At 39.0% G+C, this 243,793-nt stretch overlaps 1 protein-coding gene across 12 annotated transcripts; it reads left to right on the plus strand.

The window, feature by feature from the left end:
- The first annotated feature begins 26,435 nt into the window (after positions 1-26,435).
- On the plus strand, positions 26,436-239,967 carry LDB2 (LIM domain binding 2). 12 transcript variants are annotated; one of them, XM_030239336.1, is made up of 9 exons: positions 26,436-26,454; positions 26,980-27,055; positions 98,426-98,528; positions 186,141-186,313; positions 191,318-191,440; positions 193,001-193,084; positions 228,329-228,452; positions 229,546-229,697; positions 238,674-239,967. In XM_030239336.1, exons 2-9 carry the CDS (start codon positions 26,996-26,998, stop codon positions 238,902-238,904), a joined length of 1,050 nt encoding a protein of 349 aa, XP_030095196.1. In that variant the 5' UTR covers positions 26,436-26,454; positions 26,980-26,995; the 3' UTR covers positions 238,905-239,967. The 12 variants fall into 12 exon arrangements, with proteins under 12 accessions (XP_030095196.1, XP_050829442.1, XP_050829445.1 ...); XM_050973485.1 differs by lacking the exon at positions 26,436-26,454 and adding an exon at positions 26,743-26,871; XM_050973486.1 differs by lacking the exon at positions 26,436-26,454 and adding an exon at positions 235,837-235,982 and having other exon boundaries at positions 26,750-27,055; positions 238,674-238,818.
- Positions 239,968-243,793: the final 3,826 nt, after the last annotated feature.

Genomic DNA, 243,793 nt, shown 5'->3' on the forward strand with positions numbered 1-243,793 from the left:
ACATGCACTTTTGCAGTCTACTTATAGATTTTCTTTGCACTCTTAGTTGGGCTGCTAGATTTCTTCTCAATGCAAATGACTGTGAGATTTTAACTAGGCTAGGAAAGAAACTGAGATCTGTTCCAAAATTCAAAAAAAAAAATTGTCTGCTTTTGGGGAAACAAATAATTAAAATTGACAGATGAACCTAAGATAAAACACTTCATTTACTTTTGAATTGTTTCATTCCTTTTAAAAGACATGTCAAAGCAAGGAACTATTTTGAAAATGAATAATCAACAGTTTTAGACACAAACATTTTTCTCTGCTATTTGTGAGCTATTTGTTTCCTTACTGCAGTGCATTCTGCAGCAAGCTTACCATTTACTGAGAACACCCTTTTCCATCATTCCACCTGACCAGCAGAAACTTCAGAAAAGACAAACATTAGTAAAGACATGGAGCTAAAATTTAAAATGTTTGCTCTGCAAAAAAATTTCTCATACATTATATGAAGTAAGAAAACTTTACCAGTTTAGGTGCAGGAAGAAAAGTAGGCAGTTTCCACCTTGTGACCAGTTCCTGCTCTCTGGACTTGTCAAACACAAACCTAGACCAACAACTTTGTGCTTGGGCCTAAGGATAATTTATCAATCTCTTCTGATATCCAAGCTTCTTAATCTAGGTGTTCAAAACCAGTTTTCACTGGTATGTAAGCACAGAGATTTTACAGTTCTCTTTAGAAGATGAAGCACCAAGAAAAGCAAAATCCTTTTGGCACAAGCAAAGTCAGCTATCTTCTACAGGTTTAAACCTATTTTAATTCTAGTATTAGCCTTCATGTTGGCTGCTTTTATCTAGTTGTGGTGAAATATCTTGTTTAAAAAATTCTCCTATTATGGTTCAAATTGAAAAGTTGGTTGAAGTTTGCAGAACTTCTGTGTACCCTGGCTCTGGGGACACCAACTACTGGGAGATGTGGGACACAGAGTACAGAGCAAGAATTCCTGTAACTGTTCCAGCTTAATCCACTTCCCCACAGGAACTGGCACCCATCTTGTTTGTTCCAACACAGTGTACTGCTCATAGGGTTTTAGTAAAGGCTTTGAGATATACCTGTGGCACTGATGTCAATATGTGTGTTTCTCTGTAGCCAGGATTTGTAGCAGCAGGTTGGTGGTGTGTCTGGGTGCGCACACAAGATGCTATTTCCTGTCTCCCAGTCTCCATGCCACCTACCACAATCCCTGTACCTATAAAAGACTGGGTGTTTTGGATTGTTCTTAATTAGTCTAAACATTCCTGCAACAACTTCTTAAAAAAATGACAGTATTTTGGCTCCATTTTCTACTATAGAAGAATTTTATGACTTTTTATGAGAGTGCCTTAACTGCAGACATTCAATTGAAGCTTGCAAGATAGTAAAAAAAAAAGTCTGCCTCTTTCCAGCTGTCACAGTTGTTTAAGCCTATTTGGTACTGTATCAGGAGTACTAAAATTTTAACTATACTGAACAGTAAATGAAACTGTTTAGTAAACCATATCTCAAGATTGTAAGTATCTCTTCCTTAATTAGCCAGTAATACATTATTTCAATCAGTTAAAGGAATAGACAGTTGTTGCTACTGCCATAAAATGCATTTCTAAAACTGACAGGAAAAAAGAGCAACTTCTTGGAGCTTGTTTGTCCGTGTTGTTTGTGCTGTAACACTGTCAAATTGCACCACTGCAAGGCATTTGCTCTACACCAACTAGGCATGAAGCTGTGCTTAATACAAATTACACTCTGCACTGCACAAGTGAAATGCAGCTGAGTTTATTGGCCCAAACATGAGGATAAGTAATAAATTGGTCTCATGTAACTGGTTTTTAGCATTATTTTATATATTGCTGGTGAACTCTCTTCTCTGGGCTAGTTTCTGGGATCCAATGTAAATTACCAGATTGAACTATTCACAAGAAATTTTCTCTTAACAATCTGCAAATATTAGGGGATTTTTTCTTCCTAGGATGCAACTATAAACATTTCATACACTGTTTATTCCCTCCGGACACTGCATAAATGAAAATTCAATATTTTATATTTGAATTCTCAAATATATGGATGTGAAGTAAAATAAACTATTTAAACTTGGTTATAATTAGATGTTTACACTTAAAACACTACAAAAAGAGGTGTATGCTGTGTGGCATAAGTATGATATAAGAAGTATGGTTTAAAATTCCTGGAGTTTTTCTGTCTTAAAAGAAATAAACTTTAGTTTTTATTCCTGAAGAAATAGCTAAGTAATTTGTTGACAACTTTTGAACAAATAATAAGACTTCTATAGATAATCTATTAGATATGAAGTCTTTGATTTAAAATGCACTGGGCACGGAATGTGAATTTGAAGGAAGTTGAAAATTGAAGCATGAAAAAATAAGGAAATGGTTTATTTCAGAAAATGCTACATTCATTTTCATGGAATTTGAGTGGCCCTGCTCAGGTTTTACTTATTTGATGAGAGATTATTTTCAGGAATAATTACATGGGAAAGAAGGACAAAAGCAGAATGTTGGAAGTGATTCATTTGTAGCAAGAGTGGGGTCCTGCTGGGTGAGTGATTATCAGTAACTTTGGCCAAGCAATAATAGCATCCTGAAGGCATCTATTCCACACTACTAAACCTGTAATTTTGAAAAAGAATGTCACGCATGCATTTTTGAAAGAAATGTAAAATGTAGGTTCGCCTTTCATGATGTGATTTGTTCCCAAGGTGCCCTGCTTCACCTGCCTCCCAGGAGGGCAGAAAACAGCCCAGACCCACAGGGTGGACTAGGCAGGGTGTTGTACTTCTCTCCTGCCAACCCCACACCCATCATCCACACCCGTGTCCTCTCTCCTTTCCTGTGGGCACCAACGTGTACATCACAGTCCTGGTGAGCTTGGGCTGCAGGTGGACACAAATATTGAGTCCCTTGCAGATGCTGGACTCCCAGAATGTAGTTTATGCATTGAGTTCTCACTGTTGTCTCCTGCTGAGGATCCACACGCAGATACTTGTATGTTCTTGTATGAATTTTGAACATGTAGGAAACCTATTATGTTGTCTGAACACATATGAGCCTTGGAGAACAAAGGCTTTTTAAAAAATTGTATTTTCAACAAGGCAACTTACTGTGAGCATGTAAGAAATGTCCTCAGATGCTTTCACTGGCTTCCCCTTAGATTTTAAATCAGAATCTGGGAGCTGTTGCTGAGATTCAGCTGTGTACCTCAGTGCCTCATATGCCAACAAAGGCATACTTCATTGCCCTGCCCAAGATATATCAAGAGATGTGGAAGGGATTTGTTGCTCACCACACTTCTATGAAAAATGGAGTGCTCTATATTAAGAGGGAATCTCATCCCTGTGGAAGGGATAGCTTTCTCCAGGGCTGATCTCACACTGGAATGAACTCCGGAAATTTAAAAAATCCCCACAGACCTCACTGCCTTCTGCTCCAGTTGTGAGGCACTCTTCTTTGACCCTCTCCTCTCTAATGTAAATATTTAACAATATACATATGTCAAAAGCAACAGTGACCACAACTCTGAAACTGTACCAAGCAAAGCACAAGCTTTCCCCATGGGGACACAGTATTACTGATGGTGCTTCCTGTATGACTTAGCTTCTCCAGACATAGCAAGACAGCACTGACTGTTCCACTGAAACCTCTGTAAGATATTAGAGCAGCTCTAGGTTACTTATGGGAGGAAAAGGTCTAGCCCTGAAGTCAGCTGCCAGCTCAGACTCCTTTCAATTTGGATGAGCAGTTGGAGATGATAGAGGGAGATGGGAGGTACAGGCAGCCTGGACCTTGAGTCCACATTCCCTTGGATTTTGTAAGATATTTATTTCACCTTTATACTGAGGTTGTAGGACCCATGTTTTAACTAGTATGCTGTGCCACTCCCTGCTAGTGGCAAAATTTCAGGTATCTGAGTGCAGCATGCAAGGAACATGACATTTATTTCACTTGCTACCTCATCAGGGACTAATGATTAAGCTGATAGCCTGACCTAGTCTTTTTCCAACTGTATTTCAAGACTGAGATGAACAAGTTGAGGTATTTGTTCAAATAAATAATCAAAAGCACTAAATCCGAGTAATAAGAATTTGACAATAAAAGCTTTTTATTTCTTCCTTGGAATACAACACCATTACTTCTTTCTTTCCTTCCCACTCCTTTTGATTTTTCAGGTACCACTCAAACTGCCCATAAATCTTGGACTCTTAATTTAGAAAAAAATCTCTCAATCTCTACCACCTCCTAAAGAATAGTTCTGGAAAATGGTAACTATTTTAAACACCACATTGTGGGTTTTGTTCAGCTCTCAGTGCTCATGCTACTGAAAACATTGGAAGAAAGGCAAAATGAAAGCAATACAATAAAAATCTTAACTGTGTTTAGATTTTTTCACAACACATTGAACAGAAAAGACTTATCAAATTACACTATTAGATTAGCTGAAATCTTCCAATTCCACTGAGGTGCTGCTACCTACATACACAGGTTTGTCCAGTGTTTGTGAAAGGTTATACCCAGCAAAAAAAACTCACTGAATTTTTGAAATAGCACATATGCACCTGGGGTACTTGAAATATATTGCATAACTCTGGGATCAGGATTTTAGTTGTATTTATAGGAACACAGAGGCCTTAAGTAGTGATATGGCTTCTAATGTCCCCTGACCAATAAAATATATCACAAAATCACAGAACTGTTAGGGATAGAGGGACCACTGGTTATCATATATATATATCTAACTACATGTATAGCTACATACATAACCAAAACAATTACAATACCTAAGATTTTATCTAATTAATGTGTGACTTGTATCTCATTTAGGAGAAAAAAACCCCCAAAGCTCATCTCCCTTTTCTCCATGGGTGTGTGCACGTTCCACACTCCTCCACTTCCTATCATTACAGGCAAATAATTATCTCCTGTCCATGTTTTCTGTCCCATCTTGAGATGGAAAATGTATATATTAAGGTCTCATGCAGTTTGCTAAAAAGCTAAATGGGGTAGCCTTTGCTTGTCTGCAGCTGGCTGTTTGAAACCCACCCTGAGCCCCAGCATCTGGCTGCAGGCAGAGGCAGAAAGTTTAGTGTTTCTCTCAGCCCAAAGGATTATACAGCTGCAGAAATGCACTTCTATAACAATATTATGGGAGCAAAAACTGTGTTTTTCTGGTGACAGTAACAGTCTTATTATGGTGCAATTCTGCTAAGTGGCAAGAGTTATTTTAATGTTCAATTGTTTGGGGTTTTTTTTTCCCTTTTGCAAGTATTTGAAATAAGAATTGAGTAAGGCATGCTATTAATGATTCTAGGATTCTATATTTTTAGGAATGGCCACTCTACCTGTGCTCAGTGTGGCTGAAGAGAACAGCTGTTACTCTGGGTACATTATCATGTTTTAAAAATTCAAAGAGGAATCCCATCAGAAGCACTACTCCTTATTCACTTGTGCTCCCTAATGGCAACTTGAAATCCTGAATTCTCTATTGTCTTTGCTAAAGATGCATGACTTTGTGCCTTTGCTGTCAGAGTGGCAAGCATGTGCCAGCAAAATGCAGTCAGCACCTGATGTGCATTTACAGAGCTTCTAAATACATATATACATTTATCTTCTCTCTTTTGTAGAGGATATGTGATTTCTTCTATCAGTGCAGCAGCCTGTGATGTGATGTACAATGAAACATGAGGCCAGTGCAACCAGATATATTTTCTCTTCATATTGTGTTAAGGGTGTGAGCCTTCTTTGATGTCAATAAAGTTAATAATGTTTAGAGATATAAAAATCAAGTCAGTACTCACTGACTAAGAAAGTAGTACTAGACTCTCTTGCTAGCCTTAGTTTTTACCAACTTTTCTATTTCTACAAAAGAAAAAGCTTTTAAAAATTGAGATGCATGTTATCTTTACAAAATTCTCAGACAATATTTGGAAAAGACTGTTCACTCCAAACTTGCACCATCTTTTGGTCATTCTATAACACGCAGGGTTTCTTGCAGGGAAAAGCACTGCAGCTGGAATCCCCCATATCTTTCCCACAGATATGGGGGATCCAAATTGAAAGCAAATTGAAAAATAATTGAGATTGGTGAAGAAAAGCTAATGCCTGATCCCTTCTCAGTAGACATTATTTTTACTTTGACACATATCTGCATTTTTATGGTCTGCAAAGCATTGAGAATTCTTAGGAACAAAGGGTGTTGTTCACTGAACATTCCCACAAAGTTCATCCCATAGGCTAGAGAATAAACAGTATAGTGATTTTTCCTTTCTTACACCTCTCTATAAATGATTTCAAACACATTTTTAGTTTCTTAAGTATGAACACCACTCAAAATCTTGTAATAAAATAGATCTTTTGCCATTCAATTTTAGTCCTTATGTAATAGAAATGCTGTGTTTAGTTTTGATTATAGCTAGACTACATGAGACTTTTTTCTCTTCTTTTAGGACTAACTCCTAGAACAGGCTGACTCACAGTTTCAAAGTTGGCTTTCAATGAATATCTACTAGTATTTCTTGTTATGTTCTATATCATTTGGTTAGTGATGGTGATTACTATGATGGATCACGTAATTTATAATGCATCATACAATCTATTTGCTGCATTACTCATAGAGATTGAAAATGGAGGGGCACAAAAATACTTCTCTGATGCTGTAACACATAGTTCTGAGTTCTGTTACACTATCCTTTTATATTTCCCAAACAGAACATATTCTGGTAACCAAATATGCAATGAAATACTTAAAAAATTTAGTCATAAACTGAAATGCACTAAAGTATGTATTGAAGAAACTCTTGAATAAAGACTCTTCCTCACGTTCTGAGCATGAGTTTGAGCCTTGAAACTTTTCTTCTTATTCATACTTTGTAATTGAGAGCTTTTGCTATGTTTTCAGTTGAGCCTGAGCCAACTTCAGAGTAATGCCCATCCCTCAGGTCAGTGTACAGTATCTAAGGTCAGTAATGCACATGCACAAAGGAAAAGGAACAAGTATCCTGGACAAAGGAACTTGCTGGATACTTTTGCTGGGCTCTTTTACCCGGCTCCTTAAATTTAATACCAACTGGATCTGAGGAAGTGTCAGTAAAAGGTGGAAAAGAGACTTGTGACTGTCTCTTGCCCTTTGCATTCATAGCTGCTTATGACTTTCAAGAATGCCTGTAGCATGTGCCTTCACAGAATCTAATGGGCTTTCTTAAAGTACAGCCCTCTCCAGAGTAGGACCATACCTGCTGGTGCCACACCTTGATTTACACATGGTGTTTAATGAGGAGATTAGTCAATGGCTGAAATGTACCTGTGAGTATAATAACATACCATAACACCTTTGAGCTGGCTGTCCCATGATCACTGCAGAGGCTGAGGATTATAGCAGTGGCAGTAAGATAAACTAGGCCTGTTCATAGCACATAACAGCAGAGCTAATTGGGACTATCATACCATGTATTTATTACATTGTGTAATAATTTTCATTCTAAAAGTCAGCATTGCCATGTATTTCTCCATCTTTTATCCAGAGGGCAACATAACTCTCTGTAACTGGGAAATCCTAAGCTTTTGAAACACCTAAAAATGAGGAGACATATTACCATGATATCATATAATGTATGGAAGGTGTGACACTTCCTTTTTTCTGAATCTCACTGGCAATACTATAGATTTACATATGTTACCAAAGTAGATGACAGTCTTAAACAATGACATTCTGAGCATTTCTTTTGGGTCCTCAAAATTTATATGAACTATGTCTAGTATATAAATACCAGTTTGCTCTTGTAAATACAAATGTAAAACTGCTAAAGAAATTAATTTACATGGTTATATTGGCTAAGTAATTGAGAAACAGGCTGATTCATATCAGCTTCCTCACAACCTCTTTTTTAATGTCTGTACCTCTTTTCTAAAGGCCAGCTCCACTAATGTAAATGTCCCATGATCTGAACTGCATGCAGTAATCTGGAGGAGAGAATACCTATTTGGCACCATTTTCAATGATCAAGACACTTTACATGACATTCTTGTTTAAACGGCATGAAAATCAGAGTTAAGTGCTGTGCAAATGAGGGCAGAATAGAGCCCTTTGTATCTCATTTTCCAACTGCCCTGGGATCATCTGGAGGTATAACCACATAAATCCCCCGAGGATATGTCTCCAACTCTCTCCCTTAACATGCTGTTCCCTGATCACACTGGAAATCCACTCAATTTAGATTTAATCTCAGCAAAATCTACCCAGGACTTCCTTTCTAAATTTGAAATACTGTCTTTTTGGTGCTTTTTTTTTTTTTTTCCTTGGGTTATTATGCTTAACTGCATTTTTCCTTAGCCATCCTCAAGCCTGCATCTCCGTGGGGCTACCACTGTGTGCCAGGAGGGTAGGGGTCTCTAAAAATTAGAGAGTAAACTGTTGGCTCAGCCTCTTGCATGGGAGCATATTGCTTCCTCTGTCACTGACTGCTGCATGATGTTAGGATTCTTTCTGCCTTCCTTATATAAAATATGACAATAATGTTTTCTGAACATTTTAACTCTCTAATTTTTTTCAACCTAAGGCTCTGCATTGCATGGAGCAAAAGTACAAATATTGTCCCCACCCAAAAGGAAGCTTGTAGTGAATGAGTACAGCAAATTTACAAGTAAAAAATAAATAGCAAGTCGCATGTGGGGAAAGAGGAAGAGACACAGAGACAGATGGATTTATATAAACTCAGCTTTTAAAGTGGTGGTTGGTTGGGCTTTTTTAAAATTAAATAATTGTAAGCAGTAACCAGCTGTAGTATTATTCTTCACTGTGTAATCTGCACAGTGAAATGTAAACAGGGGGTCAGGCTCTCCTGTGGCCATATGACCCTCTCAGCAGGAAAAGGGGGCACGGAGAGAGGCTGTGCACAGAGAAGCATACAAGGATATTCATGAGCTGGGAAATTTTGCAGCAAAAAATAGCTTTCCTGCATAGTCAATGGTGCATAGCGTTGGGTTTAAAAACCCTTATTAAATTAAGAGGAGCTTTCTGCATCCCCCAGCCTTTGCTGCTGCTGCTGTTTGTACTTCCATAATGTTGTTGAGAAAACTGGGGCTTAATATCAACTTGAAGGTTTAGAAAAATGCAATAACATTCAGATACAACTTGATTACAGACCAAACAGAGATACAGAACACGACAACTGATATGTCTCGGGAATCTAGCTCTTCTGAATCTCTTTGTTCCATTTGAAAAAAAAAAAAATTCTTAAAAAATAAATGTGTAGGTCTATAGGCATTCCTTTGTCAACACAGGAAGATGGAGGGATTGGCAGCAAGGCATTCTTCAATTTGTTAATTATCCAGTGTTTTCTGTTCTTTAAAATTATCTTGGTTTTCTTCCTTTATTTTTTCTCCGATTAAAAGGCTGAGCCCTTCTCTTGCACTCTGACCAGAGTTCTCATGCTGTGTATTTAACACAGCATATTTTTTAATTCACAAACATACTCTTTCTGTCATTGCTATAGCCACTATAGCTCTGACTACCTTTTTGTTGTGGTGTAAACATCTTTTCCCTGTGGTATGTTTATGACATAACAAACCTTTATTTATTTCTTCATTTATTATTTTAAAAACCAATACAGTTTTCCACCAGAAATACCCATTTTTTTACATAACCTTGAGATGCCTATTCATTCTTTCTCAGGAGGAGTTCAGGGGAAAGGTGCAGCGCCCCTCTAAATCACAAATGAAATGAGTTTGTTGGCTTGAATAGTATTTCTCCTTTCAACCCTCACACATTTCAGTGCATTCCATTAGTCATTGTTCAAATGAGGCTGTTTTCTGACCCCAGAGGCAGGGGAGGAGGGAGTTTGGGGCTTAAATGAGTTTGCCGATCAGTACATAGAGGCACATTGTTTCTCATCTTATATTTTACATGTTCTGTTTACAGAATATAACCCTGGTTCCCACCACCAAAATGTTTCAGGTTTTGAGCATACTGTATGTTTGATGCAGCTAATTTAAATAAATGACTTTTACATTTAAGCAATTAAACCTATAATTAGCACTGTTTGAATGAACTAATCAGCTAATACCCTATGACACACGGTTCTTTTTTTCTCTAAATATTTTTAAAGGGAAAGGAAAGAGATTTATAAAAAAATATAGAAGATGCAGTAAAAAAAAATAAGCTTTGATTCATGAAAATTAAAAACCACCACCACAAACTATTTAGACCAATGTTTGCCTTTTGCCTTCCAGGGAATGTGGAATTATGCACATTCATTTCCTCTGAATTCTGGGGGAAAGACTGCAATAAACAAAGTAGTGAATCTTTTTTAAAATGAGGCAAACTTCTAGCCCTGTTGTGTGTTTTTAATACTTAAACACAATTTCAGCGGTTCTCTGGGCTCACTGTATTTTAAAACGTGTCCATACATCTAATCCAGTGGTAGGAGAGCTGTGTAGGACAAACCCTAGGGAGATTCCCTCTGACTGGCAGAACTTTAGCTGCTCTCAATAAGATGGAAATTTATTAGGAGGAAATTATCCTGGTGTCCTCTGAAAAACAGCATTTCTGATAAAAATCTTGTTTTCTGACAGAAGTCTATCAAGATTCATTTGTTAGCTGGTGTCACTCCTTATGTCACTCCTTAGATTCATCTGTTAATTTTATTTCTTAGGTTGCACTGCTGTGTATTTATGTTCTGAGGCAGACATGATCTATGTGTGCACACTGGAGATTGAGATGGTGGTGGTGAGAGAGCCCAGAAGTTTAGGAGAAAGTTTCCCTTTTTTTTTTTTTTTTTTTTCTTCTTCCTCTACTCGCAGGGGAAGAAAGCCCTTACATTTTTTTTAAAATCTGGAATTTGTAGATAAATGTTGTGCTTCTTTGTGTCCCTGTTGCTACAGATTTCTATTACTATAGAAATAAGCCAACTTACCATATATTTTTTCTTTTCTTTGGCGCTGTTGTCCCTAAATGTCATGGTGCCACACATAGGCCATACATCACATAACAAAATTTTACTTTTTTTTTTCCATTAGAACACCATTAAATGCCTTCAAATGTGGAAAACAGCTTGAACACCCTTGAGTTGTTAAACTCTGCCTGTTTTCACAGCAGCTCCACTAAGGCTGGGATTCAAGCTCCTTCTCTTCAGCCTAGTTTTCCCTCAAGTCTCTACCTCACTTGGGGCTGAGGCTGAAAGATTTCTGAAGAAGGAATGTTGATTTTTAATAAAGGAAGCTGGCATTAGGAGCCCCTGTCCCAGCATTATGACTTACCAGAGTCAATAGGTATGCAGTGGTCTGTTCTTGCAGAGCAAAAGGGCAGCAGGAAGATGGCTCATAGTCTTTAGTGGTTATACAGCTCACCAAAACTTAAGTGAACTTGTTTCTCTTTCTGTGTGGTAACTGCCTTCTGAAAGTACTTTTTCATCTGTCAAGCTTAGGGTAAGAATTAGTTTAGATTTTGATTATTTTTGTCAAATATTTTGGGTAGAGTAGGAGAGAAAAAAGGGGTCAGAGGAAAGTGCTGTCATACCAAAACTTTTAAAAACAGAATTAGATTCACCTTTGCTTTGCATGGAAAGTCTCACTTCAACAGGGAATTTTGTGTTACTTTTTTTTTTTTTTTTTTTTTTTTTTTTTTTTTTTTTTTAAATAAGAGAAAGGTATGCTACTACCCTATGCAACCAATACTGAGAAGATCTGGGTTTAAATCATTTGGTTCAGAGAAGAAACTTGCACCTGAGGCTTTTACACTTTGTGGTGAAGGATTTCATCACCCAGTCGTTTCCCATGGTGATAATCTTTCTGCCTGATGCATCCAAATATTTCCTCCAACCTGGATAAGGGAAAAACCTTATTTTATTAAGATTTAATATGATTTCTTGGCTCTGATTCTGAAAATCAGGGTATGGATATCTGAAGCACTGACAGTTCTCACTGAAGATGAAATCTGAAGGAGCAGCAGATGACCAACAGCCCAGGAAAATCAAAGCCTGTGTATTTAATGCTGGGCAACTAATCACTGAGGCACTCCAAACTTGATGAATTTACAGATTTTAGCCTTAATCTTGCTATGTTTTGAAGCTCATATGCAAAACCAGAAGTACTCATGCCCTATTATATAACAGAGGAGTTTATCTGTATAGAAAGAGGTGCCTCCATTTCAGAGGCACATTATACTGGTGAAGTTTCCAGAAGAGGTCATGAGAAAATAGATAATTTCTTATTTGGGCAGCTTTGTGTAGTGAAGTGTAGTGAATATTATATGACAGGGCTGGCAAAGTTCCCACATGGACTGAAGAACCTTCCTCTGTGATAAGACAATCCTGAGCGCTGACACTCAGCATCAGTAGAAAGGAGGTGGCCCCACAAGTCATCCCACTGGATCATGGCCAGTCTTGCAGAAGTTTTCTGGACTTCTCAACTGTGATCACTCCAGGGTGCAGACTAACTGGGCCTTTTCTTAGTGTGCATGTGCTGAATCTATAGGTTGGCACACTAAAGGCTGGCACACCAAAGGCCTGCTAGGGAAATTCTACTAAATTACTCTGGTCATAATTTTACAGATTTGGAACAAAGTGTTTTTGCTACCAGGTAAATCATAATTTCTTGAGCAGAATGAAAATGGGAAAGACTTCAAAACTATTTAAATATATATATATATATATATATATGTTATTTATTAATGCCTGCATGATATAAAATAATGGTTGTTCTGATTAAGTATTGACAAAATTACCTCTGAATGCAATTCTTTAAACACCAGGAAATATCCAGTTAAAGCAGCTTCGGTGACATAACTACCTCCTACCCAGCACTGTAACCTATCACTTTGTCAGGGTCTGTGCCTCTCTAGTGCTGTTAGAACAGCTGACCTCAAGCACCAAAAATCATATCTGCAAAAAGAGTCTGACTACCATTCCAGTTGGTTCAAGTCTTAAGATTCTACTTTGAAACGTAGAAATGTTATTTTCAAAACTATTCTGCTTGTTGTTTTTCTTCACTGTTTCCATGGCAGAGCAGAAAAACTGTTACAGCTGTGTTTTGGGTGGTCTATTGTATGCCACTGTTGGTTTTGATTATTTCATTCAACACTCTCTTGGTATGTGTTTCACTGTCCCACTGTCTCCACATAAACATGGAGTGGTGCTGCCTCCACCCGTTGTTTATTCAATTGCTCTGGGTTACAAAGTGGGAAACCTAACTTTTTTCCCTCTTCTGCTTAGGGGGTTCACAGCTCCTAGGAGCATGCCATAAACACTAGGTTATAGCTCAATATTTAAGAGGACATTGCTCTGCCCTTCCCTCAGGAAAAGTTGCAGAGTCAAATATAGAACCTAGAAGAAGCAGCAGCAGGATTCAATGTCCAAAGGACAATGATGGCTGGCTGAGGACGCTAGGTTTCTGCTGGTCAAATTAAAAAAGAAAAAAAAAAACCCAAAACCAACCTCAACAAAAAAACCAACCAAGTAATGTAGAAGGACAGATCTAGTCTAAGGTATTCCTGACCTGATTTTTAAACATGCTCTTATAAAGACTTGCTGAAGTCAATCAGGCAATACATAGTACATTTGCCTGGAATATACTGCACAGTGTAACTTTCAATAACATGGGGTTGAATGTCTGAATTTGAACATTGCTCAAAGAGATGTGATTTATTAAAGGTTCATAACCCTCAAAACTGAATTATGAGTTGTTAAAATACCAACTGCTGTCTGTAAAATACACACATCATTTGCTGCAGAAAATAAATAAAAAAGGGAAAATAAAAGACACAGAATTGTGAAAATGAGTGACTGATGGCATAAAATTAATGATTACCTGTAAAAAAGGACAGTTGTAAATACAGTGTGTATAAGCTGACCAGAAGAACCTGTCCTGGGCATCAGCTAGCCTGGCTCAGAGCAAACTGAAACCATGTTGGGGCCTGTCCTCTCCTGCTTTCATTCAACTGGCATTTGATCTCGTGCAGAAGAAGCAGGACCTTGCAGCCTGGCCATAAGAAACATCCTTTAGACCTGAATCCTAATGTGTGCTTAGGACAGCTGAGACATGTACCTGGCATCAGAAGTAGCTGATGCCTTGCAACAGTCAACAGAAAACTTTCTTATGCCATGTTTTTTTATTAACTATGTGATCTCTTGTGGTTTTAATTACTTGACTTAAGTGTTCCCATTTTATTTTGATATTTCTTTGTCCAGTTTTCACCAAGAATAGGAAATATGCAAAGACAAGCTTTTAAACTCAAATCAGAATTCAAAACTTTTGGTTTGTCTGAAACTCATCTGAGTTGCCTGCATGTGTATCTCTATGTTAGTTTGGGCAATGTTGTTAAATGAACTTTTTGAATGTAAGATATTCAATCATTGATGTAAGATTAAGTCATTTTTATCTGTGAATTATTAAAGGGTTCTAAAATTAGGATCAATTCTCATGAAGGAACAATATACAAGATAGGACACATCCCCCTCAACACCACTAAGCTTTTGTATTCAGGAGAAACAGAAGCCTACAACCCACTTGGCTTAAGAGTTGGTTGAACACCTGAAAGGGCACAACTCTGGGTTAAATGGGGATGGCCACAAACTACATACATCCTGCTGTGAACACCATTGCCTCCTCTCTTTCCTCTGGCTATATCCAAGTCTTGAATACATATTTCAAGGAACTGTGACCTAAATTCAGATGATTGATCACAGTAGCAGTAGAGTAAACTTTCAGTATATCTTCCCATTGACAGTGAACCTGTATCAAACTTTAACCTGCAGCACTTTGCTTTCCTATAAAATAAAAATATTCCATCTTAAATCACTGCCTTTTCAGAAACCTAAACAAAACCATAAAGGCCAACTTTTTTCCCCCTTTCCACTGATTTCCATATAATTCCAAGTTTCTTATCTCTGATTTCTCATGTACTCCCCCTTACCTTTCCTGATCTCCCACAAAACCCTGGCAGAATACCAGCAGATCTGATAGCTTCTTCTGGGCTGGCTGCCATTATCATATTTATGTCCTTCAGGGTTTCTGTGGGACTGATGACGCACAATACATCACTGGGCTGCTGTGACCAAACAAGGTTTGTGTGCTGCAGCTTCCCCCAGCATTTTGCCAGAAGTGCTGAGACCTGTCAAGGGGATGAAGAAAGATGAGTAAATGTTGATGAGGGATGGAGGAATAGTGTTGAAACAGAGTGGATGTTGGGTAGGAGGAGAGGTCTAAAAACAGTGTCAGGGGGAAGAGTTAGTAGGTGTTTCAGAAATATCTGAAATTGAAGGGGAAATAGAAGCATTCTGGTTCAGGATAAGTTGTAAGGAATGGACTATGACAGGGAAATGAAAATTGGGAACTAAACAGAATAGATTAAAAAGTTGAGCTTGTATGGGGAGAATGATGGTGCTCCACTCAGCACAGGATGATGATGATGAAGAAGAAGTTTCATTAGGTTTTAGCAAAATAAGGATTTTTGTGTCTATGCCTTTGGCTGAATTGAATTCTACTTTCCAGCCTCTGTGAAATAGCCTGTCCCTTGCTGTGGTCCATCACTGAATGAGTATTAACCAATCAATGTATGATGAGGATTATGTCTACATGACAGGATAGGATCCCATGGGAGAGCCTTGCAGTGATGCTCTTACTGTGTGTTGGGAGAACAATGGGATGTGCTGCCTGCCCCTTTACCTCACTGCCAGCAGAAGAAGACCTGGCTTCATGAACTACATGAGTGACTTGAGAGACACCAGTTTGAACAGCTGGGCAATCAGTGTCACAAGCACACTGGAGAGTGTGTCTGCCTTGATACACACCAGTGGGTTCCACTGATCCCATGCTCCTATGGTATGTGTAGGAATAGCATTTGCACACAATATGCCTACAGAAATGCCATTCTGAAATTAGCAATAAATTATGTCAAGCTGTATGCATGATATATGCTCCCAGTTTCTTACAAGAAACACCATTAACTCAAATTTTAGGTTGTTAAACTTCATTTAGCACCATCGTACCCTGTAAAAATTCAAGGCTGCTAATACAGTCACTCAGCTCACTATTCCAGTCTCCCCTCTCAGTCTCACCTCTTAACTCTATCATAATGAGCAGTTTCTTTGAAGAATGGTCGTGGGAGATGCATGACAACCCGAAATACATGTAAACAAAAATTTTGGAAGATGAGGCAGAGGGGTCTCTCCTTTTTATGTTACAGCTTCATTGCCTCACTGAGACTATGACAAGTGTAATCTCTGCCTACGTAAAAGCCTGCTTTTTCCCTAAAGATTTTCCCAGTGACTCAATTTGATTGTTTTGAATCAAGGACATTAATTTGATTTTGAAGTTTAGGATTTCCAAAGTGCCAAAGGCTTAAAATTGTGCCAAAGCACATATATTTACAGCTAAGGCCTGGGAAGAGTGAATGAGGTAAAAGCAGCAAACATACAGAAATTAGTCTGGACACATTATCAACAATAGGACTTTATTTTAAAATATTTCCTCTGTACAAGTTAATAAAAATGAAGCTTAAGTATTGAATACTTAAAAGAACTATTATTGCTTTTGACTTATTTGCCATCAGATGTGCTCCTTAAAACTATATGGAGAATCCTGAGCCACCAAATGGAAGTGTAACTGAAGATCATATACAAACTTCCTGTCATTTCCTTCCCTTTCATTTCCTTGCTGCTACTATTCCCTACTATTCAAAGGGAATAGTAGCAGCAAGGATTCAACTGATGGTATATCCTTCCATGAACTTGACTACACACATTGGTCATGTGTTTGTCCTGACACCCCCATCCCACTGTTCTTTTACTTCCTTCATTAAAACACCCTGAGTGAGCTTAGCTGTGTTTGGCAAGCACTGTGGTCTAGCCCATAATGCAAAGAAGTTCAGAAAATCAAAGCTGTTCATCAAAATGTGAAATGGTTTAAATGTTAGGGTTTTTTCAATGGCATGTTTCAGTGCAGACCTAACTCCAGGTGTGTGAGCACCTCCTTGGTTTTGATCTCTATGCAATGCATCTTACTACCTAGGGTGTGATTATAAGGTATGTGTATACATGAAATACAAAGGTTGTATGAAGACTTAGAAAATTTACAGTGCTCATGCTGTTAATGTAAAAATGTCTTGTAATTGTCCTTGTTATGTTCATAATTCTTTAGCTGACTTAATGTCCCTTCTCACACACTTTCATTTATTCTTTCCCTCAAATCTTCAGATGACCAGTTTAAAAATGCAAAAAACTAGAATACTGTCACTTAGAGTCTTAATGCCTGAATTCAGTCCAGAATTTTATATCATGTTAAGGATGTTGTTAAAACAATTAAAAAGTTGTTTTTAAAATAATGGGCATTGTTGTGCTACCCTTTCTAGCTAAGACATGCAGGTCCTGTGATAATTGTACTTGCCTTTTTGGCTTTTGGAAATTAACACAAATGTCTTGATGGTTAATTTAGAGGCTTTTATGTTCCCTCCAAAATTTCTATCTTTATTGGATTCACATCTGTAGTTTTATTTAATGTGAAGCAGATGTTGAAATCAAGGCAATATTTACTAAGATACTTGCACTGAAGAAGGCATGCTACAGAGTGTTGTGCCAGTTCCCCGGGTGTCAAGCAAAAATAAAGTGTTCAAAGGTTTTTTCTGTTTGTCTAATTAGAACCAAACCTTCTAATCAATAACTTTCAAACTTCAAACTCCACAAGCAAAGGGAAATGGGAAAATGCACTAGAATTCCACAAGCTGCTGTACTTCATGCACAAAACACTGTGTTTTTGTCAAAATGGTGGGATTTTAGTGCACCACTATAAAATCCACCATGGCATGGCTGGAGAGTACATGCAATGGGATGATGCTGGGAAGACAGCAGAGAGCAGAATGCACTTTTAGAATCAGAAATCAAAGCTAGCAATGAGGGTTGAAGCTGGGAGATGCAGCTGCTGCTATTGAGCAGCTGGCTGGTGGTGTCCTGTCTCCAGGAGAGACAGTAGCTCCTGATGTGGGCCAAGTTTCAAGTCAGAGGGAGCTCAGATCTGCTGCTTCTCCAGAGATGTCAATATCTTTCCATGCTCTCTGCAATATGTGCATGCCAGACTTGTTTAAAATGCATCTGGTGTGTTTTAAATACTGAATTAGATACATGTTCATTTTTTTGGTCATTGTTTGCATATATATAGGTCACTGAGTAGCACAGCAGGAAGGTATGAGATGTCAGAAGAACAATCTATGAGATAGAGTAGATAAAGATGTATTTAGTATATATTTTCCTTAGCCTGTATTTTTCTGTGCAAACTCATTATTCACTTAAAGGAGAGGCACAGCCAGTCTTTCGTCCTCATGAGCTGGAACATTTTGCTCTTGCAGCATAATCAGATTTTCCAAGCAAAACTCCTGGTTATTTCACTCACATTTATGCAGCCCTACAAGGCCTTGGCAAAATTCAAGCACTGCAGAGCATGGTAACATTTCAAATTAAAAAACTTGAAATGATAACATGTACTTAAATTTTAAAGACCAAATTAAAAAAAAATTATGTTGTGTCTACAAAATATGCATACAGGTAACTGATTGCATTTTTCATGTATCGAGTGTACAGTCTAAAGAGTACCTGAAACAGTGATATTCAGAATCTCAATGGATGGGATCCTGCATGCTTTCATTTCCTGGCAAGTTTGGGCTTGTGTTTTACAAACACAAAGGTCTAAGATCAAATTAATATCAAAATGCTTATGATCAAATCTTAAAAAAAAAAAATGGAGTAGGAATTATAAACATGAAATAAAAGACAAAAACAATGTGTGTAGTAAATAATATTTTTTTGATATAAATTTCTTTATGCAATTGGGACTTTGTGTTAAAATAACTGAATAGATAAAACAGAGGGGCACTGCATATTTTGTAGTAAAGTATAGCAGTTGGTTCAAAACAACGTGGTGGATGCAGACCAGGTTTTGGTGGCACCTTGTTTCAGCTACATGGTAAAGATATAGTTACAAGTTCCAGATTGATCTGAAATTAATCCCACCTTGGTACCAGGCACAAAATTTCTCCTTGCATCATTCCCTTTCACACCAGTTCTCCTGTCCATCCTGACTTGTTCTGCTTAGTATGTATATCTCCATAGTGCAAGATCCAAATGCAAACCCTTAAGTCATAGCTTCCTGAGGTATAACTACATTTCTACCATTGACTTTCTCAGTTATTCACCCCTCCCTTACCTTCCATGCCTGTAAAATAGGGACAGAGACCTATATGCAGGAGGTTGCACAGTTTTCTCATAGTGCTAATCACCACAGTGTCTCCATGAATGTTTATAAAGTGCTTTGAAGATGAAAATTGCCAAATAAGCTAGGGATGATTATTATAAGTTAATGAATAAATTTCAACATGTATTTGATTGCCAGGTAATTCAGAAGGGAATCACCAACCCTACCCTCTCTTCGAAGAAGAAAAGTTGACAGTCAGCTAGTTGCTAATTAGCACTCAACTGAAATGCCTCCAAAGCTGAGTGCTCCCAGTTGAGTCCTTTAAAAAGTAATCTTTCAACTAATTGAAATATGCTGAAAGTTGAGCAGTGGGTGAGGTGTGTAACAGGTAAATTGGTATGGTGGAGTTGGTTATGTAGAAGGAATACTAAGCTTTTCCAGGTAGGAAAAGCCAGCCAAAATGAACATCAGGAAATCACCAGCTGAAGTGAGAATCTCTTTTCCATATTCACATATCTGTTCTAAGACCCATGTTAAGTGAGAAAGGGTTGCTTAGAGCCTAGTGTTGTTTATCTCTTACTATATTAAAGGGTAGTTATCATGATTCTTGCTTTGGACTGGGACTAAAGAAATTTGAAATAAAACATTGCCTAATACATTAAAGCTGAGTGACTGTGCCACCTGCATTTAATTCTTATTTAGCTTGCCTGTAAGGGAAACTGGAATATCAGAAAGGGGCTCAGATGCTTCAGGCCCTTTCCTCTCTCCTGACCTGTCTGATTTTTTGCTGGAGGGTCAGTCTGCCAGACCATAGTCTGCTCCTGCAGCCTCCCCCACTTCCTTGGAGATTTTTTTTTGGCTGTCTGCCAATGCTATAAACCGCAGCACTGTCTTCTCTGCTGCTGAAGGCTGTTTTCTTCCTCAGCCGCTGGGAGATGGCTGCAAAAAGCAAATTACAGGAATTTCATCCCTTTCTTTCCCCTGTTTGACTGCTCTAGATTCACCATCCTCAGCATCACTTCTTCATACTTTCTTCAGGGAAAACACTCCCAGCAAAACTTGCTGATCACTTTGAGTGGAGAATCTCAGTTGCTTCAAACAGTCCTTCCCAACATCAGTCTCCAGGGATAATGCACCCCAAACTTCAGCAGCATGCAGCCCCATGCAGGGGGTGGGGAAGGGGAAACCCAGTTTGGGAAGCTACCAAGGTGGGTATGATTCATGCAAAAGGAATCCTGCTCCAAAAGGGGCTATGGGCAGGTATGTGCAATATGAAGGGAAAGGGGAGATGGAACAAAACAAGGTAAGTGTTCTTGAAGCTGCTAGATTCTCAAATGCAGCCTTCATTGTGTCCTCAGAGATTCAACAAAACCAAGGTGTATTAAATCTCTCTGCTGTTTTACTAGTCTGGAAGATGCTGTCAATGGACAGATATTCCTTGGTCTCCTGAAGCTGCTGCAGCCCAGATGAGCTTCCCTAGAGGTCAAGGGCTGAATAATGTCACACTTTAGACCTCTTACTCTCCTCCCAGCACCTATTTCCCCTAACAGTAGTCCCCCTCACATGGTCACAAAGTACACTGTAGTTACAGTGCCCAGGTGTGATGCAGGGTAGGTCGAGGCTGCCCAAGTCCACTGTCCACTCAGGAGCAGGAGCTGCACTTGACAGCGTGGTGAGGAGCAAAATGAAGCCACTGAGGCTTAAAGCAAGGGTCTCCTGTGAGCTGAGGAGCTGGACTGCAGCTGGGAGCTCCTACAGACCAGTATCCCTCTGCAATGGCACAAAGGGAGGACACTTAAACACACAGCACTGGCTTACCACAGATAATCAGAGAGATGCTAAGTCAGTTTCTCTGCTATGTCTTGGTTTAAAAGGCCAATTAACGTAACATCAAGGGAAGATTTTTCACCACTCCAAGTTTGTTCCATGTTTACTTCCCCTGCTCTGTGTCCTTCAGGTTCTGGATGAGTAAAGCAGACAGACAGCTCAGTCAGGCATGGGCAGGCTCTTCAAAGACTGCTTTCAGCTGAGCATTCATAAAGTTTCCAGACAAAATTAAATATCCATTTTGATTGAGGACAAAGACGTTGTGTACACTGAAGAACTCAAAAACATTCAAAATCCCTTCTGTGTTATCATCAATTTAGAAGTACTTCTAGCAGCACCAGTGAGTGCTGGAGCTGTAACTCTAATCTACTAGGATTAAATAAGGGAAGAGAATTCTTAGAATTTTCATTTGTATTGAATTATAATTATACGTAATTTATGCAAGGTAGGCTTGAGTCTGCAAAAAGCCTGAAGCATTTAAAAGATGTGAACCCTTCTTGCCACACTCTGAAATACAGTAGTTTTGGTGGGTCCTAATTATGGATTTTTAAAAAACCCTTCTGATAAAAACAATCATGTCATTCATTAATGACAGAAAATGAAAATTATTACAACAAAAATAAAAAATAATCTACATAGAAAAAGTCTGGAAGTGTACACTGAGCTCAGTAATTTTTTTAACAATGGATTGAACAGATTTATTTGGTTTCCTGTCCACAAATTATCTGCAAAAGGGCACTGTTTTCTGGAATATATTTTTATTTCAATGTACTAATATTTAATGCAAACAAATTACAGGTTCTAATTTTGCTATAAATTGCAAGCATCTGGTACACTCTGTTCTATAGCTGTAGAAATGAATGGAAGTAACCTGAAGCCTGTCAAAATCTGTGTTTGAGCTGTGCAGTTGAGTATATGTTACAGATGGCTGGGTACTGCTGGTGGTTCTTCATTGTTCATCCCAGCTTTTGATAAGCATATTTCATGTAGCCACTCTTGAGCATTCACAGGAAAACAGTTTTGTTCTTCTACCTAAGGCCCCTCCATCACAAGTCTTTAGTACTATTTGGCTTTTGTTTAAACAAAGGATATGAAAATGTAGTGTTGTTAATTTTTAAAAAACCAATCTTGTTTACTTGAGCATTCTCAATATCCAAGTACTTGTATTTTTTATCTCTTCATATGCTATGTGTCTTTAACCAAGATCAGTCTCTCCTTTACTGTCTTTCAACAGCTACAAACCACATTAAATGCATCCTTGTAAACCTGATTTCTGACAGAGACTGAACAGTCAACACATACTAGGGATAAATAAAGCAATTACACCTATTTTCAGCTGTATCGCTTTTCTACATTATTATGATTATTATTACAAAGCAGTTATTAAAAATAGTGCAGCCTTCAGAGCTGCTGCCATTGTCAGCCTGGCAGGGCGAGGGCTGTGCCTGTGGCAGGGCTGTGTTCCTGGGCTGTGTTCCTGGGCTGTGCCTGTGGCAGGGCTGTGTTCCTGGGCTGTGTTCCTGGGCTGTGTTCCTGGGCTGTGTTCCTGGGCTGTGCCTGTGGCAGGGCTGTGCCTGTGGCAGGGCTGTGTTCTAGGACTGTGTTTCTGGGCTGTGTTCCTGGGCTGTGTTCCTGGGCTGTGTTCCTGGGCTGTGCCTGTGGCAGGGCTGTGTTCCTGGGCTGTGTTCCTGGGCTGTGCCTGTGGCAGGGCTGTGCCTGTGGCAGGGCTGTGTTCCTGGGCTGTGTTCCTGGGCTGTGCCTGTAGCAGGGCTGTGTCTGTGGCAGGGCTGTGTTCCTGGGCTGTGTTCCTGGGCTGTGCCTGTAGCAGGGCTGTGCTCTAGGGCTGTGTTCCTGGGCTGTGCCTGTAGCAGGGCTGTGTTCCTGGGCTGTGCCTGTAGCAGGGCTGTGTTCTAGGGCTGTGTTCCTGGGCTGTGCCTGTAGCAGAGCTGTGTTCCAGGGCTGTGTTCCTGGGCTGTGCCTGTAGCAGAGCTGTGTTCCAGGGCTGTGTTCCTGGGCTGTGCCTGTGGCAGGACTGTGTTCCAGGGCTGTGCCTATGGCAGGGCTGTGTTCCTGGGCCTGCCCCGGTGTGCTGGGGCAGTGGCAGCACAGGAACCCTCCCAGTGCACGCTGGCCAGGACCCCCTGTGCCAGGTGCTCCAGCATGGACAGATGAACAAACTGCTCTGCTTCATCCTTTCTTGCTCCCTGCTTTTGTCCTGGAAGTTTCTGCCCTTGGTTTTTGGTCCTTCTACCATAGTGCAATGTGGCAACTCAGAGGTGCTACAGGTAGCACAGAGGTGGGTGCAGAGATGGATGGCATTCCCCCTTCTGCTCCACCAGACCCAAGCTTTCCCCCAAAATGAAGGGAAATGAGCTGTCAGGAGTCCTTGACTTGTGTGGGTCCTTCTGTTTCTGCCCAGGAGAGGGCAATCCAGCACCCAGGCAGCAGCCAGATCATCCCAGCCCTCCTTTGGGGTGCCAAGGGGCCATGTGGTGGTTAGTGCCTCGCCAGAGGGACACAAAAGGTGGCTCTGTGTCGGCTGGTGGGTCTAATGGCACACTTCCAGCCAGCTGGGAATCACAAGCCTGTGTCCTGGTCCCTCTCTGCTCTGGTGCCTTGTTTGGTGCTCATGTGCAGCATCCAGGCAGGGTTAGGGTAAGCCAATGCACTGTGCAGGTTTGGGGACTGGGGAACCAAGGATGTGTCCCAGTCCTTCCTTCCTGGCCTCCAGGTGCTGGTGGAAGCCTCACCACTTTGAGGTACAGCAGGATTTGCATGTGCATACACCCACGTCAAGACAACTCTGCACATGGTTTCCTCATCTGTTGGTAGCCATGCCTATGCACAGGCACAGGAATAGACTCATTTTCAGATCTGGGAAGACTAGTCTCTTCCTCTTGTTTTTCTCCACCTCTTTTTTTCCTCTGCTCACATTAAACTTGTTTTCCTGATTAAGGAAATTATTGACTGCCCAAAATCTTGGGCCAGATATTTGCCTTTGACCCCGGGGCCACTTTGAGTGGCAGCTTGATGCCAATGGTGCAGGGGGCTTGGAGCACTCCAGGCAGTGGGGCTGGCTGCAAGCCCCCTAACCCACGCCCCCAGAGCACACACAAAACTTAAAAGGTGCAGATCCAAGTGGGAATCGAGATGACACTGTCAGGATCCCTGTAACTTTATGTTCCTTTGATTCTGCCTTCTGTTTTACTGTTCTGCACATCACACTAGTCTAGATGATAACAGGCAACTGGAAGAGCTGCTGGAGCCTGTAATTAGCAGGCTCCTACCCTGGGACTTGCTTCTTGCTGGTGGGCTGTAGGTGTGGGATAATTTGCCAGTTAATCAATGGGAATTATTAAAATATCACTGCATATTTTTGCTTTGTGCTAGACCCATACACAGGAGCTCTTATAAAGGGGTTGAGGGGAGTATCTGGGGTTTCTTCTCATGAAAGCAAACTCTACTGCTCCTTCCTTTCCCACCACCTCAGCCAAAATAAAAATACTAATATAATTGCCATGTTTAACTTCAGTGAAACAGTGAATTTTAGCTTAATCAAAAAGCCCTTAAAACAGTAATAGCTTATAAGCTATGCAAAATTCCACCATTTTAATTACAGAGAGCAGTGTGTCCTTTCTTAGGCAAATATGTAATATTTTGGATTTGCTTTGCAAAGAAGGTAAAATCCATAACTTGGCAGGTTTCTGGTTGGGTTTTTTTGACATTTTTAAAAGTATGTTGTACTTTGGTTATAAATACTGTGTTTATTAATGCTGTAACTCTATTTTTTCTGGTCGTTTTGGGTTTAGGTTTTAAGGTAGCCTTGTTGGGATCTTTTAGAGAACAAGGTAGATGCAGAGAAGTTTTCTTGTAGGTGTGTAGCCATGTTACAGGGTTTTCATGGGGTCAGCAAGCCCTGGCAGAACACTGCCACAGTCACTGCAGCACTGCTGAGCCAAACGTTGCACATGCTATTTATTAAACTCAGCACCTCCAGTAATGGTACTGGAGTGGCAGTGTAGTATTGCTACATAGCTGGGGTGCTCTTAAAAAGAGAAGTGACATTCCTCATGTATTATCTGTTGTCTCTGTGTTTAGTGACAGAAGCTGTGGGAAGTCTATAAAAACAGCTCAATACGTCACTTCTTATGGAAACTGTTATTCCATAAGAACATTCAGAAATAGTTTTGCTAAACAACTACTGGTAGGGGAAAGATAAATCATGATTCATGATCAGTGACCAGTAGAATATGAAGCATGAAATTTCATATTTTATCCAGAAAAGAGAGGTCAGACTTTCCAGAATTTGCCAAATGCCAGTGAAAACTAGAATTTTTCAAATATCTCTAAAATATTCCTACATTCAGTCAGATTCGAATTACATTTTTGACAGTGGGTAAAGCCATACCATGCTCAAATATTTTTCGGGATTATTAGAAAAATTGAGAAAAAGTAATGGCGTGTGCCTTGATTTCCCCATCTGTGAAATGGGCGATCCCGCAGCGCTCATGCAGAGCGCTCCGACTGAGAACCGTTGTGGCTGCAGCTCATTGTTATTCTCTTAATCATATTAGTTAACTAAATCTGTTCCTAGAGTGGTTCCATTTGCTTGAATGAATTTACATGAGAGATTAATTCAGCGCTGTTTATTGTTGTTTTTACATTTATTCAGTACTGTAAATAATGCCTGATACTTTACAGCTGTGTATGAGGACACAGCCTGTGCTTCGAGGACTTTTTCGTACAGGTAATTTGAAGGCTCCCCTCCTAGACCTGGCACTTTCCCATTGAGCGTATGAGCCCATTTTGTTTATTCTATATTTTTAGGACTTTTAGCTCACGTGGTGTCCGCTCCCAGCACTTTCCTGCAAGTATGATTCAACAGATAAAGTTCATCCCTCACCGCCGAGGGGTGATCTCCTCCCCTTGCCCTCCCCTCCTCCCTCGGGACCCCCCTCCCGAATGTTAGATATTCACTGGCAACGCTCTCTAACCGCTACTGGATTTATGCCCAGCAACGATCCCAAAAACTGGGAGCAGTCTCCCACCTAGCTGCCGACGCCTTCACGCCGGACAGCGGCGTCTAGAATGACCCATTTGTGTCGGGCTGACCCCCGCCGAAGGGCACTGCCGCTGCTTGTCCGGGGGTCCCGCTCTGCCACCCGCCCCTTTGTGCTTTCCCATTTTCTGGGAGGTTTCCGCGGCTGGCATCCGAGTGCTCTCCATTGTGTGAAGTGCAGCGTGCGGGGCTATTTCTTTGTGCCGGCCGCCCTCCGTGGCGTGCTCCGGGTGCGGCCCCCCGGCCCGGGCAGCGCGGAGCGGCCGCCCCGGGCGGGCAGCGGGCGCTGCGGGAGCCGTCGGGCGCGGGGGAAGCGGCGGCTGCCCGCGGCGGGCTGGCCGTGGCCTGTGTTTATGCATTTTGTAGTAATCACATTTCTGACATTACCCGCGGGGTGATTGGCTCAGGCAGCTTTTAAACCACCTATATGCTAACGAGCCCGCCGCGGCTCCGGCGGGGGCCTGCGGGGGGACAGCGAACCCCAACCCGCACCTCTGCCAGGCGGGGAGGGGGGGATGGCATTTCTGAACTAGTCGGCAGCGCGGACAGGAAATGACCCCTCCAGAAACTGCTGCTTTAAAACCGAGCGGCGGTGCCTGAAGCTATCCAGCCTCCCTCTCCGTGTCTGGAGCCTGTGCGCTCCCGCTCCCCCCACCCCCCCGCCCGTCTCCGCCGGAGCGGGCTCCCACAGCAGTCCCCAGCCAGTGCGTGCAGCCTGGATGTGTGTGTGTGTGTGCGCGCCGCTACTTTGTACTGTGAAGAACACACAGCCCATGTGCTCTGTATGGATGTTGATGATACTCTGTGTAGCTTGAATCTCTGCAAGCAGGCAAGATGTCCAGCACACCACATGACCCTTTCTATTCTTCTCCTTTTGGCCCATTTTATAGGAGACACACACCATACATGGTGCAACCAGAGTACCGAATATATGAAATGAACAAGAGGCTGCAGTCGCGGACGGAGGTAAGTCCCCCAGCCTTGTTTTCCTGTGCATGGACCGTGGTTGGTTTCAGCCCGAATTCCAGCTGAAGCGTCCCACTAGACAGTACAGTATATGCAGGCATGAACCATAATTAATTTAGTAGTTTAATTGGGTAATCCCTCATTATGTTTCCACGCAGAGCAACTCTTTGAGGAGATACCAGCTTAGGCTGAAATCATGAAATTACAGTACAGCACTTCAGGATTGATTATAACGCTGGTCTCAGGAAATTTCTTTGCCTTAGTGTGTTGTTTGTTAAGGATCCGTCCTGCTGGCATTTTCAGCTATAATATTGCAAAGTCTTGCTTCGGCTTTTGCACTAAATTAATTCTGGAATGTTGCAGGTTTAGGGGGGAGAGACGAACATTTTGGTTTTGTTCTGTGAACTCATTAAAATGAAAAATGGATGATAACTGAAAAGAGGAGCGGAGTTTTAAAAACTTATTCCTAGGCTACTCTTAAAGAACACATGTTTGGGACAACCGACAAGAGAAATTTGTGTTTACATTTAGAATGCTGTTGCTTTTAGCAAGAGAGATGGTCAGTTCACTACTTTATCATATAGCTGTCAAAAGTACCCAGTAATGTAAACTACATTCACTGTTGGTTATGCTTTGTAAAATGTGTTAGTGGTTTATATACCCTGGCTTCGAAATCCAAATCTGCCACTGCAAAGAACGTACTGAATGGGAGGGGGAAATGCTTTTGTCATTAAAACAAAAAAAAGAAAAAGAAATACTGGGGGCTGCATCTTGTTATTTACGTGGTTAAGTAAAGCACACTCACTTTTCAAGTCTAATGAAGTGAAAGTGAATCAGGCTGCATTTCTGTCCATGTGTCTGTGTTTGTGCAGCAAACATTCTTGTTGCTGCAATTTTTCATAGTAGTCTATTAGTGGTGCCCTGAAAAGACTTTTTAAAAGTATGAATCTTTTATAGTAAACGGCTTTATGTAGTGCCAAGTATCTGTCAGGTTTGTGACACACAGTGGGGAAGGATCTCAGGTTGGTCTGTTTGTTGTATTGTGATTCTTTAAGATAACATGAGGTTATCATAAAATAAGACACACATGCCTGAATTGTCAGCTAAGCCATGGAGAATCTGTGACGTTTAATGTATATGATACAGTTAACGAGATGTGACCTGCTTTCTGATTGGGTACCGCCACGGGGTAACTGCTTTTCTATCACTGTTACCACTGCCAGGCTTGAAACGTTGCTGGGGAGCAATAGGTGATACACTTGGTGCTGGCTAAAAACTCCAAGCAGCTCTTTGCTCCCAAAATCATGGCAAGTGTTTGTCGGTTTTGCCCTAAGTTGTTGGCTGCAGAGGGTTGCTGCCATTTAGAATGGGGGTTTGTTTGCTACTGCTCGTTTGTTACTGTCTTGCAACTCTGTTCCTTACATTCCTGTACATATTCATGTAATAATTTATAGACTTTTTCAAGTGAGAAGAGCAAATATGTATCACTGAGTAATTTCTTCAGAGTTTTATATACAACTTGCTCTAAAAGCTGTCAGTGCTAACTTAGCCTTTTTATATATTATTTTAGTAGAACTTTTAATACTTGACCAGTTCCTGATTGTAGCTCCTTTATGGATGTTACACTAGAAAAGTTTTTGAGGGACTTGTGAAACAACTTTCCCCTCCTTCATTGCTGAGGTGTGCTGAATTAAACTTCAGCACCTTTAATTCCAATTTTTGCTGCACGAATTCAGATGGATTGTTGTGGGCAAAAAGCAATAACCCACTCTTTCTTTCTAGGAGTGCCTTGCTAGGTTTCACCAGCATTTTACTTGGACAGTCAGTATTTAGTTAATGAAGGCCTTATGCTCTAGCATTTCTTTTATTTGGTCAGAATAAAAATTCTTTTGCTTTGTGATTGTTCCGTGTTTGCATTCTGGTTCTCTGTTTTTTCAGTTTATGAGCTCTGTGCTGTAAGCATTGTTGTTCATTGAAATGTGTTTTTTAGCTAACTTCAGTTAATCTCATTTATCTTCCAATAAAAACATCTCCATAATAAACACACAAAAAATATTAAACTAATTTCCTGGGACACTAAAGTGATTAGGTGTGGACAGTCTGTAAAGAATAATTCTGGCTTCTTGGGCAGGTCAGAAAGTGGAAGTTTCACAGTAATTTTATGCACTTCCAAGCATGTTTGGGATTGGTAGGTGAAGGCTTCTGGAGCATGTATAACTAACTCTAAATTTTTTGAATCCAGAGCCTGGTATGTCATGGAAGGAATGTGCTTATGCTCTGGGTGATAGAGGCTTTCTGCATGAACGTTTCTCTTCAGGCAGTCTTTGGAATAATGTAGGCACTGGTCTCTGAAGGAGGCTGCTTGTGCTCTGTGAGCCCCAGGGGGTAGGTGAGCGCAGGCAAAGCAGCTTAAGGCGAAAGGAATTACAAAGAAACCCTCCAAAAGACTGGGGGTAGCAAGCTGGCAGATTCCACATGGACCCAACTTGTGCAGAGGGACAGTGGCAAATGAGAATGCATTAAAAAAAAATGGGAAACTACTGCCTTTATCCCAAATATTTCCATGGAAAGCCTTTGGGATTTTTCTGGTTTCAAAAAACATAAAAATGTTCTTAATAACCCTGTAGAGCCAGATTCTCTACTGTCCCTTGCAGAGGTGGAAGTTCCAAGGCAGAGCAAAACATACCTAATTTAATAAAGTTGTACAGAGGATGGATGGAGAGCCTATGGAAGGAGCATCTGTATGTCATGTCTATCTGTTTTCTCCTCTCCCTTCCCACTGTAGTTCTCCAAAGTTTGCAGGTAGGTGAGAAATTAATATTAAAAACAAACAAACAAAAAAAGGCAATGAGCTGGTAGAAGCACCATTGGGGAATCCACCACAGGCCATTCCTAATCCTGCTCTCCCAGCAGCAGGGTCAATGGCTGGGGGAGGTAGAAGTGTTCTCAAAAGGGCTTAGGGCTTGGGGACCCTTCCTGAGAAATCCACTGCTTCCACTCCAGTTTCTATCAGCACTGGGTGGAAGGGAATAACAGTGAGTGTGAAGGATGTGCTCGGTGTATTAAGCAGACAAAGTACAGAGTGATAAAGAAAGGTCATTTAGATGCAGCATAGCTATCTTTGTTGTTCCTGTTTTCTTCAGGAAGACATGGAAGTCATGAAAATAAAGAATTAGCAGCTTTAGCCTGTGCTAGACATGCAAACTTTTGCTCTCCAAACTTCTTATAACTTTACGGGCTCCTCAGACAGAACCTACAACTGCCTTTTTAAATTCAGGGTCAGTCTTAGGCGAAGAATTCCAATCACACCCAGGCAGGGGGTGGTTTTATGATGTAAGTACTGGCAAAAGTCCACCACCTAGCTAATTCTTATGTGATCTAAAGTAAATTAGGGAGTCTGAGTTACTAAACAGTCTACAGGAAAACTGAACCTTCCTTAAAAGTTGTTCAAAGAAATCTAATGTGGTAATACTTTTTTCTAAATTAATACATGCTTTCTTAATAATACTTTGGGAGCATCCAGTGCCATTTTGTAATACATCAACAATCCCTATTTAAAGAAGTAAAATGAATATTTAAATGTTTAATAATCTCTGGCAGATCTAAAGATAAATCTTGCTTACTTCTCTCATAGTTGATTAACTTCTGGTTAAACAAAATGCAGCTGTTTCTTTGCTCTGTGTGTGGTTTTCAGGATTTCATTCCCATTCACTCATACTTGGTTTATCTTAATTTTTTTATATCTGTGTTAGTTTAACATTTCAAGAAAGGAATCCTGTTGTGGCATAATCAGCACTTTCTGAAGTTCTAGGTAGCAATACACAACATAAGTAAATGTCTCTGTTTTTCATAAAACTTGATGTTTAAAAGGCACCTCTTTTCCTCTTTGATGTTGTAAATCCTTTCTGTTCTAATTTTTAATCATTTGAAATTGCTTACACTTAAAAGAAAAAAGGTGATTATATCTTGTATATAATTATTCAGTAACATTACAGAGTGCTGTGAATAGATTGCTTAAAGTTGCTGACAGTTTAAAGTTTGAGGCGTTGCTTTATTGTCAGTAATCAAAGAAATGTATCAAGCCTTTCACTTGTTTATTTAGTCCCCTGTATTGTTAGAACTTTTGTGTATCACAATACATTAAATTCACCTGTATCTCTCTCTGTCACTACAAGAGATTATGCTTTACATCACCATTGGATGCAACACACAGCTTTCCCTCTGGCTAAGAGAGCAGTGTTTTTAAGGGTGACTAGAGACCTTGATTAGTAGAATATTTATTTTAAAGACAATCAGCTTAATCAAATGATATTAAACTCCTAGTAAACTGTATGGTGAATTTAACAAAGATTTCATGATGGAAAATATATAAAGAAAATTAAAAAGAAAATAAAGGAGGGTGTTATGATTATTTAAAAGCTGCTAAATGAACTGGAAGCTTATACAGACATTCATACGCAACCAAATATTTAATGCAAATCAAAGCAAAACAAATTTTCTGCAGTTTAATGAAAGTCTCTTATTTTTCTTTCTCACATTGCTATCTGATGAAATAATCTTCTTCTTCCTGATGCATTTTTAATAGATTAGTCATAAAAATCTATGTTGTGACATCACATTTGTTCGCCTAGCAACTTAGTATGGCAAACAGATCTCATACTGTGTACATAAGTCTGAGTTTGTCCAATGAGTTTGTTTATTGAGGGGAAAACATATACACTTCTGTTTTAAAGTAATTTTGAGGAAATATTCGTTCACCCACAAATATACTAATACTTAGCAATGCTAGGAACATGAGTAAAGCATTTTGAGAGTACTTATGAACTATGCTTTGCTGAAACTAAAAGGTCAGTGTTAAAAGAAAACCCTTGAATGCCTTAGGCAGACGCTGACTTCAGAATGGATTCAAGCCTCTTTTTACTGATTTTCTTTTATTTCATACATGTTTTCTGTCCGTTAAAAAAAATTCAGTTGCAGCTGCTTTCAATTAAAATTGTTGCAAACTAACAATTCTTATGAGGCCAGGGGAGAAAAAAAAGACTCCACTTCCTTTACATGTTGATCCTTAGCTTACGATCAGGGATATCTTGCTGCTCCCATCCACCCTCCCCCCCAAAAAAGTCATGTAATAGAAGGGAAACTGCAAACATGCTGCATTTGGGGGTAGGGGCTGGTGAGGGTGGAGAAAGAGTCACTGCAAAAGTGTAAGAATGGGTCTTGTCTGCAATCGTTCTGATCCTTACTAGATCATTTTCTATCAAGAAACCTTTTCAACTCTTCTTTTTTTTTTCTTTACTCGTTAAGCCATAAATCCACTTAGAAAAACCCCCAAACTTCGTCTTTCCCTGATGTAAACAAGATTTACTATGCAGATCCAGTCTCAAAATAGAAGCTGTTGGTTAGTGAGAGAGAACAAAATAGAGATCATAACAAGGAGCCAGTCCTGTGCTATTATTTAAGCTGGAGTTTCGCCTGCAGTAAGATTGCAAGATCAGATAAAAAAGAAAATAATTTGGGTTTTGTATATGCATTTTCTTTGTTTAAAAAGGGATAAGATTGCTGAACTCTCTGCAGTATTTTTTAGCTGGACTTCTTACTTCAAATGGTTTTTTTTTTTGCATCTCTGTGCCAGAAGTTGCATATCTACTATAAACACACATTTCAGCCATGCTGGTTCTTTGTTCAGTTGTTTCCTCCACAAGAAGAGTCTTCTTCCCTGCACTGTGCTGTGTAAACAGGTCAGGATAGATCCCCACATTTGCCAGGTACTCTTTTCCAGAAGTTGTTGCTGGGCTACTTGATGCCTTCAGTTGTGATTGTGAACAAGGTTGCCCCAAAGAGGCTGATGATTATTCTCCAAAAAAGGCTGTGGTAGGGCAGGACCTATTGGCCAATTCTCAATGGTCCTATTTATTACACAAAATTAGTAGTGAAAGAAACATCACCAAGCCCCTGGCTAAATTCTTCTCCTCTAAGCCTGCACCTTTCTTTTCCCTGGTACATTCTTTCTGTGTTTGGTTACTGTCAGAATTTCAGAGAGAAGGCAATTTATGGTAGAATGCTGTTTCTGTCACATTGTGGTTGACAGCCATGCCCTACTAAAACCTGTAAATTATTGATCTAGGCTGAATCTAGTACCATCCACTTGGTACTTCTGAGCTAACAGGGAATCAGCTAGAGCATCTGCAGAACTTGAACCTCAGTTTGGGACTATCTGATACCTCTGGAAAGAGCTCCAGTACTTGCATGCCTTAAAAGGTTAATGAAAAACCGACTGCTCTGGAAAAACGAGACCTTTTCAGAACTAGACATGAAGTAGAACTCAGTGTGTTTCTTAACCTATCACCTCTTCAGGATTCAAGAGTTGCTAGTCCTGAAGAGTCTTTGCAAAGGCCATAAATTTTACAGCCACAGGCTGTCCTCTCTGCCAGACTCAGGTCATCTTGGCATCACCTTGATGGTTCTGCACAATTGTCAAGGAGGCATGCCCATGTTGAAGCTTCTGGCTAGGGTCTGTGCCCATCCTGAGCGTACAGACTTGAATCAGAGACTCACAGAATGGTTTGGGTTGTAGTGCTTTTGGGTTCAACTAGAGCCAAAATAAAAGTATCACACTAGAACTTCTCCCTAAGGTCTTTCTCTTGTCAATATTCACATTCAGGTGCTTATCCAGAGCAGAATGGCAAACTCAGAACTGATGCAGTAAAGCCCACAGCTTTATGTATGTTTCTAAATGTCCTTAAATCTACTGCTGGGTCAGCTGCAAACCAAATAGTTTGCATCCTTTGGAGCACCTAATGAACTGGAATGTTGCTGTAAATCTGTCATACATGGTCTGCAGTACCTGTTGATATCCATCTTCCCTGGTTCTAAGCTTGCCAAGCCTAGTTAGCTGAGCAGGAGCATCACTCGTATGTGTATTAAAAGGGGGAGGGAGAAACCTAATCTCAGTATAGTTTTTACATCAGATTACTCACATTAAGCAGATTCAATATCTGTCTAGATCCCATGCATTTTACCCAACTGCAGACTATAACATCCAAAAAGAATTGCCTGGCTGAACCACCTTATCTGTTGCATTCAAAGTATAAAGAAACATCATGTGTGTAAAAAAGTCATCATATTTGGAACACTCTGATTAAAGCAGACCAAATATAGATTGAATCATAGATCCATTTTGCTTATTCTTGAAAAACTAAATACCTGGAAAAAACAACTGACAATATTTGAGTATTAATATGTGCAGTCTTACATTACATGTGCAGTGGACTATTTTGACTTTCCTTTTGGACTTTCAAACATTTGGGTTTTTCCTAGCTACATTTTTATTAGGTTATTTTCTAAAGTAGTAAAGTGAGAAAATTATGACTTTGAGCACTTTGTGCATTTGAAGTATTTTATGTACGTTATTGTGATTTTTGTTCCAGTTGTGTAGTTTTGCCTCAGCCATTAGCAGATTTTATCGGACAAATAGCTGCCATCTGTCCTAGAGCAGGTTACAAATAGATTTCTGAGATATTAATGACTACATTATACAAAAATGAAGCATTCTAAATCTTTAAATACAATAATTACATGAAGAGAGAAAAATGCTCAGAAAACAGGAAAGTAAATAAACTCCTTCATTTTTTTTCTTCTCATGCTGAAGCACCTTCAGCATACATCATCCCTTAGGAAGACAGTCAGCAGCACCAGCATTTCTAGCCATCTTCTGTGGACTAGACATGCTCCAGGGTGAGGTGGGCAAAGCAGGTGTGACACCAGCTTTGCCTCTAGGTTTGCAACCAGGACGACTCCTAATAAGTGGAAAAAGGGGAGATGAAATACCTCACACCTAGCCTGCTATGTTTTGTTCCTGTAGTTTACAAAAGTCTCATGCATGGGTCATTTGGCATTGGAGAAGACCTACAACTGTGTTTTACTCCCCCACACTCTAATAGTAACTTGCCTTTTGAGATTAATGCCACTCACCATCTTCCATAGCTCTTGTAGCTGGTTTAAGTACCAAAAATGTTACCATGTTACTCTATCTTGCATCACAGTGACGTGAAAGGAAAAGAACTGGTATATAATAGTTCCTTTAGAGCAAATGAACATAATTCTTATTCAGTGTGTTGCAAGAGGGACCTCCTTTATTTTGGCACTAATTTCGCCACCTTTTTTTTCCATACCAAGATGTTGAAAACATTCACAGAATCTCAATTTCACAGAATTTCACAGAATCTCTGATGGATTTGAGGTGTGCAGTTGCAATCATACCTTTTGCTTTAGTGGATGAAGGCAATACAATAGCTCTATTGCTTCTACCTAGACTTAATCACTGGAATATCAGTTAACCCTTAGGGTAATTAGGTAATAATGTTGATGATGTGATTTGAAGTATCATTTCAAGCAATTAGAAGTTCAGATATAATGTGATGCAATTATGCATTATATAGTGCATCTATCCATTTTACACAGCAAAAATTACCATATGTTTTTTGGGAAGCTTGGCATTTTGCAGTGACTGGGGTTCTGCTTGTATTTATGAACAGCATGCCTGTAAACTGTGGTAATAACTCTTTGAAGGCCACACCTAGGCACACTGCTGATTATGTTAAATAGCATAGGCCCATTTTAATGAATGTGTTGGCATGAATAATGGGACATGAAAAGCCAACACACTGGGTAAATGTTCATTACCTGAGTGCAACAAATACTACATGAAAAATTTCCGTGACAATTCACTGGAGTTTAGCAGTGAATTTGCTTTGGCTGTGTTCATGCTCTTTATGCTTCTCTGTGAATGTTTGATCAGTGGAGTTTTAGTCTTACAAATAATTGCAGAATGCAAATTTCAATTTATTAACCATTACTGAAAGAATTTGCTTATTTTATACAGGCTAAGCTGAGAGGCAGTGTTTCCTGTTTTGAGCTTACCTCCCAGATAGAACCATGATATTTAGAAATTAAATACACCAGAGATGAATCTCTGATTGCTTTGCAGTGAGGACTGACTGGTGTATGAATGTAAAGCAAATTAATAACAATGGCTGGTTGCAATGGGAAAATTACAAGTCAGTAAATATGATGTATGTGCATAATTTTTTCATGGAACGGAATGCTGCTTAGTGTGCAGTTGCATTAGAAAATGGTAAAAATTTTCTAAGCTTCCTGGCATTTTAAGCTCTAGCTCCATCTGTGCTCATCCAGTCAAAGATGCAAAGCAGTAACACACAATATATGACCAACTACAATATATAGTCTTACCAGAACATTACATGCTTAGACCACATTGCTTGTTATGAAGGACAAGCAGAAATATGTCATAAATTTGAATAATTAGTGCATTCAAATAAATTGTTACTAATTCCTAGAAACTCGTGGTAGAACAAAGTATTCATAGATTTTTTTTATTTGATATGAATGATTAGCTCAACTCTTTTCAGTACTTCCTAACACTAGCAGGGTTAATAATGCCAAGTGAAAAGATTGGCCAAGATGCCAGCGCACCAAGTACTTCTCTTGACTGGCGGTGCTGTAAGATTATTTAATGCCCGTATAAAAAACATCCTTAGGCAACCGAGTTGCACCTTGACTGATAGTTGCATCCAAAGGGCTGCACTTCTAAATATGCAGTGACTGCCTGGTAGGGAGCGGTGTTAGCGCTGGTATGTAACCTGAAGCCACAACCTGCGTGTCCAGACTGACAAGAATCCTACCACTTGAGCCACTGTGACACCTTGTGGCTTGTGAAGCAACACAAGCATCCTTTAGAAAACTAACAGGTAAAAACCGGAGGTTAATGGGTATTGACAAATGTCCTTTCACACAAATACCAATGGAAATCTCTTTGCTGGGTTACTACACTGTGTTTTCAAGATACAGTTAAATTAGGTGTTAGTGGGCTCATTTCTGTTTGTGTCTTTATAGCATGTATTTTACTGCTTAAGTGGCAAAAGCTGAGGCATCATTTTGCTAAGTCTGACATGCTGGTATTATCTCCATGGCTTTGGTGTTTGCTCATCAGTCAGATTACAAAAAGAAACACTGGTTTTGGATGCAATACAGAGTAAATATTTTATTTGTTTGAGACCACTAATTTGGTGAACCAAAAGAATGCTTGAAGGGTGAAGAGTACTTTTTGACACTGAGTATGTTTTAAACGGTAGCTAAACAGCAGCTTCAGCTCAGTTACAGTTAGCATTTGGCAATGAGCATGGAACACCGTACAGCCACGAATCTGGGGTTAAATAGATCGACACTTCAGCTGTGGATAGTTCATTAACTACACTGAAGTTGTATTTTGCTGAGAAATTACCATTAAACTTAAAATTTGGCCAATAGTGCATGGAGCTTAGAAAGAACCCTGCATCTATAAATGCTCAGGACCTCAGGGTACTGTACTGGTGTCTTGATTGTCACTTGTTACATCTTCAAATGAGCATGTCCATGATTTCTTCCACCATAGTCCTGAGCATCTGAGAGGAGTTGCCTGTAAGCTCATGCATTATGTCCCATAATAATTTCCTTGGCTCTGATGTTTTCAAAAACTAGGCAACAACTGGGCTGAAATAGTTGCCTTCTGTTGCCAAGACCACCTTATTGCTGAATAAGGTTTATGATGCAAAGGGTCTGCATCCCTCTTTTGTCCCTTATCTTCAGGTGTGTTCACAGGGCTGTCACTTAAGCATAATACATAGACAAACATGCCCAAACTTTCATTTAACTTGATGGTGTGGGGAAAGATAGCAGCCCAGGACTCAGGGTGTGTAATCTGCCTTATTTCATGCAGAGATATATTGATCCTTTGCTGACCTTTATGCTTGTAAAATTAAGTGGTTACTGATGCTTATATTACCTTGTCTGCATAATGTGCACCTTTACTATAAGGTTCTTGGGGCTGGAACCACCTTCTCTCTTCTTGTACAATGCTAGAACAGTAGAGTTCTGGTCTGTATCTGCAGCATGTTTTTATTATTGTGCTGTGTATTGTAACTAACTAAAGGCTAAAAGTTGGTAGTAGTATTTAAAATACTTTCAAATCCAGATCTATATATACCATTGTCACTTTGATGTCATAAATAAAACATTTTAATTGCTATTATGTGTATTTATGCACTAGAAAGAATTGTCTGACTAGAAGGTATCATAATAATCTAAGTTCTTGGAAGATGACTGTTTAATGTTATTAACACATTTTGTTACTTCTCAAGTAATTCAGCACACCCGTGCAAATCTATTGGTTTTGCCAAGGAACCACAAACATATTTAAGCCAGCATTCTGCTGGTTGATTTGTACATCTGATACTGTTAATAAATCTTTTGCTTTTTAAATGTGATTCTTCAGTAGCTTCATGTCAGTCAAAGAAGCCCGTTCTAATTCCACATTTTCTTAATAGTGGAAAAAACATCTTATCTGAAATTCTGCTGGACAGGCATATTATTTTTGATGGGAACTGGTGCTGTGGAATATGTATCTTATTTCATGATTTGGGGAGACAATATTGTAAAGTCTGGTAATAAATTAAGTTCTTGAAATATATAGAAATGAATCAGGGAGGTTGTTCTAGGGAAGAAAGGCAACACTTATTTTTTCTTTTATTGTTTGCACTCTACTGATTTAATTAGCCAGTGAGAACAGACCCACTTTGAATATTAAAAAGACAAAATCAACTTCCCCCTCCCCCGTCCCCACATCTGTTGCCTTTTGGAGACTACTTACAGTACCAAAACTACCCAGAGTCTAATGGATTCTGCTTTTTAACAGACATTACCTGTATTTGCTCACAAATAAATGAGGTACTTGGAAGTATTTTATTCTGGGTCTGAGGAAAACATGCTGTTTAAAATATCATTTTGAAAGGAACTGGGCTACCTTAAGCAAAACCAATGCATTTTTAGTGTTATACAAATGAAGTCAGCCTTGATACATTTCTGAATGGTGATCTAATAGAAATATCTTAATGGTTACCATATTATAGAAACTTAAATCGTTCCTAGGACTGCTTGAAAAAAGTGAAGTCCTGTGTGGGGTTATACATTGGTAAGGAGCAGGAGAGCATAGATTGATAAAACTACTTGAGTAATCTCTGCTCTGTTTCATTAAGCTATTGCCTTCTGCAGTATCAATTAGATGGACTGAATTCTGAATTTCAGTAGGGCAGTGAAGCAGTTTGCTGCACCTCTGCTGGGTTAGGCCCACCCTTGCACAGAGCTCCAGCCTTCTTTCTAATCACAGCCTGGAGTGTGAATATTAATGCCTTACCCAGATTGCAGTGCTGCAGGGCCAAGGCATCCTTGTCGGTGGGTCCTGCTCTGTGACCATGCTATTTTGACACCTTTTATCACCAGAATTGTGAATCCCTTAGCTTTGTTTAATGCCACATTTAAAGACATCAAAAATGGGTGAAATTTTTAATTGCATTTATTCTTGCCATTTTTATAGGCATACACTAACTACTTTCTTAAAATATTTTTCCTGTTGAGAGGAAAGAACTCCCCCAATTTTGCTGAAGGTGGCTTTTTAGAAACACAATTACCTATATAATTTTCAAGATTATTATTACTAATATATGAAACTATTAGGACCATGGGAACTTGGATAAACCCACCTGGTGTGCAAATTTTGTTACCAGAATAACTGCACTAAGGTTGAGAACAGTCTGTGTGATTATAAGAGTCAACTGAGAAACATAAATTGAGAGCTCAGCCCAGCAGTCTTTCCCTTCCTTGGAGATTGATGGCACACAGATGCACAATTGCAAATAACATAATTTGTAGGCCAGCAGTGCTGTTGTGATAAAAAAAGGGAAAAAAAGGGGAAAAAAAGGAAAACAAAAATCTTTTTCTCTGTCAGAAGCTTCCTAAGTTTGCTTCAGTTTGGTCTTGTAACTGCAGCTCCTCATCCCATGCAAAGATTTCTTCTTTAAGTCAATGAAATGAGCATTTGGTCCTATATATGAAGGTGTTAGAACAAGGTGCAAAAACTGGAACAGCAAAAACTTGGTTTTGTGGAACCAAGGATTTACCAAAAGGACTGGAAATATTCAGCTTTTCAGTGTTGTCCATAGTTTGCTCTGCAATAAAACTGCATGTTGAGGGACTTGTATCATGTTTGCACTTAAAATTTCACAAAATGCAAAAGGTATAATAGAAAGCATGGTTAAGAACAAGCAGCAGTCATTATTAAGGAGTATTGTGTGGCAAAACAAAGAACAGAAACTAGTGAAGTTTTTCTCAATCAGAAATTTATCTGGAGAGAAATGTGTGGCTCATAAATTAGCAGAATAGTAGGTAGATCTGGGAGGCTGAATGAAGTTGAGCTTATCACCGCTTTGAAAGTGGACTACAAAGCCCACATTGTTCGCTGTATTATTATAAATAAAAACAAATTTTGTAAGATTTGTCATTGGGGTTATTCTAATGCTGATCAAAACCAAATCCTAGATATGCATAGTTAATATTTTCCAGTGTTTTTTCTCCATGACCTGCTAGCTTCTGCTGCTTTACTAGGAAGGGGAAGGATGATAAAATAAAATTCACAGCCTTTTAGTGTCTGCTCAGCCTGCAACTGGCAGCATTTGGGGTTTGTGGCTGCTGACCTGGCAGACTTACAGCATTTTTATGACGTCAAGTGCACACATCATGGGTCTGTACAAGCTAAATACAAGCTTCAGCCTCCCCTCTACACCCCCCACCCCCATTTGTTTTCATTTGGGAGACTAAGGACTTCTCCCAGTAAAAGTAAGAGAGAGAGAACTGAGCTGCTTCCTGCACTTGCAAACTTGTGTGTGGCAGTGTGACCTGAGTTACTGGGCTCAGCAGCTTGTTTTTGTAGACATGCTTTCTGTATGGTGCTGTATTTGCTTGGTATGGTAAATGGTAACTTGCTGGTTTAATAAGTGAAAAATGGATGCAGCTAGCAAACCTGAACTCTGCTGAAATAAATAGCAGGTTCTTCATTCGCTTCAATATCACCAGCACCATATAAAGTATGGATTCCTTAGGTTGCTATTTGTATGAACCTTTAAGCTCTTTTGCTGAGAAAATGAGATTGAATAATTACATATCTACAAGGTTTTATATATCTTGACAAAATGTTACTGTCTGTTTCACACTCGGTTGTATTTAAAACCTGTGGGTGCATTTCAGGCCGCAAAAGAAGTTTACAAAATAACAGCCACTTGCATTCACAGTGGTACTTAATGATTTATTTATTTCTAGGAATTGCATTTGAAATTCCCAGACATCTAAAGCTTTTTCAGCATCAAACTGACCACTGATCTTAAAAAATCATCTACATCAGCACCAACTCAATCACTGACAAGGGCTGGAGGAAATGAAACATCTGGGATCTATTAAGATTTTTATTTATGCTTTTAAATATTGAAGTGTGCATGGCTGCTTGGCTTTTACACTTTGAGCATGAATCCATTAAAGAAAGCTCTCACAACACAAACAGTTGCAAGGAGAAGTGATTTGGGCTGGAAAGCTGGGACCCCACCATGGAATTGCAGAGGAAGGCGATGACTGTGGTGAACTTAGGTTTGTCTATTTATTGTGGTGGCAGAAAAGTTCTTCCCAAAGATAACTCTTTAATTTTCTCAAGGGTTCTTGCAAAAAACGCTTCACCCTTGCATTTATCTCCCTTCTGTATGCTATGCATTTGGTGTGCAACCTTGCTGCATCTTCAGTGGTAGGTGATGGCATGAAGTTTTGTTGCTATCAAATACACCCCTGCCTGTGCCCTCACAAAAGGACAGTGTGTTTGGTTATTAGCTTGCCCTTGCTCTGGGAAGGAGGCTCTAAGGCCAGGGGCTCAGGCTGTTTCCACAAACTCTGCTAAATCTGCATTCCTCTGGGGTCCTGGGGGTGCAGGATGGGGGGGTGGCAGCCTCTGAGCTGCTCTGTCACCGTAATAGCTAGCAGATTGTAAATACATGGTTAAAGACTGACCTATGTACAACAGGCAGGTCAGCTACTGGCTTTTCCAGAGATCAGTTAAGGAAAGGCCTGAGTGGGAAATGCAGTCAGGTTTTCCACAGGACAGCCCTGCACCTCGAAGGCAGCCTCTCCTGAACGACGCCACTGTTGTGTTGGGGCTGAAACAGCTGGGCCTGCAGACTGCTGATGCTTTCTAACACACCTCTGTGCCTTGCTCCTCCTGCAGCCAGTGCCTCTGATTGCTGAGCTGCAGAATGGCTTGGGCTGCTCTCGCTGCTGAGGTGCTGGCAGAGGGCAGGCTGCAGCATGGCCGGAGCGCCCTGCACTGCCAGCAGGGCTGCAGGTGGGGCTCCAGGTAGGCACCAGTGAGTTACTCTATCCCATTCTCACCAGGACCAGTCACCAGAGGGAGGAGATCTTGTAATCTGGGCTAACAAACCTGGAACATCACAGGCAGTTTGGAGGAAGATTGTAAATCCTATCTATAGTGGCTGGTGGAAAGGGAAGTGCAGTACCAGGTAGCGATCCCTCAGCTGAGACCAAGCCTCCCCCATCTTGCAGAAACACTCCTGTAAAATATATTTGGGATTTTGTCTGTGGCTTGCTGATCTCACTGAAGACTCTGAAAATAGCATCTGGAAAGAATTGACTGGAAACCATGTGAGTTTGGGGAAGAGGAAGGAAAAAGGATGCATTTTTTCAGAGAACAGGTGCATTCAAGGTAAGCTTCCCTTAGTGAGTTTTACCAGAATTTTCCATCCTTTACTTTTGGATTCATGGAAACGGGAGAATGATGCAGTAAATAGTGTCAGCCTTAGGAAGAGATAGGATTTCAGAAGTGACTTTCCAACAAATATATTAGTCTGAGTGACCATGAACACGCAAATGTTTAAATACCATTTTTTTAGACATTACTCACCTAAAGGGAACAATAAAAGCAAAAGGGTTTCCTAGTTTAGCACACAGTGCCTTTAAAAGGACATTTTGAAATTTCTTGTGACCTGACATGAAATTTCAAGACTGGATAGTAACCTGTAGCAAAGGTGACATAGTTAGTTTAGTTGTATTGTCTTGATGAGCTACATTTAAAACTTGCTTAGGAGGTATCTCACAAACTATACTGAAGCAGTAAGTCATGGAAAGCTAATCTATTATTTATTAACAAAAGTTAACTAGGTTGCACAGATTTGAATACCCTTTAGGATTTCCCTTTGGGTCTTTTCACAAGTACACATAAAAATGTTAGATACATCAGCAGAAAAACTTAAAGAAAAATGAAATTTGTTGAAGTTTCACCCAGAATCTGCATTGCTGATACGGGAACTGCAGTGAATACAGATGATCCCACTGATTATTATCATTCAGAATACCAGTGCTGTGGGTTTTCCCCTATAAGTGACATTGTAAGAGAGATTTATTGTTTTACAAGTTTAAATTGGCATTTCTCATTCATTTAGAGAGATGCACTATGTTGTAATACCTAGCAGCTTAAACTCAGGCTATGAATGGAAAAGCACATTTACAAAATCTTGGAGCTGGATCATGGTGTGGCAGCTCTGTGAAAGATTGCCTGCTCAATGATTAGTTGCAGCACTCCTACCAAATGCGTTTCAATTCAGTTTTTGTCACTGAGAAATCAAGAAATAGGTGGCTTATTAAAGGTGACCACATCCTTTTATGCAAATTTAATGCACTTGGCAGGTTTATCATGATAAATAGTCAGGATGAGATGGTTCATGATGTATCTCTAATCTCTTCTGTGAAGATGTTCATGTCTTGCAGAAGTAGCCCCTTGAGAGTTCAGATCTTTAGATGTATGTGACAGATGGTGATGTCTGCAGAGTCTCATAGACTTGCTTTGAAGTAACTCCAAATAGTGCCTTCAGTTAATGTTCAGTTTTTGCAAGTTCTCTTGCTTCATCTCTCCTTTGGTGCCCTCCTCTCTCCTCCATCATGTTGCATCCCCAAGTTGTTCCACATACTGAGAGGAACATGCACCACATCTTATAGAGTGCATTACAACTCTCTCCCCAGTCCTGCCATATTTTTGCCTGTAAAGCTGTTCTTCTATTAGACATCTTGCATATTTTAAGGGAAGTGATTCACAACACAAAAACAATAAAACAGAACAAATGTCTTAGAAAATCCCATCTATCATTCATGCATTATTTTTAGTTTTTTAGTAACTCTTTTGAGTAAGGAGCCAGCATCAGTGCCAGTGTCATATTTACTATGCTATGTTAATTATAATCAATTACCAATAATAATTAGGCCAACTTCTCTTTAGATTAGTAACTAGAAATGGTTAAATTTTAATGCTGCTGCAGGGGATCTGAAGGAACTCACATAATCAAAAAAAACACTGCAAAGCTTTTTATGTAAATCTTATTCTACTGGAATACAGCTAATGAGATATAATGATATAAAAGCATCAAAAATACATAAAAAAACCATCTTAATATTTTCACTTTTCATTATTTGGCCTTGATTGATCTGAGTTTGGATGGGCTTCTCTTCTAAAATCAAGTACCAAATTTCACGTAAAGTTTTATACCTGTCATGGTCCATCTCTAAGTTCCCATTTTAGAATCATTCTTCTTAAATATTGTTGTTACTATCACCACTACACATAACCTTGTGTGTAATGACTGGTAATGTTTAGTTTGGTATACATAAATTTGTAGTGTATAGATGTTTTTTGGCATTACTTCTTTCTCAAATGGAATTCCCACAACTTCTCAAGGAAAATTTGGGGAAATCATTAACTTCATGATTAGTCTGGTTTGAAAATTCTTGGGTTTGAGGTTGCACTTTTAGCCATCAATCTATGCCATTACCTAACCCCATTTAGGATGGTTGGCATTTTTTAATGACGTGTCAGTAATTAAATGTTGAAGGCACACTAGTACATCTTCATCAACATGTTTTAGATTCTTGTTATTATGTTTTGAAAACATTGTACTTTCATATCACACTGTAATTGTATTACAGTAGTAATAGTAGTTAATAATAACAAAGCCTTAAAAAGTATTACCACAGACCTGATCAGCTGTCTATAGTCTAGGAAAGAGGTACTGATGAATTGTACAATCTCCTTGTTAAAATTCTGCTTGTGAGTTAAGAAAAAGACTGTAGTGACTTTTCTGTCTCTGTGACATTCCCTTTGTTTTTGGTTATTGCTATAGCATGTCATCCTAAAGTGATTTATGGAATCCCTTTGACTGATTCTCAATTTATAACAATTTATTTACAGAGCAGAGGTATTATTTTGCTTCTGTAACAAAAAAGAAAGTCCAAAATTTTAGTTGCAATCTTTAATTTAAAGATACATATATTCTCTTATCCAATTGGTACTTTATAGTCTACATCTACAGGACTTCTATTTCTTACATAAGTAATTCCTGCAGTTCTAATGCAGACTCAATAAACACTTTAATAATCATGAGTCTTGTACTTTATTTTAATAAGTTATGTGATGGAATGCAAACTTAGATTACCCCTTACTCAGAGAGCCTGCCTGAAAGGTCACCATTACATTTCTTCTCCACCCATTTGTACATGGGAGTGAAACAATAATAGATAATGACCTGCTTACTGCTGCTGTCAGTAGTTAGGCCCACGGAGACTGAAGCAGTACCTGTAAGGTGCTGTGCTCCACCACAGACCATGTTAGAGCTGAGTGGACCTTGGAGCCACTGGAGCCAATATGGCCATGACCAGAAGATTCATTTGTTCTCTTCTCACCTATTTGACAATTCAGCTGTTAAAAATATGTCTGGCTTGTGTGAGTCCCTCTTGGTTGCTGCTGTTTTCGTGCAAGCCATGCTGGTTGTCTTTCCTTTGTTAAGCAGGACTCTTTCTTTCCCAACTTGCTTTCAGACCTAGACTTAGACCTCCTCAGTGCCATGTTCTGGTCTAACTCTCTTCTCTGGCCTTGGAAAGATTGCTGATAATACTTTGCCATGGTTTTACTAGTGAAGTTTAGCAAAAAATATTGAACTTGTCTGCATCATTTTTGAGCCTTTCTGGAGAGCACCCAACCAACCAATATTCTCACAATTCTAAATTTTCCAACTTTGATGTTAGTTTTTTGTAGATTTTTTTTTTTTTTGTTTTGAATGATGGGCACATAAGAAACCTTATTCACTATGATTCTGATAATTGTCATATTCATCATATACCTGCATTGCAAAATGAATATGCAATGCAATGGTCTCAGTGAAGAATGTCCTGAATAGTATATTCACTGCACACATTGTGAATCATAACCCAAATCTTTTATCTAGGGCATCTTTTGACTGCTTATGAGTGGATTGCTATCTGGTGATCTTTGGAGGAGAAAAGCTGCTTAAGTGGAGAGAAAAAAAATAGGAAAGAGGGGGGAAAAAAAAGATAATGCCATCAAGACTAACTGCTTCACCAGTAGGTAATATTTGTGCCCACAGAACCGATGCTACTTAGCAATCAATAATATGCACTGATAAAAAAGAAGTGGAAAACACAAAATATTTACTCAACAGTCTGTTTGCTTTTATAGTAGCAATAGTAGCAACCAGTCTAGGCTTTTATTTGCAAACTGTGAACAAAAATGGAACATCAAAATAACTGTGCAGTTTCCTAAATTTTTTCTTTTTTTTTTTTTGTCTTTCTTTTTTTGTTTTTTTTTTTTTTTTTTTTGGTCTCTTTGGAAGCCATTTACATGACTGTCAGTTTAGTAAATGAGCACAGTTTTAAACTTCAGGCATCACACATGATAGGTGTATAAACTAGCTAGAGCAATTCACTTACAGCAATGCCAGCAAAGCTCTGAAAGCTAAAGTAGATGCTAAAGCTAACTGATTGTCCTGGCTGTGTGGGCACAAACATGAAGAGATGGTGCCATCTCTTCTGTGTTGCTTGGCCAGACTGCCTGGAAAGAGAGATCAGGAAAAGACAGATTGGCATAAGCCCTCTTGCTCAGTTCCTGTGAACACCAAGATAAAACAGATTCAGACTCAATAGTACTGGGGGCCGGCTAGCAGAGTAAGGAAAATATTGGCAAAGTAACAGCTTTAGAACAGGGTTTAGAACAGCCTGGAGGCTCTTATTTTTGTGAGTCAGTAAGAGGAAAGATAGTTGATAGATGCTATTTAGATTAGTCAGCTTTGATGCTCTCTTACTATTACTAAGGATTGCTTGAAATAAATCTCATTTTTTTTTATTCATAGAGGAATATTCCTCTGGACGTAACAGAAGTGTTTAGCAGGGTCACCTAGTGATGATCAATACAGTAACTTGTTTTTCATCAGTGAAATGAGTGTGCACAATTCGCCTGTAACCATCATGTTTATGCAAAGGACAAAACTGATAAATAGCTTGAAATGTTACTTGACAATTTTCTGTGAGATCTAATACAGAGAAGAGAAGGTGAAGGACAGAGTCTACAAATATATCTGATATCTTATAGACGTAAGGAGCTGTAAAAGGAGATGATACTGCAGGATCCTCTTCTGCCCCCCTCCATGTAAGGAAAGAACATGTGCATGAAAGAAAGCAAAACAACATGATCTTCTAGCATTATCTTCAGCCAAAAAGTGGCAGTTCTTACCAAAATAATATAGGTTTTGTGTTCTCTATGGGAGAATATTGTCAAAAGGAGCAAATGAATAAATTCTCTATAAAATGTATGGGGTCAGGTCCTGTGAATTTCTCATAGTCGAGTCTAATATAAATTAGGAAAATGTAGAGCCTTTGAAAACACACAAGTCAAACCCCAAAAAAATTCTGTTGTTGCTTTTTCATCTAAAGTCCCCATTTGACTTTGTTTAAGATTCATATTTGAAATTTTAGTTAAAAATAATACTGTCAGCTTTATATAAAAAAACAAGACACCAGAATCCCTTGACAGTCGTGCCATAAACAGAACGTTTTTTTAAAACCTCACACCATTTATTGTGTATTCTTCAAATTTGCATAGTATTTTCTACCTGGTAGTATATATATATATATATATAATATATATATATATATATATATATATATATATATAATATATATTTTTTTAAATTCCTGTTTGTGGTGGATTTTTTGGAGGGATGTTTGGGAACTGGTTGACTGGCTGGCAGGACTACTGATAAGGGTTTCGTAAAAAATAACCAGGAAGAAAAACTCCTTGTTGGAAGCCTTTATTTGCCTTACAGATGCTAGCAAATTTTCTGCTTAAATTTTTTTTTTAATTTTGTCTGCATGTACAAAAATGAAAACTGATGCATTTTGTGGTTTCGTTGTCATATTTTAAACACTACCTCCATTGTGCAGTATCTGGATTACAAATATACCAGTTCATTTTCCTCTACTTCTGACCTGATATGCAGGCTTAGAGATCTCAACACAGATCCATTGAACTTCTTTAGTTCTAACTATAGCTCCCAAGTTTGTCTGCTAATTGATAAAAATAGTAAACAAAGACTTCAAGTGATCATCCTTACCCACGCGCACAACAACAACAAAAAAAAGGCAAAAAAGGGCTGGATGCTTGGCTTGAACTGCCAGACATTATCTGTTTAAATTCTCAAAGAGAGTGAGTGAAATCTGCATAGAAACTCAGAAAGAGCATCTATAGACTGAACACTTTCTCACATGTCAGTGCTCTCACAGGCTGGCATGTCAGAAAAGGCTTTGCAGTTTTGTTTTTTAGGGTGTCACAAGCTAGCACAAGCATGCAAGCCTTCTTCATTGCATGAAATTTTAAGAAATAAGTTGGATCACTGAATGAATGGAAGGAGGGAAGCTCTCAATGCTTGCAGTGAAAGTTTAACATATGAATTACATGCTTCATCCTTCAGCCCATCTAACAGCTCTTGTGCACCTGATAAGAGCTGGGCTGGCATATCACTCTCTTACAGTGAAACAATTTTTGAAGAATGTCCTAATCTGCCTGCCTAGAATCTTGTATTAATACTCATTGCATTGTATGTGAGTACTTCCCAAGTGTCAGAACAACAATGATATCTCTCTCTTCCTTCCCCAGCAGGGATGGAAACAGTTAGTTTGTTCTTTCGTCATAAGGGAACTCAAAAGGGGTCAGGGAGGCAGGATGGTTAACAATATGGTTTTGTAACTTAGCTGGCTGGGTGGATTTCATCTCCATTGTTGCTTTCTTCCTGCTTTGTGGTGGTTGCATGCTCACTTGCCAGCTTCCCTTCCTGGTCATTGGCACAACTCAAAAGAGGAAAGGAAGGCTCTAAGTGGCTGGGTGCAGAATTGAGGCTGGGAAGAGGTGAGGTGTTGTATGAAACAGACTGATAAGAGGCTTGATGACACGATCAGATAGAGGAGCTTTAGAAGGCTAAAGTCAGACCTGCTGAGAAAGATTTATTGCAGTAGAAAGAGGTCATGTATTTTTCTCTTGTGAAGCCCCCCAGGAATGGACTAGAGTGCAGAGAACGATGTGACAGGCCTAATAGTAAAGGAAGATGAGTTGGTTTTCTCTCACAAACCACTGGAGAGGAAGTAATGCACTGAATTGTATGGGTAAATATGCGAGGTGGAAGGTGGATAGCTGGGGGCAGGTCTCAGCTTTGCTGTAGTTGGGTGCTGTTTAGTACCTCCTTCTCCCAAAGGCAGTGACTTTACAGGATCCTTCTAGCAGACTACTCGTGTACCAGAAAGTGACTGAATATATTTTTGAGGGAAACAAAAAATTAAAAATCCATTGCTGACAATAAATATTTATTTATTTATCTCAAAAGCATTTTAGCAGTGTCTACCTAACCTTTGCATGACAGCTGTGAGTGATTTCATCCTTTAATCTTCCGAGATAGTTTGGATGGAAGAAGGGAAGTAGAACAGGAAAGACAAGGTGCTGCTGAGAAGCTCAGAGCCAGGGGACTGTGGAGTTTAGGACCATTCTGCCTCATTAAGGCAGGAGACAGCACTGGCTCAAACATGTCAGACCTGCTGGCTGCATGGTCAGATCAAAGAAATGCTTCAGCCTCACACACTGGGTTTTGCTAGGTGTTCCAGAGTGTGTGAAATGCAGAGGGTTTGCATTTCTTCTTTAAGATAAAATGTCTGTGCACTGTTATGTCTACTCCAACCCTCCATACAAACAGCAGGAGTGACACAACTAAGTGTAACAATGCAGCATTGCACATGGTATTTCCACTGTGCTCAGTAATTCTGACAGGATTTTTAATGCAGGGAGTATTTGCAGTGTGAATTGCTGCCAGAACTACAGGCACATTGTTGCTAGAACAGCAAACAGCAGAGAGCTAAAAATACCAGGGGTCAAAATTTACTGTTGGAATAAATCTGAGAACTGCGTCAGTTTTGAGGGACCTCCTCATGCATGACCAATTTGCCACATATGTTTCTTGATATCTGGCCATACAAGCTCTTTGCTTTCTCAGTTTTTGTAGTACAGGATTTGTCCATATCTGCTTTATGTCTTTTTGGAAGCAAAGTGCCTGGCATTTGAGAATTCTCTTTCCCTCTCTTCTTTTTTTTTTTTCCTTCCTCTGTTTTTTAACCCTTCCTTGGTTTTGCTCACCTTTGGTTCAGAAAAGCTGATGTCTTGAGAAGCTGTCAATGCACAGGATATTCCAGTGCTAGCTGGTGATTGATAGGTCCTGTACTGAACCTTGTTGTCTTTCTTCATCCCCTTCCCTTACTGAGTTTCATTTCCTTTTCCCCTCGACAACATAGTGTTTTCCAAACTGAATGTCTTTGGCTCTGCTGTGGTTTTAAAAATACTTCCAATTTAGATATTTTGGGAGTTCTGGAAAGGGAGAAAGAATGGTTGAAGGCTTTTGTCTTCCTCTTATTTTCTGATGGAGTTTGAATTTCCTTGAATTCCCAAGGGAATTTCCCATGGGAAAGAGAGCAACTTTCACAAGGAACAGCTTTGCCAGGCTGTCTTGAACTTAGACCCTGGGAACTTGCACAACTATTTACCTGTACTATGAATGCAACAGTCAGAATATCTTCTATAATCTTCATCTTGGGATTCTGACTGCAAAAAAAAAAATGTTCATTCATTTAAAAAAAGAAAGAAAAAAAGAATAAAAAAAGGAAAAAAAAAAGAAAATAGCAGGTGTCCACCTCTTCCTACACTTCCTCTGTCAGAGAATTAAAACCCTTCCTTTTTTTCAGTGGTGTCATCTCTTGCCTTTGCTGAGCTTTTTTCCACCAAGACTTGTCTCTATTCTCCCATTTTCCTTTTGAATTTGGATTTGGTTCACATATTTGTTCTTCCATAAAGTGGAACACGGTATCAGAGGCAATTCTTTGCACATCACTCCCTGTGCTAGTGTCCCTTCCATGAGCAGAACAGCCTGATTAGGTGGCAAAGCCCCTTATCTGATAATTGCATGCATTTGTTTGATGTTACTGCAACTCTAAACAGTTCCACACACCCAAACTTTGGCTATATCCTCTACATTGTGGGTATATTATCCTGTCTCTGTTTTCTGTTGTACTCTTGCTCTGTTCAAACTTGAAACTCCCTGGTGCTGATGAGAATTCACCTGGAATAGGAAGTTTTAAGCCAACCCATCTTCCAACGCCATATTTTTAAGTGGTACCATGAAAGAAATGGAAAGCTGATTTATGCAGCCCAAGAACAATGTATCTTTGTATAGACATCTCTCTGTGCTGTGATAGCAGAGAATTCTTATGGGAGTGTGAAGTAACCTGTGCAGTATTTGGGGTAAAACTGTTGATGGTGGGAAAAAGAAGTGTTTCCTGACCACTTCTATTTTCATGGGGTTGAAAACAATGTTGCCCATTACTTGTTGACTGAGAGGCTGCCTTGATCCTTTTGGCCTCAGAAACCAAGAATAAAAGTACTAAAGGCTTAACATGACTCACTTACAGCAGTTATTTGCTACACTGAATAACACAATCTAGACATTTTCACCCTATCTACATGTTAGATTTGGCTTAATAGTTCTGGTGGATGATCCAGAAAATCACTCTCCTGCCTTAGTAATTTCAGCAAACATTTATTTGTGTTCATATAAACTGTATACAGACTGAAATTCTTTCAAATAATAAATATAATTCCCTCACATGCCACATGTTTTCTACAGTCTATTAGTATTTACTTGTGTGTGTGTTTAAAATAATACTAGATAGAAATGCTAGTCCAGGCTTTTTTCTCGTGCACGATTCAGCTGAACCCTTCTCCCCATGGTGGACTATTCCTACACCTCATTCCCACAGGAGCTTTTCCTCTCCTGAGATTGGTTGTAATGCCATAATTATTAGGGTAAACCCATAAATATCACAATAAACAAGCCTGATCACTAATCAGCATTCAGCATTCCCCAGGTGGAACAGCGCCTGTTCATTTGGACATGGGGAATATGCAGTGAAACCATTTCTGTGACAATAAACAGTGTTTTGTTAGTTTTGCAGTTAGTCTTCTAAAACACACAAAGAACTGAGGAAAATTCTGGGTGCATAATTCTATTAAACATGCTTGTCTTAGTTTGTTTTGATAAGAGTTGATAAATGCTGAAGCTACAGTGACCAGATAAATTAGGGACTACATATCTGACCAACAGAAACAAGAAAGGCACCTGCCATACCAGGAGCATTTTAAATTCAGCCTCCTCCTTTAGGACTGGATGCCAGATGATGAAGGAGGAAGATAGCATCACCCATGTAATCCTGCTATGATCCTTCATTAAACAATCCAAAGTGATGAAGAAAAAGCAGGAGGAAACTTTTTTAGAAATGTTATCCCTCTTAGGCATCCCTACTTAAACCTTCAGCCTGTTGATCATGTTTGAAGATCTGTTACACTACATGCCTCTGGGCCTTTACCCTCCTTCTCTAGGCCACCTCTGGATCACATTAATTGGTTTTGTTAGTGTTCTGTCATGTTTATATCTGAGTTTTTGTTTGGTTGATTTTTTTTTTCTTAAATCTGGCTACTTTAATTTGAAGGGCCTAATTCAGACTTAGTTGTAAGTTTCAGCAGTCAGATTTAAATATCTTGGCCATAATGTTCATACTGCACTGAAATATTGAATCTGTTCTCGCTAACAAGGCAGTTTTTCACACATTAAAGGAATATGTCGAATGTTGAATCTGTTATACTCCTCAAGTGTTGGATCTCTCCCCTACTCAGAACAGCAGTCCTCATCACAGATTGCAATTCAACAGTAAAATATTGAAATTCTATTGAATCACATGGATTCTCCCCATGCTTCGGTTCTTAAAAGAAAAACCAAAAAAACAAATCTCAGTTAACCCCTGGAGCCTGAGACAGAATTTCATTGACACTGTGAAAAGAAAAAGTGCCTTAAAGTACTATATTAACTTTTAGCTTTATATGTCCTGTGCAGATATTAAGAGAGAGAAACAGGCAGCACGACCCACAGTAATTGTGTGTAACATGTACTCCTATTCCTTCCCTGTATCTTTTCAGGTTTAGTGCATGGCACTGTCTGTGTCTCTGCTCAGAGCTTGTGTAAAACCAATATGCCTATTAGCTTTCTGTAAACTCTGTTTATATGGTCTCTTGGACCTCTTCAGGAGACATTTAATTTACTGAGAAATACCTCAGCTCTTTTATAGGTAAATGATCGAATTCTGAGCTTCAGTAAAACTGAGGTCATAACACATCTTAACAAAAAGTGAAATAGCTGGAACTTTAGGATACTACTTTAAAAAAAAAAAAACCTTCTAAAATAGAATTTTTAGTGAAACAGCAGACAAAGCTGTGCAAGAGGTATCTTTCAAAAGCAACATTACTGGTTGATCAGACTTTGTTTTTAGTTAACAGTACTGGGTTGCACATATATATTGATGCAGTTTTCAAAGCCCATAAATAGTGCTTCAGCTCCTGTATGGGAAGAGGATGTTGCAGAAATAATTATGACATGATGTGATAACCCCTTCCTAAAAAAAAAAAATAAAAAGGAAAAAAGCAAAGCAAAACAATACTGCAGTGTTCTGGCCATCAGGAAACCACTACAATGCTCCCACCTTTTTCCTGTGGCTTACCCAGAGTTCCTTCCAGGCGACAGAGATAACTGACTGCTGCAGACTGGATCCTGTGCCAAATGAAAATAAAGTAAATTTTTTTGTTAAATTTATATCTGATTAAAAATGAATCTCAACAACACCTTTTTTTTGACACTCAGTTTTACAGCTCTTCAGCTAAAATATGTCTTTGTAACTTTAAAATTGCCTAATTTCTTAGTGTGAGTGTTACTCCAGCGGCACAAAGATGAAAAATTACTTCATTTTGTAAATTCATGTTTCATAAACTAATTGTGATTGAATAGGAAGGTCGTTCATTTCTGTTTCTGTTTAAGAAAAAACTACTTTAAGTTAGCTTTCATGGTTCTCTGGGACTTGAATATTCATGGAACAGCTCAATTTGTCAATAATGTTTATTAAGGTGCATGGGACTCAGGGAGACCTTTCACAGTGTTTGAAATGCAGATGTACTCCCCTACACGTGAACTTTTGGGGCTGTATACCTTTATGGACATCCTCCTGTTCTCTGTGCATGCATGGGTGTGTTTCACTGTCCCCCCCTGTTCCCTGGGTAGGGAGGAGCTGGAGCAGCTCTCCAAGCTGCCAAGGCTGCAGCAGTGCAGGAGCTGTAGCTTTGGGTCCTTGGTGTCTTGCTTAGAATGAGGCCACTTTTATCTCTTCAGCAATGGTATCTAGATAAAATGCCCCATCTCTGCAGTGCTCTGCAAGCACGTCTGTGGGAGGTGCATCATGGATTAGGAGCTGGCTGTGACATCAGGGTACAAATGAAGTCTTGCTGGGCAAGAAGGAGTCTCTCTGGTGTGTGTGAGTGATGCTGGGATCTGCAGGGCCTTGCTGTGCTTCCCATCAGCACACACACACAGACAGACAGACAGACAGACACACACACACATTAATTCATGCTCTCCTTACAGATAGGGAATTCTTCCTAGTCCCTTGTTTTCAGCTCAGCTCACTCAGTTAATTTCCACAGGCATTTTGCAGGGTTATTTATGCTTCAGCCTGTACTTAGCAGCCAAGTTATTTTTTTTTTCTGACTGGCTACTAATGAAGAATAAGTCAATTTATCCTCATCAGTTAAATTATAAATACAGAGAAAACAGAGTAAAAATGTCACCACATGGAGATGGCTTTGCTTTTTTCCATTCCCTAAATCCTGGTTTATGTAAACTGAGATAAATATTTATAAAAAATGCTGGGCACAGTAACCCTCTTTTTAAAACTATTTGGATTAGCTTGTGAGATGTAACTATTGATAACACAGTTTGGTACCTTTGCAAGTAGATTTACTTTGTACAGCAATGTCTTCCATTAAGTTTTAAAATAAATGTTGTGTTTTATTTGAGCTGTATAAGTAAAGAACTTGTAAACCACCAAAAGAAAGAAAAGCTGTCAGAAGAAGGTTATTTTTTATTGTGTATATTGTGATTTTAAAAAACAGAGTTACTTGCAGGCCAAAACTTGTCCCCAAACCAAATGGAATTGAAGAAGACAGGCAGGGGGGACTTCATGGAATGTGGAGATGTTCTGTGCACCCAAAACATGTGCAGGAAGCAAAGAGTGTGAGTGCAGGTGTGCAGGTCAGCTCCCTGCCCCTCAGCACGGGGGGCTGTGGGGAATGAGGCTGCTGATTGTCTCCATCAAAGCCTCTCTCAGAGGGGCTGATCCTGCTCCTGCTGAAATCAATGCCAGGGCTTCCCTGTATTTCAAATGAACAGGATTAAACTCTTCATTACATGCCCTGGGGTTTGTCCTCTGGTGTGAGCACCTTGTGCCATCTCATCCTCACAATTGCTACTTCTGCTGTTGGAAGTGTGCAAGCCAGAGGAGAGTTTTGGGGGGTTTTTCTGAAATGCACAGTGAGGGATTTCAGCATCTTACAATGTTTTTAATAATTAATTGTCAAAAAACACAACAAAAATAGATGGAGTATTAAAGCAAATTTGCAAGCCATTGAAGTAAGGAGTTGCAAATAGAAGCACTGGCTGTATTCTACCTTTAGCTATCAGTATAAAACTCATCAAAGTAAACCAGTTTTATTTAGACATCTGGAAAATGTACTTTGACAAACATCCACTTGATGACTGTCAGTGTCTTATAAAAAGACTTTGATATCAAAGATCTGCAGAAACTGTCAGAATAAACTGATTGTTTTTTTCTTTTGACAGCAGGTTGTTCCCTAGCCACGATTTGTATTGTCTGGATGATATGTTTTTAATATCTTAATACAAAGGATTATTTTTACAAATGTTTTTGTATCTACTTGTGCAAAATGTCATGACTTTAAGAAGATATATTTATAAGTTAAGCAAACTAGAAATGCAGACTCTGTATTCCTGCTCCTTCCAGCACTCTTAATTGTTCTGTCCTCGAGGTTAATGGATAGTGATTTTAAGACTTTGTATTTTTGATAGACTCACAGAGCTTAGGTAATTTATCACAACCTCTTTTCCAGCAGATGAAGAGAATACAGTAATCATGTCAGTATTTGAAGGGAGGGTTTTAAGAGCCACCAGGCTCTGCTCAGTGGTGCCAAGTAACAGGCAAAGAGGCAATGGGCAGAAACTGATGCCCAGGAAATTCCACCTGAATATGAGAAAGAATTTTACTGTGCAGGTGACTACACATAGTTTGCCCAGAGAGATTGTGGAGTCTCTCTCACTGGAGATATTCAAGAAGTGTCTGGATGCAGCCCTGTGCCATGTGCTCAGGGGCGGCCCTGCTTGAGCAGGGAGGTTGGATCAGATGACCCATTGTGGTCCCTCCCAGTCTTACCCATTCTGTGATTCTGTACTTTGAGTGATATTGTTTCCTTGCATTTAATACTACTGAATTATATAAAGACAGGACAAAATGCAGTTGATTCTGTTACACATTTTAGCCCTTCTGCAAAAGGCTTTTCATCACCCATAATCCAGCATACATCACCTTAGATAGAAAGAACTGTTTGAGGCAGTAGGTATAACTGCAAATGTCTAAAACAGCTTTTTCCTCTTGGCTTTTTTTTTTTTTTTTAATCCAGAAAGAAGGTGTTGCCTTGCAGTGTTACTGGAGATGCTGAATACATTAAAGTAGGAAGATGAGAGGAATGCCTTGTGGGGACTTCTTGTAAACATGCAGCATGATTGCTTTTTATTGGAAAAGGCATTTCTGCGATGTTCAGTGCAGTGCTGTAGTGCCATGGATATTGTGAAAATGCTATGAAAGCCTTAACTATTTAATTCTCATAATCCATCTGTGAGCACTAAGTGATTAGTTGCAGTTTATCCCAGTATGGATGCTGGTGATGCTGCTTGCATAATCCTGCCCTGCAAGGTCCTGCTGGAGATGGCAGTGCCCGTGCTCAGTGTGGCTGGAAAACTTCTTTAGAGAGCTGTCAGGGAGTCCCTGGGCAAACAGAAAAATCTGCAAGAGGTGAGCAGTTTAAACTGGTTGGAAGAGTAACAGTGTAGTTTCTTGATGGCTACAAGGGTGGTCATACTGACTAATTTAGGCACCAGATTTAGGAATGTAATTTCCTGTTTTGTCATTAGGGAACAGAGACTTCTCATGTATATGAACCAGATCAAGAGGAAAACTAAATTTTAGCATATATGTATATATATATATATATATATATATATATATATATATATGTATATATACTCTTCTCAGCCTCACTTACATAGTCTGGTATTTGCTTAAAGGTAGGTTTCTGTACATGTGTTTTTCAGGTTCCAAAGATATGCCCTGGCCATTGTCCCAGCTTTGAGCTTTGGGAGAGCACATTGTTTTGCAGAAAGGCATTTTATAGACAGATAAAATAAATACAAGAATCTTGAAACCTTTTTTTTTTTTAGGAAAGCAGACTGCCTTGGAGTGGATATCCTGTGTGGAGTCAGGAAGGTATAGGAGGGTACAGGAGATGCTGTGCTTGCAGTGGCTGTAGATCTAGAGAGAGATAACAAAGGGGTGGGGGAGGGAAGTTAGTTGCTTTTTTGCTCATTCTCTCAGACACAGATACTATTTTTGTCTAGCAAATATCAACTCATCAGCATTATAAAGCAATCCTACTAAGGAAATACCCTTTTTAAAAGTCTTTGTTTGCTACAAAATTGCAGGCTGTTTGGTCAACTTTACTTTAAAAATGAAGTTTTTTCATTATTTCACCATTTACTTTCAGGGTGGCTAAACAATAATTCAGTTCTGTCTGAAATGCTACAGTCTTTCAGAGCAACTGTTTGTGGTATAGGCAATTACATGATACAATTCCCTCATGTAAGGATGGCTGTTCAGGGAGTCACAGGTATCAGCATACTGGACACAACAAGCATGGCCTGCAGCATTAACATTGGATTAAACAAGTTTGAAGGAGGCTATTTATACCATTAAGGAGATGCTGGAGAATTACTGAAAATAAATGTATGCTGATAAACTTTGTCCTGCAAGGCAATAATACAAGCTATTTTGACTAGGTGGAAAAGTTTTTAATGCTGTGGCCCAGGTTCTTTGACAATGGCTTGTATGTTTGTGGCAGCTGTGTCCTGGATTGCATTGACTGCTTTCTGTTCATGACCATAAGTGTTTGAGCTCACCAACATGGATTTTGAGGAAGGAGCTGCTTTCAGCCGATTTGGGTGGGCTACTTTCCTTGACCTAGGGATCGTGTTCTTCCTTTCTACCTGCACATCTTTCTTGAGGGAAGTGGCCTCCTCTGCTGGTCATTCTATTTTTTCTTCAAATACATGAGAGACATCTAGTATCCTCATTTCTCTTTTTTTTTCTAATCCACAGAAATGATCTTCAGTTGTTTGTTTTGGCAAATGATTTCTGAGAAAGGATCCGTGAGAGCAATTGTTACTATCATATTAGCTTCCCCTAAGTTATTTGTAGCACCCCTCCAAGTCACCTCCTTTCTCTGCTTTTCGTCTTCTTGACTGCTTCCACTCTGGTTTCCTTTGATGTTTTTTTGTTCTTGTTGCCTGTTTATATCTTTTTGTTGTCTTTTCAGTTATGATTCTTCATCCATCAACTCACTGCTTTTCTAAGCCAAGCCAAAAAATTGCAGTAGTTTGCACCTACACTCACACAGAGATTTAAATCTTCAAGCTTCTGACTGTAATTTGTCTGCCAGTTCTCACCTTTTTTTCCCCTCTGTATGAACAGCCTGTGTCTTTCCAAATTCCAATTTTGGGATGCTTTTCTCTTCCCCCGTCCCAGTTTAATTCCTAGGAAGAATAAAATCCTGGCTCCACTGCATGCTCTTTGCTACAGAGCAGTGCCCACACTTTCCATCTCTGTGACTCACAGCGTACAAAATTAGTGCCTGCAAAGCTCGAAGAGCAGGGAGAAGCTGCAGCTCCCAGGAAACCCTGTTAGCAGGCATTAGCTACTGCTCTCACAGAACATGGTGACTTTTTCTTTGGGCTTATCCCTGTTGCCTGCCCTGCCTTTTTTCCTTATGCCAGAAAAAGCATATGTGTAACTTTCCCAGACTGGGACAAGATTTCGGTTAGAGCAACTGGGGAAAATGAAAGACTAATTTGATTGTGTGTGTCAAATGAAAATATTTTTGGTTTGATTTTTTTCCTTCTTTTTAAGGAATTTTGATTAATTTTTTCTAATTTTGTTTTCATGAATTACGTGATGATAAAGACTACTTAAATGCTGTGGGCGCTGCCAGAGAAAATGTGCAATATTTTACATTACACATCTGTTCAGGTTTTCCTGTGGTAGCCAGAGACCTGCCAAAACTATGGATTCATAGGGAATTTCCCAGGTCTCCAATGAAATCTCACATCAGCTACAAATTCATAAAAAAAGAGAAGAATAATATTTTTTTTGCTTTTACCACACCATTTATGAAACAAATGTTACTATCACACAGAAGGTTCCTGTTTGGAAAGTATTTCAGTTGTAAGTGGAAGATGAGAAACTTGGTGTATTCAGAGCATTATATCAGCAACTGTAGCTAACAATGCATTTTTAAGAATAACTTAGAACACAAGATTAAAGTTGTCATGGTTGTTTCCATCTAAATCCAGACTAGTCTCCTTATTTGACTTAAATTTCAAAACTGTGTTTTAATAATTGTGCACCTGATGTCATTTCATGCATTCAGTGTTTAACTGTTATGCAGAAAACTTACAGTTGGTACAGATAAAAATATTTAAGGGTCCAAAAAGTTAAATTTTCAGATTTTAATTGATCAATATATATACTCATATGCATGCATATGTGTGTATATATATATGTATTTATGCATATGTATACACTGTTTCATAAATATAGCTAAGAATCTGTTTTTCTGCTAGATGAAAAACACCCAGTAGAGCAGGGTGTAAGTAGTCTGTAATAAGCTAAAATAAATCATCCAAAAAAGCTGAGGTGACCATTTTTTGTTCAAAGCTGCATAACTGCCCATTTCAGAGTTATGACATAATAGATATTTATAGCTGTCATCACAGTTTTTTAAATTCAACCAGATCTTAAAACATTTGAAACAGCACATAATATTCTTCTCTGTTTAGGGGTGCTTTCCTGTAAATTTAATTCAGCTCCTAAATGCTAATGCAGGAGCTAGTTATAGTTCAGTTGAATTTTAACAAGTGTATGGATGGCATGTTTCTGAGAAATAAAATTCAGTGTAACTTTCCAGGGTACTTGCTCTGCCAAGAAATATGTAATTTCCCATGCTAGCTGTATTTAATTGTTGGAGGATATCTTGTAGTTTCTAGTGGTAAAAATGGAAAAATATGCCAAAATTGGTCAGGCTAGGTAATACTATTTTGAGCTCAGTCCTACATAGATAGCACTGAGCATCTCCATCATTCCTTGTGGAAGGAAGACAGCCAGCAGGGAGACCCAGTGATGCTCATTTTCTTTCTGTCCTACTTGGTACTGCAGTTGTGGATCCAGAGCAAATGGATCACTCCTTAGTCCCAGATGGAGATTATATCCATTAAACTCTGTGTTTGCTCTCTAACTCCTTTCTGAGAAGCCATTTCCTCTTATAAAAAGGATGGCTTTTGGTTTTAACTGGAATCAATTCACAGAAATGGAGTGAACAAATACCAGCCAGCTGCGATGGTTGTGTGGTGCTTCTGCAGCACAAGAGGGGAAAGAGAGAGGGGCTGAGTGCAGGCTGGGGGGAATGTGAAGGAATGAGGGAGGGATGACTGATGGAGTTCACTCAGCCCTGTTCCTGGCTGGGCTGTTCCATCAATGACCTCTTGGTTCTTGTCACAGTGTTCTCCCTCCAGCCATGCCCCCTCTTTTAGTTGCAATGGCACATCTCAAACCCCTCCATGAACTGATTTGTCTCGATAAAGAAACAGAAATTACCACAGCAAACCAACAGTGAAATCCCTGCAGTGTTTTGCCAGGTGAATGGCTTACCTGGCCCACAGAGGAGCTAGATGAACCCAAAGCAGGAGTTGGAGGGACTGCAGAACCATTAGAGAAAGGGAAGGAGGCTGAAAGGTTGCTCATTTTGACATGGGGCTGTTGGACAGGCTCCTCTGTGCTGCTTATCCACACTGTCAAAAGAGGATTTAGGGTGGCAGGTTCCCTGCAGAGTGTCCTGGCATCCAGGACACTCTGCAGGGAACCTGCCACCCTAGTCACCAAGAAAGACAGGAGGAAAACCAGGAGCTGTAAATCTTGTCTTTGCTTTGGTCTTCAGGGAAAAACTTCATTAGGGCTGTTGGCTCTCAAATGCTTCCTGAAGCAGCCATTGTTCCCTTTCTGGCCCAAATTTATTTCTTTGCTTGAGGTGCTGGTGAAGAGGTTCCTCAGTTGTCTTGCTCAAGCTGAGCTAATGGGCCCAGAGAGATGTATCTGTGCTTACTGAGCAGGGTGGGGCTGGTGAAGAGACTCTAGACCACAGGTTAGGCAGTAGGGCACTCACCTGAACTGGGGAAATCTGGGATTCAGCCCTGTTCCCAGCACACTGACCACAGCTCTGATGGTGTGCAAAGAGGAGACTTCTGTAAACAGGAGGAGTGGGATTCCCCTGACCGAATGTGGATGATGACCTCTCAGTCCCTTTTCTAGACTCCATGTACTGGAGAGAAACATGTTTGCATAGAAAACAGCTCTCCTTCCAATGTGGAGATTTGAAATAGACACAATGAATTGCAGCTTCAGAGCATCTCTTTCTCTCAGACTACAAGGAATTTAAAAAAGCAGCCCACATGTAGATGGCTGCACCAAAGGAGCCTGGCTGACATAAATGTTGCAAAAGGTAACTGAGGAATTCAGGGGTATTTTGAGAACACTTTCAAATTCTATTGTCTGAATTTTTCCTATCAGCTTCTAAGCAATTTAGCATAACTAGGTCATGATACCTTACAGGATAGAATCTTTCTGCCCCAGAACAGATTTTCACATCCAAATATCTTAAAAATGTGCATATCCATATAACAGGTGTGGCTGGCTGTGATCCAGACAGGTTGGTGTCAGGGATTGTGGCATACAAATAAAGTCTACATGGGACCAAGTACCAATGGCAAATAAAGACTTCCCTATGCTCCACTGCCTGTCCATGGGCTGTGACAAACAGTGGCCTTACTGTGATATTTTCTTATCAATTTCATTCTCCAAGTCAGAATTTAGGTTTAAAATCATCATTTGCATTTTTAATCAAAACAGTAATATTTCAGCAAAAGTGGGCTGGGAGTTTTAAGAAAGATAATTATCCATTATTTAAAACATCAGATAAAGTGAATTAATGAAAACAAATCAAATTTAAGTATTCTCTATTTATATATCTCAGTGTATTGCAGTACCTTTCAATCAAATGACAGTTGCTTTTTAGTGACTGTGGTACCAATCATAATGAAGCAACAGGTGAAAACCACAGTAATTTAATTAATTAAACTTCAAACATTAATTTTCCCTGTATTTGAGTCACAGTTTTGGGGAAGAATAACAGAAAAGTTGTGTTCATTATTAGAAGTTGTTCCTTCATAGAAGCTTAGGTTTAGCTTTTTTTTTATTATTATTTTCTAAGCTTCACACAGTGGTTTGATTCTGATTTAGTTAATGTTCAGCCTATTCAGAAGGGTAAAATTACTGGAGTGAGCTTTATTGCTGTAATGGAGGTCTTGAGAAATTTAAATTGAGAAGTATTCTAATGCATCTCTGTAGAATATTATCTGCCTCACTTCTGAATGCTTTGCTACCATGTGCAGAACATGGCACATAAGTGGCTTTTGGGGCTCAGTGCACTTATGCAAGTGTTTTTCCTTGCCATCTCTTAACACAACAAAAAAGACACTTGAAGCCTTTACTTGGGACTTATCTTTATTCCAGATTTAAATGTAAAGAGACAAAAGTCCATCACAATGCACCTGCAGGCTTTTTTTCATTCAACTCTAGACATCGTGATGATTTTCAATGGAAAATTCTGTTGCTAAGGAATTGCTGAAGTGAAGGTTTGCAAAATTCTATTGTTTAAGAAAGAGCCAAGATTAAATTTTAAAAAAAATATTTTTGCAATGAGTTGCAGGTAAAAATTGTTTATAAGCTTATATTAACTAGTCAGGGAACATAAACTTTATTTTGTGCTTTACACAGACTGTTCTACAGTGCAAATGTTGAACTGCATCTAACAAATTATCAAAGGAATATGCCCTGTGAACAGTTGCAAACATTATATGCTGAGATGTGTTCAATACACTGTTCATTGAGCAACTCTGAAGAGTAATAGCAATAATAATAATAGGAGCCTATTTGCAGACAGTTGCAAGCAGAAGAAATGGCTAAATGCTTCAGTTAAATTATTCCTTATTTGCCTTGTCATACTGTGTGGTAACAGTTAATAATATAATGTGTTTTAGTAATGGATTGGGGTTTTTTCCTGTGATACTTCCTCCATCCAGACTATTCTCTTCCATTAGCCCAGTCTCAGTGGTTTATTTGTTTGTAAAGTCCATCCAATGGTTATAGGCTGACTTCAAATTTGACTTTCCTACTATGTGCAAGGGATGAAGTAATGTCTTTTGTGGACACTTATCCAGCAGATCAACTAGAGGGTTTTACTGCTACTTTATTGAAATTAGAGGCCTGGTAATAGCTGAGTATCAAAGCTGAAGATGAATATGGACCTTGGCCCTCCCTTACACATTTCAGAGAACTTCTAACCCCATTTTCTGATCTTTAATATTTTAAGATACTTTAACAAATATGTATGATTGAGATTTTCAAATAATCAGACTTAAGATAGTATTAGGTCAGTTTAAAACTACATCACTTGAAGTTCTAATACACTTTACACCTCACTAAGCTTTCCTATTTGTGTTTAACTCATCTATTACTTTCTGCAGAGAAAAGTATTTAAGCTTGTTGAGGAACATGTCTTCTCTGAGCTGTTTATAACGAGCTGATTAATGTAATGTGTTACAAATAATGTGGTATTCAGTTGTTTGGGGTTTTTTAAAACTAAATCAGTTCATGTCAGATTTTATAAAAATGCTTACGGCACAAAACATATTCAGATACATCCATCTAAAAGCAGAGGAACATTGTGCACTAGAGTGAAGCAAGAGGAATTTCAGTGTATGCAGTAGATATTGCCACTTGCATAACAATTCACCTCTCTCTGTTGCTAGTGAATATTCATATTCCCATAGTAAGGCTCTTTGTATTTACTGTTCTGCCGAAGTGGGAGATGGCATCCAAGCCCTCTAGTGTTTTATCGGAGTAGACATGTCATTTGCAATGTTATTCTAAGCCTCCCTAAATGGAACAAGCTGAGATGAACAATACTCTTGTATACCTCTCCTAAAACTCCTTAAAATGTAAATGTAATGTGATATTGACTCTGCTATAACTGCCTGTTTTTGTAAAATCCCTTACTCTGGCTTGACTTGGAATAAGAGTGAAGGTGGGGGGAAGGGAGAGAGTGAGCTTCTCTGGACCCTGAGCAGACCATATTTGTAGCCCAGAAAGCAAACCAGGAATAACCTGAATTAGAAGAAATAGATTCTAGCATGCAGGAGAGAATTATTACGCAGAAAACAAATTCTGTAAGTTATACATGAATCCATTCAAGGATTCTGCATTTTGCATATCTGAAGTACAAACTTTCCAATAGCCATCACTGCCTGTCTGTAGAAGCACAGCTTGTAACTGTGAACCATAGACTGCTTAAAAATAAGTAATCAGCAAAATTCCTGGCAGTGTTCCCTGCTCTGGCTAGTCCTGCCTTCATAGCTGTTCCCTTGCTTCTCATACTGTCCTTCCTACCTGTGCTCTCCCCCAGGCCTTCCCACTCTCACCTCAAGTTTTCACATGCCTCATCTCTTTCAGGAAAGTAGCAGCCCTTGGTACCAACAGTACCTTGGGGGCCATGGTTGTTTGCCTCCTCTTCCTCACCCTCCCCTGCTGCCTCTCCTCTCGGTCAGCTCATTACCTCGGCAGGTTAAGTAACACCCAAGAGTTAGATGCACATTTCAGCACACTGCATTTACAGCTGCATTGGCTGCTGCTCACTAGGGAGGTCCCACTGGACTGGTCTGGGCACAGAGCAGGACAGCACTGGGTGCTCCCCTGGCTCTGAGTGGGCTGTTTTCTCTGGACAGCGTGGCTGTTCTCTGAGCAGTCTGAGATGCACTGGAGTTTCATGCAAAGCCTGAAATCAGGACTATCCAGGTTAGATCCAGACAGGAGCCAAGGATACAGCACAGCTTCAGATGCTTCCAATGTTTCAAAACAGATGTAAATAATTTCTGTCTTGAAAGGGATTAAAACCTATCTGCATAGTCACCCTTATCAATTAGCTTGTTCTCCTACAGATAATTTATACAATGTTTGTGTGCAAATAGGGCTTTAAAGTGATCAGACAGCATAATTAAGCAAAACTGTACTTTAGAAATTCCAAGGGAGTTTCCTCTTCATCTTGGTGGGAAAAGAGGTAACAGCCATCAGCCTCACTCTTTAGAGTGACAGAGTTGTATGACTGTAGCTGCTCTTCAGTGCCTCTCTAATCAAGGTGCTTCTCTTCAGATCACAGTTGATGCTTTGGGAAATCTTCATCAGCCTTCAGTGCACTGCAAGGACTGGGAATGCAAACATGGAAATAACAACCTGTTGTTCTGATGGAGTGTTGTGAGCTGTGCAGGGGCTGGTGAATGAAGATCAGAGGGGTGCTGGAAGGTTTGTTTTTGGCAGTGCCAGAGAGGGCTGAGCTGCTGGTGTGCTTGATCAGGAGATGCTCGATTCTGAGAGCAGCTCTGCCAGTCCAGCTTCAGAGGCGCAGCCCTGCAAACTGCAAAGGGCTTTTCTGGGAGCCATGGGACAGGGATTCAAATCCTGCAGACAGACAGACAGACACCACTAGGCAGTGTAAGGGAAATACTTGACTGCTTTTATCCTCTGTCCTTATCATGTGTATCCCCAAATATACGAAGGCTGAGTTTTTGTTCTCAGACTGTGCGGTGACTTTTGTGCACCATCTGCATTCATTGTATTCTATCTGTATTCTCTAGAAATATGCAATTACAGGTAAGTCATATTTATTCAGGTGCTTGTTCCCTAATGAAAACCTCATTGCCACAGGTTTCTGTCAGGTCAGGAGCCATTCAGAGCAGCAGATGGGAGCCAGGTGTCTCATTCCAGTTAGATTTCTTTGGCTTTTGTGTGTTGCAACTGTGATCCTCTTGGGTGTCCTTTTTGCTAGTATAGTTGCTATATGTGAGTTAAAGTACTGATTTTGTTTAGTGATTATTGATATCAATAAAGATAATTTTAGTAATTATCTTCCTGTAACATCTCAGTTTTGCACCATGACAAGGTTATATTTGTTATTTTGTTTTATTGCAGTCTATTAATTTGAATCTGTTTTTTCTTACTTCATTGCAGTATAACCACTATATTGTATAAATATAAATGACTTATGACTTGAAACACTTGAGAGAACATTATAACTTTTGTCACTTTGTATTTTGGGAAACAGATTTTCATTATTTTGTCAAGCAAACTTTAGAATAAAATGCCCCTACCTGTAAATGAACAGTGTAACTTAACTTGGCTGGGAGATCTAATGTAAGTTGAGTGAGACAACAACATTGCTTTGTGTGTCTTGCACGGGTGATACTTTAATCAAAATTAATGATTCTTAGAACCATCTTTTCATGGGAGTTTTCCCTTGCCCTCAACACTTCAGCACATAGAAGAACTCATTTTACAGACATGGATGTGTATGTAGCTAAAGATGGGGTGTATTCCAGACAGCACCAGCTGCCTCTGATGGAAGAGAAGGGGAATGCAATTGCTTCTGTGGAAGTCTGTACATATTTGCCAGAATTTATAAATGTTTACAAGTAACTGGTCTTCACATAAGCAGGGCCCTCAGGGAGTGCTAGGCCCCCATCTGCTGGAGAGTTTTATGTCAATTCTGGTGATTTTTAGGTTATTTTTCCTGCATTTTTCTCTAAGAATTATCATCACTTGGCTTACTTACTTAAATGCTGATAGTGCCTGGAGAGGCAAAGGCCTTATTGTTTGGAGTAGTCTACATACATATGGTGAGAGACAGTTTCTCTCCCAACAAGTTTTCCATCTAAATAAACAAGGTTAACAGGGCTGGGAAGAAGCAGTAACTCCCCATTTCACGGGGGAAGTACCAGCAAGTGAGAGGAGCTGAGCACTGAGCCCCAATCCTGACAGGCACCAAAACGTTTGCTCCTGGCAGGGCCAGAGGGTTTTGGAAAATATTTTCAAGTTGAAAACAGTTGGAAATGTACTTCAAGAAAAATAAACATTGCAATCTGCTTGGATAGCTAAGCAGGAATGGCACAGAACTTGGTATCCCAGAGGTTCTGGGGATTAAAGGCTCTCAACTACTTTTATGACCTTTTGGGGATATTCTGTGGCCTCCTGAGTATTTTTTGGTAGCTAAATTTGCAGCTTTTCCTGTGGCAATGCTGCCTAGAGCTGTGCCTTTGACTGGAGTCTCTCGACTGTAGTTACACAGCAAACATGTGACTGAAGTCTAAGTGTGAAATGATCTGTTCCTTGCTGGTTTTAAGGAGCCTGAGAAGGTAGCTGAGATGCCTGTCTCACTGTTTATAGAGAAGGCTTGCCTGAGGACACAGATGGGGACTCTTTCTAGAATGCTGCTTGTCTTCTGTGCACTGTTGGTTGGATGACACAGGAGCATGTAACTGAGAACAGTCAGGCTTGTATAGAAATTCTTCCCTTTGCCCCATCTCTGCCCCAGCAGGGCCACTGCAGAAAGCAGCAGAGAGAGTGCTCCTGGAACCAGCCTTACAGCCCTTGGCAGCCACCTCAGGGCAGTGTGTTCCAGTGGCTGGAGTAAGATTAATTGCACACTTGAATTTCACACACATCTTTAAGGGCACCTCTAATTATGGATGCATTACAGATTGCAGTGAAGATTGTAACATTGGGAATGCTTAAAAACAGACATTTGTCATCAGCAGGGAAGCCTTTAAGAGGGTAAATCTTACATTACTGTTTCCCTCTTCTCCCAGGTAGGAATAGTGGGCGAAGAGGGAAAATCTTTGGTATGGTAGAGGAAAAGCCTTTCTGTCCAGTGGAGACAGCACTAAAGCATCCAGGTTTGGGAATCCTTTGAGAAATCTGTTGTTTTTCTTCTCTTAGACCTAAGAAAAAGCTCACAGTCCTGCCCAAAAAAACTAGTCTGAAGCTGAGCCCAAATTGTGCCAGCAAAGAGTGGCGCACACCGTATAGTTTGAAGAGACTGAGTTGGGCTGATTTGCAGGGAAAATGGATATTTAGGTAGAAATGCATATTTAGTAGAATCCTATTTATTGCTGCAAATTACAGTCATTTTGAAAGTGGATTAATTTACCTGTTTTCTCTGAAGTCCTCCTATCATTCTCTGACTTGATGTGGTGTAGAAAGAATCAAACCATCTCTATATTAAAAAAAAAGAAAAGAGAGAAACTGCACTCAAACCATAAAAAGGGTTTTGGTGCTTCAAAAGAAGAAAGGCAGTCTTGCCATAAATTTGGTAAACTGCATTTATAGTGCTTATGCCCACAGATTTAACTTGTAACAGGAAAATGTGCTATGTTTTAATACCCAGAAGGAGTCTGGAAGACAGATTTGTCCTGATAGCTTGTCATTTACCAAAATGGGTAGTGATAATTGGACACAGGAGACACTTGCAGATCAGCCTTTAGTGACAGTGCTGATAGTCACTGAAAACATAAAATATCTCATGGTAGAGGTTCAGTGTCTCCTCTGTCATCAGCCCAGGCAATGTCCCCAGCAAACACCATATGCATCATTGCCAATTGCATTTTAGCAAAATACTCTCACTTCAATCCCTTTATTGGTCTTGAAAATATTCTACAACTGTACACATTAAAATTTACAGAATAATAATGAAATTGGAGAAGTGTAAGGGGGTTGGATAAACCCATCCTTTCTGTGTTGCTTTTGGCTGTGATAGCTCTGGCCTGGAATGAAGCAGGCACGTGAGTTATCTGCCTGGTGTAAACCTGTTTTCTGAACCTTGCTCCCCTTGATCAGCATTATGTTCCTAATCTTCACCTTTTAGCTGCCCTGTTGCTGTCCTGTGCCATAGGACTCAGTGTTGCTCTGATGGAGTGGAACAAGATGAAGAAGAAAATTACTTATTCAAAGAGTGAATTAACACACTTAACTGAGAATCTGGGTATCAAAAAGCCCCCCAAAGTTCCTTAATTAGATCTTTTTCTTTTGCATTGCATTTAAGTATAATTTTTTGCAACTTCTTTGTTATTTAGCTTGTGCTTTTGAGAAATTATGGGGTTAATTTGGGGCACTGTACACAGCTTTGATATAATTGAAGAAATCCCAGCAAAAGGTCGTCTATCATCCTCACTTTTCCAACTACACTTCTGCCTGTCAAATAACTTATAAGAACTGGAATTTTTTTACATCTAAAAACCCCAGTTTTAGATGTGAATGCCACATCTGAGATGCAGGATACTTATCTCCTTGCTCTGTGCTGCCTTTCAGCACTTCTAACTAGTCCCTTTCCTGCTTCTTGCAAAGCATGCACAACACTGCCTGCAATGGATGCTTGGATTGCCTTGTTGTAACATTTGGCTGTCTAAGGAGCTGCTGAAGATTATATTCAGATGAAGCTAAACTGCCAACTAAAAACTGAATTGAGCAGTAGATGGTGAAGTCCCATGTGGTATTTTATTATTAATCTCATCAGGAGGTTGTAAAGAACAATACCAGTAATTAGTCATACCTTCTAAACCAGGACATATTGGTTATATTACCCTTCATAGTATACTTTATTAATTACTTCCTATTTTACTGATGTATTGTGATGTAAGAAGGATTGCTGGATCTTAATAAAGGTATTATGTGAACTAAAGAGTACAATTTGACTGAACAGGTTAAAATTTATTTATTCATAACTAAATCATTTCTCAGCATCTTAGTGTGTATAATCAAAAAGGTAGGGTTTTTTTTGAAATGAGACCTTGGATTAATACATGCTGTAAAGATTTAAGAACTTCCTTTTCTGTCCTTTTGCTGATGTTGTTACCCTAGATATAAAGTTTTCAGGCTGTTTGTTATATTCATATCCACTTCTTCTAAGGCATGTGACCTGAATGTGGCAAAAAGATAATTTTATAATATAATGGTAAGAAATTATAAGAAAAGGAAATGAGGCCAGTAGCTACCCTATAATGAAGGTTCTGTTTGAGGAAAGGATCCCTGTACAGCAGAGCTGTTAATATCTGCTAAAGTAAATGGCATTTAGGCATGTACATAAGCACACATACCAGTGTTATTAATCAGGATCAGAAAGTTTTTTAATTCAGTCAAGATAAAACATATGAGCACATCTTCCTGACTTGTGGATTCAGTAAACTGTGTTTTGAATCACATCATTTTACCTAAAAGTTTTTGGGGAAAAAATTTTGAAGGGAGTTCAGTAACATAGACTGGCTCAAGTCCTCAAGACAGCACAAGTATTAAATACATTTATAGATATAACTTTCAGGAATTTTACTAAAAAATACTGGATTTAGCATTTGTTGCAATGTGCTAGAAACAGTTTCTCTGCCCATACGTTTGATGTGTGTATGAATATCAGGCTGGCTGCATGCTTTGAACTGGTAAATATTTACATAGGAAGTTGTTGGTTTTTCTGTAGCCATCAAGCTGATGAGTGGCTAGTGTAGATCTGATGTGAAGTTCCATCTCAAGTCAGTGCTCCTCAAAGTAAGCTAGACACTGAGTCCATCTGTTTTACCACAAACTTGCTCCCCACAAGCCACAAATTGCCCTTGTAGGAAAGCAAAGCAACCTTAAGGCCATAATAATCTGCACTGCTCAGGCAAAAGCACTTTTTAAATGGGCTTGCAAACATTGCTCTAGAAAGTCTCAAAAGCAATTAAAACGTCAAATAAATAATTTTTAAAAAGGGAAAATGAAGGTAATGTTGAATTTCAGAATTGTCTATCAATATTTAAACTTAAGTTTGAAATCCCATCTCTGTCTTGAATCCTACAGGTTGGTTTGTAGAAGAAAAAATCCTGCTTTTCCTCTTCAGAATCTTCAGTCTTTCATTTATTCTTCTGTCTTGGGCACAAATGAATCCAACTTGGATAAGCTTAATGTTATATTTTTTTCATGTAGTTGAGGAGTAAGAGGAGTACAAACCAGTTTTCAGGTCTTAGAGAGCAAGCTTTAGTGCTTGCCTACTTTTTTTGTTTGTTTTGTCTTGGAGTGCTGGTGTTTTTATGACTTTTTCTTTTTTTTTCGTGAGAGACAGGCTGATCCAACAGACATTCAAAACCCTTGTAATCTGCATTTATTACTCAGTGGAAGACACAAAGCTAATGGAACAAATTGAGAGTGCTCCATATACACATGCTGTATTTATCTAGTTCTGCTTAAGTCTGAATGGAAATTTTACTTATTGTTTAACTAATAATTATTTTACCAGCTATATTAGTTCTGGGAATCGATTTTACACTAGCAATAAATTTGATAAATCTTTTCACAACTATTTAATTGTTTATTTCTTTGTTTGTGGATAATAAAAGTCCCAGCTGAGACACTGAGGTGCCAAGAATAAACAAACACCTATAGAAACACAAAAATAATATTTTGCTCAGAAAATTCTTTGCAGATATCAAACTGTTTTCTGATCTTTGTACCCACATATATTTAAATATTAAATTTTTTAAATGTTGAAAATAATAAACCATTAATAGTTCTGAATCCAAGTGTCTGGAGTTGGAGTAAGATGCCCACTTATAAGTCCTAATGAGGAATAAAGTTGTAACCACAGTTAACTGTCCTGCAAATTTTAAATTGAGTTACAGATGCTTAAAGGTGCATGGAACCCCTTCAGGGGGGAGAGCAGGCATCTAAACACTAACCAGGCTCCAGTTAAGTTAGTGAGGCAGGGTCCTGATAAATACTTCTGTGTTTGAGCATTGTTCCTGGTGGGGTGCATGGTGAAAAAAAGCATCTTTGGAGCAGTGTTGGTTTGGAGTGATGTTCTGTTGCTCATTTAGATCATGAACCTTTTGTCAATGTGAACAATTAGTGGGCTAAAGATTCCATTGACCACACGACAGGAATCAATGCACACAGCACTTGTTAGTTATTTACCACAGAGTGTATTAAAGCCTGTAGATTCACCATAAATCCTTTAAAGCTATCCTGCTATGATCCTTGCCACAACATGCATTGACACATCAATAAATCCTTTTGACAAGGGCGATATGTGAAAATCAATACCAGTTTATCAGCTATTTCCATGTAGTCTTTTCTGCAGAGGTTTAAAGATCTTTTCCCAAAGCTGTACAACTGACATGGTGTAGGGATGGATCTGGAATCAAATAGTGACCTTGATTAATGCTGTTCACACAAACAAACTCATAAATCCCATATAAAGGACATACAACCATTTCTGATGAGGTTAACTGTTTGGAAAATGCTTTTCAAATCTTTTTATGAAATTTCTTTTTTTTTTTTTTTGGAAAGTGAATGAACTTTGTGTGCACACAGACCATGATGGGTGCTTTTTTTTTCTCAAAGAGAAAGACGTTTTTTCTTCTGATAAAAAATTGCCAGATGTTTCTGTTTCACTAAATTATTTTCTATAACACATTGCCAAAGGCTGTGCTATGTACTTATTCTGCTATACAAACTTTATTGCATTATAAAAATAGGTTCAATGCATATATTTATAATGGAAAGTATACGATTTAGGCAGAGTAGAAACAATTTTTTTAGTTGGTTCTTCTGAAGTGTTTGAGGAACTTTGAACTGATCCCATCTGATTTCAAATGTCAAGAAATCTTTTAAAAATCTAGGCACCTTAGGCTTCCAGTGGTGGTTATCTTTCATGTCTAAGTAACAGATTATTTAGATTCCTGCAGGGATTCCTTCTATGCCTACTGTCCTCCAAATGTATGCAGAAGTTTTATCCTGAAGTTTTATGCAATTCTTATTTCATCAGGAAGTTCTAATTGTCCTGGAAGATGTAAAAACTTTCGTAGCCAAAGTAAAGAAAAAAAAGAAAAGTCCCTAAAATACAGAAATATAGTTGAAACAAAACTTAAACAGAAAATAATGACTACATTAACGACACTAATTTTTATCTTTTTAAATTTAAATGTTTTTCTTCTTTCTTGCACAAAAATTTAAAAAATTTTATTCCAAGGTAGGCAAAGTATTAAATTAGTTCTGTATCTTGCATTCAGGGGCATGTAAGTCATGCAGCAGCTTAGAAATGATCTCAGATTCCACAGAGAGGAAAAGATAAGGAAGCCTCATACATGGCTTTATGGGACTACCTCTGCCAAAGTCAGCTTTGATAGAAGCAAATCCAATTCTCTCTTAGGTCAATGGGAGCTGGCACTGCTAATGGCAGGGTTTGGTTCTGCCCCTTGGAATAACATTTCCTGTGAAAGTTCAGAGTACTGATTGTGTTTCCTGTGAAGTTTCCTACAGATACTGGCCCTAAAGGAAGGAATAGGAAAGCTTTGGCTTATGTTGCAATGGTTTTAAGTGATGCAAAAGCTAAGTGTAAGACTCATGATGGAGATTGAGGTCTCTTGGTCTTTCCCTGCCCAACTCTATACAACATTTCACTGTTAAAATCTTAGCTGAAACCTCCACTCTGAAAACTCAGTTATGCTGCTATATGTATGATATAATGTACACCTTGGTATCTGCCTTTCTTTCTCCCCTTTAGTTTCCTCCCCTCCATCATTTCTCCTTTATCATGTTCCCTCTGATGAATCTCTTAAGTATGGATAAAGGGAATGCATTAAATGGCATTAAAGTACAGGAAAAACTCTGTTTTGTTTAACTGCCTTGTTTATGGTAATAAAGACATTTAAATAATATCCCCTCTTCAGTTAGATACATGAACCATCCTTAAAAGTAATTAGTGAATTTGTCACTTTTCACAAAGGATTTTTTTAAATACCTTCTCTCTGTCTCTTTATCTTCTTTAAAGAGGAAAACTGTTCTCACCTAATGCTGCTCTTTCCCATTAGAGTAGTCTGGATTTCTTGGTGCACAACCAGGATGGGATTCTGGTATGTCCCTCAGGGACTGCAAGCTGAAAAGGGAAGACAGTATGAAGAAAAGGGTGGAATAAAATCCACGTAAACAAGTGAAGAACAATGATCCCTGAATGAAAAACAAGGTAGAATAGCCTCGGGCAACAGATAACCCAAGCTCCAGCTGACCTTGGCAGCATGATGGGGTCTCTACAAAAGGACAAAATCCTCCAGCAATTTCATCAGTTTTGCCCCACTTTCAACCTTGCATTTATTATTATTTTACTTTTTTTTTTTTCTCTGCTCACATATATTTATTGTTTAAATATATTTGCTATGACTAATAGAAGGAAGATCCCTAAGTAAGCTTGAGCTTTCTCAAGTCTCTCAGACTCCTGATGAAATTCAGGACCCTTTTTTATTTTGTTTCAAATCTTTTGAGCCAGAGAAAATTAGACACCAGTTCTGCACCAGCAGGGTTGAATTTTGGGCCTAAGAGCAGTCTTGCTTCTCATTTTGGCATATTTGTAGAGTGTATCTTTTGTCCTTTCTGCTGTGAATGTGGAGTCAAACTAACAGCAGAGGATGGAAAGGCAGCTGTCTTGAGCACGTCACTTGGCAGTGACCAGACCTTAAGCATGAACAGATTTGTTGAGGCAGCTTTCCCAGCCTATTCAGTACAGGCAACCAATTCTGAGCCTTGTGTACTGTGAGCTGATGGGGTCTATTAAATATCCTCATATAAAATGTGCCAGGGGCCAGTGTAAGGGAAAGAAAGGAGTATTCACTGAGAGATGTAAGCTAAAAACTGTCAAGAGTTCTGTGTTGCCAAGAATTTGTTTGTTTGTTTGTGAAGGATGCAGCAATGCATCCTGCTTTAAAATTGTAAGGGCTGCATGGTTTTTATATCTTATAAGAATTTTGGCATTTCTTTGGCTATAACAAATGATCATGCTACTGCATCCACAGCTGGTATACATGAATGAAACTCCATATATTCAGCTGAGAGAGGAAGATTGCTTCGTGGTGTTTTTGCCATCATGTACCCTATGCACCTGTGTTTTAAAGTCACCACATATGAACAAGAGTCAAACACTTGTGAACTAAGCTGTACAGAATAAAAATGTGTTACCATGGTGTTTTGATGTTTTAGCTGTTTTAAATATTAATATAATTTAAGAGCGTGAATTGCAAATTTTAGTTGATAATTTCTACTGTTTGGATAATTTTGTGCATATCTTCACTTGATGCTGATGAACTAATTTCCAATGTGTTTATTTTTAAAGGAAAGTGTCCTATGATTTAAAAGCACACTAGTAAAAATACTGTTAATTTTTAATGCTGCTGAAAATAAAGGGTGCTCGTATAATTAAAAAGGAAACTTCTTTCATTAGAGTAGATTAATAAGTTATTACATGGAACATAATTTGCTGTTTTTAAAAGCAGGAAAAAAAAATTTAGGTCTTCTGATTACACCCATCTTCATCAGATTTTCCTGCAGTGGAGGTGCAGGGGAAAAAATCTTTGAAAAAATATGATGTTGCTGCATGACCATGAGGTCTCTTCAAGAAATTATTTTTCCTTATTTTTCCTTATTATCCTTATCCTGTCAACTATCTTCTGTAGTTGACAATTTGGGTTAGGAGCAAAGTTAGAAGTTTGAATGATCAAACAAACAAATGGGAAGAAGCAAGACAGAGGATTTCAAGGCAAGAATTTGTCTGGGGGTCAGCAGGATGGATTTATTCCCACCCTCCAATCTGACCCATTTTCTTTGCTTGAATTATTTCGTAGTTGTACATGAACAGTGATAAAGCACATGTGCTAAATGCCTAGTAGTGTTTTGTCAAAAAGAGGTTCTATTTCAGTAGAAATTCATTATCAATTGCTTTAGTTAGTTTGTAAATCTGCTAATAGAGATGCTGAATTCAGAAGTCCTGACAATGCTGCATAAATGTTTACCTGAAATAAGAATAAGGTGTAAAAACACACCAGTCTTCTAGATGGAGGAGCAACAAGCATATTTTGGTTTCACCTTCAACTGTTTGACAAAACCAAACCATCCATTCTTCATTTTGTGCCTTGCACAGAGGGAATGACAGAATATTTTACCAATTTCCAAGTATATGATGCTAGTGTTCTAAAAAACTCAAACGTTTTTTTTTCTCCTAGAAACAGTATTTCCTCAGCTTCTAGGATCACAGATGTAAAATACTTTGGGAAAAAAAAAAAAACAAAAACCAAAAATACCCACCAAAAATCTCTTAGAAGCCTAGTGTGTGTAGTCAGTCCACACATTACATGCATGTTCCTGGGAATTTCTTATTTCCTGGGATTCAGACATCCCTTCCATAAGCTGACTGATAATGAGGCCTGTGCTGGACTCAGCTTAAAAGAGGAAGGGCTTACTTTTAAAGATGTCTCTGTGCATTTTGGCTGAGGTCTTTGCAGGAGTTGTAAAGAAATTTGGCAGGTGAAATGCAGCAGTCCTTTGAAAAGATGTTTTCTCATGTTTGAACAGCTCTGGTGGCCACTGCCAAGGAGGGACAACTGCCAGTCACTCCTGAACTCTTCCCAGCCCTTTTTGGGAGAAACTGATGTCATGATTCATCTTTGCATGAGACAGTGCTCATGTTTCCCTGCTGTTTTATGCCTCAGCACAGGAGGAGGTTCTTTGTCTTCTCTCCCCTTGGGCTCGCTTCTTGCAGTCCCATGCAGGGCTGAATACAATCTGGCCTATGGTAGATATTTAGAATCTGTTTGCTTGCTCTTCTACAGCTTTCAAGGCTTGCCAGCAATACTGTGGGAAGCCTGGAAAAAATTAAAGTGTTATTCTATCCTGAAACTTGTTTCTGCAAAAATGCTATTCTAGGCTTCCATGTTTATTGTTTCTCCATGATTCTCCATATGAAATTTGATCTGTTTCAAAAGGGGAAGAAAAAAAGCAACAAAAAACGAAATAAAATTTCTGATTACCTGTCCAGCAGATGACTTCTTTGAGCAGACAACCTGAATTCTCTCTCCTCAATCTGAGAATCAGAATCTCTCTGGTGAAGGGAATCAGACCCAGCTGAGAATGGCTCTGCTGTGTTTGAACTTAAAATTCGTTTAGCTGAAAAAAAATGAAGCAACTTGACAGCAAATTCACAGTGCAGGGTTATTTTTAAATGCTAGTATATTGGCTGGTTCATAGGGAAGGCAGGACTGTAAATAGTGGGGCAGGACCTGGGATTCCCTCTGAGAAATATTTTTGTCACCTGCTTTCCAGTGTCATTTATTCAGCCTGCAGAACAACTTCTTGTGTTTCAAACGCAAGTCACAACCACTTTTCCACTGCATATTCTTACAACAGCCCAAATCACCCCTGTATTAGTCCAGTTGGAGTGAACCTGTGAAGATTTAAATATTTGATCTCTGTAAAACTCAGTGAAGTTCATTGTGGAATTTTTTGAAAGCTTTTGTTGGGAGAAGATGTACATGGTACATAGCTTACCTTTACCTTTGGGCTGGTGACAGAGAAGTTCTGAAAGGGTCCCTGTGTGATAAACACAGGGAGGCACATCACAGGCCCTGATGTGAACATGACCTGCAAGAATTCTGGATTGAAAACAGCAGATTTGTTAATGGTCAGATCTTGTAAACTGGTAGTAGCCTTATTCTCATCTGGAAACTGTTTCTGTTTATATTCAAAAAACAAACAAGTATGTTCAATCAAACCTTCTTGATCAATGAAAATCAAAGTTCTTCCGATTTACAGAGCCATGAACAAGACACTTTAACCACTTTCCAAGGAGCTAAGAACGTGGTCATTATCAGTTAGTTTAGGAGTGTAATTATCACCTTAGATATAATTAATAAAGATCAATCCTAAGGGACCACTATTTTTAAAAAAGCTTGGAAAAGCCAGGAAACTCAGAAGGCAGATATGCAAATCTATCTTTTAATTATAGTTATATCTATAGAGCACCTCTCAGTAGTCACATGTGAGAGGCCAGACAAAAGGAGGAACTCTGTGCAAGTCCTGGCAGCTGATTCCCCTCTGAGCTGGTGTCATGTCCTGGGTTAGAGGAGCTGCTGGCTCCAGGTGCCTCAGTGTCTGAACACTGGTGCCTGCTGCCCATCACCAAGAGGGTGAATTGGGCTTCACTCAGTGGGGTAAATTACTGCTCCAGCCTCAGTCCTAGCTGTGAATCCTCTTATTTCTCTGCATTTCAAACTGGCTTTTCTTCAGTTAGTATGGCTCCTTTTAAATACGGCTACTTTCCCATTTTTGAAAACCAATCATAATTTAAAAAATTGTGGATGCTTGCAAACAAAGAAAATTGCAGGGGATTATTTGTTGCAGTCATTGCCAGGGCTGGTGTTACAATTACTTCTAGTTTTAAAAGTCCTCTTGACCCATGACAAAAAGGATTTTTTAAATTTGATGACAACTGGCAAAATAAAATAATGCACTCTTAAAATAATGTGCAATGAAATTACTACCAAAATCTATCACTAAAATCTATGCTGTCATTATATCAAAAGCATCAGTAATCACATATTTTGTGCTACATTTTGTTCTCTTTGGTGCTGCAACAGATAAGGTTTTACTAAGGTTGCATAATGTTATCCATGATAGCACCCAGTTTGCAGTTGCTGATAGCTTTGCCAGACTTTAACTGTTTGGCTTCTCTGTGAGGTGAAGCTTTTCACACTGCTTTTCTTCTTAGTTGAATCTGTTTTGGAAAATTTCAGAAAAAATGATTCAAACATTTCCAGGCATTAGGCAATGGGAATATATATATATATATATATATATATATATATTTTTTTTTACCACACTGAAATGTCCTGGCAAACCTTGCTCTGAATAGCTGTAGCTTCCCCTCCCTCCCTCCCTCTGCTGCCCATCCTATTGTTTGGGAATACAAATTTGAAATTTGGCAGGAGGGTGCTCTTTGTCTTATAAAATTCTTATGAAAATCATCACATTGCTAGAACTTAAAAATCTTTGAGAAAGTGTAATGAAGGCAGGTGGGAGAGTGGAGTCAGCTGAGAAAAGAAATTGTTCTATCTTTGGAAGCATTGGTGGAAAGTAAGGGGGAAAGGGATATGAGCAGAGAAACAGTTAATTGAGGATGAGACACTGATAAGAATCTGGAAGTCAAAGGGAGTTACAGGATTTAATATTTACTACACAGAAGATCAGGCCTTGGAATCAGCCTTTTCAGAAGGGAAGATTTGTGGGGAAGAAGGGTCAGATGTCAACTCTCCTGCCACCAGTAGCAGATGGATTGGGAAAGGATAAGTGAGCAAAACTGGGAAATGACCAAACATTTTTTACTGATATATCAGCTCATCCCAAATGGGAGACTGTGCCTGGAGCACTGCATTCTGGAATTGCCAGTGTATTTTGCCTCTGCTAATACACCTAATGTGTTTTAAAATTTGTTTATGCTTGTAACTTGAAGCCCAGCAGCAATGAATTCTACAGCTTGTGCACTGTACGAAAAATTATTTCCTTTTACTGGGTATAAACTGTGAGCTAATTTTATTGTGTCCTCAGTTTTTTTGGTAATTTATTTATTACAATGATAATTTTTAGACTGAATAATCATACTCTAATCACAGAAAGTCCAGAACTTTCATGACTTGCAAACCTCCATTGTACCCATCCCCAGTTACCTTTTTTTCCTGATCTGAAAGCATGTGGTTGGCCTCTTTTATTACTACATATCATTAAACCAACATTTCCATGGAATTATCCATAATGGTTCAGAGATTTTTGTGCCGCATGATAATAGCTAGGGTCCATTGTGGTTTAGATCTAATTAGGATTTTTTTCCCTCATATGCATTACTTTGCATTCATCAATACCCTCTGCTGTTTTATTGTTGTTTAGTATTTTAAGCTTCCCACAACTCTTTGCATTCAGATCAGCTAGCCAGAGTGACTCTCCATGCCTGGTAATTTTTTTCACGTTTTTTCTTTTTTTTTATCCGTCTTCTCTCAAAGTCCTACAAGACTCTACCTAACATCTCAGGTCCTTGGGAGTTTGGTAGGGAGCTTTCCTCTGTTGCAAAAGCTTCCCAGTTATTTCTGCCCTTTGTTTGCTATCTTTTAATGATTTATTAACCAAATCTTAGCCCTCTCTTTATTAAAACTTAGAATAAGATAAAAACTGCCTGCATTTCACAAAAAAGACCCTCGAATTTTGTGTCATTCTCTAAAAAATTGTGGATGAACAAAAACACATGCACAGATATATAAATAGATGGACCTATGTATGTAAGATCTTTCTTCTAAGTCTAATTCAGAGTTCCATTATTAGTATTATAAGAAAATATCTTTGTCTTTAGGCAGCAGAAGAACCATTGTCCACTCTGGTAAAGAACAATTGCTTGCAAATGATTAGACTTAAATGTTGGCAAAATAATACCTAAATACTTAAGACAGCTCTCGTGTTTATAAATCAACACCAGCTGTTCCTGTTTATGCAATACCAATACTTTGTAAACATAAAAGAATAAAATAGAATCTGATATGACAGCTCATATACCAAGATTCAGCTTTCTGCAAAAACAAATCAGGCCATTAAAACTGTGGGGTTTGTGTCAGATATTCTAACAAAGCCAGCTAGTCTCATGATAATAAATGTAACCATGTTTCTCTAATGCCTTCAGGCATATGGCAGGTACCTGGAAAGGAGGCTTCCTGAGCTAAGGCATCAGAGAGGTTTTCTTGCTCTCCCCCTGGAAGGGACTAATAGGAGGAACCCCCCTCTCAGGCAGCACCTGTTAACCATTTCTGAGCCATGTCAGCTCCAAATTTGCCCTAAGTGCCAAATTCTGATTTCTGTCACACATAAGGGCAGGGATCCTCCAAAGTCAGTGGGGTTTTCTTTAGTTTAATTGTTCTCAGGTCATCCACAAATCTCTCTTAGGAGTGGGTGTATTGTACATTTGGTATACTCCTCTCTCATAAACTCCAAGTTAAAAGCTTTTGCTTATTTTGTTGATTAGTTCTCATATGTAGTGAGGATAAGATGTTAGCTAAAACCAGTTCAGTTTGAAAAAAAGTAAGATTTAGTAATCTCACAGCAAGGTGCATGGGCCCCAGAGTGAAATGAAACCACAGGCTGTGTCCATGTGAAGTGTAGTGTGATAGCCAGGCACCTCAGAGCAGAGTTTCAAACTAGCCCTTAGCCAAGGTGAGCACTAAACTCTTGATGGTGTGGTCTTTAGAAAAGGGGAATATTTTCTGGTTTTTTGTGGAAGCTCAGCATCCTATCAGAGCTGGGATTCACCCAGAGAAAACTGTCTATCTAAATCTCTGAGGGTATTAAATTTTCTTCTCAAAAAGCAGGCACAGAAATGTGCTCTATTTTTCCTCTTCACTTTGTCTAGGAAAGGTAAGAGGGGATGCTTCTTCACCCCTGCTAATGTTTTAATTTTTACTTGGGTTGCCACTTTAGAAGTAAATCATGTGAATGCCCCAACTAACTGGATGTAAGGGCATGTTGCAAAGCAGTCTTGGTGTGTGTGAACTGGACTTTAAGGTCTCTGACTACTCTTTGCCATTCAGCCCATGAGATTGTTCTCAAGCCCATTGAAATTTAACCTTTTCTTCCTCCTCCTTTGCCCTACAAAATCCAAATATTGTGGACATTGGATCAGGTGCAAGACCTTGCATTTGGCTGTGTGGAACCCCTTGTGATTTGTCTGTGTGGAAGCTCAGCTGCACCATTCAGCTTCACATTGGCTACAAACTCCCTGTGGGTGCCCCTAACGCCCCTGCCTGTGTCAGGGATGGAGACTGAACAGCCCTGGTCCCAGTGCACACCCCTCAGGGACACTGCTCAGCCCTGGAGACACACTTGGGTGGCCTTCCTACCTACCAAGCTTTGTGCAACATCTGGAAACTGAAGACAAGAAATGCTGAAATCTCAGCTTTCCTGTTTAGAGATTTTTCTGGGACATGATATTTCAGGGGCAGAATCCACTAAATAGAACACATTATTTTGGAACTCTATTTTTAGCTTCTTTATTTACGACTTGGCAGACGCCTAGTCAGGAGGGGATAACCCTGGCCCTAGTGATAAGTTCTAACAACTACATGTTTATGCACCAGTAGGTATCAGGAGGTCAGTCATAAAAACCTGTCAGTTTGTATTACTTCTCTGTTGACTCTCTATCTAAGCATGAAGGAAATGAGAACTGCCATCTTTTTCTTCCTACCACTGGGTAGTATGTCATGAATTAGATAAATAAGCTCATTTTTTCTTATATTGGTGCAAAATTCAGTCCCTTTGAGAACTGGAGGAAAGAACAATTAAATTTCCATCTAGCTATTCAGTTACTGAAGCAGAGATACACCTTTTGCAGGTGAAGGCAATGGAAATGTAGAATACATGCTGCTTCTGGGCCTTTTCAAAAACACATGGGCAGTACTTTCAGGTGCTTGTGAATCCACTGTTGAATTCTGGTCAGGTGTCCCCTAAGCACATCTGTTTGGATATTAATGAACTGTTAATTTTTAAGTTACACACAACAGGGAATTGTGAAACTTGCATCACCTTTAATATGTTCAGGTCACTTCCTTTTGATACCAACACTCAAATCAAAGAAGCTGAATAAGATAAGAGAATATCAGTGATGATCATTGATGCTCCATATGAGAAATTTATACTCTGTTTAACATCCTGCTTCCAAGTGAGCTTCCAGTTATTTGATATTGATGTCCATGAGAATGCACATACACAATTAAAATATGTAAACCATTCTGTGCTTCTACCCAAAGCACAGCCAGGCTCTGAAGATCATGCCATTGGCTGAAATTCATCCTTTTGAGGAAGAAAAGAGTTTGGAATACCCTTTCTTCTATTGCTCATGTTTAAATGCATTTCATGACACTCCAACTTCTCTCTGCAACCATAGCTACAATTAGGTCAGACACCTGTTCTTATAAAAAACCACAATTTATTTTCTATCTAGAGGACCTGAGAGCTTTGATCTCAAGTTATTTTTTGATAGGACGAGCTGGAGAGTGCAAAGTCTACAGCAGAAGAGTAGAGGACTGAGCTTGAGGAGGACGTAGTTATTCTGAGCTTGTATCAAGAAACCAGATACTAAAGACTGACAATTTCAGAGACCTGCAATTCTACCTGTGTGCTCCAAGCACCACACCATGCAGAACAGACACTGCTGCATCTCACCTCAGGTAGACCCTGTAGGTCAGGAAGGTATCCAGGATTATTTTGATCGTTATCTGGATGGAAAAATATATTTTGATTTTTATAATGAAACACAATGCATAGTAGTTTCCTTAGAGCTATTTATGATAGCAGTAGTCAAAGTGGAAAAAACTGTAGCTTGTTTCTCTTTATTTTACCATGGGTTTAAGTTACTTTTGAGTTTTTCTCTTTCAAAATCTAAAACATGGACACTTTGGAAGAACATAAAGGATTACTTGATTAAATCTATGAAGTATACCTGGCAAGTGGACATTTTCTAGGAGTGCAAAAAGATCTTTTCAAATAGGAAACATAAATTCTTAGAGCAATGGTTTCTTCATACTGTATCACCTTTTCACCCTACATTTCCTAAGGAGACATTTATTATTCCTGACTGCTGTGCCTATTATCATAGGAACATTGTGGAACACCATGCTTCCTTTTATGTTTGCAAGGCACTGCTGCTGATGGTCTGATAGGTTAGATATTTCCCTAGGACATTCTTTGTTGTAAGACTCATCATGTACAACATAGGCTGCACTTCTGTTTTCACATCCCATCTTGACCACTGCATTCAGTTGATATCTATATCTATCTATATCTATATCATCTATATCTATATCTATATCTATATCATCTATATCTATATCTATATCTAATATATATCTATATCTATATCATCTATATCTATATCTAGGTCTATATCATCTATATCTACATATATCTATATTCATAGCTAAATCTAATCTATATCTATTTCTATATCTATATCTTTATCATCTCTATCATCTATATCTATATCAATGTGTATCAAGTCACAAACCATAGGGTCTTTTATCTGCTGCATACTACATAATACAGCTGAAAATATTCAGTATCTCTGCAGTTTCTAGGCCATGTGCCCTGGGCAGTTTGGTGTCACCTCTTTGACTGATTCTAGTGAGTGTTTGGAATATTGGCAGAGGAATGAGGAGAGCACTGACAGTGTAATCCTGCTTGTGGCCCCTTCAGATCAAGGTGCATGAGTATTTGCAGGGAGAGACAGGGAAGCTGCTTTGATTCTGTCCTTGTTCTGCAAGTCTGTTGAGACTTCAGGATGTGAAGGCCTGTGATTGTCAGCTGCACTGGAGAGGGTTGAATCAAGTCAGAAGGAACTCAGTCCAGACCTGACTCCTGCCAGATGCTGAGCCTTTCTGAACAAGTACATTTACAGGAGTCTGGACAAGGAACTGCTTGCTTAATTCAAAGTATGTTTGATCCTCAGTGCACTCCTTTGCCCTTGCTGGTATGCCATGAGATACATGGTGGGCTCTGTGCTGACCTGGCAGTTACTGATGGGCTTCTTGCAGCTTTCAAATCTCACACGTGGAGGTTATAAAAAGTTCACATTAATTCTAGAATGTCTCAGGTTAGGGATAACTTGAAATGTGATTTTAAGAAGCAGATGACCTAATCCAGGAGACACTACTACTGAAGCTGAGAGTATCAATAAAAATGTGTGTCTGTGCATCTGGTTTTAGAAAAAAACTTTACAAATCAGAAAGTAGAACTAAGAGAGGAAGAGGGGAGAAAAAAAGAGTAAATAATTTTGTTCTAGAGCAGAGAGGTGATCCTTCAGTGTGCCAGATAGAAATCAGGTGTAAAATTCAAGTGATTGGGGAAGAACGCATTTAGAGGAGGAGAATCCTAAGAACAGTCAGCACCTGAAACCAGCACTCTCCAAAGGGCATCTGTGCCATTTTGATAGAATATTTCATTGAGGACCTAGAGTGATCCAGCTACAACTAATTTTGTAGGTTCTGACAAAACATAGGGCAAAGAAATATGATAATGTCTCACAGTGGTTGTCAGTGCACTAGCAGAAAACAAGCTGCTTGATGTGGATCCATATATTCTGGGCTCAGCTTGACATAAGGTTCTCCTAGTCTAAGAAGGCATTAGCACTGAATCTTTTCTGATTTTCTGTCTCACTTTCAGATGACAGCTCCTCTGGCAGTTAACACATTCCCAGAAATGGGACTGTGTAGTTTCTTGGCTTTGTCAATGCTATTGCTGCTGTCTCAGGCTCTTTGGTACTATGAACACAAATCTTTTAGGAAAGCTCTGAAACTGTAGATGCTCTGGGTTTATGGCACTCCAGGGAAACACACTGTAATTAGAAAAAAAATTAGGGTTCTGAACATGACCATTGTATATTTTATTTAGAAATGCACAACTGAAATGAAACAGAGAAACAATGGTATGCCCACAGTATATTTTTTTGTTAATATGTGAGGATTTAGATTTTTGAAAATAGGTCTGAGCTGCTCGATAGGGGCACTTCTGTGAGCTCTTGTAGTTATTTCAGTCTCCTCTGCAGCAACTTTGTCCATACTTATCCATGTTATGCAAAACTGTTTTCTTTCTTAAAATAGTTTTCTGTGTGTTTGAGCTTTCTCACAGATTCATATTCTTTCTGGTTTTAAACATTTTGTATCAACACTGGTCGGTTTTTTTTAAGCTGTAGGTACACATATGTCTCTAGATCCTCTTCCTTAGCTGGGGAGGAAGGAAAGTGCTTTTTCAAAAGCTTTGCTTGCTCTTTGTCAGGAGATGCCTTCACCTGGCAGGCACCAAGGGTGAAAATCTACATCAGCAGTCCAAGGTGTCACTTGGCTCTTTGACTAATGTGGAAATGAAAAATCAGAAAGACCATTAGTCATTATTTTTCACAATGTAGCTTGTTGGCTGGCAGGAACACACCAAGAAGGACCCAGGTTTCAAAGCAAATTCACGTTTTCTGTAAGCAAGTTTTCTGAATTGTCACTTTTTTGCACTTCTTTATGTACTGCAGCTTTACACAGAGAAATCTTGACAGCATTAGAAAACAGGAAAGGCCAAATACCACTTCTGGCAAACTAAGAAATCTTAACTGAATCAGTTTTACTGATTTAACAGCTCCACAGAGTCTGAAGTGATTGGTTGTAGTTCATAGGGGGCTACTGTTGTAATGAAAAGATGTTTAAAATTTCATTAAATGTTTACAGACCCAGAGGTGAGGCCCCAGTAGATTATCACATACAACAAAAAGACATATTTTAAAAAAAGCCTACTACCTGTTATGAGCTTTCAACTGGATTGTAACAGGTCTCAGCTTCAAGGATGACCTTAGTGGGTGACTTCCTTGACATATGTAGCTCACACTTGACTTTGCTTACTTTGTTTAAATTTAGATTTATGCATTTTTCATGTTTAAGCAGTAGGGTAGCTAGTAAATAGACATTTTTAGTAAGTAATTGCTCATGTTGTTACTAGTTGACTGACAGCAAATGAAATCCTACAAGGATTTTTATACATACTAGTGGTAGTGATACAGCTAAGTGGCCACTTGGTAGGTGAAAGCTTTGTTTGTCTAGGGTTTTAGCATAATCATTAAATCACAGCTTTCTCTAATTGCTTCAGCTGCAGCCAAACTCAGTTGGATGGGATTCTGAAGCAAATGGAATTCTGTCACATTCAATATCAGTGTTTGCTTTATTAAATAGCATTTCTCTGGGGACCTGCATAGACTTTTGGAGTTTTTAATTTGTTACAGTATGTAGTAGCTGGCTTCTGCAAAGGAATTGTTCACCAAGCTGCAATTTTATTATTACTATTGATGCCTTTTTACTTTAAATGAGGCTGACAAGATAAGAGATGCCATTTAGAGGAAAGCTTTACTTACTTTCCTCAGTGAAGACTGAGTTTTTAAAGGGAGCACTTCTTGGCATGCATAAATTCCTCCATTTCTTTTGAAGTGAAAATTTAAAGTTAATAATTAAAACAAACACACAAACCCACTCTGTTATCACAACCTCAGTGCTTCATTCTCTCTCTATTTCCTTCAGTGCCTTTCAGTACAGTATATCCTTTGATTTAGCAACCCTAACAGCCTTGTCAGTGATCTGTTACACTGTTCTACAATATTATAGCAGCAATAACAGTAAAAGTTTTGGTTCTAAGTAGATTTTTCATGGCGAGCAGGCAATTCAGACATCTCCATTTAAATCAGAATTTTAATTTGTAAATACAAATGTCAGTTTTAAAAGTGCACCACCTTGTGCTTCTCACCACCAAAACTTGAAAACGTTGTGTACACTGAGAATGTGCAAGTGTCTGGAGCCCAGCTCATGCTCACTTTGTCAAAGCCACCTGAACTGCTGATTTGTTCCTTTGTTAGTCAGAGCTGGCTGTGCCTGCCCAGTAGTGAGTGTGCTGAGAAGGGCAGTGCTGCCCCACAGAAACAGCAGCTGGGTGATCTGAGGGTCACAGGATAAGACAGGAGAAATGTCAGTATTTGATCCTTGTTGTCTTGATCTAGGATTTCCTTATATTTCAGATTACCCAGGAAGATATATTATGAGCAATTCTGTCTCTAGCTTAATTGTATTTTGGGCAGGAATTTTATATCCAAATACAGTATGAGATTAAAAACAAAGGGCTTGAGGGCCTTTATTTGCAGCTGTGGCTAGCCAGGGAGTAAAGATAGGAAGCCAGGCAAATAATCACATCTTCTTCATTTAAAGTATTTCATACTGGCAGAAGTCTTTAACCAGTTCTCCAACTTCTGTCTGCCACTTGGAGCTTTTTATATGAAACAGCAGGAACCTGGCAGCCTGGAGATCTTTGAGAATTGTGAGCAGAAAACTTGAACATCATTTATAGGTTTTCCTGCCAAGACTGTAAAAATCTAGACAAAGTAGATACAGTTGTTTCATCCAGCTTTTCACGTATTTTTGTCCTTCACTAAGCTCTCAAAGCCTCAACCAGTTTTCTTTTTGACTTTTAAATTCTTGGTAGATATATAGAATAGGATTTATCTTACCTACCTTTATCCCTAAAAAAGTTACATGGCTAGACTGAACCATTCTCTAGGCTCCCTCTACAGACAGTGAAGAGACAGAGATCTGCAGGAGGCTTTTTATCTCACATGAATTTAGACAACTGTCTTGGGGTGAGATGAATCCCAGCCCTGTTGTCACCCTCTAGCTTTGATTCAGCAAATGTAACAAGTTCCATTTCCATGCTGGGATTTGGAGCCTTGTATAGAATATTCCAACATCTGATTTCCACTTAATTTAATGGAAAATGAATGCATAAGTCTTTTAATTAGCTTTGAAAATCTCTGCCTTAATGTTTGATTAAGTTTGAATGCACATGTGTTTGTATATTTCAAAATGGCAAGCAATAAATGTGGCTGCATTATTTTCAAATACCTGAGCATCTGATCACTGCAGCTGACCAGTGGTTCAAATGGCCACTGCAGATGATACTATGCTGCATTGCTGAAAACTGGAACAAGGAAATAGAGTCTAAAAGATAGACTTAATACCTTAAAACCTCAACATTATCTTTTTTCTTATCTCTCTCTTAAGTAGAATTTAGATTCTGAAACACATTTAACACAGATAATATTTGTGGATAGAGTGACATCACCAGCTGACAAAAATGACTGTGATTACCAGTCCTAATAAGTACAGAATGCACACAGGAATTAACTTGGAGTGTAGTTTTGCTATAAAAAAGAAGTAACCTTTAAAAATTTTCAAAAGAATGGGGCTCATGATATGGGTTGAATAAAAAATGTGAACTTTATGAACTTTTAAGGGCATAATTTGCAGGTCACTGTAACTCTTATGAAATGATTTGTTAATTACCACAGTGGGGTTTTTTGCTTAAAGATTATGCACTGTTTATGAAGCAAAGATATAGAGGGATTTTTCTATTACCTATACATAACAAAGAACACATATTTGTGCTTTAGCATTGCTTCTTGCCAAAATTTCTGTAAGGTGCCATAATGTTTACTTCTCTGTACTGTCTAGAATTATGCAGTGCTTTTACAATTTCTTTGGGTGATACCTGGACACCCATAACCACAGTCATATTATTAAACAATTAAATGCAGCAATATATAATTTAAAGTGTAGATATGGTTCTAAATTTTAAAAAGAGTGGTTTCTTTAATACTTCTTTTTAAATTGTTTTCTCTTTTTCTGACTAGTTGCTAAATTAAATTTTGAGCATGAGATTACCTGTCCTCCATAGGAGATGGGATATACAATATACTTGATCTTTTTCACTTCCTGTACCTTCCCAAGAAACAGCTCTTCCCAAGACAGCTCTTTGGTTAGAGCTGTCTATAGTTTTGATATGCTCTTACCTGGTTGCAAAGCTTAATAGGAAGTCATAATTTTGAGTTAATTAGACTTGCAGACTAGCAAAAGCATAGGTGGATCTCAGCTCAGCAAAACATTTAAACATATCCCTAATTTTAAAAGTCTCTTGCTATGTCTTAGCTAAAGTTTTCTCAAAGTCCTGTAGGGTAAAGTTGTGCTAGAGTTGTGTGTAATGGTCTGGGCTGGAGGGGACCCTAGAGATCATCTGCTTCCAAATCCTCTGCCACAGGCAGGGGCACCTTTTACTAGACCCCATTGCTCAGAGCTCCAGCCAGCCTGGCTTTGGACAGTGCCAGGGATGGGGCATCCACAGCTTCTCTGGCCAACCTGTGCCACTGCCTCACCACCCTCCCAGGGCTCATTAAAACCTGCTGTCTTTCAGTTTAGAGCCATTTCCCCTTGTCCTATCACTACATGCCCTTGTAAATAATCCCTCTCAGGCTTTCCTTCTGTATGTAGAGATGTGTATCTCCTCACCTATATGTCTTTTCAATCCATATAATCTTTTCTTAGGATAAAATCAACTCTTTGTAGCTGCATTATTTGATACTCCTGCAAGACTCCAGAATGTAACTAGGAGGATGGTTTGTCTTACCTATGTTTCCCTTTCCTACCTAGATCACCAGATTCACACAAGAATAAGGAAAAATACATAGCAGAATAAGTTCTTTTTAACTCAGCTGAAGAGCCATTTATGACCTCTCAAAGAACAGTCTGCTGGATCATAGTTTAGACTGCAGTCCTTCAGAATCAGGGACCTGGGAAGGTCCCAGCTTTGTACTTGTCTCCAGTACACCTGGTGCTTTTGTGAGACTTCAGTAACCAAAGAGGTGGGGAGAGTCCAGTGTGGAATGGAGGTGTCAAGGACTGTCTTCATCATGTTCCAATGTAATGTTTAGATACTGTCAGTAATAATTTTATTTTCAATGTAATAAATGATAAAGGGATTTCTGTTCACTAAATTTTAGAGCTCTGGGAGTTGGTGCAGTTGGATACATAGACCTAGAGAGACCCATTTAGTAATCTTGCTGGGAATATGAATTTTTTTCTATGCCCTAGTGACACATAATATTTGATGCTCTATATTCACTCATGGCAATACTAGTTATTGCCTTTTCATTCGGATAGATGGCATAGCAGCTTCCATTTACTCATAGAGATGGAAGTAAACAAGGTAAAAAAGAAACCAGGTCAAAATGTCAGAATAAAATAAGAACATTTGTATGGCTGACAGTAGTGCATTAGATAATAGACACACTTAATATTCCATCTCTATAAACTATTCTCAAAGGCAGAGGCTGTGGGGTATTCTCTGGCAGAATAGAGAAATGTAACTGTGGTTCATTTTTGATAAACACAAAACTCAGGTCTGTGATTTGTCTGGAGTGATCATGGATTGAGAATACTACTAAGAAAATCTATTACTGTTTCCAGCCAGCCAGAGATATTTTCATGCCTATTGAAAAAAGAGCTCAAATTTAAAACAATTTTGAATATGGATTTAGTATGCACTGTATATATACACCAAGTACTAACAGATAATCTGCTGTGGGTGGAAGTGTATAGCTCTGTAAAAACTGCACAATTTGGTTGTTAATGCCCAGTCTTTTTGTTCTCACAGCCAGAATATAGGTCTTCTCCCTAGAGACCAAGTGCAATCTATCCCATATATTTTAAAAGGACAAAAGAGCATCTTCTGCTGGTCAATGATGATATTGCTGTGAAATCTCAAGGATGATGCCACGCTGGCAGAAAGGAATTGGCAGTGGAGTGTGTCTTAAGCCCAGCTTCACTGCTCTTTTTCCCCCTTTCTTTCTCCTATCCATTCTTGTGCACAAGTTTCAGGAATGGAAATAATGAATTCAAATTTAAGAAGCCAGTGAAATGACACATTTCACAAGTTAACTCCTTCTGCTCTGCACTGCTTACAGATAAGTATTAAACTGCAGTCTCCTCTCTGCTGCAGGTGAATAGTCAAACATGCAGAGAGTGGATATTTAAGAATTCATTTCTCTTTTGTCCACAAGCTTCAGGAAAATTTAAAGACTGACAAATAATAGGTTTTAGACCAGGCATTCTTCTCTGATTCTGTTATTAGACTGAATCAGGTATGTCTCTGTCTTATCCTTTCCTGACAACTTAAGTTAAAAATATCTGTAATTTTAAGCACTTCAATTTTAAAAGGATATCCAAATTGTTATACATGTAGCATCTGTGTAGATGGAAAAATCAGGTGGCTGAGATCTAGTGGAATAACTCTTCTTTTATAGCTGTGTGTAGACTGGTCTTGCTGTTTGCCAGCCTAGTGAGTATTTCCCACAAATACTCTAACAAAAGGTATCTAATTTGGGCATATGTTAGTGGAAGGGGTCTACCATCCTTCTGATCACAAGAAAAATGTTAGTTGCCCTTATTTCAGTGTCAGCCTCTTTCAGTTTATCTGAACCCCTGGTAAAATTTCCCAGTGAGGACTTGCTATTTGTGACATATAATTGACATTATCTCAAAGCACTATATCTGCAAAGCTGAGTTGGATGGCCAGTGTCATTACAGCACAGTGTTTTTGCTAAAAGGATGCTGATTCTCACCTGCCTGGGTTCAGAGTACAACAAGAAAATGTCATGGATCAATTTGTGTATTTTGCAAAGCCTCTCTCCTTTTCTATTATTTTTTTGTTGTTGTTGTTTCTCCCATTTGTATCTGAAATCAAATAATTCATGTTTGATTTTCTGTTGCCTGATATTGTACTGATTTATAGGCAATAAAAATAGGATCTGATATATTAAGCATTTCTAGTGAATGTGTAAGAGTAACTCCCTATTATGGGCCTTTCCGTGGAATTCCTTTGGATTTTTAAACCAGATTTACATGAGAAACAGAGATGTTGCCCCCATTTTGTACCCCAATCAGTCTCTCTGAGGAGGCATTGCTGTGGGGATCTGTTGCCTGACTATATTTTGCCTTTTCAATGAAACAGAAACTTGGTGTTGTTTCTTTACTGTACAATTGAAGATAAGTTCCTAAATGGAATGTAAACTATAGTTCAATTAATTATTAAGTGAGCTGGAGAGGCTGATATGTTTTGGGCATTGAGCAGAGTTTTGGCAAGAAGTTGCAAGTGTATAATGGAACAGAAAACTACTTATGACCAAAGCCAAGTCTTAAAATCTTTTAGCCAGTTTTACTACACATTGTTTGAGAGATGGAATCCAGCCACCCTAGTAAGTGAAGTAAAAGAAAGCAACACCATTAAAACTGTGAATATGTGTGAAATAACAAATGGAAGGAATAGAGTGGGGCATTCCTGGCAGGGAAAGGGAGATGGAGATTCTGTAAGATACCACTAGGTGCAAGACTAAAGGTATATTTAATTCTGTGTAAAATATGCTCTATCTTTGAAATAAGATAAATGAGATAGAATAACAAATGGAAAAGCAATGGAGGAGTTTCTTAAAAACTGGCCCTGAGTAACCAGATTGGTCCTCTTTGTCAAGTACCTTTACTAACTATAGGGTACCACATATTCTTAGCAAGAATACTGGGAAAACAGGAAAGGTATGCATGTTCTTGTATAACAGACAGCCATGTATGGGTTTCCCACCTACACAGATATGAGCATTCCACTCTTTCACTCTGTTCATACTGTTTCCAGGAAAGCCAATCTAGGACTCAGAATCTGTAGGCCATACTGAATGTATACAAATAGCAAAAAGCCCTATGCCAGATCATAAAACCATTGTGCTTTGCAGGACCAGACCTACAGATGAGTACTCAGATTTCCAAATCTACACAAATAAGATATAAAGATCCCTATTAATTTGTTACTCATTTGCAATTTATGTCAGAATCTTAAATATATTAGGTAGAGACAATACTGGTCTAATATAAAACTAATGGGGAAAATTATTGGTTTCTTGTATTTGAACATTTTATTTTTCATGCTTTTTCCATGTGCTTTGAGTATAAAATTCAATGTCAGATTTTTTTTTATACTTGTGAGTTTTGTAATCTGTAATGGCTGTGGAGTTTTTCCAGGTGTATTTAATGGCATAATCTTATCTTGAACTGCATTTTGAAAGCTCAAGTGTAGTTTAATTTGCTGGGAACAGGAGGAGGGAAGGAATGCCGTTCTTTCCTTAGGGAGACAGCAGTTCCTTGTGCAACATTAACTTAAAAGAATATGAGACACATATATGTTGCCAACAGGAATGTAGATGTATAGAGTTCTGAAAATAGTAAGTGTCAATAGGGAAGGGTTGCAGATGCCAGAAGAAAAATGTAAGCTCCCAAGTGCACACTCTCTTTTTATTTTTGCCTTGTCCAATGCCAAGACTGACGTTTAAAATTCAGGTTTTCCCTAAAAAGTGATTATTAAAAAAAAGTCTGACTTCAGAACAGATGTGTTTCCTGTGTGTATTCAGAATTGTATTTATTTGTTTCCATAACTCTGTTTGAATATAATATTTTCACCTTCATGTTAGACATGTGCAGCCAAAAGCAATGTGAAGGAGAAACCAAATTCAGGTTCTGACTGGGCATGAGCTGTGGAGCTGCTGTACAGGGGCAGCTCTGCCCGAGGCTCATGGGCAGCAGGATCTCTATCTCACTCCCCTTGGGAATACAGCAGTTGTGCGCTGCAGCTCTTTCCCCTCTGCAAAACACTGGCCTAGAAATCTGTAACAGGGCATTAATCCACTTAACCTGCAATGGCAGCTAACTGAACCAATTAATACTTCTCCTGTCTGTGTTAGCCACCAAGGACAAGTGTTCACTCTTCCTTATAGCAATCTTTTCATATAGTTGAGGACTTTCGTCATGTTCCCTGTGAGTTTCTTCTGTCTTATACAAAATACAGCTAGTTCCTACTACCTTCTACCGTTCTTCCTTTGAGTCTTTTGGTTTGTTTGCATGTCTTTAAACTCATTGATTGCTGTGGTTCTCAGCTAATTCCTTTAAGAGTGGGTGGCCCAGATTTGGCCATAATACTCCAGAAGTGGACAGACTATTCCAGTTGAAGTCTTTCCAGAGATGTGTTTGCTGGAGTGGAAGGGTATTGTATCTAAGACATTTCCCTTATTTCCAAGAGCAATTGATTGCTGACATATTTGCTTCATGATCTGGACCATTTCCTACAATACTGCTTAGTCAGTTATTCCCCATTTTGTTTTTGTTTTTGTACTTTTGTCACTTCACCTTATTGAATTTCATCTTCATTTCAGATCATTTCTCCAATCTATCAAAATAATTTTGAATTTCACTTCTGTCCTGCAAGGTGTCTGCATCCTTTAAAGTGTGATTTCATGTACTGACTTTTTATGTCAGTCCATTCTTCCTTCCAAGTCATTAAAAATAAAGGAATTTCAAGAAAATGCCACAGTCTCAGTTGGCCTCATATTCCAGTTCAAGATCTATCACAGGCAAGTAGAAAAGCCTCATTTAGCTTGCAGACCCTTAATCATGTAAGTGTGTAAGGTGTAAAGAAGAACCCAGCTTGACTCTCAGATCACACAGTGAACATACGGGACTTATAGATGGAGGGGGAAAAAGAACATCATTGTACTTAAAATCTGATTACCTTTGCCAAAGAAAATCAGAGTCAGGAAAAAATATTGAAACAGTAGGATTCCATTTACTTGGAGACCCTATTCAGAGTTGAGCCATGCTTCAAATTACAAATAATACCAGGGGTGGAGGGGATCAGAGGGAACAATGGCAGTTGTGGAAGAAGTCGTTTTGCTGCTTGGGTACCTGGCCACAGCAGCACAGCACCTTCACTTCTGACCCAACTTGCTGGCTGTGTCTGCCCTCTTCTCTCCTGTGACCTATTCCTTAAGTTTATTTTAATACAAAATATTTTTAGAGAATTAATATTTTTTTGGTTATGTTTAGGCCATTATTTCAGTGTTTGAGCATGTGAGTGCACTTCGTGAAAGGGAGGTTGCCATGGTAATTTCTCATTATTGTTGAATAGAAAAATAATTACTCTGGCGAAATCCCCCATAACCTGTCAAAGCAGAAGTTAAAGATGCCTGAGGGCAGCCTTGCCTTCACCATCCCCTTTTTGCAAAAAAAAAAAAAAGAAAAAAAAAAAAAAGGATTTTTTTGAAAAACTGGATCCTATTTTGGTTTGGCTGGGGATACCTCACTGGGTTTTGTTCACATTTGTCTTTGAAATGAGATGGGCCCACCTGTGACAAGGGTGGGGCAGAAAATTAAGCAGCAGAGCATTTCAAAGCTTGACAGGATTTATATACTCTTTTTTTAAGGTCAGGTTTTCTTTCTGGGGGTGGGGTGTTGCATTTTACATTTTTATTTCTTCCTCACCTAAAATATGCAAAAGCTTAAGATAAAGACTTTGGACTGTGCTCAAACTGTGAGAGAGTCTGGATATTTCATCTAACCAGGGAGGGAATCCACAGTAATTCCATTTCCACATTCTTCTTGCTTTCAAGACTTCTTGGGAGCCAGCGTGAGTGCAGATATGTGTGGTTTGAGGTGAGGCCCTGCACTTTCCCTGCTCTTCTCTATCTTTCCCACATGCAGTTAAGTCCTGGCTGTGCCATGCTCTCCTTTTTGTTCCCATGTCATTGGATGCTACAGGAGTAGCTCCAGTGATACTCAACTAGTGCATTAACAAGAGCTGCAAATGTGGTGTGTGGCATTGCTGAAATTCCTCCCTCCACTCTTCCTTCCCTATGACAAGTATGTCCAAAAGGTTAAATGGTGCTGCAGCCTCTCTTTAGTCAAATGGCAGAGTGGGAGCTCATAGCTACTTGTTGGACAAAACACTCTTGTAATGCAAGCCCCAGGCTGTGCTGAGTGCTGAGCCCTGTGCAGGGGTGTGTTGAGCACCTGTGTGTGTTTCATGCTGACCACTGTCTATTTCATGCTTACTGTTGTGGCTGCTTGGCTACTCAACACAGCAGTGTTGGCATGTGGGAACAGTCATCAGGTTTACACCAGGAAAGAACAACAGCTCTCTGTGACAGCAGATTTCTGAGATGTGGGGACAGCTTTGATACCTCTTTGTGTGACTGAATGGCAGGGCTGTATGATCCTGTCACTGCCAGGTTGGATGAGCCTTGGCAGGGAAAGTGTATTACAGGCTCTGACTCAGACAAGAAGTCTTTCTAGGGTCTCTGTAAAGAACCAGATTGTTAAAACCTGTCCTTACCATTTCTCCATTGGATGCTTGACAAAAAATCAAAGTGAAATTGAGAGGGATATATACCTTGCTTAACATTTGGGAGTGAAATCCAAAAGTAACATCATCATCAGGAAATACAGCAGCAGAACTAAAATCCCCAGATTGCTCTGCATGTTGACATAATGAATATGATAGATGCATATTTTCTTTTAAATTGGCATTTTATCTCAGGATCTTTTTTCATGTGAAGAAAACATTTGTTTGCTTCATCTCTGGCTTAAATCTATATTGCTCAGGCATTAAGAGGTGCTCAGACCTCACTGTGCTGAGTGAACCTGGCCTTGCTCACTGGAAAGGAAGGTGCTGTGATGGGATAGAGTGGCTCTGAGGAGTGCAGCCAGGGCATCTTCAGAAGTGTATTTCCAGCTTTGTTACTGACCTTGTGTTCTACAAGTCCAGGGGCCTCAAAGGAGCAGAAGAGACTGAACCAAAAATTTCTAATCCAGCAATTAAATATATCCATAGCTTTTGAAGGAAACATTTGGTGGGTTTTGTGCTGCCCAACTGCTGCAAAACCCTTGCAAGCTGGACCACTTCACTTGCTCAGGTGCTAGCCATTGAGGTTTGGGTGCCTGTTGTTGATCATCCAGGTCTGAAAATGCCTGATTCAATTGTCAAGAAACTACCTGTGTTGGTATGTGTTTGCATTGTTCACTATTTTCATAATTGCCCTGTTCCTGCTATGTGTATTACCATGAGTCTAAGTATGCACAAGTCATAACTTTTTTTTTTCACTTCTTGTATCCTACTTAAAAGTAAAGATTTTGCCCAGCAATTACATTTAAGTAATTAGCCAGTATTTATTCAACCTGAAGTATTGTATTTATATTCAATGCATTGGAGTAGAATAGCCATTATATTCAGTTTCTAAATAACTTTCTTGTCACCTTGTGCTGATGATGAGGTTATGTGACATTATAGAATTAAGCATGGAGGGATTTTTCATTACCAGGACCAAGCATTTGAGACACACAGCCCAGAAAAGGAGGGAAAACTCATAACTGCTTTATTTGCAACAGATGTATAAAACCATATCTAACACTTGGAGAAAAAATGTTATGAAAAAGAAAGGTTTTACATATTTAGTATGCTGGATAAAATCAAAGTTTATTACACAGTAAATTAAACACTTCAGGTTTTTTTTTCCTAAATTAGAACTAGAACTTTATCTAGGAAAAATTAGTTTGAAATATCATATAGACATCTGTACCCCAAAACCATAGGTGAAGGAGCCAAACTAGGTGTGATCCTGTTGAATTTCTTTTACAACAGATGAACATATTTTCATTTTGCCTCCTGTTAAGTGAATGATCTGTTGCTTCCTAGGATAGTGACAACCTCTGGTGGGATGCCTTTGCAACTGAATTTTTTGAAGATGATGCAACCTTAACACTTTCATTTTGTTTGGAAGATGGACCAAAGCGATACAGTAAGAAATGTATACTTTTTTGTTCTAATGTTAAGTATGAGTTTTGAAAAACAGTTTATCTGTACAAGACAGATGCAACTTGGCAATGACAAAGTCACTTGTGTATATTCAGTGACTATTAAGTTACAATTAAGAATTCCATGAATTGGGAATCCATTTTTTGTGGAATTCCTCTGAGTTTTATTACATGCAAATAAGTTATTTTCTAGTGGAATGAAGCAAATAATAAAATATAATATTTGGATTTTTTTTTTAAATTAATGTGCTTTGTGGCTGTGCTTGCACTCTTTGGTAATTTGTCGTCTGCAAAAATTCAAGTGTTGAGTCTTGTGGGCAAAATTGTTCACAGAAAGGGAACTTTATGGCAAATATCAGTATTATTGCTGGTAGGGCTTCCAAAAGTAAAGAGGGATCAGAAAAACAGCAAATAAAATCTATATCCTTGCTGATGTAGATAAGTGTTATTCCATCAACTGTGTGGATCTATGCTGCTTGCCCACGTTAAGGACCAGCCTTGGATGCTGTCTGAGCAGCAGTGGAAGGGTAGAATATTCTCAATTGAGCACTAAGTGAAAGCTTGAATAAAAGTGAAGCAGTGAATAAATCTGATGATATTGGAATCCATTGCCTGCACATATTGAACAGCAAAAAGGGATAAAATTCATTGAACAAATCATTTGAAGTGAATAATTCACTCAGCTTTAGCACCAAGCAACAGAGAGAGAAGTAAACATTGAAAAACTGCATTGCCAATTGTTTGACTCCATTCAGAGTGACCCCTGCTTCATGGTGACAGATTGTGCTCTCTACTTAATGTTCTGAATCTTTTGAGGTTCTTCTTTTTCATGAGTGACTGATTGTCAGCCTATCACTCACATACTTCTAATTCCTATCATCAGTTATCTCAGGTATTTATTTGACAAGTGTTACCTTCTTCTGGAAAAAAAATAACAACCACTTTGAATGCACGTTTCTGGGATTAGTGTTGACAGAATTACAGTTTCTTGCCTTTCAAAGCAAGTGATAACTCTCTAAAGGTCCTCAAATTACAGCCTATAGCAACGTTGGTAACAGCTGATCTGTCCTGATTAGGTTGAGTCAACTTGTCAGATATCAGATTTGCTAGTTGTGTTATCAGTCCAGAAGGCACAGATACATCAGCAAAAAAGCAATTAATGTCCAGTTAGATCAGAGGGAGTTGTGATTCTGGAAAACAGTGCTGCATATGAAAGAATTTGTCAACGTGTAAAATACTCCTGTTGTCACAAATGCTTGATAATGGTTGTAATGTCTGCAACTGGGACAGTTTGGCATGAGGTAATACTGGGATTCTTAGCATTGTCACTGATAAGAATGACTGAAAGATCAATTTACTGCAGTCATGCTTTTAAAAGTGACTAGCACACAGAATGTTTCCTCTGGTTTTAATTTCTGCCCTCTGCACAAACTGATTGGATTATTCTCAGCATCTGGAATTGAAGCTCTGCATTTAAGGCTTTTTGCTGGTAATTGTTTTCCTTTCCTTTGTTAGTTAATATTTACTAACTAGTGAATCGTTAATAGTAGATCAATAGTTACTGAACCACAGTATCAGTGATGCCTTTTGACATGAGCAGTATTCCAACTCAGTGAAACTCTGAAGAGCATGCTTGTGGCTGTTCCAGTTTGAGACTTCCATTGCCTTCTGAGAAGGCTTTGGGAGCAGTCTTGAGGCCTCTGTGCTGTCCAAGTCCCGGCTTGGGGACACCTTTGGCCTTGCTTGTGGTGGCTGCAGAGTGAAGGCTGCATGCTAAGAGTATCTCTCTCTTCCTAACTGGGAACTTTGTGTCCAAAACCACCTCCAGGAGTTGAGAACAGAGAAGTCTGCTCCCCTTACAGCTCTCTGTTTTGCTTGCCCAAGCTGTACTCATGCTCTGCTGTTCTCTTATGGATGCTCTTGGCATCTCCCAAGAACCACTATGACACCCAGAACCTCTATTCCAAGTGGGTGGAATTTCTGACCAGGGGCTGTGGCTCCTGTTAGGTGAGTATGGCATGTGGTTGCAGCACCAAAGATGGGGTTCTGAAAGTGGTAAAAAAAATTGCCCTTTTCTTCATCTGTGCTGTCCCCAGCAGGACACCTGCCTCCTTGACTAGAGAGTATGCTCTTTAGGATGGACAGGGCATTAAACACATTGGAACTGGCAGAGAGGAAAAAGACAAATTGTTTGTTCTTATTCTTGTAGGCACAGACAGTAATGGAGGGAACCAAGATAAGGCCCAGGAAAGGAGAAAAAGGCATCCTTTGAGAAGTTGTTTATAAAGTTGAAAGTGATGAAAGATGCCGACCTCTTGCCTTTGCTCTAGGATTCAGGTCAAAATTGCCTGCCTTTGTCTTGCTTCAGCCTGTGAGAGCTTTGCTTCCATCTCTGACATTGATTGTGGCCACCACCTTATTTTTTTTTCCTTTGGGCAATGTTTTCCCTCTTCTGAGAACTAAAATATTCTCTTTTGGAGCAAACAAATTCAAAAAAACCCATTGCATGTGTGTGTGTGTGTGTGTGTGTGGAAAGGACAAAAACTTTTTGCTGTCCATGGCTTCATTTTTCTCTGGGTTATGGCAATTCCCAGTCCATCTCCCTCCTTCTTCTCAGGGGCTATTTAGAACTTGTTTTAAGCCATCAGAGACATAAAGAAGCACTCTGTTTTGCCCCAGGTTCCTTCTTCAAAGCCCCTTGAGAATTTTGTGGGAGGCTGCTGGGAACTAATCTTGACTGCAGTTCCCAAATTTCTTTGGGGCTTTATTCTCTTGGTTGCTGTAGACTTTTACTTTCTGTGAGTTTCATATCATAGCCTGTTTCCCAGCTGGCTCTCTCTGCCCTCTGCTCTTACCTGAAGAGTCCAATTCCACAGCCAATGCAAATGTTCAGAGCAGGCCTGTAAATCAGTGTTTCTGTAAATGGTAGAAGATTTTTTTAAAAAATTACTTTTAATTGCCTCTCTTTTTGGTTTAACTTTAATATACTGTTTTGTCCAAGAGATTATAAGGATTGTGAACTCACCTTTTTTTTTTGTTGTTGTCTCAGAAAACAAAGTTGCTTATTTACTTTTGTGGCCCAAAACTTAAACTTTATGAAGAACACAAAATATTTTTAGGTGTTTCATTCATATTCCCATGTTTTACAGCACTCCTCTCTATACTGAGAAAAGCAGTTTTCTTCCCTTTGCTGTTCTCAATGTTTCTCTTCACCTGCCAGCTCTGAGATTCTTTCATTTGTAGGGAAAAGTAGATATGGTTCAAAATGGGGATTTTAAGTCACTGGGTTATGTTTACTTTGCTTCACGTCAGGCAGCACTGAGTACTAATACTGGGGCAGCTCTAAAAGTCCCTGGATCTGCATGGCACAGCATGGAAAGATACTTACTATTGCCCTGGGAAGAGCAGAGGTTTGTTAGTTCAGTGATCCACCTGTTTTAATTAATTTGATTGCCAGGTTTGTTAGACCTAGACCTAGTTATCTGTGCAGAACAATATTCTGCCTTGGATAGATGTGACTTGAAAGCCCAGCTTAACTTTTTCTTGCAGAGATTCTGTGTCAGACCAGAAATAGCTGCTGTGCTCATCTTTGCAGCTCCTTTTGTCTTTCTTCAGTATTTGATTTCTGTACATGCAAGAACTTTACCTTCTGCAATCCTTTCTCCCTGGCACAGCATTCCAGAAAGAAGATATTATCTTCTTTCAAACAGACACTGAAAATATGTTTCTCTCCTACTTGCTTATACCCCTCAGCTATTCTTTTGGTCTGCTATTATCTATGAACCCTACTTATATTACTGAATTCTATGTTGAGATTTTAGTGAAAATGCTGCAAAAAATAAAGATATATTTTAAGTTAAAGATGTAAATTATGCATTTCTCTTGTCTGGCTTTTCAGGGTAGCTTGGCTACCCTGAGATGGAGAGAAACCTCACACATTCCAATGCTTAAAGACAAGGAAAGATGCCTAAAAGTAGAGATGCTACCTGTCTTACACTGCACTGAATTATAGTCAACAGAAACTACGATGTAAACACATGAAGTTCATCCTACAGTGAGAGCAAAAAGAAATTTGCTCTAATATATTATGCCCTGATTTGATTGTTCAAGAAATAAATAGGATTTAAACAGAATCGAAAAAAGAAAATATGCCTAATGAAGCAGAATTTTTGTTTCCTTGTTTTGGATAAAGCATTCATTTCCTGTTAAGAGGTTTCTATCCCTGTAAAAGAGTAAATACTAGACTCTGATCCATTGTTGCCCAGGTTCTTTGTTTCTCAGAGACAAAATATTTCCCGAACAGATAAGAGAAACAAGTTTGATTGACAGCTCTTAGCAGAGTCTCATCAGCTGCTGTGCTGACAGCCTGGTGATGCACACTGTGCTGATGTGGTAGGGACTGACAGGTGATTGACAGCCCAAGACTGTGGAGACAGGAAAGATGAAGCATGCTCAGTAAGAATAATGTGCAGTGTTTATGCAGCACTGCAGAGAATAGGAGCTAGAAAGTTAACTCTTTCAGGGAAAGGGCTTTTTTAATGCATAATGAATGCAGTTGCCACTGTACAGAAAATTAGAGCTTGTCTACGTTTCTCTTCTGTTCACTAAATGATTTCTGTCCATGGAGGAACTATAAAGCTGTGAGGAAGCAAAAGCATGAGCTATTACATTTGTAGCTGTAAAAAAATTTCATGTGTGGTAGATATGATGGAGTCCTCAAAATGGATTTATTTAAGCTTATAGATGTAGAATATATTGAGAATTTCAGGCACTTTTGATAGGCTTTCATCACCCAATTTTATATGGCATTGCATAATGTTACACAGTAGAAATTTCAAAAGGAACAATTTGAGCTCTTTGCTCTCCCTATCCTTAGGAAAATATAGTGATTTCAGTTTTATTGTTGCTCTGAATCTGTAGCTGATAATTGAATATGTATTTTCTGTTATAATTTCTACTGCAGTTTGTGTTTGGAATGTACAAGGTAACTATAACATGCTTTGAATTTTATACCTTTTTTTGCTTTTTCTCTACTCGGCTCATGAACTCTGGTTTTTTTTCATTGAAAGAAAGGAGAAGGAAGGGAGGAAGGGAGGAAGGGAGGAAGGGAGGAAGGGAGGAAGGGAGGAAGGGAGGAAGGGAGGAAGGGAGGAAGGAAGGAAGGAAGGAAGGAAGGAAGGAGGAAGGAAGGAAGGAAGGAAGGAAGGAAGGAAGGAAGGAAGGAAGGAAGGAAGGAAGGAAGGAAGGAAGGAAGGAAGGAAGGAAGGAAGGAAGGAAGGAAAGAAGGACTTATCTAAGTTTTTCTGTGTGCCTTTAGAATATTTTGCATAAGTGTATTTTAGATTTTACTACAAATTATTCAATTAATACACAGCAAGGAAGCTGCAAGAGATTCATTGTGAATTTGTCCCTGTTTTTGTAACCTGTGCAGTGCAGGTAACATTATAGCCCTTTATTGAAAAAAATTGCAGGGATGAATGGTGAGAAGCTACATCTAGTGGGTATTTCTTATAAGCATAGTTTGGGAATAAACAGGGAAAGTTCATTACACATTACCCACTTGCATAACTATTTTCAAAAAGATGGTTTGAGGGGCCAGCAAGCTCCATTATCACCCCAGGTTTCTCTAAAACTCTCATCTAGCTTCTCTCCTATAAGTCTTAGAGAGAAAATTAAATTTGCCTAGAGAAAGAGATTGTTTTATTTCCAGGAACATCTTCTTTATTTTTCCCTTTATTTTTTTCCCCCTAGAAATCATAGTCATTAAACATCATTTGAGCATTCAGATACAACACGGTAAATTGGCCTGGCTTTGTAAGACAGCTTATTTTGTATGACTCCCTGGTATTCATCTTTATGTACCACTATTCTAGTTTTGGGTTTTTTCAAAGTTTCTTGGCAATAGTTTTGAATTTAATTTCAGAACATAGGGAAAAATTTCATTAAAATCAGATGAAAAAGGTCCACAATTTCCTGGATCACCACTAGCCCCTCCATCCTCCAGCTAATGATTTCTAATTAACAATTACTTCCTAAAATTGATGTTTTAAAGAGTTCTCAATCAATTTTACATATGCTCTATGGAAATTGTATATTAATTAGCTTTAGAAAGAATGTAAGTGATGCACTAGAAGGTTGAATGCTTTACAGGTGTCTAAGTGTATTACAGCCATGCACTTATCTTTATCACCCAAACTTTTGTAAGCTCATCAAAGAATAAAACAAGATTTGTTTGACAAGAGCTATTTTGCATAAACCCATGTTGACTGGCATTAATTACATCCCTTTCACTTCAATCTTTGTCAGTTAAATCCTCTATAATTTTTTTCACTATTTTGTCTGGATTAATATCAAGCAAGTGTGTTATGTTTTGCTGTTCCCTAACTCTATAGTGTCCCTTAAATATCAGCTCAGAAGAAGCAGATTTTCAAAATTCCCTCAGTAGTTCTTTTATTTCTTTAATTAATATTTTATAACACCAGATAGAAATGGGGAAAAAACCCTTAGAACAGCTAATTTCAAAACATTTACTTCTCATAGATACTATTTAAGATCCATCTTAGTTGCCAAAGGACTAGAAAGCACTTTTCACTCAACATCAACATTCTTTCCAAAAGTAGAACAAAAAAGCTTCTTATATGTTGAAAGTTTTTCTGTTCTTAAAATAAATTAAGGTTTGATAAATTTCAAGGTCTTATTTTCGATAGTTTTTATGGATATGAATTTTTAACTGCCAACTTCAGCATCTCATTCTAATATTTTATATTTCATAATATGTTTTTACAGAACATTTTTCCTTTTCTTATCTTTGTTTTCATTTTCTAGAAGGCATCATAATTATCAGGATTTTTCCCCTTCTAATTATTGCCTTTGTTTTCCTTCTTTTTTTGTTTTATTAAGTTGTTTTATTTTTTATTTTTTATTATTTGTTTTATAAAGTTGTTTTATTTTTTACCTTATAGTTGCATCTTTTAGATATCTTAGGAAGCCTCTTTAACAGATTCTTAATTTTCATGCATAGTTCTTTTATGTATTTTCTCCCCATCAATTGAGCTGTGGTGAATCCAGCATTCTAAAGCACCAGCTGGATCTCTCCTACTAACTGGGATTGCCTTTTCTTTGTCTGTACTGAATGCATGTTTTGGATGGCATTTGTAGAGAAACATGTGGTCTGATTGGAGAGTGTAGAGGGCAAAGCAAAAGTCTTGAAATAAACTTACTTTGAAAAATTGAAGAATTTGAGTCAGTCAGTCTGCAGAAGACATGGAAAAAAGGAAAGAGGAACATGGGACATAATACCAGAACATATCAAGAAAAGGCATGTGGTCTGTTTCCATAGCCATGATGAGCAGGAGAAGAGATGCAGGCCTTAAATCGCAATTAGGAAAAAAAAAATATATATATATGAAAAAAAAAAGAGGGGTTCACTCTTACCTGTGATAAAAATGAGGTGCTTGAAGAGATTCCCTGGGGAGGCTGTGGAGCCTCCTGTAATCAGGGGGCTGTCTGACCTTCACTCTGTTTCCCTGAAGTCACCAGTCCCAGAGCTGGTGCCAGCTTTCAGTCCCCTATTCAGTTCAGTCTCAGCCATCATAACCAGTTCTGGAACAACTTACTTATCTTGGATGCTAAACTTCTTGTGATTAAAAACACCTTACTATTTCTAATTTTGAGTAGTAGAAATAATGCTTTTCTAACACTGCTGGCTAAGCAAGACTTTGCACGTGCATCTTCCACCAATTTCCTTTGAAAGAGCATTTTTATTTTTCTCCATGTTACTGACAGGTGTTAAAGGAATAGTTCCTGATTTGCAATTAGCAGGTATGAATTAGACTTTCACCTCTGCCAGCTTCAGTCTTGTTAGTTAGCTTAGTGTTCCTGCACCTCTGAGTTATCAATACCTTCAAACTACAAAAGAAGGTTTCACTGAACGGTGCCAGCCACATGCAACGTGTGTGGGTGTTGCCTGAGTGCACACGCACAACATCAGTTAGGTGGAAAAGTTTATCATGAAAACTGTTTCATCAGCCTCTTTCTCAGCCATCCTAACAAACAATGTAAGATTTCAGATATCTTGCAAAGGGAGATCTCAGATTTCTTCTGCTTGTAACAAAGAATGTTGTACAAATCAATATGGGAGACCCTGTGTCTGTGAAGTGGTACATGGAAAAGGGCTGCTCATGTAATAAGGGCTACTAACTCCTAATGTGAATATTGTGTAATTTTATGGAACCCCTTATTGCAATTTCTGAAACTCCAGTCAATCAGATTGGTTCTGCTAAACAATTTAAGTGATAAGCCCTCTTTGGGAGAAATCTTAATATCACAGGACATGACACATTAGGGGTGTCTTGGGTCCGTTCAGAAGGAGAAAGAATAAGGGTAAAATGAACATGAGAGAATCACAGTGATTTATGGGCTTTGCCCCTGATCAATGCAAATAATCCCTTTGTTGTGGTTGGCTTTTGTTCACCTAGTTGGTTCAAATTATGTAGCATTCAGTTCTTTCTGCAGGAGGTGATGTTGATAAAATGAAGGAAATTCATGTTAAATAATGGAAGTTAATAGCTTTTTACATCAAAATACTAACCAGTTTTACACTATTTTAAAATTCAGGTTAAATAATGTCTTAATTGTTTTGTGTGCATAGTGTAATGGCAATGGTGAGGAATTGGTCAGTACTTTTTCTGTTTTGCTGAATGACTGTGTTTGGATTCAAATGTTGTCAGTATGTTAAATTAATTTTCTTTTATTGAGAAATAAAAGTGTTACTCTACTAGAGGTCTTTTAGATTTTTTTCCATGAAATTGAAAATATCCAGTGGTTAGTGCTTCAAGTCTTAATGTTATCAAGTGATTTTTAAGATGATAAGTTAATATATGTTTTATTCTTTCAGAAAAATGTCCTAACATAATTACAGAGTTCCTGTAAGAAACAAGACTGGATGAGAATATTCATGTTTCCCTTAGTAGTCAAGAAGTTTTTTTCTGCATTTTTCATTCTTTTCCTTTTCTTTTGTTACATTCATGTTCTTTCTTTTTCAGAAGTGAAGCACCTCACTTTATGAATTACCTAAGCAACACCATAAAAAATACAGAAGTTTTGTGGCAGAGGATATTTCCATATTGTTGTCTCATTTCTAAAACAGAGAGACATTTAATTAAGTATAGTAGTTTTATCCACAATTTGTATAAACTATAGCACTTCCAAGCACATGGATTGCCTGAAGGTCTTAAAAATAAATTTCCTTTTATAGAGCACTGAGTAACTAAACTATGGGCCAGATTTTTTTCTTCCCATTTAAATCTTCAGGTATAGGTGATCCAGAACAAAATTCCTAATTGTTCTGGGAAGTTTATGCATATTAGGATGACTTTATAATAATTTATAAATTTTGTATTTTGCATTTACTCTTACCAGTGCAGTTAGTAGTGTTGAATACTTCATGGCTTTAGAACATTGTCAGGACAGGGCTTGCAGGGGCAGATGATCTTTTTTAAGTTCAGATAATAAAATATTTGCTCCTCTACCCAAAAATTTAATCTTGCAGACCTGTATGCATGCCCAAATAGAACACAGTCAAATACACAAACATGTGTCCTTATATAGTGTGAGTTCTATTACACAAAATGTGCATGCTTGTGTTTAATGTACAAATAAAACTTTATTTAGACTTTTACATTGTATTTCTATGATGCAGTAGAGCTGTTCCACATGATGTACCTTATTTTTAGGCACTAGGTATTTACTGTACTGCAATATTTTAAATGGCTTAGGAGAACACAACATGCAACATCACCAAAAATTATAGAATCTTTATAGAAATACATTTAAACTGGGTCAGCTGCAGCACCATGATTAGTAGAAATAGACCCAAAAGCTGATTCTGGACACTGAGATACTATTCCCAATTCCATACTGAAAGTTTCCTTAAATTAATGCAGCCATGATTTTTTTTTTTAAAGTCTGCTGTGTATGGGAAGGCTCAGATATTTTACAGTGAATATCATTCTTTATCATATTGAATTCTGCACTCCAAATTATATTACCTTTAAAATGTTGCTGACATTTTGCTGTTCCACTCTTCTGATCCATATAGGTTTTATACCATCATATTTTAAGTTCATTCTGGTGCATATAGCAGTGTAAGCAGTACCTTGCATTTCTTGTTTCTTCTCCCCTTATTTTCACAGGAAGTGGTCTCTGTGAAATATTTGCTTAGGATTTTTCAAGACACATGAACTCAATACATAGGTACAGTAAAAAGTTTACATCAAAGAGGACAGTTTATAGGTATATGTATAGGATTTGGAACAGAATTATTAAGATTTATAATATTCCTTTGTTTTTGTGGAGTTTGAACAACTTTCCTACTGAACTGCTGGGAATATTCTGGCCCCTGAAGGACACTGGTGTCCAGCTCTGCTTGTGCAGGAAAAAGTGCTAGTGCAGGTCCATTGTTCCAGATATGCTCTTCTTTGAAGGATCTGTTTCAGGTCATTGAAAGTGTTGGAATCTTGATTTTATTTTGTATGAGAAAGCCAAGAGAAGGACTGCAAGCAAGCTCTGTGCTGCTGAGGAGATACTGCCACAGCACATGGCATCACCTGCAACCTTTGGTTACTCTGTGTAGGGCTGTTTCCTTGCTGCCACCCAGCCAAGATATATGAATCAACAGTCAGTGGTTGAGAAAATTTTGCTGCTGAAGGGCACTATCACATGCAGAGTCTGGGTGTTGTCTCTTCCATAGCTCTGCTCCAGAAAAAACTGCACACATAAGTGTTCCTTCAGCCAAAGAGGCTTGTGCCTTGACTCCAGGGTCAGGAAAGTGCTATTCCTTCATTATCAGTGTTACCTTTTGCACACCATTCAGCTTCAAACATCTGCTTCTTATCTGTGACTTGGGCTAGTCTTAGCTTCCCATTTTGAATGTAGTACAGGAACATGTGCAGAGAAGCACCAGTGCACAGCTGTCTGTCCAATGGCTGCTTCTGAGTCAACTCCATTGATGCAGTTCACTGGGTACCTCAAAGTACATGTTGGCCATTTTGTTGCATCTATTGAAAATTAATTACTCCCAACTCCATTTGGCTGTGATAAAGGTTTTAATATACAATTTCATCTAGTCCAGAAATACTAGAACACTATGTAGTTCAATTTTAGTTTTGTCTTTAATGTCTGAACTTGAATTAATACAGCATTCCTTTTCATCCTGATATCAATCTTGTTCCTTTCATTCAGTTCCAAATTCCTTTGTAGTACATGATTTAATTCACTAAAATAAGGTAAAATGAAACCCTGGTCCAGGGCACGTAAACTATATATTTTTCGTGTCACGTGTGATAGCAGCAGTCTGCTATATAACTGTGTTTCCTTCCCCTTTTTCAGTTGCTGACAGACTTTAAAACTTTTTTCCCTCTCAAGAATTGATATTACCTCTATTTTTTCTTCCCCCAACCCTATCCCCACCTTCAGCCTTAAAGAAAATCAATTCATCCATTATTAAATTATATTAGAGAGATTAAAAATACACTTTTCTTTTATAAACTCAAGTCCCTATTTTTTAAGCAATTTTGAACTCAAACTAGTTTGGTATTCTCTAACTGTGGATCTGTGCTTTCTTTTGTGGCAAATTAGTTTTGATTTGACAGCTATTTTTGTTTCAAGATTGTAGGCACACCAGCTTTACTGAGGCTTGGCTCTTAGGGACAGTTGCACATGCATGGCTGGCTGTGCATCAAATTCTGTAATCCAAAGGGAGGCTCCAGGTCATGGTCTTAAAAAAAAAAAGAAAAAAAAAAATAAAATGTCCAGGCAAAGAGATTTTGAGCCACGACATGGACTTGCACCAAGGAAAGATATATCAAGCTGGAAAACAAAGGAATGTTTTTCCTTTCCAGACTGTTTCTGTTCAGTGTTCTTCTTTTCTATATTATGCATGCACAATTAATGGAATTAGTTAATAGTTTTAAAATGCAATGAAACAGAGGGTATCTTATACTGAGAAGGGTTAAATTTAGCTTAGTGAAACATGCACAGCCTCTAGTGTGAATTTGAGTACAACTTGGGAGTTGTATTATGGTAGGGAGAAGGTTCTTGACTAAAGAGAAAGAAAAAGTCTGGACAATACATTCCAGCCACCTTCAGGAAGGTAGAGATTGTACTGTTAGTACTCTCAGAGCCAGCTTATTGATTCAATTTATAATCTGTTGTGCTTGAATGCTACCCTGACATCAGCAGGCAGTGCAGTGCAGTCAGAATTGCAGTACTGGGGGCTTGGACTTCCACACAGCTCATGTTTGGCAGAGGTTTATTTCAGTCTAGGTCCAGCCCAGTCTAGTGAACTCTCTGCCTGTTGGTGGCTGGCATGCATGAAGTGCTTTCCTGGAGTCCATCTCACTCCTTTCTCACAAAGGCCGTAGAGTCTGTGAGCTTGGACACCTCTCCACATGATGGACCAAAGTGAGATGATTCAGCCACTGACTTGAGAAAAGTGTTCCCTAACTGAGCTAAAAAGTGAGCGTGAATTTAGGTATGGAGTAGGAGTTCCTTTGTGATGATGCCTTCATTAGGCACCCTGCCAGATGCCATGTGTGCTATCCTGGGATAAAAAGTTCATTTAATTTTACTTTTGATATCATTTATGCCATAGACCTAATAACCCTCTGCTGTTCTCCCTTACTTCTATGAAAAATCATCCAAGTCCTGGAGGAGTCTGTTCTACATGTTCAGCACCAGTCATGTTCCTGTGACATGACTGACACTGAACATGTAGAATAGACTCCTCCAGGAGTCTATTCTGGTCTGATGACAATTCCTTCTTCTGGTTTGATGACAATTCCTCTTCCTCAAACACCTGGTTGATTTGGTTTTTTTTGCTCTAGAGCTGTGGAGAAGGTAGACAGTTCAGCACACAATCTCCCACCCTCTTTGCTTATTTAGTCTTTGTGAGGTCTGCAGCATTGTTCTACAGCTGTGTCTCAGCCCCTCCAGAGCTTGGCAGTGGCTTGTTTTGCTGCTTGGACTTATTTCCCCCATGTGGGGTTGAGGAATCAGTCCCATCTGACAGTCCTAGAGTGCTATGTAGAAACCACATCCCATGAATAAGGTTATCATGCATGCTCTTGGCAAACTTTGAAAGCCAGTCTTAAATCCCAAAATGCTTTCTTCTAAAGCTTCTTTCCCCCCATCAATTCTTTTTAATAATAACAAAGACAAAAGACCTATTTAGGATCTGATGATGTGATTCTGCAGTAGAGAGGTCAGATATAATAAATATAACTTTGGCTGCTCCTAGCAATAACTTTCAACAGAATGTAACCAATATGTCAGTAGATATATTGTGAACTGCATGATTTCAAATAAGTATTAATATACCTTGATATGTCTCTGGATTGTAGGAAGGTGCACACATATATATTTACATCGTAGTAAATTTGTATACTATCAAATTCATTTGTGCAAATGTGATCATGTAATTACACTCTGTATTATTGTGATACAGATGAACAGGGAAGCAGGATTAAGATTGTGCTGTCAGCTTCAATTTGAATAACCCCTGGCATCTGAGAACACTGCAGTGGAACATTAGCTTTTGGTGTGGCTTCTGCTGCAGCTGCTGGAATTAGGATCAATGCCTGCTTCTCTTTGTTAAGTTTCTGCTCTCCTGAACACAGGTGTGTGTACCTGGTCATTCTGATCAGTGCACTGCTCATCAGCAGCACACAAAAGAAGTAATAGAAATGAGGGTAATGTCCATGGGGAGCATTAGCTAGGACAGGAATGGCATTGTAGCTTCTCAGCAGAAGCAGTCAGTGAGAGCTATGGCACAGTCTACAGAAGAGAGATTTCCATGGACTGGACCACCACAAGTGCATCTTGTTATAAGAAAGTAATGCAGTGGCTTGCTAGAGTTGGCAAGGACAAGCATTCATCATTACCCAACTTCTAGATATCCTACTAGAAAGGAGAAGAATGTCATTATTTTATTTTTGCTTGTTTGTATAGAGTATTATGAGATAGTCATTAAGTCTGTTTAAGTTGAGTGATTGTTTAAAGACATCTTAGTATCTAGTGAAAGTGCTAGTTAATAGCAGAGACAGCAAACAAAAGATATTGTTTACAGGGAGCATGTTAAAACCATTTCTAAGCAATGCTTTAATGAGATAATATTGGCACATGAGAATTTTCTGGTTTGCATGTCTTGCCAATTGAGTATTCCCCTTCTGTCACTTCTGTTTTAAAGTAAGGTTTATTGGAATTGCACAGCATATATATAATTTGTCTTTATGAAACTGATACATTTACTCACCAGAGCATGACACATTTCTCTAGACCTGTTGATAGGATCTAAACTGTACTTCTTCTGTGTGCTTTGAATTTGAAAGCAAAAGTCAGCAGGATTGAAAGGGACAACCATGAGTCATTTACCATGAAATTTTGGAACAGTTTTAATATGAGAGGAAAAGAGCTGGAAGCCTGCATCAGACAGCTGTGTTACAATAGCACAATACAGTGTTTCAAATGCACATTACTATATAATTTTCATTCTCACTGAAAAAAAAAAATTTTTTGGAAGCTTTTCAACTGCTTATGTCTTACTCTTCTCCTTCGTTATACCATCATAGTTATACTATTTTTGTCACTGTTAATTTATGAAATGATGTTTGATATGTCTAGCTAGTTTAGTTATTAAGGAAAGAAGCAACAAGAAAATAGCATCCTACTCTACTAATTATATTCAAGTCAACAGTGTTTGGGAAAAAAACCTCCAGCTTTTGATACATACTCTTGTGCCTTACCTATGCAATGATGAGTCAAAAGAAGACAGAGCAAAATTTTACAGATGTCACTAATTCTTACAGTCATTTTTACAAGTGCTCATGTCAACCTCTCATTAATATATCCATACTTGCCATTATATGCAGCCATCTGATGAAAAGAAAAATTGTTATTTAAAATATTGATTTATTTGTTTAGAATCTCACCATCACTTATGAAACTTTTACTTTTGTTTTTTTTTGTAAAATAATTATTAGTGTACCCAGTTTTCTGGCACAAAAAACCTTGCTAAATAGTCATGCATATATAGCCTTCCTATTTGAAAAGCAGCCTAGGACAGATAACATTTGATTGACTTCTTATGAGTAAATCTTCTATTTCAGACAATGTAGCTGAACATATTTTATGCAAAAATATTAAAATACATGGTTTTCTAAAACAACGATAGGCCAAAACATCAGTAATTATTGAAGTGTTTATGCAGGTTTACAACAGTTCTCTTTCATTTGATAATTACCTTTTTAAGCTAGAGTCCAGCTAGCTCTGTATATTTTAAACAAAAATAATTTTCTTGTTAATTCATGGCAGAGCTCCAGCACTCTTCATCAAAATATTGGTCTGAAATTTTGACTTAATTTTAGATTTTCTGGAGTGAAGTAAGCAGCTCTTTCTTGGATTCCCCCTTCATCATTTGCCACTCTATTTTTCCATTATTTATTTCTACAATTATACTTCAAATTACACCATATTCAGTTATAGAGTCATAGTGTGTGGGGTTTTTTTTTAAATGACCTTAAAGACCATCTGGTTCCAACCCCCTGCCATGATCAGGGCCATCTTCCACTAGACCAGGTTGCTCAAAGCCCCACCCAGCCTGGGGTGGGGGCTTGAACCCTTCCAGGATGTAGGGCTAGCAGCCCTACACAAATGGCAAGAATTCCCTGTCTCAGTACAAACCAAAGAGTATGTGATTTTTTATTTTGCTTGTCCATTTTCTCTCTAACTCTGGTTGGTACAATTTTAAAAATGGAAAAACATGAACCAACTCTTTAACTCATTGCTTATTTTTCAGGCTAATGATAGACATGGATCATGTTATAGGGATGACAGATAACACAAAAATCATTTAACAAAACATGTAAATGTTTCCTTGGATGATGTGAAAATGTCCACAAATCCTCAAAGAGAATTTTTTTTTTTTCTTGTTTCAAATGTAGTTCAGACTTCTTTAGTGGGATTGCTGAGAACCATTAACAGACTTAGATCAGTGGAAACCTTTCTTAAAAGTTACATTTTCTTCTTTTTTTTCTTCCAAAAGAAATCTAACTTCCTGTTTTACATCTCAGATGCCTTGTGCTCACTGAGAATAGCAGCAATCAGGTTCTTCCTGTTGCTGAACTAGCTTAAATATAGACATCTACAAAGGTGGCAATAATGAATCTCAGCTAATATCCTGTTTATTCTTACAGAGCTTTTGTACAGATTCCTTTGCTGTCACTAAAGATGCTTTTATGATTTCTGGAATGTATTTATCTTTCAAAACAGCAGATAATCTTTCATCTATCTGCTGTCATTGCTATTTACAATTCACTTGCACTAAAGATAATCCTCCTCAAGTTTCCAATCCACAGTATTTTCTCAGGTGATTCAAAACTGCAAGAAGTTATTTCAGAGATAATTTATTTAAAAAAGACTATTAAATCTGATGCCTTGAATTCCTCAAGTCGTGTCACAAGTGACTCAAGTTCTTATTTGTTTTCCTATGGACGACATGAGAGCATCCTTTTATTTGAAATTAAAGCAATTTTATCCATTGCCAAAAATGCAATGAAAATTAGTTCAGGAGGTGGAAAGGTCATAAGATATATATAGATATATATAAAAATGTATTGGAGTCCTCCACCCAGTGTTCTAGACATGCTGCAGAATAGGACAGTCCAATTTTCTGTCTAATAAAAATAAAAAGGTATGGGAAGGATGGGTAGTGATGTTTCAAAGTCCTCCTGTGCTTTTACTTAACATGGCATCTGAAGTAGTCAGTTCTATTTTGACAGTTCTTTCTGGATGGCAGTTGAGTGCCCAGTTCCCTCACAGAGTTTCACATCCTGACCTTCTGCATGATCTGAGAACATAAAAGTGGGAGAGGGCAGGAAGGGGCTCTGGCCTGTTGGATCCCCTCTGTGAAGGACTCGTTACCCTCACCAGCCCCTGAGCTGCCAGTGCACAGCACTGTGCTGTGTGACACACAGGAGTGCCTCTCTGCAGCCTCCAGGATGACCCCAATTCCCATGTGCTTGGAAGCTGAATTGGCTCCAGGAGCTGCTCCCTACCTCTTAGTAGAAAGAACCATCTGTTCATCCTCTTTGGGAATGTTTACATTCCAGGTGTTGAGCCTACTTTCCCCTCACCAGGCACTCAGGCTTATAGCTGCAAGGATCCCTAGATGATCTTTAAGGTTCCTTCTAACTCCAGCTATTATATGAGTCTATGTTCCTTGAAATGCTTTGAAACTAGGACTTGAGTGATTCATCCCACCCAACTGAGCCATCTGTTAGAAGATCTCTGGATTTGTTTGGTTTAGAGTTTTAGGATTCTTCTTTCTAAAATTTTTGTTACAGTAAGAAACTGCAAGATTCAGTCCAGCCCTTTTCCTGTTCACACAGCAATACGCTGCTATGCAGAATTTTACTGAATACCACCTACTTTTCATCTGAAGTTTGATCAGACTCTGCTATTTCTATTAAGTTTATTGGGACACAAGTGTTCATTAGTACTACATCTCTGTGGCCACACAAGTGTCTTTTGGATTTAAAAGAGTACCACACTTCAGAATTTCAGAAAGTGTCCAGGTGTACAAATTTAACAGAGTTGGGAACAGTTTTATCATTCTTATTTCTGTAAAATTTGGACATCAGAGTTCCTCCAAGCTCCCATTACCTACCACTTCCTTCATTCCCTCCTCTCCAGTGCATGAAAAGTGACAGCAGGGGCCCTACCACAGGACCAAAGTCTTCTTCTAGCTGGAGACAGAAGGTCACTGCTGAGGCTGGCCAGAGAAATGGAACCTGAGACCTTGATGGGTGTCTGGTACAGGGGAAAATGAGGGATTGTAAAAGTTTGTCATATCTGCTGGGGGAGTAAAGCCAGCAGAAGGAGGTAGGAGAAAGACAGACCACAAATACCCTTTTTAGTGTGTTTATTGCTAAAATGTAATTGAGGGTCAGAATTTGGCTTACAGCAAGTAAGGGCCATGCAGGGAAACCCAGCACCTGAACAATATAATGGTTATGTTCTGGGGTTTGTTTAAAGCAGATATCAAGATTGGGGGGGGGGGGTTTGTTTGTTTTTTTCCTCTAATTTTTCAGTGTTCTGAGGTTTTATCTCTTCTGAAAGGCCACACATAACCAGGATAAGTAGTTTTCTAAAAATTCTGGAAATAATGAGTGCAATATGAATTGTCTTACTCTAGTTACATATAGATGATAGGAAGAAAACACAAATCCTCTAATTCCTGAAATTTCACTAAAAATCAGAATTTTTTCTTTAGATCACCCTTTCTGAAGTTTAAGACAATATGCTGTGTAGTTATAAAATTATTTCTTTAGTTAACCTCTTCTTTTACTATTATTGCTCTTTTTTTTCTGATATTGTCACCTTTGGCGCATTTTGTCTCATTTTAGATAGAAGGTGCTGAAATAGCATGGGAACTGCTGTTTTCTCAGGATCTGGAAAATTGCCAAATCCTGTGCTAAGTTGCTTATTATTCTAAGAGATCAAATCTGGTTCTAAAATCAGGCTCAGTGAGTTTTAGCTATGTAACCAGAAGTTTGAAATCATGCATGATCTAAACTGGGCCTCTTGTGAGTTGTATAGCACCATAAATTGCAAAGCAAATATTTTTCTCTTGCTGTAAGTGCTGTTTGAGGTCTGAGAAGAATTCACAGATCTTCCATAGGAGGAACAAAAAACCTCTCTTCCACACTGCCATTATTAAATCCTATGCCATGCATTTTCTGGGGCAAAATACAAATTTAATTTTATGTAGCACAGAGCTAAAAATCAAAGGTAATAAAACCTTGCAAGTTACTTCTAATCTTCTGTGGTATGCCTGGCTGCATCATATTATCCATGGAGAAGAGACAGTTTCCATTTGAGCACAGCCTTTTTCTGCCTTTTTTTTTTTTTTTTTTAATATAACGTCTAGTTTTTATGAGGAAAATTACCATGCTCTCATTTATTTTGTCTCTGACAGTTTTATTGTCCTGGAGGTTAAAAAATTCTATACACAGTGATTCCTGTCCATTAACTGTCCTGAATATTTGTGCTTTTGAAAACTTTTTTCTTCTTTAATTCAGAACCAAAATCTGTAGATAACACCGAGCAAACAATGCATTAGCACATATATTGTATGTGCTAAATAAAGCTGCTGCCTTCTGCTGTGATTTGTGACTGAAGTTACACCTCAGCAAGTGCAGGTCTAAGCCATGCAGCTAACAGGATCAAAATCTTGTCTATTGTGACAGTTGATTCAGGTAAGATTTTTTTCTGTTGGAATAGCCCAGATGCTTTTTTTGATTGCCTGTCCTAAACACTCCCACACATGGGAGATGGACACTAGACAGCTCAAACTATCTTTCCACATGCACAGGTTCTGGGAGCCTCCAGGCTCATCAGAGTTACCTTCTGCACAAATAACTGCAAAGACTTTCCAGCTGACCTTCTTGCATATCAAAGTCCAAAAATCTTGATGAAATTAGATGGTGGGAATTTTGGACATGATGTTTGCAATGAAGTGTTTGTCTTTGCTTGCCACACACACCAGTTCTACTTGGATGTCTTCATGTACCTCCGTTCCTTATTACCAAGGCAGCACTTTTCACTGTGAGGATGATGAACACGGACAAAAAAGTGTCCATAACAGGGTCCTGAATATGTTCTAAAACATGTGTCTAAGGCTATAAAAATTGGCCTCATCTTCAAAATTCCAACACATATAATTTTCCACAAAATCAGTGGAAGTTCCTTGCATGGTTGAGGGGAGGATTGTCATAGGCATGCAGAGGACATAAATGCCACCTGTGTGTGGCAAGCCACTGTAAGATTAGGTGGCTGATATTACTAAGTGCAGTTAAAAATGCAGACCTGTATATCAAAGCACATTTAAAGAGCAAATCTGTGCCATGGAAAAAAATGGCCCTGCAAATAGCCAGCATTTTCATCTCAAGTTTTTAGCATCTAGGATACCATTAGTCTGTAATTTCAAGTTTCTCATAGGTGAGAAAGCATCGTAGAGGCAGAAGATAAATTCTGGTCTCTCTCTGTTATTACATATCTGATAGAAAAGGGCAATACTTGTTCAAGTCACATAGCAGTTGTACATTGGATTTGTGTGCTTAAACTGTTAGTGATCCATAGCTTTTTCATTTGGGGTAGGAAATGTAACCTGTTAGGTCTTTGGGAAAGACCAAGCCTCTCCTATGCCTCTTCTTCAGTTATACCTTTTCAGGCAGCAGTGACAGCTTGTGTAGACTGCATCATCTTATCTTTGTCATTTGTCTTGTAACTGTTAGGTATCCCTATAGATACAAGGCTAAGAAAATATAATTGAATGAACTATACAATAATTTTATTAGCTGACACAAAAATCAGCTTCTACACTTTTTCCCCCCTAGAGAAATACCATGACATTTGTGTAGATGTGAATTAAAAATGCCATATAGATAGGGCCTGGACTCCTGAACTCTGTTGAAAATGGAATATATATAGCTGTCAAAAACAGTAACCAAAAACAAGGCAGTGAGGAGGCAGATCTGTCATTCAGACTGATTGGGCATACATATCCTCACCACTTTCTGTATCTTGAACTATGCAGTACTTGATTGTCCAGATGGCTTTTATCAGCTGTTCAGCTGACAGTAGTCCATTGAAAACTGGCCTAACAGTGTTTGAATTACCTTGCTATGATTCCTCAGGCACCTGAGGGAGGCTGTTAAAAGTTGAATCCGATTTAGGTCTGTGCTCATGTCAGACTACACAGGTGTTAATTCTGTTTTTATTTGTTTTATCTGATTATTCGTTTAACCGAAATTACCAAATTAAAAAAAAAACCAACAAAACCACCCTGACAACTTCCTTTGGCTAAAGAGAGGAGAATTTTCTGGAATACGTGCTTACTCCTTCTCTAATGTCAGTTTTGTTTCGATTTCTTTAAATTACATATCCATGTTCAATTAAATTTAGTTTTCTCAAACAGCTATTTGTCTGTGCTGCTTCTGAAGCAAATTAGGCTTGAGGTTTTGCTTTATATATTTTAATGTAAAAAAAAGACAGGAAGTATCAGAGAAAATTGAAACAGAAGGACCTTATTTACAGGAGAAAATTCTACAGATGTTACTGGCTTAAATCCAGTGAGTAAATTTTATTTTGATATTTCATAATTCCCAAATTTCTGTGGCTACGTCTGAAGTGCTGTTGTTTACCAACACTTAAAAATTTAAGAAGAGCAAAGACTTATTACAGTAGTAGATTCATCTCCATTTCCTTGTCCTTTTCTGTGTTCAAGGTCACCCACTGCCTGGCAGGAAGCAGGCTGTTACCTCACCCTGCTCCCCATGATGCTTGTAAATGTAAATGGCCTACTGCCTTCATGTAAAAGGTGAGGCTCTTAGGACATGGCTAAATTGATAGAATCTAAGTAGCATAATGCAATTGGTGTGTTACACAAGTTAAAAATCACATGTGACATGAAATGTTAATGGTGTTTGACACACAAACCTCTGTTGTGAATGTAAGACTCACTGTGTCAAGCACACATTGAACAAACACCTTCTCCATTCTGAAGCCATCAGAAATTTGTCAAATTAAGTGCTTGTTTCTGTTCTATATTCTTTGTGTGTGTGTGTTTGTGTATATTTTCAAGAGTCTAAAAGTGATAACTCATGACTGCAGTTTTATTTATAAGACAGTCTTTGTGCAGACAAAGTTCTACAGTGCACCACAGGAAGAGAAACATTTAAACCTCTCTGCACAAGTTGTAAGTCAGACTTGGCTCGAGTCTGTAACAAATCAGTTCAAAAAACTGAATTCTAGGAGGTGGCACCTCAATCTTACACCACCTTGGTTTCCCAGTGTTGTCATTCCTTGGCTTGCAGCAAATTGCAAGACTAGACTTACATCTGTGTGAAATGAGCATTAGACCTTTCATGAATCTAAACTTGGTTGTCTAGAGCAGATCTAGGTACATTATTTGGATATGTCTACATTAGATAATAAAATTTGCTCTGTTTGGCAAGGAAGTAGAACTGCAGAGCATCTCAGTTAATAACCTGAATCTCAAAAAATCCCAGTGCCTTCTAGGAGAGCACAGGCATAAGTTTAGCATCTATGACCACTTCTCTTGTTCTGGGTTACATGTGGGGTTCTACAAAGGTTATCTACAAAGCAATGGCAAAGGCATCAGCCTGATATCAAACCAGGTACTGTAGTTCATTTTGTGAGGTTTTGAAATAGATTATGTGAGTACAAATATTTGTCAGAACTGGTCCTGGCTATTCACTGATTTTAAACAATTGGATGACTGTCATACTGCTTCCCTAAGTGCTAAAAATCAATGATAATGCCAGACTACTTCATTCATTGTTATTTTAGAAAATCCCTAATCAAAACAAGTATAAGTGCTGATGTGTGCTCAGTGGTGGAGTTTTGTGTGTTCCTTGGAAATATGATATTCCCTGGAGAGAGAGGAAAGGATTAGAAATGATAACCACTTTTTAAATACATCAGCTTGCTCATGTGTGTGGTGTTTTTTATCAGCTTTACAGCAAAAGCTTCATTTGATTTGTGCAGGGATGTGGATAATAAGGAGAGAGGCCAGCAAGCTGATTTTTATAGTCTGTTTGTAGCTTAAACAAAGATCTGGGATTTTGCGGATAAAGACCAACTGAAATACCACAGATTATGCAGCTTTGGGTTTTTTCAAAGATTTGTTAATTTTTCCCCCACAGAGCCTGATTTTCATGTGTCCACTCCACATGAAAATGTGGAGTTTTGAGGCAGAATTTGTGTCAGAACTTTATCAAATCCTGCTCCTTGATTGTGGCTGATTTGCTGTATTTAGGAATGTGTCATAATTAGACACTCGTGTTTGTCATACACAGGGTTTGAACTTAGACCGCAATGACATTAGCAGGCACAGCTCTCACTGCAAAAATGCCTCTGTTCTGGATAAAATCCTTGAAGTCAGTCGAGATGTGGAGCAAGCTGCCATCTTTACTGAAGGGGGAATATAAGTCAGTGGCATGGCTCCAGTTTTGCTGTGACACAGAAAGCTTAATAACAATCATAGTACATTGTCTATTGTACAGGACTGGAAGGCACAACCCTGCCAACAGGTTTCTCAGTCCATGCAGAATTTCACTTTTTCCCCCTTTTTTCCATTTTTTTCCCTTTTTTCTCTTGTTTATGGGAACACTATATCTAAACAATATGAATAAGAGGCAAAGTCTACATTTTGTCTGGTGAAAAATAGCATTTCCCTTTTTTTAATTTTATTTCTTTGTGCATTGTATATCTTTTGCTTAAGTTAGGATCACTTGAATGCAAAGTGGCTTCTGGATGCTGAGAGCTAAGTGAAAATTGCTGTTAATGTCCAGCAGTGTGGCTCCTGCACAAACTGCAGTTCACAGCTTGCTCTGTTGTGAAGCTGAACCAGATGCCTTCACAACAGAGCTAGGGCCTCCTGCATTAGATGTTAGCTGGAAGTGCAAAGGAGCAGATAAATTAAAAGCATCACAGAGATGCTCTGTGTGAAAGCATCTGCGTTATTTTTAAATGCATAGAAGAAAGCCAGGCAAGCGCAAGGCGGAGTGGCAGGACAACACATCACTTTAGTGGTACTGCTCACTTTCTTATTTTGTCAAAGTTGTTGTTTTCACTGTTGGAAGAAATGGATGTTTTTAAAATTCATTTTTAGCTTGGTCTAGAATTTAGCTTCTTTCAGAACCTGTGATAGAGATGTTGGTCATATTTATTTTTAAATTCCAAGGGAAACAAATATAAAAATAAAATCATGTTACCCTGCAGCACTTGGAAAACAGTTTTTTCATCCACCAGAACATGACCACTTGGAAATTCAATTGACTAAAAATTGACTAAACGAAAGAGAATCTGCAAGGAATATTTCCATTGCAGAGAAAACTCCAAGGAGTAACTCAGCAGCATTCTGGCTGGCATTGTGATATAGTGGGCAGAGCTCTGGCACAGCTCTGGGGCAGCATGTGGAGACATAGGTCTCAACTCCTGTAATTTGTAAAACAAGTAAAGCAATGCTTTTGACTTTCATGTTTTAATTTTTTCTGATACACGATTTATATAATTTACATTTTCAATGAGCTACCTTTTTTCTTTTTCTTTTTAAAGCAGGAAATAGCAAACGGAAAGCAGTGGTACAGAAAAAATGAAGCATTCTTAAATAAGCTAGAGCTGCTTGTGGGAAGACTGAACCAGCTGTCAGTGACTTTAAACAGCTAAAACATGGGAGCTGATTTTGCTCTTAATAGCTAGACTGTCCCTCATTTTAGAAGACTTCTACATGTTTTCAGCTTATTTTTGAAAACGTGCCATCTTAGATGTAGTCTTAGCACACCTCATGTACAACTGATGAGAGATTCCTGAGGACACCTGAGCCTCACCTCAGATCAGTGATCAATTGCTGCATATTCAATCTGTAAAGCACTTTGGGTTCTTTGTGAGGTTAGGATGCTGCCTGAGTTTTCCAGTAGTAAAGGTCAGATTCTGATGCTAGTCCTCATGGTAGACAGTACCTAAGCCTGTATCAGCTTCAGTGGGGATGTGTGTTGAATGTAGTATTTAATATTCAACATGAGTTAAGGTAGCTCACATAATCCTCAAAAGAATGAGTATATGAAGATATGGTTTAAACAAAATGCCTTTATAAAACCATTGGCTATACTGGAAGAGGAAAATCTCAGAAAATAATATTCAGAGCTTTCAGAACTACAACTTGAGACTTCTACTTCCAAATCATCAATAAGCATGCTTTATTTTGTAGTGTACTTCTGAATGGTACCAGGCCGTTAGTTTAGATCATTTTCAGTTCTCTTGCAAGTGCCTGGCCCCAAAACACAGTTCTGAATGACCTTCTTTTTATTTTGCTGATTTTAAAAGGACTGACGTGATGCAGCTGCTGTTGAGGGACTGCCAGCCAACTGCCATCCTTAATTATAGCTGGGCCTCTTCGGCTTCAGTAGGGTAAAGTCACAAAGTCCCTCTAAGAGCCTTTTTTGCTCTACAGGAAATGTCATGTGTAAGGTATAGTAGTGAATCTATCAGGAAGTGTTCATTTATGGGGCAAAACATTGCTAAGGGAGGTAAATTTGGTCTCTGGGAAGCAGATGAAATAGAAAGCAAGCTAAGAGTCTCTGGTATAAATGAAAGAAAAGTATCAAAAAGGTAATTGTTATTGTGTGAGATAAACCCTGTGTTGCTGTGACTTTCTTACTGCTGATGGCTGGAATTCAGTGTCAGGTTGTGCTGGATACACAAAGGTATACATTGAGGACTTAATCCAAAGGGAAAAGCTTCCAGTGGGACTGGCTGCAGCCCAAGACTAAGCAGGGGTTAGTATGGTCACATTCATGCCATAGGACCTGAAGCAAAGGAGTGCTGCACAGCTCAGTGTTTCCTTTTGTGCTGGCCAGTGTGGCCTTTTGAGCTGTGCCCACCATGCCTGGTGAGGAACCCCTTGCTCTGGGCATGGCCTTCCTGTGACATAAAGGCTTTTGGCCAGCACCAGAGGGAATTAATTACCAGAGATTTACCCTTGCTTGCTCTTTAGAAGGCTCCCACAAGACTGTGTCCTGTTTTTTAAGAAGTGGGTTATCTCAGTTGAGCCTGTTGACTTCATTAGGGGCCTTTGAAGGTATCCATGTGCTTCCTCCTGCAAGTGGAATAGGGACTCCGTCTCCAGACCTCATTTCCAAATCGGCAGCAGGCTAGAAGTAAAGATTGCCTCAAAATTGGGTAGTGGTGACAATACTTAACCCTCTGTGTTTCCCAAGTGCTGCTTCCAGGAGTGCCAGTCTGCAGGAAACAATTTCTGTGTCTTCCTGAGTTGTTTTGTTCATTCCATTGTTCTGCTCAGCACTTCAGAAATGGTAGAAACATGACCTTTCCTATGCATTTTTAACATAGAGGCCCTTATCTTACAAACTTGTCTGCATCTGCACACCCTAAAGGACTAAAGTCAGAACAGCTTGACAGAGTAGCAGCATTTGTTAGCAGTGATCATCCTGGCAGAACTGAAGCCTAAATTCTTTCTGATTCTTTTAGAAAGAAATAAAAAAAATTAGGATTTTTTTTTTTTAAATATGCTAAGCAGAATCAAAATTTTAACCAGTACATTACTTTCTGACCACATAGCAGTAATCTCAACCTGTCTTCCTTAGTATATAAAGATATTTTTTATGCTTGAGTTTGCAATTTGGAATAGGATATATGACATTTTATTACTGTACACGAATATGACAAGATTCCACTATTAAATTTTTTAACACACAGTTTATAGTTGAAACAATCTCTGTTATCATGAGACTCTTTAGTAATAAATAATGGCTGAAATAAGTAAATTTTATTTGTTGAGAAATTAGTCTGTCATTGTTAAACAGAATTTCTATTATACACATATTGTTTACTCTTATTTGAATGAAAAAGAATTTATTTACATTACAAACTGTAAATTTAATTTACTGTTAAACAGTTAAATTACAGCATTTGCAAAGCTAAGCTGCCAGTAATTTGGCCATAAATATATGCGAGTTTTCCCCCGAATGCATTACAAAAAACATTATGAAAATTCATACATTACAAGAATCCAGACAGGGAGTTCAATTCAGCTTCTCCTAATTTTTATCTGAAAATCTAACAATTTTCAGCATTAGAAAGGGAGATGCAATAATGTATTCAGAGTGATAGAACAAGGGATTCTGATGGCTTTCAGCATCTAACACCCTTCTTAATGCCTATAGGTTTTGATCCTTTCAGATATCATCTTGAAAATCATTGTGAAGGAAAGCTACTATGATTTATGTGATACAATGCATCCGGTATCTGCTTTCATGCCTTTTTTTTTATCTGCCCTTTTTTCAAGTGCTTTAAACTCATACATATTTCTAAATTGCTTTCCATAGTCAACACTTACCATGACAACAGTTTTCATATAATTCATGGAGGTCTGGGTCCTACAAGAAGTTGACTGCTGTACTGCTGGTCTCACAAGGGTTGCCTCAGCTTTAACCAGAGCTCTCATCTGCCCACTGACTTGGCAGTAGGGAGGGCTCACACCTGGCTGTTGGATTTGGGGAAGGCGCATCCTCATGGACAGCAAAACAAGAGACCTGTCTGAGACTTAGCATCCACAGCATATGAGCCCTGAAAATGAAGAAGGTCCAACTAAAGGCTCTAACCCTTCCTTGATGTCCATTCTGACTTCCAAACTGAAGGCTTTCAGATCAAATTCTTGCTGGCATACACTGCTGGATGGCAGAAGGAGCTGTCATGTATTTTTCCTGCCCTATAAACATAAGCTCTTGTGATATACAGAAAGAAAAAAAATATAAGACCAGCCAGTCCACCAGCAGGACTAGTTAGTTTGCAACACTAGTTTTTGAATGGTTAGTAGAAATTTTAAGTTATTAGTGGGACATGGTTCTTATTTGATGTTTTCTTTGTGTGTTTTCTGTTAACTGTGAAATGCTCAGAACACATACAGATCATTTGCCACTTTGGCACTTAGGCAAAGATGCCTACGGCTATCAGTTAATTTGGCAGAGACTATAAAGACATAGTTTAAGTGATCAATTTGTCTATTCTCTATTCCAGGAACTTAAAATTTGCATTTTCTTATATTAACTGTGCATTCTGGACATTACTTTTATTTTTTCTGCAGTGGATGGACCCTTGTGTTTTATTCTGTCCCTGCCTACACAGGGACTGTGTTTCTTTATCTGTCCTGTCATACCTTTTCTTTATTTTCTTTGGAAGTAAGAATCAAAATTTATCTTATATATAACTGGACAAACAATAAGATACTTTTCAATTTGATAATAGAGAACAAAGATAATTTTAATATCCCCAATAAATGACAAGCTAAAGTACTTGTGCAAGAACAGTTGGAGCAATTACAATTTCACCATATTTTTTCTACTTCAGCTATTCTACCCACCAACTTCACTTAAACTCTCTGATGAAAAATCTCATCCTGTCTTCCCATTTCCTTTAAGGTCTGCTTCTGTACCCATCTTACATTGATGCACACTTGACAAACCAGAATAGTGTATGTCTTTACTGTGCTGTCACATCCAAGAAGTGTTTTGTGAATATCACTGCTGGTTTCATTTCTACATGAAGTGGTTCTACAGTGTGTTTGCACAAGCTGTGCTGGCAGGTAGGATGGAATATTGTATACTTTGAACTGGTCTTTTCAAACATTGGCTGACTGTGGTTTTGAGTTAGGCCTTCCCCTGAAGAGAGAGTCACTCAGTGATAAACATGCTACATGGGCTCTTCACATGTGTTCTGAGAGAATTTCCTGTCAGACCACAGAGGCAGAGAGGCAGCTGAATGTTCAGCTGATTGATCATGTGCACCACTGGCCCGTTCTCCAGCTGTCTCCAGTTTGCCTGCTGTCAGCAGATTCACAAGGAGGACCTTGTGAGTAATGCTGTGGGCAGTTGGTGTGAACCAGTTGTTCAAGATGTGCAAACTCCTTTCCAAAATCTGAAAGACCATTACCTGGGGTAAGAGGAGATCAGGATATATCTATTACCAGCAGGAAAGGCTCTCATTTGAGTCATGCAAGCAAATTTACTTGGAACTTCTTTTTCCTTTGCTCGGTGCTGTTGAGTTGCACGTATTGAGTCCCTTGCCTCCCAGTAGTGTGCCATCAGTACAGCCCTAAAAGGTCAGTATATAATGATAGAGCAGTTTGTACTTGACGACATTTTTCACACCGAATTTTTTCTCCTTAACATTTCTGAAAAAAATCACACAGTTTTTAAGCACTTCTGAGCTGAATTTGAACAAGCTGGCTTAGGAATTCACCATCGCAGTGCTCACCCATCCCTAACCTTGAAATGTTTAAAAATAAATAAATAAATAAATGGATTAGCATAAAATAATATAGTAACCCACTGAATTTATTTAGTTTAATTTATGCTAATCATGGCATATTGGTACTCTGGCAGATAAAATAAAGCTGGTGGAGAAGATTGCGTCAAGGAAACTATGACAATTAACCCTAGAAATTATCACTCTGAAAGTGTGTTCAGCTTTGCCATTGAAAGGAATGCGTCCAGCAAATTCTGTAAACTGCCACTAATAAGATTGACTTATAAATTTTAGGAATGTAACTTTATTTTTTAATTATATATATACACATATGTACACATGCATTTTCTTAAAGTTGTGCATATTCCTGTTCCATATTAGAATTTTAAATATTTGAATATAAGAAAACAACTTAATCCAGAACAATGCTCAGGTTGTTTTACATTGCTTTTTAAATATTTCTGGCTTATAGTTCTCAGAGGTTTTTCTAAGGTTGTATAAAATACCATGTAAGAATAACCACATATAACAGAAGTTAATATTACTTTACGCTTTCAGTAACATCAGAAATAATGAAAATGACTAAGCAGAAAAGGTTGTATGTAGCTTTACTATTATTTTATCAGAGAAGGATAGATGGACTCTATCATGCTGCATCATTTATAAATGGTGTTTTGGCTCTGTCTACCAGAGGAAGTATACAGACCACGTAAATAAATAAAATTATTATCATAAACAAACAAGTATCTTAGGACTTCTCACATGCTTTATTTCCTGTGTTTGCTGATTTGGTTTTAGATATAAATTAACTCCTTTGGTTTCTCACTTAAAGCCTTATATAACACTCAATGGAAACAGAGATGTAGTTAATACTTTTTTTTCCACACAAAATGAAAAATTGAAATTGTGAGGGAGGGAAAAAAAATTTCCTTCCTTCACCTTAGACCACATTGCATGAGGTAAATGTCAGACAGGACTTGAGTGCAAGCAGCCTCTGAAAAGGCAAGATGTACTAGGTTAGGGCTAGCATTTTTGTTGATTTGATTCACTTTTTAAGGAGTAGAATCACAGGCTTAAAGGTGATGTCAAGGATTTTGCAAAGAAGATGCCTCAAGTAGGTTTTAATTCTCTTTAGGACATAAGTAGGTGGCCTGATTTTCAATATTGCAGAGCAAGCAATGGCAATCCAAGGCCCACGGGGACTGCAGGATTTTTAAAACTCATCCATTTTACTGCTGCATTTTGTGGCTTTAAATTGTTTTGTCCTGAACCTTTAAACAGGTCTTTCTTCCTGGTTACTGCCTGCAATGCCTGAACAAATGGCAGGAACTGAGCAAGTGAATGTCTCTGCACAGGGCAGAGTAAAACTGATGATGTGCAACTTCTGCCATGCATGCAAAACAAACGTGAAAACAAAGCTCATTTTCTCAAATGCCTTTTGTTTGCTGTTATTATTTTAAGAGACACTACCAGATTTTCGGATGTTCTTATGGATTGCACTGCATGTTGAACTCACATAGTAGTTTTCATGTGAACTTCTTGGTTTCAGTCAATTAAAACTTGCCAAAGTGTTCACTTGGAGGCTAAAAATGCTCCTTCTGCACACCTGCCTGGGAATCCCCTGTGCCTGGACATGGGTTGACCTGTTTCCTGGAATGGGCCAAGATAAAACATACTTTTCCTACAGAGAATATTTGTACACTCTGAAAGCTTGTTCAGCTGTAGGTAAAAACTTGAAATTGGCATGGAAATAGCTCTCATGAAGGAGAATGCTATTAGTTTTTCTAGAGAAAATTGCTTTTGATTTGACTGAGCTGTAAGCCTTTGGGAAGTAGAAAAAAAATTTATTCTCTGAGCTTACAGGGTGTGTAGTAGAGGAAAGACTCTGTGCATATGGTTAATTTAGTGAAAAGGCAGAGTATAGTGCAATATGCTTCTGAAAATGGGAGGAGGCACCTGAGGCTGGTACTTTATAAGGTACAAGAGACATGTTGAAAGAACTTTCAATTTTTAGGTGCTAAGGCAAAGGCAGCTCCTTCTCCTCAGCTCTCAGAGATCTCCTTACTGATGCTCCTAGCACAAGCAAGAAGGCTCTCCTACACATAGTCATAATACTCTGTCCCAGAAAAGCAAAAGAAGGAAGACTTTGAACAAGTTTTTTTAGCCTCTTTTGGATTTGAAATGACATTATGGTTGCACTACAGAAAATCCAGCAGATCTATCCTGCCATATACACCATGACCCAGGTAGCAGGGTCTGTATCTAATCTACCATTAGCCACATCCCTCTCTTTCTTCACTTCTAGATAACATCAATCCCTCATTTAAGTATTTGAAATCCATCTTTGGGTATCTTGCATATTTTTAATTTTCCTCGCATTAGAGATTAGTAGGGTTTTTTCCCAGCCATCTTTCCAAGGATGATATAGTACACCCACTCCTTTACCAAAGCTTAATTTTATTTTTTTTTATTAATTTAGTTAGGTTTCTAATAGGGTCTCTACATTCTTCTTCTCTTCTGTAATGTTCAAACTGGTCCTCAGGATAAGATGATGTAGGACAGAAGAAGGAATCTGTGGCATGTTCCTTCAAGAACAGTTTTTATTTCCTGGAGAGACAGCAGCTCTCCTGACCTATGAAAGGTTCTACCATGACTCCAGCTCCTGAGCACCTCCTGCCTTTCTCCCTGACTGGGCCCTGGGCTTCCTTTCATGTGCAGCTATGTCACCTTGCTATCACTTCAGAAGTAGATCTTCAATCCCATCATCCATGAATCCATATCTTGTTGAACGTAAGATGTACTTAAAAGGCCAGTTCTGTGGCAGGTCCAAGCACTTCACACTGTGCAATTTTACTGTCTAAAGCCCTGCCCAATGTAACTCTGATAGACACTGATAGACACACCCCCTCCAACAGGGTCAGATCCAGTCTCCCTGAAACTTCCCTCCAGCAGCTCTGGCTTGACTCCCTGCCGACAAGCCTGGGCTCTGAAATCAGGTCAGTGCTTGGGGAGCAAGGCAGCTCCTCTCTGGTGTGCAGAGAGGTGTACAAACCCTCCCTGAAGAACCTTCCTTAACCAGAGCTTCCTCACTAAAGGATGTCAGTGGAGACCAGAGAGACAGAGCAAGGGCAAATCCATCAAAGATGTACCTGTGGTAGGAGGATGCAGTGATTTTCATATTTCCCTTGTCTTTATTAGAAAGCTCTTTTCTCCAGAATAGCTGCCAAATAGACACATCATTCACACTTGCTCAGGCTGTTGCTGCCTGTTGGTGTGTCCCGCTCTGTCAGAGCCAGCAACGCTCCTGACCCCATTGGACTTGATCCCTGGAGATTTCAGAGAAGGGATGTATTTTTTCCTTAGGCCTTTAGCTGCCAGGCTTCCCCAGTACAGAGCAACACAATATCAAAGCCATTTTATTCACTGCTAAATTAATTATGTTGTTAATTGGTTAACCTAGGACAGAATGTATGGGAAAAATGCTTAATATGTGTTTGTTGGCAAGAGCGGGTGGAGCTGGGCAATGGAGATGCACAGATTATGACAATAAGATGTTTTCAGAGGTAAATGTTGGAAGATGATGCACAGTCAAATGTTGTAAAGTGTTGCTAATATTATTTGAAAATACAGAATTCTCTAGAATCAAATCACAGACACTTTAGGACTGAGTGTAAGTAGTTCTGCTATCTCTTCCCTTTTTTATGCTTAACTGGCTGTTTTACTCCTAGCTGCCTGGTGTACAGGCAGCATGGCACAAAATGGTAAAAGGGTGGTGCCAGTTCAAACAGTGAGCTCAACAGCTGGATCCTGGCCTCGAGTCCTGTTCTAGCAAAAGGACTTGAGGACTATGCCACTGCAAGCATAAAAAAAAAAAAATAGAAAAAAGAAAAGAAAACTGGAAAAATTTCCAAAAGCAAAACATCTCCAGAAATGTGCTGCAAATAAATAAAGCATAATTAAATTGCCCAACTCGTTTTAGCCCCAGAGCTTGAAAATGTCAGTAAATAAATTATTGGTTATGTAAAGATTACTCTTTTCTGCTAACAGAAGAGAAAAAACAAAGCCATGAGGTGTTCCTTCTTTGATCTATAGCAGGAAATATAAACATAGTCAATATCACCAAAATGGAAAACAGAAAAATACATATCCTTTCATAGCTGTCAGTACTCTCCTTGCTTTGGAAGGGAGGAAGGTAGGTTATCGCTTGTGTATGTGTGAAATTCAGCCTTGTTTGCAGTATGATTGTATAAACAACACTTTATTAAAAGCTAACTGTTATTTCCAGACTCTAAACTTAAACACAGACAGGTTCAGGGATAGATATAAAATCAATATAGTTCTTCAAGTAATGCAAGCAACATTTTGAAAGGCAACTCTTTAGAGTGTAGCAAGTGATTTACTGATAAGGTTGCTCTGCTGATCCATTTGTGGCTGATTTGCTACACCTTGTCTATTAACATGACTGCAAAATGGGACTATGAATTTGGTTTGATTCTGCTGTAGGACTTTTATTTCATCCTCTGAAAAAAACTGAGAGCAGCATATCTGATACTTTGTGAGAAAGAACTTGTGACACTTAATATGAAGCCATAGTGTGTTTTTACACAAAACATGCTGTGCATTTCAGATGGTCTTCTAATCACTGTGCTAAAAATCTTGTTTTATTTTGGAACAACCAGGTGTATACAAAACTCTAGCAGTGCATAAACACGAGTGATGAAATAGAAAAGACCATGTCTTTAACTTCCTATTGCTTCTTTATGGATTTTGATGAAATGACACGTGAATTTTGCAGTATTAATATTATTTTCCTTCAGTTACATGGACTGAAGTGAGCACAGTGGCCATTAAACAAAGTGCCAATACTTCCTCTATGGCCCCATTTTCCTTCCTTAGTTTCCTAGTTTATCTGGTTCTGAGTACCATCTAATAGGTGAATGTCATTCATTTCAGAGACATTGGTTTGATGTCAAATGTGACTTAGACTTTGAGGTTGATAGGATGATAAGCAGCCCACCACTTCCCCCTGTGGGAGATAATGTCTGCACCAACCTGCCTTTTTACATTCAGAGGTCATGTCCAGTTGAGAGAGCAACATGTACAAATGGGATTTTAGCTACACATTACCTTTTGCCCCTGAAAGTACAGGGGGCTTGTGACACAATAAATATGCAGGTTTTCCTTCAGTCCTACCTGTTCCTCTGACTAATCAAGCAATTTTAAAAATGTACACAATATAGCTTAGACATGCTTGTCTCTTTAATTAGATCTTTCACCAGCAAAGTCTGCTTTTCAAAGCCCAAATCAGTCAAAAGAACGAAAAAACTCCACAAACATATACTGGACAAGTGTTTTTTTTTAATGTATAATTGCTATGATGTGCACAGCAGAAGAACTCCTATATGGTTTGAGGACAACAGATGGAATTGCTTCCGATTCTTTTTTTCTGAAGAGCTTTTTAAGTGAATTCAATGATAGTACACTTTTGATCATATTTTTCATTTAGTATTTTAGGTCTCTTATTTTACTACCTACTCTAAACTAAAATATAAAAAGAGGACATATAAATGCATACTGATACAGTGCTGAGTATGTGATGGGAAAATATCTTACCGCTTGGTAGTTCATATTGTGAAAATATAATTTTTTAATTGTGGTATTTATGCATAAGCACCAGATTTTCAACCAGTGTGAGTTTTAACAGGTGAGACATTATTTTGCCCAAGGGAATACAGAGTTTATGGCAGTATCACTGCCAGACCTCTAACTGCTGTTACCCTGACACTTCATAGTGACACTAGTGACCACCACTGTTATGAGTGTAAATTCTGCACGCATTGAGCTTTTATACACAAGTTGAAGGGTGAGGGAGGGAGGACAGTGCTTCATGACTGGCTTTAGGGATATTAAATCCTTGCCAACCAGTTAGATGGATAGCACACTGTTTCTAAAATTTGCAAGTCAAAGGGAGACAGGCCTAAATTCTTTCCACTATGAAACCCCCACAGTCCTCTGCCTTTCAGGCAGAAGCAAAAAGGAATGGAAAATTCCAAACTAACGAGCGCTTCATTTTTTTTTTTTCTGCAGTGCTGTGCTTAGAAAAATTGCACTCTTTTTTTTTTTTTTTTTTTTTTCTAAGGCAAAGAAGTAAAATTAAAGTTGTATGACTGTTATAAATATTACATGTTCAGGGTATCAAGAGTACCTGTAGTTCTCTGGTTTCTGAGGGTGTTTTTGAATTAACCCTTTTATAGATAGTGGCTGTTGGGAGGAAAGGATTCATTCTTAGGCAAATGTTACACTGTTAAGGAGAAAGTATCCTATCCTAAAGTTTTGTGGTATTTGTATATATGTTGTTTGCATATCTGTTTTGTAGAAGTGGACTGTAGGGCATTGAGAAATAATGACTTGTCCAAGTGTCCCTGACAAGCCAGAGATGAAGCAAGAAATGGAACCCAATATCTTCATTCCAGATTCTCTCATGTTTTTTAATTCTTTCAGTTTTACTGAATATTAGAGATTAGTCAGAATAAATGTTGGTTCTATATTAAATACATCCAGCAGCAGCAGAATTCAGGATTTAGAAGATGTTGAAGTTTTACTGAATTTCTCAAAGACTTCGACAAATATGCTGTCTTGTTTCACTGACATGTTAAAGAAGAATTTCTGAAGGGTCTTTTGGGAGGAGTAATATAAAATTGAAGGAAATTGAAGCAGCAGATTTCTTGGTTGAGATGTCCTCAGTCTGATGGACCCACACAAGCAGGAATGGAGGTGCAGGAAAGCAGACTCTCCTGCTGATCCATCCAAGAAACGCGCGCTGTGCAGAGCACCAGCACTCAGGCTCTGGAGGTTGCCTGGAATTCACTCAGTCATGACCTTCACTTTAGCTAAGTACTGCTCTTGCAGGGGATGAGATACTCGCAGATATCCTTCCTCTGTGGGTGAGACACACTTGTAGCTCTCTGCTGGGTCTCATATAAACAATAGACAGGCTCTCTATGTCTTTAATTGATCCATTTGCAACATCTTCCTACCTAAAATCTGTCTGTAATTTAACCTATACTGTCCAGATGACAATGATTAAGAAGAACTTCCATCTTAAGCCAAAGTCAAAAAGACTACCATTCAATTTCATGTATTTTTTTTCTTGTGATACTCTGAATAATTTTTTAAAGCTGCTTCACTTCTGGTTCTCCATTTATTCCAGTCAATTTACTCATTGGATCAAACTCTGTTTTTCCTTTTCAGCATAATACCTCAGCCACACTAGCACCTTTGTGCCTGCCTCCAGTCTGCATTTTGCAAGCTGCTCATAGCCAGTAATAATGATGTTGTTTCATTTTCTTCATAATCTTTAGCTGTCTTTGGGCTGGTTGATGTTCCCAGAACTTTGGGAAATGTTACCCTACTGAAATAAATAAAGATATTAATTAGATTGTCAGGTATTAACATAGACGGGACATCCCTAATGTGGTTAATCTTTTGTGCGTTAATGTTTCAGGAGTGGATCGTTTTTGTATACAGAATTACATGTTTTGGGGATCTTAAATTGACTTCTCTCTCTCTCCTGCAGAAGGAATCACTGATATTTGAGAAAACTGTACCATTATGGATAAACTTATATATCTTTACTAACTGTATCACAGGCAGGCCAACAATTTGAAAATATATTACGCTTTGTATTTAATTTATGTGGCATTTCTTAAACATTCTTCAACATGTCTGTCTCTTTAAAGTATTGACTTGCTTCAAAGCTAATTTTGCCTCTGACCAGTATCTGATGAGAAATTCACATGTGCTAAATATACTTATGATAGTAATCTTATTTTCAGTCCTCCAGTAAATATCCTGATGGCCTGAAAGGGATTTGAGTCTTCATTGGAGCTTCCCTGCCATTATTTTTTCCAGCAGATTTCAGGAGAAAGAAATGGTTAGAATGCTAAGCCATAAATACTGCTCTAATGTGGTTTAGCAATTATTTTGTCAATATAACAATAATATAGCAATAACAATATGTTCAATGAAACAGTAACAGTATATATAATAATGACAATCATGTTTGTCTCATAAAGGACTCAGTGAATAAGGGACTACAGAAAGGCATTAATAGAAATGGATTCCTCACACATACAATACAGTCCAGGTGTGAGTAGTATATTCCTCCTACGTGATAAATTTGGGATAGCAAGGAGTGTTGTAAAATTATTGAGTTGTTCAACCGAACTTCAATTTGATTTTCACATCTCTGGGCTGCTGCTTGAAATATAGACTGTGGCAGCCCTCTCTGGTCAGTATACATGCATTGCTCTTGGATAGAAGTCAGTGAGACTATTGCAAAGTCACCTCAGAAAGAGAAGACATTGTAATTCAGGTTTCTTCTGGAACAGATCTCGATGCCACATTTCATCGATCATTTTGTCATGTTTAGGGCAAATGGCATTGCCTGTATGGTTATGTGCCTTGTTTATACCACAGCTTCATTAGAACTCTTCTGATGTTTCTGTGTTAGTCCTCTGGCTAAAGAAATTTTCGTTCCTGATGTAGCTCAGGCAGGTGACAGGGCTTAGGCACAACTACACCCTTGGCAAGTAATTACTGGTGCAATGCCCTGCAGAGAGAAGAGGGCACCCTTGTACATGGTTCTTGGTTGCCTTGAAAGTATTTGTGTAGCCTACATGTAGCAACGTCTGTATTTTCATATCTTTGCCTGAGCTGGTCTGCACAGAAGGCAGCAGCATGGCCAGTGCCCATCAGACATTTCTGTCCGTGAAACAAGGAAGCTGTAACGAGATTCTGAGGGCTGTTGATGCAGACCTTTCAGATTTACCAGTGAAAGACTAAAACAAAGAAACAAACAAAACGCCCAAACAGCAGCAACAACAAAATAATGAAACTCAAAACCCCTGAGATCTAAGAATCTGGGCATTATTGCTGAAAAAAGGTGGAAGGGAATATATGTGAATGTTATACCAACAGTGGTTTTATTACTGCATTGTTTTTTGAGATTAAGGCAATCTGTCAGAGTGGGATTATTTTTGAGAGTGAAAGCAATACGAGAGATCTCAGCCAGTATATTGAGAATACAAAGCACTGGGGTTTTGAGCTTCAAAAAAGAATCAATTTAATGAACTTTCTTTTCCAGATGCAGTCATGCAGAGCATGAATTTTACTAGAAATCTGAGCTACACTGTACTTACTGCTTACATATTAAAGTTAGGTGGAGTAAATTACAAATTAAAACAATGATCAGGAACTAAACTCTTACTTTACTCTAACTGAATTTTAGATTTGAGTTAAGACCTAGACTTAAGCTTTTGTAACTTTCAGACTATTATTAAAGATAATACCTGGACAGTCTTTTTCCTTCATGATTAATTTTTAGGGTTTTCAGAAATTCCTAGTCTTATTCTATGAGAGTCTCCACATTTACATCTTTATTCATGGTGGTAGTTCTCCTTGAATATTTTCACACAATTAGGGTTGTATTTGCAAATTCCTCTCCATCAAAACAATTGAAATAGTAGTAGGAGTTACATAATGAAAAGCTTTATCTGAATATTTAGCCCTGAAATTAAATAATAATTCAAATTATAAATTATAATTTTTTTTTACTTAATTGCTTATCATGTCAGAAGATACAGACAGATAAATGAACTTTTCTGGTAGCATTTTGAATAAAATAATAATTTTAGTGATCAGGTTAGCATTTTCTTCATTCTACTATCAAACTGATGGAAAACTATAATGCAAATGTATTTTTATAATTTGAAGACATGTTCCTTCCACAAATATTTGACCTGAGTTAGAAAGTGAAGAAGATTATAGCTGTCTCTTGGTTTTTCACACTCAAGTGATGTTGGTTATCTAACAGGAAAAATTACTAATGTGGTAAAGAGCCACACAGAATTCTGTGTTACAGAAGGACATTTTATTTAGTAAATCTTACTCTCTTTTATTTTTCTTAGGTGAAAATAAAAGATGAAATTTGTTTTTTTTTTTTGTTTATGGTGAACTCCACTGCCTCACATGCAGGTTTGTTGCAATTTAGCAATACCAATAAATGTTTAAGCTCGTATTATTTTATCCTGTACCTTAAGCTAAAACCAGATTTTTTTCATCTTTGATTTCATGTTTAAATGGAATTTGGTTAGTAATAGATATAATTTTTGAGTATTTTTCTGATGCATTAACATACAAAAATCGCTTTTGTCAATTTTGGGGAGCTAATTTGACCTCCTAGTATGGTGTGAAACTTCAAGAATGATGGGGTTATAATACCCGTGCTTCATTTAATAGCTCAGTTTACAAACTCTGAGGATTGTCATCTTTAGGTAAGGAAAAATGGCACAGGTTTTCTACCCTTTTAAACCAAAATTAGTCAGTCAAGTGAATCACAGAAATATTTAGGTTGCTGGAGGTTTTTTGAAGGCCATCTGCTCAATGCTTCTTCTCAAAGCAAGGCACAAAAATTTCCAAGGTGTTCTGAAAGATGCATATCTAGGATCTGCTCAGTGACTGCATATATAGGATCTGCTCAGTGACAAAATACCCTATTCATTATTAAAATTATTTTTTTAATGTATTTACTTTCATTTTTTTAAAAAAGGAAAATAACTGCAGTTCTTCCAGAAATTAAATAGTGGGTCTTGAAAGCACGGATTGTATTGTATAACACAATCTAGATTATAGTAGTTTTAGCTCAGTGAAATCCCATCACTTTTTATGCATAATTTGCTAGACTAGTGGTATGATTAATGCTTCAGCTTGCTACAAATGGTAAAAGAACTAGAAGGAAAACAAACTGTTCCTTTTCATTTATAGATAAATAATCTGAAAGGCTGCAGGATATTTCTCCAGTCAGAGATAGGAGTTGAGATGAGATACCCAGCTTTTATCCACTTGTTTGGAAAACCCGTGTTCTTTCTGTTCAGCTGTCCTCCCCATATGCACTAAAATACATACTTCTCACACAGCTAGAAATAAAATCTAGGTTTCTCTTTCCTTCTAATTTCTCCAAACTAGATGGCTTCTATACCATGTAGTAACTATAATAGCAAAAAATTGGTGATTTTTCCATCTAGGTCTTAGTCCATTAGCTTACAGAAGCTATGTGAGTTGTTTGGGCATTAGAATTCCATGGTCAGAAATTTAGAGTGCATGTAAGAAACAAGATGACCAAGTTTTTGACAGGCCAAAACAGCTGAAAAAGAAATCAAATGGAATGTAGTGATTTGGCACCATGAACACATAATCTGCAATGAACACCAATGTTTTGCAGTAAAGTTTTTTCTCAGTCTTTCATCTGAAATTACACAATTCAGTAAAGTATTTTAGATTTCGGCCATTTCTCAGACTTGGATTTCTGTGTTTCTCCTCAGTGGCACTGCAGATGTGAGAAGCTGTGAAAGCAGTTACTCCTATCTTTTAGACTCAATGGTAACTTTGTGCTGTTTTATGTTGACTAACTTTTGCAGAGACATCCAAAAATAGCAAGGGAGATAGAGTCCATGGTGGTGATTTGAAACCACAGAAATTTTGGTTCTCAGGGACCTGGGGACCAGTTTTGTTTACTGCACACTTCGCATCAAGCATATAAAGTTTAACACAGACAAATGCCAGATTCTGCACCTTGGATGGGGTAATTCTGGATGTAGGTTCAGGCTGGGGAATGAGATGCTGGAAAGCAGTGCTGTGGAAAGGGACCTTGGGGTCCTGATTGATGGCAAGTTGAATGTAAGTGAGCAGTGTCCTGGCAGCCAGGAGGGCTATCGGGGGGCATCAGGCACAGCATGGCCAGCTGGGCGAGGGAGGGCATTGTCCCACTCTGCTCTGAGCTGGGACAGCCTCACCTTGAGTCCTGGGGCAGTTTTAGGTGCCACAAGATACAAAAACATGAAGCTGTTAGAGATCATCCAAAGGAAGGTAATGAAGATGGTGAAGGGGCCTTGAAGGGAAGCCAAATCAGGAGCAGCTAAGCTCACTTGGCTTTCAGCCTGGAGGAGACGGAGGGGAGACCTCAGTGTGGTCTTCAACATCCCCATGAGGGCAAGAGGAGGGGCAGGCACTGATCTCTTCTCTCTGGTGACCAGTGACAGGACCTGAAGGAATGGCATGAAACAGAGTCAGGGGAGGTTGAGGTTAGATACCAGGAAACAATTCTTCACCTAGAGTGTGGTTGGGCACTGAAACTGTGTTAAGGAAACTTCTCTGTCTAACAATCCAGAAGCCACTCTGTCAATCTCTGTCACACTACCTGAGCCAGGAGTAAAGCCCCTTTGCAGCTACACACCCCGCAGTCTCACAAGTCAAACCAGCTTTTGTTACCAGCTCAACCCCAGGTTTCCCAGAACAGAGTCTCAGATGTCTCGATCCTTACAATAGTTTAACCATGATGCAATAAGAAAATAGTTCAAACTGGGCGCCTCCAAGGAGGGGCCTTAAAAAAATTAGTTTTTATACTCTTGGAGTACAATCAAGTGAAAGACTTGGGTAGTCAGCTCCTGCTGTGTCTCTGAGTGTCTTGTGCCACAGACCCCTGTGCCCTTTGTCATGGAAAGGGTTGGCAGTTCATGGCCTCTTGCCCAGGACTCCAACCCCAGATGTCAGACAGCAGCAGCACACCGAGCTACTGCACTCAATGCACTCCCTGACAACAGGCTCCCCAGGGCAGTGGTCCCAGCACCAACCTGACAGAGTTCAAGAAGTGTTTGGCAACACTCTCAGGCACATGGTGTGACTCTCTTGGGGCTGCCCTGTTCAGAGCCAGGAGCTGGACTTCTATGATCCTTTTGAGTTCCTGCCAACTCAGGATCTTCTATGATTCTTTGCTTCTGCACTGCCTGCTTCTTCTCCTTCACTTCTGTTTTCGATGGTGCCACGTGTTTCTGCAGACATGAGCTCCAGTGCATTGCCATCAGATCTTCAAAAACACTGGAGTGAGTCTTCCCCTTCCCTATATATTGAAACCAAATGGGAGCATAATGTGGACAATGGGCTTGGGCAGTGGAGGCCTTTCCCAAGTGCATGTGAAAAAACAGAACCCTTTATATCAATCATGTGGAATGTTTTATTACTATAGATAGATACAAACCCTCTCCCCCTCATCCCCCTTTCCTCTACAAGAAAGAACTTCAGGCTTTAGTGCATCCCTAGAGGATTCACCATCTGAAAAAAGGAAGAAAGCACAGATAATAGAAAAATAATTTTAACAGGCAAGAGGAAAGAAAAAAACAAAAACCAAAACTGGAGAAGTTCCCAAATCAGTGTATAAGCCTTTCCAAAATGTCACTAAGTTATTCTCATAAAGCAGCTTAACTCTCTGTTTTGGCACTCTTCATCCAATGTTTTTGTGAGAGAAAGCAAGAAAGAGTCTCAAGTGAAACTGGTCATTTTTGATTCCTTGGTCATTCCCTATCTAATGTCTGGATTATTTTTCTTTCCACACTTAAGAAACTTGTAATGACTTTCATTTACCTCACCAGAGACCTGGGAAGGAGGACTGTCTAATTCCCTTAGTGAACCTGATCTCAGCTGGGAACACCTCTCCTTCTCTATCTGTTTTTCTCTTTTTTCAACTTCATATACATGAAGTATCTTCAAGTGTATTTTTTAAGGCCAGGAAGCTCAACAAGGGGAGAATCATGTCTGCACTTGTAGCAACTGTTTAAAGAAATTATATCACAGAATGATTTACAGATTTTTCTAAAAAGCAGTATTTTAAGGCATGAACAGTTCTTTTTATTTTTTTAAAGAACAAGCAAAGAGCTGTAGTAATTACCTTCAGTCAGCATAACCCTCAGTGTTCATTGCTGTCACAGAATAGAAAAATATTTCTTCTTTGTATTTCTGGATGCAATGTTTTCCACTTTTAACTGCAGTATAAAAGGACAATGATTTCCTTCTCCACCCCCAGAAGAGTGAGAGATGAATGTTTAATTAGAGCAAGAATTTGTAATGTTCACAGAACAATTTTTCCCCATAAGTGTCTTGGCTGATATGGATACTGTTTGTAGCTCATCTCCATGCATCCCTTCTATCTGCTAACAACAGAGCCCTGCTGCAGTTGCTGCATAAGCAGTTTTTGCCTTTTTAATAAGGAGAGGGGAAGTCTTGTGGTTCATCCCAGTGGTGCAGTTTAAGAGAAAAACAAGAAATGAGGAAAACAAGGAAAAGAGAGGATTCTTTTAACTCTCTGATTGCTTTTGCCACATTGCTTAATTTACACTGGTGACAGAAATTTTGGCAGTGTATCTGGTGCACCTCATTCTACCTCACTGCCGAGAAATATCAACTGGATGCTGTCAAATGACTTTTGCTTGCCATTTTTTCTTGCCTTACTTGTCATAGCTTGTTATCTCTTTTGAGTATTGGCTCCCTCAGGTTGCTGTGGCACGTCAAAAAGGAGGAGGAGAAATAACAAACTGTTCAAATGGGATCTCTTCAGCAGGGCCCTGGTGAGAGAAAACCTGTAGAAACAAAAAGGAAAACTCATGGGGAATGCAGAGGAGAATGAAGACCAGGACAGTGACTGCCTTCTATTTTAAACTTTTTATAGAAATCACCAGTTGTTTTCCTTAACTTTTGGCCATTTAAAGCAATTATAATGGAAATAATCTTATCATGTTTAAAGGAGCTATTTGCTGCAATTTGTTCAGGAAGTACTTTGCCATAGTCTCCTGAATCTTTCAGAAACAGGTGGGAATCTAAGGGCTGTGTTTTTAAGGTGTGTTTGCCTGGCAGAAGCTGCACTGACCTGCACACTTTGCATCCTAATAGCCAATTTAATTGCTCTTCTCTGATTCCAATGAAACCGCTTACAGAAAGACAGTGCACTGTTGCCAGGCATAACATCCAAACCCCAAAGAGAAGTAGGATATAGGAAAGGGTGTGATGTTCATGTTAATCACTAATTCCAGTAAAAAATGAAATACTGGGGATGGAGGGTTATGTGATCACAGACATATTGCTGGAAGGAGTTGTAGCATCTCATTTATGGAGCAGTGAAATGTAGGAATGGTAATAGCTTGAGTTTATATAGCACCTTCCATCACAAAGGATTCAAAGGTGATTTACAAACTTAAATTGTTACATAGATGGCACTTATAAAACAGAACACAATTGCTGTTTTCAGAGTAATGGTCTGAAACGCTACAGATTGCGTTAGTGCTACTGAAGTGATTTGGGCTGTTATTGGAGAATAGGTAGAATTCTTTATTTTTGTAGAATAAAAACTGAATCATAGTGACCAGCTCATGAATGAGCTACAACAGCTGTTAAAATGTGCTTGGAAAAGCAGCACAATGCAGGATCCAGCACATCTGGGGAAGGTCTCTCTTTACACAAAAACTTTTGGAGTGATTCAGTAAAAGCAGTAGCATTACCATCCCATGGAAAAAATCTGTGTGTAAGGGGTCCTAATCTCTCTGGAGTGGCTTTTCAAGAAGTTGTGACTTCTGCTTTTCCTGAAAAAGTATGTCCAACAGCTTGATGGCCCAAAGCACTGCAGGAGAAAAACAGGCTTGCAGTCTAGGTTCCTGGGGAGAAGCGGCCTCTGCTGAATTTGCAGTCTCTCTCCTGCTGCCTTTAGGCTCCCTTGCAGGTTTCCTGCCCAGATACTAGTGCTGCCTGTGATGTTTAAATGTGATTTATGGGAAAATAAACTGAGGTTATACTGTATGAGAAGTTCATATAGGTGTATTTGACACCTATAGGAGCTATCATTGTTTTTGTCCCTCAATATACCTTTGAGTGTGATTGCAGAAGTGGTCTGGGTTGACTCAGCTAGAAGAAGGCAGATGGAAGTAACTGCTGTACGAAGTGCAGCTCTTTTGCCTGACTTCCATGATACGAAGTGTCATTTCCAATGCCCCTGTTACAGGTAAAGTTACAGCCCCACTCTCTCCAGCACAAATGTATGTAGTTACTCATCTGACGATAAATCTGTGTTTGAATAGACTGAAAGCACATGTAGGTGAAAAGAGGTCCCAATGACTTCTACTGCTTGGCTACTAATTCCATACCAATCAAGAGGAAGCATGCTGACACCTCATGCAAATCATGCTTCTGTCCTGTGCCTGCATTGCTGTGCAATTATCACTGCACAATATTTAATGGAGGTTGTTTTCATCAGTACTTTCAACAGTTTGTAAGAATTGTATAACCTACACACTGTAAACTGTTACTGTGAAGTGTTTGGAAATATTTAGAAGATGGGCAGAGGAACTGTGTGGTTTTTGTTCAGCAATAGATTTAGTCAAACAAGCTGTTGGGAAGCAGTGTCCATTTTTGTTTTTCTGTTGTACTGATTCACTGTGGACCCATCCACTCCATGCAGACTCTTCTGACCTAAAAAAAAATAATGTTTCAGATGCAATGCATTCTAAGCACTTAAAACTGAAAGAATGTGTCTTGCTGGCTATATGGAGTCTATTAACAAAGTAGGGATTAAAAAAAAGTAAAAAATTTCTACTGAAAGATGTGAGATCAACTTGATTCTAAGCAGAGTGCTGGCAAATCTCTGTGTGGTAACACCTCTAGCTATGTGACTCCTGTGCAATTTAGTCTGGAAAATGCAAGCCTTAAAACTTTGCAAAACAATCTGAAAATACTTTTTCCTGTCCCGTACTTATTCCAATCCTAAGTGAAGGGAAATTTTAAATGCAACTGTAGCTATACGTACTGATGGGACTTGAAGAGTAAAGCTTAATTACAGCAAGTATCTCATGAAAGCCTTCTCCAAAGTGCAGCTCTCTCCCCAAAAGTGCACCACAGAGCAACTAGTAGCAGTCTTTTACCAAACACTCCTGTATTTGTAGCCAAGTAGACTAAATATCAAAAGGAGTATTGGTCTGGAATATGTATCTTGGTTCTGTTAAATCTGGAGTAACAAACCACTGAAGTAGATAAATGCTGTGGGTTTTTGTTTTTCTTTTCTTGGTGGGAAATGGGGAATTGCTCAGAAATATTAAAGTTAAAATACTCAACTGTATGTAATCCTTCTTTACAAATGCTTGTACAAAACTCAAAGCTATTCTTAATTCTTCCCCAAGAGATCAAATATTCTGCTTTGGACAGGTTGCTTTTTGTGCTAGATAGAATATCAAGAGACCGTGCTTCTATTTTGTTTAGCTAGTAATCTGATACATTTTCTTACTATTGTTGATGTCTTAATAGGTTTATTTCTTATATATGAGTTAGAAGTTGATGAGACAAAATAAGACAATAATACACTTTTGTGTATTCACATTTTATCAGTTCTGCTCAGTATAGCAATTCAACACAGAGATGCTTAAATTTAAGCTTGTGCATGCTTACTTTGCTCAAGTGTGTTCTTACTGTTCTTTTCAAATTTTGTTCACTATTTTGATAACACTATTGTTGATGTCAGTGGATATTCTGTCTCAGAAAGAATTCACTAGAACAAAAAGGAAATTTGAAGGTCTGACACAATCTATAAAAGGTTGAAATTGCTTGCACCAGAAATGCTGGCACAGAAGGCAGCTTTTACACAAAGGATGGTAATAGTGTGCAGCTCTATCCAGCTGAAATTACAAGGAAAGGTTACAAAGACATAATGTGACAACCCAAATTAGATTTTGGCAAACTGGGCAAAACTAACACTTTACCCTCAATTTTTTTTATAAGATTTCCAATGTCCCCAGTGGTCAGGACCTTAGATTTATTTCTTGTAAGAAAACTGGAGTGTTCAGGAGTAACACATGTGAATTAGAAGAGAACAGGGGGAAAGTAAGTCAAACAGCAAAAAAAAACCCCAAACTAAACAACAAAACCCAGAACCCAAAGCAACAACAACAACAAAAAAAAAAAAAAAATAGAAGCAGTTCTATTTATATGAGAAGAGGATAACGGTGTGTGCCTAGAAAGCTAAATTTCTGTGTGTAGATCTGAAATGTTGCTGTTTTATGAAATTCAGTGTTGATCAAAGGGAGAGAATCAAGCTGTTAGCTTCTTTGAATGAATGCTAAAATGTGCGTTTTACTACGGTTTCAGGTACTTTTCAGATGTGTGAATGCCATCCCTGTTGGCTAAGCTTGCTGGGGCTCCCGGGAGGGGAGGAGGGTGCAGCACCATGTGCTGCTGCGGATGAGGGGCCCCGGCGAGCTCCCGCTACTGCCCCGCTTCAGTGCGAATGCTTTTCACCAGGCATCTCATCAGAGAGTCCCGATTTAGAGCAAAAATATTTGTTGCTGTCTGTTTCGCTGATGGCCAGTTTTTGTGGAAAGGAAGGGCCCCTTGGAGACTGCACGCCAGGCTATGCTGTTACCTGCTGATGCTTAGTTAGCAGCAGGCTGAGGCAGACCTGGGAAAAAGCTTAGCCTTTGCCAGGAGTGGTTCTGGGGAAAAAGAATCTGTTCGCTGATGCAGAAAGTCTTTTCTTGTGCGAAGTGCCCCCGGCTCGTTCAGTCTTGTTTCCCAGAGCGGCTGTAGGCTCCTTCTGCGGCAGCTGGGGCACCACCGGGAGCCTGCTGCGTGTCCCCGCACCGCCCGGCTGCGCCTCCCGGCGCCGCCTGCCCGCCCACGGGCATGGCCCGGGGGACACGGCCTCTGTCCATGGGCTCTGCTGGCTGCGGGCATGGCCCGGGGGACACGGCCTCTGTCCATGGGCTCTGCTGGCTGCGGGCATGGCCCGGGGGACACGGCCTCTGTCCATGGGCTCTGCTGGCTGCGGGCATGGCCCGGGGGACACGGCCTCTGTCCATGGGCTCTGCTGGCTGCGGGCATGGCCCGGGGGACACGGCCTCTGTCCATGGGCTCTGCTGGCTGCGGGCATGGCCCGGGGGACACGGCCTCTGTCCATGGGCTCTGCTGGCTGCGGGCATGGCCCGGGGGACACGGCCTCTGTCCATGGGCTCTGCTGGCTGCGGGCATGGCCCGGGGACACGGCCTCCGGCCATGGGCTCTGCTGGAGCTCAGCACGCCCCAGGCTGAGGGCACGATCCAGGGGACACAGCTTCTGTCCGTGGGGCTCTGTTGGGGCTCAGCACGCCTCATGCCCGTGGGGCACGGCCTGCGGGACACAGCCTCCTTCCGTGGGGCTCTGCTGGATCTCAGCACATCCCGTGCCCACAGGCATGGCCCGGGGGACACAGCCTCCTTCCGTGGGGCTCTGCTGGATCTCAGCACATCCCGTGCCCACAGGCATGGCCCGGGGGACACAGCCTCCTTCGGTGGGGCTCAGCACGGCCCTGGCTGCCAGCCCTGCTGGCACCACCGCCGGCCGCAGTGCCCACCCTTGACAGCGCGGCACAGCACAACCCTGCCGCTTTCCAGCCATCACACTCCTGAATCTCCACAAAAGCTGATCCACTCGTGTGGGTGCCCCCAGCCCCCCGCTTGGACGATGCAAGGATTAAAGCAGGAGCGCATTTCTTCTTTTCTCTCTGCCTGCTTGTACAATGCGCTGCTGGGGACAAGGCAGCGGCTGCCAAATTGCATCCTACATCTGTTCTTTTCCAAATGCGCCTTTGTTAGGTGAAAAAGGAGGCCTCATTATTGGCTGTAAGTATGTAGTCACTTAGGAAAATAAGTCAATAAGTAAACATCTGAGTGAACAAATTGGTGATTTGCATCTCCTTGTTCCCTGAATGCGTTCACAAGTGGTGAGAAAAAGAGCCAGCGTCTCCAAACAAGTCCACGTGGCGTTTCCCCACAATTCAGGTTTTCAAATAGACTGTCTGGCTTTTTCAGCCAAATGATATGTAGTGAAGTCTGGAGAGAAGAAAGATGGATGCACTGGATTTAGTAATATGGAGTACTGAGGTACAGGTACAAAGATTACGTTCCTTCTGGAATACTTCTGATTTACTCCTAAACACAAAGTTGACCATATGGAGAACTTTCTGTGTCTGAAAAAAAGCAGCTCACTATTTCAGGTCTGCAAGGGAAACTACTGCTTCTTGTAATAGTAAATCTCTGGTCTATTCATTTTTCTATTCAGTAGGCTGAGATTTAGATTCAGGAACAGTATAGAATTAGAGGCAAATAAACTGTTAGAGAAACTCTTAAGTCATATTGACTTAAGTGATGAGATCATGCCAAGAAAGTTAATGCAGGCAGCTCTGGGGGAATACTGATCAACTGATTTATTCACCTCTGTTTGTTTTAAGCAAAAACATATGTCTAAGGAGGATTTCAAAGCAGATGAAAAAGCTGAAAAAGCCCAAGTTTCTTTTAGACCCTTGTTGTCTTCACTCCATTGACTATATATTTTTCATGTACAGATAAAACAGTATGAAGAGATGAAAATACAGCATAAATGACTTTTAAAGTACCTCTTTAATTCTATATTGACATTTATTAAAAAGTAACCTTGGATTCCAGATTGTGTGGTTCCACATCAGTAGGGCAGAATCTGGTTGTATGTTTTTGCTTGCCTTGTTCACTGCTGATCAACCTTGCCCACTTTGGTTATGCTTGCAGCCACTGCCTTTGTCTTCCTTATAAATTATTTCCTACAATTTATGCTTGACTGTAAGTTGGTACAAAGATAGCTTGATAGCCTAAGATCTAAAGTAAATTTAGTTTGTTTCAAATTCTCGATGCACGTTGTCCACATAGACACACAGACCCTTGTTAAATGAATGAATCTTTTTGTTTAGTACGCCCTGCATGGAATCCAGACTTATGTGCTATATAGATTTTTTGAGTCTGTTAGTGTTAAAAAGAAGCCAGATCCAATTTTCATTTTTAATAAAACTCTCTGAAATTGAACAAAAACAAAAATTTCATTAAAACTTGCATGAGGACCCACATAAGGATTCTAGGAACGTAAAAATATATTTTATTTCTATACTATAATTTTTCTTGGAAATGAATAAATATATCATGTCTACAACAAATTTGTGCTCTCAATTCAGTATGGACTTCAATATAGTTAGTAACCCATAAGTATAGATGGTAGAGAACCTGCACCAAGGCACTGAAGAAGCTTTTAAATATTGTTTTTTTAATATATTTAATAGGGACTTACAAGTTTAGTTGTGATTGACTACCAGGCAAATAGCACATATTGCACTTACAAACATACAGCTCAGAGGATTGCCTGTGTAAATTAAATTTGTTTTGTAACTGTGATGTGATTGTGCATGCATCTGTCTGTTTCTGTGATAATCAGGTGGAAAGATTACTACATCAACTATGAAAACCCACACCCATGAGAGATTTCACATCTCTGTTTTGAATCCTTTCTCATAAGGATTCCTTGTGCATGCCTGGCTTTTTCATGGTTCTGCTTACATAAGAATTTAAAGGCTATCTTTTCTGCATCTGTATGTAAACACTGAGAAACACATTTAGCTCTACACACCACGAAGGAAGCATGCTGTTCTCTCCAAGAACATATTTTTTGTTCTTAGCTGTTCAGATCATTAGATGTTAGATTGTCAAAGTATTGAGAAACCTTATGTCTCTGCCCCCATATTCACTACCAGAACTCCTCTTTGCCAGCATAACCATAAAGCTGCTTAACAAAGAAGGAATCTGCTTCTGGGAGAGTTTTCAAGAGTGTTGTAGTTGAGTGGCTGTGGACTGACCAGCACTGCTTGAAAGCTCAAGTCCATTTTTTTGAAAGGGAGAAATGAAAAAGTGCAGGTTTAGGCTGAATGTAGTGGGAAAATGTCATATGGGCCCAACAATGCTCTCCACTGTGGAATAGTTAAATAAAACAGTTGAGCTGGATTAAAATTTAGGTAAATAAGAAGTTGAGAAAAGGCAGAGAAGTGTACCTCAGGGAATGGTTTTACATGGTTTCAGGAAATGACCAAATAATACCTTCATTCTTATCTCAGTTATTCGTCTTAATATGAGCCAAAAGCTCTCCAGGTCTCTGAAGAGGCACATGGCTCATCATTTTTCAGTGTATATAGATAACAGAAATGAAATCCCAGATTCTTTCTTTCACTCCAACTTAGGCACTCATTGTTAAACCTGATCCACTCTTAGGAAAAGCCTTCCCCATCAGGCACATAAATCTTAGTGAACATAAGGATTCCCAAGTTGCAGCATGATGGAGAATTTGGCTGTGATCAGAATCAGAGGTACCTTTGAATTCCTGAAGCAAAGGTCCTTGTTTATTAGCACAGGAAATACTGCTCAGGACAGGGAGTTCTAGAGATGAACCAGGAGTTAACACCGAATATATAAAAAGCATTTGTTGCATAAGCCACTCATGATAATTATATACGTAAATAGAGATTGTTGCAGCAGCAAGTAATGTCTACTCTTCATACTCCAAAAAAAAAGACCATCTTTTAACCACAGCTAAAATCTCTCCTGGCATAAATGATGGCAATATTATATTTAAATTTGGAATTGTAAGTCTTTGGTATTGTTGAAAGAGATAGTCCTGGTGGATCCAAAAGCCATGGCTTTAGGAACATGAAAAACATTCTGAAAAGTCTCTCACAGATGACATATGGAATCATCTTTAAAAAGTAATACAAATAAATATAGAAATAATGGGGAAAAGTGGAAGTAGAAGCACTGAATTTAAATTGCAGGTTTAAAATGCAGGCAGCGAAGAAGAGGAGCTAAAGAAATCAGTGAGATATAAGTAGAAATAGAATTAAAATAGTAAGAAAGGAGGAATAAAAATCACCTTTGTCCAAGATAAAGAATATTAAATCAAATAATACAAAAAAAAAATACAGAAACATTCAGTTAATAATTCTGTTCAATGTTTGAAGAGAAGTAAGAGGTGAAATGGTGGATGAAATGAGAAGTTTACCATCTGCAGTGAAAGCGAATGTGAAACAGTATCAGTTATAATTAAATGCCATAGAATCAAGAGACACAGAGTAGTGCAATTAAAATCTTAGAGGAATTATCCAAAGAGCAGAAAGAGCTGAGTCAGTATGTGATTGAGACATAACTCTAGGACTGGACATGGATAATTATCTGTGTAAGACAGGCTTGTTGGAAGCTTAGATATCACAAACAAAAGCACATGAGGGTCCGCTGGGTAAACATTGAACATGAACAAATTTGGTCTCAAAGGAGACTAATTTTCCTTGTATTAAGGTAATTTAGCATGGGAACAGCTCACCAAGGAAGGTGGCAGACTCATCAGTTGGAGACTAAAAAGAAATAACTCTTAGAAGATTTGTGTCTCAAGAAAATTCTATTCCCTGTATAGACCAGGTCAGACTAGATGATCAGAGCAGTTCTTTTTGACCACATAATATATAAATTATAAATAAACCCAAACTAATGTGGAAAATTATGTTTCAACCCAAACTAGAAACTTAATTTACTGTCTCCTGCATTAGACTCTTCTCTCTTCCAATGTATCCAGCATAACTGCTATTGATTTTTTATTAATTAAAGGCACGAGTTTCTAATGTGGTCTTTTTAGTGGCCTTCTAGTACTTAGTTTCCTTTTGTGTGGCTGATGTATATGCACATATAATGAATTTTATATAGAAAAGGAATGTGAAAGAACTTACACTGAAAAGAAAGCATGAGAGACAACAGGTGGGCAAAGCATCCCCATTGAAGGGGGCTGAGAGATGGTACAATATGTGGTAGAACTGAAAGGTTTCTATTGAGTACAAGAAGGTGCCATATGGTCAGACGTGCCTGAATGTGTTATGGGGGCTTTTCAGCAAGACCGGCTGCTCTAGCAAAAGGGTCACAATTAGCATTAAAAATGACTAGGGGGAAATTTTTATGAATTGTCAAAAAAAGCATGCTCAACAGTAGAAGGTATGAAAGTACCACAACCCTGCAAATACAGAGGGCAGCTGCAGAGAATCTAGCCCTACATAAATATTTTCAATATCCTTATTTTAGAGGATGTTGGCATCCTTAGAGAAGCTGAGTTGAGTCATTAAAGTTATTCCTTGAAAAGCCTTGAAACATACACTTCTGTTCTGTGACATCTTCTTCCAAAGGTATCTGAGCAGTGAAGGATGTTTTATCATAGGCTCAAATAAAAGACAGGATATGTCTCCTAGCATTTAAAATAAATTTGGATTGAAGGGAGGTGCAGTAAGAATGCATGTACTAAGTGAGCTTTTAGATTAAGAAGTGTTGGACTGCTTTCTTCCTGCTCATTCATAAGGGCAGAGTGAACCTGGTAAACCCTGTGAAAGATACCCTGCTTTTAAACTCTCAGTGGATTCTGTGCTTTACTAGGTACTTTTCACTTGTTCAGATACTGTTCTACAAGAGTCTGCTTAATTATCTTTAAAGTATAAAGACAACAAAAGAAAAAATAAGCCAGATAAGCATCCCTCAATACAACTTGTAGTAGTTGGAACATAGTGGGTTTCATATATATATATGTGTGTGTGTGTGTGTACACACATACATATATAATTATATATAATGTGTATTATATAGTATTTATTTACTTATTTGTTTATTTCTGTAGCTAGCTGAAATGGTTGTGCTAGATAACCTACAACGATTCCTGTATTTCTGGGAAAGTATCCATGATATAACTAATTCTTTACTTGTAATACATGCAGTGTTATGTATATGGATACGTTTGTCTATAGCTGAATGTGGGACAAGTGTATAAAAGGTGATAGAAAGCTTCAAAACTTAATGTGTCATGTCAGCGGGCATTTAATGTGTGCTGTATATGGTGCTCTTATCTGTTGCTCTCCATACAGCTTGTTAAGAAGCAGAGGCAGTGGTTTGCTAATATGCTCATATTTACAAGTACTGTGCAGTAGTACACAGTGCAAACTGAAATGTGGATCATTTGAAAAGAGGATTTTGTCCAGTGATTTCAGTGGGCAACAGATCAGGCCCATACCATTTGTCATCATTTCTGTTTAAAGTCCCAGAAGTTGCTTCTGAACAGGTGTGCAAACAGCAGCAGCAGAAAATCTTTATTTCTCAGCAACTAGTTAAAGTCATTCACTGAAGTATTGTGTCTGTCTGAGGGAGAGCAAAACTGCTTGTGCTGCAGTAAGGCAAGATAGGCACCACTAGGGATTTTCCTTGCACTGAAACCCCAAGTCTGGGACAACACTGTAGTTTTTTTAAACACTGCATAAGTCAGTTTGTATTACCATCATAGCTCATGGTCCTTGGCACATGAAGAAGGATTAATAAAAAAAGATTCTTAATACATTTCTCAGGGCCCATGTCTGCCTGACTCTCTGGGTGTCTAATTATCAGTCATAGCGTGGCCTTCCTAGAATGCTGCACGTATTTATCATTTGAGGTGTTTTTTCAGTCTGCTCTTTTTCTGGTAGAAAAGTAATGAATACATAGTGTGAGCTGGGATGTTTCTAATATCCCCATGATCTGGAATTCAGGTGCATTAGGAGAAATTGGTGATGCTATTCTTTGCCCAGTCAGTTCCTGATCTGGAGTCATTTTGTTTTTCCTAAAAATTGAACAGTTGCAATCCTAATACAAATGTTAGATAGTTTTAATGTATCATTACTTATGCAAGCAGAACTATTGATTACAAAACATAAGCGATGGCAGATAGCTTCTTTTGTTTCTTACTGTGTTTGGCCTCACCATCTCAATTCTCAGACAGCAACTCTTTTCCTTCTTCTATGAAAGGCACATTTCATATTGTATTACTGAAATGTACAGCTGTGTTTAGTAGCTCCATTCTCACACATTTAAGAATAGCCATGCCTGTTTTTTTGAGATTGTGCCAGTATTCCAAATGGCTTCTCTTTTGTTTTGGAGAAGTTAAAGCTGAATTTTGGCATTTATCAGTTATGAAGTTATGTTCCGTTTCAACAGCCTTTTTTTTTTTCCTAAGATGCATCATTTTAAATAACCCTCAGTAATTACAAGAATCAGTCAGGATGTTGCTGAGCACCTCCTGAGTGTGTTTTGTGGAGAGAGGCGTGGGGGCAGGAGGCAGGGAAGGCGAAGCGTGTGCGCCAGCCCTGCCCGGGGAGCGCTGCCCGGCGCTGTCAGCACCAATCCACCTCGGCGCCTCCCCGCTCTTCAGTCAGGCTTTGTGGCCCCTCGTCTCTTGTTGTTCAAGCTGTGTGTCACAGCCAGTCACAACAGTTACTTCAAGCAAATTTTCACACTCTTTGGCTCAAACTGCTGGCAGCATTCCTAAAGACTCTGAGGAAATAATTCCACAAAGTGGCATAAATTAATGTGACTAATTAACATGATGTTAATTATTTGTAAATTGTATGTTTGGATACACATTACTTGAGAGGCATATGTTACATTCAATGTTTACTGAAACAAGTGACTGCTAATCGCATCTCCTGAGTGTTCCTTTCACAACAGTCAGCAAATAGAGGCTTCTCTAAAAATAAAAATTGTGTCCTAAGGGAATGCATGAACTATAGCATGCAGTGAAATGAGGAACTGAAGTAGAGAGTTACCTTCGTGGCACCTAAGAAGCGTGTTGAAATGAATTTCATAGGTAGTAACTACTTTCACATGTAAGTCAGGACGTATTTAGTATATTAGCAGAAGGTTTTTAAATGATCCTTTCCCATGCCAGTGGCAAAAATAACCAGAGCTCATGTAATTAAAAGTTGCACACAAGGACAAGACCCTAGTTTAGAGTTAAAAAAGTAACAGTAACACAGTTATTTTCTAAATTCTGAGTTTCTGATGTGATGCTGAGACAGTCCTCCTGCATCATAAGGAGCAGTTGCAGGCACTTGAGTGGTAAGTGCCAGAAGGGCAGAAATGTGACCTGCTCAGTAACCTGTGACTTTCTCAGCAGGAGAGCCTCCTGTGGTGGGTGACAATGTCTGCAGTCACCCACTCCCACTGCAGCTGGCAGCAGACTCAGGTACACATTGTGCTGAGCCCACACAGGTTCTCCTGTGCTCTAGAGGGCATTGACAGATCACGCTGGTGCTCATCAAGGGGCACTGCTATGGTGACCGGGGAGTTTGGCTCTGAATGCTACTAAGGGGGCATACCAGAGAAGTGCAGTAAGTCCAGTAGTGTGGTACCACAGGCCATATAATCACTTTATTAAATTGGTCAAGCTCCATTATTTAGGATTGTTTTCTCTGTACTGCTGTCAGAAAATTATTTTAGAACACAGGGTGGTAATACTTAAAAACTCTTTATATAATTTCTAGCTTACGTTTCTCCATGATTGCTTACAGCTATTCTTTTTTGTCATACCAACATTCTCTTTTAGATTAAATAGTTCTTTTTCTTCTCCCACATTTTCTCTTCCAGCTTCACTTGCATCACATCTTTCAAAGTTCAGGTCCATAAAAGCTTAATTACTTTAAATGTTGATTATTGTCCTGCCATAGCAGCTCCCTAAACTCACTTGCCACCTGAGTGCACATGCACTTGAGTTGGTGCAAAGCAGGGAAGAGACCATGTGTTTATAATATAAAGGCACAGAGAAACATAGACAGAGATAAAAAAGGACAGGCATAGCATATCTGTGAATTACATTAGTAATTAGAATTTCGAGAAGTGATTTTTTCAATCACAATTCAACCATATTGTAGATATTAGGGAAACTTTTGTATTTCACCCTTTCTTTTCATCCTTCCATACTTCCCATTCTTGCCTCACAGATCAAAATATATGAGCTTCCCAGTAAAGAAAAAGAGTATGACTTTTTGAACTTTTTTTTTTTTTAAAAACCAAGCAAACAACATGTTTTTCTAGCATGCTTTCTTCTTTTGGAGAGACAGAAGCTGCTTTTGTTGAAAGTTAAAGATAAAATTTCATCCGAGGCAAAAATCTAGCCTGGAAAATTTCAGTGAAAAAATTACAGCTTGGCAAAGACGTAAGCAACTGAAACCAATGTATTATAATAAAAAATATTAGGCAAACTTAGCCAGAGCTCTTGTCTATAATAAAAATGTATGCAAGCATACATATGTATATACCGTGCTATTTTCTTATACATGTAATGAATAATGCAGTTCATTATTTTTGGAACTGTATCATTTGCAGTACTCTTTCAAGCCAGCTCCTGAATTCAATGGGGCTTATTGTATATGTAAAGTTTAATACATGCATAACTCTTTTGCAGAATCATATCCTACAATATTAATGTGGTATTCACATTATGAATTTACCTGCCTGAAAATCCTGACTTTTTAAAAATACGGCTGCACACACACTGACAATAAAATTAGAAATCCTAGCATTCTACATTTTCATGCTTTTTTGGTGTGTAAAACAGTTGCATATATTGAAAAAAGAAGACACCATCTAACTTCTGGCTTGGTTTTTCTTGTAAATTTATTGTGGTTTAAAGTTTTTTTGTCATTGTTTTTTCTTTCCCTGGAAGGGGAAGGGAATATCTGTGCAAACACAGATTGTACATTCTGCTTGTTTAGGGAGTATTTGGATGCACTGAGTTCACTACTGGCAAGGGTGGGATGGAAGTCCCAGTTGCTGCTGTGATGAGGTGCAGATGTTGAAGAGGCTGGTTGGGGCATGTGTTGACCTAGCTCTGCTTGCATAAAGAGCCTTCCATGAGCAGATGCTCTGAGAATCTTTTTTGTGACCAAGATTCTGATCTGTTTTAACTCTCTCAGCTGTTAAGTTAAAGGAAAAACTCAACTCTGGGCATGGATGCACCACCTGGACTGGGATTTGGTGCTGAAATTCTACAGAATACAACAGCAAACTTACTTTCAGAAAGTTACAAGTTCCAGACACTTTTCAAAAGAAACTTAGAAGGGCTTTATTATGCCGCAGTTGATGGTGACTCTGAATTCTTTGTACAATGCATTTTCAGATAAATGGAAAAGGGTGAATACTGGGAAAACTTGTTGTTCCATAGAAAAACAAATACAATTTTTGAGGTTTTCTTGGCATTTAGATATTTTCTAGATATTTTGACAACAAAAAACAGCTAGAATAACTCAAGTTATTTTAAATTTTTTTTTTTTTTTAAATAGAAAGCAGTTATGATCTTTCACTCAGCCAGGCAGTTGCTAGCTGACTCTGATAGCAGTTGAATCTATTACACTGGCTAGATCACTCTTAGAAAGGTGAGAAAGCATCCTGGCATGTCCTGTCTCCTGTGGCTCTGTTGAGTCGTGTGAAACAGAGCCACTACCCACAATAAAATAATACAAAACTACCTATGGATGGGACAGGAGGTAAATAGCAGAATTTGCCGAGGAGAAATTGCAGCCTGCAGGCAGAATTAGTCACCAGAGGTGGTGTTGGAAGGTGCACTTGAAGTAAGTCCCAAGAAATACCATCTCAGTAAGCACATGTGTTAAGGACTGTTTCTTTGAGGATCCAGTTTCCCCTGTGGCATAGTCCTTCAGGGCTGAGACCTTGCCCAGGCAGCTGGGCAGATGAAAGGAAAGCTGTGGTTTGTTGGCCACTCCACTTCACAGTGCTCAAGTCATCCCTCGGTGTTTCAGGCACAATCCAGCTGGGATTAGTCAGAGGACAGGCTGAGACTTTGTGGAATCAGCCATATACATGAATGTAATCTTAAGGACCTGACACAGACCCAGAGATTTGGTAGGGAAAACTGACTTCCATTTAACTATTAACCATTTTAGTTTTCTTCTTCCCGGTGACTGCACTCCCTGTGCTGATCAGCCCACAGAGGAGCTGTTGTAAATCCCAGTTGTGAAGGTGTGTGGAATACAACTGACAGCCAGTGCCCTCTTGTCCAGTGGGTCACTCTGGGAGTTCAGCCAGAGCCCAAAGACTGTGACAACACAGGAAACCCAGTGCTCTTTCTGAACTCCCCCAGTCTTCAAGTTGTATTTTGTAATGGTACAGGGAGAAATTTTGGGAGACTGGTGGGTTTTTTTTTAACCTAAAGGTCAGTTTTGTTGGTGAAATGGGAATCGAAGAATCTCCAACAGATCAAATGGGGATCAAAAGAGTCAGATTAGGCCCCTAAAATTAGAAGTACCTCTCTGGCTGGGTCAAGTGAACTGCTGTCTCTTAGGGAGCTTAAAATTGAAGACAGCACTTAGGTTGCACCCTAATTTCCTACTTGGAAAAATTGTACCAATACATTAGATGTTTTTAGTTTGAGCATGCACCAATTCACAAAAATAGCCAACTAAGGTTCAGTTAAACTGCAGGCATAAAACTTTTTAATTATGCATCACCTTTCTTTTAGGGGTGCTTCTATTTGTAGGTTTATCCCCGGGAACTTGCATATCCCATCAAACAAAACTGAAAAACCTTCTCTTACTATATCCTTGAGGGACATATTCTTGTTCCACCCTTCTCTGCCTGATGGGTGACACATGGGCCAGATACACCCACCAGCCTCTTCAGTTTCATGTAACAAGACACAGTTCCAGCCCTTGTTAAGACACCTATTGGCACTGTGCATCTCAAACATGATAAGTATCAGAATGAAAATCCAGCCCAGCATCTCTGTGTTAAAATTAGACATGCACAAAAAGTCACATGAATGTGATGTTCTTGTTAACTATATCCTTAAAAACTGCAATGACATTCAGTGGTGTGTTTTAAGAATTTTGTGATAATATTGTCACAATTTGCTTTTCCATTACTTAGATATTTCAAATGGATGGATGTTATTTAAAAGTGCAACAGTGATATGTTTGCTTAATTTATAGTCCAGTCTTCTCTCTGGCTTTCTGGCCTCCAGTGGGATTTCTATTTTTTGTTAAATCCCAACATAATGGATACCACAGCTGCAATGGACAGCTGTAATTTTTACTGACTTCTGTATGGATGTGTGTGACTCAGCTATGCAGTTCTCTAGTCAGCCAATGTGTTTTGAAAATGGTTTTGAATAATATCTGTATATATTGTTGAATTAATAATAGAAAATGTTTATTCTTTTCAACTTCTCACTGTTGAAAGAGAAAGAAAACATGTGTGTTTTGTATTTAATATTAGCATTCCCTAGGAGCTTAATGAGGGAATGTACAGGACAGATGGTTTGGATGTACACAGAATGTAAACCCACAGTAGAGTATTTAACTTTTTGAAATTACATTTAATTTTAAAGTCTCATGAAAGGTAAAGCAGTCACAAAACACTGGAGTGGTCATAAAATCTTATTACTAGGAGAACAGGATCCTTAGTGCCTAACACCATGTTTTTGTGCTTGGAGAAGGATTTCTTGCCATCATTTACTAACTCATTTTTCACCCCTGCACAAAAGCATTAGAAAGTACCTTCATCATCCCTGAGCTGAAATCGAATTGATATACCCAGCTTTTCACTAGAATATCCCAACACATTCAACTTGTCATGTTCTACACTGGATCTTGTCCTTTGAATGACACCTTATACTTCATGTAATTGAACAGGAATTGTATGCTGCTATTCTTGGGTTTTGTACTTAATACCAGGTAATACACACTTACATGTAGCCTTCTTGAAAAGCTGAATATTTTCTTCCAAACAACTTTTACTGTGATAGCATCTGTAAACACACACTAACCTCATGTCACTTTTCTGTGGAACCAGAGAAGAAGGAAGATGGTGTATTTGCACACACTGAAAAGGAGCAGTGTGCCCCAAAAACATGCTAAACTTAGCTTTTTGCACAAAACCCTCTGACAGTAAGAGCTGTCCCTGAGAAACAAGACAAATATGTCATTCAGCAATTTGGCCTCTCTGGTTTGTACCTGAGATGCCAATGAACATCCCATCATCTCCTACAGGAAACCTAAATTACTAAATGGTTTGCAGATGAAAAGCACAGTGCAAACTACAGTTTAAATATTTAAATAATATCTCCTCCATTGCATTAGGAAGAAATCTGTTTGCTGTCAACATTTAACCAGTCCAGCCTAGGATTTTATAAGAAATATCAGTTAATCACAAGTCTATCTCTAGGCTATATGAGTCTCTCAAACGTCCAGTTCCAGGAAAATTGCCACAGGGCTAATGTGTATCCAGCATTGAAGCATGTAGCACTCTCCATGAGATCCACTGTGGTAGAAAAGTGGAAATAAATGCCTTAGTCTTTCCAGGAGGAGGTACATTAGTGTAGTAGTTGGCCATTTTTAATGCCATTTGATATCTTGTAAGTGCATAAAAGTATTGAGAATTACTACTCTATCAGGTGGTTTTCTAGCTCTTCTCCAGGGGAGAGAGTTTTGCTCTTAGCAGAGATATTTTAAGAGAGGAAACAGTGTCAATACATCCATTTTTTTATCTGATTGCTGTAGCTATTTAACATGATTCTTTACACCTTTGGTCAGGAAGAATGCTAAATACAGCCTGCTAATTAAAACTGGAAGGGTTTGGGTTTCCTTGGAAACTTTTTGGTCAACTGCCAAGCAAGTGGTCAGCAGAGACACTGGATACTTATGACAATATTCAGCTTCTAACTATCAGAGTCAAATTCTGTATTGGGTTGATAAAATTGAGAATGTAAGGCTGTAAGAGGTAATAATAAAATTAGTAATCTTTGATATGTGGAAAATTATGATAGCCAAATACATTTTGAATATTTACAATTGAAACTTTTTTAGCTTTGGAAATCAAGATTTGCTGTTATGGATCAGCATGTTGTTTACTGTTCCATTTAAAGGAGTTTGACTTTAAGATGGTTTAGTGCAAAGACAATCACTCTATGAAAAAAATCCAACCTTTTTCTTTTCACCTAGCTATGATTTACATGACTAATGCAGTTAATGTAATAACCCAGGTAAGGTTCTTCTCAAGTATACCAGCAATGGTATTATCCCTTTATTTATCTTTTGGTATTTACCTTTGCATCTGTGTGCTGTTGATTTTTCCTGTTAATAGTTTATTAATTTTGTACTCTCTTGTCGAATAACTTTCCATTAGAAGAAATGCCTGTGTGCAAGATCAAATACTGTGCTATGTACTCCACTCATTAAGGAATCAATAGCTGTTTTCTGTATTGTAAGTAGCTTGTTCAAAGTAACAGCTTGCAAAAGTAATAGTAAGACATCTCCAGTCTGTTTTTCTGTTTCCCTGGATATAAAAGGAGCAGCTGGTTAGAATCTGTTCTACCATATTAAATAACATCCCAGTAGGAACCGCTTCTCTCTGAGAAAAAACTAACATTCACTTACCAAAATGTGCAGAGTGTTGATTATACTTCAGCTTTTACTTTAATTCATCCTGTATGTCACGTCTAGGTACATGTTGCTACTCTTCTACATATGATTTTTGATTAATGTATTTCTTGATTATTTAGATTAAAAGCTCATAAATGGCAAGGAACATTTGATTTTTCAAAGTGAAGATGTACAACTCAGATCCTGAATTTGAAAAGTCCTTTGGGACCAATGAAAATCCTGTAAAAATATTTTTGGTGGTGGTTACAGTATGTATGTTCACATATTATGTATCTAGGAAAAAGCAGTGTGTAAGAATTTTCAGAAGAGCTTTGTGTATGATCAATCTGCAAATTAGATTTGCAGAGATTTATTTAAAGTGTGTAGATATTTGTCACATAGCTTGGAAAAAAGCTGTAAGTTAGAAAGGGTATGTTGAGTTTTACAGAGTTTAAAATGTCTGAAGAGCATTTTTTAGGTGGCATCTTTGACTATTAAGTACAAGGTACTCATCTGAGTGTCAGATACAAACTGTTAAGACAGTTATTTGGTATATTTGGTATATTGGCCTGTTGTATGTAATTTTTCTAAAATTTACATGATAATACGTGTTAGATTTTTAAAGCTTTCCTTTTATTTTGTAATCAAGATTTGTTGGTGGTTAAATTTAGAATGTGTTTGTGTAGGTGTGCACAGACATACACCCTTAGACATATGTATAGAATAATGAGGTAACCATTCATAGAATAGTGAGCTATTTAAGCTTACACATTGCTTACAGATTCATTATGCTCTTTGACATCATTATAGCTCCATGAATAAACCATGAATTATTCCTCTTCTGTAGCAAAATAAGCCTGTTTTACTAAAATAATTAAAACAATTAAAAGATAGTGTAGTAGTTAACCAGAAGCTCACTCTGATGAGTTAAATTTTATTTACTTAATATCCACTCCACTGTGCAGAAATGTGGAGGAATTTCATGCAGACCTTTTCCTACACTATACTGCAAGCAAGCAGTTGTTATGGCTTTAACAAATCTAAACAAGGATTTTGTCCAGTTGATTATGTTGTATCTATGCATGCTTGACATACCAGGACATCCTTTAGAAGCTACACAGGAGACCAGATACCACCAAGGGCACCCCTTGTTTGTTGGTAGAGGCAGAGAATCTGCTCTGGCAGATGTGAGCTAAGTTGAGGCCAGCTGAGGTGCTTCATCAGGACCCAGGTCAGCACTACCTCGTGCCACATTGCCTTGCTCTGGCATGGGGATATGCATTGCTGGGAACAGAAACCCTGCAGTCACTGAGGAAAGGCCAGGGGAAGGACTCTCTCATTCATGAAGTCACAGAAATGAAGGCAATGTGTTACAGAACAGATTCCTTTTTTTGTTTGGAGCCTTTCTTAAGATGATGGGAACGGATTGTACTCCCTCTGTTTGCTTGGGTTTTCTTTAGGAAAGGAATTTTAAAAAGGAGAGAGCAAACGTGTAGTACTGTCCACGAGAGAGGTCAGTAAAATGTGTGTGCCCATATGATGACTTACAAAGAGAGCTTTGTCATTAGAGATGGTGTGAGTTCCAGTGATATATGTACAGCAGATGAGAAATCATTCTGGCACCTGCAGTTCCTGTAGTAATAGAAGCAGCTCATGCAGTAGTGAACTCTGGTTTTTTAATATGTTTTGTTGCTCCTTTCCATAATGTGAAATACTGGGGCCCATCCTTGCTGATTTTCCTGCTCAGACTACTGTAGTTCCATGCAAAAGAACTGCTTGTGGAGAAATTCAATACCACAGTCATGGAAGTTACTGCTCCAGAAAATGATGAACAGGCCAGCCCATCACATAGAAAAGCATAAATTATTCTTGTATTCAGCTGTATCTGTGGTAATACATATATAACATTTTAACAGAAATTAAGAGAAGGTACTGTGCTAATCTAGGGAATAGCTAATCTTCCTTAGTTTTTCAGCTGTTCCTTACCAATGTACTTGGTACTATACCTTTAAGCTTTCATTTCTGGTATTGAAAGTGTAGAGGAAAATGGATTCTGGCTGATACTTCTCACTAATAACTTACTTCAGGAAACAATAATTTTCCTCTTTTCGTTAACATTATGGATTCAGTCTTCAGACCACTTTTTTTTGTCATCCTTCTCTTGCTGTCTACAATCAATTTTTTTCTTTTTCCTTTTGGAAGAAATGTGTGGCTAGGCTGTTTTTTCCCATCATTCCCCCTCTTAGCTCTAACTTTGCCTTCATGTAGGCTACAGCATGTACGAAGAGGTTTTACTCATTTCTATAACCAAACAATCTCTGAGGTGGCAGCAGCATTTCTTAGTGTTCTGTAACAATTTTGGGAAACAGGATCAAATGTAGTGCAATGATGACAGGAACCCATTCACTATCGTGGATAGATCATATTTAAATTGTAGAAACATTTTACATTACAGGTTTATATTCATAAATTCCAGGGTGAAGGAAATAAATTCAAAACCTGTTCTTCAAAGCATGTAAGTGAAAGAAAAAGGCTCTTAGAGGAACTAACTTTATTCATATGATCGACACTGCATCAGAGGAAAAGGGTCATCACTCCTGAGCTTTAAACAGGATTTTAAACATCCCACACCCAGATCCTTAAGTCACTTGGAGCTAAGGGTGCAGAACTAACCTTAATGTAATATTCTGGAGGGAACTGGTGATTTGACATATTCTTGGCAGTATTTCCAAACTTATGGCTGAAGTACCGACAGGCTTTCCTTTGGGAAGTGTTTGGAAGCCCCCATCCCATTGTCTGCCTATAGAGGTGATAGTCCTGTGATCCAGGTAAATCAGGAGTGAACCATATGGCAGCTACACAGCTGGCATAGTCACCTCCTGGGTCATTCTGGGTCATTTCATCAGCCTCCATCACATCAGGAAGGGCAGGAGCACTCCCAGCATGTCCCAAATGGGACATTGTGGAGTTCCAGAGAGCAGGAGAAGGCAGTGAGGCAATCCCACGAGGCACAGCTGGCCTCTGGTCTGGGCCCGGGCAGTCTTTCATTCAGAACATCCTTTCAAATGAGATTGAATACTGCCATATTCACTCTTTGTGGTTCCTTTCAATGTGATGTTTAAAGCTCAGGCAAGCTGCAGTGTTAGAGCCTGGTCAGACCTTCCTTTCAACTGTGGATAGGCGTGTCAATTTAGTTACATGCTCTCAGAAACATCCTTGTTATCAGTGCTTAGTGGTTGCCTTCTGGGCAAGTACAGCTCCCCAGTAAAGATCTAAAAAGCTCCAGGAAAAAATGGGTCTAGTGGTGCAGAACATTTTCCAAAAACTCTTTCCACGGCCGCATAATAACTGCTGAATTTAGGCTAACAGCTATGTTCACTTACTTTCTAGCAATAGCAAATTCAAGCCCCTTGCTAGAGCCCAATGCTAATCAGTCACTACTGAAGTCTCTAACCAGCCTGGGAAATGTGCTGTTTGAAGAGCAAAAATTCATATATTTGTAATTTTTAATTTCTCTGCCTAGCACTTATTTTCTTGCCATGCTCCATGGTCAGTGAGAAAGAAACTGGATAGATGGTCACAAATCTGTGCTTTTCAATTCTTTTCCTGTATTGTGAATATGCTGAATGCTTAGTTTGTTAATAGATATAGGAGGATAGTTATGTTTTAAACAAAGGTTCATAAAAGAATGTTTATTTCTTGCCACACATTGTATTGTAAGGCTCTCTACCAAATCTTCATCATAATTTTTTTTTTCTTACAATTGTTTTAGATCACTGCTGGTTAATAGCCAATTTTAAAGTGCTTTAGTTAATTCTTTGCATATAAGTTGTCTTTATTCCATAGGTTGCTGTGAAATAAAGTTCCTTTAATGACAATTTTCCTAAGAGGTGATTTACTACAGTCTCATTTTGTCTGACCTTTAAATTAGTTTTATGCAACCACAGTATTAGAACATTCAAGCAAATGCAACATAGATTCATCAAAGTTATTATCCCCGTCTACACTGAGGAACTAGACATTCATAAAATTGGGTAAGCCTGATATTAGTCAAAGTTCAACATCTGATACAGGATCACACATGGGAAATTATTAGTCCAGCTGGACAAGGTGGATGTAAGGAGTAGCATTGCAGAACGGAATAGAACTGAGTAAAAAAGCCATCACAACAGGTTATGTTAAATTGAGAACTGTCACACTAGAAGGAACATATCAGTGGAATTTGTCAAGGAACAATCTAGAGTACTTGACTTACTTAACATTTTAATTAATGGTTTTGGCACAAAATGTAGAACTGGAGGAATGGAATTTAGTTTGGCAAATATATTGTGTGGCATCATTGATGTAAAGGATGGCCAGAATACTATGCAGGAAAAATTTTCTGACCTTGAGGACTAAAGTAATAGAAATAAGATTAAATTTAAGAATACTGATGGCACTTCAGGGCTGCTGGAAAGACTTTCTGCTAGAGACTTATCAGTTGAAAACAGAGGAGGCAAAAGACCTGTGTGTAACAATCAGTCATAGAATAACTATGAGTCACCAATATGATAGAGCTGTGAAGAAAGCAATGTGATCCTAGAAAGTATCAAATGAGAAATTTCCTGTGGAGATGGGAGAATCTTAATGTTGTAGCAGCACTGGAGAGCTTGCTTTTTGAAAAACTGACACTTGCTTTTAAGGAAGATTAAATCCAAGTGATGCAAGTGATAGGAAGCATTATAGGGATGATTAGAATGATACAGAAGCAAACAAAATGTATTGCAAACAAAATAAAAGGCTGTGGCTTGTTTAGGGTAGTAATATATGGGTGAGAGGAGACTAGATTGTTGTCCACATGCTCTTTGGGGGGGAGACAGCAAGGTTGGAGAAAAGTGGCACTTGAGACTAAAAAACAAGTGGGCATGAGTGAATATAGGCTGGAAATTAAAAGAACATTTCTAGTGATCAGATCAGTAGGGTCAGAATCAGCAGCAGCAATGAAGAGGGGAATGGACTGGTTTTAAGCCAGAGCTCAGTAAACTCATGGAAAGCTTTATATGGTATGATTTTCCTATGATGGGATTTGCTGAGTCAGTTGGGAAACTAAATCTGCATATTTATGAAGTTTTACATTCTTCATTGCTTAATCATCATATGTGATGTATCCAGCTTGCTTAGATTGTGTCAATTTACTCATTCTCAAATTGATATTCAACAGCAAGACAAACTCTCCATGAGAGGTATGGAAAGAGGATGCTTATTCATAACTCATTACTCAAAAGTACTGAGTAATACTGCAGCAGTGCTCAAAAGTACTCAGAATATTTATGTTTTTATACTTACTATAGTCTTTATAAAGGCCACATTACAGTCTAAAAAAAAGTATGGAATTGTTTATCTGAAACCTACATTTCATAATTTTGGCAAAGGAAACAGAATGTGGGTGCAAAAAAAACTTGTGGGCTTCTAAGAGGATGTAAAATGCTTTTAATACCAGTAAAATTTACTGATATTATTTACTTATTTTCTGACACAAGTGCAAATCATAAAAAAAACAAAAACCAGAAGTGTATGTTCTCCCTATTGCACACAAACTTCTTCAACTTCTTCACTGGAAAAGTGTGGTAGTAAGTTTTACTGAAGTAAGAGATTAAATTTGGCATAGAATATGAAAGGAACCTCTTGGATGTTAAGATCCTTGCAATGTGAATTCCACCAGCGGAAATTCTATCAGGATAATAATTTCTATCAGGACGCAAGGGCTCTGTTTAGATAAAAATGTTCATCCTCAGATGCTTGTCAGTAACCATTAAAAGCATAGGAATGTTTTCCCATTAAAAATACTTGCAATGGGCTACTCCAACCTTAAGAAATAATAATAATTTTTAAAATATATGCAAGAAAATAAAGGGGCTCTGGCAAACAAAGGTTACCTAATTTCAACGATGAAGTGTTTCTTCACTTTACTTCTTTACAGTCATGGATTGAAGGTGGCGGAGGGGAAACAGTGTGTCTTAATAGAGCACTTTAAATGACAAGAGTTGCTATTAAGAGAATGGAGAAGAAAATTCTTAGGGAGGCAAGCATCTTAGATTTGCCTGGCTCACACTGCTGCAGAGTACTTGTCTTGTTTGAAAAATATTTTAGTATTTCAATTACAGAACCCTCTGGGCTCTTTGCAGAGCACAGTATCCACTGCTTTACCATTGCAGAGTCTGCAGGAGATTGTGCATATGTTCTGCAGAGAATCAATTCCTCCAGTATAAACATCCTCTTTGCAGAAAGTTGAAACAGAAAAAGAATGCGTTACACTGACGTGTTGCTAAGCAGCATATGTCAAGAACCATCTATATCTTTTGTATTAGTACACTTCCTTTCCTCACACCTTCATCACACAGGCTGTTATGGTTCTTATGTTCCCATAGTATGGAGAGAAATTACATAGAAGTTTTTCCTCATTTCTTCTCTATTTCCCTTTTTTAAAGATCCAGTAGTAAAGAGAGGTCCTTGGTGGGTATAATCTGGTTGAGACATTACTAGTTTCAGGTCAGTTCAAGGCTTTAGGCATTTTTGGTGTAGTTGAATAATTCATTAGTTGAGGAGCATCCTGTAGTGAAGCCTTTTGGGTCTGGGTTACTTCCAGAAATAAAATGAAAATCTTGCCAAAAGGGAGAAAATTAACCTTAGCAATAAAACTGGACTTTCTAGACCATGAGGAGGTCAGCAGTATTCTGCTGGAATAGTTAAGATCTACAAAATGGTGACAGATAGAAATAAAGAGGTAATTAGAAAACATTAGCAAGAAGGAATTTTGGGATGGTTTGCACTGACCCCTAATTTATGTTGTTTGCCATATCTTTTATTCCCTGGATTAGGGGTAGCTTCTTCCTAGCAAGAAAACTCTCCCTCTTGCTCTCCCAGAAACGTTTGTGTGAGTAGTTTCAGTGACATGTATTTGTAGAGTGCATTAAAGACTTTTTGATAATTGATTACAATTTTTGCAAGGATGTATTTTATGGTGGTGACATTCCATGGTTTTAAAAACATTTATTTACTGTGAAACGATTACTGAGTACTTTCAGGACACACTGTCTTCCTGATAACAAATCACTTCCAAAATGACAAAGAGCCTTTCTTAATTTGAAATTTCAGTGTTGAGATTATTTTTCATTATTACAGCAATTTTATAATCTCTTCCAAGTCCTTTCATATTTTCAAGGTCAAGAATTTTTAAAAGGACTTATGGGACCCAAATTTCTTTTTGCTTCTGTCACACCAACTGTAATGAGGTAATGGTGTTCTGCAAGCTGGCATTGGAACAACAAATTATACATCAGCCTGGGCTCATGCCTTTTTCCCTATGTGCCCTGTGACTATATGACTAATAAAATGCCTATTTTTATTGTGTGTGGTCCAGCTTCAGAATAATAATCATCCTTGAAGATTAAATTAATGAAAAATCAATTTAGCAATCAAATATTTCAGCCATAGTGGGTGGCTGATTTAAGAAGGTATTATAAGCAGAGTATCATTTGTTCAGACATAAAGGCAGTTGTTGGATTTCTTATTCAGCCATCAATTAGTGCAAAATGGTTAGCTGAAATTACAATTAAATAACGGTTGCAAACCACACTGTTAGAGCACAGTCACATGTGGAAACAGCTGTAGTTATTTTAGAAATGACCATCCCTGCTGGTTTTTACTGCTCTTCCTCTGGAGGTCACAGCCAGCAGAAAGGGGCTTCTGTTGTGCCCTGCCTTCCTCAGGCAGCTTCAGCCACCACCAAGCCCTGGTTTGGGTAGGAGCCTTCACAAGCCCTTGTGGTGTCTCCTGCTGGGCTTGTGGCTCCCAGCAGGGTGACAGCAAGCAGCCAAGGCTGGTCACGTCCTGCCCTGCTCCCATTCTGCCTTGGGGGTCTGCCTGTGAGCCTGGGGTTTGCTCACGATAAGGAGTGGTCCTTAACCCCTTTCAGGATGATACATTTGTAATGGCATCTTTCATGCCTGTATGCAAAGAGGCATTACCTGAATAATATGTGTTTGCCCAGTGCTACTGTGACTGCTCCTGGAACGTTGCTGCTCTAAGTACTACAGTAACATTTATTGTCCTACAATTGCACTTCTGTCCAACTGTGCCTAGCTTAGGAACTAGGCTGTAAGAGCAGTATTTTCACGGAAAATATTTTTGTCTTTCTGTTTCAGTTCCCCACGTTCAGTACCCATCTTCATGAAATGAGTGAAAATAATTCGTTGCTTCTTGATTAAATAATTGCCCCCCAGTTTACTGTGTGCCATAGGACATTACAGAGGACATGAGAGAGGCTTTGAAATTTGCTCTCCAGATTTCCAAGGGAAAATGATGATAAATTAAGAATTTGGACCTCCTCATGATTTTGTGATTCCATTTCAGGGAAAAGCAGTGACTTAATAATCCAAGCCAAGTAATTCCTTTTTATTCATGATACAAGGGGTTTTAGTACTTGCTATCTGTCTCATAGAGCATTATGTGCTCACTTAAATGTTGGGTGGAAAGGTTGTGCAGGCTTATCTATTGCAATATTTCTAGATATCCTGTTTTAAAGCATGTGCTGGTAGCCATATGTATGCAATACATCATGAACAAATGCCAAAAAAAATCCTATAAAAACTTATTTTGCATCGTGAAAGAGGATGTAAGTTCAGATGTGCTCCAGTGCTGCACCACGGATGTGCCTTTTGAGCAGTTTTACATGTAGGCGTTTGCTATTAGGTGTTTGCTATTGTTAAAAGTGACAGCTACATCCCCCTCTTTAGGTGAGCCTTTTAAAAATAATTGTAATCTACATATGGTTTGCATATTTTAATTTCTCATTTGCATATGTTAATTGACAGTGCAGCAGCAAGTGCTATTGCATGTAGTCAGTTTAAGTTGTAAGAGTTACAGGAAAGTTTGCTCAAAGGCTCAGGTAAGGCTGAGCTACCACTGATTGTCCCCAGTGACGCTGAGGATGGGGAGGGCTCTGTACTGCACACTTTGAAAGTGAAAATGAATAAACACAATGGTTGGTCTCCTGGTTTTAAAACACATTTTGCAACTTTGGAAGGGAACTATTCCCTGCTGTCATTGCCTTCTATGGCAGTAAACTTCATGCCAGATCATATAGAAAATTGCTCTTAAAGTGAGCCTACATTTCTAGAACTTTTGGGGGAAAGAAGATCCTAATTTTACCAGTTAGATAATATATGAAGTAGCTATCTCTTGTACCCATGCAGAGGAGTCAGGAAGCAGAGTGAGCCACATGAACCCACCACTTTGTAGCACTGAAAACACGAGATTCATTTCTGCAGATCACCCATGTGTTTTGCAAGAACAAGACAGATCAGCAAATTGAAAAACATCTATTGGAGGAGACATCAAAGTTTTTGCTCAAAAAGGTGTTAGGAAATGACATAGTAGGGAATAACTACTTTAACAATATTTGGGTTGCTGAATATTGCAACAGTTGACCTGTATTGGAATATTCTTGTAACAGGAGTCCCCTGGGATTCTCCTGCTCTGTAGCAGACATACTGGCATCAGTTTATGTATTTTCTAGGCCACTACATTTCAAATAAGAGCAGTTTCATATTACAACTGTCAGTGATGCATTCTGAAAAAATAGTGAAAAAGACAAAAAGAAAACCTGTGCAATTTTCCATCACAGTGACACCATTGTGGTATCAATAATATGGATCATCCATCTTGGAGTAGTGTTTTCCTGTGGTTAGCAGACAAGTGGCCAATGACTCTTCCCTTCAGCATATCTAATGTCACGGGCAGTACAGTTTTCATTCCATGTTTCAGCAAGGCTTCAGCTTAGAATCACATTTAATAAAAAGGTAGAAATTCCTGGTAAATTTGGTAGTTGGAAGAATGCCCTAAAATCGTCATCTCACTGTGCCCTTTAGGAAAGATCCATTGGCAGTCACAGTCTTGGGACTAGTTTGCAAATGCAGCAGGGGGAATGCTGCATTTGCCTAGGACATGTCACCTCAATGTACCACAGTCAGTACAGGCAGCATGGTGAATGGAAAGGAGATGATTATTCAACATAAGGTGGCTAGTTATATAAAGGATTTTTATTTAAAATAGATGACTGTAGAATATATCAAAATATTCTTAATTTCTGGAATCACTGGAGAGACAAAAAAAGACACCCACAACTTAGATACTATGAATTTTTTAAATGCCAGTGGATTGTAAACATAGACATTTCTCTGAAGAAAAAGAAAAAAGGAAGAATTTTTCTTGGGTTTTGATCCTATTTGGTAAAATTTACTCCTTATAAAGTAAACGCCACTTCTCCTTGACACTGTTAAGAGTGCCATTCCTCAAGTGTAACTTGTAACTGATGCAGTAAACAAAAATGTTGTTTTGTTAATACTACCATTTGCTCTTAAATCTTCTCACGGTTGCATGAAAACCTGTGGTTTGAAATTCAGCCATTCTCATCACCTTTCTTACGATTCTGAAGGTTTGGGTGCATTTATCACTACTCAGAGCACACAGAGCACAAATAACTTAACAAACAAGCAGCAAACACAAATTCTTCAATGAAATGCCTTGGGTGACCCTGTGAGTGACTTCCATGTGAGTACCCCCTTTGAAGGACATTGAATGGAGCAGACAGCTTACAGCATGGGAGAGTAAAATGTGAATGGGATGACATACAAGTGATGAAACTCAAGGGGAAAAAAGCAGGTGGAAATAGAAGAGGAGGAGCAAAAGTTCAGCTTCCCTAGGCAGCATCCCCACGCAGAGCAAAAGCCTCCTGTGAAGTTGCTCTTTGGGGGTGTAGCCTGCCATCTGCCTGGGAAGTGGTGGATTTTTAGGAGACATTAAAGGTGACAAAAGTCATTCAGAGCCACTGTTTGTGATTATGCTGCACACCACCTCATGGCAATAGCTCTAGGAAATCAGACTCATGCTGCTTTGCTGACAAAATGAGTGTGGTTGGAGGCTCCTGTTCCACCCCAGCAGGGTACTGCATGAGTGTGTAGGCATAGATGATTTTCCTGGAGAAATTCAGCATTACTTTGCTAAATGTGTATTGCTCCTGAAGTGGGCACATTATGGACACAAAGCACGTGCTGTAAGAGAGGATTGGTATTTTCTTCTTTTAGAAATGTGGGGCCCTGTACCCTGTGCCAGTGTCAGGGCAGTGACAGGGGACATTCAGCTGTGTGGTGTGGCAAAACCAAACCACCCCTCAATCTTGTCTGCAGCTATGTGACACGCACTGTGGAAAATTGGGCAGTGTGGGCACCTTCTGGGTACAAAGCCTGGGGAGGAGAGGTTTTAGTATCACACTGGTTGCTGTGAATTGTTTTCTGTGTTATCTTGCATGCATTCAGATATTTAATGGCTTATTTCTAAGTTCAAAGCCATAGCTCAGCTTATCAAAGTTATTTCGGTCTCTTGCAGTGGCAAGCAAAATTGCCATCCCTTTTTAAGGCCCACTTGCCTCTGAGGTTCTTGCAAAAGCAGGAAACAACATGAAATTCAGGCTCAACAGCCTGAAAGAATAAAGTTCCTCACATGATTTTTAGCACTTCCTAACTCTAACCAGATGTGAGGTATGCAAGAACAGCCTTTTAATTTATAATTGTAGTTCTGCTGATTCCAGGAACAGGAGGGTAGGAGTGATGTGGTTAAAGTACTGTATGAAATACAAGACTGCTGATCCAAAAAAATTTTAAATGTCATGTTCAGTCCAAGGCTTGTGCAGAGGTCTGAGAACAACTCCTATTTATCTAAATTGCTTTATGCTTCACTGTGGGTTATTTTTGCTCAATTTTTTTTTTGGTAGCAAAATGACATTTTAGTTTTGAATTAATCCACAATTTTGCTCAAAAAATATATGCAAGCTTCACTTTGTATTAGAAAGCAGTTGCAGAGTAGAGCCCATGTTTTCAGGTTGTGCTGAGCATGCTTTATTAGCATAATCCAGAAGCATGGTGATCAGAAACAGTGCAGCCACCTGGCCTGCATCAGAGTACAGCACTGCTCCTCTGCCCTCACCTCTTAGATGACTAACTTCATGTAAATGAAAATTATTTTCATTAATTCTCCTCATTATTATGCAAACAAAATTTCTGCTGTTTAAGTGGAGATCCATGAGTGGCCAATGTTTGTGGATAATGCCTGAAATAAAATCAGTATTAATGGAGGGAATGGAGGGAGTTATTTGAAAATATTTATATATTAGTGTATTAATGCAGTGAAGAAAGGTTGACTGTAGGCAAAGATGTTTTTCTGTGGTGAAAAAACAACTTTGTAGGGTTGTTCTTTTCTATTACTCTTCTCTGTAATGGATGCTCACAACAGAACAATTTTGGACTGGTGTTTTCTGCATTTTATTCCTGCACCTTTTATATTTGTCATATCATAAAGGTAGGAATTGCTTTCTACCAAGTGTAGTCTTACAAGGTGTTAGGTTTTGTAAACAAATAAGTCAGCTCTCTATTCACTGCAGTAACTGGCACACAACTCTGTTTCCAGATCATCAGTTGAGTTCGCAATGCTGAAGTTAAAAAAAACATATTCTTGGTGTGGAATATGTACAAATTATTTGAAAGCCAAGGAAATATTTCAAATACATATGAATACAGTAGTATATTTGCATGTTCACACTGCAAGGTGGAATATCTTACTTTTCATGAAGAGTCTTCATTGACTTAATGAGTCTGAAATATATCAAATTAAATTAGTTCTCCCACATTAGGTGTTCCTGTACATTTTTAAAATTTGGTAGATTTTGAAAAAATACATTTAATTTTTCAAAGAAGCAGTTTTAATTGCATGGTCATATACATATTAGTATATGAGAACATCAAGTTATTTATCTGGGATCATTCTCTTGGATTTCAACAGGGATTCTTATTGGAAGACTTCTACTGTAACCCTGTCAAGCACTGCTGATAAAAGTTGATGCTAAACCTTTAAAAATGAGCTTCCCACCTTGAATTTCTCTCAGAGTTCTGCAGGAAAACATGTTCCAATAGAAATTTTTATATGCTTTCAGCCTTAGATAATAAAGTATGTATATATTTTCCTGTAATTAAATTAAGAGGTTTTAGGGGTGGCACCTGGAGCGTGGGGTTCCCTGCTCTGTCACTGTACTTGAATGTCAGTAGCTGTTAGTAGCTCTGACTTCCATGTCTAACTGTAAGCAACCATCACTTCTGTGACTTTCCACCTATTCATTTTTGGAGGTAGGTGCGATGGACCAGGGCAAGGATTGTGCCACACTTCTTTTTGTTTTACATTTTATTCTTAGGTTTCTAGTTTGCTGCTAAGCAATGATGTTGTTCTGGGTGGGCATTTGAGTTTATCCTGTGCAATTGTGGTCAGGCAGTCCCTGAAATTGTCCAAAGAGTGGCAGTTCAAGACTGTCATGGGAACTGTATCTTACCTATGGTAGTTCCAGAAACCACAGTGAGTCATTGTAGAAAAACTGTTCCAAGAAGATAATATAATGACTCTCTAAGAAATGTGAAAAAATGTATCATATAGCTAAAAGGTAGTTGTTTCAACTTCAGCACAGATTTCTTGTAGTTCTTATTACTGATGTTACCTTTTTCAAGTTAAGAGGATTTTGCATTGCTTGCATAAAATTTTATTAAAAACTACGTATAATGTGTGTTCTGACTGAAGCTTATAAACCTGCTACATTGCTTGCCCTTTTCTGAAACTGCTTCTTTATTATTTTGTCAGACATCTGATTTGTATAAGTGAACACAGGGCACTTACCTTTATTTTAAGGGTAATAAACAAGACACATTTTTAAAACCAACAAAACATTTTTAAATAGTAGGCTATTTTTCTAATTATCTTGTCCACTGTGTTCAATCCCAATTCTACTTTCTCTGCAGTTAGCTTCCATGAGCTTGAAAGAGAAAGAGAGTGGGAAAGCAAGCTTTGCTGCCGAAAAAAAAATCAAAGCCAACCTCCAACAGCTTTTTGAAAAAGAGTGTTCTGGTTGTTATAAAACATGTATATAACCGACAGCTGATATTATCCACTGGTGAGATATTGTTCATACATCTGCAGCATAACATTACCAGAAAAATCATGCTGGTTATCAATCCACATGTGCTCAGTGCAGTTTGAGTATTTTGAGAATGCCATGTATATCTTTTATCATGTTACTGTAACCCCTCACCTCCCACCAGTTCTCCAGACACACTCCCCACTACGTTATCTCCTCTTTGATGCACGTATCAACCCATTTCACCTCTGATATTTTTCACCTGAATGTGGACCATGCTGTGATGCTTGACTGACAGTGGTTGAGCACTAAGTCCTGCGTTGGGGGAAAGCATGTCTTTTTCCTTCACAATGGCCAGACTGTGGGTTTCAGTCTTGCCAGGAAAAGAATTCTTACAGTATTGAGGAGGTCAGCTGCTCCTGTGGGGCAAATGCCTGTATGAGCCTATTTTCCCCCACAACCAAGCTGACCAGTTGCTGTGTGGCCATTTTCATGTCTCAGAGCCCAAACCAATATAGGAGCTCTCAGAGCTCCTTCTTCACAGGAATGGCTCCTTCTTCACAGGAATAGCTTCCAAAACCAAAAACCTCAAAACCAAACCTCAAAACCGAAGCTCTCAGAGCTCCTTCTTCACAGGAATGGCTTCCTCAGACATGATGCTGAGCTATGCAAACATGTAGCTTTGGGGTTATTCCAAGTTGATGTCTGCCTACAATATGCTTTACAGAAATATCCATGGCTATGTTTGCACTGCCCCAACCACAGTGAAGAATAGCTTTGAATACTTAAACTAGCTGCCATAAGTACTGGTGTTGTTGTCTCTTAGTAGAAGGGAGCTTGTGGAGAGCTGAAGAAAGCATCCAAGAAGAAAAGTAAATTCTGTTTGAGCTAAACCCTCTGAGGTCCCACCAGCCTGTGCTTCTCCTCAGACTTCACATCATGAGCGGTGTCCCCAGGCTTTTCATCGGGCATGGTGGTGATGACATGAGGTGTTATTCTGGCAGATACAAACTGGACTGAACCCAAAAATAGAATTTATCATAGTTGCAGCTAATTGAAGGTGCCTGATGTTGCTGATTTTGCCTGGAAGAAAATCAAGAACTTTAGAAGTGGAAAGGTCCTCCACTACACATGGTACACATGGTACTCTGTCTCAGTCACTCACAGTTTCTCTTCCAACATTTCTAGGGGTGAAAGTGCATTTTTCAGGATAGTACTTTCTCAGTTGTTCAGTCTTCCCTTATATAGACTGCACATGTGTAACAGTATTTCTAGAATGCATGTAAGACTTTTTTTCCTGCCTCAGCTTCCCATCTCCGTGTGGCTCAGAGGACACACTGGACATGAGAAACTGGTAGAATTATATTTGTAGACATCTGTGTCCAGAAAAAATTCACTCAAGAAAATATAGCACTACAGATCTTCCTATGTGCTTTTGTAGCAATAATTGGAATATTTATACAATTTGAGGGTAGGATGGGGAAAGGGAGGGGAGATCCCCAGCATAACAACCCAGTTCTTAGCAGGTAGTAATTGGTGTGGTTCTAGTGAATTGCCTAATTTTCATTGAACTGTTTGATTTAGACCAATAAAAGGTGAATCAAGTCAATGGCTGTGAAATATGTGGGCTGGTCACTTTACCCACCACCAGCATGGACACATCACAGAAAGGCAGACACCTTTGTTCTGCAGCACCCAAGCATTTGTTTTGAGGTTTCTGTCTAGGTTCTGGTTCAGACCAGCTTGAGTACCTGCCATAAAAGGATTGTGGCAGTATATGAGGGTACAGCAAATATCACTTTATCTTAACATCATTTTGCTTATTTTTTTACATAATTCTTTTTTTTTTCCTCATGCCATGTTTAGCATTCTGCTAGGTCAGATGAAGTCAGGGGTCAGAGGTGCACTTGATTTAATACAACTGGATGTTTTCCCTGGTTTTTGTCCCTTCCTTTTGGTGTCCTGTCATTTGAATTTTATGGTTTTGCCTTTATTTCTTGAGACAACTTTTCTGGGTATCATTTTCTCTGCTGTGTTGGTCCTTTATGCTGGTACAGATTGCATTTGTTCATCTAAAATGCCTGTCCTGCACAATTTCCATCATTTTTACAGTCTTACATTTTGTCATTTTCTGCTTGAGTTTGGTTGTGGTTTGTTATGTTTTGACAGTGGTTTGTCATACAGCTGTGAATAACCTCTTTGGTTTGCTTTTAAAACTTTCTTCTTTGCAGTTGTTGAACAAAGTTAACTGAACTACTCTTTCTCCAAACTCAATGATTAGCAGAGACAGATGTGTGAGTAGCTGTATACAGGCAAACACTTTGTTCTGGCTTTATTTGCTTTCAGAGTGTAGAATTTTTATGCAAAGACAAATACTCTCTTTTCTAAATTTTCATCATGGGAGTGATGGTTTTGATTTATAAGACATGGTAGTTTTAGAGTTAAAACTGGAGCTTCCTCATCTGAGGTATATCTTTTTGTCTGTGGAGCAAGAATATGGGTAACCCACCCATTTCTCACCTCCAGCCTAAAAAAATTAGACTGTATGCTTCCTGATAAATCTGCCTGCTATGACAAATTCTGAACTTTTTAATGTCATGTAAGGGTCTGGCCTGCTCTGTACTGTTAGAAATCTAATTCAGTTATTTAAAAATAAATTGTGCGGGCTCTGAGTTTTCATTTTAGGATCAAGTAGCAGACTCCATAAGTTATTAGTGTTGTCAATGGATACAGAGAAAAAAAATTAAAGCTTGAAGCTGGTACAGAACTGTGCAGGGCTGGTGCTCTGCTTTTTGTGCTTCAGCTTGAGACGCTGGTTATGAGACCTGCAGGAAAGGAGCGGAGAGTTGAAGTTGACTGTGAGCCAGCAATGTGCCACTGCAGCAAGGAAATCAACAGCTTCCTGGGCTGCATAGGCAGAGTTTGAGGGAGGGGGTGGAGGTGATCTTTCCCTCAGCACTGGAGAGACAGATCTGATGTAGGACATTCAGTTTGGACTCACCATTTAGAAGCAAGACATGGATATACTGGAGTGAGTCCAGAAACGAGACGTGAATATGATTAAGGGCTTGGAGGATTTGCAAACTGAGAAGTGGCTGAGAGAGTTGAGACTCTGCAGCCTGGACAAGCCCATAATGTGTGTAAATATATGATGGGGACAGAGTAAAGAATATAGAATCAGGCTTTCCAGTATTGTGGAGTGTAATGCAAGAGGCAGTGAGCACAAAGTGCAGTACACAAAACTCCATTTAAACACAACAAAACCTGTTTTCTTTCAAAGGTGGTCAAACACTTGCACAAGTTACCCAGAGATGTTGTGAAGGTTTCATCTTAGGAGGCACTCAAAACCCAATTGGACACAGTCCTAGACAAGCCTGGGATGATTTCCAGAGGTGCCCTCCAAGTCCAGGTGCTATCCTGTGAAAGGGATCTTGGACTCTGCTGCTTGCTCTCTATATTCCCTGGTCTAGATTCTCTTAGCCTAAGCCTGAAATACTCGAGATGTGATAAATGAATTTTGTACTGAGCAGTTCTTTAAAGACTGGTGCTCATCTTCCAGTGTAATAAGAAAAGGGTTGGGAGGAGATTTTGTTGTAGGGTGGCCTACAACAATCCTTAATTAAAAATTACTTTCATGCAGTTTAGCTTTGTGCTGAGACATACAGGGGATTTTATAGTTCTTTTCTTAATGTTTTTACCAAAATGAATTATAGTGAAATATTGTCTCCAGAGGAATGAAGGATTTAAGACTGAGTTGCAGATTATGTGTCTATTGAGAATAAGGGTCATAAGGTGCAGGGAGTAATGCTGAGGTCTCATTGTCATAGTTTCTGTTACTTGCTCTTGACTCAAGTGTGTTTTAAAGGATTGAAGTGCTGGTTACACACTTTCAAGAAAAGGAAATACACTGTCAAGTGAATCAAATTTTACACACAAATCCTCACCAGGGTAAAATGTTGTTAGAAAATACTGGAGAAAAGGCACAGTCACATCTAACACAATGATTGAATTACACAGGCTAGAAGGAATTGGAAAGAAAAAAATCTATACATTTGCAACTTTATAAGCTTTAATATTTTGGGTTATAGCCTTTAACTGTAGGCAATGTTGTTGATATAAATAAATAAGATACTGCAGAGAGATACCATGGAAGTGAAAGTGAAATGGATCTAAACAAAACCATTGGGTTCTGCTTCTGTGGGAAGGATTCAATTCACTCAGTAACAATACTGAATCCATGTTACACTTTGTAATTTTGACACAAAATAGAGAACAAAGGCAAATTGGTTAGAAACATTAGTTTTCCACAATATCCAGAAAGTGCTGTGTAGATAATTAAAAATAAAAACGTATCTTTAAATACATGGGAAGAATATATATGTAATATGCTACTTTTACTCCTCAAAAGGTGTGCTTTTGAAATATGGAGGTACTATTTCTACTCTCTTCCAAATTTTATGGTGTTTAAAATTTATAATGTGTGTAGACTATGCAGATGTTTTTGGAATGTAGCATATTACTAGTATAATACTATTCAAAGTACACTAGTATACTCTAATATAGTGTTATCCTTATTAGTATTGTACAGATTTTACATCACACTTTTACTTAATATTCAATTAGTTGAAATAACCAGAAATTCCTATTAGTGGAAATTAATCATACATTCTAATTTTTATTCTAAAAGTAATCTACATGATAGAAGCCCAGTCTTACACACTAGATAGGGATTAAAAAAGGACAGGTCTGTGTGTGCCAGATTCTGCCTTGGATACATGTGGGTGGTTTAATCAACATGGCCCACATGTCTCTGAGACAGAATTTGGACTTATTAGACTGCCTTTTCACTGCCTTCTGTGCCACACTATCAAATCTGACAGTAGCTTTTCCTAGGAATTGACAGATTTGTGTTGTTTGGATCAGAATCCCCTTGGCAGATAAGGTGTTACAGAGGTGGAGGAGCAGTCCCATGAGCATCCTGCCTTGCAGCTCTTCTAGAGCTGGAGATTGGCTGTTGCCCAGCTTCAGAGTGGGATTCCTCCCTGCAGATCCCAGATGGACTGTGTCTGGGAGAGAACACTGATGTGCTCTTTCACTGGGACACTTTTGGACAAGTTGAAGTGTAGGCAGAGCAACAGCAGTGCCACCACTATGGAACTCCACGAAATTCTGCTCTGTGTGTACTGGTGTGTTTACTTCAGTTACAGAAACATGTAAATGAACATGCCAAGCCCTGGCCCATGCAGATGTTAGTTGGCTGTGCCCACAGATGTCAATTCACAATTAACAGAAAGCTCATGCTCTCTTTTGCAGTGCCCAGAAAGGTTCATTTGCAATCAATGGGCTGTTGTCTCCTGGCTTCCCTAGTCCCGGCATCTGGCTGAGAGTTAGTTACATCTCCATTTAATTACTGAGATCCAACTGTGATAATCTCTCAAGCAAGAGACTCTCATAGTCTGCCTAGAGCTTCATGGGACAGCTCAGCATTTTGTGTTGGGAGCCAAAAAAAACCCCACAGCCCCAGCCAGCAGAGTTCCTCAAGCCTTTCTATAGCATGTTGATGAGATAATCAGCTGCAGGCTGCACCAGAGCTTCCAGAGCTCCTTTGAGCTATAGGCAGAGGCTGTTTTTTTCATTCTGTTGCTGATTCTGTGGAACTTCTAAGGACTTTTTATCTTTTATATTTTTTGGGTTTATTTGTTTCTGTTTTATTACTTATTTTATAACCTAGCTTTAATTAAAGACAGAGGACTTGACAGGACTCAAGCTGCAAAAACCAGCCTGAAAGCAATAAAACCAATATTTTTATTTCCCTGATTAACACTTCCATTGTTCTTTGCTACGCCAACTTGGCAGTTATTTTACATGGTATATATGCTAAATCCAAGTGTCTGATCATGAGAGTTTCTACTGTAAATGCAACATATGAGCAGTTCAGTGAGCAGGGAGGGTTTGCTATCAAGCCCTGCTTCTGCAAAGAGGCCATGAACCTTCATTCTGTAGAGGGGGCACTGAGATTTTGACAGCCTATATTTGGCACACAAAGGGAGGAAATGTTCTACTCTTCCTATCCCACAAATAATACCAGTTTCCTGTGAACTAGAAAAAACATGTTTACTTTCTAATTTACTCAGATCTTCATTGGGGAAAAAAAAACCCTAACCATTCAACACTACCATCACCACCACACTGTGTGGTGGAACCAAAATTATATTGTAAACTATTTTTTTATCTGGCTTTCTACCCATAGCTCATCTGAGGCTTGGAAAAACCCTGAACTTCACAAGTTATGGATAATCCCATCTGGAGATCATTGGACTTTTTGGCTCAGTTTGGGATGGAATAATAATTCTAGACTTAAACATATTCCTAACAGAACTAAGTGTTTTATGCTCAGGCAAATTTATCTAAAAGGGAAAATAAGCTAAAGAAACAGGGTGAAAGAGAGACATCCTAATCATCGTTGTTGCATGGCCAGGCCATGAAGCAGGAGTGTGACCTCAGTGCATCCCTCCTTGAGAGGTAGGCCTTGGGCTGTTTAATATGTCAGATGGTTTCATTCTATTCTTTGGAATTCCCCATGGGTGATACTTGAGGAATTATATATAATATAACTGTTACTGACCTATGAAGCTTCTTGCCTATGTTCGTAGATTGAATTAATTGATTTCTGGATCACTCATATTTGGCGGGGGGGGGTCACAAATCTATCTTACTTCAATTTAAGATTGCTTTTTTGTCTCTGATTCATGGAAAAGTTACATGGAATCACATTTAGCCAAGCTGTTACACTATAACATTAGCTAATGTTACATCATGCCACTGGATGAAAGAATTCTTTATTTGTGCAAAATATTAATTTCTGACATACCTTTCTTATAGACATTTTCATATAAAAAACTATTTCTTGTTGCTAAATCCAGCTGATCTTTGTCACTTTGCTTTGATATCTGGGCAACTGCTAGCAAAATCAAGCAAAGATTAAGTGGCAGTGCCCACTTGTCATAAGAAATCCTCCTTCAGCTAGGGAGGAATGCTGCCCAGGACAAAATGATTATTTAAATCAGCATTCCAGTGATCTGGAATTAATGCCTGAATGCTGAGGAGCAGGTGATTTTTCCTTCTAGTATATTCAGTACCTTGCAATGTGGGGTGTCACATGTCACACTATTAAATGGTCTTTTCTGGGTAATGGGACATAAAAGTCTGTTATTATTTGTATAGATGAAGGTATTTTTTCCATGTTATGAAAATATTGCAAGTTAGTTTTTTAATGTTTAAAAATCTGTATGCTTTGGAGTAGGGTTGCTCACCTTTGTGGTAGGTGTATCCATTTGTCCTCTTTGTGGAAATCTGACTGAATTGCACAGATTTCTACGTATTTGGGGGAAAAGAAAGGTATTCAGGTTCTCAGGTATTCGGTGCAAGCTTTGCTAGAGTTTGGGAGCTACAATTTCCAAGGTCTCCCTTCCCAGGAACATAGCTCAGTGGGGCATCCACATGCCAACTACACGGAGTAACTTGATATTTTGCAGGTCAAGACTATGTGGAATCATGCTCATTGGTCATTTCCATTACAAAACCCACAGGGCGGGCTCAGCCAGGTGCATGCAAGAGCAGGAAACACTTTCTCCTACACTGCTGGCAGATGTGCCTGGGATCCAGGTGGCCTTAAGGAGGAAGAAACTTGACCTGAATGTAGAGGAAAGGAAACTGAAGAGGAGGAAGAGAAAAAGGAGGGTAAAAATCAGGACTAGATGCCATTGATATGATAGAGAAAAGAGAAGTAGTAACTGGGAGATGAAAGGAGAAGATGGAGGATGATTGAGTAAGGGAGATTTGGGAGTCAATAAGAGAAATACAGGGACTGGGTGAGGGTACACAGAGGAAAGAGGTCCTCTTGACTGGTCTCTGGCTGATGAGAAGCTGAAGGAAGCAAGGGAAGGTGGCATTAATTTGGGGAAAGAATCTGCTGTTACAAGGAGACCCAGTGGAAAAAGTGCAGAGAGAGAATGTGGTGGGGGTAACCCACAAAATCAAGATCCAGAAGGAGAGCTTAGGCTGCTAAGGCAGGGAGGCTGGGGAAAGCAGCTGTGGAAGCCTGGCTGGGTAGGAAGGGCACTGAAAAAGTGTGTGTGAAGTTGGCATTTTGGGCAGTGTGGAGGAAAATGAGGAAATTAAGACTAAATAACTGGCCCTTCTTAATTAAGAAGAATGGAAAAAAAAATCGTGAAGATTTAGGGTAGGTTATTGAGTTTCCTTGAGACAAAGAAAAAGAGGCATCATTTCAGGAGAGGAAGAAGACAAGGAGATACTGGGAGTTGAACAGTGAGCTTGGAAGATAAGCACCCAACCATAAGCTGAGAAAACAGAGGACTAGATCATGGGGGTGGGTGAGAAAAAAGACTGGAGAAAGAATGAAGCCCTGACATTGAGAAAGGAAATTACAAAAACTTCTCCATACACAAACTGCTTCTGCAAATTCTCAGCTCAGAGCTCCTTTAGCTAAGATCTATATGCTAGCTCTGGAGGCTCCATATGATGCTCCTTTAGGGAAGAGTGGTGTGAGAGGGAGGAGCCCTACAAAACCATGCACAGACACGCATTCTTCAATGTGTATTCTCTGGAGTAAAAGCCAAGCTCTAAAATATTAAGGAATTCCAATAAAGCTTCATTCAGCTATTGGATGTGCTACAGACTATACTTTCCATTATTGCTGTGACTGGCACTGGGGAACTGCAAACCCAAGGCCAGGCTAGCACAGCTTGCTCTGTGCTCTGCAGGGGATGAGCTCATTTCACTGGCATAAGGGTGCCTGGACCACATCCTAAAGTGGCCACAATTATCCAGTTGTTCTACAGTTCTGCCTTCACATTGTTTGGGATCCTCCCAGAAAGTATTCTGCTATCTCTAGCAGAAGATACATGGTGTTGCTGAAATCTTGTTGACATGGTCAGCAAGAGGTGGAGGATGTGTATCCACATGTGAGAAAATTCATCTACTGCAGGTAGGGAGAGAGAAGCACCATTGCCATGTTCCCATTCTTTTTCTCAGGAAAGGATTTATGTATGCATGCAGCAGAGCACATGTATGCATGCAGCAGAGCAAGGAGTGCACACCCATATGTGCTTGCATGCTCATCTACACAATTATGTCTTGGAAGAGAAAAATTCAAGGAATAGTCCTTTACAGTAAAAAGTGCACAAAGTTTGGGATGATCTCTAGACCTCACAAGAGTTATTCCACAGCCTTTTTTTTTTTCTTGGATATTCCATCTCCTGCACAAAAACCATTGCTAACAGCTGTAGAGTTTCATGTTTATCCTAGAAATGAAATGATCATTTTAAGCCATTGAGTGCTTCAGGAAGAGAACCAAAACCTTGAACATGCTTCAGTCTTTGGTGGCAAAGCTGAGGAGAGGTCTGCTCACTAACAGGTTTCCATTACTGTTTCTTCTGGAGCTGAATATTTAGCTATAAACAATCACACTGGATATTTGCATCAGTTATTTTCAGTTCTGCAGACTGACAGGGTCTGCACATGAGTCTGTCATGGAAAATGAGGTTCCATGGAGCACATCCTTGTCTGCACCTTTATTCATCTTCATCCTTTTGGTCTCCCACTTTGTTCTCAACAGTAGCATATCCCTGTGGCAAGCACAGATAACACTTACCAGGAAATAACTTTTATTAAAAATGCTTACTATTAATAAGAATAAATTATTTAATGTATTTCTAGCCTTGTTTAATATGTTACAGCTGTAAATACAGGGCAAAAAGCAACACCACATGACCATGCTACTTTGGGAAAAGTCTGTAAACTACAGTTTTATAGTTTCAAGACATTTATGCAGTGCAAAAGTCGCATGAATAGAGGTTTATCACAATCAGTAGGAATGCTGGATTTTCATATCACCCATTTGCTGCTTAAGATGATTAGCAGGAAATTTAATTTGCACTAATTAGCCTTAGGGGAACAAGAAATTAACTTGATGGGTAAATTTCACTTTTTACTGTATACCACACCAACATGAAGAAATTTGAATTAAATCTTATGCTAATATGCTGGACTTCAGTTTTCCTAAATTAAATTAAAAGACTGTAAAAATTATTATATGTGTGGTTACTGGGTGGGGTTTTTTAGGATCTACAGTTGTACAACAGCCTTTCAATGTGTTCACTGAATTGTCAGCCACTTCTAGAGAGTGTGGTATATTTTTGTACATTAAACTACATTGATATGTGATATTACAGCAAAAGCTTTTACAAGTCCTAATTTTCTCTATTTGCATATTTTCATTACACAATATGCATTATGACTGCCTTTTCAGTATTTCACATTGCAGTGCATAGAACAAAAACAGTATTCACAGAACTACTGTGAAAATTCCCTATTTTTTAATTTGCAACACCCATTTGCAAATGCATTTTTAGGTTCAGGAGCCTTTGTTCATATGCTGGAAAAATGTCTATGAAAATAGTTTTTTTAGAAATCACTCTCAAAAGTATACAGCAAATGAGGGAGGCATGAGTCACCACATAGTCCTAATAGAAAAATTAGAATTAGGAACTAATAAACTCTAATCTTGCCTGTGGATGGTGACTTTTCTACCTCATTCTTCCAAGAGACCATTTAGATTGCTTGGTTTTTCCCTGTAAAATGAAGGCAATTTTTATGTATCCACTACTCAAAATTACTGACGATTGATTAATACTTGCAAGGCAATGAGTCATTTCGTATGGAAGTATCCATCTATTATAAACTGAAATGTTCTCTTATACCAGGCTTGTGGTTACATTCAAATTTATCTGTAAAGAAGGAGATGGAAAACATCAGTTGCATATGAGATAATTGCCTTTGATGTCAGTTCTGCTGCTAGTTTGTGCAGCTGAAGCACACTCAGAAGTTCACTCTCACTACTACATTTTTGTAATTAGACCTTGCAAAACTTACTTAAAACTACTACTGAAGTGAGAGATGTGACTTCAGTGAGTTTTGCCTGACTAAATAATTCTGAATTGGGTACCTTCAGTCCATAATTTGGGGTTTAAGTGGTGCATGTATGGGAGTCTAGGTGTCTGCTCTGACTTTCAAGCCTATGACAGAAACACTGGTCTAAAGTGAGATCTCAGATAGATCTGTGGGTTGTCATATATGTATAACATTCTAGTTTTCCATTCCCAGGTCCTCCTTCTACCCCCAGTACTCTGATTTCTCAGTAGCAGCCCTCCTGTTGAATCAAGAGTGCATGTGCATGTGTGTATGTGCACATGTATGGGTGTCCACACACAAAAACCCATATATGTGTACACAACCCCCTTATATAAAAGTGCTTTACTTTTTTGGGTGTAGAAGTATATTTCTGTCAACACTCACCACTTGTATTTATACCTATGGGTAATATTCACCTTTCAGTAGTAATTGACATCATGTGGGTTTTTGTGTAATAATTACTTTGGGACAAAAAAACCTTGCAGATGGTTTCAAGAGTGACTCTAACTTGCCATCAGTGTAAAAAGATTAAATATGATGTGCCCACTCCCTCTGAATGGAGTCAGCCATTTTCATTGATTTCAGTGGGAGCAGGCACAACTTTGTCTATACAAAAGGGAGAGAACAAGTATTATATTCATTAAATGAAATTTTGATTTCATTGTACTCAAAATTTTTCATGTGCTGTTAGCAAATGGTTTGAGATTTTATACCCTAGAGCATTTGCTGAATTCTGCTTTGTATTTTCCTCACAGCAATTGGAAGAACCCTCATTCCTCGTTATTTTAGCACTGTCTTTGAAGGAGGTGTAACAGACCTGTATTACATTCTCAAGCACTCAAAAGAGTCATACCACAACTCATCCATCACAGTGGACTGTGATCAATGCACCATGGTCACTCAGCATGGAAAACCCATGTTTACCAAGGTAACAGGGAAGACTCAATAAAGCATATTGTTGGTTTTTGGTTTTTTTTCTTTTTCAATGTGTATAAGGTTGAAAAATATTGGCTGTTGAATTTTTCTGGTAGACTGAGATTATTTCTAATACTGAAAACCCTTGGAGCCATTTAATTACTGGTTTCTATATTCATTATGTGACTGTAAGATTCTGTGGGTATCTCCTGTAATTCTCCCAGAAAGATTGCAAGAGAAGCACATAATGCCAGGTTGCCAGAACTATCAGTTTTACGGGAATTAAATTCAGCCTACCCATCTCCTTTTCTCTGGGTTTGATTTTAAAGCAACAATGAGATTTCACATTGCTGGTACCTACCATTTGGGATGGTATACATTACATTTGATACTTACCTAGTACAAGGACTATGAATCTCTAGGAAAATACTGATTTAATACAGTAGGATGCCTGTTCAAAAGGCTGTGAAGTCAATGGAAAGAGTCAATTGAAACACATTCTGGATAAAACAGTTAGTGAATATTCAATATTTGTAATTGATAGTGAATTATCTGCACATCCAGTCCTGTAATTAAAATGGGTGCCATATATGTGTATAAAAGCAGTACCAAAAGGATGAAAAATAAAACTTAAACCAAAATTTTTCTTATATTAAAAAGAATCAGTAAACTTGTTTCGAAGTGAATACATTTTAATACATTAGCAGTAAATAATGATAACAGGAAATACTGATTTTCCATCTTGTACCTGTTCATCTTTAACTTTTTCATAAAGAAAAGAACAAAGAGGGAAGCGGCAGCAGGAGAAGGTAGTTAATCTGTGTTGCCCTTGAATTGAAGGACCATGGAGGTTTTAATTTTAAGTCTCTGGCTATTGACAGCATCATGACCAGGGTTACAGGGCTTATGCTGTTTAGCATGTATGGGAGTCCCATCCCTTTGCAGGTCCTGCTCTGCCATCTGCCCTGGGTGGGGCTCAGAGGGAGGAGAAGCTGCTGGTGTGTGGTGCACTGGTGAGCCAGGACGTGTGAGACCATCCAGCCTCTGTGGCTTACACAGACACGGACAGACAGAGAAGAGACCAGATTAGCACCTCTTTGCTACCTCACTGCTCATGAGGAGCTGTGAGCCCTGGCCAGGTGCAGATCTGCCAAAGTTACACAGGAGCTGCTTCATTGCTGAGCTCCCTACAGCGATTTCCGTGTCCTTCCCCTTTGTGTCAGCTTTAATGCAATAGCAAATAAAAGGGAGTTGGTGTGGGGCTTTTAAACCAGTAAATACATAATGCTTTTCTCAGTTCAATTAGATTATTTTACTTATCATGGCAGCACATGACAGTGTTGTTATTTTGGAAAGGAGGTTAGCGGGATGGACTGGGCTGGGTGTCCCCTCCTGTGAGGGGCCCCAGGTGCCTCCCGTGGCACTGTCCTGTTGTGTGCAGTGGGTCTCTGTCTGCTGCAGCCCTGGCAGTGCACAGCTTGCCTCAGCCTTCACATTCCTCTGGCAGATTCCAATATAAACCTGTGTCCTGCTAGAAGAGCTCAGGTGGGGATTTAATTTGGATTCTAGGAGAAAAATTAGGAAGTTTAATGCCTGCGTTTAAAATACAACTTTTTAGTAAGAGCAAATCTGAAATAAAACACAGTAGTTGCTGGAATAGGGGAGAAGAAATAATACTCACTCAGAAATAAGTTAAAGCTGAATGTTGTCTCAGCTGTGCTTATTTAACTTCTAGCAGAGATACCGAGGGCACAGATCTTGTGCCCAAAGGTAAATTCTTACTCTCACAGCATCAGTGATGGAACAAAGCAGACATCCCATAATAAGCACCACTGCAATGAGCTGTGTAGCTCCTTGGATCATATCTGAATTTGACCCTCTGAAACTATACTGGGGGGGAGGAGTTAATGCAAAAATACAAGCTGTTTCAGTTTCACAAGCAAATTCTAATACAACAGACTGAACCACTTCTCATTATGTATTGAATCAAGAATCCACAGAATCAAGAATCAAATGTATTTTATTCATTTCAACATTTTGCCAGTTAGAGCAACTCACTGCATACAGCAGTATTGGATGAGTATATAAAATGGCATTTCCAATTCTTTTGAAACAAATATGGCCAAAACATGCCTAGCAGTAAGAATATGAATAGTCCAGCTTGTCTTTAGAGGCTAAAAGGTCCTTGTAAAATGTCACACACTTAAAAATTGTTTTATCAAGATATAAATAAATAGTATAAAGAATTTATAATAGTTCAATGGCATAAATAAAATGTTGGAAAATACTGAAGCCAAGACCACTATGTTTTTTTACCTGGGAGATGCTCCACTTTTTTCTTCAGACAGATGAAAGTTTTTAAAGTCCTCCTAAGTCCCTGTTTTCACTGTGTTTACTCCAACTCTGGCACTCCCACTTTATGTGTAGGCAAATTGCTTTTCTGCAGTGATCAATGATTATGTTTCCCAGTGGAGTGGCAGGGGTGGGCATTGCCCTCCCCACTAAAGCAGTGAGTGCCCCATGTGCTCACTACTCACCTCCTCCTCCCAGGAGTGCCGCCATCAGCTGGATTTTATTGGTGAAGCCCTTAAAATCAGTGAATCTAATCTCTACTAATAATATCAGGCGTTGCCCAGATTTGTATAAGCTTTAGGTTTCTTTTAAAGCAACAACTCATGTTTGAGAAATGGTAGTTAATAAAGGGGGAACACTTCTAAAGATGCCAAGTGTTGGGAGAATGAGATTGTGAGCAAGAAGGCACAGGACCGAAGCTGGTTTTCATAGGCACAAGCAGTTGAAATTCCTACAGTTAATAAGTGCAGTGAAGGGGTTAAAAAGCTATTGGTTAGTTTGAGAAATGTTCTTTTTTAGTTTTTTCCTGGCCTAGTCTAGAGCAACCACGTGATACACTGAATGCCTGCCAGCCTCTTTCTTGTTGATCCTCCGGAGACCATCTGTGCTGGGGGCATTGATTAGAGTGTGTCTGCTGGGATTACATCTTTTCTGTTGCCATGCCAACTAATCAGCTGATTTTGGTTACCACAGAAACAAAATGTCAGAGCTCACAGTACGGTAACATGAATTCAGCACAACAGAAAATGTTTTCTTAATTGGAGACCCTTTTGATTTTTTGGATTCTATGTAAAAGGCAGCTTTCAGGAAAAAAAATAGCCCCTTTAAAACAAGAACTGTGCCAATTTTATTGATTAAAAGCAATGTGTGAAATTCTACTTTACATAAGGAAATTAAATTCCTTTATAAGATGTATAAATTTTTACCACTGTAATATGGAGAATGTGTTTTTCTATTAAAATTTGTTAATGCCAGTGCCTGAAATCTGCTAAGAGCTTTGGTGGTGTGAGCTTAACAAAAGAAACATTTGAGAAGCCACTGGTATTATTATGAACAAAATGGTTTTAAACCTGAAATATTTTCACATTAACTGATCAGTAATGAGGATCTTTGGCCTCAACACAGCACCATTAATGCAAAATATTTTCCTTCTATGAATCCTTATGTCTGTGCATCTGTATTGTGTAATTTCTCATCACAGTGCAGGTGATGTGAAAATCAAAGGTGAAACATAAGGCGCATTAAATATCTGAAGGCATCACTAGGGTGTGTTGAAAAGGGCAGATGAGAACCTGTTGCAAGATTCTCCTTCACAGGTCTACAGGAATTTGTCTGTATAGTATGCCTGTTAAAATTACCTGTGTGTTTTAGCAGAAACAGTAAGGACATTAAGTGAACTGTTAACCAGAAAAGCCACACACTGACTGAGTGAGAGCCGGCCAAGTCTGAGTTGGAGCTTTTAAAAAGGTTCAACAGACTCAGCTGAATCTGGGATGGTTATTTTTCTATCAAGTACTAGCTGTATGAAAATTAAGGTTGCAGAAACCCTCTCTTTTGAAAGCCATACACCCTGTTTCCACAATATATCTGTATCCTGCACTTGCAAGTTTACTAGGACCAGGGATTGTAAGACCAATCTACAATTAAAAAAAAAAAAAATCAACATTGGTAGTTCAAATCAGAAATAAACTTCAATACTGTCCAGTGTCCTCATTCAACATACCATTCTGGGCTTGTACTTTTCACCTAAAAGAAGACCAAAACCATGTACCTTTTCCACAAAAAATTGTGGAGATTAGTTTAAAAGTGCCCAGTAATTTATTTTATTTTTCATTTATAGGTAGCACCCACTTGCTGCATTTATTCCTCCTATATTTTCTGTCCTTTCTTAGACAAGACTCCTCACAAAGCTGTGTGAGCCACCTTCTGTGGAAGTAACTCCATTGTCTGGTTCTTCTCTGCTCCCCTCACTCTCAAACCTATGAGCAATGCAGCTGATTGGGCCCCATGGCAGGCACCCACCTGACTTTCTTTGGAAGGGTGGAGTAATAAAATTAGATAAGAGGGAAAAAAAAATAACCACCCCCCCCCCCAAAAAAAAAATCACCACAAAATACAAACTCAACAGAAGAAAATTCTCGGAAAAGAAAAAAAAGTTATGAAAATAGTTATGAAAATGGTGGAAAAAAAGTTTGGCCACAGGCATTCAGGGCACTGCCTACTCCAATGGACATTAGAGCAAGGTTTATATGCCAAGCTATAGTAAGCCTAAAACAGGTTGGAATGAGTGGTTCAGCAACTTGCCATCAAGTGCACTCAGTTGCACCACAGTCACCTCCATTGCAAGGTTCAGTCATTAATTAGCAGTAGCAAACCATGAGGAAAAGAGAATTGATGCAATAAATAAGATTTAGCACACAATATTCTATGTTTGTAAAATGCTATAAAATCTATAGCATTATAAGTTACTGTCTCTGAGGTAAGGCCTATGAAGTAATTTTCCCACATTCATTTTTTCTCCTCAAGAGGATGAAAAACAATTAATCTAGCAGAGATGAACAATAGAATACTGCTCTGATATTTCTGAATGTTGTTTAATCGATGATACAATACCAATGAAAACAAAATTCCTGGGAATTTATTTCATGCATTTTATGTATTCTAGGTATGCACAGAAGGACGTCTTATCTTGGAGTTTACTTTTGATGACCTTATGAGAATAAAAACATGGCACTTTACTATTAGACAATACAGAGAATTAGTCCCACGCAGCATTCTAGCCATGCATGTAAGTAATCCTTTATTCACTTGACCTAATGCAAAGAGATGAGAATTGGTTTATGAAGAACTCCGGAAAATTTCACACCCAAGGCAATTAACTATAAATATTTTGGTTTGCCTGCAACTGCATCTATTCACAAGTTCTTTCTCCCTTGTTTTTCAGTGCTCTATTATTGCCACTGTTGCTATGTTTTCATTCTATTTTAGCACGAAATTTTCTTTTTAATCCCACTTGGTGGTCTGTATGATTTGGGTCCAAAATCTCTTCTTAATTGCCTGAACAACCAGAAAATTCAGACCAAAGTCTGAATTTTTATTGTTGTACCAATGATAAGTTTGAAATGAAGCAAACTGATGTTACTCTTGCCTAGACAGAAGATAAGAAATTGCCTTATATTTACTTAGAAACCTTTAGAATTTTAATGCAGACCTTCTTTTTGTTTCACATTTCATGACTTTCTTTTGTATTGAATGAAAACACACACAAAGAAACATTTAAGTATTAAATATTCTACAAGTTAAAGTCAAAATATAATAAGATAAATTGTAGAGAAACAAAGAACATACTTTTATTGACACTTTCATTTCTTCACCATAGACCCACTCCTACTAGTAGTGCACTGATATACAAAATCAATTACAGGACTATGGTTTTATAAAGGGTAAGAACACAGACATAAAAATTTTTCTATATTTTGACATCAAGTTACTTAGATATCCCCAGATAAAAATGTATTAATAGTTAGGAATTATATACAGCTTAAACTGGACGTTTTTCAAAGTGCTATTACATGCCTGAAGAAAACACCTTTGAAAACCCACCCCACCATTCTGTCCCAGGATTATGTGCTCTTTTAGGGGACTGATCAACTGAGCTCTTCAACAGTATCCCATTAAGGGACAATGAAGATGGCCATGATTGACATTATGCATTTAGGGGGCTGCTAAATTCAGAGTGGAAGCAGGTTAGACAGCAACCATCAGGTATTAATTTTAGTAATGAGATTGATCTCATTTTAAAGAGGAGGCTGGTCTCACAGGTAAAGCTCCTGGCTAGGGTCAGGGAAGGACTATACTTGCATTTTTCCCTGTTTAATTCTGGGAAAATAACTTAGATCAGAAGGGTTCTCCAGACTGTGCTTAATCTCACAGATTTGATGAGGTCTTTCTGCTGTAGTTTCTTACCCACAAAAATAAAATATGTTCTTTATTCCTGCCTTTTTCTGTCTAGTCTCCTGGGACCCACAGCCAACAAATAGAAGCTCAAAGTGTACTGCAAACCCTCAGGAAGCTCTTTGGACCTCTTAGGTCTACCTTTTGAATGGTTGGTCAGGGATCAAAGAAACATATTGGAAAACAGTCTTTAGGCTGCTCCAATATCATAATGCTTTAAATTTTCCTTTGCATATGAAACTCTAGCTTATTTCATAAATTTAGCATCAGTGTGTAATTTTTCCATAGCAGTGGCACTGCTTTTCAGGGAGCCCTCCCTGCATTCCACTAAGCACATAGAAAAAATACCCCAATGAAGAGCAAAGTGAAAATTCTTTTTTCCTTTGTTGTTTAGGCACAAGACCCTCAGGTGCTGGAGCAGCTGTCCAAAAACATCACTCGAATGGGTCTGACAAACTTCACCCTCAACTACCTCAGGGTAAGCATACCATAGCTGTATTTTGTGAGCATTTTTTAAAAGGTACTGTTGGCTTTGAGTCAATAAAATGACAGCAGAGCCTGTGTAAGATCAGGTAAGAAATTGACCTAACCCTTAATGAGGGTGAAGGAAAAACAAAGACACTGCAGTAGAGATGTAGCTGATAACAATGGGCTAATAAAAAGGCTAAGAATTTTATAATTCACTCCAAGCCTTGTGTGAGTAGCCCCTCTTTTTAGCAGTCTTTCTTCTCAGTTTTGAGTAATGCCTTTACTTTATTCTAAGCAAGGAATTTCCAGTATTTTTCCTCTCTGTTTCACTGTGTCTGAGAAAATGGCAGCTAATTCTTATTAAAAACTGCCTGTCTTATCCAGATTTTCAACCTTGCCACCTCTCCCAGGCAGAGGCAGGGCTGAGGGAAGGTTCAGCTCCAGCCTTGTTTGCAGCAGCCCCTCAAAGCAGTCCTCACTTCACATGCCTCTGGGAGCCTGAGCTTCCTCCTTAGCCTTGCCCTGAATCGAGTGTGGTTTTTGCGATTAAATAATGCATTTGTTCCCATTGCTTTTTGACCCTTAAAGTGCATTCAAAGTTTAGATGTTTATTTTTATTTTTGAAGGTGTTCCCTGGTGTGGGCTTACAATACATACACAGAAATACAGATTTGTAGAGTTCATATTTCAAGCTTAAAATTCAGATTTTTCCTATTTCTAGATGTGCCATCAGTGGATAAAATGAGGCAAATTGCACAATGGTACACCAAGCTAACTTGGCCAAGACTATCTGGTTTTATTCTTTTTAATTTTATGAGTAATTATTCAAGGCACTTTTTTAAGAAAACACAAACACTAGCAAATGCAGCTATTTTCAGCCTAATGTAGAGCTGTACCTAAGTGTGCAATTTAGTTGTACTTCATTCAGTTCTGTGAACCTTGTAATGCCTTCCCTATGGATAGATGGGAGTCCTGTCCCCAGAGTGTTTTGAACTCCAGAGAGACAGTGTGCAGAACCGAAATGCTGGCGAGATGTCTCTCACTGTGTCCCTACAGGTTATTGATAGCCTGTAGTTGTACTCCCAACAGCATAAGCCATTGATGATTGTTGCTTATGTGGTATTAATGTAAAAAATTACTGTTCAAATTACAGCCTGAGTTGTGTAGGGCAGGTCTGGTCTTTTGTAAATGAAAGAAGAATATGGTGTAAAACCTCAGAGGAATAACGCATTGCATTAGGATCTTTCCATGTGTAAATGTAAGATTAACATGTCCACGTAATGCACATTGTATTCCCGTGGTTGGTTTGGTTTGTGATTTGGTACAGAGAGTAGCTCTTGTGCTCTGGCAACCCTACAGCCACGCTGTCAGTGTTTTGTGGTGGGGCATCCTAGAGCATGTCCTAGAGAAAAGCCCGCTGGGGATTCCTCCTCAGCCAGGGCACGTTTTGCATGACGTGTCATGCATTACGTGCTTGTGGCAAACTGGTCAGAAAGTGGCTGACTTAGGTAGGGGGTTTCCGTGGTTTCTTTGCAAGCTGCGCAGTGGCACCAGGCATTGACCACATCTGGGGTGTTTGCTCCCCTGGGTGTGACGGGACCTGGTGTCACACACCTGGGCTGGCCCCCAGCAGCCACCGCAAGGCTCCCCGGGCCAGGCAGGATCCACAGCATCGCCTCTGTCACTGACCCTTCTGCTCCTCCCTGGTGGAGTCTGCCACTGCTCCATGTGACAATGCAAACCACAAAGGCAGGGCTCCGGTCAGGAGGCAGCTGCCAGCAGGTACCCATGCTGCTCCCTCTGTTAGCATCAAAAAAAAAAAAAAAAAAAAAGGCAAGAAAGGAAGAGGGAGAGGAGGAAATAAAAAACCTCAGAAAAAGAAAACTGGGATCAAGATAAGCACTAGGGAGATGAGCAGTGAAGTGGGAGGGGATGAAAAGATAAAGTCTTACTTTTTTTCTTTTTCCAGACTAGTTTTGTTAGCTTAACAGACTACATTAGGTCTCTGGGTGCAAAGCTTCCTCTGGCTCCTGCTGTGGTGATTCCAAGAGGAAATCTTTTTTTCTCAAGCCAATCTTTACATGTCTCTTTTTCTTGTGGTGAGGGATTGATCATTCTGCTCTTTTTTCCAGATGTTTGGTTCATCATGGCAGCATGTAGTGCATGGTGTATTTCCATTTTCATTTGCTTCTTTTCCTGTTACTTTCTTCTGTTAATTTTAACATGAAAATATTTTCTGAGCTCATGCACTAAAAATCGTGTACTAAAATAATGTGGTAAATGTACTTAGATTTAAGGTGTTCTGTTTTGTGGGTTTTTAAGTCAGCATTTTATGATATTTTATTCAGTCTTTCCAGTATTTAGTAATTAGTACTATTGCATGATTTTGAATAAGGATCAGAAACTAAGCATAAAAATTATTTTCTTTTTTTTTCTGCTGCACACAGCAAAGGCTTGTGATACTCATAAGCAAAAACTTCAGTGATGGGTGGAATTAATCATTTTTATTCTCCAGCGTGCACACAGCAGCAAGCTGTGCTGCAGTTTCTTTAAAGGCAGAATTTAAACCTGGATTTCAGATGGTTGTGATATAAAGGCATAGCCTGTGTTTTTTGGGCTCTAGATACCACAGAATGCTAAATCATTGCTAGTTGGGATAATTGCAGTTGCTGGCAGATAAACCTCCATTCCTGAGTGCCACATGCTTGTAGAGCCACAGCTTTGGATGTGTGCCCTGGTTTGTCTTCATTCATTGCAAGTAAAGCTGTCCAGCATAGAAGAACATTGATTTTTTAAATCGTATATAATACAAATGTAAAATATATCTTCTTGGAACCTGGAAATGAAATGTTTTGTCCTATGTCAATTGCCAAATGGGCTTTCTCTCTGTTTTCTCTGGCTCTGTATAAAACCATAGGCTTACTTTCTTTCTAGTTACGAGTTTGTTTTGTTCCAGCATAATTGATTACCTCATCAATGGGGTCAGTGTACTTTGCTGTAGCTGCTGACTGGAAGTTGAATAGGCTGTCTCAGAAATAATAGGCAAAACCTTGTAGGTTTTAAATTAATATCAAGGTTTTTAAAATGTAATTTCTTATCAAGTCATCAAGAAGAAGATATTACAAACTATCAGATAATAAGGCCAAGACCTACTCTTAGTATGAGTCCAGGAACAAACAGGAATCCTGTACAGAATCTGGAGGAGAAGATAACATTGAGAAGAACAGTTTCCACCAAGCTACAATAATTTAGTCCCCACAGTACCTTATTTTTTTTTCTAATTTTTTTAGTTGCTGAGCTATTTTATCTATATCTTCATAATGGATTTGAATGTACTCTAAAAACAATAGCTCTATACTTGCAGCATTATTGAAAATTTGGAACCCAGCTATTTCTTGCTGCCATCTATAAAATTATTCATTCTCTTAAAATTCCTGACATTATTAAAAAGTCATCCCCTACTGTCAGTTAAGGAGGACTACCTGGTCTGAGCCTTGAAAGATAATTGTTCCTTGCCCAGCTGGTTTTCAAAATTTGCCTCTGCTTTTTTGCACTGGCTGGCTGGAGTGATTTCTTAGAGCTCTTCCCCAGATGGATCTGTTGCATTCTCCCCACACTGTGGTCTGCTCTGGTAGCCAGTTTATTGAAGTCAATGGAGCTAAATCTGCACCTGCCCTTTGCCAAGTCAGAGTTAGCGTGGCAGAGCGCTCCTGCTCTGCGTCAGGAGAGGTTCCTAGGCAGGGGAATGCACACTCCCATTGCCCCTTACATCCTGTATGGCTCCATTAACCAGGGCTTGCTTATCTGAGCTACAAATTCTCCAATTTGTTTGTTCTCTATATAAGACAATAACGAGGTGTTACTATTGCTACACAGAGGACAATATTTTCTAAGTCCTCTCTTTCAATAATTTGGTTCCCCGCTAGACATTTTAGGATTCCTTCTGCTGGGAGGATAATGTAAATTCTTTAATGGGACACAATTTTCTAAAGGCACTACTTACACTGTAATCAAAAGCTGTTTGTATGTGTGCCCAGTGTGTACACAAAATTTTCTTTTCCACATGCAAAATAGACACACATGCTACACTTTCCTTTAATGTGTAGGGAAATTTGATTTTCGAAATATGGTTTCAAGCACAGGAAGGAAAATCGCTGAAATCATTTTGGAGCTGTTTTGCTCCTAATCCATAACAGTTTGTGGCAGCTATCTGGCCAATATTTTATGGCTGTTGGTGTATCTTCAGTGAAGAAGGAGAAAGTTCACATGCATACATGCTCAGGATGCAAAGTCAGGTGCTCGGGGGAAAAGAAATGCTATACTTATAGTCACATGTGCAATCTGAACTCATTTCCCTTTGTGAGCTATGTTATGTCATCATCAAATAGCATCATCAGGCAGTGCAGGCAGTGCATGGGCTAACCAGCCCTCACTCAATAGCATGAGTGCATGGGCAGCCCATGCAGCTGCATGGTTAGCCCATGCAGGCAGTGCATGGGCTAACCAGCCCTCACTCATTTTCTTGTAGGGTCTTCCCCAGTATCATTCTGCTGCCCAGGGGAGTGGTGGAGTCACAATTCCTGGAGGCATTTAAAAGACCTGTGGAGGTGGCACTTAGGGACATGGCTTAGTGGTGGCCTTGCAGAGCTGGGTTAGTGGCTGGACTCAATGGTCTTAGAAGTGTTTCCCAACCTAAACTACTCTCTGATTTCATCTCAGCTGCAAACCTTAAGGGCTGCATGGCTTCTACCAGCTGAGCAGGCATTGTCTGCATTCCAGTGTGCATGTGCACGTGTGGCATTAGGGCACATGGATGAGCACTGGGACAGTCTGAGGGAACAGCTGAAGGGAAGTGCCCTTTCTGAGAAAGCAAGGGCCTGATTTTGCATAACACTTGGGATTTCATCTTGCCCCATATACTAACAAAGCCATTGCTATTGGATGCAGTCTGTTGTCTAGGGCTGGCTATGTATTTGAAAGAGTAGATGGCATTTCTGGAAACACACTAGTGAAAATTCTTTTTCCATGACTGAGTATCACAGTGAAGCTTGGGAACAAGGACAGTTCTAAGGCCTATCCTTTCTTGTTCTGCAGTCCCCTGCTTCTGCCATGTTTCCATGTCTTCATAGCTGCCAGTGAAGCCCTGCACAAAGGAACTTCATTTGTTTGTGCTGTGCACTGAATGGGGGGTGCTAGGGAGACAGAGGATGTGTTCAGGTGCTGTACCCTACTGGATGAGAATGAGAAGTTCTATTAAGGGCTCTCAAGCACTCAGAGAAGGGGGTTTAGATAATTTAATTCTCTCGGTGACTTTCATATGAAAGCTGCCAAAATTTTAAAGAATACTCTGTGCTGTAGATGTTGAAAGCAGACTACAATATTTTGTAGTCTTAATTCCTGTAAAAAATGGAATTTTTCCATCTAAACCAATCAATCTTGGGGTAGCTCCACAGGAAAATTCAGCCAAACCCAGAGGATTCTCACAGAAGGATTCAGATTGCTGTAGCTGGCTATCCATAATCTATCTGTGCCAACTATAATTAGCTGATTCTGCCAAGGTTTTCTGGTAATGTAATTTCTTAGCATTTATTTTAGTAATGATCACAGTGGTTCCTGTTCCTCTCTTTTTATGCATGTTACTTTCAGAATAATAAATGAGAAGAAATGTATTTGCTCATACAGTCAAATGTTAGCTTTTCACTTTTAATAAAGACAGAACATCACAGAATCCATATATCAGGAGTTAATTCATCATAAGCATGAGATATCAGAGAGAATAGGGATGGGAGAGTTGTAGAAGATGGGACAGGTAGAGAATTTAGCACCAACTTAGAATTTTCTAAGGCAAAAATGGAATCTGAAGCAATCACTGGATAGGGCATGGATTGGAAAGATAATTCCTATTGTTAGACATAATACTGGTGTGCTTTTCATCCCTTGATTTCTAAGCATTTTACTAAAACAAATGGGAAAATTGCAGCACATGAGAAACAAAAAAAGATGGAGCAAACCCTATAGCATTTTAAAAGTCAGATCACAGTTTTAAACCAGACTGGAGAGTACAGTGAGCTGATGCAGCAGTGTCCTCTTCTGCTCCTAATGACTTAGAAACAGATTTTAGTGTCTGTGAGTATCAGAATTTCAGAAGTCAGTGAAAAGTGGGCAATAGGAACAAAGAACAAGAGACATCAGACAGGAGAATACAAATTGGGATTTCAACAGAAATGGCAGATTCTATCAGTGTTCTGGAGATGGTAATGGCAAGTTTTCACACAAAGAGCACTAACAGGCTCATGAGTATCAGTTAAGGAGAAAGATGTGTGTATGAGCACAAGCCAGTTACTGTGCTCTCTGGACATACAGACCATATGACCTTTGAAATAAAATTAAGGTCTGGACTAATGAAAGGATGATAATCAGCAATGTGAGTCCTTGAAGCATCCATGAGTAAGAAATCAGAATGAAGTTAGGTTGGAGCAGTTTAAAATTAAAAATGTCAGAAGGGTAAAAGAGAGAAAAAGAAAGACAAAGACAAAGCACTAGTCATATAAAAACAAGCTACAAGATTTGAACTAATAATGTTATTTCAGAGAAGAAAAAAGATGAAAAAAAATTCCAAGAACACAGCCACAGGCTCTGTTTTTAGAAGACCAATTTGGACTAGTATGCAGTGCAGTCATAAATAATAATAACTATTAATTAAGTTTAGGAATGAGACCTGCAGAGGTACAATTTGTATGAAGACCTGAAAATGCCCAAACCAGCTTCTTGTTCAAAGCAATGAAAACAGCAAAAAATTTTAATTAGTTGTTTAATATTGAATATCCATCAGTATTTGGTATGAATTGGTATGCAGGGAGTAGTGAGTGCTCCAAAGCAGTCAAGAAATAGGCTTTAATGCAAAGCCAGTGGTTCAAACGTTTGTTCTTGGAAGGAGTTGTTTTAGAGCTTAAAATATTTATTGTGGAAAGCTTATGGCAACCCTAAGGTCTGATACTCATCTGGAAAGGGAATCCTGTAGCCTACCCACTCATGTTTTTAATCTTCATGAAGATAATTTCATGAGTCTGTCTATTGTGATATGACAAGCAAGTAGCTCATATAACCTTGTAAAATAGTTTTCTATACATAGTTACTGGTTAGCCTGCTTATCCCTTCCCTTCCCCTGCCACTCTTTGCATGGGTAAAACAGCATTACTGTTTTCCCATCTCTACTGGAGAGATCTTTCATGCATCTCAAGCTAAACTGTTCAATAGAAGGTTTTCCTTGGGCTATTGAGTTTGATCCTACTTCCAGGAAGTTTCTGAAAAGCCTTTGCCTTTCTTGTGTGATGCCCTCCCTGATCCTTGTGTTTATGGAGGATACCTTCCCACTTTGTCACTTTATTCTGTCTGTATACTTCCATTTTATAATTTGTCTACTTTAATCTTTCTCTGTAATCTCGCCATTTTGTAATCACAACAGAACCCCAAACACCAAAATCTGACTCTAAGCAGTGAAATACTTTAGAGACTATTAGTCTGGGCTAGAGACTGGCACACAGAAAGCTAAATTTGTCCTGTGGTCACCTCCCTTGTACAGGTGCAAGCACTGTTGGAGTCAGATCAGGTGACTGATCTGATGAAAAAGCTAATCTAAACCTTTTCACCTAAATTATGACCATCCTTAATAGCTCCCCAAGTGCTACTTGGGCTGGGCAGAGAGCAGAGAAGCAGTATGGATTCATATTAGCTGGCTTCTGTCAAAGCTGGACCTCATCTTCAAATTTGCCCACACTGAAGACAAGAAAGAACTGGGGAATCCTACAGATTAAGTAGGATAAAGCTGTAAATTTCCCTTTTATTCTTCTGGATCTGGAACACTATACTGATTGTGTCTCATGTATTATTGTTTCACAGTTTTAAATGTGTTCCTTTCATTAAAGTGGCCACTGACTTTCAACCATAGATTTTAGAGCAGACACTTGCTCCAAACAGATTACCATAATTTACAAAACTTGAATTGAAAACAAAATAAGCATAAAGAGAAAAGGTTGATTCTTTGCACTACTTCTGAATGAAAAGAAAATTCTATCTGTATACACACATGTATCTATACAAATGGAACACCCATTTCTGAAGGTATGCTGTGAACCATACTCATACATGTGCACTACCTTTGCAATTAATTGTCACTATTCTCCTACTGGAAACCTTCTGTAAAATTTTTCCTTGCTGTATGCACACCTGTATGAATATTTGTGTCTATCATAAATGTGTAGATCTGTGCATTCTTTTTGATTTCTAAGCATACCTTTTGTTGATATTTGTCGTGGTTTGAGAGGAAATGAAGTTTTTTGTGATGGTGTGGTCAAGCCAATCGGTGTTCAGATTTAATATTGGCACCTGGTTTGTCCACTGAGGGCATGGATACACCTCTGAGAACACAGGGGGTTAAAAGCTGTGAACTGCCAGGGGCATCTTTTTTGAGTTCCGCTTTGGGACTGAGCAGACCCGCCCCTGCCCAGCTCTGAGCTGGGTGGCGGGGGAAGGGAGCCATGTGGCCAGAGAGAGAGAGGTAGGCCAGGCCTGGGCCCAAGGGTGGAGGAGAACATTGCAAGGGCTTCGGGCAGCCATCCTCCATTAACCCCCCCCCGGAGAGAGGGAGAGAGAGACAGAGCCGGTGCCTGTGGTAGCGCGGCCGGTGTGAAGGAGAAGGGGGGGGTGCCCAGCAGGGCAGCCAGGCGTGGGAGTTGATGAAGTAAACCGGCAGAGCCTGGGACTTTTAACCCCTCTGAGGAAGATGGGAACCTTGCAAATGCTGATTCCTCCTGAAGTTGATGAGATTGAGAGGATGTTGAGAAGAATCCTAGGTGGGAGGAGATGATGGAGTGGCCTTTGGCTGGACTTTTCTTGTATAGCCACAGCAGAACCACTGGTGTTCCAGTGACACAGAGACTGCATTCTAGGGGGAGGCGATGGCTCAGAGCCAAGAGAGTGCAGTGATGTGGAGGAGTGAACAGAGACGACGGGTGAGGAGGGTGGTGGTGGTTGCCCTCTGTCTTCGAAGAAGAGGAAGAGGAAGATGATCTCTGTTCAAGAGACCCCTCGGCCCCAGGGGGTGAAATTTGGGGGGGACAAGTGTCCCAAAAGGAGAAGGACTGTGCTCTCTTTGGAACTGGACAAAGTATCCTTAAAGGGAAAAACCCTAGAAGCAGCACTGATCCATGTGCAGTGGTGAGAGCACTGGACATGGAAGGAAGAAGTCATGATGGCAAAATGTTCTCCGGGTGGTGCCACATGTGACATGGAAACACGAGAAGTTTCGACTGTTTCCTGGGGAAGTCTGTGGTGCAAGAGGGACTCCTCTCTTTTCGAGGAACTGAGAACTGATTATCTAAAGGGTGGATTTGGTGGTAATGGAATTGGAAATCTAGGTGGGGGGAGGAGGAAGAAATTTGGAAGGTTTTCATCTTGTGTTCTATGTGTTTTGTGTGCTTTTCTTTGTAGTTTTAGGTTAATAAAGTTTTTTTTCCCCTTTCAATCTTAAGTTGGAGCCTGCTTTGCTCTGTCTCAGATCACATCTCACAGTGGGTGCCAGGGAAAGAGGTATTCTTGTGGGGGCACTGGCATTGCGCCAGGCTCAAACAATGACAATATTAAAGGGAATATCAACAGGTGTATCAAATTCCTAAATGGAAGTCCATGATTTTGTGTTTACCCTGCTTCAGGTAGACCCATGGGATGTAATGTGGTGAATTTATAGGCAGCACTACTAAGAAAAAGTGCTGAACCAAACCTGTACTGATGCCCACATAAGGCTTGTGAGCACAGGGGGCCAGAAGACATTGAGACTTGACACAAGAACTGTATCATTTCTAGTGCTGTGTTGTGCTTGCTCAGAAGACTGTGCTGTGGTAAATGTTCCTCCCTACTCTGAATTGCTTCCTCAGCCTTGTGCCTTGTTACCTTTTCTACTTGGTGTTGCTGCCTCATGATTATTCACAAGGAAGTTTGTTAATCAAGGATCCAGTTCAACATCCATTAGAGTCAATGGTTATATCTCCAAATGTCATCTCACAGTTTTTCATTTGTTTGGAGGTGTTTTATGCACATAAAATCCAATTTATTGAAATTAATTTCTCTATTCCTTTAGGCAGCTTTAGCCATGAAAATGTCACGCTTTGTGAACAGCCACAACAAATGGTTATTGTTATTGCTTTTTTGTTTTTCTTTTCTTTTCAAATTTTGTGACAAAAAAAAATTAGCTTAATCAACCACAGATTATAGTTCTGAGGTGAGCCCAAAGGAACAAATATCAACTTGGGGATCTGTTTGAAGAAAGACTTTAAGCATAGAAAAGAATGGAGAAATACAGGAAAATAGAGCTTTCCTAGTAAGACAGAGAATCATCTCATTTTATTAATCATTCAGGCAAAACTTAGAGCTGACCTAATTAAAGGCCTGTGCACCATTTCCAGCCGTGATAAGATGGTTTTCCATAAAGTGAGTATGAGTCACATGGAAAAAAACTCTGCAGCTGTATTCCCTAGCTAAGATCTCATAGCATTTCATTTATAAAGCAGAATTGGACTCAGTCATGCTGGATCAAAACCTTCAAAGAAAACACAAGCAGCACCATTTTGTCTAAACAAAATGGTGTTGGTCATTAGGCAGAGATCACAGTACTCTGGAGGAGATCTCATCTCATTCTGGCACTTTACTAGTCCAGCTTTTCAGTAGTACTGCAGCATACCACAATGGAATGTAGGTCCCATGTCTGCAGGATGGCACAGGTTTCTTTCTAGAGACTTTCCAATCCAAGTAAGGAAATATAAAAGGGAATAATTTTTTAATAGTGATATACAAAGAAAGGAAGTAAATGTCTATCTTCTAAACACTACACCAGACATTTTCACTGATTAATGTTTGATGAGGTATATTAGAGCTATGGTATCATTTGAAATATTTTAGTCTATTTAATAGCAGGTCTGTATTTTATAACTATCCAGCATCATGGTGGTATTCTAGTGTATCCTTGGATACCTTACTGATTTTCTTTAGCAGAGTGTGAGATGAGATTTTCATCCATACAAAGGACAGTATGTCATATATTCTATTGCTAGATGCTCTTGAACAATGTAAAAAATTAACATTTAAAAAATGACTTAATTTTACTAAAATAATTGCAGTAAAGCAGAACATGAAATATAGCTTGCTCTTTATGATAGTTAACAGAGTAAGGAGAATGACAAATTATTCAGAACTAGACATACATTCTTGAAGTCTTTCAATGTTATCACCAAATATCATGTTCATGATACTTTTTGTTTCTTTTAGGCACTTTCTTGGTGTCTGATTGTATTTTGAAGACCATCTGGTCTCTTTATTTCTCAGTTTCTTTGAGTTCTTTCTAATTTAGTGTAAGGATAGGTTGATTCCTATAGTCTTATTCTAATATTTAGATTCCTGCTATGGGCCACTTTACTACCTAAGTAACCTTTCTGTTGTTATAATAAATGATAAGGAAAACTTCTGCTTTTAATCACACACATATACAAACTGGAACAACATCTTGGAAAGCAGTGACCTTTCTCCAGAGTGACATAAGTGGGTGCAAGCCTTCTCCTGTGGTAGTTATATGTTTATAACTACAAGGTGTGAAGACCATCAGCCTAATCACAGCAGCAAAGGACATGTGGACACTGTCATGGTCTGACCTCCAGGGCTTGCTCCAAAGTCTCTGCTATCAGCCCGCTTCTGCTGAGGACACAGGGTCCAGTTAAGCATTTCTCAAGGCTCTTCTGAGTATAAACCCTGTTTAAAAGGAAATGCTGCCTTCCTTATAGAATAAAAATCCCACCACAGAGGCTTCAAGAGCTGTCTTTTTCATTGACTGCTAGAGCAGAGATTAGAAATAGATGAAGCAAGGGGAAACAGCAGAAACAAAATCTACCTGCATAAACCATAGCTCTGTAGCCCCCCAGGGGACTTGAGAAGGATGCTTTCTATGAAGGGGCTCTCACTTTTCTTCTTTCACTGTCCTCCAACCTTTTTTGCATCAAATTGTGCTGAAGATCACTTCCTTAAAGAGCAAAGAATACTAGAGAAGTCATTGAAAGGGCCATAATATAAAACATACTTTTTAAATGCTGATTGGTTTGGAATGATATTTTAGGCTTTTTTCTTGCCTTTTCCTTTAAGTGAAATTAAAGAGGAAAACAGCTTTTTTGATATCTGCTACGAAGGCTGCTACTGGTCATTGATAATGCCTTTGTGTAAGGAGTAGTTGTGATTGTTTAGTACCTCTCAAAATGGATGTATCATGCCAGCTTTTATTCCTAATTTATATTCCCAAGCAAACCTGAAGGGAGCTTACATTTTTAACTTCCAGTGTTTGATTTCATTGTTCAAAGTTTTATTCTTTTTTTTTCTTAGTTTCTTTCTGAACAAAACTTAGATTAGAAAGAACTTCAAAGGATATCAGCTGCAATAGGCTTGTTGATTTCAGTGGAATTATACCAAGTTATAAAATAATCAGGTCAAAACAGGGAAAAAACTGATAGAAGTATATGCATTTAATATTCTTCAAGCTAGCTTTGACAAAGCTCTTGAAAGGTGATCTGCTTACATTTTGCTCACACTCATTTCTTTTAGGCACATAAATGGATGCTTTTCCAAACAATTAATACAGTTCATCTTTGCTCAGCTTCATACTAGTAAGGCTGGAATCAAATTCTTGAAACAGTGTCTGAGGTTAGTTATAGATACAGTCCAAAAAGCAATTCATCTATATGTGTGATCATGGAAGGTGAGGTGTACAAAGGTGGAAACAACCATTTGGCATTGCATCTAGCATAAAGACAGTGTGTGCCTTAGGAATAAGGCAATATGGACAGATCTCATTAGCCACTTTATTCCTATCTGCAAGGGCTGTTAGAATCATCCATTTAATGACATTCAGCTTTCTGCACTTTAATAAATAAGGTTGTATGAATCTAGACTATCATAGGAATTGTGATTATGCAGAAAACAGTTTTGGTAGTGAACAATTCAACTTCCCACTCGGGAGCACTCAAAAAACTTAAACAAAGCCCCAAAGGGGTTAATCTCCTGTGACTTTTTGGGGCTTTTGCTCACCATATAGATATTTTTATATTAATATAAAATTTTGTGTTTTCTCAATTTAGTTGGAAAAAACCCACCCCTATATTTGTTAGCCATTTTATGCAGTGTGTTAGTGCAGCAATGGGAAAGTCTAGAGACTGCATCTTTGCTTGGTTATCAGTCTTAAACACCTTGAATAAATAGTATAGCATCAGGAAAACCAGATGACTTCAGCCATCCAAAAATACAAAATACATTGCCTGCAGCCTCTTGCAACTATTATAAAATAGAAATAATTATGGAGAGGGGGAAAAAGTTCAGCCGTGTACATTTACTAAAGCATATGTCCGTGTCATCATTTAAAATGTGCCTGAAAGTTCTAGCATAGTAAAGCCATTTCATATAATGAATTTTGTTATGCCTTCTCATTTTCTGTGGACTCTAAAAATCTAGATCTACCTCGACTCCCATCATCATAGTATCTGATGGTTTTGCATTTTTATTTTATTTTATCAATATTGTTGTAAAAGCTGTTATATCAATTGCACAGCTGAGGAGCTGAGGATGCTTAGAAGGGCATAAAGCCACAGTCTGACATAGTGGCTTCACTGCAGCCTTCAGCTGGAGGATTTCTTTTTGGATTTCATTGCTTGGGACACCACAGACATCTGTGCCACCCTGGTTTCAGCCAGTCACTGTGTTTCCCACCTCTCAAAGCATGAGAGGTGGGAGGAGATGCCTGGCTTTTTCTGGTTTTCCAGAGCTCTTGCCCCAAAGTCTTGACATATGGGTCAACATCCTACTTAACCTGAGGGAGTCAAAAGCCTTGTGTGCACATACACCACGAACAGGCTAAAAAAATATAGTGGGTGCTGTGAGCAACTTATTGAAGCAGGTCCATGATGCAACATGACTAAAAACAAGGAGTTATCTTCTCTAATCTGCTCTCAGGATTCTTTTTTTAATTGAAGAGTGACTGAACAGCAGGTTGGAGTGACCATGCTAGTGGTTGCTCTTCTGTACACATTCACAACTTGTACTTTTGTGTGCTTAGGCTGTCCACATCTGTCAGACTTAGAACTCATTTGCCTTTTCAAGACCCTCAGGTTTTGTTCATCTTTGTACATTAAACAGCATCTAGTGGTGTTCTTGGGTTTCTGAATGCACTGTCTGTACTCATTTAGAGCTGTTCCTGCCTACTTTGCTCACTCCCATAGAATTCCTGTGCACAGTTCAGGAATTGGCATGATAGTCAGTCCACTGCTGGAAGGGAATTTGTATGTAGTCCCCTGTCTTGGTGCATTAGAAGGCTTAGCTTTGTGAAGGTAGGACAGTCTCTGCCAGTTGGCCTCACTGCCAAAGAACAGTGCTGGCACATTTCATTTACTAGAGTTGCTATGTCTTAACAGTCTTAAACATGATGTTTTTGTAATTCTGAATTGTTTGAGTATGTACCAGACTCACCTCAACCAAATCAGGTGAAACACAGGCCTTTGTGGCTCATACTCTTGGAGTCAAATGCTTAAATGTAGGTAGTTTGGGATCCCTTTTTTTCTAATATTTGATTTATTGCTACAACTGAGGTCACAGACCAAGAATGAGCTTTAACACCAGCTCTCCTCATTTTTTTCCAGATATCATTATCACCATTTCATTCAGCTATTTCTTCTGTATTAACAGAAACACGTGCTTGTGTGTAGCTTTTATTTCTGTCACTGGAAAATGCTACTATTGTTCTCCTGTGTACTGGGATCACAGTAGGTAATAACAATTTTCCCCGTCAGCTAGCAGGAGAAATGGCATTCTCTTTTTACTCCATTCCCATATACACTTCTAGAAGTGAAAGAAACTTCTCACTGGAAGAGGCCTGCTGCCTGGACTGAAGGCAGGCATGTAGCAGCCAAGCAGAGAATGTGTTCAACAGAACACAGTCCAGGATGTGAGGACAAGTCCTGAACACCATGGAGAACCTATAACACCAGGAAATGTGTATCTGGGTACACAAAATGGGGCTAAAATCTCAAAAAATAAAGATAAAAAAATTAACAGCTCCTTCTTGAATACCTCTGGTCTTTGCATGTCTGTCTGAGTGAAGTAAGAATTTACCTTTTGATGTCTTCTGTTCATGCTGCAAAGTCAGGCAGCTCACACAGACTAGAGGGGCTCTTCCTTTCTGAGTCACATTTTACAGCTGAACAGGTAAGGGCCAAGTGCAGGGTTGATACATGAAACAGAAGGAACACAGCCTGACTTTCAAACTCCAAGCAAGAGTTTGCAGTACTAGCAATTAGGAAAAAGATATTTGTACATGTAAACTGCAAGTCTTATCTGGAAATCACTGAGTTAATAATCTTGGGACCTTATGACGTTTCTTTTACCAAGACACAGCAGTTTAAGGACACTGTTTGTACAAATCTGGTAATAGATCAGCTTGTCTGTTTTTAAAAGGAGGGAAGGAAGACTATTTATTTCCCCCCAAAGGAACTGCTACAAAGCTATTTTCCTTATCAGAAGAACACCTTTTTCCTGAATGTTATCTCTGACATTTGTTCTTTATACCCTAATGAGAGCAGGTGGAACACCATGGGAATGAGTAATTGTTGATTTGATATAATTTTAACTTTTGTTGCAAGCCTGCACATGGAGTTGGTATTTTGAGACTTCATTTTGCTTATTGGTGACCTTGGGCTATTTTGTAGTCAATAAGGGGGGAATAAGATAGGGCTTCTTTTTACAGCTAGGCTGTTAGATGGCTCAAACTCTTGCCTACAGACCATGCAATGTTTCTGGGTTTTTTTGGGTTTTTTTGGTTTTTTTTGGTTTTTTTTTTTTTGTGAGCAGCAGAGAGTGTTCTTGATCTTCCCACATAAAATGGTAGGGTGTATTTGTAATTTAGGTTCTTCTCTGAATGTTTGAATAAGCCTCCTTACACATCTTTTCCCAAACACACAGAGGCAGCACTGAGGCCCTGCCTGCTGCCCCCAGTGCTCAGCAGGGCTGGAAGTCAGCTGGGTGTTGCTGCCCTGGCACACAACCTGACCTTTTCTCCTTAGGAAGCGTTCCAGGAATTCCCCATGGGATCTTTGGGCATGCTCATTCCCAGGAGATGGACTTTCCTCTACCAGACATAAGGGGCTGTGCAAACCTGTTACTCCACTGGTCAGTGGTATTGGCATAGGGATTGATCCTCTGCATTCCCCCTGGATGCAGCGTTGTGCATGCAGTAAAACCCAGTGACTGGGAGAGAAGCTTGTGTGTCCTCAGATATGTCCATGCTGTGCCCATGGCCAGCCTGTTTTAATTTGCCTTCTTGGTACTAAACAAGTAGGGAGGACACCTGAGGTTAGAAACTTTCAGCACGAAAAGTAAAGCCATGAAAAGTAAATATTTAACCTCATCTGTGCCCGGGTGCAGCCTCTTTCTATCCTGGTATGAACCCAGTGGTGTGTTAAATTCTGAATACAGAATATGAGCTTGTAGAGTATCAAAGCTCAGGGAATAGTCTGATATACTCTCTTGAATCTTAAATGTCTGAACAACCATGGCATTTTTGCATGTCCCTAGTATTTTACATGATACTCTAATACCAAACCCTAGATGAAGGTGAATACCCAGTGTTGCTACTCTGCCAGGATCAGAGGACAGTTTTTATAACAATAGGCAGAAAAACTGCTTTGGCTCAGCCTGAAAGTTAAATGACCATTCTTTTTATTTCCATCAGGAAAAGGGTTCTTCCAAATACCACTTTCTTCTCTTCACCATGCTTGGCAACTGGGAAAACCAGAAGAGTCATACACAAAGAAAAAGTAATTTAAATGTAGTATAGAACTAAATGTAGTTTGTTCTATTGTCATCTCTCTTGACTACTGGCCAAAGAGATTTGGTACCCAGCTGTGGTCATCTTACTCCCATAGATGTGTAAGGGTGATCCCCAAGAGCTCATCCAAGTCTGGACCTGAGAGCTCCAAGCCCCCACAGTAACATCATCCTCTGTGCCAGAATAGCCCTTTCTGGGGAGCTGTGACAATCAGCAGTAATAACAGCTAAAACAAGATAGCTTTCCTTAAAGAAGCCAGCAAGAATCTGTCTCAGAACACAATCCTGAAGAAGCCTTTGTCTATCACCAAGCAGAAAATTGTCTCCAGTTGCTTTCAGAAACCCACATGCAGATTGTCCATCTGTACAATTTCTTAAGCAGCATTGGTCCCGGTTTCAGCCACACATTTCTGCCCACATGCTGCCTATTTCCTTAGTTATTTCTTGGACAGATCTCTTGCCCCAGCTGTTTTGCTGTACAGCCACACAAGTGGCAGTGCTTGCACAGCAGTGGGACAGCATGGTGCTGCTTTAGCTGGCATTGCCACCTAAGAAACACCAGCCTTAGTGCAGTGTCCTTTGGATCCTGCCCCTTCCCAAACCTTCACGTGATATTTTCTGGCCTTGCTTTCCAGGAGAGGGGGAGAAGGAGGAGAAAACAGTCTTTGAGTACTAACATCTCTGAATTAAGTTTTTTCTCAAGTAGCAGTTTATTCAACATATGATGGACCATTCAATCACAGGTTGGATACAAGTACTTGCACTCTTTTCAGAAGAAAAGTTTAACTCATTTCTCCACTAAGCCCCAGATTAATGAAGGGTTGGGGACACTGGGGCATACTTAGAGAACATAAAAATATTGCTGTAATTTTTTATGTTCTCCACGCCATAAATGTTCACTTCATGGTGCACATACCATATTGCTTTCCAGAATAGCTAGGCTAGGGTTCTTTTGCAGTCTGCAAAACCAATTAAAAGCTTAAAGACAAGTGGTCTGAAAGAGCATATTCCTGCTAAACCTTTACTGGTCAGTGGTGTCTGCAGACTAATTTATCCTCACTTCTTGATCAATTCACTCATACCATAATGATCTCATCCTTTTCCCATTCAATCTCAGAATGTTTTTAATGATTGGAAATCTCTGTCTCTGGCTGTGCTTTATATACCCGGTGCCATTTTATAGATTTTAGGAAATTTCATAGCAAGAGTTTCCACCTTTCATTGGAGCTAACTAAGGGGCACTTCAAGTTGTATGATTCTTCAGCAGCACCTCCCAGAATGAACCCACTCAGGAAGAACAAGATAAATCAAAAAATATAGGCAAGGACATAATGCAGACAATTGACAATAATAAAGTATCTGCATTAGTCTCAGAACAGTAATTCAGAGGAGCATAGGATTAACCAAATACTCTATATGCCAGTTGATTTGCACCATCTGCTGAACCACGTACCACAAGGTGAAAGGATAATAGACACAGGGGGCTGTGTGTTGAAATAGATTTGGAAAAAGAAAATTGTTTCAGAAAGTTATGCAAACAAAAATCTGGGTGCTTACAAATCTGCAGCCAGGAGAGGGAAGAAAAAATGATGTCGCTTTGTAGACCTCAGAGATTTGCTTTTTCCATTTGCCATTTTTAGAAGTGGGGAAGGTTGTGGAGCTTAATATAATCTACTCTGGAGCCCAGTTCACACAGGAATTTCTATTTAACTGTAGGATCCACAAGCATGGTTCCAACTATGCAGAAAACATGAAGCACAAATTTTTCAAATGTGCATGGAATGAGTACGTGCAAAGTTGGGGCTTGGACATAGCCACCAGGATACAGCCACAGACTGGCTGTGTTTAGATGGTTTAGACGTTGCAGCCACTTGCTAAGAATCTTCTGTGTTCACTAGAGCATGTGAGAGACATTTGGAACTTTTCAGCTGATCCTCAGATCAATAATATTACTGAGAATGCTTTCCTAGAAAATGTGATCAAAAGCTGAGAAATTAAGTTGTTCAGTTACTGGTGTAAAATATGTGTATTAGTTAAAAGATGATATTGGATTTCTGCATTGCCAAACACAGGAACACTAAAATAGGGAAAACGATCCCATTATTCCAGAAGTCTGGGAAGTGCTGGTGGATCTCTCTGAAGTGTCATATGGTGTATTAGCATAAACCAACCCATTTCAAACCCTGAAAATATGTGTTTATTTCTCTTCATCAAGACAGCTTAAATATTGGAAGTTACAGTTTTTGCCTTGTAATATAAATTGCTACAAGAAATTTAAATTAATTGTGACTTATTTAATTGATAATAATTACACTTAACAATCTGTGCTGCAAAAGGTAATGGCTATAAAAGTCAAAAGGCATTTGCACAGAAGGTAAATTTGGTGATAAATGGCTTCCTTTTGTGAGATGATAAGAGCTGCAAATACAGTCCCATCTTCAGACACTTGAAAAATTCTGGTTTAGCTGCAAGAAAAAAAAAATTCTGTGTCACTTCTTTTGGTGTTGAATAGGACAGTATTCTGCAACATGATTGTAAAAATTAGAAAGGTTCCTTTAAAATGTGGTAAAAAGTAATTGTTTATTTTAAATTTCAGTTTTTATAGTGTTAGAACACCCCAAAAATACTCATGAAAGCATCGTTGATTCATAGAGAGATGGTGTTAAAGGACATAAGGCATCAGAATAGAATTCAGTCTGACTTTATGTATATCACAGGCCGTTTTACCTCACTGAATTACTGCCAAACTGAGCCCAGTGGCTTCAATTTCACTGAGACATAACTGGTGTTTGGCAAGAGCAGAAAGTATCCTCAGAGTACCCATTTCAAATTATGGAATTATTAGTTTCCTTATTATATAGATGGGACACAGAGTAGTTTGGGGAACCATTGAAAGGTCTTTCTGGATGCTATATGCTCTACCAAGAGGCTATTTTCTCATGGAAAAAAAAACCAAAAACACCACAGGAATCTTGAGGTCTCACTAACTCCTTCTCCATAAAACTGACTTCTCCTGACGCTAAGGGTGATAATGAGAATTTGACGATTGTTCTGTGACTTGTGAGATATTTTCGTTCCTGGCTGGAACACATTAAAAAGCTGTTTTGAAGATAGAGGATACATTACTGTGATCACACTAGCAAAAAAAGTTCAAAATCTCTCCTTGGTCTCTAAAAGCACTGAACTGCCTGAAGAAAATAGATGTGTTAGCATAGGCAAAATTACCCAAACCTTGTGCCAGAATTGAAATTCACATTGCCTTGCTCACATAAGAAGGTGCAAATTATATTTTTTTCATATAAATAAAGTTTAAAAAGCCAAATTGTAGTTGTTTTAGTGGTCAGAGTGTCCAGGCACCATGTCTTGTGAGCTTCCAAAGCTGTTGTGACCACTCTGGAAATAAGAGTTGCACTGACCCCAGCAGCACTGGGACCACTGCACTCTCTCTACATGCATCAGTGATATATGGGCAGTGCTATTTGCAAGAGACCACAGACATTGGCTTCCTCATCCAGTCTGTCCAATGAGTCCAGCTCCTCTTTATTATGGAAAACAAGCAGGGCATTCCAGTCACCAGAGCTGTCACTGGGTAGATGATGCTCCCAAATGAGATGGATCTATGGCATTGAGAGCTGGCATATAAATGTCTGGCCATATATGATCCACTGGCACGTTTTCCCAATTCATCCCATGCCACCTCACTGTCTCCCAAACTGTCCTGGTGCCTTTTTCAGAGCAACCTGGGTGACAGTGGTTTTTAGTAAGTGTGACTGGGGCCACCCTCTGCTGGGAGCAGGCAGGGCTGAGCTCTGTGCAAGTGCTGCACTGGCACCCTCCCTGAGGGCAGGAGAATGGGCCTCACCTGCTTCATTTGGGAGTATTGCAGTTTATAATGTATGCATAAGTGGTTCCATACCCATTAGCAATGTATCCTTGTGCATTAGATCATCAAGCCATATAAATTTAGAATGGCTCAGATTAGAGCAAAGTGCATCCATTGTGGAACTGAGGCTGACTTTGTTGTCTGTGTTGGGCAATACCTGATCTGATGCTGGAATGGAACTGGCAGATGATCCCTTGTATGCCACGAAGCATGCTGATACAAAAGGAACTGTCAAATTTTCTTGAAAAATATTGAACTGGTCAAATTAATTTCTACAAGTACAGCTGCCTGCATCACTGATACCCAGGAGCTTTAGCACCAGGGCTGCTGTGCTGCTGAAGCACAACCTTAGTCACACACTTTAACAGCTTTGAGAGCAGTGCTGCAGTGCAATTGGTAGCACTGATACACGCACAGAAGACCTTTCTCAATGTTGCTGTTACAGAGAACTTCAAATGAATGGATGCATTTGAAAGTCTTCCCAGAAAATACATTTCCTTTTCAGCTGGCAGCTCATTTATTCATCTAAGTAGTCTGTGGATTAAGTAATTTGACACATTTCTTTTGTGAAACAATTGTGTGTTATTGCTCTCTCCTTTTTCCATCTCACCTATACAACTAACCCAGAAATTCAACACAGATATTTCAAGGCACATGCCAGGACCAGCCAGCAGCCACCCCAAGCAGTCTGTGATGATTCTGGTAACCACCACAGGGCCCATAAATGGGTTCCCAAACCAGGAAGGGAAAACCAGAAACAGGGAAAGGGTTAAGAATGTTGTTTTTTTCCTATTTGCTTATTAGCTCAGTTCTTGGCATAAATCTCTCTGGACACAGACAAAGAGGGAGCACAGATTTTAGTCATTTCATGTCTTGGAAGATGAGTGCAGGGAGGTCAGATTGTGGTGCAGCATCATGGATTATAACACAGCAGAATGATCTGGTATCTAATTTTTGAAGTGACCAGCAGATTGGACATCCTGATTTTTCTATATGTGTAGGAACTCTCAGTTTGTTGCTCCTGATAATGGGTCTTTTTCTGTTCATGCTGTGCTGCAGGGTGTGGTGGCTGGGAAGAGGCTGGACTCTCCCCATTCAGATGCAGCTGCCATGTCATGGCACTTTCCTGTCTGTTTCCCTGGGGATGACTTTCAGAGCACAGACACTCAGACCACGAGCACTCGTGAGCAGGTGGTGTAAGGCAGTGCCAGTGTCCCCACCCAATGTCCCCACACAGTGTCCCCACAGCACTGCAAGAAGCATTCTTTCTGGGAAGCAGGAGCCACACGTGCCATTGTGTTTTACCTCCACCTGATCACCATATCCACCTACCTAAAATTCCATCTCTGTTTTCTATATAGATCCTGACAGAACAGCTCAAGTACACTGTGTACAGTCAGAGGACAAGTATTGATTTTGCTGTACCTGAATAAAATTCTTAACAGAAAAACAAAGCTAAAGTTGGTGTTTCAGTTTTTCTCCCTTTTGACTTCTGTGTGTGGGTTTCTGTTCTCACCATATAGCATTTGATCCATGTGAGGTGCACAGTCAGATCTTGATTTTTAAGATGTGCACGACCCAGGCTCTGATCTGTGCAGGCACGACTTCAGAGCCAGTAAATAATTTTGCCTGTGTTTTATTGCCTGTATTTAACTGTAGTGCAAAGTAATAATTTCCTTCCTACCAACAAATCAGTGAACCAGATAGGCAGCTATTACATTTTTCTGGTGTAATTATGAGGAACCATACCCTACCACACCAGCACTGCCTGAAAGTTTCAATGTAGTTTATTTGCACTTCACTGGGCCAAGGGACAACTAGCCTGATCTGAAGTATGCCCTTATTTATTTTGAAGATGTTGCTGTGAATCAAGGTTATTAAGGCACTATTTTAATAGTAATAGCAGGTATAGTATGCATTAGTTTTGTTGCTAATTATATTGTCATGAAAACATTTGAAGCCTTATTAATGCACACACTGTCGATACTTAAAAGCATCATTGCCTGATGGTGTAATACAGCTTCACTAGTGGATGATCTATGACTGCAAGCATGAAATACTCCCTACTTTAAAGTCATTAATCCCTACTTTCTTTGAATATGTTTAATTAAAAAGTTCCATTTCTCAGTAATTGCTGTTTTTATATAACCCCAAAATGGAATTTTATTTAGGCACAAGGTCTTTTATATAAACATCCATCTGTCCACAGCATAGCATTGCTGGGACAAGTTTTGTGGATTGGGTGAGAAGTGAAGAGATTACAGAAGACTCTGTGTCCCTGTTAGAACTGTGAACTTTTGTCCTCTGTGTAACAGCTTTGGAGCATTTTTGCTTTCAGAATTTTGGTGCCAAACAAGGAACTGCAGACTCAATAGGAGAGAAAATCATGAAACAATGGGTTTATTCCTACTGGAGTTGTAATATTAGTTTATTAAAAAGCTCCTTCCTTATTCCTTTTTCTTTTCTATGTCAAGGTTTGCACTGGAAAATATCCTCCTTTCTATTTGAACACAGAATTAAGCAAGCCTTAATTGCATGTATAAAAATACACATATGTATATATATCTATATATCTATATCTATCTATAGATATATATAGAGATATATCTATCTCTATGCTTCAGGGTGAGAGATATCACTAATAAAAAGAAAATATATTGTTATTAATAAGGTTGGCATTCAAAAAGTATGAAATAAATGCATGGAAGTTTGTCAGCTTATTAATCATTCCATTACAAGTGGTGTTTTTACTTTCATTGCTCTAACATCTAACCACAGTTCACTGGCTAAAGGCCAAGGTAGCTTTTGCACTGGCACATTACCATGCAGTGTACTTCTGTACTTCTCTTCCATTTATTAATGCTGCAGACTTCCTACAATTCAGGCTAAAAATAGAACTGGTTATGTGAAAAACACTGCATTTGTGCTTGAGCTGCAGTATAGAAACAAGAGGATTTTATATGGATGGGGGAGGAGATTCATGACACAGAAGAGCTAGCTGGTTATATTCTGGAAAAAGCTTTCTTTTTTCATGGTTGTAAATAAAATTAGAGTTGCTATGTACATGTTAGTCTGAAGGATGAATCACAGTTGTTGTATTGTTTCAGTCTGTATGAATCTTTATGTGTATCTTATGTATGAAGGGGAGATGATTTCTTGTACAAGGAAACCTGAAAATACAACAATGTATGGAAGAGAATTTGTAAAATCAAAGGTGAATGTGATGTTTTGGTTTTCAGTATAGAGACTGCCTTTGTCTGTGGCACGTGTTTTGAAGTAGCCACAAAAATGATATGCAAAAGAAAAACTTCAGCCTCACCACTAAATGTTTGGACTTGCATTTTGGCCAGGCATAGCATCTCCTATTGTTCTGCTTTCAGTAACTTTTAGTCAGCATTTGCTGTCTGCAGACCACTTCACCACAAAAACATTTCCAAACTTATTTCCAGGCTGTAATACAGCTGCACACTAAAAATTGTCAGCATTCAAATGCAGTCCTTACACTCTTGATCTTTTTTATAATGCTGTGATTTGTTTTGAATCAACAGCAGTTTGAACAAGACAAACAACATACTGGATTCCATCTGAACCTAAGGCAGCTGCCAGGGACACAGGTGAAGAGTGATAGTGGATGCATTTCATAGTCAAAATGAAAAGTTGCAAAACTGATAAGGTCTCATTGTTGCACAAACAGAAAAAGCTAACAGTTTGCATATCAGAAATATCAGGTGTTAGGATTTGACTCAGAACTGCTGAATAGGAGCTTGTTTGCCTTTGGAGAAATAGAAAGGAAGGAAATGTCATGCAGCAGCATCCCACGTGGTAGTGATGGGATGGCAAACAAGGAAATAGACCTTTCCCATGCTGTTTCCGACAGATACTGCTTGGGCTGGCTGTGATGCTGGATTATTAAGGAATTCTGATTATTAAATATCTGTGCTTGGCAAAGAATAAGAGTGCCACAAACCTCTTTTAAGTGCATGACAGCCTCCAAAGTCACCCTTGTTTTGTTCCTATCTTGGTACTGTGTAAGAAATAAAATGGGTGGTTGTGTTAGAAGCAGAAGCAATAATATTGAAATGAAAACAAATTGTAAGCTGCATGATTTTTGAACTATCTAGAGAAAATGAAATTAAGAAAGCTTTCAAATGCCATGTGCTTTGCACCAGGCCACTGAAACACAGTGAGATAAACAATAGCTACTGTGTTTCTCTGTCAATTCATAACCTATAATTGGACTTAAAAAAGGAGGTATTAGTTCACAGGGCAAGGCGTAAGTAAAAAAATTGGGTGCAAAGTGCTTAGTTCCTCGTCTTAATTACTACAGACCAGCCTTAAACCTTACCTAACAGTGGAACTCCATCCAAATCTAGTATAGACTGAAATTAATGAATCTGCTCCAATTTACATTAAAATTTAATTTTGTCCTGACAAGCTCTCTGAAATTGATACTCACTGCAATAGAGTGCAGTATAAAAGATCATATCATGCAGTCAACATGATGCACTTTGCAATGTAATTTAACACTAATGTTAAATTAAATTACAAAGATAAATTTTATAGTCTCTCTTAAAATCATTTAAGAGCTTAATTCTTATCTGAGATGTGTAAGACACAAATCTTTCCTATTGATCACTGACTATACAGATAATTGTGAGAGAACAATCACAAAATATGATGGGCTGTCCAAGGCTTTTCTTTATGATACAGACTTGTTATTTGAGTTGTTAGTCCTTTATTGCAACTAGGACCTCTGCTGAAGGAAAAGGCTCAAGTAGGTTGTCCTCACTGAAGAAAATGCTAATCTGTACAGTTTGGATGAGGCCAAATTGCACAATAAAGAAGATTTAGACAATGTTAAACAAGATTTGGAAGATTCAGATTGTAGATTTTCATGGTCCTCAGAATTAAGCCCATCAGGAGGAAGATGAGACTCATCCTATAGGTCCTTTTCTTTTCATTAGCTGAAAATACATACAGCAACTGGATGAAGTTTGCCCCTGCCACTGGGATTCCAGGAATATCTACTTATGTTATTGAAACCAAGTGCCCATACTTTGATTTGTCATCAAGGGAGGGGAAAGGAAGCAGATAACCTTCACTGTTCACTTTGGTGTAGGAAGAACTGTGAGCCCAGCTGGTGGAAACAAAATTAAAAGCCCATAAGACTTGTGTTATGCTGTTGAAGGAAGGGATTTTCAAAACATCTCCCCATTGTAGAGGAGGTGAATAGAAAAAAGAGCATTTGCTGAAAGGACATTCTTTTAATGTCTGGGTAATGACAGGAAGAGTTTAAAGATGCAAAGTTCTTGCAAAAAATAAAAAATAGAAATAATTTTTAAGAAACGGTATTAAAACTTCAAAGAGAGAAGCAAAACTACAGTGGACCTCCTTTCTAAGCCCTTTCTAAACAATGGGTCTTAAATAAAAAGATTAAGCAAAACCACAAGGAAAAACCTTTCAGAGTTTGAGGGAAGAGGGTTATCAAATAGTTACAGTAATGACTGAGAGCCCTAAAATATTTTTTTTTAATGCTTAGTGTTCTAAAACAGAATTCCTTCCAGCACATGCTGTAATGATGAGCATACTGACTAAAGTGATAACTAAATAAGGTGTATGTCAAAGCCATCTCCACAAATGCACTCAGCTTCCCCTTGGACAAGGAAAGGAGAGCACATCTGTCCAGTTCAACATTCACTATGTGGCATCTTGAAGGTGCTTCACACACTCATTACTTACAAACTGAAGATGTCACTAAAACTGATCATCTCCACTGTAATAAATGTTTCATTTAATATGATATGATGCTAAGTAGGCCCTCAAATTAGGTTCTTTTCAGGGAAGAATGTGCTCAGCTATCTGCACAGCACTTCAGCAGCTCTGCAGGAGCTGGGACATTGACAGGAATGGTTTGGGACTGTTAAAGCCAGAGCCCTTCTGCCAGCCTGGGCACACTGCAGGGAGTGAGGAACCTGCAGTTCTTGTGGGGATACAAGGAGGGAGGAAGAACCTTCCTGAACTATAAAGGAGGTTGGGTTCCCTGCTGACCAGGTGCCCAGTTTTGATGCTGTCATGGTGCCACCACATGGAAAGTCAGAATTAATAGCCACAAGATCTAACAAAGTTCCATAGTCACCTGAATTGCTCCAGAGTGCATGGAGCAGAGGACAGTGGTGGAAGTTGTTATCTAGCTGGTGTGTTAAGGAGGGAGAAAAGAAGAAAAGAAAGAAAAAAAAGAAAGAAAAGAAAAGAAAAGAAAAGAAAAGAAAAGAAAAGAAAAGAAAAGAAAAGAAAAGAAAAGAAAGAAAGAAAAGACAGAAAAGAAAAGAAAAGAAAAGAACAGCAAAGAAAAGAAAAGAAAAGAAAAGAAAAGAAAAGAAAAGAAAGAAAAGAAAAGAAAGAAAAAAAGAAAGAATGGCAGGGAGAGATTAAATTGGGGTGCAACACTCTAACTGGAATTAGCTGCAATGATGGTGATGGCTGTGCTATGTTAAGATCTGTTTCATATCCACTCATAGTTATTTGCCTGAAAAAACATGTTTTTCAAGCTTAGTCTTACCTGAAATGAATGCTGCTTCTTTCCATTATCACTGTTGCTGGGAATTGAAATGGCTGCAGATAGAGAACAGTGTAAAAACATGATGAGCTATGTAGCTTGGGAGCAATTGAGCAGCTGAATACTGCATTATTGAGAAATCATTCGCTACCTCTGGGTGTTAGTGAGAAACTGGAGAGTCCTAGACTGGCATTCAGGGCATAGCATAGGATGAATAAACATTGCTGAGTGCTGAGTATTTGCTAGTGAATCCAGTATGGAGCTTCAGCAGTTCTGTGTCATCCCACTGCGTCCTCCAGGGCTGGCAACACACACAAAAGGAACAGTGAACACCAGGAGTCTTGTGGCAGGATTGTTTCCTAAATAACCAAGTTATCAATGGAATTAATGACATTTTGTATGATGTGCAGCGGGCAAAACAGCCATATTTTCAAGTGTCAGTGTGTGAGAGCCATTTAAATATATATCAGTAGTACCCAAGGGACTTGTAGATAGGTGCATGAAAATGTTGTTTTTATGTGCATACCTGTCTATTGCCAAATTATTCCTGGCTTAGTATTTTACCTCCTTTCTAGTGAAGACAGGAATCTCTTTAGAACAAGGGGCTCAGTATTTTGTAAAATGTATGTGTATCTCTGTCATTGTACAAATAATGAGCTGCAGATGCGAATGATCACTAATATTCGAGTGTTAAGCTAGAAATTCTAATTCCTAGATTCTTAGGTGATTGCAAGTACAAATGTTTTTTGACTCTGCATGGTGTCACAAAACATGGAACCTTCTCCCATGCTGAGTGGTGGTTATTAAGTATATCCTAGACCCTGTAAATCTCAGGTTATAGAATTTGTCCCAGAATCTGTTTTTGCCATGGTATTTTGCTGAAGAAACTCGTCCTGTATTTTTTAAAGCTAACACAAAATATCCATTCCATATGGTTTTGGAGATGTACTTAAAATATGAGCCAAGTTCAACCTGATGCAGTTCTGTCTTTCTGAGCCCTGAGCTAGTCTAAAACAATTTCTTTCAGAGGTGTGATCCCTTTCATCTCAATGAGATTTTAAGTCAAAGCCTAAAGAAATTAGTTTTAGTAACAGTTTTAAAGCCTTTTCATTACTATCTGTTTAAATCGAATGTCTTTAATTTAGGAGTAAATACAGTAAGTGTGCCTATACCATCATTCCAAGCAGTTTCCCACCTCCTTGTAGATTTCAAAACTCCTGTTCTTTCCTACCTATGTAGCAAACCCAAGGACTTCAGTCTGTTTATACACAGCCAATTTAAAAAATCTTTGGCACAGAAGGAATTGGAAATATGGAGAGAACAGTAGTCACAGTAAACAAGCTAGGGATTACTCTGTGGTATTGGACTGCTTAAGCTATTGAGGTTAAGAGCTGGCTTTTCATTCTGTCCCAAAGATCATCTAAGGTTTCACTAAAATAAATGACCCTGTGCAGACTGGATTTTGAATATTCAGGTTAAAATAACTGGATTTATAATTTAAGTTGAAGCAGTTACTGTATTTGCTGCTTGCTACACTAACTACTGTCAAAATTGAACATTTATTTATTCCATGTATGTCATTACATGGGGTGTACAAAGAACATTTATTAGTTCCACATCTCAGCAGGAGTGCACAGTGGCTCTTCAAAAAGAGAAAGCAGGTAACAAGAATAGTAAGTTGAGTGATGGGAATCTCAGAGCCCCTTCTTTTGGCTTAAAGTTTATCTTGCAGGGAAGGACCATGGATAGAACTGATCCACTGAAATGTACTGATGGAAGAGACTTGTATTTCACTTGACATACTGGGCAAGAGCTTAAAACAAAGCCAAAGCATTCCCCCCTAGAAAAGAAGTATGTAAAGAAACACCTAATTTATTTCAGTGCATAAAAACCCCAAAACATTTCTCATTTATATCTTCATGTTTTTAATGGAAAACAAAGATGGTTTTTAAGATGAAAATGTTCTGTATTCACATGTGATCCTTAAAAAACACATGCTATTTTGAGCAGTGAATTGCAAGCCGGCCAGTGAAAGAAGCAGCAATATGTTCCTAGGAAATTTTCATTCCTCCCTCTGTTCTGCAGGGGAATGAAACATTAATTCTGAAAAGCAAGCATGAGCAGAGAAATTTAAAATCAGCCATAAGCTTTCTCTGTTTCTAACTCCAAAAATGAACTGTATTGAGGACTGCAGCAATGCTTTCCTGTTTCAGAGCTGTGCTGCTGGGGGTTCAGGGAACTCATACAGGGTTTTGAAACCACTCAAGGAAGACAAACTTCCAGCTATAGCTCTTTTTACAAGAAAAACGTCCCTAGTGTGTCCCCTTCCTCACTGCAGGTGTGTCAGTAACATATTGTGGGCATCTGGAAATGTGTACCTGTGGATGGGCATAAAACAGTGGATGTGGATGTTCAGAGACATTTCAGTTCTTTGCAGAAATCCTGCCCCTCTGAAGAAATGGGACCTTTCCCACAGAAATGCCTTGGGGCCAAAATTTCTCTAGCAGCATGAACTGGAGTTGTTTTCTCTAGAGCACGCAGAGGGTGTGCAGAGGGAAGACTGCATTTCAGCATAGAAATAAAGTGTAGTTGTGTTTAGATTTGTTGGTTGATAACTCAGAGTCTTTGTGGAGGATAAAAAATGAACTCTAAAAGAATGCTGAACCTCTTCAAGGCTGCACATTGTATTCTAGGTGTACCTTCACTGTCAACATCCTACCTGAATATTAGCCAATGATTATTACTCCCATTCAAATGGGGGTTTTGGCATTTTTAGGAAGGGCTGTAAATCAACATGAGCTCTGAATATGCAACAGTTCCTATAATTTTCAGGTACAGTCATTTGACCAGGAGAAGTTTCAAGCATCAAAGAGTTAAAACTACATTTCAGTAGAACTTCAGGGAACACTCTTATTGCTGCCTGATTCCTTGCTGGCTCATTCAGAAAAACTGATGTTACATTATACATTTACATTTTTAAGTGTCATCTACATGAAAAATTTTAGCTATTTCCATTTTTTAAATTGTAGTTAGTGAAACTTTTATGTATTCAGACAAAATAGGCAGCCATAGGAAGATAAAACTTGCTTGTTTTGGTAGACCATGGGACTTGTTGGCCACCTGGCTGACTGACCAGATATGTTTCCTGATGTAAAGAAACTGCCCGCGTGATTATGTAGTGTCACCAGCTGAATACGGCAGGACTGGAGGCTCACGGATTTCTCTTTAAAATGCAAAAAGCGCAGGAAAGCCGAAGGGCTGCCGCTCCTTTGTGCTGCTGGCGCGGAGGCAGCGGGGCCCGTTGGCTGGGGCAGCTCTGCCACCTGCAGCTCAGCGGCGGCAGGAGCGCTCCGCCCGCGCCTTCCCCCGCCGACCGAGCGCCCGCGGGCAGCAAGGAGCCTTCCGGAGCAGGGGAATCGCTGCTGAAATTAGAAATACAATGCCTTCGCTTATCGTGTGCAAAAGGTAAAAGAGAGATTGCACGTCGGTGTTTCTTGCTAATATTCACTGCTTCCAGAAAGAGCATCTGTTCTTGGAATGGAATAAAAAGCCAGCATTAAAACAAAAATCATAAGGTTAAAACTACTCTTAGTGTGACTGGACTGATCTTAGAGCTTAATATGACCCCTTACTGATGAAGGCCAGTTGGGGTTCAGCTGATATCTGAGGCATTACAGGAAATTATGTGTGGATCCATATTCCCAGAACCCTTTAACTCTGTCTGCAGTGCCACCACTACCTCCTCATATAACTCCCTTCTTGAAAAACACTGGGTTTTGAAACCTGTAAATGCTAGTTTTCTCCTCCAAAAAAACCCTTAAAAAAAATGAATTTTTTTCAGATGTGTTTTACTAACACATAGACACACCAAAAAAAAAAAAAAAAAAAAAGAAAAAAAACCAAAACAAAACTAAAAACCAACCAAAAACAACCCCCAGACATTATTATGTTCCCTATTTTCCTATTTTCACTTCCCTTAGCCCCAAGGGTATAGCATTACCACTTTGTCAAGTTGGATCCACGCCCTCTAACTGATGAATTGTCCATAGGATCCATCTGGAACTCCAGGAATGTCCCTGCCAGTGTATATGGTACCAAACCATGTGCATGGGTCTCAGTGTGTAATGGACACCCACAAATACAGGCTGCTCATGCCAGTGATCTCAGAGTGAAGCACTGTGCTCATCCCTCGAGCTGGCTCCACCTCACAGCTCTGACAGTGAAACAACAATGGTTCTGAGTAATGGTCAGACATCATCACAACGAGCTCAGACAAGATGGCCAGAAACTAATTCTAATAATATTGGGTTACTAAGCATCATATGGAGTCCTTTCAGTGGGTTTTAGTACTGCAGAGGGAAAGTACATAATCTATTACAATACACATTTTTCCAAATACATTTTAAAGGCTAAAACAAACATAATTTTTTCTTTGAAATTTAGGCTTTGTTCAACTGCACACCCAATTAAGACACATTCTAGTGCCTCAAACATCCACAAGGAGCTTTGTGTCCTTCTGGGACAGCAAGAGCGATCTGGTGGATCAGATCCAGCCTCATCTAGGGCATTTCTGCTGGCACTAGACACCTGTGCACAGGCATATGGATCTCAACTCTAGTGTTGCCTAAGCATGGAACTCAGAAATATCTCTCTTGTCAAGCACTGTCATTAAAGATTCTGTATTCCTAGGAATGTAGAAATTATTTCTGTAATCATACACCACCACTGCACTAAATTCTTGAAGTCTTTAGGCTATTTTCTTGGGTGACTGATTTCAAACTGTGAAGAAACTGCTTGTAGAAGAGATTGGTTTTGTTGGTGTTCCAAAAATTATTAATATAGTACTGTAGTAAAAACTTGTACATTTTGGTATTATCCAGTGCTTGAAAAAAATGTTAAAATGTATGTTGTGCAGAAATCTCACAGAGGGAGACTAGATGATCTGTGGGGAATAGACAGTTTAAGCCTCAGGCTTCTATAAGCCAATGAATGCAAGAGAATAAAACACTTCATTAGCTTTGTTTTAAGAACTCACTCTGTCAACCCAGCCTGCCAGTTACCTGCTCTCCATTGTTTAAAGACAGCAGGTGGTTTTGGCCAGTCAAGCTTTTAAATGCATGTTGTCCCCACATTTTTAAACTGGCTTTTTTGAAAAAAAAACAAAAAACAAGTTACTGATTGTCAATGACAAGTTCCTTGGACTTAAGATAATTGGAGAACAATAATTTCCTCTTTCAAGGATTTGGGTTTGGAGTTACTTTAGATTTCAAGTAGGTCTCAAAGGTCACCAAAAAAGACTGTGAAATTTGATATCAATCATTTTTAATCCAGTTCATTTTACACTTATGCCACATTCACATGATCTAGATACATTTAAAACTATAGAGTTCAATGTCCTGCTATTACTCAAGTATCCAAAGCCGACCTTACAGTTTTAGAGGAAGAAAGTGGTTATGAATTCCCCAAAACCCAGAAGAATTCATGTGAGTGGGTACAGCTCCCAGGTACTCAGAAGATGAGACCTTCCCATGCCCTAGAGTAGGGCCCTCATTCCCATATGTTTTTCTCTATGCAAGTGAGATCAGTCAAGCATTTCTACGTATTGGGTCTGCATTCCATTTCAACTTTGTGTGTGAAGTGAAAGAGGCTATATGCAGGATTAGCAGTCAAGATATCCACAGGCAGCAGGGACAGCATAGTCCTCAGTGCACATTATGGTTAGAGCACAATAGCAAACATCTTTGCCAAGATGATAAAGAAGAAACATTCTCTTTGTTGCCAATAATAAATATCTAGGGAAGAGTAAGTATATAATGAATAAAGTGTCCTTAAGGAAATGTTGGAAGAACTACATATATATTTCTGTATTTTTAGTTCCAGCAGCAGCAGAGCTGTGTGAGTCTAGTGCTCTGCCCAGGGTAACTAGTTTGTTCAGAATTATCACAAGTATCTTTTTCCTGCTTGCTGCTGTCAGCTCATAATGAGAAAATTTAGCCAGCCATGCCAGACACCCAAACTTTAGACAGTCAAAACAATGGTGTCCATTACCATCACAAATCTTTCTCACTCACATACACACATACATACACACACACACAAAACCTGAGCAAGCACCTGCAGATTTCAGAGTAAATTGAATATCAACTCAAAATACAACACATTTTTCACAGCATAAACTGGATCCTGCATATATTTTAGGACCTGATGATATTAATTTTTGTTGAATATTGTACCAGATGAAAATCCAAACCCAGAGTGCAGTATGTGATAGTAGCTTTCTGTCTGTTAGATTATCTTGTAAATATTTATTTATGACAAATATGTAAAAACTATGTAAGAAAAACATCAATGAGGCAACTGCAGATTCAATATCTGCAGTTGGGAAAAAATAACTTCTCATACTCAAGCTCTTCATTCTCCCTGCTGCTTTATGTTATCTCTGTTTTAACTGCTGTTAATGGAAGGCTCATCAAACAGCAGTGCCAATACACTGTGATATTTAAATGCTGAATTAGTCTCAGTCCTCATGGCAGTCCTCACCCTTTCAAACATTTTCCCTGCATACTTTGCATCTCCATTTATATGAATGAGAGAAGGGTGCACTTAGGGAGAATGGAACAAGCATTGCTCAACTCTCTAGCCCAGAGAGAAGAATTTGTCTTCTGTCTTATATATTTGTAAAAGAACAAAGGGAAAACACCTCCTGCTGAAGAAAATCCAGGACACTCTTTCAGCAAAACTTCCTAAAATTAATAAACAATTCAAAACAAGACTTGGCTTAAGTTACACCTTTCTTCAGTTGCCATTCTAACTTCCAATAATTTGATCAACTTGTTGCCCTACTTCTGTTGGTAAAAAAAAGCCAAACCTGCTCCTGCTTCTAAATGCAGTTCTGCCTTGAAAAGTGACTAAAAATGGCATGCAGGCTCCATGCTTATTCTGTGCCAGCTACTTCCTTATCATATGTGCTCAGTTTGCAAGTAAGGAACCATTTCCTCCTATGTGCCAGCCCTGCAAATTTCAGGTAGCACCTGTAGCTCAGCCTGGAGTTTTTCTCCTCATTTATGATGCCTAAAAAACCAAGGCTCTGGCAAACAAGAGTAAGCCCTCACTTACAGGTGTGTAGTTTTTTAGCCTTCTATGGCTTTGAGTGAGGTTTAAATGACTGGAAATGATTCAGTGGTTATAAAGAGGAGAGACTAGAAAGAACAGTGGTGCTCTTTCTGCTGGATCTGCTCTGCTAACAGGAGTAGAAAGCAGTGAACAATATTTCATTATTAAGTGAACAGGTAGAATATATATAAGCCTATTTTAAAAAAGATGTTTGAAATTCCTTATTTTCAGAAATCTCTATCCTATATATTCAGCATTCAAGCAGACAAGAAAAATAAAATGCTTCTCTTTTTTTCTCATATGGGTCATTCACATGATAGTGTATAGTCCTCATATAACAAAAAAAGCCCAAAATTACAGGGATTATTTTGCATGCATTATCAAAATAAAAGATCATTTATAAGTTCTCGTTGTGGTGTGCAGCAGGTCAGAAGAACACATTTTGCTGTATGTGAATGCTAATCCGCTATGGGCATTTTATTATTTATAAATCTTTGCAGCTTTGGCAACGGAGCATGAACATTTTGAACTCTTCTGAAATCTCTGTAGCCTGGAAGACTAGAGTTGAAGTTTATCTGATATATCCATAAATTACCTAGGATAATAAATAGCAAGAAGAAGTTTTCCCAATTCAGAGTTTTTATTTTGCGATCCAAGTGCAGATTAAACTGAACTGTATAAGGCATGCTCCATTAGCAAGAGTAAAAAAAAATCCAAAAATATAATTTCCAGCTATGTAAATACTGATCAATGGGGGCTTTGCTTGGATGAAATTGTTCTATTCTGGTTTTTTCTTCTAGTTGTGTGTTATACTGGAGCCAATGCAGGAACTGATGTCAAGACATAAAACTTACAATCTAAGTCCTCGAGACTGCTTGAAGACTTGCTTATTTCAAAAATGGCAGAGAATGGTGGCCCCACCAGGTATGTTTCACTTCCAAAATTCTTCTTATTTTATAGTAAAATTAATAGAGAAGCAATGGGAAAGCTTACTTATAAAGGAAAGTAATAAAAATTAACAATGCTCCCAAAGCAAGCCTGAAAATTATTCTGATATTTTATGATTTCAGTCTGACACAACTGATTTATAGATGTGCACACTGAGATGGCTTCACTATGACTAGGATATAATTTAGTACAAAAATATGTGTAGATGGAATGCAGAATGCCTACTGGCTCCATTAGAATTCATTGTTTGTGTAAACCTACTTCCTGCTGTGACTCCGAAATTACAGCTACAATTCATAATTAATTGTCTTTGAGACTAATATTAAGTTATTTATAGGCCTGGTCCTAATCTCCTTCCTCCTACACTTCAAAATAATAATTCTCTCTTTTTTCAGATTATAAAGATTTTTATATCTTAGAGTGTTCACATGGGTGCCCAGGACAACTTTTGGAAAGAACAATTGTCCCTCTGTGCTTTGGCAGTTTAAGCAAAGCTGTGTAATTGTCCTGACTCAGTCTGAGGTTTGCAGGCTTGCAGGGCAGTGCCATTTGGCACACTTCATGGGTTCTCCTGGGAGCAGCAGCTGTAAAGGTGAAGCCCACACAGGATGTAAAGGAGCTCAAAGGATGGTTGGTTTCTTTTTGCTTGCTGCATGGATGGCAGCAGTAGGGTGGAGTTTGAGGCTGTACCCTCCATCACAGTGGGACCTGCATTTTCATTTAGCACAGTTTCTTGCTGTGCGACCTTCAGCAAGTTCCACAGTCACTTTGACCACAATGATCATTATCATGATACTCTCATCAGTAAAAGGCTTTTGAATACCTTTATTGACAATGCAGGGAAAATAAGCTTTGTTAATCCATCAGAAAAAATTGAAAGCAGATTCCATTGGTTTGGGTCCAAATATAATTATACAGTTTGTATGTTAAATCTAACACAACTCCTGCTGTTAAACTTAGCAATTTGAAACAAATTGAAAAAGTATTTCAGCACCACTTCTTATGGATCATTTTAGTTCTTGCTTAACAGTATCTGCCATTTGCTTTCCTTCTTATCATTTTATTGCAGCAGAACCCACAAGACAACCAACAACCAAACGGAGGAAAAGGAAAAACTCTACCAGCAGCACTTCCAACAGCAGTGCTGGGAACAATGCAAATAGTACCAACAGCAAGAAAAAGTCAGCTGCTGCAAACCTGAGTCTATCAAGTCAGGTACCTGTAAGTCTCACTTTCCTTTTAGGCCTGAATCACTTATGGTGCTTTAATTCTTTCCATACGTTGTAAAGAAGGTGCATTCTTGAGCCAATCTATCACATGCAAAAGGCAATCTTGCACAGTGTGCTGTGAAAGCTGGGGAATTAGTGGAGAGGTGTGAAGAAGCTGCTCTGCAGTGCAGCTTTAATGCAGGACCTTCAAACAGAAGTGTCCTGAGGATCAGATGTGATTTTCTAAAGGCCTGGGCCAGTTCCTCTTTTTGTCAGGGGGTGTCCCTTCAATGGTGTTGGGACTCAGATTAGGCCCCGTGTTTTTAGACATAGCATGAGCCTTGCAGACTTCACCTGCCAGGTGCCAAGCAAGGATGTGCCCCAGTGGTGCAGGAGAGCTGTACCTGAGGAAGCTGCTGGTCTGTCTGTGTCAGTACCTTACCTCTAATTGGTGCCAGGTTCAGATGCTGAACAGGAACAGGTTATGATTTGACTTACCTGCAGATTTGCTCTCTTTGTCCAATCACTCCAATCACTTGCAGAGGGTAGATCCCCTGGAATGTGGTACTCAGGTTACCCACCCTACTAGCTGTAACTCTTGACATCCTAATTGTATAGGGAGACACCAAGTCATTTCCAGAGTAACAAGTGTATCAGCACTTCAATAATGTCACATTTACTGCCTTAGTCACAATGTAGGGGTATTCAGACCCCAAATTGTGACAAAGTGTGCCTTAGTCAATAAGGAAATAGCTTATGCATTTTAAAGCTTGGTAAATTAATTTGATATTATAGAAACCACAAAGTCATATCCTGGGAATAATATGCAGGTATTTTTATTGGATTTCTGATCAGCAGATAGAAGGGGTAGGTCTCTGAAACCTACCAAAGAATATGGGCATTTTGCTAGCACAAAGCAGACACTTCCTAGGAAACTTGAATATCCAGATTTAAAAAAGAGGAGTAGACTAACACCAGTGAAATGAAATGAAGATTTTTGTTTAGTAACTGATTTAGCAATCCACTAGTTTACAGCTTTGGGCTCCAGTACATTAAACTCATATTTCCTCCTTGTCATATTAAAATTGGCTCGCATCCCCAGGGTCAGATTCTTTCCCTAATATAGGCATCTCTGTGTTTTTCTGGCAGCACAAAGCAGTCAGAAGGCTGACTACCTGATCTCCTGGTGGCAGGCACCACTCTGCCCTACTGATGGTATCTGCCAGGAAAACCTTTGGATCAATATTCAACCATATTTAAGAAAAAACTTCAGTGAAGTGCAAAACCAAGCAACCAGCTAGTTCCCTGCTGTCTCCAGCTTTAAAAGACAGTAGACATTTTCTGTCAGCTACACCCTGCTCAGAGTTCAGCAGGACCAGAACCTGACCCCCTGCCTCTCTTCAGCCTGCTCCTCCCTGGAGAGAGGACTTATTTGGCATTCAGTGGTAGCTGTGTGTACTTAAACGTTTGATTGTGATTGAGCCCTCTGTCATTCCCACTGATATCCAAAGTGACTTCAGGTGCTGAAGGCTGCTCCTGACAGATGAAGCAGTCAAGGCTGCTCTTCTGATGGAGATGATAGTTGAGCATCTGAGACATATTAGTGAAGTTTATTATGGTATAAGGGATGGATTTTAGCTTTCTTTTACTTTCAGGATGTTGCATACTCAATAGTTTTCAATGTTCTTTGCTTTCTGTACAAGAGTAGCAAAATGGTCCAAACTCTTTTGTATGGAGGATCAGGTTCCATTTTTAGGACACTTTTCCTTTCCATCTGCAAAGGGGAAATGCTTAGCTGTTCAATTTGACATACTAACAGCTCTTCCCATCTTCCCCACAGCAAAGATAGCAAACCAGATGGAATTGATGGTTTGACCACCCTGTAGAGTAGACAACTCAAAATAATTTTAGCAGGAGGATATTTCAGTGTAAAACTATTCAACGCTTTTCAGTTTAATAAAGAGATGCAATCCCACGCTTCTTCAAAATTATGCATTCTTTGAAGTGGACCTTGTTGCCCTTGCTTTCTGAAGATAGCTGCAGGTAGCAGTAACTTGCTTTCTGTTTCTTTTCCATAAGTGTAACTTAAAGTGTACCATTTAGTAGTTAATGTTTGGTTGCCCTTACATGCAATAGAAGACAAGAGATCCTTGAACACAATTTGGTAGTTTTCATTTCAATAAAATACTCATTTAGCTGTACAGCTTTCTGTGAATGGGACTTTCCTTCTCAGTAGAAAAAAACCCCACCCTACTGAAATCATTCACTTTCAGTGCTAAAAGCATTTCCCCTCTCTTTATTAGAGAAGAGGAATGAAATCACTGCATCTTCTATCTAGATGACTCAAATAAGCAGAGCTAGTTTCAGTTCCATTTTTCTCATCCTCCTCTCTGGAGAACCCCACAATGAGCTCATATCTATATCAACCCTGGATTAATAAGAAGTCCTGTATTCTCTTTTTCTCCAGTGATTTCTTTCCTGCCTGCAAAGTCAGTCTCTCCATCATAATCACATCAAAATTCCTGTCTCTTTTATGCTTCTGTGTTGTTTTAACTTTGATATTAAATTAATCCTGATTAAACACTGTTTTCTTAGCCTCTATTCTATGTGATGTTTCTTGGTTTAGGACATTAGTAATTCTTCCATTTTGCTCCTGCATTAACAGTGCATGCAGTCTGGCAAATATGTGAACTTACCATACACCTCATCCCCATTTCTCATTCACATCATTAACTTCTGGTTCTTTAAGGAGTTCTTCATGCCTAGAGAGGCAAATGTCCCGTGTTCAGGATAGTGTCCAGATAACAGAAGCACCATCAGCCATGGAAAATCTTGAAACTTCAGAGTTTTGTCATTTTCCCCCCAGCCCCTTCCAACTCTTCAGATAAATACATTGGGCAAACCTTGATTAGTGAGGGAATGTCACCTGGCAGATAGAGGTTCTTCTGCTAGTAGAAGGAGATAGTTGTGCCCTTTCCTCCACCTGCATTATTTTCTGATCAGTTCTCCAGGCAGGGACAGTGCAGACAATACAGAGCCAAGCTCAGAAAGTGAAATTATGTGATTGGGTTTCTGTGCATGGGTCAGGTTGACACTGCATCCTGAAGCTCAGTTGTTGAAGCCTAATCAATCAGTATCATTTGTGCTCCTTGTGTTGCCCTAAATTTATTAGCATTTCCACAGTGCTGACACATACTGATACATCTCTAATGACAATCCATAAAAGCGTCTGAAGGGTCTCTGCTAGTGGGTGGGTATCTTCCATTTCATCAGGAATTTGAAAATGTTACTCTCAGTCCATCCTCTTATCTCTAACTATTGTTTATACTTTCTCAACTGTGGTAAATAAAATACAAATTTTTGTCCTTTTGACAGTCACTTGCACTCTACTATATCCATTTTCTCTTACGATGGTGGGATGAACAGTGGTTTCTGTGATTCTGATCATTCTCAGGCTACTGATTGCAGACCTTCAGGATCCCTTTAGGATCTCTTGTCAACATGACTCTTCTGGCCCGAGTCCCTTGTTTAATGCCTTTTCAATGTACTACGTATTTCCTACATATTTCCTTTGTTCTTAGTTCAAATGCAGTTAGCCAGAGTGCCACATGATTGCACCACACAACTCATTCTTAGCTTGGCCCATTGCTTGTCCAGGGATGCTTTTGACCCAAATCCTGTAGGTGCTGAGGTAACACAGTGTACTGTGGTGGAAGCAGAGCTAAGTGCTGATAAAGCCAGCAGAAATACAAAAACATTTTTCTCATGTTCTCAGGCTCTCCTGGGTGCAGGTTCAGTACTGCCAGTGCTCCCCATAGATGCATTGACTGGCTTTAGTGCATAAAGGAAACAGACAGGACAGGGACCCAGAAACTGCACTCCTCTCAACTGCCTTAGTCTCAGCACATGCCAGGAACTTAAACTTGGATTTGTTAATTTTCTCAATCACATCTGATCTTTGGAAAGCTTATTGGGCAGAAACTGGAGTTACCAATTTCATGTAGACAAAGAGCAAGGTTGGGCAAGAGTCCTTCTACAGGGTTCATAGAAAACCTGCCTTTCTGATGTTGGCCTTCCTATGATTTTAAAGAAATTAGTTACCTAATTTAGGTGTGTCATTGTCATACCACTTACACAGTACTAATCATTTCCTCTAGTATTTGAAGCTAGCTGCAATATTTTCCCAAACATTTGCTCAGTTTTCAAGCCTTCTCACTGACTAAAATCATATTCCTTAGCATTTTTCATATTCTTGTGTTTCAAATACAACTTTCCTGAAAGCCCAAGCCCTTGTACTGTAGAGCACTGATTTCAATACTGATCTATAGATTACAATAATGAGCAAGGTCATCAGAAGGGGTCCATACAGCTATTTTACCTTAAATATCACTCTCTGTTCAGTTTAATTTTAAAAGGGCATATTGATCCATTTTCATATTTTTGAAACTTGGTAGCAATCCACAACTCTCACAAATTCTAAGAACCACTGCTGCTCTATGCTGCTCCCAGTCATCACCACAGAAATTCATAGGTGGATTTTGCTTTCATTTACTAATGAAGATTCCATTGAGTGTAGTGCTGTAATCATAAACCCAGTGAAATATCATGTGTTGGAAAGAAAAAAGCATCACTACATGCCACTGAGTAAATGAAACATTCTTTGCTACATCCAGAGTCTAAAGCAGAACGTCCTTGCACTCTTTAAGCAAGTACCTCAATAATCTCTCTTTCTTGTTGTAGCTCTGTGTAAGCTCAGAAACCAAATCCTTAAATAAACCTGCTAATGTGGAAGGCAGCAACACAGTCTCATATGTGTTTCAGAAACAGAGTAGGTTTAGGTGGTTTGTAATGGATGTTGTGGAACCAGAGCTACAGTGCCAGGGCCAGAGATTAGTGTCAGAAATTATCTCATGTCTCAAAACCATGCAAATCAGAGTCTAAGATTTAGTAGTAAAGAGATGAGAGAGAATAACTTTGTTTCCAGTTTTTGTGCTTTAGGAAAAACATTCCAAACAAGAACAGAATGTCAAGTTAACAGTGAGAATTATGATGAGATGTGAAAGATTTTTCTCTAGAAAGTGTTTACTCTGAAACCTAATTAAAAAGTCAGTTCTGTTTCTAAAGATCATTTCAATACCAGTCAGTCTGATGTTTTTCTCACAGAGGCAGTGACCATTATGGCTGTGGGCAGCAGTGGGGCTCTCAGTCATTAGTAATTTTTGTGCCAAGGAGCTAAAAATTCAATTATTAAAATAATTGCCACTAACACAATTCCATAAGAAGGAAAGCAGGGGGAGGAACCCTTCTTCTTTTGACTTAGCACTTAGAGGTATGCCAGCTGCTAAAAGTAGTGCAACTTTCAGTTATTGGAGGATGAGATGTGCTTGAATGATACACTTGAGAGTGCCAGGCATTTTTAATTACCTTAGGCTTGTGAAGCACTGTTTGTCTACTTCTGGGGGCTGTGACAACAGAGCTACCAACTGATCACTGTAACACACTGAGCGAGGCTATGCATTAACTGCAGCAAAGATGGAAGGCTCAGGGATGGGGAATTTTACATGGCCCAACAGACATTTTTACCTCCAAACTTCACTAGGACATTGTTTAGACATAGGATGATCCCAAGCTAAAAAGTTTAGTCACTTAACTTGGCAGGGCAGAGCTAAATTTTGAGGCTTGGTATAAAAAAAAAAAAAAAAAAAGATAAAACCTAGAACTGACCAATCTGTTAAATAGAAGTGCTTGCATTTGAGTGTTGTGTGAAGTGATCTCTGTTTATATAGTTTATATGCATCAATTTAAGTTTGGATGGCAACTAGGGTTATTACAGGATGAAAGGTATGATATACATGAAAGCTGCTTTTGTGATTATATTATAAAAAACTACATTTCTATCACATAATGTAAAACAACCACTGCTTTATTTACAGTGCTTCACTACAGCCATATTTTACTATCATGAGACATTCCTTGACCAAAAATGTTGTTTCTAATCACAGAGTAAATTAATAAGATTGAGTGACTACAGTCTAAATCTTTTTTAAACTAATTTAGTCAAATATGTGCTACCATAACTAGGCCATAGCAGTGTGTGCTGCCATGCAAGAGACTAGGGTTTAATTCTTGGATTCTGCTTCTCACTCCATGAGCAGGAGCTAGGAGCACTCCAGAGCTGCAGCCTCAACCCTGGGAGGGATGGAGCCTTGTGTCATTCAACAGCAGTGACCCCCACTGGCCAATTTAAGGAGAAGCATTGAGGGGCTCTAAAAGGAGTCACTTCCAGTCCTCCTCAGAGGTTGGTGGTCATTGCACGGGATCTAGTGAGTGGAGGTTCAATGGGGTGCACTTGGTGGGGTCTTCAGCTTTCAGTCTGAGGAGCAGAATCCTCTGGGGAGGAAACAGCATGTGCGCTTCCTGAGACACTATTTTTGCCTGATATAACTGTAAGTGGCAAGATTGTCAAGAATTTTTTTTCAGATGTCCTGTAACGAATGCCGTGATATCTGTCTTTTAAATAGAGTGAGGGAAAACTCCACTAACCTCAATATAATTGTAGTTCAATTCCCAGAGAGAGAGAGAGAGAGAGAGAGAGAGAGAGACTCCATAGCATAGAGGGAAATACAAGTGCAAACTGTTCTCTCAGTGGGAGTCATTATATGAAAGGAATAATATTTGAAATGAACCTGAGAAATCAGAGATGGAAATACTTACAAGGTCATTGAACATCTCCCCACTGATGCACAAATGTTTCCTACCACAGATTGAGATTTTTTCCCAGCCTAGTGTTAGGTGACCTGAGTAGTAAAACTAGCACTGTTCCCGTGGGATGGTTAATCCTCAGCCTGCCATTATCAGCAACAGGAATATTGTTTTAGGAGTGGGGATTACACTTTTGTTTACTTAATTCCATCTTAGCACCCTAGTCTACATCTCCTCAGATTGGCCTAGAGTGATTGTCTTCCTTTCAGCACTTGCAGCTGTTAAGCACATTTCCCCTCCCAATCATTTGGTGGATGTAACACATATTTAATTCTCTCACCTGCCTCCCCAGCCAGCTGCTGCAGCCCCACAGTGACTTTGGACGTGCTTGTCTGAGTCTCATCTGAGGCACTGACCTCTTGCTGGTATGGCAACAGAGAGAGCTTGGGGCCTGTCCTTGAGAATGCCCAAGTAAAAGGAGCTGTTGCCACCTCGGTCTGTGATTCTGTGTTTCAGCCACTGTGGTCCTTTTTGCCTGCCATGTAACACTGCACATTCACACCCAGCTCGCTGTCCTCTGCAGAGCTCTTTGGTCATTAATGCTCTCGCCATGCAATGGGATCAGGTCTGGTCCAGCAGTGCACTATACATTGCCTGTTGTTTAGAGGGATGGGATAAATTAGAATAAACTTTTGCTTATCAACACCTTTGTCTTTTAAACTTCTATGTCACAAAGCTGTGTGAGAGGTTTTTTTTAACCAAATATTTTATGGAAATATGGAGTAACAAAGTGAAGAAGAGATAACGTAACAATTTTCATATAATCACAATTTTTTTACATAGCACAGGCTGAAAATGTGTCACAAACATTCTTTTGTAACATGCCAGCCTTTGCTGAGGGATATCAAGAAATAGTGTAAACACTTGCAGGCAATAATTTCTATTGTTTTGTGGTGAAGGAAGTAGATATCTGATTAAAAAGAAACCTTATTAAATGCAAACATTTGTCTTCTGTTTGCTATTAACATTCATAAGGAGGAACAGATCCTTTAAAAAATGAATCCATTGTTCACCAGAATTCTTGGAAGGGCTTGTTAAATCAGCAGGAACAAAGCTATACATCTGGAATTACTGCACTTCTACCAAGCATTACCTGATGCCCTGACACCTGAGCTGCATGAAAAGATGCATCCCACATATTTCTTTAGCTGTTAGCACAGCAGCCTGATTCTCCCTTGAACAGAGAGAACAAGAGAGCTCTCTGGCTTTGCACCTTTGCTTTCCAATCTCAAGTTTGCACCTTTCTATCCCATGCTGCTTAAGTTTTTTTGCAGCAAATCTGTGATGCACTGGAGTACAGTAGGCGGTTTACTTGTTTTCATGGAAGGACAATTTGTACTTAAAGCAGTGATTAGATGAATTCTTTCTTTCTTGCATGCTTTAGTTTCTGATGAGTACTAGCTTCATCAGTGTAATTATAATTAGCACTCTTCATCTTGCTTTTACGGTACCAGCTGGACAGATTGGTCCTCTTACTGCACAGATTGGCGGCAGGGTTGCCTACATGGAGTTAGGTGACAGGCACCATGAAATAACAGATGGTAAATTCAGGGCTTGTTGGCAATCAGCAGGTTTTTGCTAATGACTTAATTAGCTATGCAAATTGTCAAATCAGTGTGAACATTGTTTTTATCGAAAACTTTACCTAAATTAATTACCATAATTAAGTAGCAGAATGTCAAGTATATTGGATGCGTAAAAGGGCTTGGCTGGCTATGGATAAGAGAGTTACCATCTTTATTAGAGTGCTGTGCTCCATGTTTGAGAAGTCTGAGGATAAGAAATGTGATTTCTTTTAAACTACTTTTAAAATACGCATATCACCAAGTTCCTACTGAGATACACCCTGGTGCCTTTCCAAAAAAAATGGCTCAGGAAGGATTAACTGGATAAAGGCTAAATACTTTAAGGAGAAGTTTAAAGGCAGTCTCATAGCCTGTTTATTTGTTTAAAATCAGGCATATTTTTCAGCCTACCTGCTTTTCAGTTCTGGGGTATCTGAGATCCAGAGCCATGAGCATGCGGCTATAGAAATGTGTTATAATTTTTAATTAAATTAGAAATAAAGAGTAAGCCTCTCTCCTTGTTCCTGCTCTATGGGAACTTTTAACTCTGTTGTTCAAATGTCACAAAGTAAAAGAGATGCGAATTCTCTAACATAATTTTTTGAAGTGGATTTTTTCTCTCTCAAGGTTTCCATATAACAAATATTGGGTGCTGTTCACAGGATGTGATGGTGGTAGGAGAACCAACTCTGATGGGAGGCGAGTTCGGGGATGAAGATGAAAGGCTTATCACTAGATTAGAGAATACACAGTATGATGCAGCAAATGGCATGGATGATGAAGAAGATTTCAACAATTCACCTGCACTGGGAAATAACAGCCCATGGAACAGCAAACCTGCTGCTAACCAGGAGACTAAATCTGAAAACCCCACACCACAAGCTTCCCAATAGGTCATTCTGCAGCAGTGCCCACTGCAGTGTACCTCAGTGGGTTATTAATTACTGTTTCTCAGCAATCTTCAAAATAAAATTTAAAAGAAACACCTTTCAAATAATACAGTATCTATTTCTAAACTAAAGCTATCCAACTTTTTTCGTTAGGGAAAACTCTTGTATAAGCTTCCATATGCATTCCTTGGAAGTATTGTCATACAACTAGATACTGGCACTGACCTCAATAAAAATTATTGAAAATTAAACGGCATCTCATGACAAATTTCTGACAGTGCATTTTGTTGGAAGGGGTTGTTTTTTTCCTCATCAAACAATGGCCATATTTTAACAAGTCATCAGTGCTCAGGATCTCATTAACATAACTATGTAAAACTTTTTACAATTGTAATATATTTTCTGCTTTTCAACTTGCACCTGAAATTTCTTGTTTCAGAAAAAGATCAGCTTTTGAGGAAAAGTAAATTAAAGTAACTTCTGTTCATTCTTTAACTTTTCTTTCATCAGTTAATCATTTAAAGGATCCAGCATTTTTAATTTACATGTAGCTGATGCCAGTAGATACTCTGTCCATCATTTAATAAAAAGTACTGAAACAAGAAATGTCTTTTTTTCATCAAAGACATGAGAAATATTTTTATGTGGAAAAAGACACCCAGTCCTATGAGAGTTTATGCTTTGTAAAATTGCTGTCGATCCAGATATTTTAAAGCCATGTAATCCATTAACTTTGTGGGCAGCTTAATAAATCTAAAACTTTTGTGTTTTTATTATTGTATCTGAGTTGGCTTTGTTGTTATTTCTTTTCATGGTATATTTCTTGTACAATATTTTTGTAAAGCCCTCATTTTTTTGTTTTACTTTTTTTGTTTTGTTTTGTTTTTTATTCCGGTGTATTTATGTGAAACTTTATAAAAGAAACTAATTTTTTCATTTACATATTAATATGTTCAATTCATCATGTAAAGACACAGTGAGTCAGTGTGTTATATAATACAACTGTATTTTATGTATGCTTTGCCAATAAGTGTGCCAATAAACTGTGTTAACAAATGTGCTCTTATACAGCAGTTACAGTTCCTTGTATGCACAACAACACACCCGTGTTCAGGATCATGCACCAGGGGTTTCTGGAGTTGGTGTTTCACTGAATTGCAGTCTTTTTCCAGCTAAAGGGAAAGCCTATGGGTAGGTGTGAATCGCTTGCAGCTCGATTTGGTTTGATGCTCTTTTTCTAACAAGGATGTGCAGCACCACAGGTGAGTTACAGCAGCAAGCCAAGTGTGAGGCACTGCAGGGCATCCAGCCAGAGAAGATCCATCCTCAGCTTTGCATCCCTTGCCTTCCAGGGCCAGGGCTTATCAGAGCAGGGATTTCCACTCTGCTGAATGCTGTCTGATAGTTTTATGTTGAGTCTCTCAACTGGTGATGAGAAGATTTAAAAAATCCTCCTTTCTTTGCTTTGTTATCATATCAATTGTTCACGGGCACCAGTGAAACCCCTGGAGTTGTGCAGGTGCCCTGAGCACAGCCCAGCCTGCAAAGCCCTGGGCTGAGCTGGAGGACTGAGGCACACATACCCAGGCACCTGGGAAGCCCTGCAAGGTGCACCCTGAGAGTGGCAAACACAGGAAGAACTGTCATCAGAGAGATGCTGAATCTACACAATCCTGCCTTTTGTGCAGGGGAGCGGTGTTTTGTTCTTCCCTGAAACTCTGCTTTCAATATTGCTGACATTGTAAGAGCAGCTGCAGAACTCCCAGGTTTTTCTGAGTGGTTGCACGTATACTCAGAAGCCAGCCTGGGGAAATGTGTCTCCTTAGCATATACACTTTTTTTTTTTTCATGCTTTTGCTGAATGTGATTCTACCAAGCAGGTTTGAAACCACTGCTGCAGAAGGAATACAAGGCAAAACACCCTGTGTGACCACTTGGTTCCTGGTGAGAGACAGCTCCCTCCCTGCCCCAGGAACCAGCCTTGGCCCCTGATGTGGGCTCATGCTTCTGCAAGCAAAATCCTTGTTCAATGAATTTTGTTACCTATGGTACTCCTTGCAGGAAGACAGCCTAAAAGACATTCCAAGCTCTAGAGCCCAGAGGAAAACTAGCTAAATAACAGACATGGATAGCCATGCTGCTCCTTCATAACACATTCAGATTGTAGGAAACTGTAGTTTTATCATTCAGTGACTACATCAGCCCCGATTTCTCCATGTAAATAATTAAATTCACAATGTATTCCGTTAGGGGATCTCTGGCTTCTATATAACCACTATAACATTACAATTATGCACTGTAATTCTAATGTTCAAGAACACTAATCATTCATATTACATCTCCATGAGCACACTCTAAAAGGCGTTCCTTATTATTAATCTTTCAAGACTGGCACTAGTATTTCCATTTTTAAAAGATTTATGATGTCATATTACTCCTGTTGTTTCAGTAAATAAACACAGGAACGCTTGAAAAATGGGCAACAGACTCCTTGGAGTGCTGTCCTTGAATTAATCTCCAAGGACACTTTCTCCATATCTCCTCAAAACCCTCGTCTACAAGCTATCAATCCACCCTGTTGTGGTTAGGGTGAACAACAGATACAGCTAGCTGATTTTATTTATTCACTTATTTATTCATAAAAGAAATGTCCAAAACGGGTCAGCTGGAGAAAGTGGTTGAGATGGGCAGCAGCTGGACTCAGTCTCCTCACTGCTACCTCCTTCAGCCCTGTGCCCTGGGCTGCTGCATGGGCTTTTCATTCCATGTTGGAAATGACATGGGAGACTCAGGACAGGGCCTGTGATCCCATTTCTGATCCTAAGAGCTCATGTCCTGTCCTCAGGAATGCCCCCCCCCCAGGCTGAGGCTTAAAGAACAGTAGCACATGAATGAATGGATGTTATGGCTTTTGTTTGTGGGTTGTCATTAAATGACACTGCAGCTTCCATGTGCTCCATGACTGTCTGGCACAGAGCAGTGGGAAAGGTGAATAAACACCACAGGTGAGTTGAAACAACAGGCTTGCCAGAACTGAGGTTGCAGCCTAAAGAATGAAAGCTGAAAACCAATAGTTAATTCTACTGTAATCTAATCTCACCACCTACCAGAACATTGTATCTCTCTCAGAATTTGGAAGGAAATAATGTTTTTGGCACTTCCCCCTGGGGAGCCCTGAAGCTATTAAAAGGAGGAAGGAAACTTATCTCATGATGTTGAACTACTTTCAAAAAGAAAGCTCTTGTTTGTTTTAGCTAAATGGAGGGAAATACTGGCCCTGAGAAGTGCCTGCACAAATCAGAGGGAGGAAATTCCTGGAGTTCACTTGGAAAAGCTGAATCACATAATTAGTAAAGTGACCAAATACGAACACTAGTAACAAAGCTGGTTGCTGTTACAAAGAACTTAGACCATGGAAGAGTCATAAGCACTGGTGGGTTTTGGTTGTTCTTTGAATTGCTTTGTTTGGGGATTGGTTTTTTTTTTGGTTTTTTTTTTTGGGAGGGGGGGGTCTTTCTTGAACAAAGTCCATTTTTTAGAGAACTTTCAACTCCTGTGAATCACCAGCTGGTCTTGCCAGCTACCCCTTGTGTGAGAACATTTCAGTTCCTAAAGCTCCTTCTTTCTCTCTTTCCACAACAAGAAAAAATAAGCAAATTTTCAATCTCTTCAGAAAGCAGGTTTTCTCAGGTTTCATCATCATTGCATTGATATGTATGGGTCTAATAATGTGGTAGGATAATTAAATTTGGAAGGGACCTTGTATATAGGGTATAACTTGTTATAGGGTATGACTAATATTTGAATTCTATCAGCATCACAGGACTCTGTGAAAATCATGACTAATTTTTAGCCTTGGTCCTGGAGGAGTTACTGCTCTCAAAGACTTGGGAAGTAACCAGCTTGTGTCCTTGGGGAGCAGAGCAATAGCACCCCATGCCAGAGAGCCAAGGCTGCCAAGGATGGTCAGTCAGAGTGTGCAGGAAGACAGAGGGGTAGAGGGGGAGGAAACTTCCAAAGGAAAAGGCAAAATACTGAACACCACTGGGTGTTCTCTAACACTGGGGTGGAGAGAGGCTCCCTACCCACCTGTGGCTGCAAAACACCATTAAAAGTCTAAATGATAGAGCAGACTAAATTTTGCAATTTCACAGCCTCCATGAAAATCCCATTTTAGCAAAGACAGGATGAAAGAGAAAACATGAATGATTGATATTGAAGGAAACCCAGTTTGTGTCTAATATATCCTGGAGAAACTGCTAATGGAAATTGAATAGTCCTGAAAATATTTCCTGAGACTGCAACTCTGATCAAGTAGCCCTATGGTGATGTATTGCATGTCCAAATTAAAGCTGCCCTGGGGCACACGTAACCCCAGCAGCTGGTTTTACTGTGCAGGACTGGATGATTTGTATGTTTTTTCTAGCTTTTTGACAGCATATTTTTATACAAGGCTAAGGCCTGAATCTTCTACTATGTAAGAGGAGCTACTGAATATTTAACATCCCATAGAACTGATGTTAGTCCAGCATGTCATTATGCTCTATTAGGAAGCCTGGTGGTACCCCACTGCAGAATGGCAGATGGTACCTTTAGACAGAGAGTCACTTATGCAAGTCTCTAAATTTATGGACCATACTCATACATTTCTTGAGAAAATATGTATTTCCACTGAATGCTCACTGTATTAAAATCTGTTCTAATTTACCATGTTATTTTGACAGCAACTAGTATCAATTCTTTAAAGGGGAGAGGTTTTATTAGGAACAGTGATGGAGCAATCTAACTGTAAAAGCATTTCTCCCATGACCCTGGGAATCACTTCTGAAATAAAAGAACTTTATCCCTCACATCAAGAAATAATTTTTAATGGGTCTATGGGCAGTCTTAAT

This window comes from Serinus canaria, chromosome 4 (genome assembly GCF_022539315.1).
Source record: "Serinus canaria isolate serCan28SL12 chromosome 4, serCan2020, whole genome shotgun sequence".
NCBI classification, from domain to species: domain Eukaryota; kingdom Metazoa; phylum Chordata; class Aves; order Passeriformes; family Fringillidae; genus Serinus; species Serinus canaria.

Excerpts from the sequence above, each read along its gene's own strand:
- LDB2 (XM_009099660.4), top strand. The coding sequence starts at position 26,924 with ATGTCCAGCACACCACATGACCCTTTCTATTCTTCTCCTTTTGGCCCA. Across the intron at positions 186,314-191,317 it reads GAAAACCCATGTTTACCAAG|GTATGCACAGAAGGACGTCT; the intron begins GTAACAGGGAAG and ends TATGTATTCTAG. Across the intron at positions 193,085-228,328 it reads TCACCCTCAACTACCTCAGG|TTGTGTGTTATACTGGAGCC; the intron begins GTAAGCATACCA and ends TTTTTCTTCTAG.